Genomic DNA, 280,654 nt, shown 5'->3' on the forward strand with positions numbered 1-280,654 from the left:
TTTCCCTGATGTGTGACCTGTGGGCAAAGCTGTTCCTAGCGCACCCTGCCCTCTCCGCTTGGCTTAGCCAGTGGTGCCCCCCTTCCTCCCCTACTCCCAACAGTTTCCAGCCAAAATTTATTTTCCAAATGTAGAGGGTAATCCCTGCAGCAGCCACCAACCTGCCTTTCCCCTCTTCCCCCACTCTCTTTAGCACGGGTTGCTATTAACGTGTTACACGTTCATGCACGCTCCTCGTCTCCTGCTTTGAAAAACAAACTTACCTTTGTTCTGACCTTTATCTAACAGCAGGAGATCCTTGTTCTGTGACAAGTTTCAGTGACTTTGTTTTACACGGTCATAAACGAGGGAATAAAATGCCTCTGCAACCTCTCTGTGTTTCAAGAGAGTCACAGGAGGATTTGCACATTGCTTCTCTCCAGCTGTAAACTCAGTACTTTTTACCACATTTGTCGTGTGAACGTGAAAGAAAGGCAATTCTGCCAGACAAAAAGGTTTTTCAACACGTAGGTTGAAATCTCAGTGCCACTGGAGCCAGTGGCCAGACCAGACTGCAGGGAGACAAGGATTTCACTGCTTGGATTTGGGCTCATTTCCTGACTTTTCCTGTGCGGGTGTGTGATCAGTATTAGAAACATCTGCTCCAGAACTACGTCCCCTATGAGTGCCATGATGCTCAGCCCTGGTTCACAGAACTGGGAGGCAAAAACTATTTCCCCTAAGACCTTTGCTAAATATTCTAAAGCAAAAAACAGTGAAAAGTCTCTTTCAGCGCAGGCGCTATCTGAACTCCATGTCCAGCCAGGGCAGGGGAGGAAGAGTTAGACAAATTGTTTGGATCCACAGAGGCAACCCAAGTTGGAGTAGATAAAAGCATCACATGAGCCCAGCACACCTGCTGGCGAGGAGCTCTATTTTTGTTTGTACCAAGAATAAGACTGGCTGCTATAGTATACTCTTCAGGTTTTTATCAACAAGGATGTATCTATCCTCGTTTGTTCCAAGGATGGAAGAAGCTGTAGATCCCCAGACAAAATCCTGTGGCCAGTATGGGCAGATACTACCAGTATCTTGGGGGTCTCAGAGCACACAGAGGAGCCAGCTCATATTGACTCTCTATGGAATCACTTTGGCATGGCTGAGGGAAGCGGTCATGCCCATCAATGACATCAGTTAGTGAGGAGGTTTACAGAGTCACGTTTCGCAGAATGGGGCTCTCCAGTGATGATGAAGACTTCTGTTGAAGAGCCCACAGCTGTCTTGGCTGCACTCAGTTCAGCACGAGATCTGAAAACATACATTTGGAAGAAAGGGAAAATGTTGAGATTCTCAATGACTGGACCATGCCGTGCAGGCCACACCTGAGACCGAGATTACACACAGCAGTTCCTAAACCCAACACAAAACAACCCCTCCTCCACATCCCCTCCATACAAAAAATTAAGGCAGGACAGTTTCAAGGCTCACAGACAAGGGGGGAAAGGAGATCTGGGAGTATCCTGCCAACCGAGGGGTAGCCTCCAGCTCCTTCAAGATTGAATTTGGAGCCACTGCTTAGAACTTACCTCCCATAAAGTATATTACAGGAGGAATGCAGGAACATTGCAGAGTGCTAATTTGCCAGATTGCTACGGATAGTATTTTGGGAAGTGGTCTGACTGATGGTAATGTAAGGGTAAGGCTGAATAACCCCTCTAGTGCCCAGGCCCATCTTTTCTCTATCTTTGCAAGCCCACCAAGAAAAACAAAAGATGCAGAAGCCAGTTCCTCTCCAGATATCCTTGACTCTAGTAGGCTCCTACATTGCCTCCCTGTATTCTACAGATTTAAATAATCTAAACATCTCTAAATCTTCCTGGAAAAAAAACCACAATCCCTATGGGAAAATCCTAGTACTTAGAGAAAAAAAATGAATGCTCATTCACACGAGTGTGGCAGCTCTGGACTTTATCGATGTCATGCAACGTGGGTGCCATAAATCCCCATACTAAAAACCAAGACACGTTGATGTTAACTCTGTTTTATTTTTGCTTTCTCACTTGTCAAAATCGTGACAGTAAACCAGACTTCCATAAAATATTCAAATCCTACATAGAGCCATAATTCTTTGTGAACACAGTATAAACAACTTCTGCATGACCCTATTTGGAAGAGACTTATTTGGAACAGGAGCTCTCATCACGCTAATGCTCCAGTTACTGCCCAGCAACAGTTTCTGCAACTGTGTGTTAGTTAGTCAGTTAATTAGTAAGAAAGAAAGAAACAAAGAAAGAGAAAGAAAGAAAGAGGAAAAAATAAAAATTTAAAGAGGACTGACTAAAGCCAGGGAAGCGACGTGGTGGAGTAACACCGAGCCGGTTCTCTCCCTCCCAACCCTTGCCATCATTTCTGCTCGCTGACTGCTCTCTTTGTGGGCTGCACTCTGCTCCCTTGCCTGGAAGAGCTCTGCAAAGGCTGCCCAACTGTCACAGCCAGCCCTGGGACACCTTGCAGGTCACAGCAAAGCAGCTGGGAGTCGAGCTCTTTTTTTTGAAATTGCAGCATGGCTTAATATCAGAGCACCAAGAGGAAGGCCAGAAAACAGGCATCGCGTGAGTTTTCTGTTTCTTATATTCGGCTGTATTTCTTTTTTCTTTCATTATGTTAGTCAGGTGCTAAACAAATAAAATCAATTCTGAACTTATAAAAAGCAATTGGAAATGTCTAGTCTTTTATAGTGAAATCTCAACTGCAGCAGCCCACAGCACTTGGAGAAAAATCAATCATCGTTTCCATCCCGCTACGTGTGCTACTAAAATTAAGAATTGATGTTTGACTGCAAAGGAAAATTATTTCAAGAGAACCACCTTAGCAACAGTTCTCAGTGTTCATAAAACTCCTGTTTACGGTTCTTCTCATAGCAGACAAACTCCTACCTTCCACCATGAGTTATAAATATTAATGGGTGATCCTGATTTACATACAGTTTCCGTCTTAATGGGCATCAAAATTGCAGGCAGGGCAACAGCACCACTTAGGGCAACAGCAAGTAGTAAACAAGTCATCAGCCTAAAGATGTCATAAACCAAAGTGTTAAACACCCCTATAATAATTACACCCTCTCCCACATCCAAATGAAACTTCATGTAATTTTGCAAGTAGCTTTTTCATAAAGACAGAATGCCTGATGAGCTGGATAGAGAGACATCTGAAGAAGCACTTAAGTCTGATGTGGCCTAAATATTTTAGTAACATGCTATGTCCATTTGAAAGCACCTCTCTCCACATCTTGTTCAATATATTGCATGCAGGCCTATGTAACTTGCATGACCCGAGGAAAGGTGCACGCCACATAAACGTTCCTCTAGCGCACGCTACAGCCACACCAAAATGTCATTTCTCTAGATAATTCCTATACCTCTAGCAGTATCTGCTTTCATTAACAGCAAGGCAATTGCCATATGACTACCTGAAAGTTGCTGTTTATCCTAACAACAGCATAACTAACAGAGCCATGCAGCATCATTTACCCCGGTTTGTCCAAGATGCCTAACTAAAACCCTGAGGACTGGTACAATGTGCTCCTCTCTGGAAACGAAAGCTACTCTCAGCCTGGTTTCTACAGTTTTCCAGTTTTCTCCAGCACTGGTGGAGTTTGAGGTGATAACAACAAATTCACTTGGCTTCAGTGGGGCTTAAACCAAATCTGCAGCTATGTCAGGAGACAGAACAGCCAATGCTTAGGAAGAGACAGGCCAGAGCCCAGCATTTATTCACGGCTCTGTCTGCCTCCCAGATGTTCGTGCTGGGCCTGCAGGCCTGTCCCCCTCCCAGGAAATGGCAAGTAGAGTGAAAAGCACGGCACCAAAAGTGGCCTTTTCCCAATGAGCTCAGTTTTCCACCAACTGTTCCTCCCAGCCACTGCTCTGCTAGCCCATCACGGTCCTCAGAGGAGCAATTCAACATCATTTACACGCTCCTCCTCTTCTCATCGCTAGTCTTTGATACACCCTGGCCCTTACGGGTTAATAGAGAGAAAGCTCTTCTGTGATTTTCAGCTCAAATCTGTAAAGAAAGGAGCAACATTTTCTTCAGTGAAAATATTTTAGAAGTGCTTAGCGGGGGGCAGTGGCTAATTACCATGCTTCAATTAGTGTTCATGGTACTGTAGCCCTGGAATCTGTCTCTTCCATGCTCACGGTGGAAACATGCTTCCACCTTCTCCGCATTCCCTCAAGCTGGTGGAGAGACACTGCATGGCTCTGCCTCTGTCGTGTCCTCCTGCTTTTCTTTCAAGTCACATACTGTATCTGTTTCAAAAATACTTTAGTCAACTTTTAGAATTCAATAACTGACTTTGATAGAGAAATTACTGTTCCAGGATATGGTAAATGACAGCGGTCTAGAACGCTGTTAAACTTAAGTCTGGAAAATGAACTTTAATAAAATGTGCTCCAATAATGTACTGTGACAGTTTTTAGTGAAATCAACTCCGATACTTTGATTCTCCCAGGAACGCAGTGAGATATACTCTAGCAGCCTTGAGCCATGGAATAAGAAAGCAGACAGCTTTATGACAAATGGCCCTAGAAACCTAAATTACAGCTGCAGCAAATGAACAATGTGTCGAAATTACTCGGTGGCTTTTTGCTGGAGCCACCGAGAGCTGTGGGCAGCCGTCTTTGTACATGAGGGTACACTGACACCTAGCGGGACAGCCCCGGGCAAGGAACCAGCCCGCCTGCCCCTCCGCTAGGCTTTACACCACGGCCCGCCCTGGAGCAACCCACAGCTTCAGGAAAGACTATGCCCAAAGGAATGTGGTGAAGTAAGGCTTCTGTTTCCTGCTACCTCACCATCATTTGCTGTGAGGCATTCAGTACATGAGCCTTGGGATAAAGTGCTTTTTTTTATTAGCGAACAACAAGAATAGTCAGTCCTCAGTGATACTAAATGCTAGCATGACGCAGCAAACTGTGGGGTTATTTATGGACCTTCCTGTCCTACAAGCTGCACCTTTGTCAGGTCAAAGACTAGATTGTCACCTCTCAGCTCGTTGCCCCTCTCCCTGCCAGGGTACCAAGCCACTTACTCCTTACCTACGGGCAGGGACGGGGGAGAAAGCAAATAATTTACTGTGGATCAATGAAGGTTTAGTGATGCTCGGGCAGACAGACACCATGTCGCAAAGAAAAGTCAGAGGAAACAAAAACATAACCTGCTAGTGAAGCAGCGGTGTGCTAAAATCCATTGTAATCACACCAGGACTATCTGAAACCTTCCTTGGTCTGAATGAGCCACAGTGCTGATAGTCCTCCAGGGGACTACCTGCCATTCTCTTTTCTTTTTCAGAAAAATTGGCTGTTGTGAGCCCAACTGCTTCAGAGCAGGGGTGGTACCAGTGGTGGTACCAACTGCCACGGAAAGACCTTCACAATGTAAATGTTCTACAGCTCAGGGAGGAAGGGGGATGCACTAGGTTGATGCTGATGCTCCTTTTCAAAAGAGCACAGAAAAAGCACTGCTCATGTGTCCTTTTGGGCTTCAGGAACTCTAATCTCCTCCAAGCTGCTTAATATCTACAGAAGCCAGAAGATATCCTGGGACTTCACGAGAGCGAGTGCCAGCGCTTTCTCTCAGCCCTTGGAACGTCAGCTCCTAATGAGGAGGGCTGGGAACGCTCAGGTGCGCTTGTGTAGCGAGCAGGGGGAGAACAGGCTCTCTGGGGACTGGCTGGAGGAAGGCAAAAACGAGGATTCTCAGCAAATGAAACCTCTCCTTCAAGAATCAGATGAAGAGGGATTTTCTTAGGACTGTTTGGAAAGAAGACAGAGATGGCACGAGATACAGCGTCAATTAAAATAGGACTGAAACCATGCATGAGAAGGGATACATTCTATTAAGTTACATGCAGTGCTTAGCACTTTGTGGATCATAATACAGTAACTAATTTCAAAACAGCATTAATAATGGAATCACAGAATCACAGAACGGTTGAGGTTGGAAGGGACCTCTGGAGATCATCTAGTGCAATCTCCCTGCTCAAGCAGGGTCCTCTAGAGCACATTGCCCAGGATCACATCCAGACGGGTTTTAATTATCTCCAGCGAAGGAGACTCCACCACCTCTCTGGGCAACCTGTGTGTGAATGAACTATAACTATGAATCAGTATTACAAATAAGCTGTTTTGTGTCCTGAAACTCATGCTTGCTTCTGAAGGTAGCAACATCAAGAATTAATTTTTCACTGAGGTCCATTTCGATAGCAAGGTATTTGTTTTCAGGTCTGAGAGCTAGGTCTGCAGCGCTGCCAGCGCCTCCAGCTCCTGGGCACGAACACGCTGCAGTTCCCAGCCACGCTAGGGCTTGCTCTCGCTGCCTTGTGATGGACCCGGGCTGATCATTTCTGCCTCACAGGATCTCTGTCTGTCCCTATACCGTGACAAAGTTACGGCCTCAAGCAAAACAGGAATTTCCTCCTCCGTACTGAACCGTTGGCAGCTACTTCCAGCCGTGTTTTTATCACAGTAAACCCAAGTAAGGGACTACTCAGCCTCACAGGAGACACGGCTAGTCACACCTGCAAAGTTCAGTGGATCCACAGGGCCTTCGTGCTGCTTCAGAGGCACGCCGCGGGCGGCAGGCCTCCACCGACGCTTTGGGCAGGCTCGCTCACGTGAGCACCGCCGACACCCCCGCCTCGCCGACACCCCCCGCCGACACCCCCGCCGACACCCCCGCCTCGCCGACACCCCCGCCGACACCCCCGCTCCGCCCCGCCCAGCCCCGCCGACACCCCCGCCTCGCCGACACCCCCCGCCGACACCCCCGCCTCGCCGACACCCCCCGCCGACACCCCCGCTCCGCCCCGCCCAGCCCCGCCGACACCCCCGCCGACACCCCCGCCGACACCCCCGCCGACACCCCCTCCCCGCCCCGCCCCGCCCCGCCGACACCCCCGCCGACACCCCCCGCCGACACCCCCGCTCCGCCCCGCCCCGCCCCGCCGACACCCCCGCCGACACCCCCGCCGACACCCCCGCCCCGCCCCGCCCGCCCCGGAAGGAGCCGCCCGGCCGGCCGGCGCTTCCGGCGGGCGCCTGGTCGCGGGGCGCGTGCGCCGGCAGCCTCCTCGGCTCCCATTGGCTGGCGTTGGGGGGGCGGGGCCCGGCGGCGGCGGGCGGTGAGGCGGCGGGCGGTGAGGCGGCGCCATGCTGCGGTCGCTGGGCTCGTTGCTGTGCCTGTGGGCCCTGCGCCTGCCGGCGGGGCCCGGCGCGGCCTCCCGGGGGCTCGACGTCGCGTCCTACAGGTGAGGCGGGCGGGGCGGCGGGGCCGGCGCCGAGCGGGGCCGGAGCTGAGCGGGGCCATGCCTTGTGCCGCAGGGAGCGGGTGCGCGCCATGTTCTACCACGCCTACGAGCACTACCTGGAGAGCGCCTTCCCCTACGACGAGCTGCGGCCGCTCACCTGCGACGGGCAGGACACCTGGGGCAGGTAGGGGCCGTCCCGGCGGGTCGCCTGGCCTGGCCTGGCCGTGTCCGCCGGGGCCGCGGGGCCACCCGCGGCCCGGCTCCCGCCTCGCCTCGCCTCACCTCACCATCTCTCCCCACACAGCTTTTCCCTCACGCTGATCGACGCCCTGGACACGCTGCTGGTGAGTACGACCTGCCCAGCACCCCTCCCGGGCCAGGCTGCGCGCCGCCTCTCACTGCAGCCTGGCTGTCGGACAGCTCAAGGCCGTGACCGGCTTCTGTTCCAACACCTGTTTCTTATGCTGTAGTGACTAAGAGCCAATTGTTAATGGACCGAGGAGGTTTTGCGTTTCACTTCCCTCCAGCGGCAAGAGGCTGGTGGCCAGAGCTCCCTATCTCTGGCACCTCTTAGCTCTGGGATAAACGCCTACAGTGTGGGAAGAAAAGGATTTGAAGTGAGATGAGACCCTTGCCTTTTTACTATCTTCTACAAATAACAATCTCACAAAACAGTAAAACAAAATAAGAATTCCCCTCCCTAACGCTGAATCACACCTTTATTTTTCCATGCCATCATCCTTTAAACTCTGAGCCACGTTCTCTGTTATCCTGCTCCCCCTGCAGATCTTGGGAAACGTTTCTGAGTTCCAGAGAGTCGTCAACGTGCTGCAGGAAGGGGTGGATTTTGATATTGATGTCAATGCATCTGTCTTTGAAACTAACATTCGAGGTGAGGTGCGTCTTCTTCACGGTGCTTATGCTGGAGTTCCTTTGCATACAAGTTTGTGAACTGTACACAGGCATAATGCAAAGTAACAGTCAGAATGAATTTCTATATGTGTTGTAACAGGACGCACGCACAAGGAAAAAATCCAAAGCAAATGTAACTTCCCTTTTCTCTTTGCACATTGCTGTTCTGCTTCTTTCCTCTGTGCAAACGGAACAAGACGTGGCACTTTCATTATTTTGGTGCCACGTTTTAAGGTTTGGACTAAATATCCTTTCTGTTGAAATGAGATGGTACAAGTGGAACGTACTATTGTCCATCAAAATGACTTACGTTGTTTTTTTACGTACTGTTTTGGAATAGCAATTAATAATCTCTTGCTTTAGTGACTTAAAGTGAAACTTGTCTTTTTTGCATCCAGCTAAAAGACACTGACAGGGAACGTTTTTTCTCCTGGCAAATATCACTGAGCCAATTTCTGCAGCACTGTAATTTCTGTGTATGTAATCTTAACTCATACTTGTTATGTGACAGTAGACAAGCCTGTGAAAAGGTCTGATAACTCCCTGCCTCTGTCATCCATAGTGTAATTCTTGCCTCTGTCACCTAGATACTTCTTCTCCTCGGTATTTAAGCAAGTATGCTATATTATTTTACAGAAACATAGTTTTAAGCTGTCTTGAAGAAATGAAGCACACCTCTCTTAGAGGTCCATATTCGTTACGCTATTAGCTCTTTGGCTGTCTACAGGGTAGCAAAGCAAGTAGGACCTGATGCTGCTAATATAATGGAAGAAATCTAATTGACTACTCTTTGCGAACAGACAAAAACCAAACCGCTTCTTTTCTGTGGCATGTTGTGTTAGACTGTTAAAGATGAGCCATCTCACTTTATTCCCCGTGGACACAGCCTCTGTGTCATGATAACATAACACTAGTTTCAGATTTTATTCCTTCCCCCCACCCCCATCCTTTAATGGGCTTCTTATTGTGCACCTTCCAGTGGTGGGTGGTCTCCTCTCCGCTCACTTGCTGTCAAAGAAGGCTGGTGTTGAAGTAGACGTGGGGTGGCCGTGCTCTGGACCTCTCCTGAGGATGGCAGAGGAAGCAGCTCGCAAACTCCTGCCTGGTAAGGACTTGGCTGTTTTGTGTTGCCGTGTTGTAGTTTCTGAGGTAATTGCTGTGGTTGATAAAGATGGCACTGCTTAATGTTTAAAGCTATAAAGCAGCCCCACTTTTCCTGGGCTCAAAGAAAGTTTAGTTTACGGGAAAACATTGCGTTAAGTGCATGATACCAGTTGTAAATATGTATGCAAAGCATATTAGCATGTTAATTGCTCCTGAGGCAGGGGGTATACCTTATATAAATAAATAAAGTCGACTGCTGCTAGTATGTGTGCTCTAATAGCACAACACTTTCACTGTTCAGTGCACACACAGGGCTACACTTGAGAATTATGTGCTCAGCGTTTGCACCTTGCTATTAGGTGTGTGTGTAGTTGTGTCTAGTTTCTTGACTGCCCTGCTTGTGCAGCAAACAAAGCAGGGATGCAGTCTGCTGTTCTGGTGAAGGTGAGGGATCTGCAGTAGCTGTCCAGTACTCTGTGTGTAGTTTGCGGTACTCTCCTCTCTGTCCCCTTGCTGGATCACACTACGTTTTCATTTTGTTCTTTGCAATTACTGGGATTGCTCCAGGCCCGTCTCTTGCTGCTGTATGTGCAGTGAAATGTGAGGCGCAGATTTGCTCAGCAATCTGTTAAATGCTGTCAGAGAGCCCACAGTGAACACTCTCATTTGAACCAGAAACATCATGTTTCAGCTTTTCAGACCCCAACTGGGATGCCTTATGGAACAGTGAACTTGCTGCATGGAGTAAACCCTGGTGAGACCCCAGTTACCTGTACTGCTGGAATTGGTACGTTTATAGTGGAATTTGCCACTTTAAGCCACCTTACTGGTGATCCGGTGTTTGAGGATGTTGCCAGGAAGGCCCTGAAGGCACTGTGGAAAAATCGCTCAGATATCGGACTGGTGAGTGAGGAAACAAACTCTGAATTTGCTTGCTTGCTGTCTGTATTACGTGGGGTGCAATTTAAGTGTAAGCAAGTATAAGCAGAGAGAACACAGTACTAGATAAATAATCACAGTGGTAGTAATTGTGCTGAAAGGAGTGTGCCTGACATTGTTGCTGAACACCTGCAGCATCCCCATCTCTGCCTTTAGTGCTGCAATCCAGTATTATGCCATTGTTCTGTTCCATAGCAGATGTGGTTGGGAGACAAGTGCTTTATACCAGATATTGCAGTTTTTCCAAAGGCAGCTGCACCAAATTAAATAAAAGGTTCGCCTAATGTCTGGCCTGACAATGGCCTACAGAAGAGAACAAAACACAGCAAGAACACACAAATGTTCCCAACCCCTGCAGCTTTGATGTTTTGGGGATATCTAGAGCTAGAAATGGTGTCTCTGTTTTCACTGTCTGCTGATCAATCTTTCTTCAGTTAATTTTTCTAGTTGCTTTTTGATCCTATGTAAACTACAAGTGTTGTGCATGTGAAAAGGCAAAGATTTATTCATATGCTATGTGAAGAAGCGTTTCTTCTTGTTTGCTTTTGGATTTGCTATTTTTACTTAATGCCTCTGATTCTTGTATTGGAAAAAACTGAGCAACTCTTTTTCATCTTTGCCAAGCCAGTAATGATTGTGTATTGTATCCTCCATCAGCTGGGTCTCTCTCCAGTGTTAAGAGTCCCAGATTTGAAAGATCTATTTCAATATTAGAACGGCAGCTCTCTTATGTCTCTGACCATCCTTGGCGTCCTTCTTTGTGTTTGCACCTCTTCGTCTTGCCCTACCTTTTTGTAAGATAGGGATTAGGACAAGATGCAGCACATTCAAGAGGTAGATTTTTACAGCAGCATAATGACTTTTTATCTTGACCCTTACACCTCTTCAAGTCATGATCCTCTGGAGGTACTGTCTGTTACTCTGCGGTCTTTCTGGCTCGCTGCCTGGTCATAGTTTTCATCTTTTCCTTCTTGAAATGCTATTTTTAATGCTGAAGTTTGACCTAATCCAAGGAAGGTTTTCTTTTCTTTTCGTTTTTTGTTTTCACGTATCAATTCATTTGGATTTTTGACTTAAGTTTGGAGGATACTCGCATGGACTAAAATACACCACTGCTTTAAGTGTTTTCCGTTGACACTTCTGTTTTCTGCAGAACACTAGAAGCATCTGGTGTTTAAATGCCCAGTTCATAGATGGGTAATTTTTAGAAAGCAGTCACGTAGCATATTTGAAAAAACTATAGTGAAAATTTAAATCCCGGCAAAACTGTTTCTCAGCTCCGTTATGCCACAGCATAGAAGCGAGGTACCACACAATTTTTTCCTTGTGTCTGAAAAATTTAAAAATTTAAATTAGTTTTCATTTAAAATTTGATGGCTGTACTCCGTTGCCCTTTCTTATGTGAGAAGAAACCCAGCAAAGTTCTGCTTGTGGAATTGTAATATTTAAAAGTCCTAAACAAAATGCTGCACCGGTGTAGCATTTATATTGGAAGCATAAAATCTCTAGATGGTATTTTTCTGTGGTTTGTACTTCTCTAAGGTTGATCAGCATGTCTTTGTATAGTGGAGAAAATGATGTTTGGTATGAACACGTGAATATATTGTTCTGAAACTAGGCTGAGGGTTTTTTCTTTTTTACATATTTGGTAGATGATCTTTGATTCTACTCTAAATCCCTCTTTCCTCCTTCCCTGACTTTTCCCAGGTCGGTAACCACATCGATGTGATAACTGCCAAATGGGTAGCTCAGGATGCTGGCATTGGGGCTGGAGTGGACTCCTACTTTGAATACCTTGTTAAAGGAGCCATTCTCCTGCAGGACAAAGAGCTGATGTCCATGTTCCTAGGTGAGTAGTTCGTTTTCTGTGTGATGGGTCCCAAGAATACCTCCTTGACTGCACCTGTAAAAAGTTTGCATGTGAGACTGTAGGAGGATAAGCTGTTGGATTACCGACCCTTCTGTGTTTCTTCACAGAATATAACAAAGCTATTAAAAATTATACAAAGTTTGATGACTGGTACCTCTGGGTACAGATGTACAAAGGAACAGTGTCCATGCCCGTTTTTCAGTCTCTGGAGGCCTACTGGCCAGGCCTACAGGTAAGAACTGTCATACCAGTAGCATACAGGAATTCTGTTCATCTGTCGTGGGTCCATCTTTAATACGGAACAGTTACAGATATAACCCTCATCTCTTCTGGTTAAGCCCGGTTCTGATCTCTTGTAAAATCTACAATAGCCTGAGCCTGTAGAAGAGCAGTTGTTGACTTCATCTGTGTTCTAGAGAAAAGCCTCTCGCTAAGCATGATGGGAGGGCAGTTTTGTTGTAACAAACTAAGTAGCAAGGAGACTTCATGTTATTTCGGGCATGCAGAATGTGATCCAACAGAAAAGCAGCATCCAGCTTTTCTTCAGTCCTGCCTATTCTTAAGGCATCCCGCCTAAGTATTTGTTATGCGATTCAGACTTGCTGAACAACCCATTTTTGTCACCTTCTCTTGCTTTGACTGTAGAAGTATTATCAAGTCAATTCCTTTGCCATCTTTTTTCCAGCTGAATGTTGCTTTGCTAACTGTTTCTTCTCTCTCAGAGCCTGATTGGAGATGTAGATAATGCCATGCGAACTTTCCTCAACTATTACACTGTTTGGAAGCAGTTTGGTGGACTGCCTGAGTTCTACAACATTCCCCAGGGCTATACAGTGGAGAAAAGAGAAGGATATCCGCTCAGGCCTGGTAAGCAGAAATAAAATAAGAAGCATGTGGAATTCTGCTTTTGTTCTGGTAGTGAGATCAAATGTTGGCAATATCTGCCCCCTAAAGGTCCCAAGTTTTGCTTTGAGTTGGTTCTTGCATGCATCTTACGTGATTGCCATGCTCAAAGCCACACGTTTTGATATCTGCCATTCATAAAAGGCAGGGCTACCTTAAAAAGGATGCAAACCATAGTGTTACTATTATAAAGGGGGCCTTTTGATGAATTGGGTTCACAGTGTAGGATTTGATACGTTTAAGTGTTTGAATTCAGAATATCCCTTGCTAGAGAATCTTAAGTCAGTGCAGAATGTTAATGTGACTGTTAAATTTAGGAAGTGAAAGTGAGTATGAGTAGACTGCTCCAGCTCTGTTGAGTGAAATTCCTCAAATAAGCTAATTCTAGTAACACTAGTGAAGTTCAGCAGATGAGAGGTTTGTATGTTGTCTGTGATCTGCAATGGAATGACTTATCTTTTTCCTGTTGTTTACAACTCTTCTTCTTCCACATGTGACTATATTTGTAAATGAGCATAAACTGAGTTCCTTTTAGTTTGAACATTCAGGTGACATTCACATTGGACACATCTATCAAATTCTCACCAACGTTATCTTTAAAAGGTATTATATCATCAAAAAAAAAAAAACCTTACTACTTTAGTAAATAAGGAAAGTATAATGCCTATGTTGTCTATGTAGAGTACTTTCATAATGCCTATTTTGCAGTGTTTTAGATACCCCTATTTCAGTGGTTTAAAATCATATTCAGGGGTTTGAATCTTTTATATATAATTCTATCTAGATTTTTTTTTTTCCTTAAACAGTTTTAAATCCTTTCCTCTCTCCCCCCTTCTCCTTCCTGAATGTGGGAAGGGACTATTTTTCAGTCTTACCTGAGTTAATGGAATCTGATTACTGCGAGTTTCTTTTGTAGCATATCCTCAGTAAAAGAAGCTCTCTCTGCTATGGCCAGAGGAAGTACAAAACAGGCCACTTACTGACCATCTTAAAGTAATATTGTTAACTCGGTACAAGGAACATCTTGTCTTGATTTTTATGCTTGCAACTGCGTTTTGGCAGAGCTGATTGAGAGTGCAATGTATCTGTACCGTGCTACACGAGACCCCACCCTCTTGGAACTGGGAAGAGATGCGGTGGAGTCTATCGAGAAAATCAGCAAGGTGGACTGTGGCTTTGCAACAGTAAGTATAGCTGCTAGAAATCAGTTTTTAGCTAGAAAGCCTTGTCACGAATGACTTTTTGCCATTGAGCGAACATATATCGGGCTGAAACATGACTTCTTTTTCAAATGAACACCTTGTATTTCTCTGTAAAGCTGATCTGATAATGCTAGTCATGTTTCTGAGGAACTTCCCTCTTAGCCTGAAAACTGGGTCAAATTCTGTCAGTAGTAGTTGCACCAGAGCCCAAAACATGGGACAGCATTAGAAGCTTCTCCAGCTTCTGGAGTAAGAAGGAGCCATGGGATTTTTTTTTAGGCAGGGAAATGGTGAGAAGATTGCTTATTCTTCTACTCCTTACCCACACAGGAAGTGCTTTTCTTCTGATTTAGTTTCCTGTTCCTTATCATTAGTCTGTGCTAATTCAAAGCAACTGAGAACTAGTTGAAATACTTGCATGCAATCATTTGAAATATGGGGTGGATTGCTATCATACTTACTCTGCTATTTGAATTACATGAATTGCAAGCTGGTTTTACTTTCCTCCAAAGTTCATGAATTCTCATGCCTTAATTACAGTATAAGTGTAACCCACTGGATTGCTTCTCTTGCAGATAAAGGACTTGAGAGATCACAGACTGGATAATCGCATGGAATCCTTCTTTTTGGCTGAAACAGTGAAATACTTGTATCTGCTGTTTGACCCAGACAACTTCATTCACAATGATGGGTCAGTCTTTGATGTGGTGTTCACACCATATGGGGAGTGCATCTTGAATGCTGGAGGATACATCTTTAACACAGAAGCTCATCCTATAGACCCTGCTGCGCTGCATTGCTGTAGGAAGTGGAAAGAAGAGCAGTGGGAGGTAGAAGACTTGATGCGAGAATTTTACTCGTTGAAGAGAAACAAGAAATTCACTTTAAAAAGAGCCTCAGACCATGGTGAAGGGGAAAGCGTGGAGAACTCTGTAGATGCCTCTTCAGAGAGTGGTGGAGAGAGAAGAAACTCTAAGAAGAACGCACACTCCGTCCTGAGTTGCCCCAGTCAGTCTTTTAACTCCAAACTCGCAGTACTGGGACAGGTCTTCCTAGACAACACCTGATTCTGTTTTCGTTATCTGTTTAAATTATTGAACTTGATTCAGACTCTGGGAATGTATTTTTATCATTTCATAATGGAAAAAGTCATACCTCACAATGTGAATTCTGTTATGAAGTAAAACAGCTTCTCGTTAGTCTACTACTGCTGGTTCATAAAACATGATTCAGATGATCAGCTGTTAATGCTGTAAGTTGCTAATTTCAAACCAATTATTTGCTTAAAAAGCAAATGTGTGTTCAGAAAGAAAAGGAAGAGTCTACAGCTCGAGATGTACCTTCTTTATTTCATTGAGTTTCTTTTGAAGTTTTCCAGGCTTACGCACAGTCCACAGCTTGCTTTGCTCCGTAAAAGTGAACCTTAGCTGTTCCCAGCCTATAAGGGAAAAAGCATTGGACTGCCAGCTCTAGTTTCACTTCTGAGACTACAGGTCTCCTCTGTGACGTCCTCCACCTTTATCATTGGCCTCTGTATGAGTGCATGGTTAGCCTGAGAGATTTATGATCAGTCAATAAATTTATGAGATGCAGGCTCAGATTTGTAGATCTAGCATGGGGAAAGGTGTGTCTGTCAAGCATCAAAGGGTGGCTTGGGGGAAAGAAAGGACTTGCTACAGAGAATTGCTCAGTTGCTCTGTATGGAGAATCAATGTGGGTCAATACTATCTGCCTGAAATTGGTTCAGTCAGTGTCCAGGGAACATCCTCTGGAAACTGAGGTGGAGCATGCACTAGCAAAAGTTTGATTGCTTGATCCCCGTGGTGGAGCTCTGTTTCTTCTCTCAGAATCTGACGTGCTGCTTCTATGAAATTTTCTCTTTCCTTCCTCTCCTGAACTTCCCTTTGGGGCCTTATTTGTATAACTCCACATCAGCCACCCCTGTCAGTAAAGCTGGCCTCAGGACAGACTTCCTGAGCTGTATGCATGGTGTGCATAAGGCTAGGTTGGAAAAGGATTTGCTTCAGACTGAAATGCCACTCTCCCTTGCTGCAGAAGACAGCTGAACTAGTTTGTAAGTTGCTTCCTGCAGCAGGAAGTGGGAGAGCCCCCTGTAATCTTTCCTCTAATGGAAACCAAGCTATATTTCCTTTTTTCTTTTTTCCTTTTTGTTTTTTTTCCCTCCTCTCAACAAGTGAGAGGCTGTGTTTGTACCCCTGTTAATGAAACCTCTTGGTGGTGTTCGATTGACTTGAGAAATACAAAGCTTTGTATGTGTTGTTATTAGAGTCTGTTTTCAACAGGTGCATGCAATGACTAGAAGGGGAGGAATTAGCAGTGTTTACAGAATTGGTACTAAGAAGGCTTTTTGTTTGTTTTTGTTTTAAGGCAGAAAAATGATTGACTTCCTTCTTCAAACCTGCTGGAAGGTGAGCAGTCTGGAACAAGCACAAGAATGTCATATTCAATTGCAGAGGCTCCAAAATTGTGTTTGAAATGTGCATTTGGACACTAGTAGGATGGTGTCTTCAGGCCTGAAAAGAGGTTTATATATAGATTACTAGCTAAAATCAACCCGAAGAGTCTTATCACTCCATGTGTGGCCAGCCACTGCTGCCATGTTGTTGTATCTAATATAACTGTTCTCTAGTGGCTTTAAAGTGCACCACTGGCAGCCCAGGTATGTTGGTGGTTTGAGTTTGCATCTAACGCTATTTTGGGTGCCATCTCACACTGATTTGGGCTTGCGTCTAACACTATTGTCCTCCTGTGTGTTTTGCCTGCTTCCATGATGTCTGGCATCTAGTACATGGCTCTGTGAGTGTTGCAGCGTTGGCTTGCACTCTCTGCTCTGAATATCTCGAATATTTGAATATCTTAATGCAACTGTTGCAGGCAGATATTGAGCGGAGCCCCCTAGAACTGAGGCATTGTTAGAAAAAGCAGTAGTTTTTGCTAGTGGCTCCTCATTATAACCATAAGGGGTTTTTTTTGTTGTTGTTTTTCCAGCTTTTCATGTCTCACATGCTGTTTATTGTCCAGCTTGTAGGAAAAACAAAAAACGAGTGTTCACCCACAGCTTCACTAGGTACGCAGTCTGAGTAATCAGCACTGCCCCACCTACGCACTAGAGAGAAGTGAAGGACTCGTGGGATAACCTGCAGATTGCCAACGCAGTAGATCTCTGCTAACCAAAGCATTTTGGTATCCTCGCATAAGTGGCTCCAGTAGCAGAATTGAGGGGTAGTAGCCTTAGGAGGTAAGATCTTTCCTCAGCTCAGCTGGAGATGAAAGAAGGTGTCTGCCTACAGCTACTGTTCTACTGTGAGTGATTAAACTGGATCATGGTAGGTGTTAGCGGATGAATCAAATTAAGGTCATCTTGACAACTGTTATTCTCAGCCTGCCACAACGTTTGAGAGTGGCTACCAGTTTACAAAGACTTCTAAGAAAATATATCAAGATCTCTTTGTTAAGATCCTTAGTTTAAAACAACAACAAAAAAAGTTTAATGGAAAGCTCTATGACTTGGGCTAAGCTGCTGGAGAGCAAACAACGTGCTTAAATCCTAGTGACCTGTGTACAAGTTATGTTATTTCATAGACAGCGTGATGAAGGACAGATGTTTGGGAGGCCCTTTCTAAGGAACAGTAGGATGAAATGATGGTGCCTGTCTGTGCCATTAGAGATCAGATTCCATTTCATGCATGTCCAAGTTGAGAAATTTTGTTCTTAGTGAGGACTTGATGAATCCAGAATTACTATCACAAATCAGTTGAGAAAATAAATTTAAAATGTGTGGTCTTCTACTGTCTCTTCTCCCAGGAGCCTCACAATAAAGGACATCTGTGGGAAGAGATGGTGGGTCTATTTTGGCATATTCCAGCTGGAGGGAGAGCTCTAGTCAAGCAATATGGTGAGCACTTGGTCGTGTTAATAGAATGTGGAGGAGTTTTGTCAGGAATCCAAAATGAAATGTGTGTGAAACACAGATGGATAGTGGCAATTTTGGGAGGTTTCCAAATGAGGCAGATGAGAACTCAAAAGGTCCCACCTACAGTACATATATGTGACATCTGTCAAAGGCTTGAAGCAAATTGTGGAGTTGGTAGAGTTGTGAAAGATAGGACAGAAACCAAATTTAGCATTTGTTGCTGAAGCTACCCTTGTAATTGTTTTATCTTTCTTCTGCTGTAAGCAGCATAAGAAAAAAAAAAAAGTAACTTGAGGCCAGATTTTTTTGGAATATTTCAAAGGTAATTGTTTAAACTTGGAGCGGCTTGGAGAGGCTGTAAATGTGGCTAGGTTGATGGAAGGTCAGATGAACATCTTGTGAATGACTATTTTAGTGGAACTAGCCAGGGAGAAGATGGAGGAAAATGAGAAAAATCTTCACGTGAATTCCTGGCAAAAACATACCTTTGCCAAAAAGCTTGGGAGGGGAGGGGAGTGAGGAAAGTGGACTTTCAGCCTTTTGCCTCTGGAGGCAGTGCGAGTGTATTAAGTGAACGTTGCCATGTTTGCCTTTCTTCAAATGCAACGTTTGGTCTTCTGAGAACAGCAACTTATCTAAACAGCAATCATCCGTTAGCAGATCATGATTTTTACAAATAAGTGATCAACAGCAGGCTCATGCATTATTCATGGTAGCGAGTAGTGAAGTAAGATGCGACACTGAGACCTTCCTAAATACATCTCCTGGATCCCGTCACCTGACATGTGAGGGGTACAAATGGTTAGGCAGTGCTGCTAAGTGACATGTTAATCCCTAGTGTCTCTAAAGGTTTGTCTATCGTTCTTTGTGCAGCAAAGACAAGGAAAAGAGAATATAAACTATGGTCTGTGTTCAGAGGCGTCATGATTTTGGTAGCCAGATCTCATGCTACATTCCTTGCTGTCTCACCAAGAGGTGCAGCTGGGGCGCTCTGTTGGGCGGGTGACAGCAGATCTAAATGTCTAGATGAGGCTGTAGCAAGTAAGGGAGAAGGGCAGCCACCACTGATGGTGCTTGGTCTTTGGGGGCCATCATCACCTCTCAGTTCACTTGCAGCTGCCACTCATGTGCTTGAGAGCTCCTCCTGAAGGATGTGTGTCATGTTTGCCCTCACAGCCACGCTGTTTACCTCCTTTGGCTTGGGCTCCTTAACCCTGTGAGGTATTTGTGATGTCTTGCTTCAGTGTGGAGAATAGCACCTGCCTTGATAGGCTGTGTAAATGCAACCTTTTCCCTCTTTTTCTCGGCAGGAGCAGTTTTGTCATGAAGGCCTATTCTGTGGTCTAGCTTCTTCACATAGTCATGAATTGTGCTTTCATGGCTTATTCTGTTTGATTCAGGAAGCTTTTCGGATGCTGCACTGTGAATTTCAGTTTTGCCCACAAGTTTCTGAACTGCTCACCTCAGCCAGCAGTAGTAAAGCACGTTGAAATTTTAAAGGAAATAAACATATTTTCATGTGACCAGGCTGTTTCCAGTCTTGGAAATCTTGCTTGCTTTATTGAGAATGACTATTCTCCATGTGCCTGTGTAATAAGGGCCTTAGATTATGTAATACATTTATCAAGGCAGTACACTTAGGAATTGCAGCTAATTGCTGTAGGATTCTAGGATTTAGAGTGTGGTGAAACGGGTGTTGATTTCCATCCATTCCAATTGTTTTGGGTGTTAGGCAGAAAAACAAGATGCGAGGAGGAGGTCTGATAGGCAGCCTGCAAGCCACAAGACAGGACAGGTATTTTGAGATCAGACCAATTACTTTAGCTGAATAAATAAGTTATCTGCAAATGGAGTTCCCTGATGTTATTCGTGGAGTGGTTGTTTGGTGCCTGTAATGCTCCTCTGAAGGGTGCGAGACTGAGGGACTCAGCTAGGTGTACAGCTCTGGGCAGCAGCGTGTTTTACCACAAGGTTCCCTGATACTGATTCATAAGAACAAGATCCACACCGGGTAGTGCCACCAGCTTTACTGAATGTTGTTTGAGCTTAATGCTGAGCCTAATAAATCCGGTTAGGCCTGCGGAGGAGGAGAGGTGTCGTATTTGCTAAGGTTAGAAGACTAGTGGAAAAATCTGGCCAGTAAAGTCATGATGACAGATAAGCTCGCCTGGCCTCCTCTGGTTTATCTGTAGCGTCCCTTGACAGCTTGTGCCAAGACAAGTGGCTGTGCCCCGCTCCTGCGGCACAGTTGGCAGGAGGGAATGTGTGCCCTTGCCTCAGTTTACCATCTGCTTTTTAACGTGCTGGGCTTTGAACCAAGATCTCCGAGGCTGAGGCACACCTGCTTCGGGGACAGTGGTGGCGGGAGGAGGGGCAGGAGCGCGGCGCAGCTTGAATCAAGCCGCAGCCTCGTGTGAAGGCAGATCTCCGTGGCCTTGCTCCTTCCCAAGAAAAGCGCCACGGGAGGAGGAAGCCTGTGGTAGCTGCAGCGGGACGGGCTGCTCCCCCGAGGGGGACCTGCGACCCCATCCTGCTCCGAAGTAACGTACAGCCGGCTCCCCCGCGGGGCGGTGGGTCTTCAGCCTCCCCGGCCTTGTTCGTGCCATCCGTCGCTCCGAGTAGCTTCGTTTTGCAGTTCCTTCCCCTTCTGAGGGCTGAAGACTTTTACCACAGGACAATAACTGCTTCTGTCAATAAATAAGGAGTCTGTGCGAGGGCAGCTGTTTCCTCAGCGCCCCGGCAGAAGCTGGCGGCGGCACGGTGGCCCCGGGCCGCGCTTAGGGGTCGCTGCTCGCACTCGCCCCCGAGAGGCAGGAGAGAGCCGGGGGGGGAGGGGGGGTGCTCCGCCTCCCCGGGGCCGGGCCCGCCCCAGGCGGTGTCCCCCGCCTTCCCGCCATGCTCCGCGGGCTGTAGCAGCCCTTCCGCCGCCGCGCTCTGCTCTACGCGTGCGCGACGCCTCGCGGCCGGACTACGCTTCCCAGCGGCCCCCGCGGGCCTGCCGCGCGCCGGCCTCGCCTTCCGGCGGGCGGCGCAGGGCGCGCGGGGCCCGGCGGGGGGCGCTGCGGCGAGGCCCTCGCGCCGCTCCGTTGAAGGCGCCGGGGGGAGGGGGCGCTTCCTGTTTGTCTCCGTCCAGCGGCAGGAGCGGCCATGGCGGCGGCGGCGGCGGGGGGTCCCGGGCCCGGCAGCGGTGGCGGCCGGCGCGGAGCCCGCAGGGCGGCCACCAACATCCTGGCGCAGCTCCGGCACGGGCAGCTCAGCGGCCGGGGCCTCACGCGGGGGGCGCAGGTACGGCGGGCGGGCCGGGGCCGCGGCGGGGCGGTGGGGGCGGAGGAAGACGGGGGCGCCGGGCCGGGGGCCCTCGTGGCGCTCGCAGGGCCCTGACGCTGGCGCTCCGGAGACGGGCCCGGGCGGCCGAGGCCTACTCCGCGCCTGCCGCCGGCCTGGGGGCGGGCCTGCCGCGCCGCCTCGCAGCCTGGCCCGCGCCGCGCCGCTCCGCTCCGCTGCGGCGGGGTTCGGGAGCGGGAGTTTCCCGGCGTGTGCGGCCTCGCCACGAGGCCCGTCTCCAGCCGAGGCTCGGGGCTGTCGGGTCTGTCCCGGAGCTCCGGAGGAGCCCGCCCGGCCGAGCGGTGCCTGCCGCCGAGTCTGTTCCGTGGTAGCAGCTGGCAAAGCGGCCTTTCTCGCTTCGGACCTGAGCGCTCCCGGAGCTCCGCGTTCTTCTCTGCTAGTCCTGCCGGCCCCGTTTCGGTCCAGGCGCTGCAGCGATGGGCCTGCAGCCTCCCGGGAGGAGGAGAATGCCTCTGTGCCTTCGTGCTCGCTTTCCCTCTTTCCTGTCGTCGATCTCCCTGTAGAAAGACTATGGAGCAGGGCAAGCGTTTGCCCTGCTGTAGAAGAGCCATTCTCCAGTGCTGCTTTGACTGGTGGTAGAGGAAGCTCCACCTGGAAGTGTAACTGAGCCCAGAGTCCAAATTTAAGTGTACTTGACTGACAAATGCAACCTCACAGCGTTAGGGCTCAGGAAACCTTTAGCTCTGCAGTGGAGTAGGTTTTCTGCTGGTGGTTTTCCATGAAACTGTTCCAGCTCTATCCAAAATCATCATCTTTCCCAGTTGATGACAGGAAATACTGAGAAGTGAAATTAGACTTTTGCCTGTGGTATGTGCTCGTGTGGCCTTTCTGAGAAGCTGCTCATGAATACCTGACTGCTAGTTACTTTTTATGAAGAATAAGTGGCACTTATTTTATGGATTAAATACAAAATCGTGCAAGGACTTGAAAACTAGAGAAGAGAGAAAGGACTTGCGTTTGGGCGGTGTTTTGTTGAGCTAAAGGTTCCTGAAACGGAACAACAGACAGGATTTCTCTGAGTTTTCTGCGGTGATTTTCATTAGTGCAGGCACCAGAGTATTTTCCTTAATTAACAAGGATTCAGAGCAATTACTAAGAGAAGGCTTGGTCGTCTAAATAAATGTATATAATTCTGCAGTTCAGGTAGGTAAAAGAGTAGGAGGTGATTTTTAGCTGCTCTTTTGTCCTTATTGTACTGCTCATTCAAATACCAGTTTAGTTCATACTTTAAAAATATATATGTTTATATATTTTTTAAAATATGTTTTTATATGTATATTTAGTTCATACTTAAAATATATATATATATATATATTATATATGTGCATGACCTTAACCTTGATACAGTCTATTTTAAAATAAGCTATTTCTGTAGAATTGCTTTAGGAACATATTTCATAGGACATGTAGACACAATTGTTTCGCTCACTCCCCTCTCCACCTCCACACGTTCACCTGGGCTCTCCCCCATAACCGATGTGATTTAAGTCAGAAAAGCCTGTAACAATAGACTGAGAACCAGTGTGATCTATTAGGGATGGGACCTAGACTGTGGGCTTTGGTTTGTTTGAGAAGTGCTGTGATTCGGTGTTTTTATTAGGGGCTTTTATGGCTTGTTTCAAACAACTGAGAAGAAAATGACTATACTTGTGCAGTAGCCAAGAAAACTTCTGCCTGTTACATCCTCCTTCTTGTAAGGCCTGTGTTTAGGGTTTGAGGTTTTTGTTTGTCTGTTGTTAATACATTTAAATATCACTGTGCTGCAAGGAGAGATTTAAAGCTTGGACACCTAGACTTCCCAGTGCTTAGTAAATGCATAGGAACACTTATTAAATTACTTGCACTGAGGAAAAAATTAACTCCTTGGCTGATTTTGAACGTTGTAAAAGTGTGTCCCTGGAACTTAGCAGTAGACTAGCGGTATTTGGGAATTCTGCACTCGACTCCAGTATGTATGGGTCTCCTTACTTGGAGGTGGGACGTTGAAGCAAGTAAGTGTGCTGATCTCTCGTATCCAGAAGTGGATAAATGTTGCTAAAGCGAACGGTGTACTTTAAAAGCTGTGATTTGTCTTATTCTGTAAATAACTTCAATGAAAAGTTTACTGGGGGCAACGTTTACTGTTTTGAAATACATTTGTGTACTTATCTTGAAGTGTTTTTGTTTTTAATTGTAGAAGATCAAAATATAAAAGGCTATGATGTAATTTTAAAAAGTCCAAGGCAATTCTGAATACTTTTTATTGATTCCTCTTTTTATCAGAATGGCTGTAATTTTCCTGCAGCTGACTTCTCAGTAGCAGCATGGTAGCCCTTTCTTAAGAGGCTCAACTCATTTTACTCCCAAAATACCCAAGAGCAGATCAACTTTCCAATCTCTTGTGGTGGGGTCTGGCAGAACAAGTCAGGGGAACGTTCTCCCAGCTCTTCCTTCCTGTTCTTTATAAGGAACTCTGGGTCAAGTGCCACGTGGACTGCACCTCTGACATCCTACAAAGAGGAGAAGCCTTCTTCAAGGTCTTAAGAAAGAAGAATCTTTCTAAATCTCTATGGATTATAGGGCCTGCCAGCTGAATAGTGTTATTCCCCAATATTGTCACTGTACTTCAGTATCTGATCTCTGGGAGACAGCTAGTACTTTTCTGTGGGCAGCGGTGGTATTTATTATTAAATGAAGTTCTAATCACTTTTTTCTAGATAATCTCAAGATTGTTTTTCTATAAGGAGAGCAGGGACTCATTCTTGAATTGGTAAGGATACTTTTTTCACAGGTCTGCATTTGAAAGTTCACCTGTCTGATCTTAGCAGGACTTATAATAAAAATGTTTTTGACAACAGCCACCTGAATAGCTGGCAGTTTTGAGGCCAGCTAGATCTCTAAAATCTGAATGTTTGTTCTTGCTGTGGTCACCTAGCAGAAGCCACAGCTGTCTTGCCAGTTGTTCCATTTGCTTTCGATAGGTAAAATAGACGCTAATAGATATGTTCATTATCTGTTAATATATCTGGTTTAGCCCTGTTGTTAGCATGAAGCTATACAATACATACAAGCATGCAAGCTTGTATACAAGCATTAGCATCAGATTACCTAACCCTCTATCAAGGTTTGCCCAAGTGCTGAGCACAAATCAAGTGAAAAGGTATTTTTGGATATTGGTAAACTAGAAGCAGAGCAACTTTCCGGAAGTGACACACATTTTGTAATAATAAAAGAAGCTTCTTGTGAACTGGCCAGTTTGTATTCCCTTTCCTGGCACAGTTTTGTTGTATGCACACAGACACTGTAAATAAGACCTGATGAGGTTTACTCTGCAGTTCCATGAAAGCGAAGAAACATTTTGGTGCAGCTGATCAAGCTCAAAACCGGATTCCCTCCTCTTAGCAGGAGGGCACGCTCTTCATCTAGTGCAGGCCAACTGTTGTTGTAGGTATATAATACGTATGCATATGTTGTATGTATATAATATAAGTATGTATAGAATGTGAAACCAGAAGATATTTAAGTATAACTGTGTGAATTCTTGTAGACAGAATTGTAATAATGGATTAGACAGTGATTTGTTGGCAAACGAATGTTTGATTTTTGGTGTGGTCCCAAGAGCAGATCATTAGCCCTGGTATCACACTCACAAAATTTTCAAGGCTTAGAGCAGATTATCAGCACTGGTCTCACGCTCTCGCAAGATTGTTTCAGCTAAGCCTTGGCAATCAGAATGGCAAAAAAAGAGTCCATTTTTCCAGCTGTGTTTCATCTGTTATTCCTAGGAATAAATGCTTCCCTGAGCAGTGTAGTACATATCTTACTCTGAAAAATCTTTCTTTGAAAGGAAAATATTTTCTGCCTCAAACATCCAGATTTCCAGCTCTTAACCCACTGCAGATTATCGGTAGCGCGTAATAGTTTTCCTCCTAGCTCTTAGGAAATATTTTATTTTCTAAACAGTATTGTTTTCTCCTTAAAACAAAAAACATTCACGTGAATATAATCGATTTTAGTAGCCCTAATTGTATTGGTCTTAGCAGGCTTATGCCTCTTCAGTAGAGGCCAGCTAGCTAATGCCAGAAAGCCTAGACACGCGTTTTACGTAGCTGGGAGCAGAGCTCTATCAGGCACTAGAAACGCTAAAAAATGCGAGTGCTGGATTTCAGTAGTCTTTGCTTTGCTTGACTGAGGATGAGTTGGAATAAAACTGTTATAAATGTGATGGCTTCTTACTTCTGCTTTTTCTGAGATATCCCTACCAATTTTGCTTTTTTTCAGAATGAATACTAGAGGAAACTTTGTAGGCAGTTCTGAGAAGAGTAATCACTGATGAGTTGATATAATTTTATATATTAGTTAATTTCTTTTTCTCTGCGCATAAGAGTGCCAGAAAAAGCACCCGTAGCCTGTCCTATAAGTTCTATTGTGGTTTCCTTGATGGTAAAGAACTACTGATGTGATTTGCTTTGGAGTTATTCTTCTCTCAGAAAAAAACAGATTTTCTTGAGACATGGTCTTTACCTTGACCGGCTAGCTCTTCCTCCAGTGCTAGTGGGTAGAGCAGTTGTTTAGGAATCTTGGCGATGGTTAGCCACCAAAAAGGAAACACAAAGCAAAATGCTCAAGTGCTAGAGCGTTTGGCTGCTTGAAACCCTGAAAACTAGTGTGACATGGTAAGAGATTTCAAAGTGTAACCTGTGAAAGGAGTTTGCAATTGAGATTGTCTTTGACACAACTAGCTTATCAGAGAGACTCCAGTGACTACGAGAGTCCGGTTGTCAGGATCACAGTGAAGGTCTGAATTTTCAGAGGAGACAGGACGATCAGCAGCTCCAGTCCTGGAGAAGCCCATCTGGATGGTTGTCAGCCAGCAGAGCTTTGGAGGTGTAGATGAGGGACCTCGGTCAAAACTATTGCAGGTTGTGTCCTAGGATGCCATGTCTCTAGGATGGGGATGAAACTGCTTTCAGGTTGGCAGGAGAAAGGACTACAGGCTCGGTCCAAACTTGTGGGGAATGGAGAAGTGGTAGTAATGAGAAACTTGCTTCACACTTGAGGAATCTAGCAGTTCAGGTCTCTGTTACAGGGAGAGAGGGCTGGGGGGAGATGTCCCTGTGTGGACTTCTCCTCAGCTTAATATCACCTGTATGTGGTGATACTATTCTTATTCAGAGCTACGTGTAAAAGGCCCAATTGATAACTGGCAGTACTATCCCACAGCTGCAAAGTGGCAGTTCACTGCCTCTCCCTTAAAACACTTTAGTCCTGCAGTTTTATTTCTTTAATCTGCTGTTGTGTTAGAATGATAATTCTGGGGGCTTTTGTCTTGGTTGTAGGCTTTTTTGTGAAAAGTTGCATGCGGAAAAGAAAACTTATCCAGACTGAGGCATGTTCATTAGTGCCTGAAAAGGAAAATGCAAAAATGAACTGAAATGACTGGACATACCCCCAAAATACCGAATAATCATTCTGCCAGTGTGTCAAAGGACTACTTCCTAAGTTATTACTGTTCCCGGGAAAATTAAGTATTTAATTGCACAGATATTACAGTTTCTTGTTTTAAAGGTGCTGGCTAAAAGATTTGAAGGAAAGGATACGGAAGGGCTTTGAGTTCATTAAGAGTATCTAGAGAGAACACGTGCTTTGCATCTGTTCCTTGAGAACCGTAATCCTGTGCCTCTCTTTTTTCTTCTTAAACTTTCAGAACATTTGAATATATATTTGAAAAGTGATCGTGAAACATATTGCGAATGGAAGCTGTTTTTTCTTAAAGGGCTTCTACTCTTAGCTTAATGCTTGATTGCAATAAAAAACTTGAATTTAAAAAAATTGCAACTGATGTGTTATAGTTGTAAAGCCTATCACGAGATGAATCCTTTAGTGATGTGAAGGGTGCTTGGCACCTGAGTTCATATTTTTTCTTTTTGAAAGACCAGCTTCTCAGAAAACACTATGTTAAAGTGCTCTCCTATAGTGAGCAGTGAGAGAGACTTGGGAGACTTTGAAGAGAAAACCATTGTTTTCTACGTGGGACGGGCTTGATGACACACTTGAGCTCTCTTCTCTAATCCTCTCAAAAGTCTGCCCTTCCAGCAAAACCATGCTGACAGAGCTTCAATAGCACAATTGAAGGAGAGGGAGATGACTAATATCTGGTTAGGCTTGACTGGTGAACAGCATTCAGTAAAGTGCCAATGTGAAATTGGCCTTAGTAAAGACCTTTTTTTGACTGTATTTTAGGTAGTTTGAGAGCTCTGTGCATGGAGTTGAGCTAGTATGTGCTTACTTGTTTCAGAGTATAGCATGCACGGGAGAGCCATAACATGCCATCTCCGACATTTCTTGGTTTCTGATTCAAACCTTGGAATTGTTCAGGCAAATTACTAAGAAGTGACTGTGTAATGTCTTGCTCTTTGTACCAGTGCAGTTAACTCTGAGTGGCAGGGAGATTTTGATGCTTCTTCAGTGTTCCTGGTAATTGTTACTTACTCCTTTGTCTTGTCTTTTTAATGCGAGTAAGGCCTGACAGTTAGTAACCCCTACAGCCATTGGTTAGGTAGACCTTTTGTTTTACTTGATGCCATTCCCAGCTGACTGCGACCTCCCCTTCTCCTTGAATGGCTGTTAGATGGCCTCTTAAATCCAGAGGTTTTATCCAGAGCCATTCAGTAAGTGAAGAAAAGCTCTGAGAAATTGTTGTTGGTTTGGATTGATCTCACTTGGGTGAGACAAAATAAATACATATTGGAGAAGGGAGGGGGCCTGCAAAGGCCCAGCGCTAATTTCGATGACTGTTCGCTAATGTCTGCTTAAAAAGAGCAAGAAAGGAATTAACTTTGCTGTGTATGAAAACTATTAACTAGCTGCTATTACCGGAATCACGAGATACTGATTTAAACCCAAAATGATTGCAAAGACAGCTCCATAGAATTTAATTGGATTTGAATCCCTTGACAGAATCCAAAATCTTTGCATTGGCAAATACCATCCCCACCACAGTGGAAATATTCAGAGCCAGAGTAGCCTCCTAAGTACAGAGCAGGGACCACAAACTAGAGCTAGAAATGAAACCAAAGGCATGTATTGAATCAAGAGAGAGAGCGAGAGAAGCTTTTTTGAAAGCAGTTGCAAGAAGATGAGAGCAAGGAAGCATTTGCTTCAGTCTTTCAGAATCTGAGTTCTGAAAGTTTTCTGCAGATCAGCGCGAGTGACATAATCTCAAGAGTTTGAGGAAGTAAGAGGAAGACCTGATAATACAGAAATGAGAAAGGAGATGGACCCTGCTCCAACCCCGAAAGCGTAGATATGATTAACAAATGCAGCGTTAAGCCCAAACAAGATTTTAACAGTGATAAAGGGCGTTTGGCCTCATCGGAGAGCAATTGGGTACTGAATTCTGAGCTGTGCTGCTGAAAACTCAGACTGCAGTCCACGCACGTCATCTTTGCATGTGGTATCTTTCACATCAGTTGGAACCGGGTGGTTGGACTCTTTCCCTGGCATTTTGCTGTGCGTTCTTTGCACTTTACCCAGCAATTAATCTTGTTCCTCCTGCAGCTCGTGGGGTTCTGTACCCCTCCCACACCGGAGGTGACGTAGCGGTAGGCTTCCTTTTGCTCTTTCTGTGCCGGGTATTACAGTGGGAAGTAGAAATTTCTGGCTTGAAAGGAACTGTCGCGTCATTCACGGTCCAAACGATGAGAGGCCATTTTGACTTTCTGGTTCTATTCTGGCCTTTCTTATGAGGATGAGTCTCCTTAGAAAGAATTCTGTGTCATTCACCAGTGGTGCTGGTTGATTACTCTCACTCAGAAGTAGGAAACCAGGAAAAAATAAAATAAAATTAGAGAAGTTGTCTGAAGTTTGTTCATACTGCTCTCAGTTACTCCTTGCAGTAAGAAAAACTGATACTTCAGAGTCTTGAAGTTTTTAAGTAAAATGCAAATCTTTTGAACGGCTGTGGGTATTTCGTCAGGAAAGGAGCTCCAAGTGTCTGGGAAGCTGGGAAGATGAGAGAAGACATGTACGAGCTAATATTGCCAGTCCGAGCTTTTTATGTGCGAGCGTCAGTGTTGCGATCTTGTATGCAGTCTTACAGTCAGAGAGAAAGGGTTAAATGCTCAGTCAGCGATTGGAGTATATTTGCATATAATTATCTAACCAAGAATTGAATGACCCTTTGGAATTGTACAGTGCTGTATAGCTGAGAAGGATGCCTTGATTGAAACAGTAAGAAGCAAGATTTCCTGGATGTTAACTATTAACAATGAGCGTTTAAGCAGGCTGCACAAGAAACAATGCAAGTTAACCAGAGAAAGGTTAGGGAAGTGATTGATACTCGAGAGCAGCTTAGATGTTTAAGTCTAGGAGTAAGAGAAAATCCACAAATTTCAACCTGAGTTGCAGTCTTGCTTGACTATGGACTGTTTTGGGGTCGTTTTTTTTGTTTGTTTGTTTGCGTTGAAGGCATACAAAACCCACCAGAAATCTTGCTAGCTGTAATTATTGTCATCTTACCGTTCTGTACAAGAATAAACCTCCATTTCAGAGTTGATCGAGGTACCTTTAATGAAGATGCAGTGTGAAAGAGGAGGATTAAATTTTGGTCACCTTTAAGTAGCTGATGAACTTCATTGAAGACCTCCTCCTTTACAGCCAGCGTCTGCTGGAAGCATCCTGGAAATGCTCGGATTTCAGAATGCCTCTCAGGGATTCTTGGACGCTCTAAGCAGAGTGTTCATTAGTCCTGTGCTGCTACCTGATTTTTTCAAATATAAAATATTGTGGTTAATACTGAGAGGATTTTTTTTTTATATATTTTGGGGAGGAGGAGGAGAACTGGAGATTTGCAAAAACTTTTTCACAGGTGCTGAATTTGGTGTGTGCATGTGAGTGTGATTGCAGGCAGCTTCTCAGATGATAATGCTAGTGTTCTTTTCCTGCTGATTTAGTTGTCAGTTTCCATATATAACCAGCCAAGACTACAGAGGAAACTTGCACTGTATTGTTGACATATTCTGCTAGAGCATGCTTGTAAGTCTTAGTGCTTTGGGCCATTGCTGAGCCCAGTAACAGTTTCAGAGACTTGTCTGGGGAAATGTTCATTACTGGCTGCATGTAGTGAAGTCTTTTTGTCTTCAGTATTCTCTCTACTTCAGGCTGGTGTAATTCTTGATAGTCACCCATTTCCTCCTTCAGTGACGTGTAAATCACAGTTTTACTGATGAAAGTGTTTAGAGACTAATTTGGTCCCATTAAAAATATATGGTCAGTGTAAAATTACGGAATGAGATTAAGTACTCTAAATGATACCTCTGCTCTAAGAGCTTGCTTCAGATCCTTTGTCCATCTGTAAGATTATGCAGCTACCGCTCCTGGATAAATTGCCACATTGAAAAGGTACTAGATTTTATAATGCTGTTGTCTCCAATAAAGTATTTTTCTGTAGTGTTCCAATACTGGTATTTTGAGGAGGTGATGATTTATGAGGTGGTATTCTTGGGTGTGAAACACTGGGCGCGAGCATATTGTATTCTTTTGTTGCAGATCACAGAGGCCTTGTTAAAGGAAAGAGATAAACAAGCAAAATGGAATGGGATTCCCTTACTATTGCAAAAGTTGTATGAGCAAAGCCACCCAAACAGTGACTTCTCCCAGTGCCAAAGCATCCTTAAGGTACTGTGTACGCTGTTGTTGCTGGAAGCAAAGGGTTTTATTGTTACTTTTTGTATAGGCTGATGTGATCATATTCTAACTGAAATTTTTGAAACTGCATGGCAGTATCTGTGAATTGGATGTAGAAAAGAGCTTGGAATGCATGTAATTGAGTAGTTACTAGGTCACACGAATAGTCTGAAACAGTTGTGTTTATAATGAGGAATAGTTTTCTTTTAAAAACTTGTGTCTTTACTACATGCAGGAAATTTCTCCACTTCTTTCAATGGAAGCCATGGCATTTGTCACAGAAGATAGAAAAGCTGCTCAAGAATCCACTTTCCCAAACACGTACACGTTTGACTTATTTGGAGGAGTTGATGTAAGTGTGTGTGTGTGTTCTGGTTTTGAGTTTTTTTTTTTTTTTTCCTTCCAAAGATACCTAAAAAGTTTCTGCGTTACGGTTATACCATTGAGCAGTCTGTAAAGGTGTTTGAAACTCTTGAAGCTTTGAAATGCAAGCTACAGACTTGTTTTACTGATTTGATGTTATCTATTACAAATGTGCATCCTTCTGTTAATCAGAATGTGAAAAAGGTATATTTTCCAAGGTATTATGTCATCAAAAGCAATATTTTATTTTTCTTTTCCTATAACATATAAAAGACCTGGTTATTTCTTCATGTAGTCTACTTGTAACTTAAAAGCGAGACGTTTAGTTTCTCAGTGAAAACGGCTTCAAATGGTTTCTAGCTGTGTGGTTAAATACTAGATGCAGTACAAGAGCGCTGAGAATTTCACTTCCACAGAAGGATTTGTGTGTTTTGAACAAACTAATGCAGCAAGGTACTCTCTTAGCAAAACTGTGTTTATCGTTGGCACGCACGATGCACTACCTTATCTATGGAAGTGTTTTTAAACAACTGCTACGTTTATATGCTGGCATTTTATCTTTTTGTTTATTTTAATTCTGTGTTGCACAAATACACATATTAGCTCAATTTTATGATGACAGACCCTGAGATCTTGACTTTCGTTAGGAATGTATGATTTGTGTTTTTTAATGGACTAAATGGCTAAATCCTTTTGTCCAGCTGTACATCACTCTCTTCCCTGCTTCCATCTTGTAGCATTTAGTTTATCTGAATAAAACTTGTATTTAGAGCATGTTGTTTTGAAATGAACACTGATTTAGTTGCTGGCGTCCCATTAATTGAGGACAAAATCTTCAGCTACCCAAGCGATTTAGAACATGCTTAAAATAATACTTTTTATTTTTAAACGGAAATAGTGATGCTTCCTGGGGAGGTGCTTTTCCCGTAAGAATGCACAGAACATTACTTTGTTTCATATTTAAATAAATGTTTTGAATTTTTTCATTTTTTCAGATTAGAGACTATTAAGGTGACATGAGAAACAGAACAAGCTGTTTTCTCCCAAGCTTTTGAAATTTCAGATGTCCCTGTTCTTAATTACCTGGTACTATAGCCAGAGATTTGGCTGATACAAGTGGGTTTAATATTATTAAAGGCAGTGGTAGAACTTAATTTTGGGACAGTATTTAAGTCAGTGCTAGGTGTTTTTTGAAAATCCTACTCTAGGACTGGAAACACAAGTAGTCTAATCTGCTAGTTCTGTAAATGCCACCTACTGATTCCATGTTGCAGTATGTCAAGCTGTGAAGCAGTAGTGATTTGAAGGACAGTGAATTTGCCGTGTACTCCATACGCTATAATGTACGATAGTATATTCTTTAAAATATCTGAATCTTTTCGGATTCAGACGGATTCTTCCTTTACATCAAGGAAGAGCAAAAGCAGGTTTGTCTATTCTCCGTTTTCTGAGTACGTATAAAATATTGCTTAACAGTACAAATGCGTGATCTGGTCCATGAACCTCATGGACTTTTGATTGTGAGTGCTGACCTATTCCAAGAAATAAGATCTGTTAACTCCCTTTGTGCTCCTTCTGGTAAGTGGGGCACCCCCTTTCCTGTTCTTTTTCTACCTTTGGACTTGTGCATTTCTTGCTGCAATACTGTCGCGGTTTTGGTAGGAGGGCTGAAAAAAGCCACCTGCTAGGAATGTCTTACAGCACTGCAGTCCAGTCTCTGGGAATATATGAGAAGTATGAATACCAGTTCTGCAAGTATAAGATGATAAATGCAAGCTGTTTATAGTATTGACCAAAAAGAATATATACCAAGTAGTTGCATAAAAGGTGTGCTCCGTGGCAGAGCAGAAGACATCGTTGCAGCTACTGCTACCCTGAAAAGCCAGACTTGTTCCGGTAGGTGTCTTCCCTAGGGAAAGTGCAGGTGGCCTACATCCCAAGCGCATCTATGGTGTTCTGGGTGCGTATCTTGGGTACCTAGACTTGAGATACGCATTCTCCTCCTGAAACTTAAGCTATTAATGTGAGCACTATACTAGTGCTGCAGTCATTTTCTCTACCCTGCTGATTTTACAAGTACTATAATATTACTGAAAAATGTGTCTTTATCTTTCAAGTTGCGCATTTTGTGCAATTGACAGCGTTTAAAATGTAAGCAGTGTCTCCAGTATTGTATATGTTTTCCTCTGTGCCTGGGTGGGTCGTTCATTAAAAGAAGGGTAAAGCCAAGTTGGGAAAGAATATGGAAAACTAGGTGTAAAATGCGATTATATTGTCAGTTGGCATGATTTGGAAGTGAGCGAGTTCTTTACACTGTTTTAACTGTTTAACAGTAGAATTTTAAACTAGGGGCTTTTTTTAAATGCCTCTAGAATCATCAGTTCCTTCTAGTGACTAGCTACCACTTTTAAATGGGTATGAAGACTACTGTGGTATAGGCTAGAACAAGTAAAGGTCATTTCTAAATCTTTTGGAACAGTTGGCCTAGGTTGGGGGGGCTGGCTGCTGCATTTCTTAAAAAGAAATGAGTTAACACTTCATGTATCTGTAAATGTGTATACAAGTATGCATATAATATGCATGTACACAAACAATGTTTCGCCCTTTGTTGGTGAGATTAAAATCTGGAGCAACTAAGCTCTGTTATGTCTGGACCTGAAGTATGTTTTGAAGCCCAGCAGGATTTAGGACGATTTTGCGAAAGTTTATGTCTCTCTGCAGATTATTGCTGAAGATTCACGAGCTTGGGGGATGTAATAGTCATCCTTGATGATGATGTTGTTGTCTAGACACATGGGAAATTATATTCTCTGCAGACTCAAGTCCTTAAAAACTTGCCAGTGGAGACTGTTGCCTACAAATGTTATGCTTTCTCCTGGATAAATACTTTTATAAATATGTAATTTTTATACCAGTGGGTTTTTGATTGTAGAGCTTCCATCATTTATTCCAGTGATTTCAGCAGAGATTGGACTAAGTTTGGATTTTTCACTGTCAAGTTAACAGGTTATTAGTCACACTGATTCTTCCCTTAATTCTTTACCTTGTTATTACAGCTTTTAGTGGAAATTCTCATGAGACCAACTCTTATTACACAGAAAAAGAAACAGAAAAGTAAGTGAATAGATGTTTTACTTGTTTTCATTCTTGCCTTGTGTTGTTCTTCAGACAGGGGTTATTCTATTTTTCTGCTATTCTTTGCTTTCTATACCAGCATTTTCCTGTTCTTAAACAAATCATTGGTTTCTTTATTTTCTGCAGTACTGATTCATGATGGGATTTGGGATAGTCACCCGTTACAGAGTGCAGCTCATGCTCTCAGCACAGTGTATTTTTCTCAGTGCAGTAAATCTACAGTCACTAGAATGTTGCTACTGGGAGTATAGCTACTCTTAACAATTACTAGCAGTAAGCAGTGAAACACTGTTAACGTATCAGGAGTGGTAGAGACTGTGAAATAATAAAAAGTATGCTGTCTTCCTGAGCTAGTCACAGTGATGATTAATATCTAAATTGTTACAAGGAAAACTTGCTAATGGGGAGCATTTGCTTCAGTGCAGCTTTCCTTCTGGAACAGCTTTGGTTTAGTATTTTCATTTCTCTTGTCTGTGATTCTGCTGATTGCCTACAACCTTTATGAGGAAGGCAAACGTTATGGTACGCTCTATGCCCTTCAGGTGGGTAACTTGAAAGGTAGAGTAACTTGAACTTGGGCTAGAGGCGCTTGTATGTTCTGTCTGTACTGAAACTGCATTTTAAATATGAAAACGCTGGAGTAAATCAAGATGACAGCTTTTCCATCAATTCCTGATGCTGCCTGGAGAAAACTGCATAGAGTAAAGATTTATTTTTCCATGTTCAGTATTTGGAACTAATATGTCGCCCAGCAGTTTCTCATGTTGAAAAGCTTTTTGAGTTGATCTGTGGGTTTTTTTTTTTCCTAAAATACTGTTTGCACCTTTATCTTTTTCTTTTACATATGACTAAGTGCGTTAGGCCACAAGTACATCTCTGTCTGCAGTTCTAGGCGGTTGTGATAGAGGTGCTTTTGGAAAAAAAACTTGTGAATAGGGCAGGTATAGAGTGATTCTTCCTTTGTTTTTTTATCCTTTAAGGTATCTGCAGATGTGATCTGAGCTAGCAGTTAGCCTGAAATCCTCACTGCTTTAACCTAGCAGTTTGCCTGAAATTCTCACTGATTCTGTAGCTGTTTATGTCACTAAAGCCGATGTTAGTGTTCTTTGGCACATTATGGCTAACGGATGCCTGTTTTTTCCTTTGCAGTAAGTGATGACCTCATCAAAGACTGTTTAAGCATACTGTACAACACGTGCATATGTGTAAGTACAACTACTATGGAAAAGTGTTCTTCTGCTTGACCAGTGCCTCTGCTGGTCAGTTTTACATGTGCCAATTGATAAGATAACATAGATTCTTTTAAGCATAATTTAAACTCACTCTCAAACTTTACATTAAAATTCTTTTGGTTAAATATAGAACCACTCTGTATTTTGGGGTGCTACTCAAATAATTTGCGTTTTTAAGGCATATTGTCAGGCTTAAGTAATTCTGCCTTTTGTTTGGCTCTTTGCGTATCTAGGTTCCCACAGGAAAGTTGTTTAATGTTTTATTTTATTGAAACTTAATTGGCATGGAAATGTGTGCCCACAGTCTACCCCAAGCTGCAGCTCCGCCTGGCTTGTTCAATAACGGTGCTGTTAAAAGTGTTTTAAGTTTCATCCTGCAAATACTTCATGTGCCGAGTATCAGTTCGGTAATCAATTGATGGCAAGCCAGCGCTGAGGAAAGGTCCTGGGCCTAAAGGCCTATTGAGGTAGCGCTCCTTTAAAATTCTGAGGCTGAAAGTACATGCCTCAGATTATGCATACAAAGAACAACCTCTAGACTGTTTACTTAATCATACAGTTTATGTCATTACCTAGGGAGCATTGTTTAACAACAACAACAAAAAGTAATTAGTGGCTCGGAGCTGTTTCAAAAAATCAACCTTATCTTGAGTGTGTGAGTGTGAATAGATCGTGTTCTCGGTAATAGGTATCCATCTATAGATGGGGAGGATAAGAGAGGGAACACCTTTTACTTGATTTCTTAAGTATTTTTTGTTGTTGTTTTTTAAACTAGAGGCAATGCAGACTTTGATTAGTATAATATGTTAATGAATGAGTTTGCAATTTATGGACTAGCTGCTGTTTGACTTAAATCACTTTAGAAATAGCGCTCTCCCTTGAATGAGATGTGTTCAGGATTACAGAAGTGTTCTGTGTCCACATTAACTGTTCTTATGCTTGTGTTTGAATGTTCAGGAAGGATCTAAGTTTGACTACTGCTCTGTGAGCACGAGTAAAACGTCAGTCATATAATAGACAGCTTTGCAAGCAGTTGCGATTAATTCCAGAAAGAACTGCCCAAGCTCTCAGCCGAGAGGAGAGCATGGAAGGTTGCCCTGCCGTCGTGACTTTTAGGTTCGTTACTGACGTAAATGAAGGCCAGCACTTGATTCTGGTTGCTCAGACGCTGCCCAGCTGAGAGCAGTGCTAACAGTTTAGGAGGAATCTGGGGACTGAATTTAACCATCGTAAAATGGAACTGGTCGTAATTTGTATGAGAAACAGGAAGCAAGCCTCCCTGATGAATTTTCAGGCATGCAGTATTTACTTGTTTCAGGCAAGTAAACAACTCTGCATTTAGATGAAGCCTCTCATACTGGTGCCTGCCTGGTGCTCCTGCAGGCCTCATGGTTAACTTCAAACAGGGATTGGAGTTAGTTTTGGTCTCTAGAAACACCATGTTTTCCAGTCTCAGGAACAGCTGATTAGATAACGCATCATCTGTGAAACTGTTCTGCACCCGCCTGCTGCGTGTGTGTGTGTGTGTGATTCTCGCTTCTTTCTAGACGGAAGGAGTCACAAGGCGATTGGCAGAAAGAAATGACTTTGTGTTGTTCCTCTTTACACTGATGACAAACAAAAAGACATTCCTACAAACTGCAACACTCATTGAAGATATCCTGGGAGTTAAAAAGGTTTGTGACTGGTTTCTTAAATTTATTTATGTGACTTTTTCAGGCCAGTGGAAGAAATACAGCTTTATCTATGAACGGTTGGTGAAAATAATGCCCTGAGCTATCATTCTTCTTTCTTGTAGCTTGTTTGAAACTTGACTGTTTAGATTGATCAGTAACTTTAATCACAGTTCAGACACTTGATGTTGTATTCTGTAAGCTGGAGGAAACAGGGCATTTAGGTCTTCTGCACAAACTGTGTTTTTGAACTTGCACTGAAATGTTTGTCAGACTGTGAAATACCCTGTCATTACATCTTAGAGTCCTGAAGGGCAAATAAAATATTAGAGGTGTAACCATGGGAAAACCATGGATTAAATGTATCTGTGTACGTTCTGTGAGAGGGTGAGCGTCCTGTAGCTTATTACTATTTTTGAGAAGAAAGTTGAGGATGTTGTACTTGCTGAGGTAAGAAACAAGCTTAGTTTATCCGAACATATGCCTTTTTGCTGAAAACTGGCTTCAACATCTTTTTAATATTTTTGGATGAAAATCAGTGCGTGAAAAAAGTCCAGCAGTCTGCTCTGCTCTCTATAAGCTTCAAAGAGAATACAGGCAGAAGTGGAAAACAAAATAATGAAACTTCGTAATACCTGAATGCAATTAGTCTGTTGCATTTAAAAAAAAAAAAAAAAGTCCCTCATAATTTCTTATATACAGAGTCCTTTAAAAGTCTTTAAAAGATGACTTTTTTTTGCTACTTAAGCTGATACATATAAGTGGCATCAGTTGTAAAGTCACAGGAGTTTTCAGACTCCTCACTTGTTGCCTGTTTACTTCTCTCCTGCTAACGTTGAAATAGCACACGTATCTCACCAGGGCAGATCTGCAGCTAAAACCCTCTGGCCTTCTGCATCTTTGGATGTTTTCCGTTACTGAGCATTATGTGTGATTTACTCTCAAACAGTAGATTATGTTGCTTCCACCAGGAAATGATACAACTGGATGATATTCCCAATCTTTCAAGCCTTGTGTCCAGTTTTGATCAGCAGCAACTTGCGAACTTCTGCAGGATCCTTGCTGTCACAATTTCCGAACTTGACACAGGAAGTGATGACAAGCACACCCTTCTTGCCAAAAATGCACAGCAGAAAAAAAACTTGGGTCCTTCTCGTGCTGAAATTAATCAAGGTAATTATTTCACTGAACAAATGTAGAAGAATCAAAACAATCTGTAAAACTTCATTCCCTCCTCTCAACCTGACGTCTGTAGAGTATGCTTTTAGAGGATACTGCAAGCGTTTTGCCTTATGATGCATGTATCTTTATTCAGTTTCCTGGAACAATTTCCTAGAAACTGTTTTTCCTGTTAATGAAACCTTTGGTTTCATATGCTGTCAGTAATTAGGTGAGTTATTTTCTGTCACGTCAGCCCTCTTTGATCAACAGAATCAGTTAAAATAATCTCTGTCGCTTCCATGACTGTCCCTTTTGCATCTCTCAGTAATTCCATAACCTCCGTGATGCATGGATTCCTGAACTAAAACTGCATGCGACATGGTTATTGTCCGAGCAGTTCCTTTTCTGATTTTATCTGGCATTGTCACGAGCAGGATGTTGCCTTTATCAACAAGGAAAGAGTATTTGATGTTAGCCATATTGCCTACCCTTGCCACATCGGTGTATGGAAGTTGGTCACCTTGTTTTATACGTACTGTTGGCTGGGGAGTTAACCTTGGAAATCTGTGGGTCTAATCTAACTTTGGGCACAGTACAGATTTTCTTATTTTGCCAAGTATTTCTTGGATGCAATAGTTTTAAGTTTGTACCATCAAAGGTAGAACCTGCTGGTTTCAGCTCTTATGAAGCTCAAAGGCTTTTCAGCTTCAGAGTCAAAGCTGAGTAGGAGCTTTGTTTTAGCTTCTCGATGTTTACGTAGGCCCTGGTCAAACAGTTTCAGAAAATGCAGAAAGGGTATTTGGAGCTTTCTTGCGTGTCTTCTGACAGTCATAGTGCCACGTCCTGCATGAGCCATGAACAGTGAAGCTCTATTTGTAACAGGTGTCATCTGTAGATCATCCAGTGAGAGATGGATAGCATAGTACAGCAAGCAAATGCTGGGAAACTTTAAAGCAGGGGGTGTACTGTTTTCTAGCCTGTGATTGTAAAGCGCAGTGGAGTATGTAGGTGCAGGTACAAAGTTTAATTTAAATTAGTTGAAATGAATAAGTTTGGATCCTGCAGGGCTGAACTAAGCCAAGCAAATATTTAACTAATCATTTTTTGTTTGCACAATCAGAGATTATATCTAAGACTATAAAGCATATTGCATTTCAAAATCTTTACCGGGTTGTATATTCTAATTGAGATGATACCAGTGGCAGAATTGTGGCAGAAACACTTTCACAGAGTGTTCCTGGCTAAATTCTTTGTCCTTTTACTGTATATGTAAGTATTACAGATTCATGGTTAAAGCTTCACAAATAGCTCCAGTAACGAAGTCGTTCTGTGAAGAGTTCAGGACAAAATGCAGCTCCTGGTGCCTTTTCGCCCCTCAAGATTTTGCATACTGGTGACCTCTCTCCTTGAACTGCTATGTCTTAGTGTGCAGTTCCACGACAATTAAAGCCTTCTAATTTGGAGCTGCCGTGATCTGTTCCCCAGCTGTTTTGTTCTGTGATGAACTAGTTAAGGAAACTAATACTTGAAAGCAGCTAACAGCTTTCAGCCCAGTTGCTGAGGTGAGCTAGTTTGCTTTGCTGTAAGACAGACATCTCTGAGGTAAAATTAAGGAGGTGGCATCCCAAGGAGAGGAAGGGAGAAATGGAGCTGCCCCTTCCAAGGGCTGCGACTTATTTCTGCCCGCTCAATTTTCAGCCAGGTCGATTCCTTGATCTGACTCATTATGGGCTGGAAAACAGCAGGCGAGCAAAGGGGAATCAACCATAAACAAGTAGCTACAGTAGGAAAGGAGTGTTTTCGTTCCATTGTCAGTCCAACATAGACCAGTTTAGCGTTCCACTGAATAACGCCTCGAGCATGTACGCTGTGTTCCAGTCCTTGCTGGGGCGAGTGGACTGACTTCTTCAATCTCTGCTGGATCTTTTAAACCAGAAGGAATTTGCTTCTGTGTACTGTTCTCTGCTACTGATACAGAGGTTTGGGGACCTTGTAGTGTAGAGGATTTGATGACTGTTGTGTTGGGTGGTCTTAAGTCATAATAAAACTATTTTTCAGCTACACTTTTGAGTATTCCGGGCTTCATTGAGCGATTATGCAAACTGGCAACACGAAAGGTGTCTGAAACAACGGGTACTTCCAGCTTCCTTCAGGAGTTAGAAGAATGGTACACCTGGCTGGACAACGCCCTTGTACTTGATGCACTGATGAGAGTGGCAAACGAAGAGGCAGAGCAGAGCAGCACAGGTATCCGTTCCTCTGGCCACCATTAACTAATTCTTATTTTACTACTTTGGTATCTACCGCACTTTACTTTTCCTTCCTCCCTGTATTGATCCCTTCTCTTGCACAAAAGATCACCATATCAGCATTTAGGTCTGACTCCTGTTTTATTCTTGTGTAGCACTGATTCATTTTCATGAGCTAAAGTTAACAAAAGGGAAAGAAATATCCAAGAGCAACTGTGCTCTTTTCACACCTAAGTAACACTTACTGTAATGCTGTACATGCTCAGAACTGATCTCCCTGGGACAGAGAGGAAAACAAAACTTATGAGATAAGTTACTTTACCATCATTTTGCTCTAAGACTGAGGGTGCTGGAATTAATAACTACCTGCCTTGAAAAGGCAGGTAGTTATAGCAAAATTAAGTAAGCTAATTGGGGAAAAATATACTGTTCCATAGGAGCATGTGGAAGAGTTGATACAGCCTTAGGAAGCTGCTTTGAACTAAACAGCTGGTTTTGTTTCTTCACCCTTCAGTAGTACAAAGATGTAACGCATGCCTTATTTAACCCAAAATACTCTGTAGCGGAATGAGAATTACTCCACAATTTTGGCATCTAAATCTTTTACTTCTGTGCTTCTCTAGAAAACTTTCCGCATTATCCAGCTTCATCAGTTTTATAGCAATTAATTATTGGAAGTTAGTAGAAACTGGAAAACAGATAGTACTATGAAACAGAATTCACAAGAGCGCTCTCAGAGGTGGAATATGCTTGGTGACCGCTCTTGACCCACAACATCAGTTACCAGGCAAATATACAGATGTACTTTCTCAGAATACCATCTCAGTCTCTAGTGGCTTGTGGCTTAGGGACTTCTGAGTCAAAGGTGGCATCTGTTTTTAGTTTGGAAGTCTATCTTTTTTTTCCTCCCCCCGTCCCTTCATGTGTATGCCTAGTTACTGTTTCTTCACGTGGGTTCAAAACACGTTCACGCTATGCTATGCCAAGGCATTTCACAGCTTAGGTACTGTGTAAAGTGCTAACTCCCTCTTTTGAACTGCCACCCGCAAGTTTCCCTAAGTCCTGTTTACTTTCTGTCGGTCATGATTTCTGTCATGTTTTCCACTTGCAGTCATGGCATGTTATATCCTGTTTCTGCTGGTAGCAGTATAATTCTAGAATAGAGTTATGAAAATTATTTAACTGTGGCCTAAGTACGCTGGTATTGAGATGTGAAAGGGAAGTAGGGCAATAACAAATGCTTCTGATAAACCCACTCCTATTTGTATTACCTTTTCTGCTATGCCCTTTTTGGTACATTAGTCTCTTAATTCATGTAGATAATCCTACTTATTTCATGTAGCAAATAACATTTAGCTTACTATGGAAAAATTACTTTGTTAAAAATGAAATTTCATCTGACCTAAATTTCCGGCTATGTTTTTCTTCTCTTGTGTTTAACTTAAACTGGTTATTTATTGTGTGCCACTAATTTTTGGTGAGAAGAGGATTTAAGCAGATGCCCTGGGCCTACATCTGCACTGTTTGAATGTAAAAGTAACTGTAACAAATCCTTTCCTGTTGGAACCGTCTCAGGCTCACATCTTTGCCATCTTGTTCAGAGTCTTCAGATGAAAGTGGATTGGCCAACACCTCAACACGAACGCAGCTTCCGCAGTCCATGAAGATCATGCATGAGATTATGTATAAGCTGGAAGTGTTGTATGTTCTCTGTGTATTACTCATGGGGAGACAAAGAAATCAGGTAAGCATTTGCAAATGGTCACACATGCGTAAGTTGATGTCTTTTTAAACCTAGATGCTCAATTAATTAGATGCGGGAATGTGAAGAGCAAAGCTCAAGGCATAAAGCTGGGCGAATCCCATCATTGCAGCAATGCGCAAACAAACAAGCAGTGTTTTGTTGCTGAGAACCAGAATGAGCCGTTGGGTCAGGCTTGTCACAAGTTGTGCTGAGCAGCGTAGGGGTGGGGTGGCCAGTCTTTGCAGAGCCGCCTCTCTAGTGCAGGATGGATGCAGAACAACAAAGGCTAAACGGCAGGCTGTAATCGGATACATATGTTGAAGCGGCCACAACCTGTCCTGATCTGCAGCAGCAAGTGCCAGGAACATCTCATCCAGGAAGCATCCTCTACCTGCATGTAAGGAAGCATGTGGATGTACCTAGGTGCTACTTGAGCTGCCTGCTGGGGCATTCTTCCTCCTCCCCTGTGCACTGGTGACTCTGCTTGGACAGGCAGAGGGAATGCCCAAGACGTAAGTGCAGCTACCAGAACACAGATCTGTTAAGAGGACTGATATTTTGCATTGTTTCAAGACAGATAATGCATCCCTGCCTAATTTCACCACAAGAATGCAGTTTTATAGATGCTGCAAAAGCTGCTTCCAACTTGCGCTCATGCCACTGCTACCTATTTAGGGAGCTGGCAATGTTAGCTTTGGTATCTCTGTGGCTCAGTTTTAGTGTGTTATCATCAAATGTGGCAAAATAGCAAGTACGCTGCAGAAATAGCTGGCTTTGAAACTAACTTCTTTTATATGCTAGGAAGAAAACTCCTTGTTCTTCCTCTGTCATTCCTGCCCCCATGCAAACAGAGAAACTGTTTGTCATAGGGTAAAGCAGGCAGGCAGGAAATTTTTCCTGGAGCTGATTTGGGACTGGAAGTGAATTTTGCACAATTTAGGTTTCTTAAGTCCAACCACTTTGTGTCAAGAGCCAGGTCCTTTTTTACCAAAAAAAAAAAAAAAAAAAAAAAAAACAAACCTTTATCCCATGATATATCCAGCATTACTTAATCTACATAGAGCTTTCAAGAAGCTGTCTGATGGATGTAAACCATGGCACTTTTTGAGAGGAAGTCAGATTAAGACCTAGAACTGAGCTGTTCAGAAGTAAATCGTTGTATATGGAAAGCTCCAAATAGACAGGAAACAGCGGTGTCTGCGTTAGCACTCTAACTGGCTAACATTTCGGCTACATGGTGGTGCCTCTGTTCCGTGAGGGGATAGAAGTGCTGGCCCTGTGACACGAGTCTTCCTCTTTAGGCAGTGAAAGGTCTTATTAGTTAGAAATTCCACTCAAAATTATTCCAATATCAAAAGGATGTCACAACCGTCTTCAGTCCACTGTCCCATGATAAAACAACATAATGATCTGGTGCTTGCTTGAAGCACGATCCAACTTCTTAACAAGCTGAACCTGTTCCTGAGTGCTTACTCTAAATCCTTGGTTTAAACTTGACTGCTGGCTAACTTACACAGATTGAAAACTGTGTTAGCAGTGACTTGACTCCTACCTGCTGCCACTTTATGGATGATCGCAGCCTTGGGGACAAGTGATGTTTCACCACGGATCCTTGCCTTTGCTTCTCTCTCATTACGGTCACGCTCCAAGCTACTCCTCTCATACCTATTTCTCTAGGGTGACTTGTATTTGCCTGGTGTGGTGAGAGACGATCAGTTGTTTTACCTGCTCCTGCTATAGGGAGCCAAACTGCACGCCGTAGAAGGAGGTATAATAGCTTTAGTAGTGAGAAAGCAGTAGAGCAATTCATGTGAAGCTGATAGCAACAGGGAAAAGTCGAAGGCCTTTGAAGGACTGTTGTAATGAGTTGGGGATTTGGGAGGGAGCGTGATCCAAAACCAATGACTCTGACTCAGGAACTCTGTCGTGCAGGAGTCAGGTGAGGACTTTGAGTTCAGCAAGCTAAAGGTAGGCTGAACGCATTTGAAACTGGGGGGACATCATCCGGGACAAGCAGGTTGCGTTCTGTGTGGCAAGCAGATTCCTGAGATGAAACAATGAGCGCAGAGAGCCGCTTTCGTGAGGGAGCCAGAGCGCTCACAGGCAGCTCACACGCCTGGTTTCATCCTGTTGTGCCTGTGCCACGCTGGCCGCTGAGGGACGGAGACTACAGGGAGTGCTTTGTTTGGACAAATCCCTGAGAGCTATTTCTGTTGGAGGCTTGTGCCTGGGTCAGAGCATTTGAGAGCATTTTAAAGTAAGGGAACACAGAAGACTCCAAGTTTTGCAGTCTGTCGGGGTAACACGAGAGAGGTGGGAGGGAGCTGTGCGCCGCCTCAGGCTTGATGTTCGCAGAGCTGCTCGGCAGTGGGAGTGTGATTTATATATCCGGGGAAAGTTAGTGGCTGCAGCTGAGAGGAATTCAAAACACTACCAGCTATGCTGCTGACAAGAGTAAAAATAAAAACCTATAAAATACTGTTGGCTTGAATACTTGAGTCAACTGAAAGTGTTTGAGGAAACAGGAAAATAGTGCTCAGCTTAAAATACTGAGAGTTATAATTCCCTGCAGGGGCAGCCTAGGTTAGCGTTTAGAGGACCTGACTTTAAGGGATATGCCTCTTCCTGTTTTGTTTTGGGCACTTTGTTTATTATGTTATTTATTACGTTATTATATAACCAGTAACTAGCACGTTCAGCAGACTGCTCCAATGGAGTGTTTCCTGAAACCCGAGGGAGCTTGTCGTTGCAGGGACAAAGCCTGTTGTTGTGCTTTCCCAGTCATGCATGATTTTCAACTCTGTTACGTCTCAAGGGGTACTGGATGTCATAGGTCTCCAACTGGGAGGGTCTCTATTTGTATTTCTCCTATTCCTCACCTTTCAAATTGTTTACATCAAAAGTAATGATGCTGTACTTGAGTATTTTCGCGTTTTCTTCTTAGCGCACTCTAGAGAAGTTTGACTTTCCGTTGACCTGCAGAAGCGGTGATTGAACTGCAGTTGGGTTGTGTTAGGGCTGAACTCTGCTCAGAACTCCTGCCCTAGGTCATTTGAACAAAAATGCTATCGATATTTTACGTTGTCTTCAAAGAGCTACCTCAGCATTAGCTGCATGAGCTAGAAAGGCAAAGTATGCTCCATGGAAGACTGGCAGCAGGATGTTAACAGTTTAGTTTTTGTGATACGCAGAAATTAAGTATGGATATATTTTCAATGTGTTGTAAATGATCTCCTGATGTCCTAAGCTGCTTCCTGAGGCACAGCGGTTAATTCACAGAATCACAGAATGGTTGAGGTTGGAAGGGACCTCTAGAGACCATGTAGTCCAACCCCCCTGCTCAAGCAGGGTCCTCTAGAGCACATTGCCTAGGATTGCATTCGGGAGGGTTTTGAATATCTCCACGGAAGGAGGCTCCACAACCTCTCTAGGCAACCTGTGCCAGTGCTCAGTCACCCTCGCAGGAAAGAAGTTTTTCCTCATATTCAGATGGAACTTCCTGTGGTTCAGTTTGTGCCTGCTCCCTCTTGTCCTGTCGCTGGGCGCCACTGAAAATAGTCTGGCCTCATCCTCTTGCTCCCTCCCTTCAGATATTTATACACATTGATGAGACCCCCTCTCAGTGTTGGTTCAAGGGTTGGCTAAGAGCTTTCTCCAAAAAAAATGCAAAAAGTCTGTTTTCTATCCGTATCCACCAAATGGAAACTATTCTAATGATGCGCCGTGCTTAGTATGCATGCTAACGTAAGCATGTGCTGTTTGATAAGGAATTTACTCTTTCCGTTGTCAGAAAATGACATAATTATGCCCATTTGTTTTCCAGACTACGTTATACCCATATTTGAGATTGCAACAAATGAGAACTTCCTTCTCTTCTTTTCTAGGTTCATAAAATGATAGCAGAGTTCAAGCTGATTCCTGGCCTCAATAATTTGTTTGACAAACTGATCTGGAGGAAGCATTCAGCATCAGCCCTTGTTCTGCATGGGCACAATCAAAATTGTGACTGTAGCCCAGTGAGTAACTTTATTAATTCTATATGGAATCTTGGTCGATCTCTCTCTTTATAATACCGTTCTGAGAAACTGTATTGAGTAACTGAATGTCTGGACCATACATGCGGCGAGACGTGGTAGGATTCAGTGTTCCGTTTTTATGCTGCAAATTGTTTTCACTGAAGTCTTTATCTGTGGTTCACTCTAGTTTATTTGTGGGAAATGTAGCCTCTCTTTTCTCTCCCAGTTTTGGGAACTGGGAAATGGGTCACTTCTGTAATATCTGCAGGCCTAACGGAGGGGAAGACCAGAACTTAAAAGAAATGATAGGTAAGGCATCTAGCAAGGAGAGCCAGAATAAAAACGAGTTGCAGTCAGGTTTTTCAAACCTAGGTATAAAACATTATTCTAAACTGATCAGTGCAGGAATGAGCTTTTTTGCCTTTGAGTGAATATAATCAGTTATTGATTGTCATACGCACAGGTTTGCATGCAGGCTCCACTTGTGTTCTCTTTATGGATGCCTACAAAGTGCAGCCTTCTGCATTTATGCAAGTCACTTGCTCAGCTGGGTTTGATTTGCATAGGTTTCCAATTCAGCCGTTTCATATGTGCTAGGGAACTAATGAGGTCCAAAAATCCTGAAGCAATTTTGAACCTCTTTCTTCTCTCTTTTTAGGACATTACTTTAAAGATACAGTTCCTGAGGCTTCTTCAAAGCTTTAGTGATCATCATGAGTGAGTATGAAATACTTAGTAGATTGTGGCTCAGTGGTATTTTTTGCCCAACTGCAGTTACAATGGGTGTCCTAGGCACAGTGCAGGCTTTGTGTGAATGGAAGGTTGTCCTGTCCTGAAACTCTGTTCAGATGTTCACATGCCTTCGAGCTTCGGCTATGAAGAGACGCAGGATACGCTCACCGGTGAGCGTATTTTAAGTATGCCTATTGATGATTAAAACTAGCTCATTTTGCTTCATGTTGAAATGAATTGAAGCTTTCATGTGAGCAGTTACCACGTTTTGGCTGAAGAAATAAGGAAATGGCTTTCGTGATGCCGTTCTCCTGACTCTTCCCTGAGAACTGGTAGTGAGGCAGCGTGCTCACAGGATAACTTTTCTCCCGCGTCCATGCTCAGGTTTAATTCAAAGTGGAACAGGTATAAAAAAGGCTGTTGGAAGATCAGGGGGAAAGACAGCATAACTCTGAAGAGGTTATCAGTGCTCTTTTGCCCTTGCCCAAAGGCTGGGAAGAGTGATTGTTGCCTAAATCCCAGCAATGGAGAAGACCTGATTTAACTGAAGAAAAATGTTAGAGCAATTATCTGTAAGCTTGTCATCAGGAAGTTAGGTTGGAAACTGGAGGAAAGTTTCTATTTCCCTTCCGAAGGCGTATTTCTGAAGTATGATTCTTCTGGAGTAGCTGGGGGCTGATGCAGTTTTTGGGGGGATTTTGTTGTTGTTGTTTTTAACGTGTTTACTCAAGAAGCACTCCTTCTGTGCTGATACAGATATGCTTGTTTGCTCTAGTCTTACTTGCAGAATCACATCTTCCGTTGTGTCAATGTCATGTTACTCTGATTGGACCCTGCAGGTCCTCATAAATGCCTCACTTGGGGCATATTGCACTGAATTTGCATATGAACCGTCTTAACGGCTTCACTTCTTGCCTAGCGGGTCTTGTTTACAGCCAGGGCCGACAATTCTGCGTAGGTTTTATGTAGTACTATGAAACTTCTTGGATCTTAATATTGGAAACGTCAGCCAGTTGTAACTGAGGAAAAAAAGTGTTAAGTATGGGGAACTGCTGGATGTATTTTAAACATAAAGGGAAAACTGACATATCACAGCTCCTCCATGCAAGACGTTGTTTGTCCAGGAATTGCTCCAGGTTTTCCAATAAAATCTCTTCAGGTACTATTCCTATTGAAGTGGCTCCTACAAAGATTTCAGGCTTGTTTAAACAAAAAACAAATTTTCAACTGTAACATTTTAGCAAATGGAAGGTGTGGAATCTGGTTAGATTTTTTTAAACAAATTATTACATAAACTCTCTGTGAAATCACAGGTCAGTTGAGCGAGCTGAGGACAGGATGAGAGCAGGTGCTTGTATACTAATACTGACTTTGGTAGAACTGTGAATAAACCAGACCTGCAGAACTGTTTGTGTGTGGAGAGAGAGGTTATATTTTCATTACAGAAACCTGTTGATCCAGATCAAAAGAAGCTTCACATGACAGCCTCAGTGAGCACTAATCTGGAAGACAGTATTTGAAGCAAGAAGGCATATGAAGGAAGCTTCCCCTCCCCATCACCTTTCTGGTCTAATAGTTTATCTTCTATGTAGTTACTATGTTTTCATGAGCAGGTTCTCTTCCCACACCCAGGTATCACATCATTCTTTACAGTTTCCTGAAAATAAATCTTTGCTGTCTGATTCTGAGCAGGTTGAAGTAGGAGGGCTTTTAGGAGCACGCTGGAACTGGGGGGGGGGTTGTGGCAAAAGGAGACTCTGGAGTACACTTCTACTTTGTCTGCCCTGCTTTGCTACTGAACTCTGTGGGTTTCTTGTGTTATATAGATAATCCAATTGGTTTTCATTATGAAGAATTCAGTATTCAATAAAGCATTTTATTTGAATTCCTTGTTTTTATATCCATCCCTGGTTTTTCTTCTACATTTCATTAATTCTTTAAATATTTCCAGGGTAACCAATTCAATCACAGCAATAAAATACCAGCTTGAGAAGTGTAAGTTTTTTGTTTTGTTTTTGCTTTTTTACAGTTTCAGATTCCTACTCTCTATATGAGGTTAATTACTGATAAACAGCAAAGTCACTTTATGGCAGAGAAAAACTGTAGGAAGTGGCTGGCGAAGGAATCTGCTATTTAAGTCTGTTGAAATTCAGTAAACTATTGCTGAGGTTTTTAAAAACTAGCGCCACCTGGAAGGAAATATTTACAAAACAGACCGTAAGATCCTGACCAGATCAGCAAAGGCTGGGTATCATGAAGCTCCTTAATGTTGAGACTTGCATTTGGCAGATTTCAGAGAAGCTTACAGAACAGCAGCTAGCTGTGTGGTGTGGTGGTGTTGTTCGTGACATTGCACATTTGTCTGTCTCTCTAATGGTTTCATCATCTCTTTTTTTTTTTTTTTCCCCCTACTCCCCAACTGCCTTGCTTTAGGAACAAGTATCTGCTTTTAAACAGCCAAGAACTTAATGAACTGAGTGCAATCTCCCATAAAGCCAACATCCCTGAAGTTGACGCTGTTGTTAACACGGACAGGTAAGGAGGAGTAGAGGTTCTAGGCCAGCAGCTTCTAGCGTTTTGCACGCGCTTAGGTTGGAGGTTTGATGTCGCCTGTTTTGTTTGAAGTCCTACTGAGCACCACACTTGCTTTAGTTTGTGATATGTTTCAGCAGGAAATGTCTCTGTTTGTATGGTGTTCGTGGTTGTTAGCAACTTTAAAGTGTGCTTGTACTCTGAGTAAAGCCCTTTAAAAACAAATGCAACCTGACATGGGGATTTTGAGTTCGTGGCCCAGACTTCCATATGACGTGCTAAGTCTGTCTGCTTGTCTGGCCTCTCTCACTACTAGCTTTATAGAAAGAGCTGGGATCCCTCTAATGCATGAATTGCTGCTATTAATAAATATTAGACTTGAGATTCAAGAGCAGTCTGTGCACACAATGTCCGTTTCTAGTCTGCATAAACAGATTTAAGTGTGCCTGCTCAAAGCTTTTATTTTAAGAGCAGCTAATAACTAGAATAAGCTAAATTAGATTAACACGTTAAACCATTTACAGAATTCCCAGCGCTTTACATGGCTATTTATTGGGTTGACTATTTTGATTTAGTTTAATATACAACTCTGATGTAGAAATCTCACAAAGTGAAACATTTTCAGAATTTAGTGGTCAAAATACTTCCAGAGTATCAGGAGGGACTTGGACTGCACAAAGCAGGTTTACCTTTCTTCAAAAGGCAATCATCTAAGAGGATTTCCAGGTTATAATTATTATCATAATAATCTGCCTAACTGGTAAGAAGTGGTATCAGTGTCACTCAGATCCCTTCCTCCTAAGCACAGGTTTCTTTTCATCTTTGTTCAAAAAGGAGTAAATATTTGGAGAGGGGGAGAAATCTGGCCTGTTCTGAGTGCACTGAAATGAAGTGGAACAAGGCTATAAACAGCTTTTTCTATCCTGCGAAGTTTCTCAGCTTTCTCGAGTCTCAGTAAGAACAGACTACCATGCTGAAAGCATACCACTTTCCACAAGGGCTTGATCAGCTGGCTATTGACTGCCCAGCAAAGGTGCTGATACAGTATGCAGGCAATAACCTGGAGGTATCAGCAGAATACACATGCTATTTTTTTTGCAGTAGAAAAGTGCCACTGTGGCGCATCTTGTCATACCTCTATGGAATGACTTGTATAGCCAGACAAGCAGCATCGCTTGATTCTTGGCATAAATTTGGTTTCTTTTCCAACCTTAGCATTTCATTTCCATAGCATCTTTCTTGCTACATGAGATTAAGGCAGTGCTTCTGCACATGCTTCCAGTGGGTAAATAGTCTTCTGAGGTGCTATTATATACAGGTAATATCGCAGTCCTACAGCCTCTATAGTTTTGTTAGTACAAACAGAGAGAGGCTGCCTAATCTCAAAGATGCCAGATGCTAGGTTTGCATCCTCTGATCTGCTGCTTACTAAACAGAATGTAGATCTTCCTTTATGGTTGTTGAGGGGAAAAAGGCATGTTTTTCTTTCATGCCTAAGCTCAAATTGGTACTTTTTTTTTAATCACTTAATTTTTACAAATTGCATTTGCATATTTTGAAAGAGAAGAAGTGGTCTTCTCTTGGATTTATTTGGAAGTCGTTCATGTGGAAGATTTTTCAGAACTTTACCAAAGGTGGTTAGGCTACCTCTCCCACAGTAGAACTAGTAAAAAAAGTTAATGCGTTTCCTTGCTGTATAGCTAGTACTGAGCTTTAGATCACTAGAAGTTCTGGAGAGGAGACTGGATTCAGTGTTCTACAAAATACAGCGCTTGTCAGCCCTTCCTCTCATACTGTAATTTTTTTGCATGCTTTAGGAGTCTTGTCTGTGATGGGAAAAGAGGTTTGCTAACCAGACTGCTTCAGGTCATGAAGAAGGAACCAGCTGAATCCTCCTTCAGGTAGGCTGTGCTTGCACTTTAGCATGTTATTTTGAGGTGACTGGAAAAGCAGTTTTTGCAGGGCTTGCAGCAGTTTAAAATGCTTAAAATCATGAGGTGGGAAAAGACTTCTGTTGCATTTGACTGCAGTGACAGTGCAGGGGCGGGAGAAGGCCAAAGCATTCGTTGGACCTTACATCCAGTATAATCAGTGACTTTCTGCAGGATCACCAAGTCTCTCTCCAGCTTCATGTTGGAATGAAACTGATTCCACCTGAATTTTATCACAACTGGTTGTGATAAAATTCTTCCCCTTGCTTCAAAATTAAGACTAAAACCTCGTTTCTGCTGTTTCTCAGGTTTTGGCAAGCAAGGGCAGTTGAAAGTTTTCTGCGAGGCACCACCTCCTATGCAGACCAGATGTTCCTGCTCAAGAGAGGACTCCTGGAGGTAAGAAGTACATGTTAAGCTTAATCTGTAACATATCTCCGTAACGATCAAGAAGGACTTTTTAATAAAGAAAGCAGAGAGGGTGAAAATGAAATGCTAAATGTTTGCTATAGAAGTAGGGCAATTTTTGTAACTTTGAAAAGTGTTTGTGAGTTCTACTTGTGGCAACCAGGCATGGGGTGGCCCATTCTATTAAATTAACTTTCCCCTGATGCAGACTATGTTAGACTCATTTGAATTGTTGTCTGTAGTTCTGCCATATAAGAACTAAACCTGCAGATAAATGTTTTATGTAAGAGTCTGTGCTGTACTGGTGGCTTGGGCTAAGCTGTGGCAATAACATGCTTTCTTCCCGTGCCAGCATATTCTCTACTGCATTGTTGACAGTGAGTGCAAATCGCGGGATGTGCTGCAGAGTTACTTTGACCTTCTGGGAGAACTGATGAAATTCAATATTGATGCATTCAAGAGGTTCAACAAGTACATCAACACAGATGAGAAGGTAAATATTTGTAAAAGCTGTCCCCAGTAGGTCTAATTACAGCCTCATATAACCAGTTGTAGTAGTGGGAAACCTCAGGTTCATTTGCTACTTTTGATGTGATGAGCTTGATGCCCAGTAAACCCAGAGCACTGACCTGCCAAAGTCTCTTTGTAAGTACATAAGTTGCTGACTTTTCCTCTGCATACGCTTGTATTTTCAGAAGTGCTCCCAGCTGTTCTGAGTCAGCAGTTTCTGAGTTGTTCAGAAAATGTTGCCCCATTGCGTGATCAGGCAGATCCAAGGTCAGAGCTCTGAGTCCATAGAACAGTTGCTGTGATGTCACTGGGTTTTGGTTTAAGCTGGTTGTTGTGAACATTTGAGACAGACTAGCCAATAAATCTGTCATGGCAGCTTGTAAATAAAATTATTGTGGAAGACAAATCTTAATGTAGGTGACTTAAAATACTCTTTCATATTTGTTAATGCAAAAAGGTATGTCTCCTTTTTGGTGGTATTCGAACTTAGAGGCATATTTAGAAGGTCATGGCTGATACAATTACCTATAAAACTCTTAAAGTTTTCTGTGTAGATCAAGAATGGGCAGCTCTCTATGCATAAGTGGTTTCATGTTTTTATGCGCTTCCATGTATTTAACCTCAGCTGATGATTAGGTTTTGAATGGCCTCCTACTCTTGCTTATGATATTGGAAATCTTTTCTAGTTGCTGCTAAATCTGGCAGACCTTGGAGAATAGAAGCAGAGCAGTGTTTCCAGGAAGGGTGTATTTAATATAAGGTTGTTCTCTGGTAACTGACTGAGAAGTTCTAGAGAATCTACTTCTAGAGAATGTACTTTGTGTGTTCTTCCTATTTGTTGGTCTGTAATTTTTTCTTAATCCTCGTTCTTTATGAATGTCTCACTGTATGTCTCCCTAGCACTAACTGCTATTCAAAATTAGTGTAGGAAAACATGGACCTGGAGGAACTACAGAGCTCAACACCCCTGCTTGTCTCGTATCCCTCTTTCAAAACAAATTGCTTGGTCTCGTTGAGGTGATGGGGTCTGCTTCATAACAGATTTTGATAGTGCCAGGACCTGGGCACTTTTCTGTTCCTTAATGTTTTCAAGCTATTTGCTCTAGGGCGTCCTTTGGTCAGCCCTTGCTGCCCGTATTGGCTTGGGTTGGATGAGGCAGGTAGGGAGCACATCTCTCATTTTATTCTTGTTAGGGTAAAGCAAGTTACTTAAAGGTGGGTGTACCTATTTCTTGTTCTTCTGCTGACCAGGCCTTGATGCCTGTTGCATTTTCCAGTGAGCTGTTGCAGTGTGCACGCTTGCTTAAGAGTGAAAAGGTACACTGATTAAGTGTTCAGGCTGAAAGTGGCTGGCAAGGAAATGACGATAAGGGTTTTGGCATTCAGAACCTAGCTTCCTCGTTTCTAATGGGAAGGGGAAGTTGTCTGCATCCCTGAAGCCTTATTTTGATGATGTGCACTCCTGGGTGCTTGCGAGATGGTTTCTCCCGTAACCGTTAAGGACCGTACTCTTTCAGTGTTGACAGTTCAGTTCTGGATTGCAGCTATTGTCCAATTCACCAAGCCTTATTTGTTGCTCTGCGCGCTGAGGTTCAGTAGCCTGTTCCCCTTGTGCCAACAGAATAATTGATTTAGTGCACCTCTTGGTCATGACACGTTCTTAAAAGGGTATGGAATGCTTTTCTGTCAGGCTTCATCTGTTGGTGCTCATGTAGGACACTCTTTGGGGCAAATGCAACACTAAAAAAGTATTTCTCTTTAGTTCCAGACATTTTTGAATCAGATCAACAGTTCATTGGTTGACTCAAACATGTTGGTTCGCTGCATTACGTTGTCCCTGGACCGATTTGAGAATCAGTCTGATGCTAAAGGTAAAGAATAAGGAGTGGTGTGTGTGTTTGGTAGTGACAGTGGTTATTTTAAGCCTGGACTTTGAAAATTGTTGTTTGGAGACAGAGAAATACCCCCTTTATGTTTGTTTCTGTGGTCTAAGCAGCAGTTCTTACAGCTGCAACACTCATATCAATGTATCTAAAGCTTAAGCACCTGATGATTCTCTTTTTCCTCTTGCTGCAGTTGCAGAAGTCCTGTCAGAGTGCCGCCTGCTATCGTATATGTCCCAGATGTCCATGAGAATGTCCTTTCTTTTCCGTCTCATTAATATTATTCATGTACAGACACTTACACAGGTAAAGAGCTGACGATAATTTCGCTGATTCCTTGCTGATATTGTGTACTGATGAGCTGGGCTGGGAGTAGGGAGGAATCTTGGCTTCTCTTCAAGAGACCAATGTCCCTTTTTTGTGTTACAGATAGAACTTCCTCTGCATGCTTGCCTTGAAGGCATTTTGAAGGTCATCTATACAATCAATATCTCAAATTTTTGTTCTTTGACCATACTGTGTTATTTTTACTTTTAGGAAAATGTCAGTTGTTTGAACACAAGTTTAGTTATCTTAATGCTGGCCAGAAGGAAAGAAAAGCTACCTTTTTATCTGCGCACTTTGCAACAGATGGAATACACAGAAAAATACCCAGGCTTCATCCTGAACAACTTCCACAGTCTCCTGCGATTCTGGCAACAGCATTACCTCAACAAGGACAAAGACAGCACCTGCTTAGAAAATGTATGTGAGCCTCTTAAACACAGTAAGAAAAATCATAATCGTCTGTGTATTAGTCACCTAGCAATAATGGGAATGAGATGTGAAGGGAAAGAAAGGAGCAAGTTCAGCCTCCCCAGTGTAATTTTCTGAAGTGCTTTTCACACCGTTTTATCAGTCAGGTCCCTGGTGCATGCAGTCACAGTAGCACAAGGCAGATGTATGGTTCAGGTCTCTCAGACGAGCAGGTCAGAGATGGAGGTGACCATGCAAGGAAGCTGATCATCTTTTTGGGGAGCCTGTATAGAATTGCTCTTAAAGGTCCCAAGGAAGGCAGGAGGCTTCTTACCTCCTTCTATGCGGCTGAGCACATGAGCTTCAGCGCCTTCTGCTCCCTGAACTAGCAGCCACCTTGCATCTCTGCATCTCCTTTGTCCTTCCGGGAGAGAGCAGTTTGGCCTGTAGCGCTGCTGTGAAGCCTCCTTCATGGCGCTTTTGTTTGGGTGGATCTTGGGTCTCTTGTAAAGTAGACTTCTGTCTTGCATCTTAACCTCGCTTTCCCCCTACGTTTATTTTTCACTAGGATGCAGTCAAGGTCCACTCTTTCTGTTTAGTTTTTCCAAATTATCCAAGCCATGATTCAGGCACCTGCCTGAGGCACAGACAGGTGACTGACCTGCTGGTTGTGCGGGTGTCTGTAGCTCAACATCCCACTCCAGCAATGTGCTTGCATGGGGATGTGGGATGTACTGTCTTCTGGGGAGTTCTCCATGCTGCTGTTTTCCTTTCCCTGGTTGCGAGAGGTATCCAGTGTCCTTAAATACCATCTCTAATGCTGCTCTGCTAGTAGAACCAACGTGCTAGAGGTCATAGTAGGAACAGTAGAATTAGTATTGCCTGGGATAGTTGGTTCAACGTCCACCTCTCCTGCTCCGCACCTCTGAGCAGGATGGCCTCAATGGTGAATCAGAGGTTGAAGTGTGTGGCTGAGGAAATCAGGCTAGATAGGAAGTGATTTTCAGTTTTCTCTGCATCTGAGATGTCTGCTCTAATGCGTGTTGGTGCCTGCAGACCCTGCTAACCAGTCTCTTCCCCTCTTTCCACAGAGCTCATGTATTAGTTTTACCTACTGGAAAGAGACTGTATCTATACTGCTCAGTCCGGACCGGACATCCCCCTGTGCCATAGTTAGCTACATCGATGAGGCATATATGGACATTGACAGAGACTTTTCTGAGGAGTAATTCTTCACTCTGGTTTCTGATGGACAGCGCTTGGAGGGTACCTCGCAGACCGTGGATTTTCAGGGATACGCTGTGTAGTGTGTGTGTGCGTGTGCAGCTTGGAACCATGGAGCGTTACTGCATTGTTAAAACCCCGGCCCCCTTCCCAGTCCCCATCTCTGATCTCTAACAGAGGAGACTTTTGACAGCTCTCTGGGCAACACATTCAGGGATGTATCTTCCATTTGTTCTGGGATAAAAATAAGCACCTGCAAAAAAACCAGCCTTTTTTTTTTTTTTCCTCCTCTTCCAGTCAAATGTAGCTGGTTGGAGTCCTTTTTGATGACAGATGAGAATATCCTGTATGTGCCAGTTTGGTTGCGGTTCTTTTTCCTGGCTACCAGAATTAGCAAATCAAAAAGCACAGAAATTGCCCTCCAAATGTGAGGTCCAAGGAGCCAATCTGACTGGGACCCCAACACACCAGCCACACGCAGAGCCACCAAGAGGACTCCCTTCAGGTTTAACTCTTCTGTTGGGGTTTGGAATCAGGGGTTTAGGGTTGGTTAGAGTGAGTGTGTGTGCGTGTGCTTTTAATTCCTGAGAGCCCTAGCTCCAGTCACCTCTTTACCATCTACTTTTGGATCATTTGGTACTAAATCTGTTGGGCCTTTGTCTGTTCGTGTGTTAGGAGAGCACCTCTGCTCCTGCTGTCTTTCCTGCAGATCCTTCCTGTCTGAAGGTGTTTTTACAATGCTGCGGAGAACAGAGACGTTTCAGCAGTGGTGGAATTGCAACAGGGGTTGGCTTTTTCATGGAGCACTAGCATTAAAATGTACTAATTTTTTTAAAACTTGCGGCTTGTCCCTTCTTGGGTAACTAATCTGATTTTAAAATCCTTTTCAGGACCATTGCTCTTGATGCTAACCTGCTATGCCTGGAAGTCTTATATCCGTCTCTGCTTTCAGTTCTTAGTATCAACACACACACATTAATCTTGAAGTGCAATATTTATTGGAGATGTCAGTTTTTCCTCGATTTGTTTTAATCGGAATGTGTTAAATGCTGGGAATAAACACTCCTAGTTGAAAGTAACTTTGTAGGATGTGTTGGGGAAGCGGGGAGCAGGTTTGGGCAGAGTCCCAATTGCCAAACCTGAACATGCCCTGCCTACTCACCAGTGTTAATTATGTTACTCCGAGACAGTCACATTCCCAGGAATGAAATAGTCTGAAGTCCTGAGCCACTGCATTTAAGTCAAATCGTATGCATCTAGCAGCTCCAGCTAAAAGAAGCCGTTTTCCTTTCAGACATGCATCTGAATTACACGTTTTTTAACTTAGTTGATGAGACAATTTGCACATCTCTCCAGGAGCTGGAGGCAGGGAAGGGTGGTGCGGGTATCCCTGAGCTGTAGCATTTTGTCCCTAATCTTTGCCAGCAGAGTGAAAGCCATTCTGAGGATCTCTGTGCTGGGGCCTGGCTTCCAGCCCCTAGTGCAGGATTTGCTCTCTAAAAGTCACCCTTCTTCTCTAGCTTTTCTTTTACTTCTGTGTCCTGCTGCAGACTTACAGTCAGTACTTTGCTTGCAGGGTGGTCAGAGATGCTGAGCTTGTACATAAACCTGGAATCTTGCAGGAACTCCTGGGGAACCTCCCTGGAGGGCTGAATTCCTCCGGTAGCCTTTGGCCAGCTCCAGTGATGTTACTCTGGTCTCAGTCCTTGTGTCGGGGAACTCTTTGCTATGGCAGCTGCAACTCTCTGTTCTTCACCAGGTCACCCCCCCACTCTGCCCCCCTCTCCCCCCAGCTAATTTCTTTCTCATCTGTACTTTTTTTGTTCTTGGGTATTTGTGTTTTTGGTGTATCTTTGCTTCTTCTTAACTGTAATAGATGTACACTTAAAATAAATGCTTCAAATTAAAAGGCTTTTAAGTTAAGGGATGCCTTTTCCATAGTCTAGTTAATTGGTGCATCCAATGATTGCTGCTATAAACCTGCAGAATCTCATTTACATCTCTGTATTTATGTAACTTACAGTTAGGTGCCAAGCTGCATTTCTTCTTGGCTATTGGCCTGCGTATGGCTGAGCTGAAATAATCCCAGTTTGCCTTCTAGCTTGTGAAGCCCTCCTCCCCAGAGTGGGAGCACAGTAATTTATATGTCTTTGTATGTTTTGGGTCCTTGCCTACTAGCGGCAGCTTGGCTTTGCTTTCACCTTCAGGGTTTTGCAGGAGGCTAAGCTGGCTGCCTTCAGAAGAGTGCACAGAAAGGAAACCCGCAGTGACTCCTCCAGGAGAGAGCGCTCTGGTCTCCAGCAGAAAGGTTCTGCTTGCTGCCACTGCAGCAGGCAAGGGGAGGGCTGCTGGCAAACTTCAGCTGGGAGCCAGTCTCCTGTGAGCTTGTCTGTCCATGCCAGATGCCTCAAGACTTTTTCTTGAGAGGGACGAGACGATTCAGGCTTTCATCCTTGTTTTTTTCTTATTTATGGAGAGCAGAGGGAAGAAGTGTCCGGTGCAGTGCCAGGGAGTGCTCACTGACCTGGTTGCTGACTTAGTGGAAGCTTCAGCAGGTCAAGTGCTGGAAGGGTTGGGGAGGGCGGGGGGGGGATGGAGGGGAGACCCCTGAGACTAACAACTACTTCTGGAAGTCTGCACTATCCCCATGGATTGCTGAGGTTTGTGCTGCCCAGATTAATGCCAATTTACTAACTGCAAATAAACGTATTAAATGGAAACTTATTAAAGAAATCTATTTTAAAGAAGTAAGTGGAATGTCTTTCTTTGTAGTGCCTTTCCCAAAGCTGTAATGAGCTTCCCTCTGCCCTACAGGAATGCACTTAGGATTGTTCACGTTCTCACCTTGGCTAATGATTTGAGTGAGGTTTGTTCTGCCCTCCCTGCTCATCCCCATGCCTTGCCTCACCTCTCAGTAAGCTGAGTGTGCTGAAGGATTCTTGGAGGAAGGGTGAGGAAAGGGCTCTTTCCCCAGAGCTGAACCAGTGCGTGAGCAAGGGAGAAGGAAAAAACTGCTCTTGGCCAAGCTTGGAGCTCCACTGCAAGTTGCCCAGCGCTGGCAGCAGCTCCGATTCCTTGGTGCCAGGGGAGGCCAATGCCCCTCTCCTGTCCTTGCCTAGGGGTGAAGGGCATCCCTAAAGCTCCCACCTTGCCTCCCCAGGTCTCCATTACACTACTGCAGCAGAGCCCAAGGCAAGGCTGGTATTACCCCATCACAGACACAAAGGAGCCTTTCCCGGTAGAGCGCTACATTTATTCACTCAGTGCAAAGCTGGCAGTGACTGTTGCAGCCGTTTGCCTCCAAAGTACAGCAGGCGGATGAGGGACAGGACTGGGCACAGGTCCATGCTTCTACTCCTCGTGCTGGCAAAAAATAAAGGCATAAGGTGAGATGCTGGGCTGGGAGGTAGTGCTCAGCCACCATTCAGGTCTGGCTGGCACTACTGCGGTAGTGCCAGGCTAGGTATAGCCTGGGCCTGTCTAGCCACTCAAGCCCTGTGCCTGGCTGGACAAAAGCAAGCCCTTGCCCTACTTTCCCCTCCCTGCAGCTGGGTGGTCTTGGGGAGCCCTGCCTTACCTTGGAGGTGATGACCTCCCTGGTGCGGGCACGCAGCTTGTTGACCTGTGTCTCGGCGATGTCAGCCCGCTCCTCCGCATCATCCAGCTCGTGCTGCACCTTGCGGTACTTCACCAGGTTGGAGTTGGCTTGCTGCTCCTGAGGGAGGGGGCAAACAGGGCAGGGTGAGGGGCGAGCTGGGTGTGCATGAGGCACAGCTCAGCCCCTTGGCCCTGAGTTCCCCACACTGGACCTGGGCAGGCCCCTTTCCCCTTTAGCTCACCCAGCTGGGCACTGTGGGGTGCCCACAGGGATTGCCCAAGCAGCCCCAGAAAAGACCAGACCTGTGGTGGCGACTAACACTTACCGCCTCCTCAAACTGGCGCTTATAGCTCTTGACCTTGCTCTGCAGCTTGTCAATCAGGTCCTGCATCCGTGTCAGGTTCTTCCGGTCTTCCTCACCCTGGAAGGGCCCACCAGCCTGGTTAGCAGGAGCCCTGGTGGCTGCTGCAAGACCTCGCGGCCCTGCTCAGACTCCTGCTGCCCTAACACGTCTACAAGAATCACAGTGGCGGCAGGGCCACTCCACTGATGTCAGCCACCAGCCCCATGTCCCATGGACGGTCCCCCAGCTCCCTCCTTGTGTCCCAGCACCCAGCTGAGGCCGTGCCCCTGAAGGGGCAGAGGGACACAGCAGCAGGTGGCAGATGCCAGGGACTAGGCATCCCCCTCCTTTCTGTGCCAGCACAGGGCCCAGAACAAAATACTGCTGTGCTGGCCTCAGAGATGGGACCCTGTGGACTGGTGGTACACTGGAGAGGGCAAGGGTCTGAGCACGTTTCGGGGGGGGGGGGGGGGGGGGGCGCTTAGTGAGGCGGATGCTAGGCCCCGAGTCCTGCTGGGAGAGGGCTGTGTCAGTGCCACCATACCTGGTAGCTCAGCTCCTTGATCCTCCGCTCATACTTGCGAATGCCCTTCTGGGCTTCGGCCATCTTCTTCTGCTCCATATCCAGCTCCCCCTCCAGTTCACGTACCTGCGCATGGCGAGAGGCCAGGTCAGTGCCCTGCTTCCTCAGTGCCACAGCCGGGCTGGGCTGACGAGATGGCGCCAGCACCCAGCCCTACTCAGGGTCAAGCCAATTTTCCAGCTCAGAGGCGCCCCAGCAGTGGCTGAGCCATCCCAGACAATGGCTTGAATCCAGGCCCAAGCTCTCAGGTCCTCAGGGGCTGCCCCTCACTGCCTACGGCCCACCGTGTGACACCAGCTGGCCCACAGAGAGGGATGGGGGCCATGCCTGTGCCCTGCAAAGTTTGGTACCACGCCAGGCTGAAGAGCATGCAAGCTGAGGCAGTGCCAGGAGCCAGCTCCTGTGTGGGCACTGCTGGTGGCCTGCCCTTGCCGCCTCACCCTGGCCTCCAGCTTCTGGATCTGCTTCTTGCCCCCCTTGAGAGCAATCTGCTCTGCTTCATCCAGGCGCATCTGCAGGTCCTTGATGGTCTGCTCCATGTTCTTCTTCATCCGCTCCAAGTGTGCGCTCGTGTCCTGCTCCTTCTTCAGCTCTTCTGCCATCATGGCAGCCTGCAGGGCCAAGGGCATACCGACATCACCTAGGCCAGGCAGCCCCAAAAGATACAGGGGCCCCACAGGGGATCTGCAAGACCCTCCCCTCTCCTCCCTGCTGCCAGCACCGCAGGACGCTGGGCACCTTTGCCTAGCCATGTAGCACAGTCTCTACCATGCTCTTACATCTGTGATGGCCTTCTTCGCCTTCTCTTCAGCATTGCGGCACTCCTGCACTGCATCCTCCACCTCGCTGCTCAGTTGCGAGATGTCGGTCTCCAGCTTCTTCTTTTGGTTGATCAGGCCTGTGTTCTGCAGAGGGAGAATGGGGAAGTGGCACAGGGACTGGCTGTACGCCTTGGATGGTGGCCCAAAGCCAGACAGGCTCCCAGGTGCCTCAGCCCATCCACGGGCCAACAGAGTGCCAAGTCCCAGCAGGCTGATAACAGGCCCCCTCACCTGTGAGTGAAGTAGGTTGACCCTCTCCGTGGCCTCCAACAGCTCCTGCTCTGCCAACTTCCTGCTCCTCTCGGCCTGCTCCAGGGCTGCCCGCAGCTCCTCCACCTCCGCCAGCAGCAGGTTGTTGCGTCGCTCCAGTGCGGCTGCCTGCTCCTTCAGGTCATCGTTGTGGCGCTGGGTGTCGTCCAGCTCAATTTGCAGGTCCTGCCGGGCAGTGCAGGGTCAATGGGGAAGGAAAGGAGAAGGGGATGGCCCCCAAGCCAGGACTGGCAGCTGGGGCAGCACCCAACCATAGCTGTCCAACCTTAATCTGGGACTGGAGCTGGCGGCCCAGCTTCTGGAACTCAGCCGCCTGGCGGTTGGCATGGCTTAGCTGGATCTCCATCTCATTCAGGTCCCCCTCCATCTTCTTTCTCAGCCTGATAGCCTCATTCTTAGCCCGAGCCTCCGCATCCAGGGTGGCCTGCATGGAGTCCATGGCGCGCTGGTGGTTTCGCCTGCGGGAGGCATTGTGTGACAGCGTGTCAGCCCTATCCTGATGCAAGCACGTGGCCTAGGGAAGCCACAGCCAGCGCCAATTGTCCCATCATGGGTGTCGCGCCAGCTCCACCCCTGCAGTAATAGCTTAACCTGTCTCCTCTTCCCACACACCTCAGGTTCTCAAACTCCTCGTCCTTCTCCGCCAGCTTCCTATCCACGTCAGCCTTGATCTGGTTCAGCTCCAGCTGGATACGCAGCGTCTTGCTCTCTTCATGCTCCAGGGCCCCCTAGAGATAGCAGCATCCCTATGTGAATGGAGCCTGTAGGAAGGTCTCCCCAGCCACCCTAGCCTGGCCTCACATCCCTGCCTAGAACTGTGGGGAGCATGGGGAGTCAGGAGCCCACCTCAGTGACTTGCTAGGGGTTGCACAACACTCATGAGTGGGAACCAAGAATTCCCCCATGTGCTGGTTGCAGCCTGTCACTCGGGGCTGTCATGCTGCAAGGATCACCTGCCCCAAACCACCCTGCCTGGAGCTGCAAGGTAGGTGAGGCGGCTCTCAGGGGGCAGCAGGTGCATGCAAGAATTGGCGGGAAACGGCACACCCACCTCAGCCTCCTCCAGTGCCGCCTGTATATCACTCTTCTCACTCTCCAGGGCCTTCTTCAGCTTCTCCAGCTCGTGGATAGTTTTGCCACTCAGACTGATCTGGTCAGTCAGATCAGCAATTTCCTCTGGAATGAGCAGAAGGGCACTGAGTGAGGACTGAGTTGCAAGGCCAACCCCACACAGGAAACTTCCCCATTCCCACCAGCCCAGGCTGAGCCTATGTCATCCCTAGTCCACTGGAGGGCAGACATCCAGGTGTTGAGATTGAGCTGACGGAATGGGCACCAGTCCCCCTTGCTGGGAGACCTTGCTGCAGCCTGGGCAGGGCATGGGGGAAGATCACAGGAGAGCCATAAGGAGCCATGGAGACCTGCTTCTCCAAAAGCAACACTCTCAAGTGATATGTCACAGCCATGGCCCTTCTGGCAGCAAAACACATTTTACAACAGCAGCCAGGATGACACCGACCTCCTGCCTGGAGTCCCCTCCCATCAACAGGGCGGGACTTATACTGGCTTCCTGGAGGGACACAGGGCCCCGCAGCCCAGGCGGTGAGGAAATGGGGCTAGGCTTGGCTGAGAAGTGAGGTCAGCTCCCCACCCAGAGGTATACCTAGCCCACTACACATCTTGGCTGAGGACAAGGAAGCTACATGCTGCCCACAGAAGAAGGGCCCCAGGGAGCCAGCAGTCTGAGGGGAGAGCATGAGCCTAGTCCTACCCTGCAGGTTCTTGTTCTCCCTCTTGAGGGTCTCCAGGTTGTCCAGGGACTCCTCGTAGGCATTCTTTAGCTTGAAGAGCTCTGTGCTCAGGCTACGCGACTCCTTCTGTGATGCTTCCAGCTCTGCCTGGGTCTCCTCGTACTTCTGCTTCCACTCAGCCAAGACCCTGTCAAAGTTGCGCTGCTTCTTGTCCAGGGCGGCGCAGGCTGAGTTGGCTCGCTCCAGGTCCACCGAGAGGTCCTCAATCTCTGTCTGTAGCCGGTGCTTGGTCTTTTCCAGTGAGGAGCACTTAGCATGAGCAGCCTCCACTGCCTCCTCTGCCTCCTGCAGCCGGATGGCCAGCTTCTTCCTGCCAGTGACAGCAAGGGGTGAGTACACCCAGCCCAAGTATCATCCCACCTGTTGCTCTGAGCATGGAAGGCCATGATCTGCTCAAACATCCTGGTAAGGCCCTCCCTCAGGGTCAGGTCTGGACAGAGAACTGCAGCCTGACTCTGGGGTCTGGGAAAGCCCCATCTTTGAATGGGGACTGGCCACCTGCAGGGAACAGGCTCCTGTGCCACATGGCATGAGACTCACTTGGCTTCCTCAAGCTCTTCCGTCCTTTGGATGGCATCCGTCTCATACTTAGTTCTCCATTGGGCCACTTCTGCATTGGCTTTGGATAGGCTCCTCTGGAGCTCACTCTTGGCTTCTACCTCCTCCTCATACTGCTCCCGCAACAGGTCGCAGTCATGCCGGGAGGCTTGCAGGGCATGAGCGAGGGCGTTCTTGCTCTGAAGAAGGGAGAGCTCATGAGAGGAGCAGCTTGCAGCAGGCTCCCGGACGCTAGCTATAGTCCAGCGCCTGCAGGGGGAAGAACTCCTGCTTTTTCTGGGCCAAAGGCTGCTCTTGGGTCTCCTATGTGCAGGGCACGTCCCATCTCTTCAGCGCAAGTTGCTGGGCCACTGCCATGGTGGGACACAGTGTCCCATCCCCTGATATCACTGTCACTCTGAGCTGCTGGGCCTGACTGTCCTGCCTGGATGCAGCCATGAAAGCTAACAGGAATCCGGCTCAGCACCGGTCCCATTACCCTGCCAAGTCCATGCTGCAGCTCAGGCCTCACCGTGGCCTTCCCAGAAGAGCTGCCACACATTGCTGTGTGTGGACCCCAGGAGGCCACAGAGCTGATCATCCTTCTCTTGGGGCCTGGGTTCCCAATCCTTCTGCTGGGCTATTCCCTTTTGGGCAACGCCTCCAGGGCCACAGAGATCAGCCATGTCCCAGCAGCCTCACCTTAGTCTCTTCTTCTAGCTGCCTCTTGAGCTCCTCAATGGTCTGTGTGAATGAGGTCTTGCCACGGCTGAGCTGGTTGATGAAGGACTCCTTCTCCTCCAGCAGCCGACTCAGTTCCCCTGGGTTCAGAGAGAGTCAAATTGCTATGTTGGGGTGGAGGGGCTGTGATCTTCATCACAGCCCACACCCCCACAGAGCTTGAGGCCTTCAGCTCACTGCAGCATCACTACCCAGTTCCAGGATCCCTGGGCATCGTTATCACTCACAGCTACCCCGCAAGCATGAATTTTGCTGGGCTATCCCCACAACCACGGGCCCTCTGGGCTACTCCCTCACTAGCCGCACAGTCACCACAGCTTCTGTCTAGCCCTTATCACCCTCCAAGGACCTGAGGGACCTTGCAGAGGTGATCCTTCCCTTGACCAAGCTTGAGGGGCCTGAGCCCTAAGACTGTTCCATGCGGTGCAGAAGGCTTACTAGGACAGCAGATGCGGCCAAAGACAATGAGGCCATGGGTTCTTTTCCTCCTGTTTGGCAGCAGGGAGCTCAATTGTGTCACAAAGTGCCCAGTGGAGGTGACCTCTATGGCCCAGACTTATCCTGCTGAGAGGAGCCGTGTGGAAAACTCCAGCAGCCCCATCTGTACAGCCACCCAGGAAAGCCAGGATCCATAGACAGAGGCTGCACCCCAGCAGCTAAAGGCTGAGCATGGCAGCTAGGAGTCCCCTTCTTCTGATGCTTGAGATCACAGCATGTAACTCAGCACCAGTGAAACCAGCATCACCACAGAGATTCTCCCCCTTGCCAATATGACACTTCTGCCAGGCCTGAGCACAGGCACAACATAGACATCTTGCTCCCCCTCCACTCCTGATCGCAGCTTCTGCTGTCATTTGTCCATGCGAGAGGCAGGACAGTCTGTATGGCTAAACCACTGCTCCCTGACATAGATGTCCCAGTGCAAGACCAGCCCCAGAGCAACGATGTGTCCCCCGGCTGCCTCCTCCACCTACCATTCTCAGTCTGCAGCCTGCCACGTTGCGTGCTCACATCAGCCAGTTGTCGCTGCAGCTCGTCCACCTTGGACTTGGCTTCGCTCAGCTGGTCCTCATAGGTGCGGCACAGCTTCTCAGCATTGGCCTGCACACACCAAGCAAAGCCCACATGAGACCCAGCTCTGCCCAGAGAGTGCCATTCTCCCACGAGGGGCTCCGTGACCGCACATCATCTTGGGACCTGTCTTTCCTGTTCAGCTAATCCCATATGCACGCAGGACAGAAAGCAGGAGCCTGCCAGAGCTCTCACGTCCCTGCTAGGCTGACAGTAGCTCCCTACAGTAGCTCTCTGCTGCCTGTCTCATGGGAAGTGTCTTCCTAGATGCTTCAGCCTGGACTAGGACTAGCACCTGCAAGCACTGCCATACAGCAGTATGCACTAAAGAGGGACTCAGCCCTGGCAAAGTAGACAGCAAAGCTAGGACAACATCCCACAGACATAGCTGTGCAGAACACACTGCAGCCAGTCGCCATGATGCTGGAGTGTCATGGCTGCAGGGCCTCACATGCACACGAAAGGACTGAATCTGTCCCACACAGAGCCAGTACCCACCTTGTTCTTTGTGAGGTATTCAATGTTAGATGACAGATCGTCCACCTCCATCTTCATCTCGCTCTTCTCCTTCTCTAGCTTCTGCTTGACACGTTGCAGGTTGTCAATCTGCTCGCTCAGCTCCGCTACACTGTCTGCATGCTTCTTCCGCAGGGCGGCTGCTGTGGACTCATGCTGCAGGGTTGCCTCTTCCAGGTCCCGCCGCAGCTTCAGGAACTCTGCCTCCCGCTTCTTGTTCATCTCCAGCTGTGTGGCCGTTGCCCCACCAGCTTCCTCCAGACGCTCGCTTAGCTCCTCCAGCTCCCGCGACACTTCGGCCCGCTGCTTCTCCACCTTGGCTCTGGCTGTGCGCTCAGCCTCCAGCTCCTCCTCCAGCTCCTCAATCCGGGCCTGGCAAAGATCAAATGAAGCAGATGCTTCAAGCACTGGATGAAGCTCCAGCATCTTGGCTCCCTCACATGAAGCAAGGTATCTCCTCTGACTCTGGGTAGCAACAAGCCACCAGCCCAGATCAAATGCTTGGGCTGTTTCGGGTTTATTGGAGGCAGGCATGCCCTCATAGCTTCTTTTGTTCAGTTTCTGATCTCCTGTGGACCCTGCTGTCAGGATCCATGCTGATACTAGTTTCCCTTCAGTACATCGATGGCCCTTGATTCAGTAGCCTGATTTGGGGGGGTCTGTCTTTGCTAGAGAGAAGCCCAGCATACAAGATTTGGATTTGCAGAGTTTGGGGACTAGGTCTAAGGTCTTAGTCTAGACAAAGGACTACATCCTAGAAGGTGTTCTTCGTGCTAGTGCTAGTCTTCACCTCATTAGTTCATTCCCGAATTTATCGGTCCACCCCATCTAGGCTGAGGGTTTTTCTTGAACTAAGAATGCCAGTTTTTCCCTCATTTTCCTGCTGCCAAGGAGGTACACCTCTACTCAGACAGGGGCCAGACCATCTTGATTTCCCCAGCACATTACGTCTGATGGAAATTTAGGAATCCTGGGCCTTGAGAACAATTTTTCCCACCGTACCTGGAGCTCCTTGATCTTCTTCTGCAATTGGGCCTCAAGAACTTGCTCATCTTCAATCCTTGAATTCAGCTGACTTATTTCAAAGTCTTTCCTGCATAAAAAGAAGGCAGAGCCCCTGGTCAGACAAACACTGTCCTACCAAGTCCCTCTAGCACCTGAAGCCAGAGGAAGATTGTTCCCTTCACTGCATCACCCAGGTCCAGGGGGCAAATAAACCCGCACAGGAAAAAGCCAGCTGGGCTGCAGAGTAGTGCATGCACTGCCCTGGGGCAGGCCTGGAGTGACCAGACTTGCAGACAACCTGACTGAGATTGTCCCTGTGAGGTCTCTGGATGCTGTTTGCCAACCCCTCAACTAGAATGAGACATGAGTGACGAAGATTGCACTTGTGGCTAAGGTCCCAGATCTGCATTAGGATTCTGCCAGGCAAGTCTCTCCTCTCCAACCCCACATGCAGAGAAAGCTCTATAGCACCTTGATCTGTTAATCCATTGAGCTGACAAGCTCCTCAGGAGAGAGACTCCTGCAGCGTTTCTGCATAAAGCCTAGCAAAACTAAGCTCTTATTTTGCCTGGACTGATCACACCAGCAGTGCTCACAGCCATGTCCCAGTAGCTTCCGCTGAAGCCATGCGTCCATCTGGTTTAGAGGTGAGCACCGGCTGGGCAGAGTAAGGACACAGCCCAGGTACACGTCACACTCACTTTTTAAGTTTCTCCTCCAGTTGCTGTTTGTCATTCTCCAGATCCATTACAGACTCTTGTGTTAACTTCAGGTCACCTTCAAGTTTCCGCTTTGCTCTCTCCAGGTCCATGCGGATTTTCTTTTCTTGTTCAAGAGAGCTTTCCAGCTAGAGAATGAAGGGAGACAGGGTAGGGAGGGAAAGGACCTTCTGTAGCCCCTGACCTTTCCCATGCCCGTTGCTGTGGGAACTTCACCCTGCCTGTAGAGCCAGAGCTGTTCCCCATTTGGTCTCCAATCCCATTCCCTCAACCCAGGACTATTCCTCATGGGGTACTCTGGATGACCTCTTGGTTCAGGGGCAGTTTTTCAATTGGTTATTCATCATCTAGCTGTATTTAACTGGGATCTGATAATGATTCTACCCTCCACATCCCACTCAGGGCCTGTATTTGGGCTCTCCAGGACACATGCGACTCAAAGCTATCTTACTTCACTGCTACTGGCCCGTGACTCACATCATCCACTTGCTGCTCCAGTTTGACTTTGGCTTTAGTCAATGTGTTGACTTTGTCTTCCTCGGCCTGCAGGTCATCCAAGGCCTGCTGATGGGCCTCTTGCAGCGCTTTCTTTTCTTTTGTCAGCTTTGCAATGATCTCATCCAGAGCAGCCATCTCTTCAATTAAGTTTTTAACCTAGATCAGTGAGGTCAAAAATTGAGTGCGTGCTCTCTGAGACAGGGGACACAAAGCTAATACAGTGGCCTGGCCTATGAAGAGCAGGAGTCGATGATCAGCAGCAACTTGCCACCACAGCAGCAGCCAACCCTTCTCCCCTTGACCAGGTACTCCACCAGGTGGTTTGCCATTGCCCCAGGACCATCTGCCATTGCACAGACCCTTTGCCAATAGGCCCACAAGCAATGCTGCAGGACACTGGAGGGTTTTGCCCTCTCCCACACCTCCACACTTACACTCTGCTCAGCCCCAGCTCCTCAACACCAGCAGCCTTGTCTCCCTTATTTTTCTTCTGTATCTCACCAAGAGCTGCCACAAGCGCTGAAGCCACTGAGCAATGCCAGCATCCAGGGCGGAGTATAGCTGGGCCCTGCAGGAAGAGGCAGTTACCTTGTTCTCTGTGGCATGCTTCTCCTTCTCCACCTTGGCCAGTGTGATCTCTAGGTCATCAATGTCCTTCTTCAGCTCTGCGCACTCATCCTCCAGCTTGCGTTTCTTAGCTGTGAGGTCTGAGTTCATCTCCTCCTCATCCTCCAGACGCTCTGTCAGCTCCTTCACCTTGGCTTCCAGCTGGATCTTGGACTTGATCAGCAGGTCACAGCGCTCCTCCGCATCTGCCAGGTTGTCTTGCTCCTGGGACAGGAACAAGAGAGACAGTGCTCACCCACCGTCCCAAAAGCATGCCAGGAGGTGCTCAGCCACACTGTCCTGACTCTGAGCTCGAGCTCTCCTCCCGGATGGGGCAGAACAAGCCCAAGGTGCTCAGGTGCATCAAAAGACAGCTCCAGTCACTGCCCATTCCAAGGGCCATGGAAGAGCAACTAACACTAACCAGGGCCAAAGTGCTAATTGCAACCAAATCCTTCCAGAGGCAGGAAACAGTAGACTGACGCTCCCTGGCACACAAATGCCATAGATTAACTACAGCTCAGAGAGCAAATATTCCCATCCCCTCCTACTCCAGTCTGAGAAGATCACCCCTTCCAGAGCCAGAGGAGCATGAATTCCCTTGGTAGCCCTGAGCAGGCAAGTCTGTAACATAGCTTCAGGTTTGCACTGAGGTCTAACATCACACTTCAAACAGATCAGAGCAGCAGGGAGCACCCAGAACTGCAGGGGGCTGAAGGAGGGCTCTTGTACTCTCTGCTCCTTGCTATACTCATGGACCCTCAGCCAGCTGCAGTACCTTTACACCTGACAAGTGGGTGAGGCACTCACCGCCTGCAGCTGGAGAGCGAGGTCATTCTTCTCCTGAATCATGGAGACCTGTTTCTCTTCCAGCTCTTTCCTCTTAGCCTCTGACTTCTCCAGAGCCTCTTTTAGCTTCTGGAACTCCTCCTTCATGGTGGCCATTTCCTTCTCAGTCTGAGCAGACTTGAGTAAAGGCTTGATCTTAAAGAACAGCTTCATCCAGGACCAGTTCTTGACAGCATTGAAAGCCCGGATATTCCACTGGATGGTATAAAGGGCTTCCCTGAAGGGATGCAAGCACAGCATCATCACGGGTGTAGATTTCCCCACCTTCCATCCTCACTGCAGCAGAGACCTGGCTTCTGCAGGCCTGGAGATGACTCTGCCTCTCCAGCAGGAGGATGAATGGCAGTGTGTTGAGTGAATGGTACATTATCTGCACCCTGTGATAGCCTCAGTGGGATAAGCAGTGTGGCCTGGCAATTGGGCCTTCTTACTCCGCATCCCATCGAATCCCTCCAGTGGAACCCAAAAGCTCTCCACACCCAGATACATTGACTCTTCCTGCCAGACCCATGTCAGACTCCTTGCAGGTCTGCCTCCATCCCTGCAGGACAGGGCCATGCCTATCCACTGCCAGCCACAGACAAACTCCCAGCACCAAACTCCCTGAAATGGGCAGAAGTAGTGAGGAGGGGCATTCACAAGGTTCTGCCTCCCCCATACAACTCTACCTCCTGCTGATGATCTTTTGATACTCAATGCGCATAAGATGCCCACGGATTCTGGCCTGCAGCATGGTCAGGATTTTGGCCAGACGCTCGTCTCGCATCTCTTCCAACAGGCCCAGCAAACCAGCCTTGAAAAACACCTGCAGGCAAGGGAATGAGAGCAGAGTCAAGGGCAGGGAGGGAAGAGAGCTTGGGGGTGATACGACGTGTCAGACTGGCCTGGGCTACAAGTGGCCTAAGGCAGGTACCTGGGCCGCTGGGAAAGACAGAGCAGTGAGGGCTATGCACTGCAGATCCAGGTGCCTTGCACAGGCACAAACCCAGGCTCTGCACAGGTTTGAGACTCACCCACACAAGGTATGGGCACAGCTGGGCGGCAGATCTCCCTGCCCTGTGCATATCGCCTCACAGCCCCTAGCACAGACTGGCTTCACCCTGCTGTGTTGGGTAGTATGAGATCAGGGTGTGGTGACCTCCTACCCAGGCCTGTTTCTTCCCGGCCTGTGTGTCCTGCCCACCTCAGTCCCTTCAGGGGCCACATTCAGCCAGCAGAGCATAGGGCTTCAGCAGTGCTGTAGCCAGCAGAGAGTAGGCTAGGCAGGGAGAGCAAACTGGGGGTTGCAGATAGACACAGGAATGGGAGCATCTCCAGCCTAAGCACCAGCAGCTAACTGGTCTCACCTTGGTATGACCAAACTTGTACTGTGAGTGGTCAAGATCCAGGGAGCTCAGCAGCTTCTCTGTGGCCTTTCTGCTGTCCACAAACTTGTCATCTGGGATGGCTGCTGGATTCAGGATACGGTAGCTGCAGGGACAAAGCAGAGGGACAAGAATATGCAAGTGAACCCCAGCAGAGAGGTGATGGCTCCTCCATCTTCCCTGTATGTAGGTCATGCCTGTCACCCCTGGAAGGATGTAACTGCAGCACAGGCTGTAGCTATGCATGTACCAGGAGCTCCAGGGTGCAGTATGGGTTCTACCTGAGAACAGGCCTCAGGGAACCCTGCCAGACCTTAGTCCCTGCACATGAGGAGGACTGTCCAGGAGAGGGCCAATGGCCTCAGCTTTCCTGACCAGGCCCAGCCCAAGGTGGGTGGATGGGGTCAGCCTGGAGAACAGTAAGAATCCCAAGGGCAGAAGGAAGTCAGAGCCAGGATCCGAGGACCTGGGCCTTGTCGCCATCCACCTGCACCAGCCCTGCATTCAGCCATCCTAAACACCAGCAGCCCTCTATTGATGCACCAAACTATCTATGGCTGGCACCACGCTCTCCATGACTGTTACCGCAGAGTCAACAGAGCTATCCTGAACAGCACTTGCACACTGGGCATATTGTGCTGATTCAGACCAGCCCTGAATAAGTCGGGGAGCGGTGCAGAACCCAGGTAGTCTGCTTCCGCCCAGAATAAATGCTGGCTGCTGGGGCTGGGAGAAGAGAGTGTTACCGCTGCTTGAAGTCTGCGTAGAGGATCCTGTTGGGGAATCCCTTACGGCAGATGCGGATGCCTTCAAGAACACCGTTACACCGCAGCTGGTGCAGCACCAGGAAAGCGTCCATGGCTCCTAGAGGTGAGAGGAGGGATGGAGCTGATCTCCAGCCCACAGGGGTAGGGGAAGTACAGCTGCAGCATGAGCCTGAACTCTGCAAACAGCCTGCCTTTTTAGAGCATAGGTGTTAACCCGTCCTGTGGGCCTATGCTGAGCACCAGCACCTCAGCCTGGGCCCTGGAGGGCAGAAGTCAGCCTAGTGTTAGACACAAGTGCAAGGCGGTAGTGCACAGCTGAGAGCCTGGAAAAACTTCGTTTTCCCCAGTAGGGGAGACTAGCAGGGGTCACAGTGGTTTCCATACAGAGATGCCAGGTGTCAGCAGCAGAAGCATTGCTGAGAGTAAAGGTTTGGGGAGAAGGTGGATGCAGGAGCTGGGCAGGCGTCCTTGCCAACTCCCGCACATGGGTGCCACCCAAGGGAGCTGACAGGGTACTATGTCAGTCCATGCATACCTGGGGTCTTTGTCTCATTGGGGATGATGCAGCGGACAAAGTGGGGCTGAGTGGAGCGCAGGTTGGTCATCAGCTTGTTGAGATTCTCCTGTAGGGCAGACAGGGGTATGAGGCATGAGGTGACATCTCTGCTACCCTACAACACTTCTCCCCAGCCCCTTCACCCAACAACAGGGAGAAAGGCGACACTGGGAGCCCCTTACCACTATTCATGGGAGAAGGGAGGATTTACTCCTGCTTGGCTGCTCTCTGTGTTATCCTGTCAATTGGACAACTGCAGCCCTGTAGCAGGACCTCTGTGCTCTGTCAGCGTGGGAGCACTGGCAGAGGGAACTGGGCTTTCAGACATGCCAAACAGCACATGTTGGTTTTGCAATGCTGGAGAGGAGCCAGATGCCTCCCAAGTATTGGCAAGTAAAGTTTTGTGATAGAGGTAGGGAGAAGCAGGCACAGCACCCGCAGGACTGGCTGTATTCCTGGTATACAGTTCTGCTGGCGTCCATCAGCCCAGATGTAAGCACCCTGCAAAGCCAGTGCTGGCATCCACATTGCCTGCAGTCCCCATCGCATCAGGTTTTGCCTGCGTCCCCCCAGTGTTGCCTATGTCCTTCAGTTGTGACAGAGGGCCCTGCGAAGCCAGCCTGGGCCTCCTCCCTCTTGCCACCAAGCTTCGTCCTGGCCCTGGCTAATGTAGGGTGGGGGAACACTCTGTGAAGATCTGTTTGGAGGCCTGGTATCCTGGCAGGACTGTGAAAGTGAGTTTCTGTGATTAAGGCCCTGAGGAGCACCATCAAGGGCCACGAATCCAGAGATGACTCATGTCTGTAAGGCTGCTGCATGAGGGAAGGGAGATGGGGTCCTGCAGGTGTAGCAGGTCTCAGAGCATGGGTTGTGTTACACTTGTTTCTAGGCTTGTTTTCCCTTCAAGTCAGGGCTCAAGCCAAGTCATGACCCTGCCTTTGCTCATGCAAAAGGTATCTGCACCCTTGGGCCTTCGAGGCTGCCTTCCCCTCCTCATACAAACTCAATCTGTCCAGGACCTGACTCTGCGAATGGGACACCTGGCCACAGCTCCATGCCACCGTGGGGCAACTTCTTGCAGGAGAGGCCTGTGACTTGTCCAAGAGGAAGAAAGCCACACACATCCCTGAAGGGGGCTGGGTCAAGGACCTTCCTCTCATGAAACTCCCCTTGCCCACCAGAGCTGTTAGTCTACCTTTTTTCAACACCCTATAACCATAAGGCTGTCACAGCAGGATACAGCTTTGGGCTCACAGACCCCTCTATGCTGTTTTTCATTTGCTCAAGCTCTGGGGTAGACAAGTAACTCCTGTGGTGAGCATGGGATCAGGGAGCTATCAAATGGCTCAGGTCACTTCCCCAGACAGGAGAGCCGAGAGCTGCCTGCTCAGAGACTCGTAAGATCCTCCTCCATTTTCTTCTGCCCAAGGGCTGTCCTTCCCGCCGACAAGAATGAGGAGAGAAGTAGCACAGACTTAAAGTGATGTTCATGTAATACATTATCTAAACATCACTACAAGTCTTAACTGCCGCTCTCTCAAAGGCGAAGGAGCTGCTGGGCAGCGCAAGCATCACGCGGGCAGAAGCAGCACAAGCCCCAGCTCAAAGAGAGCCATTGCTCTCCCAGCCTGGAGCCTCATGTCCTTCCCTAGCAGCATGGGGCAGAGCTGGGACTGCGTCAGGCACCGAGCCAATCCTTGCTCAAGGACAAGGGGATGTCAAGACCTTTCACCTAGCCAGGACAACTCTCTGGAGCCTCTCTGCCCCTGAAGAGCCCAAAGAGCTCATGAGCAAGACACTCCAGAGTCTGGGCAGGGAAGTGGAAGTGATACCGGGAAATTCTAAGCATGCTTCCCTCATGGCCTTGAATGAGGGGCTGGCTCTTACCTTGTGCAGCTGGGACACTGTTTGGAAGGAAGCTGCCTTCTTACGTTTCTCCTTGGTCCCTGACTTGTGAAGTTCCTCTGTTGGGTTGAAATATCAATTAACTACATTAGTCAAGTACTGCTCTGTGTCATCTTGGCTTGGAGGACTCAGAAGCACCCCCAAACTCCCCTGCACTGAAAATATCAGTGAAATCCCCAGAGCCCCTGGTCTCTGTAAAGCAGAGATGGCAGGTGCTGCAGATTACCAGAAAATCCTCCCACAGCACCCCACTCTGGTTGTTGCCCCTCAGCTCTCAGTAACAGGGCTCTCCTTTAGACATCCCATGTCATGTCTAGCAGGGCCACCAAGACGGCTCTACAGCGCCACATGGGCACAACCTGATCCTGACCACCCGCCCAGGGTCCCTAGGTCAATGCCGGACTGTAAGTCCAGAGTTCCCAGACCACAGAGGTTTTTAAGAGCCAGCTCAGGTCTTCCCTTTGCCAGGGCTGTTGAGCATAGGAATGCTGCACCAGCAGGCAGAAGTCGGGGTGAGGAAGCTTTGCTGTAAAGGGAAGGAGGGACAAGGCGCAAAGAGGCATGAGATTGTTCCTCACCTGAAGTGGAGCTCACATAGTTTTCATAGAGGGAAGCCAGGAGCTTGTTCTGGGATTTTTGGAAGACTGCCACCACTGTCTCATTCAGGGGGTCCTTGTTCTTGTCCAGCCACCCAATGATATTGTATGGCACCTGTCACCAAAGAAGAGAGGCAAAAGTAAGGGTAGCCCAGCAAAGGGGGTTGTGAATACTGCAGAAGAGCTGACAAGGCACGTACCACACCAGCATAGTGCACCAGCTCAAAGTGGGCCTCATATTTCCGCTTTTTATCTGGTCGGGGCTTCTGGAAGTTGGGTGACTTGCCAATATGGTTGTCATAGAGCTTGGCTTTGAACGTCATGTCAGAAGCTTTTGGGAACATGCACTCCTCTTCAAGGATGGATAGGATTCCCAGGGGCTGCAGGGAGAAGGCAGTATAAGGAAGTCTGAGCACAGTGTTGCCAGGTGCCATCCCAGAATGGGGGACTCTTTCTGTGCTACTGGCCTAGGTGAGGGCAATGGCATGAGACATCTGCCATAGGGCAAGCTATCACTGCTCCTCCAGTGTACCCCAGGCTGCATGGCCCACTGCACTCCTCCAGCCAACGACAGTAGGGATGGCCAGGCCTGCAAGACATGGGGGCTTTGCAGGTCTTTCAGGTTGTCAGGGGAGCGGAGGGGAAGTCCTCTGCAGTATCCTGACAGGTATGTTATTTTCAAAAAAGGTGACTTTCATCCAGTCAGTGGTAGAAATTTTTATACAAGCTGCCCTGAATCCACAAGCATCGCAGTGAGAAGCATTGAGGATAAGACAAAAAGGGGTAGAGATCACTATTCTCTGGAGGAAAAGGCCTCACCAGGTTTCATTGCTCACTGGTAGGTAGGAACAGGAATGTCCATGTTTCACATAGCCAAAATTTGTGTCAAAAAGGACCCCAAGGCCTGGAGACTCTGTACTGCAAATATAGAGAGTGTGAACTTGGTGTACTTGCAACTGACTGGGGGGGGGGGGGGGGACTCATTTCATTCTTGGTACCAGAGCAGCCATCACTGTTCCAGTCTTTGCAAACAAACCACCTAGCAGATGTACCACTCCTGTACCCTGTCCCATACTTTACCTTCTCAATTAGGTCGATGCAAGCCTGCAGATCCAAGCCAAAGTCAATGAAGACCCATTCGATGCCTTCTTTCTTGTATTCTTCTTGCTCCAGGACAAACATGTGGTGGTTGAAGAACTGTTGCAGCTTCTCATTGGTGAAGTTGATGCACAGCTGCTCAAAGCTGTTGAACTGCAAGAACGAAACAAACCTGTTTCAGCAAGAGGAGCTCCAGAGGTGAACAGAGTCACCTATTCCACTGGGGGCCTGCAAAACTCACATCAAAAATCTCGAAGCCTGCAATGTCCAGTACTCCAATGAAGAACTGTCTGGCCAGCTTGGTGTCTAGGGTCTTGTTGATCCGAGCCACCAGCCACTTGAACATGCGATCATAGGTGGCTTTAGCCAGGGCTCCCACAGCATAGACGACCTGCCAAAGCAAATTGGAGAGCCCTATCATGACCTCATGATAGGACTCATGCTTCTCCCTATTTTTGTAGGGGCTATAGGCTACATGAAAGACCTCCTATTGGCACTCAAAAGACAGGCTAGACAAACCCAGGGGTTCATAGTCACAGTATTTACACTGAGATTAGTTTTCACACACTTGCAAGCATGTTCTTGTGCCCCTGGCCTGGCAACCAGCACTGAGGCAGTCTCCAAGGTGTTAGGATGCTGATTCAGTTTGAAGTGCTATTTTCAGAAGCCTTGTGCATGATAGAAGCCTACACTGCAATGACTTTGGATAAGACCCCAGCCTCTAAGTTCCTCTTTAATTTTACTTCAGGACTGGCTTGCACCATCCAGGCCAGTTTTGGGTTCCTAACTGACGTGGCTGAAATCTGACACAAAGCTCTTTTGCTATGTTTGAGCATCCCACAAGAAGTTATATAGGTGAGATTTCTATTGTCCAGAGCTGAACTCTTCATGAGAGTGAGGCTGTCTCTGAAGCAGATCCATAGAAACTGAACCTTTTCTGGCTTTCATCCCAACCAAAATTTCAAAGATACTGAATAGAAACTCCAGCCTTGGTTAATGTCCAGAATCATCCACCAGCCCTGCTACCAACTTTCCCAGCTCCTAAAGGAAAGTAACCATGTATACATCTTCTCATAGTGCTCTGGGGACAACTCCCAAACCTAAGAGAGTGACCTGAAGCACTAGGAACCCCGACGGGTGAACATTATACAAGGGACCTGTCCACAGAGGAGTCACATACCCATTTGAGGAGGGAGCTCTTGTTCCAGCATACCCACCTGTTCCACGTTCTGACCTTTGGTCACGTATTCATTGCCCACTTTCACGCGAGGATGGAGCAACCCTTTGATGAGATCAGCTGAGCTGATTCCCATGAGGTAGGCAGCTTTGTCAGCACCTGTAAAAAAGTATCAAAGCATGAGGAAGCCAGCAAGAAAGTCCTGAAAAAAAAGATTACCAGCTCTTCTGCTGATCAACACTAACTCTACTCTGATCATCACTAAGTCTACTGTTGTTTCACCTGCTCCAGAGCTGCCCTCAGTGTCTGAAATGTGATTTCCTACCTCAGATACTGTTTGTGGCTTTTAAAGTCTGGGCCTCCTGCCTGAGAAGTTACAGTTTAGAGAAGATGGCCTTAGCAGATCTGCTGCCCCTTAAATGGTTTTCAGTTTTTTTGATGTTGGGAGCTCTACACATTTTCTAGTGGAAGTGTGGACTCCATACAGTGAATTCGAACTGATCCTAAGAGATGTGATTTTCTTGCTTGTCTTTCACAGACTCCTAATAGTAGACCATACCTAGAAAATCACCTCTGTAGGGGAATCCCTTCTGTCAAATCAAAATCCTCTTTAATTATTAGGTAGCAGCTGAATCCTATGTTGACACTCCTCAGGGAAAAGGAACTCTTCTTTTGTGAATTTTAACATGACAAGATCTGTTCCAGGCAGTCATTTCTGCTGGATCCTTGCCTCAAGCAATACATGGTCATTTCTTAAGCCTTCCTGTTCAATGACAGGGACAGGACTCTCCCTTTCCCATCCTGCCACAGTGCACTGACCATGGGAAAGGTCATGCTGGGAAGCCACTCTGTCCTTGAAGCTAGCTCCATGATGCCTGGGAGCCAGGCATAATGCAAAAGCAATAGAAAGTATCAGATTTCTGACTTTTCTGGAGTTTCGACAGTTTTCTCTGCAGCCTGACTATTCTCTTAGACCTATGTTTTGCACAAGATTCTCCTAAGCAACAAACAAGGATATGTATTAGACAGTGATTGTGTCCTACTCTAACTGCTCTTCAGGAGGCTGTGACTTGAGTAGGGCTTTGCTGCCCTGGTCAAGGCCTGGCTCCTATCCTGCAGACAACATGCTGTGGAAAGGGTCTAACAAAGAGCAAGAGAAGAGGTGAGGAAGGGCCAGAGAGCATTGAACAAGGTGAAGCCCAGAGGCACTTTTCTCTATGCTTGCCCAGCACATATTCACAGCTCTGTGACAGCCTGTGACATTCCTGAGGCAGGTCTGAGGCAGACAAGACCGCTCAGCGCTTGCAGAAGATGCTATTCTCAAAAACGCCTGCTTCTGCACAAGCCCCTTTGTGCACCCAGAGCAGATGCTAAGACAGTGTGGTTGCTTGGGATTGTGGCCACTGACCTTCATGGACCAGGCCAGGGATGTTATCACAGTCTGCCCTAGGAGGAGTTTGCATGCCCATCCCAGCTTGGGTGAACCTGGCAGCATGGAGACCAACTCACTTTCAGTGCCATCAGCCTCTGCCTGCTCTTCCCGCTGCTTCTGCTTGAACTTCATGTTGCCAAAGTGCATGATAGCGCCCACTATTTTATAGGAGCCATATTTCTCATCACTGCTGAAGCCCAAGATGTCCATGGCATGCTAAGCAGAGACAAAGCAGTACAGACAGAACAAAGTCAATCCTCCGAGATAAGAAAGGAGGGTAGGCGCTCCCACTGTCTCCATAGCGGACTCTCTCTATCCTGGGGCTCTGTAGGCTGAATGGGGCAGGGTGCTCTACCCTGTGTGTGCCTAGCTGAGGAATCCCACTCTACGGGCTTTTAAATGTGAGTCCAGTTCCCCAAAGGTCCATTTGAAAGCAAAAGAACTAGGATAGCAGCAACAAGCAGGAGGCGTTCTGAGCTGAGTTTGAGGGACCACACCTCTCAACTTCTTATGGGAGCCATGGGAAGTGTGCATGTGCTATAAGCCCTTCCTAATGTGGGAGCTTGTTCTCTCTTCTCTGTTTGAAAGTGTTGATGGGATCAGAGACACTCCACTTTTTCTTGCAGGCTCACAGTGTGTACAGGGACTGCAGTAAAACAGAGGGAGCTCACAAGTAATTCGGCAAGGGACATAGAAAAGCTGGGACATGTCCCCCTGTCTGCACAGAATGCGGTTGTGAGGCCATCCCCTTCCCCAGACCGCCGCCTCTGGCTGTGCAGTGTGAAGGAAGTGCACATACATCTGTTGCCATGAGTTCCTCGCCGTCGTCCAGGTTGTCCACAGTTGTTACGCCCTGAGAGCAGAAGTGGTAGTCGTAGGGGTTGAGGGAGAGCAGCAGCATATCTGTAGGGGGGGGGGGAAAGACAAGCAGGGAGTGAGATCAGTCTGACACAAATGAAGCTGGGGGAGAAGGGTAACTTTGGACAAGGATGAAAGAGTAAGGCTCTGACTTTGGGCCCATCAAAGTTTGGATTTTGCCTGTGGACCCAGAGCAGCCCCAAAGCCCTTTGAGGAAGGGTTGTGCCAGCAGAGATCTCTGCAGTAACATCTAGCAGTGCTGGCAGCACTGCCCATGGGAAGGCTGCTGGTCTCCAAAACACCATGCTCAGAGGTTGCCCTCAAACCCCCAGGAGAGCCCAGCCCAGCTGGGCATGAATATAGGGCTCTGCTAGTGCTGGCCACACAGGAACGTGAAAGCTCCTTTTGATCCTGTTTAGCTCCCCATTAAATGTGCTGCCTTCCAGTGCCCCAAGCTTGCATTATTCCCAGCAGCATGGGGAACACTGTACTCTGTCCATCCCCTTCCCGTGGACATGGACACCATCCTCTCCAGGGCCAGGGGGTTGGCTGCTTTGCCTGGTGCTGCCGGTCCCTGTCCCCTACAGCACAAAGGCAGGTTGCAGGTTCCTTTTTCCTGTTCTGTCTTGCAAAAGGATGTGGCTGAGAGGAAATACTAAAGGGCTCACAACTTTTGAGAAATAACTGTTCAGAAGCAGAGTTGCCAGAAATGTCCAAGAGGATCTAGTTGGAAGAGACTTTCAGGACTGAAACTTTTTTGGGACCATGACCACTTTGTCCAAGCATGATGGGATTTCTTCTCCTGAGTAGGGTGTTTTAGGCTCAAACTCTGCCTCTGTCTAGCTCTACCAGGCACTTAGTCTGTTGTTGTTTGTGTTCACTGACTTCACAAGTCTCCCGGTGTCTCTGAGCCAAAGTCCTGAGGTTTGTCCCAAAGCAGAATGGGAGGTTTAGGAACCTCAAACCAAAGCACAGGATGGAAAAATCACTTCCTGCCCAGCTCTCGCCAGGATGGAGAAGGGATGGCTATCTGGGCACAACCCTTGGCTGGATATCACCCTCCACGCTGGCCTCAACTAGAAGGCACCTGCTGGTAGGACAGTCTCTGCAAGCCCAGGCAGACCCTCACACGGGTCCATTTCTTCTGTGACTGTGCCTCTAGCTTGCTATCTTGGGACATGGCTTGGCTGCAGACTGATTTAGAAGTTGCCATCCATGCCCTTGTGACCACCAGATAAGATTACTGCTCTGCACTGCTCTCCAGACCTGCCTAATAAGGTATCATTCCAGAGCCAGCAGCAGGCTCAAGAGGCTGACCACCCTGGGGTATTGTGTCAGCCATCCTTCCGCAGTGTGGAAAGGTTTCCTGTGCATTCTGTGTGACCTGGCACCCAGAGAGCAAGGCTGCTCAAACACAAGAGGTGGCCCCAGGGCAAAGCCAGGGTCAGCTGGGACTGTCCTGGGGAACACTTTCAGGATAAGTCCAGGCTGGGGTTACTGCTGCAAGTGAGTCATGCAGCTGTTTTCAAACTCACTTGAAATAGGTCATCTTGTTAGGGTCGCAGAAGGAGCTCAGAGCTCAGAATAGGCTGCAAAACATGCCCACTACCACCAAATGGGTAAATACCCAGCCTGCATATCCTGAGCTCAGTGCTGCACCAGCCACATGACAAGGAGTCTCCATGCAAGGCAGCTTAGCAATCTGCACTCCCAGCCTGCAAACAGACCCTGAATGACCACTTCTCTGCTCCCAGACACTTGCAGAAAAGGTTTGAGTTTGGCTTCTTAGTCTGACTGTGAGGATAAAGGAGGCTGGACTAGATGATCTCCTGAAGTCCCTTTCAACCTGAATCCAACAGTACAATCCAACAACCCTGCGCAGCCAGGAAAGCCTTCGAGGGCAGTGCCTGCATGGTGAGCCAGGATTGTTCAGCGCCCCTAGAAAGCAGGACCCCCAAGCTAACCACAGGTCTTCCTGTCTTTTTTCAAGCAGCCACAGTGTAGAGGCTGTGCTGTAGCTTTGGCTGCCTTACCTTGCAGCTCTGGTTTCTTCCCAGAGAGGATCTGGTAGTAGATGTGGTAGCTTCGTTCTTTGGGTTGCTGGAAAATCACTCTTGATTTTTCCAGAAGATCTAGAAGCAAACAGGACAGAAGGCTTAGAGGAGGGCTCGTTCTTTCCTGGAGCCAACACAGCATCAGCACAAATAGCAAGAATCAAATTCTTTCCTCCTGCAGCTGGCACATGTTTACTCACAGATGTCAATGTCTGCAGAGGCCAGCTTCCCTGAGGGGCCAAAATGGATCCGGATGAACTTGCCCTGAAATATTCATAGGCACATGAGCATTGGGCTTGGCTAGACAAGTACAAAGCTAAATAGCTCCTAGAAACCTGAGAATTTGAGCCTAAGAGCCTTTCCTTTTCCTCCAAGACCCAAGTATGGACATCAAAGCCACCTGTGGTTGATGAGCTCAGCATCCCAGAGCAGATCCAGGGCTGGGCTTGGCAAAAGGGGTGCTGTTGCCAGGAAGGGGTACAGTTATCTCCCAGGGCTCCAGGCTGTGCTTACCGGCCCTCCTCAACCTTTGGCCTTGCAAAGGACCACTTCTCTTCAGCCACAGACTGTGACATTGGGGTGATTCATTCTGAACAATGCACCATTTACTGAATTGTTTTAACCAGGGGAAGCCTGGTGCAATGGTCCAACCGCATGAGGTATAAAAGCTAGCTTCTTGCTATGTGCCTTGGGCCCACATCACACAAACATATAAATACCACAAATGATGCCTTCAGCTTACATAAATGCTGCGCATTAGCTGTCTCTCCTGCTAAGACACTTACAAAACGTGAGGAGTTGTCGTTTCTTATGGTTTTGGCATTGCCAAAAGCTTCCATAGCTGGGTTTGCCTCAATGATTTGATCTTCAAGGGTGCCCTGGAAAACAAAGACAAATGATGTATCAGATCCCACCCAGCCAGGGGGGACTTGTCACCAACACAGCAGGGAAACAAAGTGGTGCTCCATGCCACTTTGTCCTGCTCTCTTCACAGGCTGCTGATCCTGAGGCATCTTCTTGTCCCCTGTAGGGGATGCAGATGGGTTCTGGGGTCAACAGAGCTGTGTTTCGCAGCAATGCTCTCTGTGGGCTTCTCCTTGCCTAAACTGGCCCCTCTCGAAATGAAGGCTACCTTCTGCACAAAAAAAGTCCCGAGTCACTTTCTTAGGCTGCTACAGTTTGGAAACTGAGGGCGAGGGCACGTTGTCACTGCGGCAGTCTGAAACATTCCAGGCTCTTTGACTCTGCTAGGCATTTGATCTTCCACCAAAGTCCCAAGTCTTGGACTGTTTGAATCACAGTACATTGTGAATGAAGACACCCAGAAAACAGGCTTGATTTGTAACTCTACAGCAACAAAATGCACAGCAAGGCCGCAGTGTGCCAGAAACACATCACAGATCCCAGCTGGCATGATCTGCTAAACTCACTGGAGATCTTTTGAGCAAATCCCAAGAACACCCCCCAAACTTGTTTTTCCATTCATGTTTCACTAGCATGGTTCAAAGACAAAGAGATAGCCTCTACATAACACAGGCAAAGCAGGAGAAAAATTGGAGGAGACACACAAGAGGCTCATGCCAAGCCTCATGAAGGACGGGGTGGGGGTTTGACAACAGGAGGAAACTCTGGTGGCACAAGGACCTGCAAGATACGGGGCCCAGGATTTTTCACAATAGGGTCTTTGAGTGCCTGAGCCCTGACTACATTATAGTCCATAGCGCTGTCCTGCTAGGTGGGGAACATCAGACCTGGGCCCTGCCTGTCAGTGTGCTGGGGAGCTGCATTGTCATTTCAGAGCTGGGGCCATGGCTGCTCCCAAAATCCACAGCTCCGGGCATACGAAGGGCAAAAGAACCAGGGAGCAGTTGTGAATAACAGCTTTTCTAATAAACTGCATTTTGCCACCTAGTATCCTTTGAGATGTTATCTTTGAATTTAGCCCTATCTAAAATTGCCTTTTCTGTTAGGTCCCATGGGGGGCTGCCCAAGAGACCCCAAAGACAACCCCCATCTATCTCACTGTCAGTAATAGTTTACCCAAGTGGTCTGAGACTCACGTATTAACGACCATTTCCCAATCAACAGGTTAGTGAATGCACCTGGTTGCATGCGTGAGCTAAAGGCCACCCGCCAGTGCTCAGACAGAGAGACTGAGGGTCAAGGACATACCACTGAGCTGCTGAAATGGCCGAGCCCTTGGCTGAGGCAAGGACTCAACCTTTCCTGGATTTCCAGAGATACTCAATCTCTGCCTTTGGACCTAATGGAGCACACAGGAGGAAGGAATCTTCACCTGGATCCCGCAGATGGAAATACCCTCAATTGGAGGCTAATTTTGAGTATCCTGGCCTGAGTCTGCCTCTGCTTCCCTCACCCCAGAGAAGGGCCTCAGCTGACTGCAATGCTGTGGGCTGAGTCAGTTCAGGCCTGTGCAGCACCTGGCAATCTCCAGGCATCACCAGCACCCTGATCTCTGCAGCCAGAGTGCACCATTGTCCATTGCAAACAGGTCTCTGTCCTTGCCACTCAGCGCCACCACCTTCTGCTGAGCCTCAGAGCTGAGTGGGACTCCCAAAGACTCCAAGAGCAGAAGCTTCACCTCCCCTTTGGAGAAGCCCACCCCAATAGTAACGCAATTCAAGCTAGGCACCCCGCAGGCAAACACTGCGTTAATTAGAAATTAAAGCAGCTGAAGTGTAATGATTCCCTAAAGGAGAGGCTGAAGTCAGAAAGGTGGGAAGTCACTGAGAGGTGAAATCCCGAAAACTCAAACTATGGAAAGGTGGGAAATACAACGCAAGTGAAGACCTGCAACATTGGCCAGGCGCTGGGGCCACCCTCACTCCCAAGCCCAAGATAGCTGTCCCACATAGGCATTCCCCATCACCCTGCCATAGCCTGGTGGCGCAGCTGAACTCTGCCTCAACTTCAAAGATCAGCAGTCTGTAACACTTACCCCAGTTTTAGTGGCAACAGCTGCCTAGAGAAAGGAAAGAAAATTGTCTTTAGAAGTCCAGAAAAGGCAGGCAAGAACCACAAGAAGCATGGTCAGAAAAGCAGGACATGAACATTTAGTGCCAAAAACCGTCCAAGAAAAAAAATTGAAGGATTAAACTTTTTAAGATATGCCAAAAAGTTGTTAAATAGATTAGCTCAAGAAAAAGAAGAAATGCATCAAAAAGCAAGAACAGTTAAATCCAAACCCAAAGAAGAGGAAAGGAAAATAATGCTGCGGAAATGCTTGTCTGATACCTAAAGCAGCCAGTTTGCTTCTACAAGGACAAAGCAGGCTGGAGCCTCAATGTATCAAGAAGAAAAGCAATTGCAAGGGTAGCTCAAAAATAACCAGCACCAAAGAAATGCAAGAATCAAAACAAGAGCAAGAAAAGCACAAGGTGGAAAAGGATCAAAATGAACAAAAGAAAAAAAAGAAGGAGAAATGGACAAAAAGCAAGGCTTAAAAGAGACAAGGTGGGAAATGGCTGGTTTGCTCCATTCCTTTATTGCTGCTTAAGAAGATCATCTGGGGGGTGTTGAAGGGGAAAGAGAAGATAAAGAGGGGCATCTAAAGTACCTCTTCCGGGCTGCTCAGATTGAACAGCCACTTAAAAATATCCATTTCCCCCTGAGCAAAATAGTTTCAAGCCTTGCTTGTTCAAAAGTCAGGGAAAAGCCAAGCCCTGCATGGGTCAGACCAAAACACGCTTCCAAATGCAAAATGTTGGGGGAAGAAAAAAAAAGTAAAAAGAAGAAGCGGGGTGGGAAAAAAAAAGAAAGGAAGAAAACAGCAAGAATTTGTTTCAAAAGAGGGGCTTACTACTTTCTTGCCCGGTGTGTCGCCCAAGGCTGCGACAATGGCAAAGTACTGAATGACCCGCTTGGTGTTTACAGTCTTACCAGCACCAGATTCTCCGCTTAGAGTAACAGAAATACACAGATCAAGGACATGAGGCAAAGAACAGGCAAAACTTTAAACACAGACTCTGCAAACCTGCCAGGGCTGCCCATCCACCCCACTCATAGCGCTAGGTAGGAGAAGCAAATATCGGAGGGACAGGGGAAGGCTGGCACTATCAACACCCTCCAGGCCAAGCAGCAGTTTGCGGAGGAGGGTAGATGTGCTGTCTTCAGGCCTCCGCACAGACGAGCAAAAACCCTGTTACAGCAGAGCCACATCCTCCAGAGCAAACCCACTGCAAAACTGGGCTTTGCCTTCCTCCACTAAAGGATTGCAGGGAGTCAGCTGTCTGCCGCAGAAGGGCAGATATGGCCAAGAACCGCGGGAGGTGCCAGCACGCGCCAAGGCTGTGCCGAGCTTTGCCTCTCTCTGGGCATGCAGCCCTCACCCCAGGGCTTCAGCTGTCCTGGATCAGCAAAAAAACAGCCCTTTTCTGCTAGTGCTCAGATAGTTTCAGCACGCTCCAGTTTGTTGGGGGTTCTTGGAGACGGTGCGGCCCCAGGCACTGGGGCGAATCCTGCACAGGCCCATGCCATTTCTGCAGAAGGCCCCGGCAATGCAGTGGGCACCAGGGTCCAGCTGGCAGGCCAACTGGGGCCAGTGGGGCTGCCCAGTGTGTGCAGTTCCTTGTGCGGGCGGTCTGAAGGCCACAGTGAGCTCATCCCTATAGTTAGCTGCTCTCCTATTGTAATCCCAGATCACAAAGAGCGGGGGGGAGTTGGGGGAATGGAGCCGCTGCAGGACAAGAGCCAAGCATCTCTCTGCAGCCCCTGCGTTACCTAATTAGGCTATGGCTGAGGCTAAAAATGTCCATGGCTCCTGGCAGCAATGTAGGTCCTTTAGAATCCTTTATATAGCCCTTATCTATATGTCACTTGAAATTAACCTGGCCTACCTCCTCCCACATCACCCTGGCTTCTCTCCTCCTCCTCCATTGCCCCTCCGACCACAGCCACCATCTCCCTCTGGCCTTGGCCTCCATCTCTCCTTCCTCTGCCCACACGCGCAGGGCGGTTGAAGAGCCAGTGTGGTCCTCTGAGAAGCTGTGGCCTGACTCTGGACAAGCCTGCCCCCATGTTCTCCTGTGATTCCCCCAGGGTAAGATGGCAGGCCGGGCCCCTCCTGCGGATGCTGCCTTGCCTGGGAGCTGCGGGGCCGCTGCTGGAGGAAGGGGTGCCCCACGGCAGGCTCCCGCAGCTGTCAGAGGGGCGCAGAGGAGCCAGGCTCCGAGGCCCTCGCAGGGCTTTGTCACCTGGCGCAGCCGACGGGAAGCTTAGCGGGAAGGGCTGGGTGGGCTGGACAGCTGCCGAGGGAATGCAGTGGGGGCCACGGCTGGGTGTCACTCCTCAGGGGACAGTTACTCATCTCCAGGCAAATCCAACCCATCAAGGAGGGGAGCATAAGGGACTACTAGGGATCTCAAAGGCCGCTTGTACCCAGAAACTTAGGCTAACAACAGGCACTGGAGGCACAGAGAGGGCAAGAGACACTTACGTGATGAGCATGGACTGGTTCTCACGGTCTGGAAGAGAAGGAGCAAGTGTTCAGCTTATACCCACCATCCCAGAGGAAGATGAATATTGCCCACAGCCTGCCCTGAGCGGGGTCCTCTCTCACGTGGCCCCTCTCTGCCTGGGCTGGTGATCTACCACCTCCCTTGTTCACACCTAGCACAGCTCTGGGCACATGAGCTCCCTCAGGGAGGATGGCTACAGGCATCTTCATGAGATATTTCTCTGTAGCCTGCTCGGGGATTTCAGCCTTATGGCAGGAGCCTTGCAAATCATCTCTCTGTCCTCACCTGTGCAGCTGCAGCAGGGAACGCAGCAGCCCCTTTTTCCCTTTAGAGATTGCTCTGCTGGCTCAGGGGGCTGAATCCTGTTCCCTGCCCTGGTACAGTGACATAGTGCAGCTGGGCCATGCAGACACTGGATGTGTGCCTTTTCTGGACGGGGAATGCACTGCCTCATCTCCTGAGTTACGTTTTCTGGAGATGATGAAGCGTTGCCCGAGCTCAGACCCAAATCAGCATCCTGAAGGCCTTCCAGGCTGGGCTGGGCCCCGGCCTGACCCCAGAGTCAGGTCCTAACCCCTCACAGGTGTCTTTGTGGGTGGGAGGGCAGCAGGGAGCTTACTGCGTAGCATGTCATTGTAGGCGTTGTCCGCAATGGAGTAGATGTGCGGGGGGGCCTCGGACCTCCGCTTCCCCTTGTAGGCCGCCACCACAGGAGCGGTGTAGACGGGAAGCCACTTGTACGGGTTGATGGTGACACAGAACAGGCCTGAATAGGTCTGAAGGCAGGGAGGAGACGGATGAGGGATGTCCGGAGCCATGTGCAGAGCCCCTGCGAGGCCCAGGACATCCCCCCTTCCTCCAAGGAGGCTTTCCCCATCCCTCACGGAGAGGCCCTCGCCACAGACAATGCCTGGGGAGCCAGCTGCAGTCGAGGACGCTGTGGAGGCTGGCATGGGCCCTCTGCGGGCATCCCAAGCGTCTCTCCGCAGCCCCTGCGTTACGTGCCCCGGTGCGGGTGGCTTACATAGATCATCCAGTGGGCGTAGCGGCGCTTCAGGTTGTACAGCACGGAGGCCTCGTTGAGATGAGTCAGCATGGCCATGTCTTCAATCATGTCGAACTTGGGGGGGTTCATCTGCTGCAAGTCATCCTCCTTGACGACCACCGTCTGCAGGAGGAGGGAGGGGAGAGCGTCAGGAAGGGCCGCGCTGACCGTGCCTGGCATCCACCCAGGCCGCAAGGTGACAGGCCTCAGCCTCCACAGAGACCCCTTGGCCCTCCACCTCAGCCTCCAGCGTGCCCCAGGGAGGGAAGTAGGGCCAAGGTCATGCTGATGGCCCCACAGTGCCATGATGCACCGCGCTGGGGATGTTCCCCCAGCCCTGAGCCCACTCAGCCACCAGTGGGCACCCCAAGCCCTTGCCACCCCTGCCCACGCACATCCTTGTCCCACCACCGCAGGGTCCTTCTTGCTACCAGAGGTAGCAAGGTGTTGAGCCGCTCAGACACCAGCATTCAGGGCACGGGACAGACACTTGCCGCAAGAAACGGCTCGGCCGTGGCCCCAGGGCGTTTGAGAGTCCCCCTGGCCACCATGGGGCCGCCCTGCTACCCGCCCCGCTCTCCTTCACACGCCGTTCGCTTTCACAAGAGCCGCCTAAAATAACGTGATGCAGTCTTTTGCTCAGAGAGATTTCTGGCTCTTTTGGCAAACAGCTGAACTGTGTACCCCATCACTTATAACTGGATTGATTTAATCCTGTAAGTCCAAGCACTGGCAAACTATCACATTACATATCTGGCCTGAATGGAAGCAAGTCAATTTAGCAAATGGTCCTGTTAATAAAGCTTAAGCAAAACTTTTCAAAGAGATTTTTTTTTTACATGTGAGAATTAAACCCATGGTGTGTTAGGTGTTAAAAGCAGGAAAGTGGAGGGAGCAATAAGGGGAGGTTATTTTTGCTGAAACTGCTTCCATTGGAAATGCTAACCCAATGAAAGTAGGTGTAGTTTTATATTTTGCAAATCCACGGCATTTTAAAAAAACAGTTTCATGAGGGAACAGCAGTAAAGGTTAGGAAACTTTTCATCTGCAGAAGCCAAAAGAATAGATTTTTAACCACAGCATTTTAAAAGTCAATGTAAACTTCTCAAACTGACCTTCTGCAAATACATTTTATTTTGTGGAGGGAAAAAGTTTCTAATTTTTGTCCCAACTTCAGACCAAAGTATTTTCAAAACTTGACATTTTTCAAAGAAAATTATATCTATTTCCCTTAGTTTAGGCAGATACGGGAAAAAAATATACTGTTCATTGCCTGGTCAGGACCTCATTCTGTTTTCCAGTTTTACACTCGTACAAGCCTCTGCACTGCAGTAACGTTCCACAGGCATGGGACTCCAACAGCTGAGAAATGATTTTTAATTAAGTTAATTTGTAGTTATTTGTACTAAGTACTATATTGACAAATACTAATTGATCATTGCTTATTTTACATCACTTCCACTGCTAGAAAGCTGGAGTAACACCACTAAACATAACTGGTCTCGCCTCCAGCCACACTATTCTTTAACTCTGCTCACTTTGGGAGGTTATTGCTGGCTGGGGCAATGAGATCAGCCAACGGACTGAAAGAGGGAGAGCACAGTTCGGGATCTGGCCCGAGGCACCTAACAACATATTTATATTTGGCAAAGAACAAGTCCTTAATCACCCTGGTGCTCACACACTCCTGCAGCGAACGGCACACTCACACTTCCCGCACGGTCGTTCTTTGCTTAGAAGTCTGCACCGCTCTGCCTGGTGCAGATCCAGACTAAAAGGAGCAGGAATTGGCCCCTTACCTTTTACTTTGCCCTTCGCGATTAGCTGCACAATGATTGAGCGTTGCAAAGGGCTGCTCTGGAGTAGGCGCTTCCTTCGCCAGCCCTCCTTACAGCTGCTGGGAGCATGCCTGGGACTTGTGCTGGGGAAGCCTGACTACCCCCCTTCGATCCGTCTCACAAGGTAGATCACTTGAAAGCAAACATTTGATGGGGGTATGCTGAACTGCTGACATGCTTATGTGTCCTGACACACCGCAGTGTGACAAACGCCATGGCCAGCCCTCGGGGGACGAGCAACTGCAGTACGCGCAAGTGTTATCAGAAGAACTCGGCTAGTTTCAGACATGATCTCGTCACACATATCCCCCCCTCAGCACACGTTCTTACCAGCCCGTGAAAAAGAGAAGACTTTGCTTACTCGCTTGTCTCTGGTTTCCACAGTGACTTTGCCACCAGAACTTTCTTTGATTTCCACTTCAATATAAGCCTCTTTCTCATCTGGGATCCAAGCTCGCTTCTTTCCTTAAGGGGGAGAGGAAAAAAAAAAAAGAAAAAGAAAGGAAAGGAAAGGAAGGGAAGGGAAGGGAAGGGAAGGGAAGGGAAGGGAAGGGAAGGGAAGGGAAGGGAAAAAATCAGGTTGAAATGGAGGAAACCATTTGTCAAATGAAGGCCACAAGAACGTAGGCTGATTACATGGAAGGACAGTCATTATTCCTCCCTATACTCTTCGTCATAGGAGCTGGGATTTCTTTGCTTTTTCATGTTTGGCAGCTGTTGCATTTGCTTGAGTCAACTTTTACATTGACAGAAGTCTGCCGCTTAATGTGTACTTGCATTTAGAACGTCATGAGGAAAATGCAGTTGTCTTATTTCTTAAGTTGCTCCTCATTTGCTGTGTTGAGACAGGAGCAACGCAGAGCATGTGCTTGCCCCTGGAGCCCAGTAATACTGTGGGCAGCAGAAAAAACAGCTGTAATACAGTGGGGTGGCTAGGACAGAATGGGAGGGCTGCAGAGCGAGCTCTGTACACCTCCAAAACGAGATGGAGCTGGAGACAGCTTCACCATGCCATTACGCGCTCAGCCTATCTCCCTCCGTCCTTCTGGCCACCACCAGGGGTTGGGGAAGAAAAAGGGCCGCCTTCTCCTTGCACTTCAGCAGAATACGAGGGGACCGTCAAAACCCTGCTTTTCCTACTTCTGAGATCTTCTTGTCCTCCAGGGTGGAGGGGGCAAGTCTCCAGCTCCTATGATACCACTTCCCACATCTCAAGCCCTGTCAGGCTCAGCCACACTGGTAACAGGATAGGGACGCTCTACAGAGTGAGCCATGGCCAAGGGCTCCCTTGGGGCTGTGCCTGCCAGGCTGCAAGCTTCCTCGGGGCTTACCATCAAATGGAATTGTCTGAAGCTTCAGCTGCTCTGTGTAGCTTTTCCGGAGGTATTCAGCAGCCTCCCCAAACTCGCTCATGTCTAGCATAGCCATCTTGCCTGGCTAGAGGGAGAAGGCTTGCTAGCAGCAAAGGAAGAGTGAAAGGCACCTAAATGCTGAAAAGAGGGAAGGGACAAGGAGTCAGTGCACAGAGAAAGGGCCCAGCAGTGGGCTGCCAACCAAGAGTAACACAATCGCCAAACATGCTTTTAATTGTAGAGAGCAAGAGAAGACAGCGACAACAATGCTAGCTAGTAATAATAACGTCATTACTGATCTGCCCTGCACTGCAAGTCCCAGCTGTGAGAACCCGCATCACTTCAGCGGTGAAATTTATATTCACATTTTGAGCGTCATCAGAGTCCAACACCCCTTTTCTCGATAAACTCAGCCAAAAACTATTGCAAGTTTACAGACCCGTTGGAGCACCGGTGCCCTGCACAAAACCCATGCAAAGACCTGGGTCCCCATTCCAGAGCAATATTGCAGAACAATAAAAGCGAGAGCGGAAGCATTCAGCCTTGAAAAATCCCTTCTAGAGGACCGCAGTGACAGCTGCTCGGAAAAGCACTTTTATGATATTGCTTTCTATCATCCATCTAATACGACAGCACACAGCAGAACTCCAAAATGCTGCAGCTATTCTAACCATTGTAACCCGCGCTGCTAGCCAGTTACTCGGCAAAGTGCGCAGATCTCCGTAAAAATGCTCTCAATTAAGGTTTGTCCTGCCCTCCCCTGTACCACCAGAGTCAGTCTGAGAGCCCCTGTCCTCTGGGAACAGCCACCCTGCAAAGGTGAAGCGAGTTAGTAGCACAGGACAAGCGTGCACACAGACATGCTCTTTACTACTAACCTCGGTGATAGGACTGAGTGGCTGAGAGTGTGCAGCAAAGCCCCTTTTTATTGTGTCTGTCAAGGTCAGAGTGGGAAAAGATATGTCAGAAATTCCCATGTGTCATGTCCCCACAGCTCCATTGGTGCTGCTGTCCCACTGCCCGGAGAGACACAAAAGGCAAACTTCGCTTTTATCTCTCTGCAAATGCAGCCTGGTTATTTTTATTCCTGTATTGTCAGGCGAGTACAAAGGCAGAGCTAGAGACTCCAGCTTTGGAGGCAGAGCAGCTCTCCAAGCCTATCTGCGTCCACCTGCTCTGGAGGGGAGCTGAGGAACGAGAACTGCTCCTCCCGCACCTGAGTGATTCTGCTTTTTTCCTCATGCCCCTGCTGGGGGAACCACTGCCTGGCAGAGATCAGCACCCCGGCATGCTCTCCAAGCCATGTACAACCAAAGCTCTCCCTCGGCTCTGGTTCAGCCTTTCCATGGCCACACTCCCCAGGACCAGAGGAAGGATCTTAGGACTCAGCCTCTGCTACCACATTACCTTCTTCTCCAAGGGCTTGCCTTGTTTACCAAGGAACATCAGCCATTTCCCGCATTTAACAGCAGATTTCACAAACGCCAGAATTTGCTTTTCTGGTTACAGGCAAATAAAACTGAACAGTTTTCTAAGAGCAGCCTGATTCCTCCCCAGAGCCACAGTCTCCCTGTGGGGCTCAGCCCCAAAGACGCACGTGCACTGCTGGGAAGGGCTGGGTTTGAGCCCCCAGCTCTGCCCTGCTGCACTGAGTCCAAGCCTGGCTCAGCCTTTAGCAAAATCTGCCCAGCTGTAACCCCTGGGTCCTGCTCTCCCAGAGCCCACCCAGCTGCAAGGAGGGAGCTTGGTTCACAGCTAGGCCAGATTAAAAGACTCTCTTGGCAGAGAGGCTGCTGGATTTCCCCCAAAGTTGCCATAGAAAGCACAGTGATCGTGGCCCTGAGCATGCCTGCATCCTGGCAGCACTGCCATGCTCTTTCTGAGATGGGAAGGGCCAAAGGGTTGTCTGTGCCATGTTCATGGAAGAGTAACTTTAGTTGCTGGCATCCAAAGAGAAGTTACATTTGTGCCCCTCTGGTGAGGCAATATTGCTGCCTCCCTGAAGGACTCTTGCAGGCCTTCCCCCATAGCAGGCAGCACTCGCCACAGGACAGCCGGTGCCACTTAGGAGCTCTGCTCCTCTCCTTGCCTTTCCTTTGGTATATTTGAAAAGCAAAGCAGGCTTGGAAAGCAAGCAGCCTCCTCTCCTCTTCCCTGCACCAAAGCCGATTGGAGAGGCACTGCAGCGGCAGCCCCACGCCGGGCAGCTGCACTCGCCGCAGCCGCAGGGCTCTCACGGCCACAGCACAGCGACCAGGAGAGCGTGTGTGCATGTGTGTCACAGCGCAGGCTCAGCATGTCCCTACCCCGAGGGGAAAGGGCTCAGGCAGCCAAGCAGCCAAGTGATTGCAAGCGCATGCCATGGCTGGGGACACGCGCACCAGGCCAAGGTGGGCTACCGCCTCTCAGCCCCTCTGCGAGACACGTGCCAGTCATCTTTGCAAGTAGCTTTGCTTCTTCCTTGCCACAAAGACATCTTATCCTCTTGTGGAAGCAGGTGTGTTTGTTGGCTGCTTGACTTCAATGCTGACACATGTGAAACGAGCTGCAGCAGCCTCCAAAGCTGGAAGTAGCCTAACTACAGCCAGGCAACTTGTAAGCCATATGCAGGTGCCCAGCTGCTGGGCCCTGCTGTCCCAGTTCAGGTGGTTTCTCTCATGGCCACATCTCTCTTCAGCCTGGGGGGGTACCTCAGTACTGAGCTGAAGGAGAAACTGAGGCACAGGGTGACTAGGGATTTGTTACACGGAGCAGCTGCTGGTGCAGGGGCTGGCCATGGCATGGCCACATTGAGCAGCACCAGGAGCCACTCAGGGCACATAGTTTCAGCCTAGGCTCAGGCTGGCACACAGACATGTGCTGCACGGAGACTTTTGCAGTGCCAAGACCCGATCTGAACCTTTCCTAGATCAGGCACTGAAGGGGTGTTCAGCTGAAGCCCCGGCAGCGGTCACTCCTTCCCTACAGCACATAGGTATAGTTTTCTGCCACAACCAACGCTCAAAGTACCCATGGCAGCGTGCGAGTCTGGGCATCCCAGTCTCATCCCAGGGAGCATCCTTCCCACAGCCCTGCAGGCCTCCAGCAACAGACAGGCCCTCTGCTCTTCCACCCTGCTTTGCAATGAAGACTGTGAGATTTACAGAGGGAGGAGGGCTGGAGGGCCCCAGCCCCTTCCTCTGTGGGTTGAGCCCCCAGGGAGAGGATAGCCAGGCTCAGAGACAGGTCAACACTGTCCTCACTGACTGTGCAGTGTAAAGTCATGGCTTTTCACAGTTGCTAGTCTTCCCTGGTGTGTAGGACATGTTCCTTTGGCATCAGCAAGGTGACTTTGAGACCATTAGGATGAAGCAGGATGTAAGCCCATGTCTTCATGTCCTCTCCCACCAGGCTGGTTGTCAGCAGTTTATGTCCTCATCTAGATCTGGGAATAGCCTAGGTTCACAGTGCAGAGCTGGACACCATGGGCACTTGCAGATGTGTCGGCTCCATCCCCTTGGGGAGACAGTCGGGGGACACTGGCACTGCGATCCTACTTGGCCGTGCTGTCAAAGAGGCACTGCCGTGTTCAACCCCGCCAAGATGGCAGTGGTGAGGGACAGCAAAAGTGGGGTAGTGTCCTGAAGAAGAACGTGGTGCAAACAGGCCTTGGTTGACCACGGGTTCCTCCGAGGTTAGCCTGGTGGTCTTCTGCCTCGCTGTCGTGAGCTCGGAGTCAGATTTCCACCCACGTCCTGGCGGGGCCTAAGGCCTTTGGCGGATCCGGTGCCAAGTACCTTTGCCACGAGTGCCCCAGCAGTGGGATGAGCTCTCGGCCCAGGCCCACCAGCTGGCCCAGCCTCACACATTCTTCTCAGGGCACGTACCCACCCTGCGCTCTGCTCACCCCCTCCCCTGCCTTATCTTTAAAGCGATTTTATTTTCGGAGATTCCTTCTACAGTTCCTTCTGTTAGCCGTAGTTTCTCTCCCTCTTTGAAGATGTTCCAGCAGGGTCCATCAAAGGCAGAGCAGATCTATAGAAAGGGAAATGTGGAATGGTCACTCCAGCAGCTGCTGAAATGTACTTCCTTTGGGTTCGGACACTTTCTAAGTTGGAGTTTGTGATGTGGTTTTCAGTGCCGTAGGAAGCCCATCCTCATATTCCTGGGAAGGCCCATGCCGTGTCCTGCTCAGACAGGTGTAACATGGGCATCCTGAGACGGGCAGCTATGGAAGAAGGTTTGTATGAAGTTCCCATGAAACCCTGCAGGCATAACTAGGGACCTATGGCCTCTAGTGTGAGCAGAGAGGTGGTTAGTGAGCTTTAGGTGGTTAGTGCCCGAAGCAAGCAATTTGCCTGAACGTTTCACCTGCTCCGTGTCACCATCCCCAGCAGCAGAAGCGTCTCCCTTAGCCATCAACGCGCCATTTGCTCCTCTACAGCTCTGTGCTTGACCTGTTGGGATCCCACGGCACGATGGAAGAGAAAGGGGCTCCTCAGTTTTGCCCCTGGGGACGGGAGAAGCCTCTCACCAGCATCAGACTACAGAGCTGCCCCTTCACTGAGCAGCATTTTGCAGTCAGATCAGCTCCTACCCATTTCTGGGAGAAACAGGAGGGTGCCCAGAGCCCAGCCATCCTCTCCAGCGAAATCCCAGGGCAGTTCCCTGACCCCACAGGAGGAATGTTTCCCATTAGCAGGCTCTGATAAGTGGCAGGAAGGAGAATTATTCTGTGTGTCGGACAGTTCGCTAGAGGTTTCTACACTTAACATATCAGCACTATCAGCTCCCTGAAATGCGCTGGAGGGGAGTGCGAAGGAGGCCGATTAGATAGAGACAATCTGCAGAGGGGCTATTTCAGGCATATTTCCATCGAGCGAGAATGTCTACTTACAGGGAGACAGGCGAAGGTGACAGGCCAGTGCTGCCAGTCTGACGACGTCCCTCTGGCTCAGCCTGGCCACACAAGCCTGCAGCTGCAAGGTTCCCTCCAAAGCAAACACCAAACTCCTGGCTGTGTTTTCTAGGAAGCGCTATTTCACCAAAAAGCAATCCTGCCTTCCGGGACTGAGACAGAGTCTGGGCTACAGCTTGCACCAGGGACCATTTTCATGCTGTCTTCCTTCCTCTCAGCCACATCCCATCAGAGGGAGAGATCGCAACCACAATTCCAGCTCTGCTTTTCATGCATCCCTCAACATCAGCAGGGTCATTCTTGAATTTATAGGCAGAAGAATCAGGCCTAGCTCCTTGTTAGGGGGTAGAAGAGGTGGTGGTCTTGGTGCGATGGTGTCAGCTTTAGAGGGGGTCTGTGAGACTTGCACACAAGGCCAGCATGGCTGGGAAGAAGCGGTGCGAGGACAGGGATGTGGCATTGACGCTGCTGCAGGGAGCCAAGAGGCACCCACAGGGCTTGAGGTGGGGCACAGCGCTGAATCCCCGCTTCTCAATGCTTCCTGGGACCTTCCAGCATGTGTGTCCCCTGCTGCCAGGACATACCACACCAAGACTGTGCTCTCACCCCCACCCTGAGCTGGCTGCCCTTCAGCCACGGATGAGGTGCTGCCTTTATAAACATTCGGGAAAGTACATTAACTTGTTGCTTCAGTGAGCTCTTCAGTGCTGTGGGAAGCAGCTCATTATGGCACGAGGCTTGTGAAGCATGAGGGTGCTGAGCCTCTTGGCACCTTGCTTCCAGTGCAGCAGCACTGCTACAGGCACTTAGGAGCATGTGAGAATAAAAGAGTCTCAAAATGAGTATCAGAGACAGCAAGATGACCTGGAGACTAGAAAAACTGGAGAGTTTTTGTTCTTTTTGAATTTACCAGCTTTGAGTTTCTTGCATTTTTTTTTTCTCCAGAGAGATTGGCATTGAAAAGATCCAGGTTCCATTTAAGAAAGAAGGTAGTACTGAACATTGCAAAAATCATTCTGCTCATTGTAGTAATGTGTGAGCTGGCTCCAGTGAAGATGCTTGAGGTTTTGGCAATGCCTTTCAAAAAGAGATGGGGGTAAAAGAGATTCCTGCCCTGTTCATTGGAACACTTAACAGCGCCTCGACTGCAGCTAGCTTGCTGGGACAGGCCCTGGCACACAGCAACAGGGCAGAAGAAACCTTGGAAAAGACAGAGGAAATGAATGGTAAAAGGCCAGCTGGCAGCTGTAAGGCAGGGTTAGTTCACTTGAAACAGCTGATCACAGCACGGGTCCTTTCCTGTGCTTTAATGAAGCAGTTTTCTGTTTCCAGCCAGGAAGTTCTTTTTGTTTGAAGGGAATTTTTGCCCTGCTACTATGCCAACAAGGGCATGAAACAGGAGAGCTCCCATAGAGGAGGGGTACCAGGAGAAATGGCAGTTGGTTTATGTTGGTCTGCATGCAAGGCCAGGCCAGACTCCCAGCAGAGAGAGGACCACGGTGGATAACTACTCCCCAGCCCTGGACCGAGCCAAGGTTTGTTATCATACATGCACAGCAGTGAGGACCCCCCAGGGCTCCCTGGCACTAGGCTGTCCTTCCTATGGCCAGGCCTGTTGGCCTCAGGTCCATGAGCCAGTCTCGGAGATTGGCATCTGCATGAAGCACGCAGCACTACAGGAAATGGGCCAGGCCTAGGCATGGAGTTAGCAAATAACAGCTCAGGAGGGGTATACTGGTACAAGCGCAAAAAGGCCAAAGCTAGAGCTACCGTAACCCACCAGGAGCCACGGCACATGTGTACCAGGGCCTGCCAGGAGCTCCAGATGGTTCTCAGAAGGATAACTCCTTCAGCAGCTGGGCCTCTGCAGGACACCGCTTCCCTGCAGGGCCTGCAACTGGGCAGAGCATCAGCATGCTGGGCCAGGAGAGCTGTAGTCATGTTCCCAAAGCATGCCGAGCCAGAGGCTGCCAAGGGTACAGATAACCACATGCAGGATGCCTCAGCCCAGAGACCCTGCTAGGTCTTTGCAATTAGCACCTTTCAATAAGGGGCAATAACAACTATTGGAAATGAAGACCCAGAGCTGCCTTGGAGGCTGTGAGGAGGGAGGCACAGAGCTCAGATCAGAACCGGTGTCAGGCCATGGCTCTGCTCGTCCGTATTCTGGATCTGCCATTCTTGGAGTGGCCTAATGGTTTCTGGCTTTGCAACAGTTTCTATGTGCTTTGAGATTTGGGAGCAAGAGGGAAGGTGGTGTTCCCCCTCCTGTCTGGACCTCACCCCTCTGGCTCCATAAAGCTATTTAGGGAATGTTTCCTTCCCGTTTTGACCCAGCTTCTCTGCACTGGAGCCTTGCAGATACAATATCACAATAAGCCTGCACAACCCAGTTGCTCTCAGAGCAATGGTCCCCAGACAATCCCATTACAGCCCCCTGCTCTCTCCACTCCTCACACACCTTCTCCTTTGCTCCACGGAAACCTAGATTAGGGATGTGTTGAGGAGATAAGCTGGTGAGAAGTGGCTACACTAGGCTGGGACCTGCTGCTTGGCTTCAGCATTTGTTTCCTTGGCGAAAGCCATGGCTCTGCTCTCCTGGCCCATCTACTCAGCCTTCTGCTTGTTGTCGGGCTAGACCCGCTTGACCTTCTTACCACGCTTGGTCACTGAGGATGCACGTTTGATAGAGCTCAGTTTATCTAGTGACAAGTGACAATTGTTCAAGATGGAGTGGCAGCAAATGCAAGGAGCTTCTCATGGGACCCGATAGGCTTGGACCCGGCTTGAGGCTGGCTGCACTTGGAAGAAAGCAATATTCTTGCATGTCCCCGGATCACAACAGGAGACCTTCCCACTTCCCTACAGTCCATCAGACAGTCAAAGGAAAGGGGAAGCTCACTCGTGGCTGCCCAGCAGGCCCTGCCGTGGTGAGGATGGGAGGAGATGGCGGCGATCACCCAGCACTTCTCCGTTCTTGGCCATGGCAGCAGAACCTTAACATCTTCTAGTGGAGGGTACCTGGTCTTGGACCCCCAAAGGAAGGCCATGGCAGGTTCCAGCCCAGGGCTGGTTTGGGGACATGAACTCATACCATCTGGGTTGGCAGTGAGAAAATCCAGTTGCTATTTCACTATGCCCAGAGAGGTCTTTCGGTACCTTCCAGCCTTCGCTCAGTATCCACAGCACTTTGAGAGGCTGGTGCTGTTACCCTGGCTTTGGGGAAGGCTGCTGCACTCTGGGAGCTAAGGGCTTTGCTTTCTCCACACTGCAGTGAATGTCTGATGCTACATTTCCACTCTGGGGTCTGGATGCACCCTGGTGGGATGACGTCTTGCAGATAACACCTTTCCCTTACAAGATGCCCCTTGCCCTCACACAAGTCCCTGGCCAATGGCTTTTGGACTCAAGGGTTACCTTGCGCATCCCAGTGCAACTGCTGAGCTGGACACATGGATGCAGCCAGTGCTGCCGTCTGTTTGATGGCCAGGAGGTGAAACAAAGCTCCCTAAAAGCTCCCCTCAGGAAGCAAGTCCTGATGCTGGAGGGACTCTAGCCCTGTGGTACCCAGCTGCCGGGTCCATGAAAGGCCTGTGACGCCCAGGGAAGGGCTGTATCCTGGCTGCGGGGCTGTGCCTGCAGGGAGTTAATCCCCCCAAGGTCTGAGCCAGGGGTATCAGCACCCAGGGCTCAGCATCCACAGCCATGGATAGGGGAGAACACCTGGGAGGCAGGTGTCCCATCCCTGTCCCTGTCCTGGCCTCGTGCTGGGGAATCCCAGGGCCTGCTCTGCACACAGCTCCAGGAAGTGAAGGAGCAGCCAAACTAAGGTTTAGTACAACAGCTTTGTTATCCATCAGCCCTGTTCCCTTTGTCTCTCTTTTGCAGCCAGGCTTTGTTCTATTTATACTTCACTACATGGCTACTTAATGTCACAGAAAGGCCTGGTGGAAAAGCTAAGGAAGTGAAATTACTTTGGGGAAGAAATGACACTACCCGTTTATAAATAACCCGGGTTTCATTGATCTTTTAGATGCTCTCTTGGCAGAGAGTCCAATGTCATCGCTCCAGTAATGCAGACAATACTTGGGCATTGTTTTATTCTCAGTTACAGGGAAAAGGACAGCACCAGCTGCCTTTCTATCTTTAGCCCATTAGAGCACTCTTCAATTGTTCTGCACTTCAAACAATAGGCACACGTGTTGGGGGTTAAGATTGCTGGCCTTAACAGAGCATTTTCACATTGAAATGCAGCCTTAGAGACAATAGATTTCTTTCATGCCCTTACTGAAGCTGGTATTTATATGACAGAGAAGCTGGAGTGAGAGAGCTCTGTGGTGTTTCACTTTTGCACGTTGGGCCAGTGAAAGGTTCAGCACCCTAGGGAGTCCTCTGAACTTTCTCCCACAAAAATAGCCTGATTGTTCTGTCTTTATTTGGCTGGTGTCAAACATCATATCATCCCCTCTGCTGGCATGGTCAAGTTAGTGGATTTGGTACTACTCTATTCCAAAATGATTTTTTGTATTAACACACAAATATCCAGCATTGGCCGAAACCTCAGACTTTACTAAGCTGGTTTCTCTGCAGCTGGAAGAGCAAAGGAGCATTTGAAGACTTTTTTTTTTTTTTTGGTCTGCATTATTGGGTACCGGGGAAATGGAGTGCACCCGTGTGGGGCTGACGAACGATTTGCTGAAGGAGTGGACAGGCAGCCAGGCACCCAGCTCTGCAACAGGTCCCTGTCAGCTGCAGTGTATCAAATGCCTGTGCATAACTCAGCAATGTCGCTGGCAAACGATCTGCTTGCTTTCTGGTGCGCTCTATCAGTGCGCTCAGTGCCGGGGTGATTGTGCTCAGCACGTACGGGGAGGGCACTGACAGGACCTCGGGGGCCTGGGCTGTGCCACAGACTTCCCAGGTGCAGGAATGTAGCTGTGCGGGGGGACATATCTGCAACAACCTTTAGGTTCACACTGGCTCTGACGTAAAACAAAAGCAGGGTCATGTCAGAACTATTTATTCTTCCTCGCTCTTGCTGACGTTGTATTGAGTTTCAATTGTCTGAGTGCTGGGCAGCCTTTGAAAGGGGATGCGACATCCTAAAGCCACAAAGCCCATCCTTGAAGGCTCTTTAACAGTCAGAGGAGAGGTTTACAAGTATAATGTGCTTTTCTTGAAACTTTGCAGGACTCTATTTTTAGCAAATAAAGATAATGTCCCAGTTGCTGTTGTTCATCTTTTGTTGCATGTAACATGCCAAATACTTACCATGTCTGCCATATTTTTTTATCATTTAACCTTCTCCGAGCTGCATTGCAGCTCTCTTACGCCGTGGAAGAGATTATGGGCTATATTCACGTACAAATCCTTCCTAGGCTACTGGATTACTGTGAAAAGATCTCATTCTCCAGGCTGAATTTGGAAAAAGAGAAAAAAAGGTAAGCTAGAGCTCTCTACAAAAAGACCTTTCCTAGTCTGAGCAGTATGCATGCATTCTGGGAGTTCTGGAGGACAGAGCAGCACCTTTTTCAACTTTCTTGCAATAAAACTGGAGCATTTTTTGCAAAGTTTTGCATAGAAACTCAAGCTTTTTATGCCCTTTCTAAGACTCTCAGAGCAAATAGAGAGTAGAGAGGACTCAGGACCCTGCCAGGACCTAGGACTGAGAGGGGAAATGCTTCTTTTTGAGTCAAACTCTATCATTCTGCATTGTCATTAAAACTCTCTGACTTTTGTTCCTTAATTCTACCACTTGACCAACACCTGGGAAAACAGACTTTGTCCAGTGTTGAGGGACCGAACAAGTTCCTGGCACAGAGCAGTATTCCAGCAAGACAGGATTGGATTGCCAGTCCAATTCTAAATTCACAGTCTGGGTTATTATTCATCAAAGGTTAACATCCACAATTACTCATTAAAGGGATGGAAGGGTATCCACAGAGGAAAAAAAAAAAAATAGAGTAGGACTCCGCAGGCCAGAAAAGGCACAAGATGGGTGGGTTTGTTAGAGATCTATAATCACAGAGCACTGTTTCACAGCTAGGCAGCATGACATAAAGCAGAAGCAGATAATGACAATACCAGGATTTTTTCAGCAAGACAGAGCAAGGGATGGGCTGGCAGAAGTGATCCTACCCGTCAGCGCAGTGCCTAGCCCTGGTGGAGGTCTGGCTGGCCAGGGCTGAGACACCACTGCACACCAGGGGAATCATCACACACTGCTAGTGTCATCAGGAAACAATGCTCTGTCCCGGCGATGGTGCAAATCGCTCATTCCTGCCACATGACAGCAGCGATGCGAGCCACGTTCGGCTCCCACGTGTCACTTCCAGAGGTGCTCAGAGGGGTACGACAGCCAAAGTACGTGGGAGAAGGGGTTGTCACCCCTGCCTGCACCCAGGGTATCATGCTCCACTTCTGCACCGGTATGTCTGTGTCCCATGGCATCTCACACCAACCCATAACCAGGGGTGAGGCTGCTCTTCATTTTTCCCATTTTTTCCACTGCTCCAACCACTGCTCCGAGCAGGGCCCTGACAGAAAACACACATGGACATTTGTGGTGGGGTGGGCAGTCAGAGTGACAAAGCACTGCCTGCTATGGGCATGTGAGGCTCCTAAGAGAAATGAGCAGGGTAGCAGGGCATGCTGTACCCCTGAGAAATGCAGCTGAGGAGAGGAAAAAAGTTTCTTTCAAACTCCCTCCCAAGGGAGCACACATATCAGGCTCTTTGGATAAAAGCTCATTAGCAGGACCGTAAAAGCAGAGATGAGAAGTTTGCAATGACCAGGACAACTCCTGAGGCTGGCTGCAGGATAAAAAGGCTTTCATCTCTCACCCTGGCCTGGCCACTGGTGATGATCTGTCTGTGGAGGGCGACCAAGTGTAACAATAAGCATTGCCCAGTGCTTACTGGAGAAATACCCTCATCGTGGGCTAGCACATCCCAGGATTGGAGACTGCCTTCTGTGCTCTCCAGTTAATGCATCCCAAGGTTAGGTGCCCCTGCCTGGGGGTTTCACCTGTAGGTATACGGGTGCACATCACAGGGGGCAGACTTGTGCGAGTGCATGAGCAGCATGTGCATCAGTGCAGCATGCGTGCAGCTGGCACCTTCCCCGGCTGTCATGCTCTAGGCGTATATATACATAGTCTTAATCCACCCACTGCCTCTCTGCAGGTTAGATGGGTCAGGGACTGCCTTTGCAGTGGTGGAGCACACCTAGGTAAGCTCCTTCCAGCCAGCGGGTGAGGCTGGCATGCAGCGATGCTCAGGGAGAAGGAGACAGCCTGGACTTCACTCGTGCAGACGAACTCCAGGGCTGAGGGCTTCCTTTGAGTCTGGACACTTAGCCTGTCCCATCCCAGACTTGGTGCTGACTGCTTTGCTGCTAGATAACAATAGTTAACTTCTGTCATCAGAGAGAAGGCAGAGTAGAGGGTGGATGGAGAAACCAAGGCAAAGGATAAAGTCTCTTGCCCAAAGTCATCAGCAGGTCAGTGGCAAAGTGAGGAAAGTATCCCCTCTTCCATCCCAGGCAGCACCATAGCCAAGTCCAGCAAATCAGCTGGTGGGCTTTCAGTGTGCATCCGGTTTGAGGCATTCATGACAAGCCAAGCTAGCATTAGATCTGCATGTGCGGAGGAAGCCTGCACATGAGAGGCCTAGGCCCATCACACCAAGGACACAGCCTGGGTGTTCCCTGTGCCTGCTGTCTACAGTGCTCTTCCCCCCGCTCCACGCAGCAGTGAGCCCACAGAGCGTCCCAGCCCAGTCGCTTGTTGGGGAGCACCACTTCTCCGATTTAACCACAAAATAAAAATAGGACAGAGGGGTAAGCACTCGCTCCAGGCCAATGAGGGAGGCTGGGTCAGAGCTGGATCAGCATCTCCCAGACAGGCAGGTATGAGGGCTCGCAAAATCTAGAGCTCTTTCTAAATCCTTGGTACATGGTGGGTCATCAGCACAAGAGGGTGAGGGGAGCTGGCCTGAGCCACAGACACCATGAACCTGGGGAGCTTTGTGTCTTGCAGAGGATGGGAATGCGGGAGCTCCTGGCGTGAGCAGGCAGAGTAGGGCAGGGGGTTCTGCCAGCCACAGTGCCTGGATGAGGCCCTGCTACTGATAGGGACACGAGCTCTTACACTGCAGCTGCTTGACTCCAGAGAACAAGCTTGTGTGGACCAGCACAGGCGGGACTGTGAGAACAGACATGTGGCACTGAGATCAGGCCCCAGGTCCCCAGATTATTTCCCCATGTATCATACTATCCTCCTAAAATAGCCAGGTTGGGGCTTCACCAACAATAGCACGATCTGGTCCATCACTCAGAGCTGACGCTCTTGGTGCCCTCAATCTCTTTCCTCCCAGCAGGCTCCTGCACCACCATCTAGGAGGACAGGGATCGAGACGGTGGCCACGTGCCCTGTGCCTGTCACCCAGTATGAGGTGGGCCCACAGGGCCAGCACCACGGAACGCCTGGGCTGCGCTGCCCATGGGAGTGAGGAGCCAGGGGCAAGACTGGGCAGAGGGGCTCTCCCTTTGCTGCTACGCATGCTCAAGTTGGTAAATACTCCCAGAACCAGGAATGTATTTCTAATGCACATACAAACCAGTGTCACCTCTGGCCAGCAGCACTGCTGGGTGGCTGCCCTGCCAGCATCTTTGACCCCCTGCTCCTCCCAAGAGCGGAAACGCTGCACTGTCAGCTCCTTAGCCAGGGCCATGGGAAGGTAAAGGGAACCCACATGCCCTGCTCCAGGGCCGAGGATGCTCCACACGATGCAGGCATAAGCAGAAAGGGAGGGAGCAGAGCTGGTGCACTGCCCCGGAGCTAAGGTCACACAGGGCAGCCGAACCCGCGCTGGGCAATAGAGCCCAACCTCTCCGTATTCACACAAGGGCTGTTCTCAGTCCTAATCCCTGCCCAAGGCAGCTAGAGAACACCGTACCCCAGCACACCGAGCACAAGCCTGACACAACCCCTCTTGGCCGGATCCGTGGTTCAGCTAACAGTGATGTCCCTCATTCAGCCCCACCACAGCAGCTCTGCGGCCCCAAGCTTTGCTGCATGCCATACAGAGACATCCTTTATTCATCAGGCACACATGCTTTGACGTAAACTCTCACCAGGGATCTGAAGCCAGCGCATCTCGTCCTTAGTCGACAGCCTCACGCATTGCTGTGCTGAGCTCTGCCTTCACACAGGTCCTGTGCTTGCATCTGTTTCTTTTTCTAGCAGTGGTGGTTTTGTGAAATATCCTAAGGAAAAGAAAGAAAACTTGGAAGAGGTGAAACATTCCACTTGTCCCCCTCACTCATCACATATGCTCTGGCTTATCCCCGAGGGTATGTAGTCCCTCAGGATTACAGTCAGCTCCAGATCTGAGAGCAATACCGGGGTCTCCACTGCCCAGTCCCTCCCTCTCCTCAGACCAATGGGCTTGTCTGGCTTGAGAGGAGAAGGCTAAGGGGCACCCGAATGGCAGCCTGTAACTATTTGAACTATTTGAACTATTTGAACAAAGATGACGGAGCCAAACACTTCTGGGTGGTGCCAAACAATATAACAAGGGGCAACATCCACTAATTACAGTTTGGGATGTTCAGTCTGGATGTCAGGCAAAACTTAATCCCCAGAAGGGTGGTGCCGTCCTGGGATAGGTCATCAGACAGGTGAGGAGACCTCCATCCTCAGAGATTTTCAACACTCGGCTAGACAAAGGTATGGCCACCCTGATCTACTGCAGGGGACAGTCTCACTCTGAGTAGGAGGTTGGGTTAGAGATCAACCTATTCCCCATCCACACCTCTCTGATTCCCTGACATGAGGTAATGTCGAAGCTCATCCCTGGTGGTAGAGCATACAGAAAAAAAGAGTATCTGCTGGCAGCATACTAGAGTCAATGACATAATAATTTAGAATTTCCTGGGTTTGCGGCTGCATAATCTGAGCATCATTTATGGATTTATATGTTTGATTCCAAACCTACATTAGGGAAAAATTAAGTTCAAATAAAAACACAAATCTGAGGCTCAGTGTTCAGCCTTTATTCTTCCAGCTACACGCAAGCTTCACAACACTCTCTATTTGTCAACAATTGGCGATTTGAAACATTATTCGTAGCACAGGCCGCAAACCACGTTCCTTCCCACTGCTTTTGTCAGAGGCTCGCATATCCACACAGCTTCACATAGCTGTATCATAAACGCTCTGTAAAAATGCGTAAATAATTATATTGCTCCAGTAAGTACATGGAAGAATGCCTTGCGATACAATAAATCTGTCAATGTTATGTTATTGGTAAACTTGTTAGAATAATTTGATTTTGTTATGCTTATTGTAAGAGCAGAGCAAGTCTGACGCAGCTCTTTTGTATATTTAAAGAAAAAAAGTAGGAAGGGCCTGGTTTGGTTTGGATTTATTTCCATATAAACAAATTTTAGCTCTTCCTAATACAGACATGCTCCTGCAAAAATATGCCTCTAGATTGTTCACACTGCCATTTCTAGCACTATTACTCAGACATGAATGCCCCTAGAAATATATGAAACTGTTACTGAAATCTGAGATTTACCAGATTAACTTGACTGAAGAGGAACAGAAAAAATTCCAGCTTTGGATCTATTAGAAGTAACAGCAGAGAACAACCCTATGTTCTGATGAACTAAAACAACGTAAGCATAAATACACATCTAAAACAGGAGAAAAATAGCAGCTTCTATCACTTAACAGTGAAGACATGCATATTTAAAGGTAAAAGCAAGAACTACGCATGCAGCAGGTGGTGTTTATGAACACTCCAGCTGGAGCACAGCATTAGAGGCAGCTAATCTGGAATCCCAGGTCAGATATACCGCTCGTACAAACCCACCAGCCACAGTGCCAGGGCCTGGCCATGCCGCGCACCTCAGCCAGGGCTGAAGTCTCACCCTCAGGTATTGCTGGTGTCCCCAGGACAGCCAAGAACATGCCAACAGCGGTGCACTGAGGCCTGCTGCTGGTCCCAGGAGCACGGCCTGTGCCTATTGGCCACCGGGCCATGATGCTGCCAGGTACATCCGTCTGGGGACACCCGAGTTCACCCGCAAAGGCTGAATCCTTGGGAACGTCAAGGGGATGTCTACAACAGAGGCTGCCAAAGGGCAGTGCTACATCCAGGCACCCATTGGCCAGCCCCTTTGTGAATTATGTCAGTGTGGTGCAGTGAAGAGAAACGCGTGAGGGAGAAGAGGCAGAAGGCAGATGAAGATGTTTGCCATTGCTTTCAGCTCACATCAGGCTCAGAAATGACGCTGGGGTTTTGCAGAAGATACTCTGGGACTGATTGGCCATGTAAAATAAATCAAAATCTAGATTACAAGTTCTACAGGGCGAATGTGCTTAGAGGCCCTAGGAAAGAAAAAGTGGATCTGCAGGAGACAGAAGGCCTGCAGAGCTGTGCAGGACTGACTTCTAGACTTCACAGGTCCCTCCAGGCTGGGACAGTAGTTTCAAATGAATTGGAGAGCATGCTAAGACATAAAACATGAACCAGTCTTGCCCTGTAGGGGGGTGGAGAGCAGGCTTTCCACATCACCCGCCTCTGCAAATCCTTAGAAATGCTGGGACACCCGAGTTTGGGGGTGCTCTTCCCTTGTGGGAGGTGAGCAGGACAGCTAACGTTATGCTGCTGAGGGACGCATCTGACAAGTAGCAATTCTGGAGCTGGTACAAACCTGGAGGATGTCTGGGATATTTCTTTTTGAAAGAGTTCCTCTCCTCCCCTTACAATTAGCACCTTCTTCCAGACGGTGGAGCAGGATTTCTTGGGAGCACTTGCACCAGCTTCTATTTCTCAGGCAAGGGTTGACCATAGATCCTCTGTCTGCACTCCTGTAACTCTCTGGTGTTTCCAGTTTTGGCTTGAAACAGTTGTAACAGTCACTTTCTGAGCCAGGAGTTTGTCTGGCAGCAGTCAGACAGGAGGAGGAGAGAAGGGGGTGATTGATGGCATTCTCTGACCGAGTCACCTCACCATCTACGGGAAAGGGGCACACGTACACGCCAGGAACATAACTCAGCTGCACTGCATCAGTGTCCCTGTTGGTCCTGACATTTTTTCTTCCATCCGTTCCCACTTGCATGCCTTCCTGCAGCAGCTCACCTTTTGTGTTGTTAGCTGGAGCGCCCTTCTCAAAGTAAGACTGTGTGGTTGCAAGCTGCCTCTTCTTGTCCTCATGCTTGCGGACACTTTCTAAAGATGAATGAACTGGGAGCATAGCTCGGTAACATTGCCAATATGTTTCATTTATGTCACCTGGTGCTTCTTCACAGGAGACCACACATGAGGATTCAGGCTTGCCAGGTTCCCTTGCAACGGCAGAGCTGCTTTTGCTTTTCCTGGTAACTGCCTGGGAAACATCTCCACTGAGGAAGAGTTTGTGGGGAGAGACACGGCCACATCTGCACAACAGGAGCTGATTAAGCACTGAATCTTCAGGAGGCACCTGGGCACCATCAGGCCTCAGTTCCTCTGAAGAGGCATTAATATTGTCCTCAAATATGCTTCCCTCCTCTGGTGGCTGAGCTAGGTCGTCACGGTTCCCAGTGCAGGGAGAGCCCACAGCACTCTTGCTGTCTGAAGGCGGCAACGCTCCAGCTGCAGGCCTCTGACTCTGCCCCTTCCAGCAGGGACAAGGGGAGGCTGGGCTCCCCCTCTCACCTAGGATCAGAGGGTTGCTTGGGCTCTCCTTCTTTGGAGGAGAGGGGGCATTGGAAGGCTCTCCCTCCTGCACAAAAGGTAGAGGATTTGCAAGATCTCCCTTCTTTGGGAGAGGGAGATGGGGGGTTGAGAGGTCTTCCTGTGCCCTCTCTGTGCTGTTGGCAGACGAAAACCTCTCCCCGTTAGTGAGTGACTTCTCAAATTTCTGTTTCCCTACAGACCACCCAAAGCAGAAGCTGAGGATGCGCTGCATCTTCCCATCTGTCCTCCTCCAGGCTGGTGAGAGGCAGCGGGTTTCCTCCAAATTGCAGCTATTGGTCAGGACTGGGTCAGGACTCTCAGAGAGGCTGCGCGTTACCACACCACTTCTGGGCAGCTACCTCTTAAGATGTCAGGGCTTCACAACATCACCATATCTCCTCTTTAGATGCAGTCTGACATTCAGGTTACATAGTGGAACGCAATGGCATGTAAGAGCTTCTGTTTAGGGTATTTAATGCATTAGTTTCTGCTTCTTCCCCAGTTTTGTAGTTATAATCAATGGCTGTAAAGGTATAATACCCAAATCCTTTTTGAAGGAGAGCTTGAAGAATTGCAAGGTTTCTCTTTAAAATGTTGATCTTGCTGTGTTTCTTTGGAACTGAGATATACCATGGGGGGTTTGAGGAGTCTGACTCTGTCTTGTGTATCTTCAGGTGACACAAGGAGCTGGTTCTCACCCAGAGGTTCAGCTCTGACTGCCACCGGCTCTCTCGGCACACGGCAGAATCAGCTGAATGCCGTTGCCCCTCCAGAGGCTGGGGCACTCTGTGGGGGGGCCTTAGCAGAAATCCTGTGTGCCCGGATAAAGCAGGAGTCAATGAGTTAACACACAAACCACCATGCTCTGTTGACTGCAATCTGTCAGCTCTCTCAGATGCTGCTTCCAAGGGATGATATAAACTTGAATTTACCTGTTCATCAGCAGAGGTCTTTGGACTGGAAATGCTTTCAGTTTTACGAAACACAGGAGTTTTCGTCTAGTTCAGTTTTCTTATTATGACTTATTAGAACAATATTGCTTTTCATTCACAGAGAATATTCTCACTGGGGTATGCTCCTCCACAGGTAAAAGCAGCTTGCACAGCCTTATGGTTTGCAGCAGGAGGGTAAACAACGGGCAACTGATATCTCCATTCCCTGCTCACTAGGTGGAGTTTCTTGATTGTGAAGAGGGACAGCGTCTGTGCAGGTTGCTCAGAACTGGATAGCCAGGGGCTTACTCTTCCAGAAGAGAAAACCTTTCTGACCAGCCTGAAGTGAATACTTTGGCTGAGAAACCTACACACAACTAGAAACTCTTCAGATGTTTGCTGAATCCAGGAGACAAAAAAGGTTTTGGAGACCTCTCTTTTGGGTACGGCCTGGTACTTTGTGAATGATTTACTTCAGCAGGAGACTGTCTTCACAGCTTGCATGTTTGTCGCTTAGGCTGTTCCCTGAGAGCAATAAAATACCAGTCGAGTCATTCGGTCCTGGGCCTTTCTCCTGCTGTCTTCCCTGCAGATGACACTGATCCTCTGTATCAATGCAGGAATTAAGAGCACCCACTGTTGCAGTCAGGGATATCTACAGAAGAAAATGTGGATTACTTTCAAAAAATGGTATTTCTATCCAGATCAAGAATTACAAGATCTGTTCCAAAAAATCAGTAAAATTATTGTCCCCAATATTAAGACAAGACATGATATTGTCAGGTACTAGCGATGGGTCCATTTTAGAAAACTTCACTAACAAACCACTATCCATTCTTCAGATCAAAACACTGCTGGAGCTTAGGCAGGATTTGAAGTCCAGTGTCCATTTTATCTTTACAACCACAGTGATGGTGCAAAGCACTTGCTTTCCAGCAGGAATAATTAATATCAGAGTCACTTCCAGTATCACACCCTGTTGTGTTCGCACTGGACACAGCACCTAAAATGAGGAAATGGTCTGAGTTTTTTTTCAAAGGAGGCGGCTTTGGAAAAGCTGCATGCAGCCCTATAAGGGTGAAACTTCTACAGAAATCACATTCACTATTCACACGGTTTCTAAAGCTAAGGGGAAAGCTGGACATCTTGACTGTCTCTGCTGAGGCCTTTCCAGAGCCAGCACATCACTATTGGTATTGCATCTATTCTGCAGTAGTTCTTCAGAGTTGAACTATGCTCTACCAGTGCATTAAAAAATATGTCTCCTAAGGAAATTATAATCTTTCACCAAGCCCAGGGTGAACGTGGGCGTAGGGAGTGTTCCCTGCCATTGGCCTCAGCTGGGATGAGAGGATTGGTGTGACAGTCGCCACACTGCAGCCTTCCCTCTCCCTTATCCACTGTCCACCAAGACCAGCCCTGACAAAAACAAGGGAAATAGTTCCAGAATTGCCCCTCCCTTTCCCATACCAGCTAGGAGGAGTGATTCTTCTTAATAATGTCACCTAACACACAAACTTCATATCTAGACGTGCTACTGACCTACCCTGACAGTCATGAAGAGCTGAACATGATCCACCACACATATAGCTGCAACAAACCCCTCTGAAACCCTCAGAAAAATTGCTAAGATGGACTTGGCTGTTCTGATAAACCCCCTTTTCTCCCAGCTGGCTCCATCGCCAGCCACGGGCCATCTCAGTGGCGCAGGTGAGACCCTGGTGCTCAGATGGCCAGGAGTTTGCTAGTAGGGGGTTGAAGGAAGGGGTGAACCGCAGAGGGTCAGCTTTTGCTCTGACTGCAATCAGTCGGTATGTGCTGATGTCTCTGGGAAGACTGTTCTACGGCAAGCAGCCCTCGCATCACCTACCCACATAATAATTTATTAATAATAATATTAACTACTAAAAATTAATAACTATAATTATATTTAATAGTGATTAACAATTATTATTAATTGTCACATACCCCACGGGGACACTGGAGTGTCAGCTCCTCCCGAGGAGGCCCCCAGACTACCTTGTCTCATGGAGTGCCCCATCATCTCACCTCAAAGGGAGCCCCCACGTCACCTCGCCCCATGGGGAAGGCTCCAGTGCAGGCCACGCCATGAGGTGCCCCCTTACATCATCTCGCCCCATGGGGAAGGCTCCAGTGCAGGCCACGCCATGAGGTGCCCCCTTACATCATCTCACCCCATGGGGAAGGCTCCAGTGCAGGCCACGCCACAAGGTGCCCCCTTACATCATCTCGCCCCATGGGGAAGGCTCCAGTGCAGGCCACGCCATGAGGTGCCCCCTTACATCATCTCGCCCCATGGGGAAGGCTCCAGTGCAGGCCACGCCATGAGGTGCTCCCTCATGTCACCTTGCCCCATGCGGTTCCCCCACATACATCACCTGGCTCCGCGGGGTGTCCCCCACTCACATCTCCTCACCCCACAGGGTGCCCCACACATCACCTCACCCCGGGCCTGCACCCTTCCCCCCGCCGAGGCCCCTCTCACCCGCCGGCTCCGCCCCTCTCGGCTGTCCCCGCCCCCACTCCCGCCACCGTTCTGGTCCCCCCCACCTGACGTCACAGCATGACGTTGTGCCGCTTTGTGACGCATTCCCACCCCGGAATACGGGACCGTCCGTCCCCGCCCTCGGGCGCGCGACCTGCTCCACCCCACAGAGCGCCCCGCCCCCTGCTGCGGCCGCGCATGCGCAGCCACACACTGAGCCGCAGCTCCCCCCCTCAGCTGCGGTGGCGCGGAGTGGTATCGTCCCGCTCCGCGCTGATAGGTCTGTGGCGCTGCCAGTTGGCCGATGAGGCGGGGTGGAAGCAGGGGTCTGGCCAATCGCCTGAGGCGGTGTCGCCGTGCGGCCGCGCGGAGCAGCGTGGGGTGCTGAGGCGGCAGGTGGGAGTTGAGGGGGTCGAGTCAGCGGGGGGCGCGGGGGGTTGGGGCACAGGGTACAGGGAGGTGCGCAGACAGGGCTGTGGGGGTCGCAGGGGTCTGTGGGGCGCTGGAGGGAGGGTGGTGGGCGCAGGGTGGGGTCTGTGGGGCGCTGGAGGGAGGGTGGTGGGCGCAGGGGAGGGTCTGTGGGGCGCTGGAGGGAGGGTGGTGGGCGCAGGGGAGGGTCTGTGGGGCGCTGGAGGGAGGGTGGTGGGCGCAGGGGAGGGTCTGTGGGGCGCTGGAGGGAGGGTGGTGGGCGCAGGGGAGGGTCTGTGGGGCGCTGGAGGGAGGGTGGTGGGCGCAGGGTGGGGTCTGTGGGGCGCTGGAGGGAGGGTGGTGGGCGCAGGGGAGGGTCTGTGGGGCGCTGGAGGGAGGGTGGTGGGCGCAGGGTGGGGTCTGTGGGGCGCTGGAGGGAGGGTGGTGGGCGCAGGGGAGGGTCTGTGGGGCGCTGGAGGGAGGGTGGTGGGCGCAGGGGGTGGTCTGTGGGGCGCTGGAGGGAGGGTGGTGGGCGCAGGGGGTGGTCTGTGGGGCGCTGGAGGGAGTGTGGTGGGCGCAGGGTGGGGTCTGTGGGGCGCTGGAGGGAGGGTGGTGGGCGCAGGGGAGGGTCTGTGGGGCGCTGGAGGGAGGGTGGTGGGCGCAGGGGGTGGTCTGTGGGGCGCTGGAGGGAGGGTGGTGGGCGCAGGGGAGGGTCTGTGGGGCGCTGGAGGGAGGGTGGTGGGCGCAGGGGAGGGTCTGTGGGGCGCTGGAGGGAGGGTGGTGGGCGCAGGGGAGGGTCTGTGGGGCGCTGGAGGGAGGGTGGTGGGCGCAGGGTGGGGTCTGTGGGGCGCTGGAGGGAGGGTGGTGGGCGCAGGGGTCTGTGGGGCGCTGGAGGGAGGGTGGTGGGCGCAGGGTGGGGTCTGTGGGGCGCTGGAGGGAGGGTGGTGGGCGCAGGGGGGGGTCTGTGGGGCGCTGGAGGGAGGGTGGTGGGCGCAGGGGGTGGTCTGTGGGGCGCTGGAGGGAGTGTGGTGGGCGCAGGGTGGGGTCTGTGGGGCGCTGGAGGGAGGGTGGTGGGCGCAGGGGAGGGTCTGTGGGGCGCTGGAGGGAGGGTGGTGGGCGCAGGGGAGGGTCTGTGGGGCGCTGGAGGGAGGGTGGTGGGCGCAGGGGAGGGTCTGTGGGGCGCTGGAGGGAGGGTGGTGGGCGCAGGGGGTGGTCTGTGGGGCGCTGGAGGGAGGGTGGTGGGCGCAGGGGAGGGTCTGTGGGGCGCTGGAGGGAGGGTGGTGGGCGCAGGGGGTGGTCTGTGGGGCGCTGGAGGGAGGGTGGTGGGCGCAGGGGGTGGTCTGTGGGGCGCTGGAGGGAGGGTGGTGGGCGCAGGGGGTCTGTGGGGTGCTGGAGAGAGGGTGCTGGGGGGCTGTGGGGTGCGGTGCAGCTCCCTTGGGGGCGCGGGGCTGGCAGGGGATTGCGTGCCTCAGCGCCGGGCAGGAGCTGGCAGCTCCGGTGGCTGGGGCAGGGCTGCTTCCCCTCCCCGGCTCTCTGGGGTCGAGGTCCGGAGGGGGGCTGGGCTGCGCTGGGAGCCAGGCCGGTGTCCCACAGCACCAGGGCACCTGACTGGGGTGTGAGAAGCCAAGCTTGTGATCTCGTGGGGCAGCAACAGGTTAAGGCAACTTCAGGGAGACGTGCGACTGTGCCTGGAGGGCAAGGAGCGGTTAAGGCTTGTTCTGGCGCCTTCTGCCTGCTGCGTGGTAAAGAGGGCGCAGGGTGCGTGCGGGGTGCCTATAGCTGTCTCAGCTGTAGACATTCATTTTTGCACTGGCAGGAGGAGACTGCCTGTTCCTCATCTGAGAAGAAGCAATACGAGGATTAACGGGTCAAAACCTTCCTTACGTAGATAAAGGGGTCACTTCTCCCTAAGCCATTCTGTAACAACAACGGTGTTGTGGTAGATGCCGCCCCGTTTTGGACTAAGATTGTTTCTTCTGTGCTGTGCGCTCCTCCCGAGGCAGCATGCATCCCACTGCTAGGTCCAACTTCAACCACGATTCCTCTCCGTGGGAGTTGGGTCCTGGATGAAGCTGTGTCAGCAGCTCTCATGGTCATCCAGTGCCATAAAACTTTTGAGCAAGGTTTTCTAAGACTCACAAAAAAACCAGTGTCTAGCCTTTGGGACTTGCAGTATTAATTGCTGAGCTGTGCACCTGGGTGCATGGCCTTGCTGCCATGTGGGTCCTTGGTGCGGCCTGGAGGAACGACTCCCAGGCTCAGCTGAGTGCTGCACTGATGATAAGGAGGTGCCTTCATCCAGCACTAACATGGATCTAAGCATTGCTATAGTATGTGCGTAAAGCAACCGTGTTGCCTTTCGAAGCTGAGCAGGCTTGGGGCCATGAACACCATAGTTTGCTCTGGGGACGCCCCTCTGCTGACTGCTAGGATAAAATGCTAATCTTGCCTCCGTTAGCGTTGTGTGCTACCGCCCTGATCAGGAGCAAGATAGTGTTGTAGCCCTGTAGCCTGGGGGTGCAGGTGCACTGTGGCGTGTGCCTGCGTTAGCGTGGGCTGTAGGAGCAGGGCGTGCTCGTGTGGAGCATAGCTCTGCAGCGGTAAAGTTGGAACAGTGCTATCCAGGTGCCTCTACACCATGTAGCTGCACTCCATGCATCAAACTCTCTTTCTGGATGTTATTTCCGTGTTTACCAATGTGATTCTAGAGAACACCCTCCTCCTTGATGTGGAGGAACCAATGCTTGACCCACATTTGACTGCCATTTTCCCCTCAGCATGGAAAGCCAGGGAGAGCCATGTTTGAAAAAGGTTGTGACAGCTCTGCAGTGATGATATTGCCCGAGCTCTCTCGTGCTGTCTGCAGCCTCCTCGCATGTACACCTGAGCTCCTACAGAGCGACATCTCCCCAAATTACCTGCCTGAGTTTCCCCTGGCCCATCACCAACCCTCTTGCCTGTTGCTGTCCCCTGTGAAAGGGTAAAGGTTAGGCTGTGTGCCAGGAAAGGCTGCAAGACTTTCGGGGCCAGGCGGGTGATTTCTGTTCTATCTCCTCAGTATTGGCAATGGCTGCCCTGTGGGAAGATGTCCTGTGTAACGAGCTGGTCATCCGGGAGGCAGCATCGCTTGCCGTGGATGCCGCGCTCCTCGAAGGCATGCTGATGCGGACTGAGGAAGAGCCTAATGCTTCAGACGTAAGTGCCAGAACAAAGTGCGTTCAATCCCAGTCGGAGAGTCAGAGTGAGTCAGCAAAGCACAGGAAGTGAGAGCAGCCCAAGAAGGAATTGGCTGTAATCGCTGGGGTTTGCTGGATCTGCATAAAACAGGCAGTGCTCTGCAGCGATCATGCAGCAATGTGGTCAGAGCACAGCTGACCTGCGGGCTCTAGGCGTCCCTCACGCCTTGTAATGCTGATGGTTGTCTCTTCCCTGAGAGAGACCCTATGATACAGTTCACTTTTTCCAGTGGGGAGGATGAGTCTGGGGTGGCTGGGGAGGTTGCCAGGAGCTCTGGGTGTGTTTGGGGAGGTTCATCTGCCCCACTTCCACTGCCCTGCTTACGGCTGTCTGACCATGCAGTTCTTGAACCACAGGATCATCCCTTAGGCCTGGCTACAAGTCAGCCTTTGCTCCATGAGTAGGAGGAGGACATGGGGATGGGGGTGGTGAGGACTACTGGACATGTGGCGTTTCCTCTGGTGAATCTCCGGTAGTTCATTGGGGGCAGCGGTGCTTGTGAGGGACTCAGCATGAAGGGGTGAACTGCTTCGGTGGCAGCTCCCTAAGGAGCCCAGGCGCAGGCAGCCAGCTGCCCTCAGAGTTAGCTGAGGTACGTGGAGGAAGGTCTCTGCCACGGATTGCTCTTTGAGCCAACCTCAGCCCATGCTTGACTGTATAGTCTGGGGTGGGTTTCCAGCACTGTAGAGCTTTGGGGAGAGACCTGACTTTACTCTTTCTGGATCCTTATTTCCAGGTGGTGAATTATGCTCCCTTCACATTGTTCCCATCAGCAGTACCAGGTGCCCTGTTTGAACAAGCATATGCTGTCCAGCAAGATTTTAACCTGCTCGTGGATGCCATAAGCCAAAACAAAGAATTCCTGGAGCGTACTCTTGCCAGGTTTTTTTTTTTTTTTGTTTGTTTTTTTGGACAGTGCCTTTTAGTGAAATATTTTAAATGTAAAGCCTCTATTGCTCTTTAAGTCATGTCTTCCCCTGGTATTTCTCATACTGCTTTCAGGCATTCCCAGCTTCCACCCACGTGTGTCCTTCACGCTAAGTGTGTTAGAGGGTAGGCACTCCTATCTTCTGCAAGACTCATCTCTCCTTTGCTGCATTCCTTGTCCTAAGATTAATTTTCATCAGCTCTTTGTGCTTTGGGGTCTCCTTGGGCCTCACAGAAGATGCAAGGTCTGGCCAAGAACTGGCTCTCCATAATGATCTTCAGTTTAGCCATTCTTCTAGGCCTGTGGCTTCTCACTGGTGAGCTTGCTGGCCCCTAGTCTTTAAGTTCAAGTTGCTGGTGGTTTCTTGGAGCCCTGGATTTAGTAATCTGTTCTGGTCTTGTTTTGTATCTGCTGTTTGTTTTTTTTCTTTTTGTGGCTGCCTGATAATCACCAGCTGTGCTGCCTGCCACAGTTGCAAAGGGAAGATGTTTGTTCCTTCCCGCACCCTTACCTCTGATTGAGTAGCACCAGCACCTGCCTTTGCGGCAGTGCTGGGGAGGTGAGCCGTGAGCTCTGGGTGCTGATGGGTCAACCAGGCTCTGGCTCACGGGCTCTGCTGGATTTGTCTGTGGCTGTTGCCCTGTGCTGGAGTGACCATCCCTGGAGCAGGTATGGGGCATGTGGCTGTGGTGATGTGCTGAATGTGCAGACAGAGCCAAGGCCTTGGATGGGACTGAGCTAATCCAGAATTTAAACACCTGCAGCAGCAGGCAAGATGGTCCCCTTCATGGCCTGCTCCCCTAGAGGAGATGGCTGTGATTGTGGGCCTTGTAATCTGTAAGGTTGATGCTCCCACAAAACCCATTTTCCTTCAGGCTGCTTGTTCTCTGCTGCCTGGCTGCACAGATGCTGGCTCTCTGGCACCTTGCTGCAGGGACAGAGAAAAGGAGATTGCTTACCAGCATAGCCCGTGTTTTGCTAAAGCCTGACCCCTAGGAGCCACTTTAACCCTTGTGTCTGCTCCATAGGTACCTGCAAGCAGAGCTGTGGCTGGGGCATGCTTATACCTGTGGTTAAGGAACGCAGAGGTTGGGGCTCTGCTACCTGCCCTGTGGCCACTCCTACGCGATGCCCCAGGGCTGTGCCTTGCAGGTGCTGCTCGCAACTAGCTCAGGGATTTGGGACTTTGGGGAAAAGCCAGACTCTTCTGGCAGACTCACAGAAGTGCTTGGCGCCACAGTGCATAGGACTTGGAGCCCAACATGCTGGAGGAGTTTGCTGAAGTTCCTGAAACTTCTTCTGTGAACTGTTTGGTGGCACAGAGAGATTCCTGATTTCTTTCCTCTGTCTTCAGAGTTTTCCTGTGTTTCTTTCCCTGTGCTTGCCTCGTCTCTCTGACCTGCAAGTTAGTCATCTCTGCACAGATGTGCTTTTAGTAGCATAGCTGTGCTGAGCAAACTGGATTTGGATTATACACTGTGGCCCTTGAAGGACAGGGCTTTCGTGGTGTGGTGCTTAATAGTGCTGCAGGACTTGATCTGACCACAGACTTACAATTTCTGCTGGAAAATGTCCCTGATAGGGAAGTGGTTCCCCCCGCCTCCCCGAGAGAAGAATGAATTCTCTTTGTTTCTCTGTGACAGCATATGATCTCTATGTGACAGCCAGTCTGATCTTTCTTTCTCTCTAGCACCATCAGGGTAGATGACTTCACAGCTCGACTCTTCAAAATCTACACGCAAGTTTTGGAGGAAGGATTGGCTCAGGTACCTTGGCAGAAGACCCCAGCCATCAGCAGCCTTGCTACGCTCCATTGCAGCGCGATTGCCTGGTATCTGTGTCTGCAAGCTTGGTTGCTGCTGTTGGCTTTGAATTCTCCTTCAGTCAGGCAGGTTGCTCCCTAGGTTACGATGTCTCAGTCAGTCCCAGCCTGTGAGCTCAGTATCTTGTACTATTTGGCAGTCATTCCTTTTGGACAGTGCTGCTGGAAACAGCCAGGCCTCGACCAGGAGGATTTAATACACGCTTGTCTTGTCTTCTGGGAGTTTTGGGAGAATGCAGGGATGCCTTCTTTGTGCTCTGTCAGGTCATGCTCGTTTTCTCTCACAAGTGTTGGTAACGCCTCTGGAGTACTGAGGAGGGTTGTGGGGTCTGAACAAGGGCCAAAGGACCCACAAGGCAGGTCTTGCATGGGTATTTTTCAGTGAGAGTGACTGGATCTGCCCCCAGGAGGATTTTGAAATGGGGTCATCAAAGGGGTTTGCAGTGAAAGGCAGCAAGAGAACTTTTCTGTTGTTCCAGGCGTGCAGGGAAATGGAAACTTGCCCCCACTTCGCCTCACTTGCCCTCTGTTTCAGGCTGTGTTTTTAGGCATAAACCGCTCTGATTACATGTTTGACCGTGGTGTAGATGGGACACCAGCTCTGAAGCAGATTGAAATCAACACCATTGCTGCCAGCTTCGGAGGCCTCACCTCCCGAACTCTAGCTGTTCATCGGTAAGGAAGCCAGCTCTACAACCAAGGCACTGTGGCAGCAGCATGGCAGGGCCTGTTACCATCTGTCCGTGCGTACTCTCCAAACTCCTGCTCTAGAAGTCTGGGCGGTGGCTGCCATGACTTAGAGCTTCTTTTGTGCCACAGGCACGTGCTAAAGGCGCTGGGAAAATCTGAGGAGGCATCGCATCTGCTGCCCAACAATCCATCAGAAGGGCTTGCCTTGGGTATTGCAAAAGCCTGGGAGCTCTATGGTTCACAGAGGTAAGGAGAGAGGAGCTGCTGGAGGCTGTGTTATCTTGTCTCCCTTGGGGATGCACACATGTGTTTCTGAAATAGCACTTTCTGAAAGATGCCTGTTTCATAGACAAGTTGCTCTTGAAAAGGTTATGGCCATCCCATGAAGAGCAATGCTGTCATCTTAGCATGTGAGCTGCTATTTTGGGCCTCTGTGCACGCAGGGTGTCCAGCCACTCCTCGATGCGCTGCAAAGGCGGTGGTGCATAGTGACCTCTGAGGAGCTGTGAGGTTCAAGAACGTTATGTGGAGCTCAGTTTTCCTCTTGTCCTTTTCCCTTTGTGCTTATGCCCATCACTGGCTTATTAATATCACAGGATCAGTACCACTCTCCCATTTGCACCTTCACCCTTAGAAATGCTGGAAAACCTAGCAGGAGCACTGCAGAAAGCCTGAACTTCAAAGAGGTCAAAAGCTCAAAAGCTTGTGATTCTAGGTGCGTATGTGATGTTTCTGAGTTTAATTATGTTTTTGCTACCTATTCCAGTGCTGTGGTGATGTTCCTGGTGGAGGAAGTCCAAAGAAATATTTTTGATCAGCGATGCATAGAAAATGAACTTTGGAACAGGTAATGGTTGAATTTCTTGGAACAAGAAAAGAAAGAGATGGTATAGTTTTTTGGAGGAAAGAGAAGCAGAGTGAACTGCTGGATGGTCATGGTGTTTCCCTCGAGGCAGCTTGTCAGGCCCACTCCTTCTCTAGGCTGTGCCCTTCAGCAGACAAGACAGTGAGAGCGTAAGAGCAGGTCCTGGAAAGATGAGGGTGTGCAGAATCCGTTTGCTTCTTACTTTGTCAGCTGTGGAAGAATAAAGTAAAAAAAAAATATTTAACTTTCTGTACTGGGAGAGGGCATGTCATCTTAGGTAATGAGATGACCTTTATCTTGGACTTACAACGCAGCGCTCCCCAGCGTTTCTTCAGTGGTCTTCTGCCTAGCCTCAGCACTTGCATTAATCTTCCCACCAATCTCCCAGTGCCTCCGACCAGCTCTTTGCTGGAAATACTAGCAGTTGTCAAAGCCTGTGGTCTCCAGGGCCAGTTTCTTGCACGCGTTGTGCCTGTGTATTCCTGGGAGCTGCACCAGTGGTGGCTTTGTTATGGGACAGGTCTCTTCAACAGGACAGTCGGGAGCAGAGCTAGGTTAATGAGGGTCCCGCTTGTCCTCCTGCTCGGGACTGGACACAGGGTGTTTCATAAAAGCTGAATTAAGGAAGTTGCAAACCCTTTGTGAAAGATCTGTGCAAAGTAAGCAACGTAGCTGTGAATTAAAGGGCATTGGAGAGAGGAGTGTTTTCAGGTCTTCTGGCCCTGAGCCCCTCCAGACTGTGCTGGGGCAGTAGGAGGTCTTACAAGGTCACAGTTTTGTAAGAAACATACTGGCTGTTGATTGTGTCTCTACATCAGCAAGACCACACTGCCTCTTTGTGGAGAAAAGACTGTAAAGCATGAAGTAGAGAAATAAATATAAGAAGTAAATTTTTTAACCGCAGCTTTTGGTTTTAATCCAACAGTGAATGAATCTGTCCTGTAGGGATAAAAAAAAAGCGGAATACTGAGTTCCGTTAGAAACACTTCAGAAGGTGAAAGGTAAATATAAAAAAATCCAGGGTGTTTAAGCATACGTTCCGCTTCCAACAGCGTTTGGGCTGTTTGCCCATAGCATCAGTGCTGAAGACAGGCACTGGTTTGACCTGAAGAATGCCTCCTGCTCCATAGTACAAAGCATGAAACTATTTGTGAAGGAACCTACACGTCCTCCTTGTTGGGGCCACTGGTTCCACTTAGGATTTCTAGCTGAAGTAACTCTCATGTTCCTCTGTTACAGGAACATTCGGGTCATCAGGAAGCGGTTCAGAGACGTGTTTGAAAAGGGGTCTCTAGATGATGCCAGGAGGCTGTATATGTGAGTATGAGCCAAGGTGCGCATTCCTGGCTGTCTCTTGGGTGCAGAGTTGGCTATGTGACAATTTTATGAGCTCTAAATGGGAATTCAATGGTACGTTTTTGAGTGCTAATAGTGGCTTTCTGACAGTGCAGCCCTGGAACATGGAAGAGAACTGCTGCTGCTTCCTCTGGAACGAAAATGATTTTGTTTTCTATGTTGGTGGCATTTTGCGTGTACACATTAGTCCCTTACACATGAAGACATAATTTCCCTCCTTCAAGTCGCAGCCTTCAGAGCTCTTCACGATCTTTGCTTCCTTCACATACATCTGCTATGAAAAGTACTGGTTATTTCAGAGGTTTCCCCAGGCGTTTCCTGTTTACCATTCCCGTGATGCTCCACTAGTGGGAGTTGGACTGGGTTATTAGTGCTAGAGGAGGAAGCATTACATTACATTATTTGTTAGTTTTGAATGCATTCAGCTTCTCATCCATTCCCTGCAAAGACTGAGATGTGTGACTTACAGATCCCTTTCAGGGTAAGGCAGTCGATTCCAAGTGTTTATCCTGACTTCCACAGTAACGTACCTGGAGCTGCACAAAGCCTAAAGGAGGAGGTGCTTTCATGCTGATGTTATTTCTGTTTCTGTTAATTCTGTTTAGGTTAATTTTTAAATGTAGTTTTGTTTGGTGGTTTTGCCACGTTTAATTAACACATTTGTCATTGCCAGACAGTTAGGGGAGAGAGAGTCTCCACTGTACTTCTTCTAGAGCTTCCTCTATTTCTACTGATGAATGCCTTTAAATTACAGTTCCTGCCTGCTAACCAGCTTCTGTGTTGTTACACCCTAACTACATGCACAGTTTGTATGGCTAAAACATGGGTGGGTTGTGTGCTGCAGGTGTGCTAACAGTAGTGCCCCAACAGGATGTTTTGGTGCCTGTGACATGATGTTGAGTTGGTTTCCTTGCCCTTGAGCTGCCATTGGAGAAGGACCTCCTAGCTCCAAGAAGCTTCTAGGCCTGTCTTTGAGTGGCAGAAACTATTTGAAAAATTAGATTCTCACCTCCCTAGTGGGCTGGGTGCGTGAATTATTGAGACACGCACCCAGTTTATCACACAGAAGCCTGATATCAGCTCCCTGTGTCTTGGGACAGGGCAAGCCAGCTGGGGCTCTGTGGAGAGGAGGTTTGTAGTCATCGCTTTCTCTTGCAGAGAAGAGAACTTCCTCTGGGAGGTCAGCCAGGCTGGTCCACCTCGTGAGGAGGAGCAGAACAGCATGCTCATGAGGCCAAGGAGAAGGGGCAAATATGAAGAGGGAGAGGATGCGGAGGGAAAAATGAAGATGAGCCCAAAAGGGAGTTCTGGCTCCACTGGAACCCTGTCATGCTGGCTTTGCAGTGGGACAGTTTAGGGGCAGTGCATGAGTAGGAAAACACAGATGAGACCCACTCTAACTGAACTAGATGATTTTTGCTGATACTTTTTGATCTAAGCAGTAGCTGTGGTTGCTGTGGGAGTCACGTACAAATGTGACCCTCAAAATGTTGGAGTGGGCCGTTCCTGGAGGAATTCATTGAGGTGTCTGTTTCAAACACTTTGTTAGAAGCGTAGACACTCCAATACGGAGGCTTAGACCTGCTCTTTTGGAGTGGGAGAAGCTCTGGCTGCTGCAGCCCAGCCAGCTGCTCAGCCAGGTCCCATAACGGCTTGTCTGTCTGACACCATCATGTCCCAGAGCTGCCTGCGTGGCTCCCGGGGTGTTGGAGTTCTTAGGTAGTTGTGTGGAGAGGCTGGCCTGATTCGGTAATTGTTTTTGGTTTCTGTTCCAGGGATGGCCAGGAGGTAGCAGTGGTGTACTACAGAGAGGGCTATGTGCCAAAAAACTACGATTCGCAGGTCAGTATGGACTGCTGTGGTCTGAGGAGCTGCCCAAGCTGTGGCAATGCCTAGCAGGTCTGAAACTTCCCATGATCCCAGGTGGGATTAGTCCTATCCTGGGTTGCATTAGTTCTGCCCAGCATGGCTGATTGCATTGAGGAAGCTGTGATTCTACAATACGTACGGGTGCCCCAGGCACTTTCTTAATGTTCCTGCCCAGGCAATAAGAAAAATGGATGGCTTTCTCCTCCAAGAACCATTCATGTGGTCACCTCTTGTCTGCAGCACTGAACTGCCTCTGTACAATACAGCCTAATGTAGATGTTAGCACCTGCTTAAAGAGTTAAGACCTGAACTACAGATAATTTTCTGCCCTTGATTATATATTAGGACTATTAGGCTGGAGGTAGTAATGATACACACCAAATCTTGCTATTGTCTGAAAGTGGCAGCCCTGGGCAAGCTGGAGAGGGGACGCAAGTGTAGTTGTTGAAATAACTTGGCTATGCTCTTTCCAGAGGCAGCAGGAGATCCACATGTGCATTTATCTGCTTGTTTCCGGTGTCCTATGCTTCCCACCCCTCATCCCTGCCAGGCAGGGAGGGTGGAGGTGAATTGTATGTCAGTAACTGAATAAAATAAGGTGGAGAAAACCTTAGTTTGCTGATGGAATAGTTGTTCCCTCTTTGTCTTAGAACTGGGAGGCACGATTATTGTTGGAGAGGTCAAAGGCAGTGAAGTGCCCTGACATTGCTACCCAGCTCGCTGGGACCAAGAAAGTCCAGCAGGAGCTGAGCCGGCCAGGGACACTGGAGAGATTACTGCCTGGCCATGCGGAGTCTGTGGCTCGGATAAGAGCAACATTTGCTGGACTTTATTCCCTGGACTTGGTAAGTGTGAGTGGGATGAGTTGAGGGCATCCGGAGCAGGAATGAATGTGCCGATACACGCTTGGCCTGTGTAATGTTTCTCTTCAGTTAAGAAAACTGCAGAGTGGCAGTTAAAACTGATTTTTGGAAGCATATTATAAAACCTGACCACCTTAGAGGGCTTTGCGGCCTTGGCAAGGACCTTGGTGGGCCTGCTCAGAGAGGGCTGTGGAGGAGTCCCTGTTCTTCCCTGATGCTTTGCTGTTCCCATCCTTTCCTGTCAGGGAGAAGAGGGTGACAAGATGGCTGCTACAGCTATTGCTAACCCTGACTGGTTTGTGCTGAAGCCGCAGCGAGAGGGTGGAGGTATGAGCTGGAATGGGTCTTGGGGGGGGGGTTCACTGTTCTTGCCATATCCTGGGTAGGTGGTAGCTCTGTGATGGCTCATGGTCCTGTGCTGAAGGATGAAAGGATGGCTCGCTCCTATGCTTCTGTAATAGGTGCAACACAACTTCACTGGCATGTTTAAAAGCTATTTTGGTTCTGCCTATACTTTAGAAACAGCTCTCTTCATCACCTCTTCCCATCACTTCATGTGGCCTTGCTGGCTTTGGTAAGGTGTTGGGGAGCTGAGGACAAGCTACGTGGCACCTCACATGGAGGGCAGTGAAGCTTGCTATGTGCCTGACCAGCAAGAGCAGGCATCCTGGGCTGGCCAGGAGCAGGCAACTTGTCTGCCCTTTCCCAAGATCCTGGCCCGGCTGCCCTGTTGACCGCAGATGCGGTGGGAGCTAGTCACGGTGGTAACATGGGGCTGCTCCTGAAGAAGCTTCCCATACCCACGGAGCTGGGGACATGGGGAACCCAGACAGCACGTGACAAAGGCTGCACCTATTTAGGCTGCCCGGACCAACTGTATAGCTGGGGCAAATGGCTTCTGCCACTGGCATGGGATGTGCTTAACCTGCTGTTTTTTTTTTGTTTTTTTTTTTTTTTTTTTTTTTAGGGAATAATCTCTATGGTGAAGAGCTCAGGCAGGTTCTGGAGAAGATCAAAGACAGCCCTGAGAGAACCTCTTACATCCTGATGGATAAGATCAAACCACAGCCATCAAAGAATTACTTGCTGCGGGCTCACAGTCCTCTGAAAGTTTCGGAGTGCATCTCTGAGCTTGGGATTTTTGGTGTCTATGTCAGGTGAGAAACGTGGGGTGGATATCAGTTGTAGCCAGCACTTGCTTCGGGAACGTTTTCCTGTCTGTGCTGTCTGAGCATAGCAGCAGGGCAGATGTGTCTGTGTAGGTGAATGTAGAGGGGAGAGATGTGGCCGTTCAGTCACTGTCCCTGTCAGGTGCTTTCTGAGTGCTAGGCTCAGATGCTGAACTGTTGTTCTGTACCTGCTGCCTAACAAGTTTTGTGAAAGCAGCAGAGCTAGTGCTGGCAGGCTGGCATAATGGCCACCTGAAAGATGGTGCTCATCTCGCTGCTGATTTTTGGGGGTGGGGGCGAGGGGTTGTACCTCTCAGGATCTGGACGCAGCAGCAATGCTTTGCTGGCCCTGGAGCTCCGCCTTAGAAATATCTAAGGGCATAACGTGGTTGTGCTCAACCATAAATAGCTGCTGTTTTTGTTTAAAACCATCTTAGATCCATAGAGATGTTTCCGTAATTTATAAATTGAAGTCCTTCTTGTACAATTTTAGAAACAAATGTACTCTGGCAACATTCACAACCTGACACTGCTTGTTTGCAGAGAAATCTGACAGAAATGGCCCAGCTCAGCACACAGCTGTGTCGCTGCTATGCAGAAAACAAGCACAGCTTTGTTATTAGCGGAGGCCTCTGCACTAGACCGGAGGGGCTTTACATGCTAGTTAACTGCCCTGGGTTGTGGCTTTGACAGGGAATGTCAGTCAAATTCTCCAAGACAGTAGAAATGCCAGAAGCTTTCTGCTCTACAGGTGCTTAGTTGCCCTTTTCTTTGCAGACAGGGCAAGGAGATGGTGATGAACAAGTCCGCTGGTCACCTCCTGCGGACCAAGGCAGTTGAGCATGCGGATGGTGGGGTAGCAGCTGGTGTGGCGGTGCTGGACACTCCCTACTTGGTGTGAGGAGGCAAGCCCTCATCCCACCCGCCTTGTTCTGCTGCCCGAAGAGCTGATCTACCACAGGGATGTCTTCCTTAGGGTGCAATTACCAAGGCCTGAGGTGTTTGGGATCATGAGGAGGGACTGTAGAAACGTAATGGTTCCAAAAGTCCTGCGTGCCAACCCCAGCTTCTCCTTTGCAATTCGTCCTGCAGGAAGAAGGGATTCCCTTGCTCTGCCTGCTCAGTGGGTCCAGCCCTGCCCCAGGTGCATGTCCCAGCCCTGACCTCCCAGTATTGCATTGATTTGGATGTCCCTTTGGGGTCTAGCCTGCAGGCAGTGGTATGTATTGCAGAACTAAGCGTAAGGTGCCACACCAGGCGCTTGTGCTGTTCCCAGCTCCAAGCTCCTTGATGCTGCGTGCATCATCATCAAGCCAAAGCCTGGGCAAAGAAAGGAGAAGGGGGAAAGTGTCAGCCTTCATCTGTGGGCTCTGTGGCCCAGTGCCCCTTGTGCTTCCCCTCTGCCTGAGCGCTTTCCAAGTTGCAGATGGGAGCCTAGTGTCCATGGCCCGCCCATCCAGCCCTTGCTCAGGTGCTGTTGCTCTGATGCCTACCTTTCCCTATGCTGGAGGATCCTTACAGCAAGAGGCAAGCTGTCATGGTGTAATTTGTCCAAGGGCACCTGGCTCGCTCTTTGCCCAGTTCCTTCAGGAGGTTTTGTTGGCCTAGGTGTTCATCCCAAATAGTTCATCCAAGGAAGGCAAGGCGGCAGCGCAGAATTAATCCTGAGCTCCACACCCTCTCCGTGGGAGGGCTAGATCTGCTTCAGTCACTTAGCCTGTTCTACCTATGCTGAACTGTCTTGCTGTTCAGGACCACATCCAGTTGCTTCTACAATAAGAATAGGAGGTCTAGCTGCTGGTAGTGCAACATGCTCTAGAAAGAAGCTCACTTAGCTGTCCGCTCCCTCTGTCCTGCCTCGTGGCAAAGGAGAACAAAAGCAGCCTCCTGTCCCAGATGTGGCACCCTGTGAGGGTCCTCAAGATGCAGAGCTGCAGGGTAGTGCTGGTGTTTCCTACCAAGTGCTGACACCCCCGACGGCAATAGGGGCTGCAGTGACAAGACTGGCCCCCCCATGTTGGGTCTCATCTCCAAAGATGGAAAGTCTCTTGTCCTCACAGTGACTGCTGTGGTATTTCTCATCCCTTGGGCTCAGCTAAGGCAGTGACTGACCCCCACCGTTTGGCACAAGATTTCTTCAACTGTGGTGGCAGAGCCCAAAGCAAGGGTGAAGCGGAGCCTTCTATCACAGCCAGTGTGTCAATATCCCCTGAATCCATGAGGGCTTCTGCCCATACATCCTGCTGAGTCGTGTGCTGAACATCTGCCTGCTCTGCCACTACAGTACAAAGCAAGAGCCATGGCAGGGGGCAGGGTGGCAGCTGAGAGCCCTGACCTCTTTAGTTGTCCTCCCAGGATTTGTGATGTGGTGAGGCGGGCAGCTTTGTGGGTGGGCAGCAAGGGTGTGCAGAGGTGAGACTGAGCGGAGCAGACCCAGCCGAGCTGCCAAGCGCTTGGTGTTGCTGCCTGCAGTGCTCTTCTGACGTGGGATTTGGTTTGTTAGTTCCTAGGCAGGGCCGTGGCAGCCTATTACTGCCTCCATGGCTATGCCACTGCTGTCACACTGGGACCACTGCTCTGGTGCTGTGCAGCAGTCTCCTAGGGCAACTTTCAGACTGGGTGCTTTAATCATGAATCTTTGAACTTGGAAATCTTTCAGTTCTTTAAGTGTAACTGGCTCTACGATTCCTGGGTGGTTTAGTTGGGGAGGGGGGGGCTAATTACCCCCATCCAGAGATTAAAACATACACTCAATCTGAATGCTGTTTTTGTGTCAATTTGGTCTGGGAATATACATGCAAGTACTTTGGTCTGTGTCAGTAGGCACATAAGCACTGCCAGTGATGGACCTTTTGAATCTTTGACTTTATGGTTATCAATTATCACAATACCAGGTATTGCAACACTGTCAAAATTCATGGCTGTGGCAGTGGTGGGGCTGTGGCGGAACTGTCATCATTCCTTTCCCTGCTGATCTCTACTTTATTGCTCAGCTATCATCTCCTTTGTAGCTGCACAGAAATGCAGGGCCATTATTTTTCTAGGTCCATAACTGGAAACAACCCTGCAGGCTTTGCTGGCCCAGGTTCAGGAGGCACAAGTGCTGCTAGTCTCTCTCTGTCTTCATGAACAGATTTTTTTTGTTGGTGGTGGGTTTTTTTTGTTGTTTTGTTTTGTTTTTTCCCATGTAGGACTTCAGGAAGGCAAGCCAAACCCAGCAATGGGTTTTCTCCAGGACGGCAGACCTGAGCTGTGCTCAGACCCCCTGCTGCTGCACTGTCCTGTTTTGAGCCAGGCCTTCTCTTTTCTCCCTGGCAGATGGTCACAGCTCCAGAGGAATGGGCTCGGTTCTCGTGCTGGGGTGACATGCCATATGCTGGCAGGTAGTATGCTGCTCAGGAATGTGGGATTGAGTCTTCTGAAGGGATTGAAACTTGCAGTCAGGCTGTTGGGGAGTGTTAACCTCTTAACCTCCAGGTGGAAAGGACGCGATGCCATTTTCTATGGCGTGTCTTGACGTTTACTAGTTCTTGGAGGACTTGAGCCAGAACGGCACGGCAGTTGGCCATGAAGGCAGTGCTGAGGCTGCCCTGTCATGATGCCTTCCTGTGGCAGAGGGACACAGGACTCCCCCCCCCCCCCCCCCCCCCCACACACTGCTAGGCTCTGTACGTGCGGCCATGTGTTGCTGAGCTATGCCTAACCCTGCTGCAGGGGCATGCTTTGTGGCTAAAGGGCTTTTTCTGCCCATGCTGATGCAGCCTGGCTCTGTGTTAAGCAATCCAAGCTGTTAGTTGCCCTCATCTCTCCTGTGCACTGTGCAGATAACCCACCTGTTCTTCGCGCAGTTGAGGGTGTGGGTGTGGTTTGTTTGTGGTGTTTTTTTTTTTTTTTTTAAAAGCATGAGGAGATGGTTGAAACCTCTCCTGTGGACAGGCTTTATGGGGAGAGGTGGTCAGCACCTGGCAAGGTCCCTCACTTTATAAACATGCTGTCTTGACACCAAGACCCAGGCAGTTGGTTCTGCTGGACTTTGTCACTGAAAAGCCAAGTTTTGTCTGAAACGGTCTCATGGGGACTAGGCAGTCTCTTGACTGCTTCAGCAGCTCAACTGTCCTCTCTTGTTCTCCCTCTGCACCCTTCTGGAGAAGCCTAGCAGGATTTGAGGTAGCCTTAGAAGCAGAGCTCTGGCCCAACACAACCATTGGGTAGTGCTGTAAGCCTCTGCAAGGGCCTATCACTTAGGTCCACACAACTTGCCCACGGTGCAGCAAGAGAAGACTAAAGACAAACTGGCAGTTTCTGTTTCAGATCACGTAAGTCTGCAGATCCATGCTGGTGATGCGTTTGTGCACTTGGAACACAGGGCTCAGCAGCTCTGGCACCACACACAGCTTATGGAGAGCTAGTGCTAGGAGGATTATCAAGGAAAAAGACCAGTAAGGGTTTTGGGTAAGATGGACTCTAGGAGAAACATCCTAGGCCTGTAGCTGTGGCTGTGCATTTTGCTGGAGCAATAAGCAGCAAGACCCCAAGGCACCCAGCTGTGAAGAGCAGTATTGGCGAGGCCTGAGCTGTGGGAGAGAGCTGCCTGTGAAGTCTGAGCTGAAGGTGACACTGAAGTCAAGACCAAGGTATGGAGGAGCAGTGGAGGCTGGTATCCAATACTACATGTGGGTGAGGACCAGGCCTGGCTCCAGCCCCCTTGCTGGCTTTGGGGCTGAGACTGGTGTGGTGGAGAGGCAGGTAGCAACAGCCCTGAGGTTCCTCAGTTCCTCTGTGCAAGCTTGTGTGTTTTTTTTTTTTTTTTTTTCTCCCTGGCATTGCTCCTGCATCCATCCTGCACCTGTTTATGGGACCAGGTTTGATATGTTGGTGCGGTACAGGCTAGACTGTCTCACTCTTTACATTAGTCTTTGTGGAACGATTCTGTCTGGAGACCAGGGAGAAACTGAGGCACAGGCTCTGATGGTGGAGCCCAGCTGTTCTGCCCTCTCGCCAGTGCAGGAGGGCAGCACAGTTTTGAGTCAGGTCCTTTAAGGAAGGGAAAAAAAAAATTACCTCCCACCTGTAATGCTATCAATCCTAGTCTGTGAAAAAGCATTGCAGTTGCAGTAACCTACCCCATGCCATTCCCAAAAGCAAGAAGGATCTTGCTGCTTGACCACAAAGCTGCTGGTTTGCACTGGACAGAGAGGCCTGGCACAGCAGAGCTGGCTCTGCTGCACCCACCGAAGCAACTGCCTCATGTGTTTGCAGGGACAGACCCCTGCCCCAAGCAGCTTGTGGTTGCTGTAGCGTACCCATAGGATAGGGTAAGGCAGATCCCAGTCTTCCTCTGGCCTCAAACACCAGACACGTACCTACAACTAATGCATGCATTCCACACACGTTGTCATTTTGTTTCCTTGATTTTTATTCCCTTTTTGCATAAAATTCTAGCTGTCTCCAGCTAAAATTACATAGCAAACTCAGAGTAAAATAGGAGGAGAGCAGGTGTAGGATTTCTTGTTAACAAGCTGGAGCAGTGGTACAGAGCTGTGGGTGGAGCATGAGACACAGGCACACACTGAGGTTATATATCACAGATGAGTACTGTGCAAATGAGAGTAGCAGGTACGAAATGAGACTTGGACAACAGCCCATCCGAGCACCTCTAACCATGAGCAATCAGCTGCTTCTTGCTTTCCAGACCATCTAAAAGTCAGTTCATTTTACAGGTAAAGCCTGTACATTAGGGTTCATGAAACAGCTGTTGCAGCAAGGGTTAAAGCCCATTTCTCCTTTGGTTGAAGTGTAAACTCAAGCAGCTCATGCCTATGTCCAATACAGACATTACAAAGGACGTATCTTTCCCAGCTCAATCCAGGGCTGGAGTTCAATCAATTTGTGGAAGAAATGTTGGCTTTGGCAGTACCCCTTTAATGTTCAGGCTTTTGGGCTGGATAAGATTTTCTTTTTTTTTCCCCCCATCATCATAAAGCCATGTCACATTTAAGCAAAAGCTGGCTTTAAATACCTTTCACTGTTTTATTTCTGATGAGAAAACATGTTGGAATAACAGCCTTGCCTGCCTTGGTTTCTTTGTTGTAGCAATGGTCTGACTGCCCTCTACCACCCCCACCACACACTTTGTTTGTGCTGGGAAAGATGCCTCTCCCTAGTGGTGTGTTTTGTTGTTTTGTTTTGTTTTCCCCTTCCCCCCTTTCCTTTGGTATCAGTAGTACCCACTCCTACCCCCAGCCCTTTGAAAGAGGCAGCCCGCTGCCCTGCCTCTGCTAAGCTTAACTGATGGCATCAGAAAGCAGCTGGAGATAGTGCTCTACAGAGCACACCAGACCAAGACCGTTTCCTTTCAGACCCAGGCTCCAGGCTCCCTATTGCATCCGCAGCCAGCAAAGGACCCCAGATTAGGAAAAATGCAACAGCTGGCATCACACAGTTAGAAAATAACAAACCTTAGTACCAAAGAGTTGTATAAAACCTATCTGAAGAACAGAGCTCCCTTGAGTCTTGCACCATTCCTTTCCAGGCTTGGGGCCCTCTGCTAACAAGCAGCTTGGACAGCGGATGCAAGACTAAAACTCAATTAAAAAGCTATGATGTGAGAGTGTTAAGTCTTCTCCCAGCTTACAACACTGGTAGAAGAGGAATCTTAGCTGGTGCGTGGACAACAGCAGATGAACCTCCCTTGCCTGCTTGCATTGAGTAATTCCAGTACTTCTGTGTTGCCAGCTTTGGCAGTAAAGTACCACTTCCTCTCCAACTCCCTAGTTCCTTCCCACTGCAGGCAAGACACCAGGGCCCCTCAATTACATAAATTAAACACCTCCCCTCCCCCCCCCCCAAAAAAATCATGAACTAGGTGATGAAAAGGGAAGAGCCTAAGTCCCTCTGGCACAAGTGAACGAGGCTGGAACCTCAGGTGCATCATACCAATCCGCAAAAGGATGCGTTCACTCCTCTGAGGCATGGACAGACTAGTGAGATGAGGCCTCTCCAGAGCCAGCTTTTCCCTCCTCGTTTACAGCATTTATACATTCAGTTCATCAGGAGAAGGTTTCTTTTCCAGGGCGGACAGCAGTTACTTGAGGGACCCGCTCATCAGGATGCTGCTGCTGCTACAGTTCTGTTCAGAAGGGACAGGTCATGCTGCTACAGCTTAGTGTCACATCTGCTGTTGAAAAGATGGTTTATGATGCCCGGGTTTGCCAGGGTGGAGATGTCCCCCAGATCTTGGTCATTTTTGGCAATCTTCCTTAATATCCTTCTGGTTATCTTTCCTGTAAAGACAACCACAAAAGGAAAGCAGGATTCAGGAGCCTTTCAACATCCCTGGCAGAGGAGCGGGGAGTGCCCAGACCTACCGCATCCCCCTTGTCCTGGGTTTGGTCCCCCTGGACTTCAGCGGTCCCAGACAAGCAGATTAGGGATTTCCATCCTCCAGCACTGTAACTAGATCCCTTACCTGAGCGGGTTTTGGGCAGGCCAGGGGCATACTGGATGTAATCAGGTGTTGCTATCGGTCCAATTTTTTCTCTCACTACAAAAAAAAAACAAAAATATTTTTATTATGCCTACCAGGAGATGCCAGGCACATCCTTTTGAGGCAGGATGACTAAGTTAAGACACAAAGACCAGCTCATTGGACAGCCTGGTGCCCATGTGGTGCAGTCAGTGCTGCTGCACCAGAGCCCTGAAGCTGTGGAAAGGGGGAGCAGGACCTGCAATGCAAATGGGGCTATACCCCATCTTTGCAAAGGCAAATGCTCCCACAGTTTCATTCTCAGCGTTGTCAAGACACCCTTGTAATGGCTTTTCCCAGTCACTATTGCCATTTTGATAGAGCACGAACTAACTCCCCCTTTGGTTCCTGCAGAGAAGAAACTTCCATGGATGCATTTCATGTATTAAATGCTGCATTCCTCTGTGGCAATAAAAGAGCTCCTTTGAGGCACAAACAACCAAACCAGGCAATGATGTATTTAACTACAGCACTTGGGGAAAGCACACTGGATTCCCAACTGTTTCTACCCTGTTCTTTTAATGTCTGGCCTGCTTTAGCCCAAAGCTGTGAGTTTGTCACTCCTGTCTGTAGGTCCTTGCTCAGGCAGCACCTCCTAGCTTTAGGAGATGGACTTGCAAATGGTCCCTTCTGCTCAAAGCAGCTGAACAAACTCTGCCACAAGTCTACCCAGGAGAGCCATAGGAGCAATGCCCAGGCCGGAGAGCACTGTTGCAAACAAATGCCCGCTGGCTACCCGAGTCCTTTACTTGGCTGCCAGCTTCCAAGAGGTAGAAGTGGCATCACATGAGCAGCCAAAGGTCAGGAGATCTAATTTTAGTTTTCACCAGTCGTGCTCTCCATTCAGAGGGGGCACCTTGTCGCAGTTGTCCATGCTGGATTCCCCAGACTACATGCACCCTTGTTTAAGCACTCCTCCTTCACTCGCCCGACACCGCACCCCCCCCCACCCCCGACCCTGCAATGCAGACTCCCAGATGTTTGACTCTTGCTACCTTGTTTTTTCAGCTCATCTGTCAGATTCTTGGTGAACTCATGGCCATCTCTCAGAGTCACGAAGCAGTAGAGGCACTCGCCTTTCAGGGGGTGCGGGTGGCTGACCACTGCAGCCTCAGAGATGGCTGAGTGCTCAAGCAAGGCTGACTCCACCTCTGCAGTGCTCAGCAAGTGGCCTGGAAGCAGAGAGAGGCAGTGTGCTTTACAGAGCAGCATGGGGCTGGCACCCTAGAGCCTCCAGCAGCTGGAAGGAAGAAGCCTGCAAGTATAAAAGGCCCTAAGCTGTAGGTTTGAGACCATCAATTACACATGCTTGAGAAGAGAAAACAGCTTGATAAAGAAACCTACTTCAGCGGTTGGGCTGTCCCGCAACACAGCTAACTATTGCTCACATCAGCACAGGATTAGCTAAGGGCCGCAGACAAAGGCTACACGCCCCTGGCTATTATCCCTCTTACCTTTAGGCTTCTTAAACAGATTTGTGAACTGTTCACAGCCATCAGATTAAACAAAGCAAAGGCTGAGAAGGAGCTGGTCTTGGCAAGAGGAGACCTGCCCACAAGGTCACCTGGAACATGCAGAGAAGGAAGAGCCTGAATCTGCAGAGCCGAAGAACTGGCACTATTGTGCACTGCTGGAGCTCATCATTTTGGGCAGACGGAAAGAAGCTCCTCATCACGGGGCAGGGGCACAACTCACTTTTGTGCATCTCTGCTCCAACTGCACCTGCACTCTGCCATTCTACCTTGGGACCGCTGGCGCTGAAAACCCAGGGAATGTGGTCAACTCCCAAATGATTGGTTGGTGAAGAACAAGCACTGCCTTCAGGGAAGTCAGATGAAAGGATCTAGTTTGATACAGGGGCAAGCACAAGCAAACATCTCAAAACCAGCAATAAGTACCTGTAGCCTGCAGGAAAGGAGGAATGGAGCTATTTAATGCAGTATACGGAGAGCATGGTGGGGTGAAATAAAGCTGAATCTCAACAGACTCAGGCAAGAGAGGCAGGAAAATCTCCATCCCTGGACACTTTCAGAACTCACCTGAACAAAGTCCTGAGCAGCCTGACCTGGCCTTGAGGTTAGCCTACCTGGAGCAGCAGGTTGGATTAGAGACCCAAGAGGTCCTGCCCATCCTAAATCTTTTTATAATTCTAAGATGTCCTGTGACGCTAAATGCTTCAGCATGGAAGCACCCTAAACGCTCAAAAAGTTCCTCTGAGAGGCTACAGAAGGCTCCTTCCCTCCAGCATGTTTTCTCTGGAGGCATTGTCCCAGAAAGTCAGTCACAGTCTCTACTGACTTGGAAACAAACAAGATCCTACAATTAGACCGAGCTCGAGGACAGGTTGCTGGGCAGAATCGTGGGTACAGAAGTGTGTCCCATAAAGCAAGGTTGTCATTTTAACTAGTATCGAAAAAGCACACTGGCTCTCACTGAAGACAAAAGTTGTTTTTCTTACCAGAAACATTCAACATGTCATCAATTCGTCCTGTGATCCAGTAATAACCATCTTTATCTCTCCTGCAACCTAAAAATAGACAGAAATGACAGCGTGAGGAAGCAGTGCCAGCCCTCGGAGCAACCGATAAGGGATTCTGAGACTAGGACATAGCAAGATTTAAATTGCTGTCCCCTGGCCTCTGCAGCCTACACACACTCCCCCAACAGCCTTACCATCACCCGTCACGTAGTACCCAGGGAACTTCTTGAAGTAGGTGGTTTCAAATTGCTGGTGGTTTCCGTATACTGTGCGCATTATTCCTGGCCAGGGCTGCTTAAAGACCTGATCGTGAAAAATGCAGACATGAGTCAGTGGGAGCAAAAACTACCAGTGTTAACTCTTGAACCTCTGCTGTTGGTCAGTGTTTTGAACCACCTCTGTTTACCCAAACAACCATGGCCAGCAGGTACAGTTCCTACACTGCTCCGCAACCTTTCTAGCTTAGCATAATTTATCTTTTTGCAACTGATAGGCATATGGAAGGAACTACCTCACACTAAAGAGCTCTTCCCAGAGTCAAAATATCAAACACCTGCTATTCTACCTTCCCCGTTCCAGGATTTTTATAGACTGTATTTCTTGTGTGATAGGAGGGGAAATAATCCAGTGAGAACAGCACTATGTAGTAATAAAAAGGCTACAGAGATGATCACGGGTGATGACACAGACACTTGCTGCCGCCCCTGCTCTCACTGCAGTGCTGCTCTATTGGGAAAGTCTCACCACACTCGGTATAGGGGAAGGAGCTTGTTTGCAAAGCTGTTGCGCCTTCCTCCTATGTTGCTCATCTGTGCAACTGCATCAGTGATTGCATGCACAGCTTGTTTACGGCATAAAACTCAGAATTATGTCAGTAGAGGTTGTTCCTACCACTGAAAAGGTCCTCCCTTGTCCGGAACCAGTGTAGGTGGAGACATGTGTACCCTATCAGAGCTCAAAGGGAACAGATTAGAGGAGGGTCAGGAAGATCAGCCCCTATTTACCAGGTAGCCTTCTGCTTCTCCTTCCAGCTCTTCCCCCGACTCGTTCAAGATGGCAGGGACCACACCGAAGAAAGGGAACGTCTACCGTGGGGACCAGAGAGCAAGGAGAGATGAAGGTGAGCCCACGCATTAAAACCCTGTGAACTAGATAGAGTCAAGGGCAGAACAAGGGCAGGTTTGGAGACAATGTGGCACACAGGGCCTGTCAGCACAGCTGCACAGGGCAGGCCTGAAATTTTGCACAGTGGCCACCTTCCCCCGTGGAACTCCTTCCCACAGACCACCTCAGCCAGCCTGAAACCACCTCAGCATGTACACCTAGGCCAGGGCACCCATGGTGCCAGCCATCACTGCTGAACTTCGCCAAAGCCCTCCCTGCCGGGGAAACACACAACTACTCACGGCAGAGCCCGGCTTCATAGGGGTGGCAGCAGGGAGAGGCGTCAGCATGTGGCCACCCTGCAGGGAGAGGCAAAGTGAATGTGGTTAGGCGATGCCAGCCTGTCCCACAGCCGTCTGTGTTGGCTCCAGTCATCTCACGTCACAGTCAGTTGCTGCCTGCCTAAGACAGGCAGAGACGGGGCCTCAGGGAGGATACGGGGAGGCTGTGTTTGGGCAGGAGGTCCTGGAGCTGCTGGAGAAGAGAAAGAGGGGGAGAGGGATGCTGCAAGGAGGGACTGGAGCAGACTGGCAGCAACCATCTGAGAGGAAGGTCTCCCCATGCAGTGCATTTGAGGTCCAGGGAAGAGAGAGGAGAAGGGGAATCAACTGATTTCACTCATGAGGCACACGAGTTTGGGAGGCTCCTAGACAAGCAACAACTAGCCCCCGCAGCACCAAAGCGGCGTTACGGCAAGCCTGTGAAGATAACCCTGATACTTGCCAGGAAAACAAGGGGAAAGAGAGGTCCCAGGGCCACCCAGGCGAGGACTCACCGTCTCCGTCTGCCAGAACGTATCCACAATGGGACACCTCTCTTCTCCCACCACACGGTAGTACCATAGCCAGGCTTCAGGGTTGATGGGCTCCCCGACAGTCCCCATCACCTTCAGAGACTTCCTGCTGTGCCTGCAGAGCAGAGGCAAGGGCTCGCAGAGGCACGACAGGCCACAGGGAGAAGCTACTCATGAGCCTGCCTGTGCTGCAGAAGCCTACAGGCATCTCTAGGCTACCCACACTTGGGGCTTTCAGGCACAGTTCAGTCCCTCTGAACGCTCACCCCGTCTCCCCTGCGGGCCAAGGGGAGACCTCCATGGTTTTGGTACGTCCTACTCCAAGCTCTCAGCAGGCTGAAGACACGCTCAGCTCTGCTCTTTCCCTTCCCTGGGTTAAGGAGCAGCGCACACACAGGCTCTCTGCTCAGCACACCTCTGCAAGCTTTGGCTCAGGAGCAGGGCAGAGCAGAGCTTGCTATCTCAAGAGTTTTGCTTATGGTAAAAAGAGAAGGACGTGCTTAGAAGTGCCATAATGAAGCTAATGCCTGGGGTGTCTGCTCATCCCTGGGTTGAATACAGAAGATCCTGGTTTGTCCAGAAAATGCAGTGGGGAAGCTGCTGTTCAGAGAAGTTGTTGTGATCCCTGGTCCCCCATCAGGGAGCCTGGGGCTGTGCCAGAGCCAGGGACCCCCCCACACCATTGGGGGGCAGCACTCACTTTTTGACAGGCTCCTCCCCATGCTTCATCAGCAGCCGGATGGCTGTGGGCGCCGTGTAGAACTTGGTCACCTTGTACTTGTCAACGATGCTCCACATTCGCCCAACGTCCGGGTAGGTGGGGACACCTTCAAACTGAGTTGGAAACAGGCCAGTGACACAGCTGTTCATTAGTGCTACCGCCCTGCAACCATCTGCAGCACCTTCGCAAGCAACAGGTGCCGAGAGCGATGGGGAACAGCAGTTGGACCCCAGCGTGTCCTTAACTGGCATGCAGGGGGCACTGTGCAGTGTGAAACCAGTCTGGTCCGTGGCCCCATCTAACCCACTCCTCAGTATGGATTTGGCAACCCCTCCCACGCTAGATGTCCTAGCCAATGTCCCCACAAACATGCTAGCAATGAGGGTACTTGGGTGGCTATTGCAGCAAAAGCTATCCCACCAGCTCAATGACACTCCTCACAAGGCTCAGGGCGATGGATCCAAACATGGAGTTACAGAACCACAACCAAAGGCACCAAGAACCTTAAAAAGATTCCCCCAAAGTGGAAGTGATTTTCCTGCTTGCATTGACCCACGGGAGCCTTGGGAAAGGGCCTCTGGCTCCCTGTTTTGCCATACACTGTCAAAGGAGATGCAGGCACAGGAGTTAAATACAGGTTGTCAGACCAGCTTGGGCAGCATGAACATCGCTCCCTGCTCATGATCCAGCTTTCATATTAGCCTGCAGCAGCCCTGGCTCCCCTGGTACAGGAGGCTTGTATTTCTAAGGGAAAGAAACAGGGGAGCATTTGAAAAATTAACCACCCAGAAGTCACGCACACAACCTAGCCCTCCCCTCTACCACTGAGCAGTCACCCAAGCCTTCCTTGGGAGCTGCCACCCTTCCTCGCAGAGAACAACTGCAACATAGCACAGGTGGAGGAGGCTTTGCACACAAGGGAAAAGTATGTCCTGCCATGCTCAGCGCAGAGCAATTCAGGGATGCAGCTCAGCATCATGACCAATACCTTCAATCCAGCTGCCACCCAGCACTTACTAATATACTAGTTGCCCCGTTTGCCAGGGGTCCGTAAGTGAGGTAGGAATGGCCAGTTATCCATCCAATGTCAGCTGTGCACCAGTAGATATCCTCGGGGTGGTAATCAAACACATATTTAAACGAAGTGGCAACAAAGAGCATGTATCCACCCACTGTGTGCAGCACACCCTGCAAGAAGAAGGCACAACAATCCTCAGGGCAAGCTCCTAGCCAAGGCTCTTCCCAGTCCAAGCTCAGCATCACTGGTCCATTTAGCACAAGCAGCAACTGAGCTGGAATGACCCACCCATCCACTCTCCCAAAGCCTCCATAGCTCCTCTTCCCACTGAGGCCTCCCAAAGCAACCCTTACTGGTTCCCATCTCTGAGGTATTACTGCAGTTCAGAGCCTGTCCCCACAGGGCAGCGAGTCAGGCAGAGGAGCATACCTTAGGTTTCCCAGTTGAGCCACTGGTGTAGAGGATGAAAAGTTCATCCTCTGCATCGCACCACTCGGGTTCACACTCCGTGCTGGCACCGCTCATCAGCTCATGCCACCACATGTTTGTGGCTGGATCCCAGGGGGTCTGAGAAAAGTGAAAGATTAGAAACAGGACCCCCAGAAGTTGAGAGAGGGGACAAAGGGCTGCAGCCCCAACCTCTCTGCCCCTCAGGGCCTGTCCAGGCAGGTACCCACAGCATGGCTTCTGCCTAGAGCCATTCGCCGCAAACCGTGCATCAGAGCTGCAGCTCCCATTCAAGAAGCACCACAGCAACCGGTAAAACCTTTTAACAACGTCCAACTACAAGACCTGAAGCACGTTTTCCAAACCACTGGCAATGTCCATAAATCCCTCTCACCAGCAGCCGTGAGAAGGGCTGCACAAGCTGCTCTGCAGTGTCATGGCAAACAGGCTCCCCCTTCCTGCTCTCTTGGAGCTGCCCTGAGCAGCAATCAAACACCAAAGCAGCAGCCAACCCTTCGCATGGCCATGTATTCACTGGCCCCAGACAACTCATGGGGACCCCCTACTGCAGGTGCCAGAGCTATAACAGGGCTACCAACACTTTCGACTGGTTGGCAGAGATCACCCTGAAAGTCGCCTTGGCTGGCCACATCTCCAGGACAGCACAGCTCAGTGCTAGGCCTAATTTCCCCTGACCTTCTCTCCTTTCCTCAGAGGAACTTGGAAACGGCTGATCGGGCAACACTCCTCAGCCAGAGAGCAGACCTCTGCTTTCCACATCTCTGCAAGGCCAGGAATGCAGACCCAAAGCCTTGCAGCACAGGAGGCCAACTTGCAGCTGGGGCACATTTTCTCCTTGCAGAGTTAGGGCCCACCATGCAAGCACAGGCTGCACACAAGAGTCCCCAAGATGTAAGGCAGGCTCCAGCAGTCACTCAGACAAGACTGTCTTGTTAGCAAACAGGACTGGAATTAGCATTTGGTCTAGGAGGTAGAGAGGCAAATGGCCAGATGCCACCCCAGAGAAGCAGGAAGGGAACCTGGGCAGCAGAGCACCTAGCTACAGCTGAACTCATGGCATTTGCCAAGTCGGTGGGTCTCCAGACTCAAGTCCATCCTCTGTGTGTGAGCTCCCCAGCAGTGAGTTGGATCCCAGCAGCTCCTATCTCCGGGCTGTATAAAGCAGCTGAAGGAAAGCAAATGCCAGTACTGGAAGTCTTGCACTCCAAAATTCCCTCAGCTGGGACATCCTGAGGCATGGAGAACAGCCAAGGGATCACACAGTGACTCTCTGTGTCCCTCAAGATGTTAAAAGTGCCACTGGGATCCCACAGTCCAGCAGCAGCCAGAAGCTCAGCACACATGATACAGGGAACACCAACTACTCTGCCCCTTTGCTGACAGCATGGCTCATCTGAGTCCATTTAGAAAGCTCACATAGATCCCCCAGCTCACCCACGTAACTCCTGGAGCCTGATTTCCACAAGTCTGGTGCATCACCATGCTCCCAGCAAGGTACAATGTCAAACGAGACCAAGCTAGGTTCCCACCGACTCAAACACTTTCCTGCATCCCTCATTCAAAGATTCCTTAATTTACCATCAAACTTCCTCCAACCTATGGAACAAGTCAGAGCCCTGATATAGCACATAGCCAGTGAAACCAGGCCTGCCTTCAGTTCACCTACTAGCCAGGGGCTGCCAAAGAACACGTTCCTTTTTTTCACAACGCAGCTAAACAAAGATTAAAAAGGACACGCAGCAGAGGTGAAGGCGGGGGCTGCTCATGGTCTTTGAGAGGTGCCCCACACACTTGAGCTGGACACCCTGATCTAGGCTGGCTTCTAAGTAACACACACAGAGTTTGGTGCAACCATGCTAGGAGCTAGCCCAATACCAGACACCCTGCTCCAGGGACCCGGGAAGGCCCCTCTGCTGTTTCCTGCCAAGCCCCCAGCCCCTGGGCGGCTGATGTCGGAGGAATGGAGAAAGCTTAAAACCTCAAAAACTAACTGTTGCTAAAAGAAGCCTGCCCAGGTGACTATGGGCAAGCCCTGACTCTCTGGCGCTCTGGTAGAGCGCACGTGTTGGCCGGCCATCGCTTTATTCAGGCGGGTTCCTGGGGTCATAGCTCCGGGGAAGGTGTGAGCAGAGTCCACCCGCTGGGTCAGGCACTGAAGCTCCAGGCTTCCTGCCCACAACACACAACAGCAGCTGGAAAGTTGTGTGTGATTCCTGCCAATCTCATTACAAAGGGAAGCACATCGTGAGAACTATTTTTAAAGGAAAACACATGAAATGTTATCGTAACCCTGGGAAGCAGGGCAGTGAATCCCAGTGGTTCTGCATTTCACCTTGTCAGCAAGTTCATATGCATCCAGATGTCTTTACAGAAGTGGATGTGCCTCCAGCAGCAAAGTTGGTGCCACTGCATTAACACCAAAAACGCACAGAGCTCTGGCTGGACAGGCAGAGGGTGCAGCTGTCTCCCCGTTACGCTGCACAGCTTCTCATTGTCACAGAAAACAAGGGGGTTCGGACTAATCCTTCCAAAGAGGAAGCAGAAGACAGGCTATTGGCCCTAGCAGGCCCCAGCACACATCCCCCTTGTTCTCCACAATCTTTCTCCTTCAGGAGGCCTCCAGCCCCTACAGCAGCCACAGGAGCTTCAACCACATTTGCTCACTGCTCTCACTCTGCTGGGTGAAAGGGACACAGACCCCCAATGAGTGCAGCCAAGCAGCAAGTGGTATCTATCGCTAACATGCAACTGCTGGTAACCTGATTAGGAAGACACGTGTGGCCGTGCAGAGTCAGAGCGGTTAGAAAGGTGGAGCGCTGGAGGGAAGCGGGGGGGAGAGGCACTGAGAGGAGGAAGGCAGTGCTGCGCGTAAATACCTTGGGATGTAGTCTCTGTGAGCTTGCAGTCTTTTTTTCCTGTTAAAAATCCACAAAGAGGGTGTGAAAGTTGAGAAGCAGAGGATCCACATCAGGCTTTGCCGGCAAGGAGTGGTACAGGGTGCTGACAGATTGGCCTGGCAGGGCAAAAAGCCCTCTGATCCAGAGCCCAGGCCAGGAGATGCCCTCCGAGCGAAAGTATTACCATTTCCATCGCGTTCCCTAGATATGTGCCGCCTCTGCGGCGGGTCTCTGTGTGGGCCACCCCCCTGCACGCACACCACCGGTCGGGAACAAACACGCGCAGCAGGCAGACAGCCCGCTGACCTCCGATGGTGCTCCACAAGCCACGGGCACAGAAAAAAGGCACTCACGAGGGAAAGCGATCTTTATTCAAGTGTCTGAACAAGGACAGCAGCAAGAGCCGGAGGGTAACGCGCACGTCCCCTCTAGCCTCCTCCTCCTCCTGGGACATACTGCACAACAACCTCACATGACCAACAGCAACCAGCGCAGGGGACAGGCTTCTCTACAGCCTCCCGATCAAGACCAGAGTATAAAAATGCTGACCTGGTCCTGTTTTCCCATGCCTTAGCAGCTACCCTATCCTAGCAAGAGGAGGAGCAGAGGAGGCCAACGTAACACACCCAGACGTGGCAAGCAAGAGACAACACCTCCATAAAACTAATACAGCTTCACAAGCAAAACTAACCTAAAGACACATAATCTGCTGTACTCGTTGCTCCAGGGACATGCACAGGCCATCCCTTTTGAAAGCACAGCCCAAAGCTCAGTCGAATGCACTCTCCAAATAAAACCCACTTCTGGGTAAGCACAGCCTGCTCTTGCCGTATCCCAGCATCTGGAATAGCTCAATGCACTGTTATGAGGTACCCAGCGTCCCTCTGCTCAGTCCTCTCTCTGCAAAGACTCGGGGCAACTGTCCAAGTTCAATCAATGAAGAGCACATGTGCCCTCACCGGCTCTCACTAGCCATCGTGGCACCCAGTTCCACCAGTAAAGGGAGCACGCGCTTTCTGCTGGAGGCCATAAATAGTTTGAAAACAGCCATTTTCTATCAGGTGGGGGCGCTGGCATGTACAGTGGCAGGTCCAGAGGCAGATGAACAGTCTGAGAGATAAAAACAAGAAACTGTGCCTTGCTAATGTCAGCGACACAGTAGCTGCACGATTTTGATCTCATGATTAGCTATTACCGTGTTGTGGGATTGTGTTGCATCCAGGCCACAAGTATAAATCTCCTGTTTTTCCCTCCCACTTCCACTGTCAGCTGCAGTGCAGAAGGACATGGCTCCTTGCACAATAGGGAAGATAGATATAGGATTAAGAAAGAAAAGTCCTTCACTGGGCACATGAAAACATGAACCGTGTCCCAGTCCTAGGGGCTTCCGGCCTTTGGAAGATATACCCCGCTGTGCTTCGCAGGGGTCCTGTGGGCTGGCAGCTAGTGACAGCATTAAAGGAAGCAACAGGGAGAAGGTCTTGGAAAGAGGAAGGAACCCTTTCTCATACCACTTGCAATGCAACAACAGGGAGGAGGGGAGAAACAGGAACAGGAGCCAGCAAACAGGAGCATCCAGGGAAGCCCTGCAGTGGTTTCACATCAGTTGATTTGCTGGGCCCAGACCCATATCAAAACCACACCATCCTCCCATCATGCCCCATACCTGTACGTCCTGGCAGAGCCTTTTGAGAGGGGGAGACTTGCTGCACGTCCCGTCCACTGCTAACTCTTCCCTCCCCAGGTGCTTGACCACGATGCACTTTTTCAAAGGGGAGCCCCTGTAAAGGGGACAGAGTTGTCAGATGAGGCTACTCGGACAACAACGGGCTGAGCCTGCCCTTCACAGGTTTTACAAAATACACTGGAGGCAGAGAAGAGGCACCTGAGCTGCATTTGTTGAGAGCTAGAGCCAATGCTGCCTGCATGCCTGTGCCAGTAACTCACTAAAGAGAGCTGCTCTGGCTGTGGCTCACCGAGGGAAGAGGCTGGATTCCCCCACAGCCCCCATGACATGTCAAGTGGCTGCTCCCATCTCTACGTGTGACAAGCAGTCTACCTTCAGAAAGAGGAAAGGCTTCCAAAGAATGGCTTTTTGTCCGACTTAACTGGGGATTACCAGAGCATACATACGACACAAACAAAGCAATCAAATCTCTTTTCAACCGAATCAGGGTACCAACACATTGTCTCCATCAGTTAATTACATCACCTTCAATTCCCAACTCCAGAATTGCCTCTGTCCTGCCACAGATCTACTACCGCAAACATACAAGCTGGAGTTTCAAGTGCTTTTGAAGAGTTTGAATTTCTAACGTGCCGAGTACCTGCCCTAAGTTTGCACGGGTGACCTAATTTACGAAATCAAATTCGGGATCATAAAAGCTACACGTTTTTCTCTCATCATTTGTGGGGTTCATATTTGAGCAGAAAATTAGATAATAGCTGATGTCTGTCAAAAACTGGATGCAAATCTCAAACATAAAGCTAGAAACGTCCCTCCCAAAGTCTTCTCTGTGCCGATACTAATAAGAACTCCGTGTGAGTGTTTACTCACTATCCTGGCCTGTAACACAATGAGCATGAGACTTCTAACGCCAGGGAACATCTAGACGCCTCAGGCATTACTTGGAAATTTGAATGCAAAACTCTAGGATGCATTTATGAATGCTAGCAATATTTGTTTATGAACCTGTTGCTTTTATCCCACCTTACCAAACCAGGAATACTTTGCCTGCCACTCGAAAGGCTACCAAAAAATCCTGACCAATATCTGTCTAGTTTTCCCCCAAAGATATCCACTATTGTCATCTGTATCTCTCTTACCCATGCAGAAGCTAGAGCAATTGGAGGACATGGTTCTGGAGTGGAAGCATAAGGATCTGGAGGGGGTCCTCTAGGTGCCCGTGACTGTGTGTGTAAGCCTGGTGAAGTCACTTCAGTGTGATTATTTCCCTTTCTGTAAGACGTGATGATAAAATCTGCCTATCTCCTTGTGGTTTACCAGTATCTCAGTGAAGATGCTCAAAAAAGTATCTTAACCTTATACAGCTTAACCATATACCTGTGCCCAGCTAGGCACTGATCCCCTGGTGCACATGCTGGTGCATTTCAGCTGAAGTGCCTGTTCCTGCCACACAGCTATTTCCCAACCTTGAAATATTTCTGGTTTATAGCTCTGTTTCTCATTACTGTCCAACAAGTGACTTGTGGGCAAGATTTAAGCCCCATCTTAACGTGCACCACAGCACTGTGTCAGATTTTGCAGCTTGCACGGAGGTGTGTTATTCCCTCCCACCGCAACAGCTGCTGCTGCAGGCACTGGGAGAGCTGCCACGGGCCACTGTGAGGGGCTGCAGCAGGGGTGGTGGATAAGACAGTCTGTCTCCAGCAAACCCCGTCATCCAGCATATGGGCCTTCAGGTCAGAACGGACAAGAAAAAAAACTTTAAAGAAAATATTTCTCAGAGGAGGGAATCCACACGTACATTACTTTGGAAAGGCTTATGAGTGCACAGCAGTTTGTGTCTGACCTGCTGCAGAGCCTGTCACCCTGTAGCAATTTCCATGTCCATTTGTGCAGGAGTCGATCCCGGCAGAAACGCCCTTCTTGCAGGAGAATTTGAACTTACTTGTCTTTACATTTCTGGAGGGCTTCATCTGCAATCTGTTTCAAGCTAATCAGCTTGTCCCCTCGATAAAAGGCATCTGCAAAACCCCAAGGAAAACATTAGAAGGGCTCCCTGGCTGAGGCAGCCTGGGACAGCTGGAAAGAAGGAGCACTTTCAGGAGGGCTGAGCAGAACTCATGGACCGGAGTGAGGGAAAGCAGGGAGGCAGCCGCTGGGAAAGGTTTCCTAATACGCCCTTTTGGCCTAGAGAAGCAAACGCCAAGAGAAATGGTGAAATTCCTTCCCTGGGAGAGGTCAAATTTGGCCCAATGAGTTTCTTGGTAATATTCTGTGGGGAACAATCTAACACGGCCAGAATACAGACTGCAAAGTCTAATGGGTCCTTTCTATAGCGTGGACCTATTAATAGTTACATCACTACCACAGAAAACATAGTTGGGGAAAAGGCAGTGGACTTGCATGCAAATATTACCACTTTCTCAATCCTTTGCTTTACAAGGCTGAGAGTTGCAATACAAATATTTCCTTGAAACCGGTGAGGGAGGGAATTCTCACATTCAGACTGCCCAATAAATGATGCATCTTGGAAACATCTGGCTTATTTTGAAGAGGACCATGGATAGACATTTTCAGAAACATGTTGTTAGCAGCTGGTGACAACATGCTTTGCAGAGCAAAGTGGGAGGGTTGCTTAAATACTTCAGTGCACATTGGAAGTGGAAAATAGTATTCAAGCACAGCTACAAGCAGTCTATCTGCCTTACAGCAGCTCAGTTGAAGCACTGCCCTTCCTCCTCCAGTTCCAAGTTCATTCAGCTTTTAAACAAAGACCTTTCAGACAGCCAAGCCTAACAGCCTAGGGTTGCAAGCCCAGAAGCGCGTTTTACCTGCTGTAACGAGGAGTGAACAACCACAGTCAAGAATCCGCTCACAGAGAGAGTCTGCCGAGAAACCTGCAAACTGATGGACATCCCACAACCAAGTTAGGAAGTGGCAGAACAGAAAACAACAGCAGCTGTGCAGTCCATCCAAGACAACCGATTGCACCAGGCATTGATGGAGAGAGTTAAAGGAGACGGAGACTCCCTAAAGGCCTTTCGGGGGAGAGAGTACAAGCCCTGACACATCATTCCACAGTTAAAGGCAGAAGAGGGCTGGGAAGTAGCACCTTAATCTAGTTGCCATCCACCTCATAGTCAGCACCCATCTTTCCAGCTCTCCCAGTTCCTCCCCCTGGCTCTCATGATAACAGAGCTGCTATCCCCCACAACAGCTCAGCACTGAGCAGTGCACGATGCTTGTTCCTACCACAACGGAATGAAGAGCCCCAATCCTGGCACAGGCAAGCATGGCTACAACCAGCTCCAGGATCATCGGCATGTAGATGGAAATGCGGTCTCCTTTTTTCACACCTGTGGAGGGAAAATGAAAATGTCATTTTTCCATGCTAATAACCTGTCAAAACAACTGTGGATGCAAGTGTTATCTGCCCACCAGACGGCTAGTATCCAAAGCTCTATAACCACAATGAAAGAACAGGATACAGGAAAAAGCTAGTGATTTTATTTCAACAATTACAATAAAGTTTCAGCTGGAGTTAGAGCTGAACAAGCCTTGGGTGTAACATCTTGACAATGCAGGCAATAACACATGCCCATAGGCACGAACTTCCACTGCCATTTCCCAGCAATGCCCACTCAGCCAAGGCAGACAGACTGGGAGCGCTCTGGCACCCAGCAATGCGAAGAGCATCATGCCAATAATGAAAGAGTAAGAACACGAACAGACAAGAGAGTTCCAGGTTGTCCAGGCACACCAGGTACACACTTTGCCTTTCAATCTCTACGTCTTGAAAAGATAAGTTGTAAGATAACTGCAATGGATGCTCCATATTCCAATCAGACACAGCCCCTGAAGGATGCAGAAATGCAACCAGGGCCCTCTGCTACCTGGAAAACCTCAGGGCATAGCTTCCTTCTCTGTACAGTTTACACAGCCAGCATTGATTAGCTTTCACAGACAGAGCTAGAGATAAAACTACAAAAGTGCTTTACAGAGGAAATCGGCATCTACCTTGCTATACAATTATGGAAACGTAACAGAGAAGGGAAGCATTTTGCCCAGAATTACTCAACAAACTAGCTGCAAAACGTGGACTCAGTCTCCAAAACCTTGGCCTAGTTCATCCCAACTGTACAGTACTCCTATGGCTCCAGTTGTGTACCTTGGCTGCGGAGAACATTGGCAAACTGACAGACTTTGTGCAGCAACTCATTGTATGTGATTTTCGCAGAATCCCCAGGCTCGTTCCCTTCCCTGGAAAAGCAAGGTAATATCTGTTAGTATAAAAGCATTACAAGGTAACAGTGACTCTGCAAATTCAGAGGTACTTACAGCTGGACAACATTTATGTTCTCACCTGCCCTTCTGAGCAAAGAGTAACCACGCCCCAGAGATTCCATCTTGGACGAAGCTTCCCCAATAGCAGGAAATTTTAGTCCAAAGTCCCCATCCCCATGTAGAATATTACATCTAAAAGCAATCAGATTCATGCAATGGAAGTACATAGTACTTTCAGGGAGAAGAGAGAGAGGCAAGAAGGAGCTACCAAAACCAGAGCTAAGAGTGCACACACTCAAGAGCAAGCCTGGATTTATGGTATGGCACCCTTGCTCACACACTTATGCCTGCAGATACGTTTGCATGAAACATTGGCCAATGTTGTCACGCAGTAACACCCAGCCCTTAAATACCTACCATCTGATTGAATGGAACGGGATGCCAAGGGCTGTCTTATTTTCCAAGGTCATATATAAATATAGCCATGTACATTTGTAAGAGTCATGTCTGCTTTGCGCCACACTCTCTGTGGTCCTCTGCAAACCAGCTCTGGGCTTCGGCAACTGAGGTGCCGGTTCAGTGGGATGTTGACATTGGCATCAGACACACACTGATGAGAAGAAGAGCCAAGAGCTGCACCCAGAGATGGAAGAGAAATGCCACATCCCCAGGGAAAGTGTGCGCTACTGAAGTAAAAACCAGCCAGATTTAACGCGATACAACGCTTCAGCCATTGCAGAGACATAGATGTGGGGGGGGGGCTCGCGGTGGATCAGAAGATGAACAAAGAGAATTTATACTGATTTCACTCTAGGCAGAGCAGCAGTCTCCCACGCTTGGGGAAGGAGGGATACACGTTCCCAGGTCGCTCGCCAAGGCAGCTGCCACACAAACATTAGTGATCCATTAAAGAAGAGGGGACTATCATCCTCAGCTGACAGTCCCCTTAGAAAAGCATCCCCAGGAGCATGTGCAGCCAAATGAAAATCCACACTACTTTTGAGGGGAAGCCAGTCTGCGCACTCTCCTGCCTTAGAACTGTAGCAAGGCTCTGCCTAACTTGGGAACAGAAACCTCACATCTTAAACATCTCATAGTTCACAGCATACAAAAATATTTACTGAAGTCTATCTAAAACTAATCACTACTCCTCCTTTACCCAGGAACACAGACAGAAGGAGAGCTCTTCTGAACCAGAAATCCATAAATGAACACGCTCCTCCCACACGTAGCGGATGCACTCCTCCAGGAAGGAGAACTGGGGGAGGCCCCTCTGATGCATGCCGTCCACTCCCTGCCCTGTGCGACAGGGGCTCCAGGACTGGTGGTTGCACTTGGATCATCCCATTCAAAAGCCACTGATGGACCTGCCCTTTACAAATTTGGCTCATCCCTTTCGATACCTATTCACGCTTCCGGCCTCCACGGCACTCTGTGGTAGTCACGTACCCAGCCCCCTGATACCTGCACTGACATGCACTGGGCAGCCTATCTTCTGACCAACAGCTCCTGAAAGGGGATTCCCTGCTTGGTCTTGTATGCAAGTTTGGCCCCTGGTAAGCGCAAAGAGGAGAGAAAAAAAGAACGCAAAGTGGAAGAAAAGTGTGGGAATGAGAACTAGCGTCCAGGGCAGGAGGCTCAGCCCTGGCCTCTCAACAACTTCCTCTCCTTTCCCCTCACTACTAAGAGCCTCGTTTCGAGTCAAATTACATGCAAAACCATTAAATTGGGGTCCCTCACAGCAGGCCTCCCACTGAGTAAAGAAGAACTAGGAAATCAGAGGGCTTCCCTTTTGATTTTGTAACTTGACGGTCAACAATCCAAGAGTTGATTTCAGCGCTGGACTGAGCAGCTGTACCTGATCTGACTCGGAAGAGCAGCATCTGCTTCTCTCACGTTTGGCCTCGCTGCTGAACACCTTCCCTCACCGTGCAGAGGGCCTTCTCGGTACCTCCATACCACAGGTGCAGCAACATCTCCGCTAGCACTGCGCAAACCAGCTTGGCTCCAGAAGTATATCACCACGGCTTACGCAGCGCTGCACCTCAGCAACGAGCCTTGCTACTAAATACCTCGTTAATACAATTGCAACGCTGCCAAACGTAAGCTGGAGCACGTGCGCTGCACCGTGCCGCGGGGTCCGCTAACCCCTCACCTGCCCTCGGGGCCCCGAGGCCGGCTAAGCGTTGCAGGCAAGCCTTGGGCAACCCCGAGCCAGGACCGGCCCTCGGCAGCACGCCAACGGGCAGAGCCGAGGAGAGAGACCCCCCTCTGCCCGTGCTCTGCTCCAGAGCAGGATCTGATCTTACAGCCTTTGCTAAAACAGAAACGCTCTGGGAGGAAAGCCTGGCAGGGGCTGGCCCACGCGGCAGACTCGCCACGTAAGGCGAGTAGTAGTCCAGGTAGCGCGTGAAATCAGGCTTGCCCTTCAAGGCAGCGGCGTTACACCTGCCTGGGAAAGGAGAGGGCGGCTCCGCTTTGTGCGTTAAACTTGGGAATCCTCCAACGCGAGCCGCTGGCAATGCATTTATCCAGGGCGGCTCGGCTGCCTGCCTTGAACGTTAATTGGCTGCATTTCTAATTGGTGTCGCCGCACCACATTGCGACAGAGCACCGACCCTGCCCTGCTCGGCAAACAGATCTCCGAGGGAGCTGATTTGCTTCAGGCTGGGGCGGTTGCTGTTACGGCAAGATGAGCCGATGGTGGGATGGCGACAGAGCCAATGGGGAGGGCGCCAGCACGCACCCCACGCTCGCGCGGCAGCCAGCCACAGAGGGACGGCAGCCCAGGCCAGACGCTGAGCAGCGGCTCAGGAAACACCGAGCGGCTTCGGGGCGAGCAGCCATGCCTAGCCCAACTCACGGAGAGCCGCTCTGCCCTGCTGAACCTTGCCACGCTGCGGTCTCGCACACGGTACCTGCAAGGGGCACAAACCTGCCCAGCGCTGAGCAACTCGAGTCGCCGCTCACACTCCCCTGCTCTCCCAGGAGCAGGGCACAAGAAGCTCCAGGTCCTCCTGCTCCTCTCTCAGCTCCGAGAGGGGAATGCAAGGCAGGGTATGCAGCCAGGCTCGTCCTTAAAGCCAGTGAGCACAGGGCACCCCCAAAGCAATGAAGAGCGGGACAGCAAAGTCAAAGGGAAGTTAAAACTTTTGCATGGCCTTTCAGAGAGCTTTCATAGCTTTGTTTGTGTGACACTGAAAGTGCTCCACTAGCATCAAGAAAGGACACCTCAGGCTTCAAAGCAAAGAATTCAGATCTTGATAATATCTTTTCCTTAATGCAAAATGAGTCACATTCACATTTCTAAAGCAAAAGTGTGTGTGAGTGCATGCCTAGTTTTGCTGCAAGGACCTCCGAGCAGTCTCTCAAGAGCAAGTGATTGTTTTAAGTCTCCCTATGCCTGAAAATAGTTTGGAGTGCCCACAGCTACACTCAGCGGACTACAATAGCACTCAGAGATTACTCTGCCCTCTTCTCTGGCACAAAAAAACCAACAAAGTTATGTATTTTAGACAGGGGACTTGGAGGAATGCCCACATGCACTGTTCAAAATAAAGAACTCTATGCTTCAGAAATGAGCTTGCAAATCCCTGCAAGCAAAGTTCTGTGAGTGGCATCTACCCTTTGGTGCACAGCAGATAAAAGCGAGAGCTGTCAGTGCTGAGCCTCTCATAAGCACTAAGTGACTTGTCCAAATTCAACTGAAAAAAAAAAAAAAAAAAAACAGAGAAACAACGTGAAAACACTGCCAAAGCATTCACCTTAATACCTACAAAGTGCCCCACGGACTCCGAACGCCCTCCAGTATATCTTTGTTAGGAATTACTCATGAAAATAGATGGCAGTCATATTGCTGTGACTGCTAGTATGTGATCTTTGATCTAACAGCAAGCCTTCTTTTCAAAGCAAAAACCAATTTTCAACTCCTCAAGCCTCCCAGATACGTTGTTAGATGAAATCTGTGGTGAAACACAGTTTGAGCCCGCCTTTTTTCTCATCTCCCTCAGACTGAATCCTGCATTTAACAGTTAGTAGTCCAAATTTTACAATATTCCCTGGCCACGATAGAGACATATTTGAATTTTTTTAGCGCTTGAGAAGCCCAAGTTGTACATACTCCACGTAGCATGCATGCTCAACTCGAGAAATGCATTTTGTGGCCACATGGTCTCAGTTGACCACCCATCAAATACATAAATGCAAGTCCTCTAAAATAAACATACAGATGCACACTGGGGTCCTTCCAAGCCAGAGAGAACAGGCCAACTTTCTTCTAGAATCCAATACTTTGCTGAAAAAGTCAAGTATCATGCGAAGACGATACCTTCCTAGCAGCCTGCAGCCATTCATTCCCAGGACCAGGTAGCCAAAGAGCCTCAGGAAGCACCACCACAAGGGTGTACAGGGTAGGAGTGCCACGCTCTATACGAAATGAAACCCCAATCAATTTAATAACGGAGGCAGAGGCTCTGCAAAGTACTTCTGAAACTGCTCCCTTCTGCCATCAGTCAAAATAACAGGCTCTCCAATTCTGAAGGGCTACCACGACATACACAAAACTGAGAGCACAGACCTCCTCTGGCTCCACCAGTGTCTATACAGAGAAGTCACCCCAGGCAGGGGAGGAAGAAAACTTCAGATGGGAAACCTGAACAGTTATCATGCCTGACATGCCTAAGCACTCCTTAGAGAAGGTTCACAGACCTACTGTCTGCTCAGCAGAGAGTTTTGGCCTTGCAGGTGATGATCTGCAGACCTTTTTCGCTTGATGCGCACACAGTACAGGCTAATTCAAGGTTAACCCTCCCTGCAAGAGTGACCAAGTAGGCTAGCAAAAGATTTAGCATCACATGTACACTGTGCAGCAGGGAAAACGGTCTGTAGCAGCATTTCTTGAGAACCGCATTAACTCCCGTGTTGACCTGGTGAAGCAGCGGACACTGAAAAGCCAAGCGATGGAAGAGGCAGGAGGAAGAAGGATGAGGAGAAGCAGCGTGGGAAAGAACGAAACTATGGCCAGATGTGATCTGGGGTATTTGCGCCAGAGCAGGTTAAAAAGTTACCATGCTTTGTCAAACATTGTAACCAGCTACAGGACTTCCTTTCCAAGCAGGGTTTTGCTTTAATCCCATATCACGTAACCAGGCCAGCCTCTTATTTGGTGTTGCCCATCCAAGCAAGCTGAGTCCATTTTCACTGCTGCTTCTCAACTGTAGGATAAGAAGTAGTAGGGAGGGACGGTAGCTTCTTAACTGCTACAGCTCAGGGGCCAAGGAGATGCACACTTCACAGAGCACCCAAACAAAACAGGTCAGGCTGACCCAAAAATGAATGGGCAATGCTGTTTGGTTTGTGTCTTCCACCAGATTTCCAAAAAGTGATTATAACCTGTTTGAGTAACAGATGAATACGGCCTCCCGGTGCAATGCTCTCAGCACTTGTGCACACCTTTGGGAAGCACAGGTTGCATGAATGGTAATTATGGTTTTCCAGGCAATTGTCAGTGCTAATTGTGATTTACAAGGGTTATAATACCATTAAGAGAAGCTGGTGGACAGGAGAAAATGATGAAACGAAGCTGAGCAAATGAAGAGTTACAAGTCATCAAGATCTGCCAAACCACCTGCAGATTCTCGGGCAATCAGTGCACATTAAACAGAAAAATCATGCAAACCAAAGTGGACAAGCTACAGCACAAAGCCAAGGACTATCCAACCCTTGTGAATAGGGAGGAGGAAAAGGGCTGAAGATCGCTCAGCTTCCTCCTCTAAGCTCCTGGGACCATGCCGCTCTCAAATAAAAGCACTGACAAAAATTTAGCAAGCTTCTCCTAGCAGAGCTGTCTCCCAGCTTTCCTAGCTTGACAGCTGTCAGTTACCAAGGACAACTGGGGCCTGGGGCTTGGGGCCAGGCAGAACCCAGCAGGGAGGCGGCAGCAGCATGGAAAAGTCCCAGGGAGACTGCTAGGGTTCCTCTCTTCTCTCCTTACAGCCGGCTGGAAGAGGAGAGGGAAACACAAGGGTGGCAGAGCCTCACTCCGAAGCCCCCCGGCATGGACGACTCGAAACAAATGCTCCAGGGATGCTCCCGGCAGCCGCAACAGCCCCTCCCTTTGGGGACATGGTGGGCAAGTTTTTGGAGTACAGCAAACAACCTCAAAGCCGTCAGGTTTCATTCTCCAACGAGCAGAGGGGCCACGGTAGCTCCCGAAGCAGCAGTGTTCAACGCAGGGAAAAGGCTCTGCATTTGAGCCAGTGGAAAGAGCCTGTAAGAAAACAGGGGCTCCCAGCTTGAAGCATGAAAGGGAAGAGTTAAAGGGTCCTTTCCCAGGTGACGATCAAGGTAAGCAACGTTGCGGGGAGAACCTGCACAGTGGAGAGAGTTGTGAAAAGCTTCCAGCGCAGCTGTACAGCAGCCACCAGGACTGTGGGAAAATCTGACTCCTAAGTGTCACTGGTGCCATCCAAAATAAAATGGGGTCAGAGCCTCAAACCCCTTCTAAGCCTGGACCCATGCTACTGGCCCAGAGATGCAGGACGGAGCCAGCAGCTCCTGCTCCTCGAGCAGCTTGTCCCCAGAGCATGTATGTGGGGAGAGGGCAGGAGCCCTTCACTGGCGGCAGGCAGAGCACCCTCTGCGCCGGGCGCTCCTTGCTCCCGTGTAAGATCGCAGCGGGTGGCCAGCCAGCCCAGGGGCTTTCTGCTCCGGCCGACATCCAGAACGAGAAGCGACTGAAATGCCAGGCAGAGCTCAGCTGGGCCAAGCTCCTTCCATCTGCAGAGCGGGTTCACGCGCCTGCCACATGGGTACTAAAAGCCTCTGGCCTCTTAGGCACCTGCACGAACACCCGCCGGCTGCGTGCTCAGCTAACACAACTCACAGCCGCTCACAAAGCTCTCCAGCACCATTTGGCCTCTGTTATTCTCAGAAGAGCCAGGAAACCTGTGGCCTGAAGACGGGTTTGTGCAGAGACAGCTTGTGGGTTTGGTAACTACAGCTGCTGAGATTTAAAAAAAAAAAACAAAAAAAAAACGAAACTTCTCCCTCCACATCTGGCCTTGCTTATGTGATCTGCCACCAAAAGGCATTTGAGTAGGAAGCACCCTTTAAAATCTGTCCTTGAAGAAACAGATTTAGGTTGGAACGTGGAGTCTGGAGGGACCAGCTATGCAAAATAATCAGATAAAGATGCCATTTCATTGAAAAAAACCATATATATTTGCTGGCACACGGATTCTTCAATATGGAAACGCTCATAAACAGACTGCCCAAAGCGGAAGCCTTTTCCGGCAGGAGTTCTGCACAGATGAGTGCAGGAAAACGCTAGTGGGGCTGAAACGGGTTTGCAAAAAAACTTCACGAGAACATTTCAAAATAACAGGACAGATTGCCCCACCCCTGCCCTCACTTACTGCCACCCAAGTTCCCAATCTCCCACCTCAACAACACAGGGCAGCAATATCCAAAGGAGCTGCTGATGTAACCCAAGCAATAGAAAGCCTGGGGAAAAGAAAAATCAATTTAAGAACATCACTTTCTAAATCAATATAGTTAACTCGGAGAGCTGCTCTTCTGTAGCAACTCAAATCAGGCTGTGATTTCATACTCCAGTGTCTCCATACACACAGGTAGGACCTAACCAAGCTCTCAGGTCTGTCTCTGTTTGAGTCAGACCACTTCAACTAAAAGTCGACCGCGTACCTGGGTGAACAGGTTCCCGTTGCTGCAAAGAAACCCAGATCAGGCCAGCAAACAGTGCCCTGAGCTCTGTGCCCACGTACGAGTGAAGCGGGCTGCCTGCTGTCGCGCTTGTGAACCTTTCAAACTGTGCACCAAAGCAGGGGCCAGCCCCAGAGAAGAAGAAAACATCGTGAACAACATTTTGCAAGCCTGTTGGAGCCGATAGTGAAAGTCCGCTCTCCCAGTTCCTCTGGTGAATCGCAACGCGCTTTAAGAATGAGGTCAGCATCCCTGTTCTTCACTCAATGCATGAAAAAGCCAAAGTGCAGAGGAAGGAACTTATTTATGCATAGTCAAAGGTGGGAACAGAGCCACATTGTCCTACTCCCATGCTTCTGTGCAGTATGATGTGCCGTGTCCAGCCCCGGTGCTCATTTTCTCCAGCCCAATGGACTCAACCTAGGACATTACCTTGCCTGTACTTCACAACACAGCTAAAAACGGAACATGTTTCTAAAGAGGCGTTGGGCCACCACCTGCTCTGTGAACAAGGAATCAGCCCTCTGATCACCTTTAAAAATATTAGTCCCAATTCTGGAAGTGGACCTGTACAGATCCACTGCTCAAGTTCAAGCAAAATCATGCAGGCTGTAAAGGGCTGACCTAGTGCAAAAGTTTTAAGAAATCCCCATGAGCAGTGGAGAGATTTCTAACCTCTCCAGAGGCTGCTGATGCAGGAAGCAAGAGCTGGCCCAGTACAGAAATGCAGCCTGCAGTGAGAATATCCAACACCCTGCCAGTGTCTCACAACAAAATCCACATTAATCCTTCTGTCACTCAATCTAATTAAGGGCATTCTCAGCTACTCTTACTATTGGCAGCCCTTCAGAATTTGAACAAGTATCAGAAGCTTCTAAAGAAATATTTTTTGTTGCAGTTCAGCCACTGTTTACTGCGCTGTTTTCTGAGCCATGCCTTCAGCACAGAACCCAAATAGCAGTGGACACTGCTCAAAAATCACTGCTTTATTGAGTGACCCTCCAGAACTCCCACCAACCTTCCCACTCATTTGGCAGGCTATGCTCTAAAATGTGCTCCAAACCCCTTTCACCGGACTGTAGTACGCTCAGACGTAATTAACGGAATCAGCACTTCACAACTTACGTTGCTGTTGGTTAAATAGCCGACATGAGTGAGTGAAGTGGATGCAATGGGGTTTGTGCTGCTTATGTTCACACCTGAGAGCAGAAATGCTCAGTAGTTGCATTTCTGGAGAACGTAGGACTGACAGCAGTCACTAAGCCCTGCTTCAAGGAAAGTCTTCTCATTGCTTTTTCACATTTCCCTGACAAAATAAAGCAGACAGCTTACAAGCAATGCAAGCCACATGCAAATCATCCTGGTGCTTGTGTCAATAGTCATTACACACTGACAGGTAGATGTTCATCGGCAAGGAGTATTCTGCTAGTCCGTCACCTGTGGCTTTAACAAGTTTCCCTACTTGTTTGATATTCACTAAAAATAAAACAGAGGGAATATACACTAATTCTAATTATGTTCTTATATCCTAAAGTATTTTACAATACATAAAAAGAGCCAATAAAGAAAAATGATGGCTTTTCTTCTATGTTATCTAGAGCAAATGCTGTTTAAGTTTTTTTTAAACACAATGTCTAGGGATCATGTAGTGTTTCAACACAGCTCATATGCAAGACTCATTCCACCAAGTTTCTCCAACATTTGGGTTATCTCAGCCATCACTTCTAATCCTGCAAGCTAAATCCACAGAATGCTGCACCAGAGAGTGACAGTTTGACGTAGGAGGAAACGTCTTAGATGTTTATCGTAAGTAATATTGTCAGAGGAGCACGGACTACTTTTGCCAGTCCAACTGGAAGAGAGCTTATTTCAAGTATGACACAGCTGACTCCTTGTTTAAACACTTTGCAAACAGACCACAAAACACACAAAATCCTGGATGAAGCTTTTATAAGTAAAATAGTCAACAAGCTGCCTGCAGCTGGTAAACGCCCCATTTGGGAAAACGCTGCATCTCTAGATAGAGCACACTGCCAACTAGTCAAGACTTTCTATGAACACTGAATGCCAGGCAAGGTGATTTCAACGGAGGCTCAAAGAATATCCATCAAGCCCATCACAAGAAACTAAGCCTTTAATCAGACTTTTGGTAGACCTTTCAACTTCATGCCTTGGAAACTTTCAGAGGTGATGGCCAGATGTCATCTGCTGAACTGTCATCTCATTCCGTATTCGAAACATCTTAGAAGAAAGTCAGTGGCAATAACAACACAGATCATGCTTAACTATTGTTTGGGCCAAAAAAGAAACCAGGAAGGCCAGCAATTCCCCTAAAGAAGGAAGGTGACACCTGCCAAAATGATCAGCTTTAAAAGTCTAGAACAAAAAAAAAAAAAAAAATCAATTTACAGAGGACTGCCAAGACTCATGATTCATACCACACCCCATTTCAACATTCACCCCACCGAAACTGCAGAATACCAGATATCTTTTCAACAAACAACATGCAGAAATACAAATAGAGAACTGAAATCCCTGTGCCAGACAAATGCAACAGCTCTAACACAGCCCTAGAGTCTGAGAACAGGCAGGAAAAGTCCGGCCCATTACGCTGGGGAGATTCAAGAGGTTTTGTCAAAGCATCGGCAAATCAGTACTACAGCCAACAGCTTGGGGCACAGAAAGCCCTACAGGCACAACACAACCGCCCACGGGGGAAGCATCATGCTTGTAGCAAGCATCCACTAGGGACCTCTTTTTGTAGAGCTCCACCACTTTGTGCCCTGTAAATGCCACTAATTAGAGCAAGTCTTATGCACTTGCAGGCCTGGTTCCTTCTCCACATCTGCTCCTTTCATGCCAGGTTGCTTGGGAAGAACATACAAGCCATTCACATGGCTGAAATAGAATAATCGGGTTTTTCTAGTCTGAAGAGCAAACTAAAGGCTTCGATCCTCCATGGAGGAGGACATATCCTTAATCTGCGCAGAAGCTCACCATCCTCTTTATCCATGAACTACGTTTATCGACCCACAGTTTCACCTCTCCTGCCAATATTCCCCATAGGCAACTGCTGCGTAATTGCAAAGCCCCTGCCAGCAGTAAGCAAACTACTCTTCAAATATATCGAGGTGCCTGTAATCTATCCCAATGTTACAAAATGTAATTACAAGAGCAAGTTTCACAGGCTATGAGAAAATTCAGGAGCTACTGTATGCGTTCACACACACCCCTCTGTCCTCTCCCAGGCAGTTTTGTGCAACTACGCACACAGAAACGTGCAGAAAGAAGGCTTTGTAAAGGGTATCAGCCAACCTTTTAAGACAGTGGTGCAAGAAGCTCTTCATGAAGACTCATTAAATCCCCTGTGCTGCACCAACAGAGCCAGGCCCTCTGTCAGTCCAATGAGCAGCATGAGGAAGAAATACCAAATAAGAACATGATGAACAAGAAGCCTCATTTACACTGAGATATTACACTTCAGGAATGGGACTTTCACAGCAGCTCAGCCGCCTCTTAGACTAGAGCAAAAGAAATACTCTGTTCTGAGTCAGAACCAGGGTCCAGTGTTTTGTCTCCAACAGCAGCAGATGTTTCTGGGGGCATGCTAGCCAACCACCTTTGGCAGTTCAGGCACCAGTCTCAAAACTGATCCCTGGGGAATCTGCAGCCGATCCTGAAAAGTGATCATTAAAAGAAAGGAAGCGAAGGGCAAGGCTTAACCAGATCCATAAAAAGTCCTTTCTTCCATTTCTGAGGACCTGAACTTGCTGAAGGTCGTCTTGGAGAAGATGATCCGTGATGCTGTCACCTACGTGGAGCACGCCAAGAGAAAGACGGTCACGGCCAAGGACGTGGTCTACGCCCTGAAGGGCCAGGACACACCCTCTACAGCTTTGGCAGTTAATTCCCAAATAATTTTTCACGGGAAACCTCATCCAGGGCTGTCCAAAAAGAGTCATATCTGCGGGCTTACTGACACCCTCATGGAACTCCAGCAGGTCTGCCAGGCAGAACCTCCCCTTCCAGTAGCTCTGCTGACTCTGTCCCCACAGGCTGCACTGGTCCATGCACACAGTGACCTTATGCCTTACTTCAGGAGCCACCATGGATGCAAGTCAGATTCACCAGTCCGTACTTCCCAGGACCTCTCTACAGCCCTCTCTGTAGATGGAGACAGGCTGGCAACCTCCCAGTCCTCGGCACAGCAGTCCCTTGCAATAGCACATTGCACTCCCTGGCCAGCAGTTCTGCAATTTCACATTCAAGTTCCTGCAGTGGATGCCACCTAATCTTGGGTGGCTGCCATCTAATCTTGGGCTCTTCTATTGCCGTCCAAATTATTTATTTGGTCAAATACTTCCAGGATATTCCCTTGTGTATATATAGACAGATACTGTCTCCCTGCCAGCAACTGCGACCAAGGGCTTCAGAGCAAAACACCAGGAACAAACCAGCTCTGACACAACCCGAATGAAAGCTGCTTCCCTGACTCTGCACCGCTGCCAGTATGCGTGCTCAAGACGGAGGGCTTCTTTGTACCACCACTCTCCTTACAGCTCGGCCTTGGAGCAATCGCCCAGGTGCTGCCAAGGGCTCGCTTCCTTTGCGGACTTCAACTCAAGAACTGTTAGAAGAGATCATGAGAAGGGGGAAAAGCCCCATTCTGCCTATGGGGAGCAGGTTTACAGGTTGTCTGAGCTCAGAAGAAGCTACTTTCAGTGCAGATCTTCAATACTGCTGAATGTCCTCCCACAGAGGCATGAGTCCTGGGAAATTTCTCAATAGACAAGACCATAGGTGACTACAGGCAATGTGTAATCCGGCAATCACCATCGTTTAATACTTGCCCTCCTCCTGTGTTGCAGAGAGGGGCTGAACAGCAGCAAAAGCTGTGCAAGCAGGACACCTGCCCTGCGCAAAAGGAAGCCCGGGCCCTGCGGGCTGCTGCTGTTGCTGCAGCCTGAGAACGGCTGCCACGAATTGCTGCTTACAGTAGCCTCCTCCAACCGCTCAACACATCACAGCGGGACCAGTAGCGGTAACAGCAATGAGGCTCCGAGTCTCTCGGCTCCCCGCTTGTCCTTCTGCCCCAACAGCTACCCGGAGCACACCCCAAGATCGAAAAGGCTCTGCAGGAGGAGAACAGAGCCTGGAGTCCCAGAAACATCATGCTGTCCTTCCCAGCATCTCCCTAGAATCGCATGCGTACCTGACAGGGATGAGTCAAGCTCTGCTTTCAGGTGACTAGACGTCTGCCAGCTGTCTGAACGGCTCCTAATGTGACAGGACATTTAAAACACTGACTCAGAGCATCCAGGAAAGCACCCCAGTGTACCTGCACAGGACAGCATGAGCTTGAAGAAGGCATTTTGCTGCTCTCACATATTTAGTTCATCCCTTGGGCAAAATCCCTCACTTGTTGGCCCTGTTGCAGAGATTTCACCAGAAATAAAGAGAATGGAGGAGGCAGCACACTGAGCAAAAGCCCATTAACAGAAACACACTCAGGACAGATCAACCTCAAGATATGACAGGAGAAAACTGGTGGATGCCAGATCTCAGGAAACACATGCAGCCTGTGGAAACAAGCTCCAGCCACAACCACTATGCTTTTTATGAGCCATTCCCTCAGGCCAGGCCAAGAATCTCCAAACCCTCAGCAGGTGCCACCGCACTGCCCTGGGGCAGCCCCTTACCCGCATCCCATCTGCAACTGCTCCCATGGTAGGGGAATCAGCGTAATTAAATAAGACTGGTTAATTCTCAGTTCAGCATAGCCTTGCTCTAAACAGTCCTCAGCTGAAAATGCAGACTCCATCCATTGATGGAAAAAAGCCAGGGAGCTACATCTGAGAACAAACTACAAGTCCCTTCAGTCCCACTTTGCACTTATATATAAGCACCCAGTGCTGTCTGTGCTACTGCCACAGCAATAACCATACTGGCATTCACCTCCTGACCAGCAGCACCTGAGAGCAAAGCTTTGGGAAGAGGTTTCGTGCAAGCCCTATAGTACCTTTGCAGCTGGGATCAGACGCTCCGAGACAGGTTAGAGCTCCTGGAACTGGAGCAAATCTTCTAGAGCTATATAACACACCTGCTGACCAAGCTGAGGTGGACGCTGGTGAGCCAAACCAATCTCACTTCCTTTAGCAGAGGCAGAGCTGCCTTAGCAGATGGTGCCAGATACAGCATCATCGCCTCACACCTCTCTTTGAATGAGCTTGCTTGGCCTTCCTATGGCTAATCCTCAAGCTCTTCACCCATTCCTGCTTCTTCCAGTTCTCAGCAGTTACTGACAGTGCATATGCTACCTTCTATGTCTTCATATAGATGTCCTTTCACTGAGGTCTAGGGCTGAAAATAAAGACACACTACTGCTTTTGCTGAATATCTTAGCATCTTTCTGATATCACCAGCTGATGCCTCTGGCTGTTTGCACTATGTGCCCAATAACTACTTAGAGTTCTTCCAGACTTTCTTTCAAGCCTCTTCAGTTGATTTAGGCAAACCATTCCAGATGTTCTCCACTTCCTGCCTTGCTTCTTTTCAGAGGGGCAGAAAGAATTTCACCAAAGAAATTAGCCAAGCACATCCCTCTTCAAGACCTAGATGTGTCTGAGCTATTGTCTTTCCTCCTCATTTTAATACCAAGTTTTTATTAACGCTCCCACCATTCCCACTATTGCAGTAGCCACGCAGGTTAGAACCAGAAAGCAGCTCTGCAAAGCAGAAATGTTCTCTTTTAAAGGTAGTAGAAACACTGTTCCAAAGCATGCAGTTAACTGGAGAGATGCTGCTACTACCAAAAGTTTTCCAACAGCTCCCCCACCACCACCCTCAAGCCTCAAGGATGGCATAAAACCCACGAGAAGACCACTACCCTTCTTACCATGACACAAGCTACAACTATCACAGCCCATAAAGGAGTGTTCAAGATTTGCAGCTTAGTGAAACACAAGCATATCCAATATATTTTATTACTTCAGGTGCACCTAAATCGCCCGATTCCCAGCTGCAGAGCAGTGAACTGTCCAACAGTGAAATAAGTAAACGCCTGCCAATAATTCAGATCTCAGCTCTATCACACTGCTCTCAGCATGCACTAAGCCAAACCACGGGGAGGCTACGTGGATCGATGGGGACATACCGCAGAAGACCCCTCAGATTTCCAGGGATGAGCAGGTCACCCCTTTTCCAAAGGAGAATTCCCATCAGCAGAAGGGAACCGTGCTGAGCCTGGGTAGTGCTGCAAGCTCCAATGAAACACACAGTAACTTTTCCATGAGTAATGCTTCTTCTTACTGTAAAAGCTTACTGGAATTACCCTCTTTTAAATAAGCCCTTCAGAGCAGTAACCAGGGAACAGCAGCAACGGGTAGGGCTCTTTGGTAGCACCTGCCCCGTGGCTTTAGCTGCTCTTGCCAGCTCAGAAACACACACCTGGAAGTCTGTATCAGTGAGTGCCTAAGTCAATGCAACCCTCCCACTCCGTGAAATTTCTTTCTTCTAAAAAAGTTGTGCGATTTAGGGATGTGTTTTCACTACTAGAAAGACAGTGTTGAAAGAGGCTGCATCACTGGAAGTATGGACAAGTCACTCAGGAAATTACTAAAGAAATGAAAAATCAGTTTGGCATGGGACACTCCAAAGTCCTGAAGCCAGCAGGAGTAGCCAAGTGCATCATGTAGAAGCTGGCTATGATTAAGCACTTCTGAAACTCTTGAGGTTAACAGCCCCCACTGCCAGTGCTGTCCATGGGATAGCAATGGAAGACCGATACCTCTGAAGGTATCTAGAGATAAAAGTACACTGCTGATCTAGATTCTGGAGGTCAAACACTTTGACTGCTCTCAGCAGTTTAAGGCAAGAGTATTTCTCCAAATGGAAGAGGCCCAGACCCTGACAGCAGAAATGCAACTGTGGCACAGCTGGCATCTGGCTCCATTTCAACTGAGATGACTTATCCCAGAAAAAAGCATTCCAGATTGAGCTGTGGGCTGCCACTCTGATAATAGCAGCAAACCAGTTCAACCACCTACCAGCAGCCCACAGGCCTCCCCCCAGGAGATGACACGTGACTTTTTTTTTTTTTTTTTTTACTTTGTTGCAGGCATATGCTCAGAGTGAATGGGCATTTGGATTCTGAGGAACACTGAGGTGTGAAGACAAATCTGTATCCTCTCTAGAAGGCTGCTGTCAAAAAAAACCTGTTAGTTCCAGTGTCCTGCTAAAAAACCTCTAGGGGCAGTCAGGGAGTAGTGCTTTGCTTTTCAATTGATTGTTTAAAAAACAATGCTCACTTGCTTTCTTATATAAAGATTTATCTGAAGAAATCTTACAGCTATAAGCCCCTAAATCCTTTATTAGATAAAAAAGGAAAAGTCCATTTTATCTTTGCATGTCATGTTTATTACAGATCCAGAATGGGAATGATTGACAGTTATTTTTCTGTTTAAACAAAGCTGCAGTTAAGTTCTGGCAGCCTTTACTATCTTTGCTTCTCCTTCCTAAATACATTACTTTATATGCAAATGCAACAAAGCAGAAAACTGATACGCTCTTCCAAAGCCAGCAGTGCTCTGTTAAGCCCGTGCAGCTGGGCCTGTGCCAAGGTGAAACCACAGCATGCCAAATTCCGCCTTCAGGTCCCCCCGCCACATAGCTACCAGCACAACAAATGGGCTGATGGGTTTGAGAAACAAAGGTCGCCAATTAGTGCTTCTGCTATACAGAGATCAGGAAATGAAATATGTTTCATCTCAGTACCTTTAAACCCAAGGTCTAATTACAGAGAATATGGGAAGAGTTCTGTAGTAACTGTTTTCTGAATTCCCATCTGGTTATATTTTTACCTCCAGAAGCTGACCAGGCAGGCACTAACTCTAGATTATTAACAGGCATTTCAGTGTACAGTTAAGGGCTTGTCTATGCAACAGAGGTGAGCTTACAGCATGGTGAAAGCATACTGTTTGCTAACTTTAGTTAATGTAGCAACAACCACAGAAAGTCTTCAGGACTGGTTCAAGTCCCACACAAGTGCCATCAGTGTCTCAGCTGGTGTGTCCAGTGCATTATGCCTGCAAGGTCCATGACAGCTAGGGCAGGTATCTACCTGCACAGTGGCCACAGCATTAACTTCAGTCTTCCCACACAATTACGAAAGATTTCACTTTTGAGACAAGCACTTTTATCAGAAAAATTTCCTGGCTCTTCCGTTATGTTTTAGGCCACATCAGCAACACCAAACACAGAAAGAGGAATCAAAAGCAGCAGGGATAGAAATACTCATAACATTCACGAGCAGCCAGAGCTATCATAGCGAAACAGGCAACAGAAACTGCAAGCGTTTCCTACCGACTCAGGGTGGTAGTTCGGAACTATGCAGCACCCAGAGGATGATACTGTGACGGTAAATGTCACCTATGTACCAGTTATGCAGTGTCTGATCACAGCATCGCTCAGAGCCTGGAAGGGCCTGTAGGCTAAGCCACATCCCCAGGCTCCGACCCTTTGAGTACAGCCAGTTTTTGCAATACAAGACGACTGGCAGCGTTACAGGAATTTGCAGAGCAGCTTGGCGAGAACAGATCCCAGTGAACCACTAGCTCCTTCCCGCCTAGGCGAAACTTGAGGCAACCGTAGTCAATGCAGTAACAGCAGCTCTTTTTTGTCCGGACTCACACTTCTTACAAATGCTCTGCAATGCCTGGAAACATTATTCCTTTTCCCCCAATTCCTCTTCTCCGAGAAGAAAGGCCATGACCCTGCACCTTTGCAGAGCTCTCTTACAGTTGATCAGTATACTGCCTCAGTATAATCTCAGCTCCTTTCCCATCTAACTCTCCCCATATCTAGATATTCCTAAAAGGAGGAAATTTGGCAAAGTATTTTAAAAAAAAATAAGTTTTTCTCTAGGAATTCCCTTTGGCTGTTGGAGGCTTTGTTGGCTTTTTTCATAATCTATGAAAAGTCTCAAGGGTTTTAGAAAACTGGGCTTGCTCAATGGAGTGTTTTGCACAGCCATGGAAGGACGGTTACCCATTTACAGGTACCAACCCCTAGCCCTGCTTCCTCAAGACCCACTGTGCCATGTTTGCATTGCCCGTCATATTCAGCATGCCTTTTCATCCGCAACTGAGCTTCAGGCACCCCAACGCCCACCTCAGAATCAATCATTCATGATGAAGTGCACTAGGAGAGTTTACCCCAAAACTGGGCCTGGAAAAATTGCCTGTTAAGGGGAAAGGGACCTTATGTTTTTCAGCACTACAAACACCGAGACTGACACGCACCTTTTTAATACCCGCTGGGAGTATTGCTTAGCATCACAATACCCCCACAAAGCCTGCCAGAATAACGAGGAGAATCTTTACTAAGGCCAAATTAAAGCTGTAGGCTGCTGCCTATCTGTCACACACAGGTGCTGATGTGGAAGAATGATGTATCCACTCCATAAATCCCAGCACAGCTGGCAGCCCTGGCTGCCCAGGAGCCTGCCAAATGGCTTTTGTTTGTTGACACGCACCTTTACCTGAATGAGCTTACGAAGGAGTTTTCATTCAAAAGCTGAAGTCATTTTACATCTGAGTGAGTTGGAGAATGTAGTTGGCTAGCAGAGAGGCAAACGCTTACCGCCATTTCAGTGGCATAAGCTAGAGCCTTGTTAATATTATTTGTTAGGTGGCAATTCTTTTACTGAAGTAGCAGGTGCACAACTGAAAACTCACATATGAGCCCTCAATTATACAACCATAGAGAGAACTAAGCTGGTATAAACATGTTCCTTTGTGCAGGGTGGGAGCCACAAATCACCTTTATGCCAGCAACACAGAGGGACTCTGACTGCACCAACTTAATCGGAGCAGCACAGCTGTTTGTCATTTAAAAGCCCCAGTATTTTGTCTTGCAGTGACAGTTAAGATTCATACAGCTGCTCCTCTGAAGGGAATCACAATAGCCTAAGCTAGCACTGCAACTTAACAAGTTGCATGTGTTTCACTTCGCTTCTGTACTGCCACATACAGTTACAGGAGCACAGAGCAAGATAAATGCAAGATAGTTGAGCAAAGCAGCTGAACGCAAGCGGGCAAGGCAGCGTCCTCGACTCAGGGAGCAGAAGTGAGGTGCCAGCTGAGCCAGGTCTGCAGCAGAGCACCTGGCTTTCAGAAGTCGCCAGTGAAGCCCATTGTGCATCAGTCTGAAAATTTCAGCTTCATGGGGTTTTTCAGACTAGAAACTACTCTGAAAACAAACAGGCAAACAAACTTAAGATAGGGCTTAAGATAGGGAAGTCAACTGTCCTTCCTGAAGGTAATGTCAGAGAAGCCAGCCTTTTAGAGAGCTTCGCAAAGTTATATGAACTCAAAAGCAAGAAACCAATATATAACTTCAGGTTTTAGAAGAACATTTCTGCCATAGGAGCAGAAACTTGACAGATCAGCAGAACATGGAAACAGGAAGTCTGGGTTTAATTCACATTTTGATTTTGGATGCTATTTGTTCCTGATCCCATGTCCCTTCCTGCAAAGCAACATCTACCTATTTCACAAGGGTACCATGGCACCTACCTAAATAATGCCTGTAAAACAGCATGACTGCTCTTAGCTTTAGTGGCTGTACTGACAGAGGTAGAGCTAGAAGTCAGGAGAGCCTTGCTGCTACTACTTCAGAGCATCCCAAGATGGAAGAAGAAGCTCAATTACACAGCTCCTTCATGGAAAGCAAACACCAGCTATAGCTATGAAAAAATTAAAGCCTCCTAGATTTTAATCACATTTTAATTCACCTCAACAGAAATCAGTATCATTTATACACTTGGGCATTGCATTGACACAGTTTCTACATTATAATAAAAATACTTTACCAGTAAAAAGCAATTTTGTCCCCCAGTTTCTTCTCATTGACATTTCTATCCAACAGGTTGTAGCAGATGTTGGTCGTCGCCCCTTTCATCCATTCAACGAAGATCTTCCCCTTTGTCACGTCAAAGTTGTACTTCAGAAACGGCCCAGAGGGCTGGGTCTTCCAGTAAAACTCCTTAGCGACATCACCCCAGAACTCTGCAAAGAGCAACGATCACACCTTAGGACCCAGGGTAAAGGAATAAGGAAATAACAATCATAAATAGAACATCACTTTGTACGTTAAACAATTCACTGGGCGGACCCAGAGAGGAAGCGAGGGCAGCTGGCAGCGGGGCTACCGCTGCGGCCAGGCGCCGAGGGCAGCACCGAGGCCGCAGCCCGCTCCGCCGCCCCGGCGGAAGGGCGGCCGCGGCCCCGGCCCCGCCGCAAACCTCCCGCCACCAGCAGGCCCGGCGGCGCTCACCGCGCGGCTCCTCCACGGAGCGCTGGTAGAGGCGCTGGTAGTGCGGCAGCGAGGGGATGTGCGCCGCCGGCAGCAGCTCGGCCCGCGGCCGGTACAGGCGGGCCTGCTCCTCGGGCAGCACCATGGCGGGGCGCCGGCAGCTCTGCGCGGGCGGCCGCCGAGGCCGCTTCAAAGCGGCGCGGAGCCGGGGGCGGGGTCGGCGGCAGCCCGCCCTCGCGTCGGGGGGAGGGCTGGGGGGGCCGCCGGGGGCGGGCACGGGCAGGCAGCGCCCTGCGGGCCGGGCCGGGCTGGGCCTGCGGCTCCGCGGAGGCGGCTCGGCCGGCCCCGCCCCCGGCCTGCGGGGGTGCCGCTCCCCGCCGGCCGCGCCGCCCTGGTCAGCCTTGTCCCCCCCCGCCCGTCAGCCGCGTCCCCCCTGTCAGACATGTTCCCCCCCGCCGGCCGGGTTCCCCTGGTCAGCCTTGTCCCCCCCCCCGCCGTCAGCCGCGTCCCCCCTGTCAGACATGTCCCCCCCGCCGGCCGCGCCGCCCTGGTCAGCCTTGTCCCCCCCCGCCCGTCAGCCGCGTCCCCCCTGTCAGACATGTCCCCCCCGCCGGCCGGGTTCCCCTGGTCAGCCTTGTCCCCCCCCGCCCGTCAGCCGCGTCCCCCCTGTCAGACATGTCCCCCCCGCCGGCCGGGTTCCCCTGGTCAGCCTTGTCCCCCCCCGCCCGTCAGCCGCGTCCCCCTGTCAGACATGTCCCCCCCGCCGGCCGCGCCGCCCTGGTCAGCCACGTCCCCCCCGCCCGTCAGCCGTGTCCCCCCTGTCAGACATGTCCCCCCCGCCAGCCGGGTTCCCCTGGTCAGCCTTGTCCCCCGCCCGTCAGCCGCGTCCCCCCTGTCAGACATGTCCCCCCCGCTGGCCGGGACCCCCTGATCAGCCTTGTCCCCCCCCGCCGTCAGCCACATCCCCCTTGTCAACCTTGTGTCCCCCCCGTCAGCTGCTTCCCCCTTGTCAGACATGTCCTCCCCCCACCAGCCGGGTCCCCCCTGTCAACCTTGTCCCCCTTGTCAGACATGTCCCCCCTGCCAGCTGCATCCCCCCGTCAACCTTTGCCTCCCCCACCAGCCGCGTCCCCCCCGCCAGCCGCGTCCCACTTTTCAGACATGTCCCCTCCACCGGCCGTGTTCCCCCTGTCAGCCAGGTCCCCCTTGTCAACCTTGTCCCCCCCCACCAGCTGTGTCCCCCCACCAGCCATGTCCCCTATCAGCCATGTCCCCTCCCCGCAGCAGTGGTGCCCCCCATCAGCAGTGCCACCCCTTCAGCCATGTACCCCCCTGTCAGTGCTGTCCCCCTGTCAGAGGTGTCACCCTGACAGCCGTGTCACCCATTCGGCCATGTCCCTGCGTCACCCATGTCTCCTCCACCAGCAGTGTCCCCTCTGTCAGTGGTGCCCCCCTGCCAGCAGGGTTGCCCCATCAGCAGTGTCGCCCCTGTCAGCTGTGACCCCTTCTTCAGCCATGTCCCTCCCCACTAGCGGTGTCCCCCCAGTCAGCAGTGTTCCCCTGTCAGTGGTGTCCTCCTTGTCAGCAGTGTCCCCCCTTAGCCAGCAGTGTCCCCTGTGAGCCAGCCATGTCCTCTGCAGGGCCAGTGTCCCCACCTCACCGAGCACTGGGGACCGGCCTGAGGTGCCCCATGACGGCCACCTTCACCGAGGTGGGGCCTTGTGTCCACCCCGCGCTGGCCCTTGCCACCGCTGTATTTCACACAGCCCCGCTCTGCCTCTCGCAGAAAACCTTTAATCTCCCACCGAGCGGGTTCGCCACCGAGCCCCCCCCCCCCGAGGCAGGCGGAGGCGGATTGACTGCATAGGGGGAGCAAAAAAGCGTGAGGCTTTTTGCCGCTGGATCGCCTGAGCTCCGAACTTCATCAGCAGAGTCCGTGCAGGGTCGGTGCGGGTGCTGGGCGCCTGCGGGCTTGTTTCCCACAGCTGTTAACAGGCTAGAAACCCCTGAGCACGTGGGGTTCCTGCAGCAGAGTAGAAAATGCAGGTGCACCACAAGTAACAAGCATGGCCAACTTCGGGACTCCGACTCAAAACCCGACAATGTGTCGCTCCTTCACCAGAAAGGTCTGCATTGCATTAGATCCTGAATAAGTAATAAGGTAAGCATCCGACACTGATTTGTAAATATTCGTGGTATGAAGCACGGACGGCTGAGTCCAAGCCTCGCGCTTTGATTCAAGAGACTGCGCTTCTCTGCCACTGAGTGGCCATGTGAAAACAGGACGTCTCTTCAGTTCTCCTTGCACCTTTTCTCCCTCCTGAATGTTACGAATCCTATGCAGTCAGAAATTAAATAAATTTTTTCACTAAGGACAGTCCCCCTGGACAGTCAAACCCTGGAATGGGAGACCAAAGTGGCTGTGAGGTCTCTGTCCCTGGAGATATTTAAAACTCAGCTGGACAAGACACTGAGTAAACTGCTCTCAGTGGGCCTGCCTGAAGCTGGTCCAGGGGCCTCCAGAGGGACTGGTCTGATTTTGGGATACTTTGATCTTAGAGAAAGGGGTTGCCTACATAGGTGCCTACCGTAACAGACCCATTCTCAGTCTAATCCTAATGTTTCTATGTGGTAAGGAGCATCTCATTGAGCAGGGCTGCCCTGACTATTTTGCTGAGGGACTTCTCTGGGGAATATCACCCTCTTGAGAGAACTTCAGTTCTGTCCATGGAGCCACTCACCCTATTCCTGTGGGCATTCTGTGCTGCATTTTGGGCTCGGGCCAAGGAGCACTCAAAAGATAAAGTCCATAACCTTGAACTTGCCCAGTGTTGCATGGGCCAGGGAGCAGCACCTGGTGTCAGTGACCAGGTACAGTATATTTTGTGATCATTGGTATTTTCCATGGTTAAATGCGCTCCCGGGAGCATTGCATCACTGTATGTCATGCAGTGGATTGGCGAGCATCGTCTGCCAAGGTGAGGGAGTTTCTGCCTAGTCAGAGATGGTAGAAAGCATTATGGGCAAATTCTGCCCTGTGCAATCTTCCCACCAGCAAAGAGGCCAGAAACAAGTGGCTGGTTGTTGGTGTGTATTTCCCTCTCAAGATGCTCCTTGTTTCAAAGGGCACATCCGTGCTATCAGATACTGCAGCTCTCCAGTTTGGCTGTAGTCTGCTGGATATTCACCCTGCTCGGGAGCTAAGTGTGTTCTTTGGCACTATTTGGGAGGAAATAAGTGGTTTCCGCCAAGACGCAACCCAGGAGTAGCTCAGATGATCCCTCACTCCACAAGCTGTATCCTACTGGCAGCATCACTCAGACATACCCGTTACAGCTCTCCAACACTACCTCAGGAGGCTTTGCACCCCCAAATAGGTGAGCTGCCCTCATACTACACTCTAGGGCATGTAACAATATTTCCTTAGCTTTATACTATAAAATCGGTGTCCTGGAAAGCTGCAGCGTGACCTCACATTTTTCACTTCATTGTTAAGAGCTAAAAAATCACAAGAAGGAATAAATGTGTGTGGACCCTGCATGGCTATAAATAATAGGAGTGCAGGGACTACATCTCTACTAGTAAACCAAGTGGATGAAGGTGAAGTCCCCAACACAGGCTCACCTTCATCCAGGATACCTAATTGTTAGCACGGTCCCTGCTACAGTTTTGGCCTGGGCCAACCAGCATTTCACAGTTAGGGGGTAGCATGGGCCAGGGGCTGTGCCAGGAAGGAAGCGTGCATGAGGCCACTTGTGTTGAGGGGGAAAATTGCGTATCTGTAATGAGGTGAGCTGTGTCAAATGTCCCACTAAGCCAAAAAACAAAACAAAATTTAAAAAACCCCAGACTCTTCCCTGTTTTATTTACCAGTGTTGCCAGAGCACAACAGCACCCTGGGCTTGGAGGAGCTGGAGGAGGCATGGCCAAGCTGCAAGAGAAGAGGCATGCGAGCCAGCCTGCCCCACTTGGCTTGGGAGCCAGGGCTGGCCCCATGGGCAGAGGCAGCATGGACACAGCATAGCTCTGGAGGTGTTTCCCTCCACCAGCCAGCATTATTGTTACCTCCAGGCGCCCTGCCATAAAAGGATGGTTTTGAAGAAAAAGTGAATTTGGCCCTCCAGCCTGGATTCCTTGGTCCAGGCAGTTCTGAAGCTCCCAAGGAGCTATGGGAGCTTGGCTCCTCTGGTGCGCCCCTGGAGCCGCATGCTAGGACAGCAACAAGAGTTTTGGGGTACGTGTGGCATACCCTTCAACTACCCTAGCTGGAAAGTGCACCGATCCTCATCATCTGTCTCCTGCAAAGAGGGACAAACCCAGCACTTCTAAAGTCCTTCAGAAGCCACCTCACACCAAACATTTTCCATTACAAGTTGCCAGCCCCTAGTTTCAGCAGCTTCAGTTTAGAGGATTTTGTATTTACAAGCAGGGCTCGTTAGTTCGCTAACAAACCTCCTGTCCCTCATTCCTGGAACAGGAACTTCACTACTCTCCCTGCCATGGGAAGGGTGCCCCCTGTGCGAGGTGCAGAGCTGGGAGGCATCCTCTGGTTTCCTTCTCACTGGCCTTTTGCTTTCAGTGATTTGTCCAGCTTAAATTCTTCTCCAGGCTCAGTGACAGCATGATTTCTCTCAAGCAGCTGTTGCCTGCTGTGGGCAGGACGTCCTGAGCCATGAGGCTGGGGCAGCACCATGCCCCAGCAGCCTGTCAGCTGTCCTCCGTCCTGCGTTGCCCAGTATGGGCTGCCGCGGCTGGGGGATTTTGTTATTGTGCTTCAGCTGTCCGCAACTGTGACCCAAGAGGCCACTGGATGGAGAACAATCGCTTCATCTCGCACAAGGCACCTACGAGGAAGAAAACTCAGGAGAGCCTCAAGAACACTTAGCCTGCCTTCTGCCCATGCTGCACCACTCTCGCCTCTCGCAAGAGTTGGATAGCTGTTGAAGCACCCCATGGACAGGCCTGGGGACCACACAGATGGTCTCCATCACACTGCGCGACCATGCTTTGCTCCTCCAGCTCCTCCACAGCAGCTTGCCTCCAGTCAAGAGGGTCTCACACTGGAGTCGGTGTGTGGTGGGGCCGGGTCCTGCAGGACGTGCTCAGAGCCTGGCTCCCAGCTCTCTTCCTGACTCACCAGGCAACCTCGGAAAAACAACTTCATTTCTGGCCCTTCATTTCCTCTTCCTGTAAAGGAATGAAAACACAGGAAGGGGACATACTACTGTACCTTAAGGTCCTGCATAGAAACTCAGAGGGAAAAAAAAAAAGATACTGGCCAGGTTAGGTGGTGCGTTGCTCTCACTGCCTGCTTGGGGTACTCTGTAAACAGCCTCGCAGCGCAGCGACGCTGAGCGCAGCGGCCTTTGTTAAGGGACTCTCCACTGCACATTCCCTTACATGCAAAACCTCAGTCTTAGGCTGTTGGGGGTGGGGGGAAGAAAGAGGAACGGGAAAATCAGGACAGGCTGTGCAGCTCAGGCCTTTGTGGGCCCATCACTCTGTGCGAAGGTGTGACGGTGGCACGGCCCTGCAAGGGGGGCAGGTGGTGGGACGTGCGCGGCTCTCTTTGCCAGTGAGGAGGCAGCCTCACCCTGTAAACTTGTGTTAATCTAGGAAAATGGGGTGCTCCAACAGAGCAGCCGACTTACTCATCCGGGTGATGCCAATGGGAATCTCAGGAGATTTCCTTCTGTTTGGCCTTTTTACCGAAAACTGGGAGGGAATCTCATCCCTGTTCAGGCAAATAATTGAGTGTATCATGTACGTGGTAGCTTTAGGCAAGTAGACCTCTCCTCCCTCCTCATGCCCTTTCTCCCCACCCCCTGCTCCCATGCCCACCTCCTCTGTGCCCCTGCCCCTCACCCTCTCACTTGATCAATACTCTCCCTTGCTCTAAAACACCCTCTGCCAGTAAGTCCATGTTAGCAAGGAGTGGTCAAAACCTCGCTGCCTAGCTGAGCACATCCTGCTAAGCCACCTCAAGGGCCCCTGCATGCTCCACCTCTGCCAGCACGAGGACCCTGCCAAGGCACAGCCCAGGTGTGCTGTGGCACGGCCCTCCCACAGGACCCTGCATCTGGCTGCGTGCAGGGAGAGGTGCCCCGTTGGCCTGCGATGAGGATCTGCTGAGCACGGGCTCCATGGAGAGGGGTGGCTGCCTGGGGTGCTGCTGGGACTGGGCCAAACCAGTGGAAGGGGCTCTTCTGCGAACTGCAAGGATGAGATCTGAGTGCTGTGATGACTCCAAAGAGTCTGGAGCTGGGGGACAGAGAAGGCAGATGTTGCACATGAATGGGTGAAGGAAACGGCAGGACCACGTCTTTGCAGTTGAAGTCTGGATTGGATATATTCACTCCTTTACCTTTGCTATCTGGCTGAATATCTTTTTTCTTCCTGGGTGAGCAGCATGCAGCACAGCAGGGAAACACCGGAGGAAGCTACCCAGGAAAATACAGCGGTGGCTGATCTGAGCCGCACCGAGGTCGGTGAGATGGCTGAGACCCACGTGCTTGTGCCTCTGGGAGGAGGGCAGCAAGCCACCTTCTCTCCCGTTGCCCAACTCCCAGAGCAGCTCCTGGTCAGGCCAGCCTGGAGCTGGGCCCTGTGAGCTGCAATAGGGCCAGCCTGGCAGGTTCAGCAGCTCATTGATATATGGCTGTTGGGGATGATAATCAGAGAAGATATCTTTCTAGTATGGACCCAGCCCCCAGAGAAGACATCACAGAATAAACAAGTTTATGGCTTGCATGGACATGCCAGAGGCAGCAGGAGGCTTTATCAGAATATCCTGTAGCGAGAGGGAAAAGCCGTCTTGTATTATAGGCAATGTAGAGGGCAGGGAATTGAGGTGCAGAAGAAAGGAGCAAAGGACCTGGAAGGACTCCCAAGTGACACCAAGCAAGTGCTCCTGAGAAGACCTGCAGAGCGGGCGCGAGACAGGGAGCTGCTTGGGCATTTGACAGCGAGGAACAGCTTACGGGCCGGGCGGCACCGCCAAAGGGATGTGCTCAAGGTTAGACGCACTAAAACGGGCTCACAGTGCTCGTGCCCCTAGCAGGCACCTTTGTCGGCCTCCGCAGAGGCAAAAGGGAGCGTGGGCAGTCTGAGCGGCTCCCCGCTGCTGCACGCTCGTGGCAGGCATCGCTCGCCATCCGGCTCCTGGCCAAGCCCCGAGCTCACCCGGCCTGGGGCGCCCCGGAGGCTCCTACCCTGGTTTTCAGCCCAGGGCCAGGCTGAGCAGCCCTTCACTCGCCATGTGAACCAGCGCGCCACGGCTATGGGGTTAAACGCCCGAGCTCGCACACCTCGCCACAGATCAAACTCCTCCCCTGCGTTGGCAGCGGAGGAAGTTTTAATCAGCGCTGCGATAACAGCCTTGCAGCCCTGCTGGGAGTTGCCAGCGCCTTTGTTTGTAAATGTAACTGCTCAGCCCAAAGAGCAGATCCGGGCTCCAGCGCACGCAGCTCTGCAACCCTTCGGCTTTAACTGCCGCCCTCCCCTCCGCCCAGCCGGATGCTCCTGGCCCCAGCGTTGATATCAGGGTGCTAAAACAGACCGGGTTATCCTGAATGCATGGATCAAGCCAGAACCATCTCATTCCCACCTGCACTACTGTTAGGAGAGAGACCGCTGAATTTCAGTCTTTTTAAAGCTTCAAAGAGAAGCTAACGAATATCAGAGCCTGGTAATTTAGCCCTCTGCAGAATGCACGCAGTATATGCATAATCATTTCACATTTAGAGGAGCTAATAATGCAATCATGGTTATAAATCAAACCCAAGAGACACATTACTGCTGTTTGCTAGAGCTTTTTGAGCGATCTAGACACAAGAAAATGGCTGGCTGTCTCCTGGACGGGGCCAATTAACCTTATAAAGATGCACTCTCCTCTCGCAGCAGCTCATTTGTTTACTCAGGCTCTGCCAGCTGCTGCTGTTCTCATGCTGGAGGAAGGAGCAGGGGCGGTAAGACATTCAGCAGGGGCCTGGGCTGCAAAGGGAAACAAAGCTTGGGAGAGCTGGATGAGAGGTGCTGCCTTGATCAGCAGCTTCCTACAGAGGTTAGGGTTTAATAACTGATTTCATCATGCGGCTTTGTAGGTGTCCCAAAGCTTCAGAACATATCCTTGCCCATCCATAAACATAGCTACCTCCTTTTGTCCCAGACTTTATTGAGCAGTAACAGATAACTGGGGTGGAGAAGCCCCCGGCGGGTCAAGGGCTGCAGCCCCTGCTGTGCAGCTGAGCTCTGCAGGCTCCTGCTGCCTGCGTTTCCGGCAGCACAGGCCGGCCCCAGGCTGCATGGCGAGATGGGAATGGCGTGCCCTCTGCTGATGAGTTGCCAGCCATGCAGGCCTGCGGTGCCAGCAACGCGAGGTCTACAGTGGCAGCGAGGCAAGGTCTGCAATGCCAGTGATGCGGGGTCTGTCATGCTCATGAGGCAGGGTCTGAGATGCCAGCAAAGCAGGCTCTGCAGTGCCAATGAGGCAGGGTCTAAACTACCAGAGATGCAGAGCCTGCAGTTGCAGCGATGCAGGGTTCGTGGTGCCAGTGATGCAGGTGTACAGTGCTAGCCGTGCAGGGTCCACAGTGCCAGCAATGCTGGATCTGCGGTGGCAGCGATGCAGGGTTCATGGTTCCAGTGATGCAGGGTCTGTGGTGGCAGAAATGCAGGGTCTCGGGTGGCAGTGGTTCAGGGTCCATGGTGCCAGCATTGCTGGGTCTGAGCTGTCAGCAATGCAGGGTCCATGATACCAGTCATGCAGGGTCTAAGCTGCCAGAGGCGCAGAGCCTGCAGGTTCCAGTGATGTAGGGTCTGTGGTGCCAATGATGCAGGGAATGCATTCGCAGCAATGTAGGGTTCATGGTTCCAGAGATGCAGTGTCTGCAGTGCTAGCAATGCAGGGTTTGCGGTGCCGGTGATTCAGGGTCTGTGGTGCCAGTGGTGCAGTGTCTGAGCTGTCAGCAACGCAGGGTCTGAGCTGTCAGCCATGTAGGGTCCAAGGTGTCAACAATGTAGTGTCCATGGTACCAGCGATGCAGGGTTTGCAGTACCAGTGATGAAGGGTCCAGGCATGAATTCACTGCAGTCAGGCCTCACGGTGCAGCGCGTGGACTGGCAGTCCTGGGTCTCTTCCCAACAATGGGCAAATGTACCTGTGCCCTTGCCCAGCACTGTCTGCTTCTGCTCCCTTCCCCACAGCAGTCTTCTGGCCCCCAGAGCAGCCAGGAGCTGAGCCGCCCTGGGATGCTCCTCTGGCACCCAAAGAACGATAAGGCCGTTAGCTACCTGCAGAGGGGTGGCCTGAGGTGTTGCCCAGCCCTGCATCCTTCTACCTTGCTCATGCCTGAAGCATGCTCATGGGCTGTATTTGGGGACGGGAGTGTGTCCCATGCTCAGGCAGCAGTGGGAGGGTGAGAAGTGCACCAACACTTGGTGGGACCACAAGGGCCAGCACCAGTGCCCAGCAGGTAGGTTTGCCTCTTGCTTTGCCTCCTTCTGGCTCGGCCACATCCTGTCATTCAACATGTGGACCTGGAGCAGGATGGGCCCAGTCTGAGGGAGAGCGATTTGGGGTGATGCAGCAATGTGCCTGCAGCCAGGCAGACTTGGGAGCAAAAAAAAAACCACCACTGGAGCGGGGCTGATGGGGTGCTGAGGTACTGCAGTGACACTAGAGGGTGGCCTGGTGTATCCCCAGGACTGAACCCCCATCCCTACTCCATATCCAAACCAGCATTTCACCTCTGGCCTTGAGGTCACCCCAAGCTCAGGCCTCCAATTTGTCCCCAGGCCAGGCTGTTCCTCAAATCCATCCCTTATTGGCTGAACTCAGGGAAACTACTGGAGCTTTGTGGGAAATGTGGGACCAAGAACATGATAGGATGCTATTGGTTGCAGGGCAGAGGCCTGTGGGCAGAGCAGCCAGAGCAGGACTCCCGTCTCTGGAGGGTGCTGGAGGGGGATTGGACACAGTGGGCATTCCTGCTGTCCCCAGGCAGACATGAGACCTCCCAACAAGGGACTGGGGACCTCCATTGCCCGTGGGATCCTCTGCAGCCCTTTCCCACAGCACTGGAGTCTCCCTGCACCCACAGGAGAGGCCTGAGCCACCCATCACCCTCCCCTGAGCCAGCCCGGCCTGGGTTGGGGTATGGCGTTGTCCATCCCTGCAGCTGCGCTGGTCCATCCCCCTGGGGCCACCTCTCCTTCCTGAGCTGTCCTGCTCCATTGTGCCCTAGTCAGCCTTCTGTCCTGGTGCCCATCCTGGGGGACGGCCAGCAGCCTCCTGTACCCCAGCTACATCCTCAGTACCCAGGATCCCCGGACCAGGATCCAAGCACGGCTCACCCATGGCCTCGGCTGTCCTCTGGCCCGTGAGGTGGGGCACAGCCTCTGGGGCTTTGAACAGGCTGCGCTCGGTGGCATGATGAACACCTTTCGCTGCTATGCACCAGGGGGCTTGGGCTCTCAGCAGACGCTGCAATATAGGGACTGTTTCCTTCACTGTCCAGGTCATTACAAAACCAGGATGCAGGAGCTGCATCTTCACAGTGGCTGGTGTTCCTGGGAGGCTGTGGCAGGCAAGGGCTGGCACAAGAAAGCGCGCGCTGGAGACGCTCTGCTGCTCTGACACACTGGTAAAAAGAGGACTTGGAGACAGTCTCGGCTTGTTTTTTCATAGAGAATTTTTTAATGTTTATTTTTAACAGACTTGGTTTAGATTTTTGTTTTCTACAATAATTCAATGTAAAAATCCCAGTACAATATACAACAGTCTGAACATTTGGAATAAGAAATCCAGCTTGGCGAGACACCTAAGTTCAGCTAGTTTCTAACACAGGTAGCAAATTCCCTTCACCCCTCCCCCAAAATGACGAGCCAGGAAGGCATTTGGATAGGAACACTTTACAAATGTCACCCCCCCCCCCCCAACCCTGGCCATCCTATCCCTGCCAGTATTGCAGTGGGATGGTCCTTCGGACACACCATCATGGAAAGGGGCAGGAGACCCTCTGTGGGATGGCTAGGAGCCTCTGACATTAAGGGGCAACATCTGCCCTCAAGAGAGGCCAGCTAGCCCTTGTGCGTGAACCATGTGGGATGCTCTGAATGGGCCCTGCATGCAGGACCCTCAGGGCATGAGGCTCCCATGAGATGGAGAGGAGGCGCATTCACCCCTTGGCAGCAGTCCCAGCAGCCCCGTGCCCTGGTCTAGCTATAAGGGTGCGGGAAGGGGATGGCCACGTCCATGCATGGCCGCAGCCCAAGGGAAGAAAAATGAAGATGATGTGAAGGTCCCTGCTCCCGGGTGTGAGAAGTCATCTCAGGAATACCTCATGGCCCAGGCCTGTGACCTGGCAGCATTTAAGGAGACCCCTTTGGCTTGGCCCTATGGGGCTCGAGCAATATGGGATGGTCTTGCTCAAGTAGCATGGGGTGGTCCTGCTTGAGCAGCATGGAATGGTCCTGATTGAGTTGCATGGAGCAGCTGCAAGTGGCAGGCATGGCCTTTCATGCCTGGCCTTTCTTGCCACTCTCCAAAATCCTCCGCTTGGAGAAGTCTTCCACAGAACTTGCACACACATGTATATTAGAAGGGACCACAGGTGGCTCTGGTCCAGCTCCCTGCTCCAAAAGAGCTGTTGCTAATGCTAAATCAGGGCACTGTTGACTTTGCTTAGCTGATTTCTGAAACCTTCCAAGGGCAGATCTCTGGTGACCAGTTCCAGCTGCACCACCTCCAGGGAGAAGGGCTTCCTGGTTTCCAACCTGCAAGCTGTGGCCATTACTTCTGCTAAAAAAGAGCCCTGAGCAGTGGGAATGGGATGGGCTGTCATCTAAACTAGCCCTCACAGTCCCATCTCCAAAAGACTGGGACTTTTCTGCTTGCAAGAGGGATGGTTGGGCTGGAGGTGGCTTTACTGGGGTGGTAAGAGATGGGATACAAAACAGGGGGAGGAGCAGGATGCAGACATACTGGGAGTAAGAGAGTACAGAGAGGATGGAGGACAGGAAGGATGGCAGGAAGTCAGGCAGGGAGATGGGAGGTCAGGGATAGAGTTGGGAGGTGAAGGAGAATGAAAGGGAGGTGAGAGGGGGAGATGTGAGGTGAGGGAGGATAGCTGGAGATCAGGAAAATGGGAAATGAGAAGGGGTGGGGGGGAATCTGTGACGTAGGTGGGTTACTTGGAGGATAAGGAAGGATGGGGAGATGGGGAGAGGTGGAGGATTATGAGGAGGAATAGGGACATGGAAGGAGGTAGAGAACACTGTGGAGGGTGGAGGAAGTTGTGGGAGGCTAAAGATGAGGAGGGAAAGGGAAACGGGAAGAGGTGATGGACCATGAGAAGGGATGGGGACTGGTGGGAGGTGGAAAAGGATGAGGAATGTTGGGAAATGATGGCAGGTGAAGGAGGATGATAGGAAGGATGGGGAGAAGATAAGAGGGTGGCAGAAGACACGGAGGGGTAGAGAGACTGAGATGGAGGAAGAAAGGGAGGGATGAGGAGATAGAAATGGAGGAGGACGAGGAGGGATGAAAGATGGTGGGAAGTGGATGACAAGGAGGAACAGGCCAATAATGGGAGGTGCTGAGGCATGGGGAAAGATAGGGAACAGTGGGAGGTGGAGAAGGATGAGGAAGGTTGGCAAAATGATGGCGGATGGAAGAGGATGACAGAAGAGAGGAGGAGATGCTGGCAGGTGAAGGAGGACAAGAAGGTATGAGGAGATGGAGAAAGAAGAAGAGGGATGAGGAGATGGTGGGAGATGGAAGAAGATGAAGATGGGCAGGAGATGGGAAGTGGAGGGGGATGACAGGAGAGATGAGATGATGGCAGGTGAAGGATGGACAAAGAGGTATGGGGAGACAAAGAAGAGGAGGGATGAGGATATCGGAGATAGAAAAAGATGAAGATGGGAGGGAGATGGGAAGTGGAGGAGGACATATAGGGATGGGAAATGGTGGGAGGGGGACGAAAGTGAGGAAAGAACGGAAGATGTTGGCAGCTGGAGGGATGGGGCAATGGTGGGACGCAAGGACAGATTTTGAGATGGAGGGAAGTGGAGGAGGATGAAGAGGATGAGATAGGAGATAGAAGAGGATGAAGAAAAATGGGGAGAAAATAAGAAGTGGCGGAGGTTACAGAGAGTTGGGGTATTGATGGGAGTTGATGGAGGATGGGAAGAGATAGGAAGAGGGTAAGACAAAGGAAGATGAGGAGGGATGACCATGAGAAGGGATGGGGACTGGTGGGAGGTGGAAAAGAACTTATGGAAGATGAGCAGGGATAGTGAGATGTTAAAGGCTGGAGCAATAGGAGGAGGAAAAGAAAGTTAAAGATGAAGCAGGATGAGGATGGAAAGGATGGGATGGGGATGGAGGAGGAAGAGAAGATACGAGAGGATAAGGAGGGATGGGACATAGTGGGTAATGCAAGAACACAAGAGGAGGGATGGATGTGGTGGGCAATGCAGGAGCAGGGCAGGGAGGGATGGGACATGATGAGTGATGGAAGAGAGCACAGAAAGGAGGGCTGGGATGTGGTGGATGTTGGAGAAGATGGAGGGATGGGAGGTGGTGGGCGATAGAGGAGCAGAGGAAGTGGGGATGGAAGGTGGTAGGCAATGGAGGAGCACAAGAAGGAAGGATGGGAGGTGGTGGGCGAAGGAGAAGGAGGGAGGGACGAGAGGTGGTGGGTGATGGAGGAGCACAGAAAGGAGGGATGGGAGGTGGTAGGTGATGGAGAAGAGGGAGAGATGGAGACATGGTGGGTGATAGAAGAGCAGGGCAGGGAGTGGTGGGTAAGGAAGGAGCACAGGAAGGATGGGACATGATGGGTGATAAAAGAACACAGGAGAGGGATGAGTCGTGATGGGTGATGGAGGAGCACAGGAGGAATGGGAGGTGGTGAGCACTAGGGAGGTGGTGGGCAATAGAGCAGAGGAAGGAGGGACGCATTGTGGTGGGTGATGGAGGAAGACAGCAGGAAGGGAGGAGATGTGGTGGGCAATGGAGGAGAAGAGGATGGAGGGATGTGAGGTAGGTGATGGAGGAGCAAAGCAGAGAGGGATGGGATATGGTAGGTGATGGAGGAGCAGAGAAAGGGGGGATGGAAGGTGGTAGGTGATGGAAGAGCAGAAAAAGGAGGGATGGGAGGTGGTGGGTGATGAAGGAGCAGAGGAAGGAGGGATAGGAGGTGGGGAGTGATGGAGGAAGTCAGGAAAGATTGGGAGTCATGGGCAATGGAGGAGCACAGGAAGGAGGGATGGGGGTGGTGGGTGATGGAGGAGTGGAGGAAGGAGGGATGGGAGGTGGTGAGTGATGGAGGAAGTCAGGAAGGAGGACTGGGAGGTCTTAGGTGATTGAGGGGCACAGGAAGGAAGGATGGGAGGTGGTGGGCAATGGAGGAGCACAAGAAGGAGGGATGGGAGGTGGTGAGTAATAGAGGGGTGGAGGAAGGAGGGATGTGAGGTAGTGGGTGATGGAGCAGAGGAAGGAGGGATGGGAGGTGGTGAGCGATGGAGGAAGTCAGGAAGGATTGGGAGGTCTTGGGTGATGGAGGAGCACAGAAAGGAAGGATGGAAAGTGAGAGGCAATGGAGGAGCACAGGAACGACGGACGGATGGGACATGGTGGGTGATGGAGGAGCAGGTCAGGGAGGGACAGGATGTGGCAAGCAAAGGAGGAGCACAGGAAAGAGGGATGGCAAGTGGTGGGCAATGGAGGACCTCACAGAGGGACATTTTAATGTGGTGAGCCTGGAGGCACCTTAGATCTGCTGCCAGTGAGGGTCAGAAGGGGAGGGCAGGGGGAGCGATAGGGACTGGGATGTGAGTGAGAGAGGGGCACGTGCAGGGTTGGGGTGAGCGGCTGGGTAGGATGGGGGTGGCACCTGGGAGGGGCGAGAAGCACCAATAGCACCAAGAGCACCGAGGAGCAGAGACAGAAGTGACGTGTTGGGTGGCACGGCCTTGGGGCCCAGGGCGAGGACACGGAGGACCTGCGGGTGAGGACAGGGAGCCCGGATGGTGGAGCCCTGGCAGCGTGGAGGGGAGCGTGAGGGTCAGCACACGGGGGACGGGGATGGGGACAGCCGGGCTGGCAAGCGGAGGACGGCGGGGTGACACGCACAGGCTGGGTGGCTGGGCAGTAGGGGAAAGCCGGGGCCAGAGGGACAGGGCCACCCCGCTGTCGCCCCACGGCACCCGGTGGCAGCTGGGCGGGAGGCACCCCTGGAGCCGGTGGGACACGTGGGGCCAGCGAGGCGCCACGCAGGCGCCCGGCCCCAGCGAAGGCATCTCCGAGGGGTTGCGTTGAGGGTCTGCAGGACCTTATTTATCACACGACAAGCAGGCACGTTACGCCGGTGCGGCGCGCGATGGTGGCCCCGTCTTCAGGGGCAGAAGCGCCCTTCATGCGACCTCGGGGCTGCGCCAGCGGAGAAGGACCGGGAGGAGAGGGGCAAAGGCGAGCAGATCTTTGGTGGCGGGCAGGATTCGGCCGACCTCGGCGCCCAGCGGCCGAATTAGCCGCTCGTTTCAAGCCAATTGTTCTCCCAGGGCTTGGCCAAAGCAGCTCGCGCCTCACTGCACCTCTGCGGAGGTGGCAGGGCCGCCGGCGGGGCCCGCCGGCGCTCAGCTCGGCTCGGCTCCCGGCCCCCCACCACCCGCGGCGCGCCGGACACGGGCTGCTGCACCCCAGGGCGCCCGCCACTCCCCGGCCGAAATGCCCAGCACCACTATTTACAGAGTAAGAGCGAACTGACCAGTATTACAAATAATTAAAAGGCAGTTGTAAAAATGAGAAACCACATTCCAAAAGTAGAGAGTCTTTTAAAAAAAAAAAAAAAAGCAAAACCAAACCAAACCCCCTAGGAATCAATGAAAATGCTAAAAACCACCCCGAGGAAGGAACTATGTACAGCAGGAGAGATTGCCCGCGGTACCGCTGCGCCTCCTCGGGCACGGGGACCCCGACCTCCCCAAGGGCTGCGCCGACGCGGGGGCCCCCCAGCGCCTGGTCGGCCGGCGGGGCTGCTGGTGAGGGTGGGCAGCACGCTGCCCGCGTCGCATCCCACTCCCCTGGGTGACACGGGGCCCGGGCGCTCGCTGGGGCGGCTAGGCGCCCGCCGGAGGGAAAGGCAGTTTGTGCTGAGCCTGCTGGGCCCTGGACGACCCTGGTGTCCCGAGGCCCTTGGGGAAGTGACCGGCCGTCGCGGCGATGCTGACGGAGGCTGCGACGTGGCAGCGGGGCTCGCGTGCAGCCTGCCTGCTGCGGGCACCGGGCAGCTGGACGGGAGGGGGCAGCAGCGTCAGCAGCAAGAGCGAAGCTGCAGGATGCAACGACAGCAACGCACAGAGCCCCAGAGCAATGCCCAGAGCCCCTGAGCAACGCGTAGAGCCCCCTGAGCAACGCGTAGAGCCCCCTGAGCAATGCCCAGAGCCCCTGAGCAATGCACAGAGCCCCTGAGCAATGCCCAGAGCCCCCTGAGCAATGCCCAGAGCCCCCTGAGCAACGCACAGAGCCCCTGAGCAACGCACAGAGCCCCCTGAGCAATGCCCAGAGCCCCCTGAGCAACGCACAGAGCCCCTGAGCAATGCCCAGAGCCCCCTGAGCAACGCACAGAGCCCCTGAGCAATGCACAGAGCCCCCTGAGCAATGCACAGAGCCCCTGAGCAACGCGTAGACCCCCAGGGCAACGTACAGAGCCCCCTGAGCAATGCCCAGAGCCCCTAAGCAATGCACAGAGCCCCCTGAGCAACGCGCAGAGCCCCTGAGCAATGCCCAGAGCCCCCTGAGCAACGCCCAGAGCCCCCTGAGCAACGCCCAGAGCCCCCTGAGCAATGCGCAGAGCACGCCCCTGTGAGATCCAGCCAGCTGCAGGCAGCTCCTCCCGGGCAAATCCCTCCCCGGCCCCTCTCGCAGCCGGGGGAAGGACGGCATGCAGCTCATCCCCAAGGCAGACTCCAAAACAGGTCGGGCCAACGGCACTCTGAAATTGCCTTCCTCTCCGTCGGCTGCAAAGGGAGCGCAGGTGACTAACGCTGCTCTGGGGGACAACCCCCGGGGCCCGGCCGCGGGTGGACGTCCCACCACGCACTCCACGGGCTTGGCCTTCCCCAGGGCCGATGCTCCCAGCAGGCGCCTTGCAGCCCTCCAAAACGGAGCAGGGGAAGCACCCGGGTGAGCTGCAGGCAAGCGACCGAGCTTCACTAGGGCCTTTCACCAGCCGCGGCGTTTAGACGGCGAGATCTGCGGGCGCACGGGAGCTCCGCGCCGCCTCGGGGGCTGCGTCCTCGGCCTCCGTAAGGCTTGTTTTCCGTGGCTGCGGGGCGGAGGCCGCGGTTGAAGCTGCGGCCTCCCAGCCCGCAACCTCTTAATCCGATTGGTGTTTCTCCAATTGAGCTGCTTTTGTTATTTTTCAAATGCACTTGGATTTACATTGCAAGGCTGTCTGGAGATGGGCACGGCCAAGAGCGAGGGAAACCAGGGGAGGGATGCGTATCTGCAGCACTGGGACGAGCAAGCAACTAAAAGCCTCCGGGCGATCTCGAGGATCCTCCCCGCTGCTCCTTCCGGCCCGAGGAAGCGCGCGCGGCGAGCGGCGGCGGGCTGATGCAAGCGCGTGGCAATGGCAGGGCCGCGCCGGGGGGCTGCGGCCGAGGGCGGGCGGCGCCGGCTGCGGCCGCCGGGGCGCGGAGCCGGCACCCTCCGCCCACGCAGCCGCGCCGCCCGGCCCGCGAGACGACACCGACAACGGCATCACACGCACGTCCACGGACTTTATGCAGCGGGCCCTGCACGGCTTTTCCCGCCGGCCCTGCCGCTGCCTACGTTAACAGCGTCACCGCGGCGTTCTCGGGCACGGCTGGCCCCCGTTCGCTCCCCCACGGCGGGGCCCCGGCGAGCCGCGGCCCGGCCAGTCCTCGGCGCGGTGGGATCTCAGCCGGCTTCCCGAAGGCCGCGGTCCCAGGCGAGGACCAGGGCCGGCTCTGCCCCGCTGCCCGCGCGCTCCTCGGCGGGAGCGGTGAGCCTCGCCGCGCGCCTCCTCAGCGCGAGCCGCTCACCCCGGCGCGGCGCCCCTCCGCGCCCGGCTCCAGAGCAACATCTGCTTCTTAAGCGTCCCCGCGGGCGAGGGAACAGTTAGGAGACAGATGGGCCCGGCCGGCGGCGGGAGTCAGGAAGGGCGCTCTTTGGGCAGGACAGCGGAAAGCAGACGCACTGCGTAGCCCGGTCCCCTCTGCCCTCACTCACTGGAGGGCCCCAGCTTCTCCTCGGCCCTGCTGGGCTCCGAGGGGTGCAGTTTGCACTTGGAGGGGGAGTGGCGGACAGCGGAGCGGGACGGCCGGGCGAAGCACGAGGTGAGGGACTGGGAGCTGCAGTCACACGCTGTGTCCTGCAAAGAGAAAACGGGGGGGGGTGGGGATTAGAGGGGCTGCACACCCAAGAGCCGCTGCCGGGCCAGGAGGGTAGCAGGAGCCTCCCATCGGCACTGCGGGACGCCCCGGAGCGAGGGTGGGGGCAGCGCGCCCTGATCCTGCTCTGGGAACCAGGCTGCACCCCGGCCGCGCAGAGGGACCCACGGTCCCTCCTGGCAGAGAAGAACTTTTGCTGCGGTCACGGCCAGGCTGCCACGGCAAGGCACCGAGCCATCCACCAAAGCAGCCCACATCTCGCCCAGGGCAGGAGGTAACATGCTCCGGGTATCAGGCAGCACCCAGACGCCTGCCCTGCCCTAGGACATAACGCTACAGTCAGGACAAAGCAAGAGCCATTACCTCGCTGGCTATAGCCGAGATGAGGTCTGGGTCCCGGGGGGCCGTGTCCTTACTCCCTGGGCCTGGGGATGATGGCTTTGGGTCCTCACAGCTGCTCTGCTTGAGGACTTTCTTGTTCAAGATGCGGGAGACGCTTTCGACCTGGTGGTAGGTGGCAGGGGTGGGGTGCTCCACTTTCTTGCTGCTCTCCTCACCAACGGCCTCCTTCTTCTCCGTGGTGGCTGTGGGGCTCTGCGCCCTCCCACAGACGTTCCTGAAGAACTCCTGCACAATGCCGTACTTGGGGGCTTCGGGCTTGGCCCTGCTTTCCGGGCAGCCCGGTTTCCAGATGGACTCCGTGCTACCGGAGTGCTCCACCACACTGAACAAGCTGGACAAGCCGTCATTGATGTTACTGAGGACGGGACTATCCCTGGTCGTTGTGGACCGGGCCCAGGCAGACCCATTTTGCTTGCTCTGGTGGAGGTTCCAGAGGCTCCTGTCCTTGGTGGCATCCAGCTTGGAGGAAGACCTTCTCTGGAGTTTTGGGGAGCCATACTTTGGGGAGCAGCACGGCCGCTCGATCCTGGAGTGGACCTTGTCCAGAGAGGACGAGATCTGCTTGCTGCGCATAGACATGAGGGAAGAGCTGCGTGGGGACCAGCTCTTGCTGTGCATGCTGCTCCGGGGCAGGTCCGTCTGCAGGCCGACACTCACCGTCTGGATGGTCTGGGTCCCCACGTTTGCCAGCCCCACTGTCTGGCTGGAAGTGCTTTTCACCTTCCTCTCCAGCGAGCTGGAGCGGATGGCCTGCCGCACGCAGTTGGTGATCTCCTTCATGTCATCGCTCATGTTGCCAGAGATCTCCAGGTCGTGCAGGGAGGATGGGAACCGGGGGACTGGAGGCACCGTGCTCTCCACTGTGCCGCCATCCAGCAGCTCTCGGTGCTGCTTGGAGAAGTTGCATAGCCACTGGCTATACGTGTTTTCGGTGCTGTCTGACTCCTCTGGCTCTTTTGGCTTGGCCATCGTAAACAAGAAACCAGGTTCAATCATAATCTTCCCCTCCTTGTTGTGGACCAGAGGCGCCTCCAGCCTTCGGACCACAGGGGGACTGTAGTAGATACGGATCCCCGTCTTGTCGGGTGCCGTGTAGCTCCTCTGCATTTGCTTCTGGGATGGGTCATGCCCAGAGAGGTTGCTTGCCCGGGAGTAGTCCCAGGAGGAGATACCCAGCTTCTCTTTGGCCAGGCTGTCAGGGACAGGTTGCTCAATATTCACATATGTACAGTTTGGGGGAGGAACGCTGGCACTGTCCCGGATGCTGTTGGGCAGCAGCTGTGTGGCCGGAGACGCTTTTTTGCCTCGGGAATGGTCGACTAGCCCTGGTGCAGTCTTTCCAGGGAGATAGGGAGAACAGTCGAGCAAGCTTTCAAACTCTGACATAGAGGAAACGGACTTTGTCCTGAGGGGAGAAGAGAGGACAGGGATCACAACATGCCTGGCAAGGCAGCTAGGCTACCAGCCACGGGACAGGGCAGTGGGGTGGTGCGCCGCTGGAGGCATCCAGGAGCCAATGACCATCCCAATGGGATCCCTCCTGGGCACCCTCAGGGGGCAATAGGGGCTCTCCATCATGGGAAGCACCATGATAAAGGACCTCCAGCAGGGCAGTCTTCCCCCTCCCCTCCCTGCCACCCAGCAAAGCAAGCCCTAGGCCCTGCACCCGGCCAGCCCTGCAGGCCTTCCTGTGCCATGTAGGCCAGCCATGGGCACCTCTGCCCAGACTTGCAGAGCTGCCGAGCCCAGGGACATCCTGGCTCAGCCCTTGCAGCCTGCTCCTGGCCCTGGGGAACAACGAGGCACCTTCTGCAACAGGCATGACTCTCTCACCTTTTTAAGTTGGTGCCCTTGGCTTCTGCTTCAGAGATTGTCTCTTTGTCTGTGATTTTTTCATTGAGAGCCTAGGAGGACATGGAAGAAAGCTCTAGCATCAGTATGCACAGGACCAAGGCACATGATGCGCTGGGGCAGAGGCTGCACCCTGCTCCTCTCCAAGCAGTAGCACCTTCCCCTGTATGCCATGGCCCTACATCCTGTTCCTAGAGCTACAAGGGGCTCCCTGTGCCCATGAATGTTGTAGATCAACTTTTTTATGCCCATGGACCCCACCGAAGCCCCTGGGACTCAGGAAGGCAGGGCAAACCACCTTCTCTACTGTCTGCTTCTCCCTAATTCTTGGCATGTCCCTTGCAAACACAGCCAGGGAGACTGTGTTTGCTGTTCAAGGCAGTGATTATTTGGGCACACGCCAGCTCCACGTGCCTTTCAGCATACAGTCAAGCACAACAAAGCTCTGCACGCCAGCATAACGCAAGGCACCTGAGCAGGCTGCATTGTGTCCCAGTGCAGATGGGGTGGGCTGCACCTCGAGAAGCAGCACGGGGCCAGGCAGCCCGTCTTCACCCACCCCTCAGCCCTCTCCTGCCCACCTCTTTCCAGTTGCTGCCATGCTTTTCCACTTCAGAGTGCTTCAAAGCCCATGGGCTGGCTCCTTTCTGCAACTGGAGAACACACTGGTCACTTGACATGCACAAGACCTGGCTGCTTGGCTCTCTGCGCAAGCAAAACGTTGGCTGCTTGCCCCCCAGCACGTTAACGCACTCTCAGGGCACGTACAGGGGTTAAGCAACAAAGGCTGGAGCACCTGTGCATGCACAGGGGACCCCGTACCTGGTTGATTTTGTTCTGCAGGTCCTTTACTTGCTGTTCTGCCTGCTGCTGCTCTTCCTTGAACCGGGCCAGCAGCTCCACCTTTTCCTGGTTCCAGTTCTTCTCGCTGATCTGGAGCTGCTTGGTGAGGTCCATGACAGCGCTGTAGGACTCAGCCAGGAGATGCTGGTGCTCCTCTCGCTCCCTCTTCAACGCCACCTTCCAGTCTGGCAGTGCTCGCTCTGAGATCCCTTTGCCTGCCTTTGACTCCAGCTATGAGGACACGAGGATGAGCAGATCAGCCCACAGAACTGCCTCCACGCAGGGATTTCACAGCCTCCCTTGGGGCAACAGGCTTGCTGCTCCCAGGAGAGGACTGGGGAGGGCTGGGAACAACGCATTCCCCGCTCTGGCAAGCTCCAAAGCAGCAAGCTAGCTACCAGCACAGCGCACATCCTCTCACACTTTGCGTTTTTGTCCTGGGCATGTTGTCGGCTATCAGAGACCCAGGGTTCAAGCGCTGTGCTGGACACCCACAACAAACCGGCAGGGTGTGCTTCAGCTATGGACACCCTAGTTGCCAGTGCTGGTCCTTCAAAATGACTCAAGCTCCCTGAAAGTAACGGTCATTCATGGAAGAGGACAGAGGCTGTTTAAGGAGATACCGTATGAAGACAGGGCCTGGGCAAACAAGGGACATCCTAGATCTCTGGTCAGCCCTGGCAGCAATGGGGGTGCAGAGAAATTACCTCTGAGCTCCTTAGAGCAGGGACAGACTATTCCCACCAAGGGCCCATGCTGATGCCCGTGGCTGCCCGCAACAGCCATCATAGGTACCAACAAATCAGGGTGTGTAGGAGGCCCCAGGCCAGCCCAAGAAACAACTCCAGCTCCCAAAAGTCAGGTGCTTGTGATGGCTGGAGAGACGGATGGCCATTGCGGTGCAGCTGCAAGGCAACACGCAGGACCGGCACCCTGGGGCGCCATCACGGCCAGCGCAGAGCAATGCCCTGCCATGCTCGCCTCTCTCCGCTTCTCCCAGAGTGACTACAGAAAAGGGCGGAGGGTTTGAGCAGCCGTGGGGGTGCCGCTTCCTTGGGTGGCGCTGGGAAGCAAGGCTGGAGACCACATCTTGCACTGCTGGCTTTGGGCTGCATTACAAAGAAGGGTGGTGGAGCAATGAGCTCTCATAGCATCTCCGAGGAGCAGGTCCCGTCACACAGGACAGCTCGCTGCACGTACGCACCAGACGGCCTGGCAGACGGGTGCCCGGCTGGACGTCAGCTGAACGGCCCCCCTGCCCCATGGCCTGCCAGCAATCCTGCCAGCCAGACCCTGCCCTGCTCCGGGCCCCTTGGAAAGGGGCAGTAACCTTCTGCTCATCTCTCTGAAGGAGGACAGAGCTGTCCACGAGGACGCTGCTCCGCTGCCAGCCAGGAAGCCACCAGGTGCAAGTCAGGACGCTAGTGCTGCTGGTCCCTGCCAGCCTGGTGCAGAGATCACACTTGCAGCAGCTCTGCTCTCCTCTGGGGAGGAGAGAGGGGAACTGGGGATGCCGCTAAGCTGTTCCCAGATAAACTCTCCTCTGGAAGAACTGGCACTGGTCCGGTGAGCAGCGTTGGAAGTCGTGGCTGCACGCTCACCAGTCACTGCTGCCAGCACGGCGCGAGGGAGCTGAAAGCGCTCGGAGCGCCGAGAGCAGGGGTGCAGAGTGCCGACCCACACAGCGACCCACGGAGAGCCAGGCTCCGAGCGCCTGCCTGCGAGCCGCGGCGGTGCCAGCACCACTCCCCGCTGGCCGGGAAGGAGAGGGATCAGCATCGCGCGGGGACGACGACAGGGGGAGCGCAGCCGGGAGGCTCTGGAGATGCCACCTCTTGTCTCCTGCAGAGCCCCAGCAGCTCCGTCTGGCCCCGGAGCATCCCCAGGAGCCATGACCTGCCCGAGAGCGCGCCGAGCTGAGGCGCCCATCTCGCCGCTCTGCCTCTCCTGCCCCAGCCCAGCCCCGCGGAGGAATAAAGCGCATCCTCTGCTCCGACAATCAGATTTTCGTGGCAGCCCCGTTGCTATAGAAACTCGCCTGGCAGAGCCGGCTGCTAATCGAGATTCCCGCAAAGCCATCCCTTCCTCCCAGCCCCCAGGCCGTTCGGCACACGTCGCAGGCAGCCCCCCGCCAGCGCCGCCTTCCCCCCCCCACCCCGGCACACGGTGCCCACAGCGCCACCGAACTCTGTCCCGCGGGGGCCTCAGGGTGACGCGGTCCCGCAGGGTGCCTGCGGCTCTTACTTGGGTGATGTGGCACTTGAGCTCGGCGCGCTCCATCTCCCAGGCGGCCTTGGCCTTGGTGAACTGCTGCTGCAGCTCGTTGGCGCCCCGGCGCTCCTCGCGCAGCTCCGTGCACAGCTCCTTCAGGATCACCTTCATGTCCGCCAGCGTCTTGATGCACTCGTTGGGCTGCCGGCAGGGAGGGAACATGGGGGTGAACGGAGGATGCTGGCCCCAAACGTCGGGATGGGGACCAGCACCCGTCGCCCCGGCAGGGCTGGGACCTCGCAAGCCCTGTGCAAGGCTCTGCCTCCCTCTCCGCCTTGCTGCCTCCCCCCTGAGACGGGCCCACGCTGGGCACAGCAGCCGGCTGTGCAGCCCCTGTGCTGACTGTCGACCCCCTCCGCCCCACCCACACCGAGGACCCCTTTCCAAGGGCCGACAGGCACCACGTCACGGCCGCATCCACCCTGAGGCGTGAAGATGCCCCATCCATGCAGCACCGCGTGCCCCGCAAAGGATCCTGCCTGCCCTGCTCCATCTTGGGGACACAGCGTCCCCCACCAGGCAGGGCCCATGACTCCCGCTCACCGTGTTGGGGGTCCAGGCATCTCCGGCACACGTCTTGTTATCTGCTTGCTGCTGCGGGGCAAGCTCTTCCTCCTCGATTAGCAGGTACAGCTCCTTCATGCTGTTCACCTGCAAGACAGACGGCCCGGTGAGGCTGCTGAGCGCGGCCCCAGCCCGGCGCCACGCGGTCCTGCCCCACCAGGGCACACAGGGGTTCAGCAGCACGCAGGAAGGTAGCAAGCAGGTCTATGCCGGACCTCCACGGCCAGCTCCATGCAGAGCAGGAGCAAGCAGGCTGCAGGGCTAGGAGCCGACTGGGGACATTCAGGGCTGAAACCCTGAGCAAGGGACATGCCGGATGGCAGAGCAGAAGGTGGGCGACTGTCTATCCCCATCCTACTGCCCCCTGCTCCTCCATACCCAGCAGCAGATCTCAGTCTTGTGCCAGGAGTGGAGTCAGCTCCTAGCTGTAACCAAGGGCAGCCCATAAAGAGGTTATTGTTTGCAGGCCTCAGACACCGGCCGCCGCTGTGCAGACGCAGCAGGGGCTGTGCAGAGGCTTGTTCCCCCGGCTCCATGCTCGGAGGCGGCCGAGAGGGAGCTGGTAGGAGCCGGAACACAAGGCGGGCAGGTGCTGGGCATGCTTCCCTGGTGGGTGCGGATGGCACCGCACTGGCACACACGTAGAGCATCTGCCTTGGCACAAGGCACAAACACAGAGGTGGGCAGGCGCCTGGAAATGCCTGGCAGCACGCAGACAAAAAAAAAAAAAGCAGCGAGATTCCCCCCATGATGGGAGCTGAGTGCGCCACACAGCCCCCTGCCCCACTGGGCCCAACCGCCCCTTCCCAGGCAGCACGGAGTACCTCCAGGAAGTCATCGCCCTCGCTGTGCACGATCTTGCCCTGGCGCCAGCGCTTGAGGAACCACTTGAGCTTCATGAACAGCAGGAGGAAGTTCTGCTTGAATTGCTGGGACTCCTGCACCAGGAGGTTCTTCTCCTGGCTCCAGAACTTCTGCTCCAGCCGCCTCTGTAGGTTCAGGCTCTGCAGCTCAAACTCCCGCCTCAGGAGAGCTTTCTGGTGGTCTTCCTTCAGCTGTTGGAGAGACACAACTGAGCAGCCGGGCCTCACACCATCACCTGCAACTGTTGCTGGGAGACGGGACCTAGTGGAGGCCGCTGTGGGCAGGAATGGTTTGTCGCCTCCCAAGGGCTTTGGCGGGCAAAGGGCTGAGCCTGGAGTGGGGCCCCATACCTTATGTCCCCAACCCAGCTCATGGAAGAGCTGCAACCTCCTGGGCAGCATGCTCTGACCCAAGGAGAGTGGGGCCCTGAGGCCTGCCAAGGCAACATCACGGGGGTAAGGTCCCCCATGCAAGGAGAGGCGCCCTTGGCCCCTACACCCCTCAGGGATGGGATAAACCAAGTGTCAACCTGAGTTAACGCCTAGATCCCCAAGGCAGTCGCAGGCTTGGAGCCAGAGCAGACTCCAGGCTCAGGGGGTGCTGGTGGTGGTACCGCCATGCCTGCTGGGACCTGTCTCTGAGGGGCTAGGGCTGCTGTCCACTCACCTGGCAAATCTTCTGGGAGAAGTTGTCCACCTCGTCCTTCCTCAGCTGCCTCTCCTGAGAGAGCTGCTCCTGCATGCCCTGCAGGCTCTCGTTGGCTTCCGCCAGCACCAGCTGCAGCTCCTTCATCTGCAATGGTGAGAGGGGCACGGTGGGTCCGCGCTCACCCTCCCACCCGACGCATGGCCACATGGCAGGGGCAGGAGGCCACAGCAGGACAGCAGTGGACGTGTGCCGAGAGAGTTTATTCCATTTCTCCACATGCCTCCCCCGTCATGCCCGCAACACAGAGCAGGCAGCGTCACACGTCTGCCCACTTTCCAGCCAGGCCCACGGTGGGGTCACGCCAAGGCTGGAACGAGATGGCTTCCAGAAGCAGATTTTGAGCTTTTAGTGCTCAGGGAAAGATCTAGACTCATTCCTGCAGTCTGGAGCCTGGCGCTGGGCCCGGGGGGGAGCTCCCGTGCACAGGGGCCTGAGCCCACCTGCCAGGGCAAAGGGGCCTGCAGGCAACGGGCACTGCTTGGAGGAGAACCCATCCCACCCACAGGCTCACATCACCTGGGAGCCTGCGTTCCTACTTGTCAGATAAAACAGTGGTGTTGAACTGTAAAGCCACCAGCCTGAGAGAGGCTGGGCTGGAGCATCAGGGGACGAGCGCTAAAGCTTTCCCCAAGGAGTCTGTTTGGTCCAAGATCCAGGGCCTGGACACTTCAGCTACAGGCACGTGGTTATTTTCTGCCAGATAAGCCTGCAGCAGATTATTTTTCCAACCAAAGTAGAGGAGACTTCATCGAAAACTGATCTGCCAACTGCCTGCTTGTCTGTGCTGTGAAACCCAGGAGGAGGCAAAATGAGAGAGAGCAGCCTCTCTGCCGGGTACAGCGCCGACCACATAACGGGTGGTGCCGGCAGCAGGCAATTTAATGGACAGATGGATCCTAGCTGACCCTTAATCCAAAGACATCTGCAAAACCTGTGCTCACAGCCACACTGGGGCCTGAGGGCTTGTCCCCAGCTCTCCTGCAGCCCAACCCCCTCAGCAGCTGAAAAAAGCATTTGACAAATACTTGGAGCAGATGCCGGTGGGGCCACACCTGGATGGCTGTGCGCAGTTTGGTGTCTTCCCCTTCCACGAGGGATGTGGAAAAACTAGAAAGGGCACAGGAGATGGTAGCTGTGACAGTCAGGGCCCTGGGGCACAGAGTCTAGAAGAGGTGAATGGAGCTGGGCTGGCTTAATCTGCAGAAGAGAAGGCTACGGGGTGACATCTAGCAGCCTGCAACTCCTTGAAAGGAAACCAAACTCTTCTCAGCAGAGCCAGGTGATAAATCAAGCAGTAACAGCCACAAATTGTGGCTTGGGAGGTTCGGGTTGGTCGCCCTAGAGGCATTTTCAGCCTCTGCTGGGAGCAGAGACCTCACAGGGGTGCTGGGGAAGCCCTGTCCTCGCAGCACCAGCCAGCCCAGTCTGAGGAGGACTCGCTCCTCTCCACGGCACTGACCTGGGCTCCTGATCCTACTGCCCCATACCCTGCTGGCCCCACATGGGAAGAGGTGCTCCTGTACTGCCTGGTGCCCGGCTAGGACACGGCTATCCCCAGCCACCCCAGGGGAGGCTACTACGTACCTCGGCGGCATAGGAGTCATTCTCATCAGGCCGGCAGGTTTTGTAGCTCCGGGGATGTGTGGCACTGGGGTCCGTGTCCTTGGTGTGGGTGATGCGGTAAGGGTCGGCATCCCTAAAATCAGGCTGCTGCATGCGTGGGCAAGTTAATGAGAACAAACCAAAAGAGCGGGAAGAAAAGAAAGCCAGAAAACAAAACAATGGGTCTCCGAAACAGTAAAGAACTACAAGACAACAAAAAGGATGATGAGGAGAAGGAGCTTCATCACCATGGCGGGAGACAATGCAGAAACCAAAAGGAAACACAGGATGAGGAGACACGTGGCCTGGGTTGTTTGGGGAGGGGAGAAAAGAGAGAGAGAGGGAAAAAATGTGCAAACACCAGTTATGGTGCCATGCAGTGACGGGGGGAGACTGGGACCTGGGGCTGGCAGGACTGCGGTCCGGCAGCATGCAGAAAAATAGAACTCTGAACAAGCGAGTGTGCTCCAGAAAGGGGCCTGCTTCCCCGCCGCAGCGCGAGCGCGCCCTGTGCCCGCACCAGCACCTCCCGGCCTGGGGAGCGGGTCTTGCTTTCTCCTCCGGCATCAGGTCCCAAACAGGATGCACCTCCAGGCAGGAGCTGCCCCACCTCGGGAGAGGAGGCTGGGAAGCAGGGCACTAGCTGCTCTCCATTGCTCCAAAAATGCTCACTGTCAGACCCAAATTTGCCTTTGCATCTTCGCAAAGCATCTTGTCTGGGAACTCTCTCCTCAGCGCGTATCACAGGGGGCTGCAGTTTCCTTCCCCTGGGGCTGTTATCTTAGCCTTACAATCTGGGATGCCTTCCAGGTCCCGCATGCAGCTCCCCTCTCGCCCAGCTGGTCTCGTGAACCAGTGGTCGAGCCAGGATAAGGGAGGAGCTTCAGAGCCTGCCTGGGGTTGTTTGGCTCTGCAAGGAGCCGAGCATCTGCCTGCGCACAGATGAGGCTGAGCAGCTGAACAGCCAGCCCCTGGCAAGGTTGCAAGCACTGAGGTAGGACTGCATTTGCAAGCCCCTCTCTCTGGCACGGCAGGCCTGGTGTAATCAACACGTGCTCTGTGTCTGCAAGCGCTAAGGTGCCGATCCAGCCTTCCCCACCGCCCAGCTCAGGCCCTCCACCTTCTGTCCTACGCACACTCTGTTGGAGCAGAGTCCTATCTTGTCCTTGCTTCCACTGTCATGCAGCGAGTATTAGTTTGGGTTTTGCTCTAGAGAGGCACAAGGGAGGTTACGTTACAGGTCAGGTTTTGTTTTGTTAAAGCAGGGGAAAGAGCGTGGCAAATAAAGCAATAACTGCTGCAAGGGAATTGCAGTGACATGGGAAAAAATCCGTACCTGGAAGTCGGAGCTGTGCTCTTTCTGCAGCACCTCTTTGGTGGAGTCCTGGCTGCCGGGGCCGCAGAAGGGGAAAGAGTCTGTCTGCTCTTTGAGGCAGTCGGCAAGGTGATCCACCTTCCTCATGAAGCAGCCCAGGTCTTGCTGCAGGACACTGAGCCTCATAATGAGAACGCTCATCAGCTTGGAGTCACTGGGGCTCTCACTGCTGTTATCCATCGTCTCACTCAGCATCCCACCCACACACTCGTTGTCCAGGCACAACTTGAGGCTGGAAGTGAAGCCATTGGTGTCCGAAATCAAGACATCGATTGCTTTGCTGACGAGCGCCGCCTGGTCCCGGATGCCCAGAAGGGTCTCAAAGTCCTTGGACTTGAGCAGCTTGGTGGGGCTGCTGTCCAGAGCCTTCCCACTGCCGGGTGCCCTTTCCTGGGCATCGTTCTCCCCGCCGACAGGCCCGTCCCTCCAGAGCTCGGTGGGGACGCACTGTGCGGAGTCTCCGGCCTCGGCGTCGGTCTCTAGCATGGGCCTGGTGGTCTGGCAGGAGGCCAGGTCGCAGCGCTGGAGGTTGGAGAGCAGCACGCGGTTCTCATACTGAAGCTTCTTTACCTTGCCACTCAGCTCACTGATCTGCACCTTGGCTGTGGCCAGCTCCTCCTGGGACGGCTCGCTGATCACCGAGCAGCTGTCCTCTGACAGCGTGACGTCCAGGTCGTGGTCCGACTTGTACTTGTTCAGCTCGTTCATGAGGAGCTTGTTCTGGTCCTCCAGCTCCATCAGCGACCGCCTCAGCAGGTCGGCCTCCTCCTCTACAAACTGCAGGTGCCGTCTCAGCTCCACGAGGCTCTCCCCAGAGTCCCCACAGTTCGAAGAGGACGACAGGAAACGGATGTCCTGCCCAATCAGCTCTTTGTCCCCCTGGCCCTTCATGTCATCCATCTCTGCCCGCAACCCACGGTTTTCAACCTCCAGCTCCACTATCCTCCGGCTCAGGATATTGGCTTCCTCCTCCACGAGCTTCAGATGGACTTTGAGTTCAGCCTCCCGGGAGTGAGGAGAGTCAGCCAGCTCCTCTATGGACAGGGAGCTGTCGAGGTCCCCATACAACGACCTGTATTTGACCAGCTCCTCCTTCATGCTGTCGTTCTCTTTGGCCAGTTTAGTCAGCTTCTTGCACATCAGGGCAGACTCCTCCTTTGCAAAATGCAGCTGACACTTCAGGTCCGCGCTGTCCTCCTGGGAACGAAGAGGGCAATAGCATTAGAACACATGGTCTGAGAGGCTGCACCCACTCAGACCTAGCAGGCTAGGTGCTTTTCTGCTCAGCACCAGAGCTATGAGCTCCTGAAACAGCCTAAGAGCCGTTTCAGTTCCGGCCAGCTGAGTGAGCCCAGGAGGCAGGAGCACAGCACCAGGCTCTTCTCCGGTGCTGATGGCCCCTGGACCCATGGGACCCCTGCTTTGGGAGACCCTGGCCTTGCCCCCTGGTGGCCCCTGCCAGCTCAGCAAGCCAAGGGGAACTGCAGCCTCCAACCAAGGGGCAGAATTTACCCCTTCAAATCTGAGCTTCATCCTAGAGGCTTCCAGGGAAGAAGCAACATGGAAGAGCCCAGAGGCCCACAGCTACAGCAGCCGGCCCCAGAAAGCACAGTAAGGGGCTGCTGGCGAGCTGGGGACGTGGGAACAGAGCCCAGCGCCGGCACGAGCCTCACGGCACGCTCCGACTACACCTCCCTCGCCTCATCCGCTGCCGAACGCCATTGCAGCAACGTGCGCGCGCGCGGGGAGGAGGGAACAGGGGGAGGGAAAGCTGTCAGACTCCACAGAGGAAAATAAAAGCCACAAACAGGTTTCCTCCCAAAAGCTGGCAAGCGCTGAAATGATTCGCGTTACTGCAGATACTACAAACCCCTCCTAGGGGCTCGCTCCTCCCGCTCAAGCCCCAAACAGTCAATTATCCCACGACAGAGCAGCACATCCTATTTGCTCTCTCCCGGGGGCTCCCCGCACGCGTCCTGTCTGCTCCCCGTCTGCCGCGCTCGGCCGGGGAGCCCGCGGGGCGCAGTGACAGGCGGCCTGGGGCCTCGCGCAGCGCCGCCGTGCAGCTGCACGGATGCTAACAGCCACAGGCACCGTTCGCAGGGTCGCGTTCGTCTACCAACGAAACGGCTGGAGCACGTTTGAAAAAAAGGGCCGGGGTTTCTGCTTGGCAAACTCCCAAAGTCCCACCCCTGGCCCAGCCCCTTTCTTCTCCGACAGCTGCCCTTTCTGCCCCAGCTTCTGCACACCAGAGGATGGGAAACGGAGCCAAAAAACCCCAGGAGGTTCAGCAGCCCCTTCTCAAACTCCTTTGCTGCTCAAGTCCGTTTTCCAGGGTTTTGTTCAGCCCGATTTTAAATTTAGCAACAAGGATTTCAGCTATTTGCCCAAGGAGACCGTTTCTCAGCCTCGGAAAGCTTTCTGGAGGCAGAAGGATTTCCTGACGTCCAGCTTTCGGCTTCCCGTGCTCCAGGGTCATTTGAGTGCTCCAAGCACCGGCACGCTGACCGCCGAGGAGAAGAGCCGGCAGCGGCTGTCTCGCCCCTCAGCAAGACACGCTCCCGCTTCGGCTCCTGCCTTGGGGCGAGCGCAGGCTGGAGAGGGGGCCAGAGCCGCGCGCGAGCGCCGCGGGAGCTGGAGCCGGTCCAAGCGCGGGAGGGAGCAGAGGCATCCCTGCGCTCGGCCGTTAGGCGCAGCAGCTGACTTTCCCAAGCAGAACCGTTAGGAAGCCGTGCAATTTGGCAATGTCTTTCTCGGCCCCTCCGGGGTGCTTTCTTCCCAGGCACACGAGCTCACACAAAGAGCCTCTTGGTTGCAAACCTCCCTGAGCTCATTTCGTTTCCTGTTTTCTCGGCCGGGAGAAACAAGCTTCCCCGGGACCGCTCTGTGCCAGCGAGCGATGCCCCGGGGGACTGCGGGAGCACTTCTGACCCTTCCAGGCAGCCAGGCCATCCAAACGCAGGTCAACACCCACCAGCCATGCCCACAGTCACACAGCCCAAAAGCCGGCAGCAGCTATTTACTCTGCAACCTTCCAGGGCTGCTTAACGAGCCCACAGGCGATCGGGCTGCTAATGGGTGTCAGCAGTGAGGTCTCACTCATGGGACCATGGGAGCACTGGAGGCGGTTTTGGTCTTAGTCCAGGAGGTCACCAGCTGCACACGTGCTCCTCTAGCGCTGGTTACGTCAACAGCTGGAGGGAGAAAATCCAGCCTGCTGCCCTTTTCTTGCGTGCAGCTCCTGGGAGAGAGCAAGGAGCTGCTGCTGCCACCCAGGGACCAAGCACCCAGCGCTCCTTCCCTGGAGCTGGTGCTGGAGCAATCAGAGCTCACGGAGCCACCAGCACAGCAACGCGTTGTGCCCAGGTCTGCAGGAACAGGGCTGGCACCCGCGCGTGCGCAGAGACCCGAGCAAGCGGTGCATTTTCCAACGCGCGTCCAACGAGTTTGGGGTGCTGAGCTTCCCTCCAAAGCACGCAGCCACGACTCCTGGAGCAGAAGACGGTGGGAGGGGCAGGTCCCGAAAGCCAGGTTCCTCTTAGGCGCTGGTTTGCAAACAGGGCTCCCTTGAGGTACGCGTAGCACTCACTCAACGATGTGACCTTGCTAAGGCGCATTAAAGCTATATTCTGCCTCAGAAGCGTGCCCTTCGTAATTGGCTACGGAGATTAACGGTGGCAACGGCTAGCTTTGTGCTTGCCGCTGTCCGCCTGGGGCAGACATGACATCAGTTCCTGTTTTCCTAGGAAAAAGGCGGCGGGCTGGATTTTCTCGCTGGCCCTCGACAGAGCCAGCGCGCGGCTAGAGGGGCAGGCACAGGGCTGCCGAGCGCCTGAGCTAGGACCAAAACCACCTGGAGCGCTCCCACGGTCCGGGGGAAAGAGAACAGACCTCGACTTTGAGTCTGCCCCCACCGCCATCCCTTTTATTTGAGGGCAGACGCTCTCCCAGCCCGGCTGAGCAGGAAGCAGGCCCAGGAAGTCACCGATGAGTCACGAGGGGCCACGCTCTGCGAGAGGCACCCGGCCGAGCCAGCTCGGCAGACCGAAGCCCGCGGCCCAGGGCATTTAGGCTGTACGTGTGTCTCAAGAACCCCAGACACCACGGGGCTCTTGGGGTTATTTGTACTCGGCCCGCAGGTGGGCTGCGAGCCGGGGAGCTCAGCGTTGCAAGAGCCCAGCAGACGGCAGCCGAGAAGGGCAGTGGCTCCAGTAACAGGAAAGCTCAGACAGCCCCAGGAAGCTTGAGGTTTTCTTTCTAGCTCTGTCCACAGCTCTGAGCCAGGGCCAGCTCCTTCCTGCCCTGCTTGGTGGGACAGACCCACCGCAGACCTCGGGTCACATCCAGCCCGGCGTTCCTGGTTGGGCTGCAGCAGTGCTGTCTGCAAAGGTGACAGCCAGAGAAGTAGAGGGTTGTCTTATTGCGGCTGAGGGTTGGGTTTTGTTTCCCCGTCCCGTTTGGCTTCTCAGCAGGAGAGGCAGCAGTAAGGTTGTATTTCGGCCTCGGGAAGGGGCTGCTGTGGAAGCACTGGGGGAGCTGTGGGACGCGCCCCGGGCCAAGCACAAGGCCAGCTGCAGGGGTAGGTGCAAAGCAATGGTCTGCCATTTGGGGAAGGGGACTCTAGGAACATCAGCAAGCCTGAAAGAGACTCTCAGTGACAAAGATGAAAGGGGGATCACAAATGAAAGGCTAACAGAGAAAGTCTTTAAGTGCCTTTGTCTCACAGCTGTCCCCATGCCAACCATAAGTCAGAAATCCTTAGGGTGCTGAGTGGTCCCTGCACTGAGCTGCTCACAGCAAGGCACGGTAGGAATTGGGTTACGTATTTTTTTTCCTCTACTCAGGCTTTATGGAGGGGAGGATCATGCCACTTGCAGGAGAGCTGGCTCCCCTCCTCGCAGGGGAAGCTGCTCCTCCAGTGCCAGCAGCATACACGGGTGGCCCTCCGCCCTGCCTACGGCTGCCAGCCTTGATCCTCCGCTGGCATCAACCAGCCCCATCGACTTCCTGGGTCTGCGCTGGCTGCTGCGAGATGAGGTTGTCACGCAACCGCGGCATCAGCTGCACCTTGCTGCAGCCTCCGAGGTCAACGCAGCACCACACTGGCATTTCCTCCCCTTGGCCCACAGCCGATCGAGGTCCTGGCGTTGTCGGCAGTAGCCCGCAGCCACCAGGCTTGGCTTGTCCAGCCCAGAGCTTCACACTGAAGGCGTACGAGAGGCCGATCTCCAGCCAGGGCAAGATGGAGGGCTCTGACTTATTGATCCTTTCCCACCTCAAAAGTAGGTCTTTCAGATCCTTTGCTGTGGAAAGCAGCTTTTATGAAGTGCTGTTGAAAGCACTTCCATATCTATTATCAAAAGAGCAGCTCCGCCCCTTTGAGTCCTAGCGACAGAATTAGCAAGTCACAGCCACTCATCTCAACAGCAAGTGAGAGACGAAATCCTTCCTGCAGTGGACAAATACCCTATCTCCTGCATTTGTCCAGCAGCCTGCAGCACGGCAGGGACGGAAAAAATTGGGAAACGCACAGTACTGAACTGTTCCCAACACATCTCGGCTATACCTCAGACCCCTGGACCCACCACAGTGCGCACCGTGACACCTGCGCCACTTAGGCATGACTGCCCATGCCAGACAGATGGGAAATCTCCTTGTGTAGCATCGCCACTCACTCCTCGCTATGGCTGCTGGACAGCTGGAGCCACCCAACGTCCTGCCTGTCCCGTGCTCCCCCTCTGCCCCGTGGCAGGAGCTGAGCCAGGGTGCCCCAGCTAACACAGGAGCTCTGCCACCCACCAGGTTGCACTCCGCTCCCCAAGGGGGCTTTTCGGGCGATCCTTCAAGCATCACTGCCAGCACAGACAGGGGGGGCTGAGGCTGCAAGAGCCCCAAACTAGACCAGTAGCAGCTCTGCATTGTAAAAGCCAAGTCCTTCAACTCATTGCTGCAGGATTGGGTTGTGACAATAAGCAAAGGGTTAAAGATGCTGGCCCAGACACTGATGCCCCATTGATAAATAAGACAAGAGGGTGGTTGAGGAAAATGGAGATGCCCCAGCGCATCAATTCCTCCCTTATACAGGGGCCTGTGAAAGGCTGAAACGCCCTGCAAGTGAAGGGATGTCACCGCCATGCCCAAGATTTACTTTTGTGCCAGGCACAGCCACCACCAACCCCCAGATCACACGCAGCCTCCCGGCTGGTGCCGCCGCCTCTGGTGCGGGCAGGCTGACGCCGCGTGCCCCGGACGCGCGTGGCTCTAATACCTGCACCGACGGCTTCTTCTCAGTCTTCCCAAGAGAACGAGATCCCCTTTTCTTCAAGGAATTCTGCAGAGAGAAGAGAGCGCCGTTACCCACAGCGAATCCCCAGGGCACCAGGACGGGCTCGCTGCACGCAGGGGCCCTGCTCTGCGACACCCCTTGGAGCCAGCCCAGCAAGGTGATGCCGGCCTCTCCAGGAGCCTGTGAAACCTGGGAAAACGCCAGAGTCGTGGCCCCGGCAGGCTGCGGCCCCTTGCCTTGAAGGACCTGGGCTGCCAAGCTTCATGTTGTGGAGTTTAGCTAGAAATTTTCCTTACAGGCATCGAGCACCACACAACTAGTGAGAGAACAGGAAATGAGACACGGAGAGCCTGAGTCACGGGTCACCGTGTCAGAGCTGCATAAAGCAGAAAATGCAGTTCCCAGGCCAAGTGACAGCTCTCGGGGCATGCCAATTTGGGAGCAACAGAGGAGGATGTCCCTCATCACCTCCTCCCTCCACGTGGGCAGCAAACAACGTCCCAGGAGAGCCCCGCGCAACGAAGGACCTGGCAGCAGGGCTGGGTAAGGCAGCCTCAGAACTTCATTTTACCTGTTGAACCGCATGTGCTCAGCTGAGCCCTGGAGCCAGCGATGTTGGCTGGGGGATGCGTCATTCCTCAAGCCCACAGCCTTTGAAGCACCCATAAAACAAGTTAAATCTCATTCACTAGGCCATGGCTTTATCACATTGGCTCCAGGCAGGGATGAATCACTGCTGCAGAGCTCACACCAAGACCAAGCATCCCCAGGCAGCTGCTGGGAGCTTCGGGCCCTCTCCAAGGCCTGCTCCAGCGCCGGTGAGCTCTGCCTCATAAATCCTGGCAAGCAATGCCACTGTGAAAGGATTTGACACTCCGAGATCTCTCCGTTATGCCTTAAATCCCCAGAGTGAAGGATACTGGTAAGGCGGGAGACCAGACACGCTCCCAGGCGATCATCCACCACCACCTCCATCAAAAGGAGTTGTAAGGGAGAATGGAAAAAAAGCAGATAACTGGCCCTGCTTTCCCCCACCTTGGCCCTAGGCATCTGGGAAGGAAAGGTGGGGGAAAATATGCAAGCGCTAAGCTGTCCCCAGCCATATTGCCCCTCCTTCCCACCCTCGGGACTCCTGGGGTGGTGGGTACGGAGAGGCGAGGGCAGCCTCGGGGCACGGGAGCAGGAGCAAGGCTGGGCGATGCAGTGGGTCCGTACCCCAGGAGAGGCGGCGTGCGCCCAGTGCCAGGCACCCCGCAGCCAGGGGGCTGCGGCCGCCCTCGACATCTTTCCAAACTGGCGCTGAGGCCCAGCAGCCAAAGAAAGCAGCTGTGAAATGCAAGCTGCTGCCTGTGCCAAGGTACTGAGAGCCAGGCTTTCCTATTAAGGCCAAGACCATCGCTGGATCTGCTGCTGCAAATACTCTCCCGAGGGCAGGCTGTGCCACGTCGGCATCCCTCGTCCCAAACACATCGGGGACCAGCGTGCCCTCACTCCACATCCCGCTCGACAGCCGGGGGGAGCTGGCAGAGGGCATTGCCTGGCCCTGAGCACCCCAGGAGCAGGGCCCTGGGCCAGGCGCTGGCTGTCATTGCTGCGGCTCTGCCTAAGGCGCCGGACTCCCTCGCTGGGCAGCTCCATACACGGGGCTGGTGCCTCCTCCTGCTCTGGCAGGGCACCTGGACAGGACCTGCTTTTCTCCTGCCTCCTGTACCAGCCCCAGGCTCTTGGGAGATGCTGCTGGGAAGGATCCCTCTCTGCCAGAGTCAGGGCAGAGCCAGAGGTGCAAATGCCTATGGGTTTAGTGATTAACTGCCCATCCCGACAATTATCTGATTATGGGAGAAGTCACTTGCAAGGGAGAAATCATCTGTCCTTCCGGGGCAAGCCCAGCCCTGCCCCAGCCACAGGCTTGGGTTTGCTTTGCTACTAACAAGCTCTGCTGCTGCTTTGCTCCCTCCAGCCAGAAGAAAGGAGGTGCCCCAGGGCTGCTAACTCACTTGTGCGTCTAATTAGCGCTCTGGAATAAGCACTAACCCAAACGCCCTTGCTAGCCTGGGGCAGGGCTCTGCTGGGAGGACCCCCTTTACCCACGCAGGCTCCTGGGCAGCAGAGCAGCCTCTGCTGGCACCTTGCTCGTGGAGCACCGCAGCTTGGGCACCTTTCAAGAGTAGAGGCATAAATAAGTCGGCAGCAGTGTGACTTCCCAGTCGGATACCTGCTGGCTGCGGCAGACAGACCATGCCGCACCTAGCCCTCCTGCACACCGGATCCACGCTGCTCTGCAAGCTCAGCTCCTGCGTGCTCACACGGACCTGTGCGAGCCCCGACCAGCCTGCCTCAAAGCTGAGACAATATAACAGCACCTGAGAGAGTCTGGCTTTGCCCCTACACGGCTCATCTGTAGGGCTGCTAGGTTTGTCTCCAGGGACATCCCACCAGGACAGATGTGCAACCCCCAGGAGACTCAGACGGACAGCTGCTGGCCCTGAGCTCCTGAACAAGGAGGGGCTGGAGCCGGGCCAGCCCCAGAGAGGGCCAGCTCATCACCCCTCCGGGCACCGGACTTTGTTCTGAGCAGGTCCCAAGCTGGTTTGCTGCGTCCCCTTTGGCCTCACGTCCCTGCAGAGAGGGGACATCTCGCGTCCCATGCTCTGCGAGTCAGCAGAGCCGGTGTTAATGGCCCAGCAGCTTCACACGCAAATCTGCTCTCCTCTGCTGCTGGAAGCCTCGGCCAGGCACTAGCGATCGCTTTGCTGGACACATCTCCCTTGCTACCATACAGAAAGCGACTGCCCTGTGCACCCTGGCAGCTCATGTCGAGATGCGCAGGGGCAGCAGGCAGGAGTGATCTTTGGCCAGGGCAAGATACCTGTACCACCCAGGTAGCCCAAAAGGAAAGATCAAACGGCCACTTTCTCTGCCTCTGTTTTTCAGGGCACAACTCTCCCGCAGTCTGGCTCCCACTGCTGTCATTGGTTATTCAGTCGACGCTCTCCAGCTGCGCAGAAACCCATGTCACGCCTGTTAGCGGAGGCTGCTCAGGGGATGGACAACACTCGCTGTCTGTGTGCAGCGCTCTGGGGCTAGGGGGGCCGCAGAGGGGACAGTGTGAACCCAACCCAGCCGCGCAGCTCACCAAGGGCCGTGTCTGACGCTAACTGCAGCCGGGGCACAAGCGGCCCCGGACATCCTAAGCCCCGTCCTGGCTCACCGCTGTGCCTGGCGCAGGAGTACGGCCAGGCCGGGCAGCGGGGACCGGAGACGGGCAGGCTCACGGCCTCCCTCTCTCCTGTTCCTGCCCAGGGCTCAGTTGCCCAGGGCTGGCAGGGAGCGAGACTCGGCCACGGCGCGTCTCCTCCAGCGTGCTGTCCTGACGGCTCAGCCAGCGACGCTTCCGGAGGCTCCCTGGGGACACCGCATCCCGGGCAGCAGGGAAGTGGGTTACGAGCGCCGTGATGGATTACAAGCCTTCGCTGTCACCAGGATGCCTTTTCTGCCACCTAGGTCAGAGCAGGAGCTCCACTCTCCCCTGCGCCAAGCGGACGCAGATAGGGCAGGTGCCGGCCAGTTACCTCAACCATCCCCAGCCCAGCAAACAGCCCACACCAGCGGGGCAGGCAGAGGCTACACGAGCGGCCGGGGAGGTCTGCTGCGACGTGGGGAGCAGCATCTCTCCTAGCCATGAGCTAGCATCCTCAGCCGGCTCACCGGTACCCTGGGTTTCCGGCAGCACAACCCCCAGCAGCGCCGCCAGGACACAGCTGCTCCGCAGCCCCTCTGCACTTGCCCGGTTTGAATTAGCAACGTGCACGGAGGAGGGGACCTCCCGATGAAAGAGCCAGAGCAACGTGAGGCTGCGGAGCAGGAGCAGCCTGGCCTGGCCAGCCCCTCCCGCAGGCAGGCAGGATACGGCCAGCACCGGGCAGTACGCCAGGGCAAGGGCAGGGTCTCCACTGCACGCGATTCACACGCATCGTGCGCAGCACCAGCTAGAAGGAACCAGGCACGGCCCAGGCTGTCAGGCTTAGCAAGAGCCATTTTTCCTGAGGACGCATTAAGAAAGGCTGCGCGGAGCCCCGCTGCGGTCAGAGACGCCGCGTCCCTGCTCTTAGGGCCTCGTTCACAGCAGAGAGGGAGGCAGAGCAGCGAGCGAGGCGCTGCTCGGGTTTCAGAAGCATCCCGGCAGGGCAGCTTGGGTTTCCGCAAAGCGAGCGGGGCCAGGGGATCCCACGGCACGGGTCACAAAGTTGGCTACAGGCAGAGCCTCGCTGGCTTGCCCTGCACGGCGCTAACAGCTGGGCATTGGTTTGTACCGCTCGGCATGCGCCTTGGGGACGCCTCTCGCTCCCTCCCTCGGCCCCCTCCGTGCTACTGTCCTCCACCCGGTGACACGTCCCTGCTCCCCCACGTCCCCCTCACCTCTCGGAGCTTGTCCATCTCGTTCTGCACCACCTGCTTGGCCAGCTCCGTCTCGATGAGCCTCTGGCGCAGGTCTTCGTTCTCCTCCTCCAGCCTGATCCTCTTCTTCTCCACTGCCTCCAGCTCGTTGTGGAGCCGCACGGAGACGTCCTTGGCCACCTGGGGACACAACACAGCTGTTTTCAGGCTGGGCACAGCGTGCCCAGGGCTGGGACCACAGCTGCCTAGAGTGCCTGGACAGGACATTGCATGTACCCACAGCCCCTGGATGGCACCCAGGGAGACTGTCATGCCGTTTCTGAGACCCCGACGAGTCCTCCAGGAGTAGAGGAGGCCTTCCCAAGCCAAAGCACCACAACCCTCCATGCAATCACCTGCCCCTGCTGCCATGGGGCCACAGGCTGCAACATGAGTAAGCGTCTAGCCAGACAGGGGCAAACTCTGGCATCAGCAGGGAGAACTTCTGAACCACAGGAAGTTCCATCTGAACCTGAGAAAAAACTTCTTCACTGTGAGGGTGACTGAGCATTGGAACAGGTTGCCCAGAGAGATGGTGGAGTCTCCTTCGCTGGAGATATTCAAAAGCCGTCTGGATGTGATCCTGGGCAATGTGCTCTAGGTGACCCTGCTTGAGCAGGGAGGTTGGACTAGATGATCTCCAGAGGTCCCTTCCAACCTGAACGATTCTGTGAGCAGATGGCCAGCACCTCCAAAGCCCCTCCATCAGGCACAGCGACCACCGCCACCCCGCGCTCCCCTCCGAGGCGCCTGCTCCTCCGCCGACAACAGACTGGCAAAACCCTGCTTTCCCCAGCAGCGTCGCCACGCCACGAGACGCTCTTTGCCTTCTCGTACTCCCCACGAGGCTGCTGAGGCCAACAGCCGCCGCGGGCTGCCAAAGCCGGCGGCGTCCGGCCGCGGCGCGGGGAGGGAGCCCCCCGTGCGCGCGCCCAGCCAGGAGAGCCACAAGGCGACAGCCGGGCTTCCCAACGCAGGCGCCGGGGAGAAAGGGGAGCTGCTGCATCGGGTTACGGAAAAACCTGCCAGCTGCCCCCGGAGCGGGGGGTGCCCCCCGGCCTAAGCCCTGCAGCTACGCAAGCAGGGCCGGGGGAGCCATCGCTTCGGGGCGGCAGAGCTTGAGCGTCCCGGGGAGCCGCACCGGCAAGAGGGCGGCCGCAGGCAGCGAGCGCGAGCTCTGCTGCTTTCCCACTCGAGCGAACAAAGCGCTCGCTCCTGCGCGTGGGAACGGCGCCAAGAGGCTAACGCCGGCCTCCGGGGAGGGGGAAGCGCGCGCCGCTCGGCTCTGCCGTCGAAGCCGGACGCTACGGCCCTGCGCCCTCTATCCCGTCTCCGAGGGCCCAGGGAGGCCGGCAGGCGGCTCTGAAAGCCCAGCAAGGCGCCTGCTCGAGGCCGGGCAGGCCCAGCAGCGGGAGACGGGCTCGCAGCCCCTCTCCAGGCCGGCCAGCCCCGCTCAAGGAGCCTCTCCAGGTCCACTTGTGGCACGTTTCTGCTCCAGGAGGGGCTGTTTGCTGCTGCTAGGGCGCTTGGCAGCTCCAGCACTGCTTTGTGCAAGGGCCTTGCTGGCTCCGGTTCAAGCTCCGTCCTGCGTCTGACGGCAAGGATGGAAAAGCACGGAGCAGCCCCCCTCCTCCAGGCAGGCCTGCGCCTGCTCTCGGGGGAGCCAGGCGAAGGAAACGGGCCGAGACCACGCCTGCACGAGACGCTGCAGAGCCCGGCGGCTGCGGACCGGCAGCCGTCACCTCCGTCTCCTCGGCACGGGGCCGGGAGCGCGGCCTCGCTGCGCCCAGGCATCTCGCGCTGCTCCAGCCCCCGGCTTCGCGCAAGGAGCAGCCGGCGGGGAGCAGCTGCCCGGGCACCGCCGAATCGCTTCCCCTCTCCTGGGCGCGGGGAGCTGCTCTGCTCCCCCAAAACGCTGTCTGGGGAGGGTGGCACCCGAGCAGGCACAAGGAGGGGATTGCAGAGGGACTCGGAAGGGCTGGCAAGGAGGGACCCATCCGCGCTGGCCGCCGGCAGGTCCGCGCACACCCCGCTGCTGCCGAGAGCGGGCGAGCGAGGGACCTCCGTGTCCCTGCGTCCATCCACGCTGGCTCCAGCTGCTGGGGGATTTGCACACCTGGACTCCCGGCACGAGTAAGTACACAGGAGACCTGCACGCAAGGGCACCCCATGCAGCTCAGACACAGGCTTAAGATGCACTCATCATCTCAGCTTTGCTCTCTGCAGCCTCCCCAAGTCTCCCACACCCCCCAGACGCCTCCCCGGTTCTCCGCAGAGAGCTGCCCAAGACACCTCTCCTGCAGCAGGATCCACGGTTCCTGGTTTAAAAAGCGTCTGCATGCATAGATCACCCTGCAAATGGCTTCAAACGCCTCCCCATCGTGCTCCTCCCTCTTAAGAAAACCCGTACGCTACTCCCTGAGCTGCTCTCCAGCCCTCGGAGCCGTCCCCGGGCGCCAGCAGAACCCTCCTCCGCAGCGGCCGTTCCCACGAGAGCGCTCGGCAAACGCTCAGCCGAGCCGCCGGCCGCTCCTCGAGGACCAGCAGCCACCGGAGCAGCCGCCTCGCGCCACCCCAGGCCGCAGCGGGGGCTCTGCTGCGGCCCCAGCTCCGCGCGGGTCCGCCGCCGGCCGAGGGGAGAAACGCTGCTCTCCCGCGGCTGCCGGGTCCCGGCGTCGAGGGCAAGGCAGGGCGAGCTGCACCGCCGACGGCCTGCGGCCGGCACCGCGCGGAGCTTCCCTGCGAGCTCGCGCCCGCCGGCAGCCCCTCCGTGCCCTGCGGCAGCTCCGGCTCCCCTCCGTCGCGCTTTCCGCCCCCCTCCGCCAACACTCGGGCTATTCCGGCCCGCGCCTGCGGCCCCGTCAAATTCCTATCCTTTTAGGTAAGGGAGCTCCGCTCCGGGTCCCGCGCCGGGCTGGGCATCAGGCCGCGCGGGACAACCCGCGGCGCTGCGGGATCCCCGCGCCTGGCCAAGGCGGGCCCACGCCGGCCCCCAGCCAACGTCCCGGCGAGAGGCGGCGCAGGACGGCAGCGGCGGGAGGGCGCGGGAGAGGGGCCGCACTCCCCGCAGGAGGGGCTGGCCAGGGACGCGGCCCGGCCCCGGGACCCCCCCCTCCCCGCGCCGCCGGCGTGGGGAGCGATTGGGCAGTTCAAACCTGGCCAGCCAGCGAGCGCGGCCCCGCGCCGAGCCCCCTCCCTCGCTCCGCAGGCTGCTCCGACGCAGCCAGCCCTCCTCCTCCTCGACTGCCTGAGAGCTGGAAACGCTGCTCCTCCCTTCTCCTGCCACCCTGGCTAAAGGGCAACCGTGATGCCCCATCAAGGGACGGTTTCCCTCGAGCCATGCAGAGCTCTCTGCTCTGTGCCCTCTCCCAGGCCACCCCAGCATCGCTGGCCCCCCAGCCATTTGGGGGGACCCGCAGGACCCAGCTCGCAGGGCACAGCCACCTTCACCCCCTCCCAGGCCCTCGTGTCCACATCTCGCCACAGCTGCTCTCAGGCAGGTCTCCCCTCAGCGCGCCCGTGCCCCATTCTCCCGCATGTTGAATCGCGGGGTGCTCAGGCCCTCTCTCCAAAGACGTCCCCTGGCATCAAGGCGCAGGAGCCCCGAGGGAAAGTAAAAACGGGAACCTCGGCTGCTCGGCCTTACCTTGACGTCCTGCTCGAGGCTGTGGATGAGCTCGCCGTCCACCTGCCCCGTCTGCGCCACGCGCAGGCTGCGGCGCTCCGCCTTGCGCAGCCGGTACTGGAGGATGCGGCAGGTCTTGCTGGCCTGGTCCAGCTGCTGCCGGAGCTCCTGCAGCTGGTAGACGTCCTCCTCCATGTAGACGTCCCTCATCTCCAGCATCTCCGCGCGCAGCTCCTCGATCTCATCCTGAGGGGAGACGTGCATCAGAGAGGCCTGCCCCACGCGGCGCCCCACGGCCACTACTTCTCACTGCCAGGACCTGCCCCGCACACCCAGCTTTGCCAGGTGCCCATGGCACACACCGGCATAGGACAGACTGATGCAATCCCTGCAGCCACATCCTACCAGCTTTATCTCCTCCTTTCCTCAAGGCCCCCAGCAGCTGAGGCTCCCTCCTCCACCCCACGAGCCTTTTCCCCAGACGCCCAGACCCTTGTTGCCTCCTTGGCCAGCGGCGGCAGCCCTGGAGCTTGGGGCGCTGCGTTGGCCACGTTGCCCCCGGCTCTGCCGCAGATCAACTCCTCTGCCACGCGCGAGCGAGTGGCCCCTTCCCCGTCCTCGTGGTGGGGAAGGAAACCTGACGCTACAGCCTGAACGCCCATGGTCTGCTGCTTTCGGTGCCCCAGAGCCCAACCACGGGAGCAAAGGCCATGAGAGGGCACAGGCGGAAGGGGCTGGAGATGCTGCCCTGCCGCTAACTGCAAAGCATCAGGGCTCTGCGAAGCTCCATCAGGGCTTTACGCAGTGGGGCTGACCCCACATGTCACCTCCCAGCCCACAAACACTGCATGCCCATGAGTCCCCAAAGGGTGACATCCTGCTCTACCAAGTGACATGGCCTGGTCACAGCAAAGGACTCTTTCTCCTTAGACCACAGCTGCCTCCCAGCACCTACAAACAGCCCCTCTCAGGAAGGGCCCAGGGAGAGGTCTGAAACCAAGCGGCGGTGACCGATGTGCCATCCCACGAGTCGAATGGCACCGTGTATCCCGGAGCAGGCCAGGAGGCAACGTGGGGACTCAGGGCCAGGAGCAGGAGCCGGTTTACGACAGAGGCTCTTTGCTTTGCTCCAGAGCTCCTGTAGCGTGGCAGGGCCATACCACGGGCATTGCACCACAGAAACCACCAGCCCACGCTCTGTCGGGGGCCAGGCGCTGCCGCCTGGCTTCGGTCAGCATGTAACCGCAACGCTCTGTGAGCCTGCAGGAGAAAACCCCTCTCCGCTCCCTTGGAGCTCCGTTTGGCTAAGGCTTGAGAAAGCTCCCAGTGCCCCAGGAACGTCAGGGAGAAGTCCCACTGGAAACGGAGCAACACTGACTAAGTCTAGGCTTAAAAAGACACTAAATGAAAAAGTAAATCAAACCCTCCTTTCCAGAGAAGAGGCTCAGCGCCTGCTGGACACCACCGATCCTCCTTCTCCAGGACAGAGCACGGTTGCAATTATAGCATGTAACGTGGCCCGCCCAGGCCACGCAGAGCTGGACTGCAACCCGCGTCTCCCCACTCCTTCGGCTCCACCGCCAGAGCTCAGCGCTAGCCACACAAACTCCTCCAAGCAGCTTTGCGTTTCGCAGACGGAGGACCCCCATCAGGCTCTTCGCCTGCGCTCCGGGAGCGGCGCGGACACCCTCCGACCGAGGCGGCGGGGACGGGACCTCGCTCCCGAACGCTGGGGTCGGCTCTCCGCCTCCCAGCTCTGCTGGCAAGGCGACGCGACCCACGCCGAGACGGGCCTTTGTAGGCTCTCGCGCCACGTCGCGGCTCCCCGCTGACGCCAACACAGCGAACTAGCGCCGGGAGATTACAGGATGCCGTGCCACGCAGCCCATATGCGGCGGGAGATAAACGCGCAGCAGGCTCACACCCCAGGCAAAAACCAGCCCCGCGCTGCTGCCGTGGCACCGAGCCCCTCCGGCTCAGAAATGACCTCCTGCCAGCGTCACGGATGTTAAGTCATCCCCGCGCCTGAAGAGCACCATTTCAGTGCCCAGTCCCGGAGCTGGCACCAGACACGACCGCCCGTGCACCAGGGAAGGGGAGGAGCTGGAGGGCTTCGGTGGGCTGCGGTGATGCCACGAGAGCCACAGCCAGTTGAAGAGCGCTGCACGCCTCTGCAGACGCCATGGCCCTTCACGCCTCTTCCAGGCACCAGTCCTGAACCACCATTCCCATCCAGATGGGAAACTGAGCCACCAAAAACGACTCACTGCCGAAAAGTGGTCCCTGACTCACACAGAGGGCACCATCCTGCAGCGCAGAGGAGCTGTCAGGGCCCAGTTTCTCCCGTTCGTCTGCTCAAGGGTGTGCCATCACTCACGAAGCACAAGGTGGGACTCAGCGCTCTGACTGCAGCCGCACAAGCGATACGGTCTTCTGCTCCACTTGCACTTGAGACCAGCGCAATGCGGACACTATCTGGAAGAGGAGGCAAGGGCAGTGGCCTTAAGTCCATCCCAGGAGACCGTGGCACGTGCTGGGAGAGGCAGACGGCTGCTGGTAACTCGCTCCTATTGCTGGAGGGGCCAACAGCAGCCTGGGAAACAGCAAGAGCCGCAAAGCCCCGGCCCAAGGTCACCTCCCTGCCCAGCACCTTCTCGGCCTCGTGTCTGCCCTGGCTCCAGGGCGGTCAGCGGCCACCATCTTCACCAGCCCCAGGGCCACACCGGGACCCCGGGCCAGTCATACCTGTGCCACAGGACCCTGTCTCCAAGCCGCAGCATGCAAACCCCTCCAACTCAACAGCTCAAGATTGCCACCGCGCTACGGCAGGATGCCGAAACCCCAGGAGCAGGAGTCCTCAGTACGCCGAAACCCCAGGAGCAGGAGCCCACAGCAGGATGTGGGGCTCTATCCGACACAGCATCACCGAGCACGGGGCACAACCATCCCCAAGTCCTCGTCCTCTCTCCAAACCCCGCCATGCCCGCGGGGTGAAGCCTGGTCAAAGCCACCACCTCCCTCTCCTGCCCCAAACGAGAGCTTGTGGAGTCCTCCAAACCTGGGGGCTCCGTGTCTCTCCCCGAGGCCATCCCTGGGGAGGGACACGGCCACGTGCGGGGCTCGCCATGGCCGTGCACACAGTGCGCCCGGCTCGTGGCTAAGGGCCTGGCACCAAGGCGCAGCGCTGACCCGCTCCCACGGCGCCGGCTGAGCCAAAGCTGCGAGGAGGGCGGCCCCGGGGAGACGGCTCGAGTGCCCGTAAACATCTGAAGTGAAATAAAGAGGGAGATGGGGGCAGGGAGAGGATTCTCTGCAGGCGGCAACGCAGCCAGCAGCAGCTACAGCAAGAAAAATGTAGGTCGTCTCGGAAAAGATGTGTCAGAGGAGGGAGCCAGGCAAGCGAGGGAGGGAGCCTGGAGAGGAGATGCGAGGCGAGGAGAGAAGAGGCAACACAGGGACAAGAGCGAGAGCCTGTGCCGGGCCCATCAGGAAGGAGCCGAAGGACAGGTTGTCCCAGGGCCACCAAGCATCCCGAGAACCCCCAGGCAGCAGCACGTCCCCAAGTGAGCACATCCCAGCAGGGGCAGGCTGCCACCAACAGCCCTGCCGCAACACCCAGGAGCAGATTCGCTGGCTCTGGGTCCCAACAGGGCTGAGACATCACCAGCGGTGGTGGCAGCATGGGCGGGCAAGAGGTGCCACAGACAGGTCACCGCGTGCTGGGACACTGCAGAAACTCGGCCACTGCTTTGCTCGATGGGGCCAGGCCCCTGGAGGGGACGGAGGAGAGGAGGGTGCTGGCCCATTCCCAGGCTGGGGAGCTTCGTGCCCTCATGCACAGAGCCACCACGCTGGCCAGACCCAGCACCCTCCGGCAGCCAAGGTGGGAGGGAGAAGACGGATGCAGCAGCTCCCTGCAGCATTGGGGCGTGCAAGTGACCCTGGGGCCCAAGCCCATGGCACCCACCTCAGCCTGGGACCTGCCTCAGCCTGCTCTGGGCACCCCATTGCTCTCTGCTGCCCATGGGAGTCCCCTGAGCAGGAGCAGAGGCACAAACCTCTCCTGTCCTTCCCCACCAGCAAGCTGTGACCAGCCAAGGGAAGCCTGGCACAGAGGAGCACCCATTAGGATGCCTCTGGATTTAGGCAGTGAGCAGAAGGGAACACGAACAATAGCCTCGCAGCCTGCGGCGCTGCCAGCACGTCAAGTCTAATGATAAAAACGAGGCCTCATCTCCCAGGGCACCAGAGGTTTCAGCTCATTTTGCCACCAGGAAGCAATTGCAGAGCCGGGCTCACCTCTCACCTCTTCCTTGGCCTCATTAAATTAGATGGTGACAAACCTCTCATTCGCCTCAGCAAAGCCTCCCAGCACTGGCGCAGCACTTGCCAGGACACAAGGAGGAGCAAGCTCCCCGCTCCGCACCCGTGGCAACCGAAAGCCTGCTCCAGGTTTTCAACGCGTAACGGGCACGAGACCCACCTGCAACAGCCAGCATCCCCAGATGATATTCAAGGGCTGTCTACTCCAGTCCCTGGAGACCCCTGTGGAGGTGACAGCACCAAACAAGGCTCTTCCCAAGTCCCCACTAGCGCTACCTCAACCCAAGTCTTCCAAGCAAATGTTCCAGCTACCGCACCTCCACCATGGCAGTCATCCTCCTCGACAAGACACTGTCACATCTGGCACATGCCTGAAAACAGATCAAGAGTCTGTTTTCCTGCTAAAAAGCCCATGCCACTAAAAATCTCATTGCTGCTGAACAGAAATCCCACTTCGCAGGTGGGCAGAGGTAAGGACAGGGTCTCCAGGCCGCTGCTTTGCGCCGTGGCAAAGTCTCTCTGCTCCCAGAGGTGCCAGTGACGGTGACCTACTGCCTGAAACGCCAGCACAGCACAAGGGGAAGGCAGCTGGGGTGAGCACATATTGCCCCATGCTGGTGCACGCACCCTCTGACACCCCAAAACGGACCTCTCCAGGGCAGGTCTGGTCACGCACCAAGCCTCTGCCGCTGGTAAACTGGGACTGCTAGGATCTGATGCAGCATCTGATGGCCTGGGCACAGGCTGAGCGAGCCTCGGAGCCGAGCGGTGCCCGCCAGCCTCCCATTCCCTAGGAAACAGGACCGTCACCCCAGGCGCACGCTCGGCCAGCGGCGGACGCAGCATCCCGAACTGGGCTCGAGTCCAGGCAGCAGCAAAGCGCCCTCGCTCGCTCCAGCCTCCTCTCATCTGGGCTCAGCTCCCCGCCAGGCTCCGGCGCGCCCGGCACCGCGTTCGCCCGCACAAAGCCCCCCATCTGCAAGAATCGCCCCGAAAGGCGAAGGCAGAAGCTGAAGCACGGCAGCTGTGGGGATAAGTCACAGTCGCTCACTGTTATCTTTAAATGCTACATGACAAATAAGGAACGTCAATTAGACAATCCGGGATTATCTTCCAGCCAGGCTTCGGGAGCTCATCAGCACAGAGGCAGCGACGTCGCTCTGCCAACGCGGCCGCTTCGGTGCCAAGGCTGCCTCTCCTCCAGCCCGCGGGCCCCGGGTCCGCTTTGTGTCGCGTTAGTCAGGGGCTGGCACTCGCCAGACGCAGGATTCGACCGGAAACCGCGCACAAGGCTAAACACACGCACCATGATGGACAAGCGTTGGCACTGAAGGCTAAAAACAAAGTCCTGGTGACTGCATCCCTCTTCCGCTTTGCTTATTGCCCGGGGACTCTTGAGCCAAGAACAACAGGGTTATCCAGAAAGGCAGCAAAAGCGGCGAGTGCCTCAGACATGGGCAACAAGGCGTCCTGGGGATGCCCGGCCACACACGAGGACTTTGGGCAGTGACGATGTCTTTCTCAGGAGGGCCACGCCGTTCAGAGCGCGTGGGAGCTGCTGCTGCACCGAATCAAACTCGGCAGCCAGGTGGGTCAAGGACCAGTGCGAGATGGTCCCTGCAAAGGCCGCAGGACAGTGATGCTCACCGTGCACCCCTGGAGCACGAGGCTCTTGCCTTGATGCAGACCCGGAGCGGCACGAAAGGCAACTTCAGGGCGCTGCTGTAGGTCCTCAAACCCACCAGCAGCATCAGCAGCACGGAGGCCACCAACACCTTTTGCAGCCTAAGGCATTCAGTGATGGCGCAAACTAATCATGTTAACGTGCTGGGGACAGGCTCTGCCACGCGCCTAGGGCTTTTTAAGCTAATCCACTCTCCAGCCACCTCAGCCAGCCTCACTGCGCATGGCCCAACTCATGGGTCTTAGGCAGTAACTTCCCGTAGGCCGGCTCAGCCACAGAAATCCACAGGGACTAAACGCAGCACGTGTCAGGAGATGGACCAGTGAAGGCTTTAATCCACCGCTGCTCTGCCCTGCCCGGGATGGGTGACCCCATGGTTGGCGCTCCCCACCGTTGTGCCCAGTGCGGCCTCACCAGCGCAGCCGAGCAGGGCACGAGCGTGCACGAGAGGACACCAGTGATAACACGGCCAGGGCGCTTCCTCGCTCGGTCCTGCACGCACCCCACATGGCGGTCTTGCCACCTGGAGAAACCAGTAAAACCCCAGTAAGCCAAAGCACCTCAGCGAGCTGCCGGGCAAGTTTTGGTGGAACCGTTCCTCAGGACCTTTCACAGAAAAACGTGCGTGGCACGCCGCAGGTGACCAAGCGCTTCGCTATGGCATGCTGGAAAACAACAAACTGCAATGCAAACAGGTGGGCCGCGCAGCAAACTTGAACACTTTAAAAAAAAAAACCCAAACCAAAAAACACCGCAAACCCATAGCGCCTGGAAGAAAAGAAGGGAATATGAACTCAGATCGGGATTCAGCGGGAAACAGCCTCAGGAAATCTTTTACCATCAAATTCCTACAAACAGTGCCCTGGATACAAACGTAGCGGCGCGAGGCGCTGCTTGGATCTCGTTCAAGTGCTGACAGTATCAGCTCCCGTTTGCGACTCGTCTTCCTCAGGCAGCAGCTCCCCGAGGTTAAGCGAGAAGAAACAGCCTTTTTCACTCAGCAGGAGCGACAGCTCCGCCGAGCGAACGCGGGCTCGAGCCCAAGGCAGGGAGCGGGAGCGATGCCCGCTGCCCCGAGCCCTCGGCTCCGGCGTCCTGCCGACTCGGGCGCTTTCACGTTTGCCCCGGACTACACCGGATCTGGGCGAAGCACACCTTGAAAATAAAAGCCTAGACCTGCTGGAAGGTCTAGCCTAGACCTCCAGGCTGGACTCCGCGCGTTAAGAGCTCCTGTTTGCTTGCATCTCGGACGGTAGCAACCGTTGTTTTCGGGGGCGCCCGTGTCCGGCGCGAGCAGCTGCCTGGAGGCCGCCCAGCCGCACAGCCCCGAGCGGCTCCTCTCGCAGGGTGCCCAGCCAGGGAGCACGGCTCTGCCAGGGGATTTTCCCCGCAGGGCCGGGAGCAGGGAGGAAGGGAAAGCGGTGCCTCCCTTCGCCCGGGCTCATAACGCCAAGAAACCCAACGAGCGGCACGCAGCCACAGCCCCGCAAGCCCGCGGCTTCAGATCGCGGCTCGGGGCGTTATACGCGGACGGGGCCGTTCCCTCGGAGGCAAGCTGGTCGCCTCAGCCGTAATAAACGGCTTCGGACTGCAGACCAGAAAGACGCCAGCAAATCGGAAGGGAGCTTAGAACGAAAAAGCCGACGCTCTCCCCGGGGCCGGGAGGCCGGACCGCAGCAGGCAGAAGAGCTCCGCCGCACCACTGGGCGCGAGCGGAGATACGGGCGGTAATGAACTCTACCAGGAAAGCCGCCCAGACAAAAGGTGTCGGATAAGAGGCAGCAGCGAGACGGGATAAGCGGGGAAGCTGTCAGCTGAAGACACAGGAAAACCTTCCCGGCGAGAGCAGCCGTGAGGGCGGCGACGGGCGACCCTCCAAGGGCCCCCGCCAGCCCTGCCTGCGGCTCAGCCGCAGCCGCACCTTTGCTGGAGTCAGCGTGCATCTTTTCAAAAGCAAAATAAAAAAAAAAAAATCCAGTCCAACAAACGCGAGAGCAGAGCCAGGAGCGGGGCGGGACCCTTCGGAAACATCCCGAATTCAGGGTGTTGCAAATAGGAAGCATCGCAAACGATGACAAATCAAGCGTGGACTTGGCTGAGGAGGGCACCGGGGGACCTGGGAGAGCAAAGGCCACGAATACAAATCACGAGAAGTAGCTGAGAGACAGAAGACCTGAGTCAGCATGGCCTCCACGCGCTCAGGGAGCCGGGCAGGAGAGAGAACGACACGGAGGAGGAGGAGGAGGAGAGAAACGACTTCTTTCCAACGTTACTCCTTGCTGGGGCTATGATGCTCCCTGAGCAAGGTGCCTCGCACCGGAAGGGAGCTCAAGATCTCACCCCACTTGACCGGGGAAGGAAACGCTGCCCCAGAGCAGTGACGGGGACCGCCCAGCCTCTCCCCTCCAGGACCTGAAGGGCTCTCAGCTGGAGGACCCACGGGCGTTTGCTACCACCGCATTTCATTTCCCTGCTGCTCTGCCATCCTCGGGGCCAGCTGGTCCCCTCGCAGCCCACCGGGCCCCCTGCCCCAGGTCCCAGCAGAGAGGCTGCACAAACTCCAGCAGCACGTCACCGATCAGCTTTGTCGCGGGACTAGGCGCAGTCCCAGCATCCCAGCACTAACGCACCGCTCACCACCTCCATTCTCACAAACGCTGATGTGTTTATCCATTTACCCATCGCTGTATCCATGCTCATCCAATCTTCTGCCTCCTGCACACGCATAAAGTAGCAAAAATCTTGTGTCTTTTACAGTAGTTCCCAGGGAAATCAGCTGTCTTGGAAAAGATGTGGGGAACTCGCAGTCCAAAGAGGCTTGTTTAAATACCTAAGGGACCACGGCTTGCAGAAGCCAACACACTCCACTTATCTTTGTGGGAACCAATCAACACCTGATGGAGGAAGGCGAGAGACAACATCAGCCTTCAGCAGACCTCAGAGAAGCTGCCTCCTCCCAGGAGATCACCAAGAAAACTAAGAAACTGCAAGGCAGGGCACAAGCAGTCTGGTTCCAGCTCAGGAAAAAATGCCATTTTCAGAGCGGAGAGAGGCAAGAGTTACAATCGTGTCCACACACGCTTTTGCAGGACCGCAGTCTCCAGCAGAGGCATCAATTAGGCTGTAAAGGGCAAGACGTGGAAGGGGCAGAGCTTTCCGGTGACAGCCCTGAAGGGTGGCACGGCAGGACCGGGACCAGCGGTGGCTGCGGAGCACGCCTCGAACGAAACGCAGACCACAGCCGCCGTGGGAAGAGTTAAACCGCCAGGTTTAAGAGTTAAACTTCCCATCCCAGGGAAGTTACGGGCCAGCTCAAGCGCTTGCAAGAACGCAGCAAACCGAGAACCGGCCGGAGCAACCCGCCCCGTGCAACGTTCAGGCTTTGTCAGCAGGGTTCACTACCTTTCAGAGGCAGAAAGCAGCGAAGGACACAAAACAGGATCAGGCAAATCATGACGACATCACCGGCTGTCACGCTGCTGAGAGTAAAAATACTGCAGGGTTTGGCAACGCCAAGCTTTGGGGCGCAGCCAAGGAGTGCCCGCCCGCCGGACGGCACGGCCACGGCACCCGGCGCGGGCCAGCCCTGCGGCAGGGACCGTCCCCGCGCCGCAGCCCTCCCACCCAGGTACACGATACAGCAGAGGGGGAAAAAAATATATACATACACGTTTCAAAAACGAGGATGGAAGCTGTACGTGTTTTTAGCATCACCCCCTTTCGGGATGCTCGGGGTGCACCGCCAAGCAGACCCGAGCCCGTCGGGCAGCGCTGTGCGCCTGCGATCCCCAGGGAAGACGGGGATTACTGTCCAGGAGCAACAAGCAAGGCTTCCTCTGAGATTACAGAACAAAAGCAGCAGCTTTCAATTAACTCTGAGCCCCCACCTGACAGAGGAGGGAATTATGCTATAATTTGCTAGGAGAAAAAGGGTTTAAAAAAAAAAAAGGGGGGGGGAACCCCACACACCAGACTGGATTTCCACTGGGAAATCACCAGGGCCCCCCAGGCTTTGCTGCGTGTCCCCTGCAGAGGACACGAGATCCCAGCAGCTCTCCTGGTGCCTGGGGCTTGGTGGCAGCTCCTCCTGGCGCCTCTCCTGCCGAGACGCCCCCGTGCAAAGGGGCAAAGGCCTGGCATCGCCGTCGGGAAGGGACCACTCGTGTGTCAGACACGAAGGCTTCTTTACATGCATCAACCGCAGCTCTAGCCCAGCTCGGAGGGTCAGTCAACACTGGCCGTCCTTCCCTCCGCAAGCCACGCGGAGACACCAGCGCTGTACCCTGCCTCTTGCCAGCACGTCACCTCCCGACCAGCAGCGAGCAAAGCAGGCCAGGGAGAGGAAAAAACTCAACGTTTCTCAGCTTTACATCTGCCCCCATAAATTAGCAGGCAAACAGCTGGGGGCTCGCTGCAGCACAACACAAATCGTGCAACATCCAGAAAGGAAAGGGGCTGCAAAATGAATCCGGGGCGCCTCTGCTCGGACGGCGCACGGCAGGGCCGCGGCACCACTGGGAACGGCCCTGGCCACGATGGGCTGGCTGGTGGGCACCTGCGGGAGGCTCTCAGAAAGACCTCGCCGGTGACGCACACTGGTGCTCGCCAGCTTCAGGGGATATAAGCCACCACCCACCCCAAGGATTTCTCCACGGAGCTGGGAAACGCAAGCAATCCCCACGGGAAGCAGGGTGGCACGGGGCAGAGGACAGAGCAGGACCGTGCTCAGGCTGCACGGCAGGGTGGTGGCTGGGCTCATCCCCATTTGCGAGGTGGCTCTGGAACAAGCGCCGTGCTTCGGAGAGGAGCTGGTTTGAAGGCTTCCCCCCTCCCCTCGCTCCAAACTCTCCCCCGTGCCCACTCTTTGTCTGCTTGTCCCTCCGCAGCTGCTGCTGTATCACATCTCACATTTTCCGACCGGCTGAGCAGGGACGGGAGCTCCTCTCCGCTGCACAGCAAGACGGGGAGAGGACTCCAAAGACACCTCCTCCCCTTCCAGGCCTGCCGACCTGTCCCACCTTCAGGGAAAGGCTTTAAATAAGCCATTTACAGCGGGTTACGGCAGGCGCACCCAAAACAGCTTCCTCCTGCATCGACAGAGAGAGAGAGGCACAACTCGACCAGATCGGAAAGAGGAAGAGAGAACAGCCACAGGGTTTCCAGGGTTTCTCTCCTGCAATGAATCATGCAGCCTGCACCGGCTTTGAGGGCTGACACTGCACCCATGGGGAGGCCCGAGCGCGTGCCTTGCGTGCAACCTCCCCTCCTCTCCAGAGTCACCCCAGCGCAGAACTGAGCTGGAGGAAAACTGGCTCTCGGGGAAGGAGAAAAAGAAAGAAAAAAAAAGAAAGAAAAACCACACATACACACCACCCTGCTGACTTCATCTGTGCCTCTAGCAGCTTGAGGACGAGAATCTCTGAAGTCTCGTTTTGACTCATCCCGCAACAGAAAAGCGAAACACAGACCCCCAAAAGCCATCAGGGGTTCGGAAAGGTGCAGCCTTTTCAGTGCAGAGGTCCTCCTCTGTACTGCCAACGGTTCACCAAAAGCCTTTGTCAAAAATGTCCCTTCTTCAAGCCTTAGAAAATCTGCGCTGCAAAGAGAAGCGGGTGAGGTGTGCTTAAATATGTACATTTTATTATCACAGCCAAGCAAAGAGGCAACACCAGCTGGCACAACTACAGAGAGCCGTGATTTGCTTGAAACGGCTATGTTTTGAAGCTCATAAATCCCCTGCACATCACAAAAGCATAGTAGCACTACGCACGTCTAGCCTGAAAAGGGGCGAAGCCACAGACACAGCAGAACGCTGAAACGCTCCCACCTCCCCAAAAACCTCCCCTCCCTCAAACGCATGCCAGGCTTTTGCCCCTGCTCCGATGGGCAAAAATTTGATCCGCAGCTATTTCTAGGAGCCTTAGAAAAATCATTCACCTCTGACAACTCTGGTTCATTAACATCCAAAGGGTGGTGAGCTTCCAAGGCCACAGTCACCTCCAGCCCAGACCTCCGGCACCGGCATCTCCAGATGCTGTGCTTCAACCTGGACTGACCCGGTCAGGTTATGTTTATCCCCCTGGTGCCTTAAAGCCCCAAATCTATGAATTTACAGAGGAGCGCAAGCACAAGCGAGCCGCTCCCCATACCCTGCTGCAGCCCAGCATGATTTTCTCCTCCTCGTTGGAGGAGCTGAGCAAAAATTGTACTGCAGCTTCCTCCTTTTTTTGGAGGACAAAGGGTGCATGTGTCTGTCTCTGGCTGTAGCTTCTGACCAGCTGGAGTGCAACGTACCACTCCCAGCAGTCTCCTCCTCGAGTTTCAGGAGGAGCAAGCTACAACACTGAAAAACGTTTATTAGCAGGGCGCACACGTTAGGAAGGTGAGATCAGAAGAACCGACGCACTTACCCACCGGCCGCTCAAGCTCACGCCTTACTTCAGAGAAATATTACGTTCTACGCCTACCAGAAATTCAACTACGGAAACGTGAGATTTGTTCGCTCCTCGATGCTCGAAATACGCACTATAAGACATGCAGTAGCAGGCAGGGATATCTATCCCTGGCAAACCTGGGAGCACCTTTGCTATGATTTCAAAACGCAAATTTTCATGTTTAACTACAGCTTCCCCACCTGCCAGGACTGCAGGAAAAAAAAAAAAACCAAAACCAAACAGAAAAACCCCCACACCCTCCAAACACAACCCTACAATACTTGGCACGACATGGCTTTCCCGAGTCCACAAACAAAGGAGAAAATAAACCTTTACAGAAATCCGTATCTGCCAAATAACACAGCCGCATAGGGCAGAGGGTACCAAGAACATCACCGCTGTAATTCTGGGCGCTGGCATCCAGCAGCGCTTTCCTTTCATGACTGCTCCTGGCCAGGGGATTCAAGTTGTCACTACTTATGTGGATAAAATATCCAAACCCCACTATGTCTGCAGCTCGCCATGAAGACGATCATGGGAAAATCTACTAAGTAATCATGCAATTTGCAGAAACAGAAGCATTTTCAGCGGCCTTCTTGGAAACTGTAGGGGCCTCATCTGTATTTTTCCAGCTCTCAGTAAATCAAAGCCCTTAAGCTCTTGCTGCTAATTCTGGCAGGAGTTTGGACACCAGCTGTGAACTAGGGTTTTACTAACGGACAAAGGGCCCGATTGAGCATCTTCGAGCCCGTTACCCAACGCCTAACGTTCACCTCATAGATAAAATCCCAAAACATTTACAAACTCTGGCATCAGCGTTCACGAGCTGGCCAGTTTTCTGACCTGCGGTATCAAAACAGTAGCCACCAAGGCACAACATCTGCTCCTGAATCCCCACCCAGGTGTTTCTGCGGCCCAGATTATGGCACAAACATCTCCTCCAGAGCTGCACGGCCCCAAACAGCAGGGGTTGCAAAATGCCCACAACCCCTGGGGAGCCAGCACCTCACCCAGCCCTCCCCGAACGGGGCAGCACAGCTGCTCGCTCGCCCTGCTGTCTTCCACCCCGAGCCACCCCAGGTTGACGTGACCACGTGCAGAAAGGCTCTGCATCCCTGTTCCCAAGCACGTCATCTGCCCTGCCTTCAAAGCTTGCCTGTGAACCAGAGGGCCAAGCTGCACGCCTGGAAAAAGGCCCCAGGGAGCAGCGAGGCACCATGCTGACAGCACACGCAAGAACCGATGGAAAGCAAATGAGCTGGAAAACCTCTTCCCCAGAGCCAGGGCAGCGTCAGCAGGCAGAGAGGGCAGCGGGGCGAGGAGCACGGCTGGGAGCATCCCACCCCGGGCCAAGCCATGCCCAACCGTACCGGATGGAGCCGAGCCACGCCAGGCTCCGCCACGCCAAGCTGGCCTTAGCGATGCTAGGTCGAGCCCAGCCACGCCACGGCGGAGCTGAGCCGTGCCAAGCTGTGCCAGATCAGGCTGCTCCTACCCACCTCGAGCCGGGCCGGGCTGAGCCACGCCAAGGCGGCCAGCGCTGAGCCAGGCTGCACCAGAGCAAGTCCCGCCGCGCTGGGCTGAGCTGGCCCGTGCCGCGCCGAGCCGTGCCCACCTTGAGATAGTCGTTCTCGGAGCGCAGGTCCTCCAGCTCGCGGAGCAGCCCGTCGTGGCCGGCGTCCAGCAGCTCCTCGGTGAGGTCGGAGAAGGCCAGCGAGGTGCTGAGCTGCAGGCGGCTGCTGGCCATGGAGGCGGCCGAGGGCTCCTCGGGCAGCGGCGAGGCCTCGCCGGCCGAGGGCGGCGGCGGCGGGGCGCTGCCCGGCGACTCGCTGTCGCTGCCGCTGAGCCCCAGCTCCAGCGAGAGCAGCTTGGCCTCCTCGGAGGCGCTGCAGTCCGACACCTCCGAGCTGCTGTCCGTCAGGCTCGCCGGCGGCCCCGGCCCCGGCCGCGGCGCCCCGGCCGCCGGCTCCGCCCCGCGGCACCGCCCCTTCGCCCGCACCGCGCCGCGGCCCGCGGGCCCCCTGCCGCCGCCGCCGCCGCCGCCGCCGCCGCCGCCGCGGGGCCCCCCCGCCGGCGCCGCCGCCGCCGCCCGCGCCCGCTTCTCGGCGCGGCCCTCCTTGCCGCCGCCCGGCCGCCGCGGGTGCGCGCCGCCCGCCAGCCGCGGCCCGGCCGAGCCGGGGTGCCCCCCGCCGCCGCCGCCGCCCCGCCGGCTCTTAGCCAGCGACCAGCCGGCCACCTCCTTGGGTCTGGCCGGCGACGGCGCCCGCTGCAGCTTCTTCTTCTCCGGCAGCGGCGGTGGAGGCGGTGGCGGCAGCCCGGGCGGGCCCTGCTCCGCCGCCGCGGCCTCCATGCCGCCCGCTGCGCTCCGCTCCGCTCCTCTCCGCTGCGCTCCGCTCGGCGCCGCGCTCGCTCCGGCTCCGGCCGCGGCTGCCGCTGCGGCCCCGGCCCCGGCTCCGCCCGCTCCGCCGCCGGGCGGGGCCGCGCGCGGGCGGCGAACAAAAGGCGGCGGCCGGGGGGGGGGGGGGGGGGGCGGCCGCGCTGGCGGCAACAGCGACCCCTGCGCCCGCCGCCCGCAGCGCGGGGCCGGGCAGCCGCGGGGGGGGGGACCCTCCCGGAGCATCCTCGGAGGTGGGGGGCCCTGGGGCAGCCTAGGAACGGGGGTCTCCGCGGCAGGAGCGGTGGGAGTCCCGGAGCATCCCTGGGGCACCGCCCCCCCCCCCCCACCCCGTTACAAACACAACCCGAAACCTGCTGGCAACGTCCAAAGGCAGGTTTTGGGAAAACGCTCCTCTGGGCCCGCGTGCCCTGGCAGCCAGAGCTCCGGGGGCCGAGCGCCGTCACCCCGCCGCGCGCGAGCGCCGCTTGGGCTCGCCCGCCCGCCCAGCGCCTCTCCGCTCCGGGGCGACGCGCAGACATGTGCCGTTCATTTCAGCATCGCTCCCGCCAGCCGGCGGGGCCAGCTCGGGGGGCATCTCCCAGGCGTCGGGGCGCGGGGCACCCTCCGTGACGCGGGGCGGCTGCTCCGTCCTGAACCGGCGGTGCGCTGGCCTGAGCCCCGAGCAAATCGTCGCTTTGCCACAAAGCCAGGAGGCTTTTTGGCAAAGAAGAGTTCAAATCCGGCCGTAGCCGTCTCGGAGAGGCAGAGCCCGCCGCGGGCTTACGGCAAAGCATCCCGCCCCGGCGCCCAGGACGATCTGCCGTCTGCTCTGCGGTGCTCGGTTGCGATGGCGGACCGTTACGGATCTGCCGTTGGCGCTGAGGAGCAAACCGGTTGTAACCTGGGCGTTTCAATGGCGAAGCCTGGGCCGCGCCGGCGCCGCTCGGGCAGGTCTTGGCTGCCGACAGGCCTGGCGAGAGGCGCGAGGAGCCGCCTGTTCCCGTCCCGCTGGAGGAACGGCAGCCCCCGAGGAGCTGTTCGCAGTGTTTATTTTCGAAGGAGAGGGGGGACCCGGCGCGGGCGGCGCGGGCTGCAGTCCTGGCTCCCACCGAGTCCTGGGCTGGGTGCATCGGCAGGGTTCGGCCCGTCGCCTGATCCCGCTTTGCGGGAAAGCGGGTCCGGCTGTTACGGTCCGGGGCGGGAGGGCAGGCTGGGGGCTGCAGGTCAGCGTGATGAGACAGGGGACACCAGGCAGGGCTCGGGGACGAGCAGCCAGGGCCACCAAGTGTGGGAACTGGACGGAGAGCAGGGGAGGCAGTGGTGATGCTGGCAAAGGGAGAAAAAAGTGAGCCAAGGGCCCGTCGGCCGCCCTGTCCTGGGCTACCGAGGTGGGAGAGTCACATCATCGCTAAGGGAGCTGCGGTTCAGTGCTGCTGCGTGGCTGAACACCCCTACCCGGAGGTCAGGCCCTGCCGGATGGGTGCTCTGCTCATTCATGAAGATCATTATTTTTCTCCAAGCAGCGGTTATTTGCACAACCCACGGAGCGCCGCGGGCCGCCCTTGCCGAGCCGGACCGCCGTGGGGCGGGAGGGACGGAGCCAGCATGTCCCCGGGAGCTCACCTCATGGCCAGGACGCAGAACCGGGCCTGGAGGAGACACCTTGCCCTCCGGGACAGCCCTGAAGATGCCGTAAGGTTGAGGCACATGTCCTGTTTCAGGAACCGCCCTGAGCGGTGGTGGGGGTCCAGCATGGGGTGTCCGGGGGGTCCGGAAGGGCCCCCTGCAGACGGAGGCTCCCTAGATGCCCTGGGGGTTTGCAGGGCGGCACACATTGCTCCAGGACCTCTCATGCCGCTCCTGGTGCTTGGCTGAGGGGACATTCGCGGGATGAGGAGGTGCAAAGGGCGGCTGCGACGGGTGCAACGCAAGACGGGTGCACGCGGAGCGAGGGTGCAACCCCTGCACGGCGAAGCCCCGGCGCCAGGGGGATATTAACGGGCTTCAAAATATTCCCGGGGCTGAAGACACGCCAGGCAGCTGGGATCAGCGCTAAGGCAACGCTGCCCCGGGCGAGCACCCGGTCCTCCGCGCTCCCCATCCCGCTGGGCCGGCCGCGGCGGGCGACGGGGGGCACGGGGCTCCCCCCGGCCGGCCGCACGGGGCCTTGCCCACCGCTTGCCCCGCTCGCCTGGTTTAGCGGCTGGTCTTGAACTAGCTGCTCCCGGGAGAATTATTCAATAAATGTGAATTAAATGCGGGCGGGCGGCTTTCTGAAGCCTCTGAAAGGAAAGCAATGAGCTTAACCAGCCCCCTGGGCCCGGGGGAGGTCTGGCCGGCAGCCAGCCGGAGCCCGGGTTCGGCACATCGCTGAGCACAGGCAGAGCTCTGCTCATTAGTGTCTGCGCCGCGGCGGCGAACGTGGCTCTGCAGGAGCCCTCGCCGGCCGCGCAGCCTCGTCCTCCCACCGGCCCTGCCGCCCCGCACGCGGCGATGCTTTCCAGGGCTCAGCTGGAGGGCACTGGGGTCGCTGGGGGCCTGGGGAGAGAGGACGGAGGAGAGGTGGGCGATGCCGCAAAGGGCTTCTTTGTCCGGCGGCGGAGCTGCTGCCGGGCGGCCGGCGCACCCAGGGGAGCAGCTCTGGACGTGTGCACCGCGTGTGTCCGAGCCCCACCAGCCCCGTGCGGGCTCCCACCAGGCTCGTTCCCAGCTTCTGGCACCGCCTCGCTGCCAAAGCCGAGCGCCTACCGGGGGTATCGCCCTCAGCAGCGGTGGGAGGGACGTGAGCGGCTCCTGCGGTGTCCGACCATGCCTCTGGGCACTGCCCTTGCCATCGCTGTGAATAGCGGTGCAACCTGGCCCCACTTTCCTGCTGGGGGCTGGTGGTGCCCAGAGGTACAGTCGGATGACAGAGGTAGCCAGGAGTGCCAAGGAGGGGGATCCCAGTGCAGACACGGCAGCAAGGCAAAAGCCCCCTGGGGTGCAGGTCTGGGGGGGATATGTCTTGTAATATATGTCTCTAGTGAAAACGGTTGAGCCCAGGGAAGCACTGGGAAGAAGCAGGTCTTGGGCCCTGGAAGTCCTTCTGGATCAGGCCCTGGGCTGTGTGCACTGTCTGCTCCAGACCTGGAGCATCTCTTTCTGCTGCTGGCTCTCACTGGTGGCTACTGGCTCTGCTCCAGGCCTCTGGTAAGGCCTCAGGTTCAGTTGGGGTTAGGATGCTAAAACGCTTGCAGCAGAGAGCACTGTGCAGGCAATGGGACCGCGGGAGCGGCAGCAGGCAGAGCCCTCTCTCCCCGAGCGCGCGCGGGAGGCCCTGACCGAGCCTCACTGCCCGGACCCAAAGCCAAGAAAACCCCAAGTTTGAGATGACCCCGTGAATTCTCAGGGGGAAAAAAAAAGGATTTATCAATAGTTTCCTAGCCAACATTTGGCATCCCCTTTGTTTGGACAATATTTGAATCTGATGTTCAACGCTTACATGTTATTTAGGCGTGCCGCAGCGCCCGGGCCGGCGCTCGCTTTCCTTTCCAGCCACGGCGCATCTGTCTGCAGAGATGCTTGACGCAACGTGGTGTCGAGGGTGGCTCTGCTGCAACCATGGCAACGAGGCTGCTTTGGTTTTTCCACCATCCCAGGCAGAGGATACTGATTTCTCCCAAATTTCCTGCCTTCTGAGAGACGGCAGCGTAAGCAAGTGCCCAGGTAGGAGGCAGGTGTCGATCTGCCCCCGGGGAAGGTGCGCACGTTGGGGCTATAGTGGTCCTCTGCGCCAGGCAAGGTCTGCGGTGCCTGCGAGCTGCTCTCCAGGTAGCTCAGCCCATGCTGCCCAGGGCTGGACCTCAGCACCAGATCCCTCCCTCTGGCACCAGCAGCCTGGGAGGTGTTTGCTCCCTGCCTGCCCTCCCGGCTCAGCGCTTTCAGCCTGCTGAAAACACAAGCGGAGGAAGGAGAAGACAGGAAAAGCCGAGCATCCGAATCTCGCCGGGGCCAGCGGCAGCCTGGCCAACAAGCAGACTGGGCACCAGCACAGCGCTGCGCGCGGGAGCAGACCGGTGTCCCTGTCCCTCCCTTCCACCCACCGGGTTTTGCAGCCAGGGAGCAGGAGCGCTGAGGCTGATGGGGTCCATGGACCCGGGAACGGTCCCGGGGATTTACAGGGTCAGAGTGGTCCTGCAGGGTGCTGACGGCGCCCTGGCATCGGGGCGGCACCCGGTTTCTGCAGCACAATAGAGCATTTCCCAGGCCTGCGATACGGCGTGAACATACGCAAGGATGAATAAAACACCAGACCTGCCCCTAAGCTGCAAGGGGTTCACTTGCGAGGTGCAGAGCCGCCGCGCCAAAGTCCAAACTGCACAACGCCTTGCACGGCTTTTGCCTCCCGTGTGTCGCTGCGCCGGGCGAGTGGGGCTCTTCGCAATGCCCGCGGTGCGGGTCGCGACACAGGCGGCGCGCTCGCTCAGCCCCCCAGCTTGGCCGTCCCCGCCGCTGGGGACGCCGCGGCTGCGCTGCCGTCCACCCTGCCCCGCGCGCGGGCAGCACGGCAGGCCGCGGGCGCCCGCTGCCCGCCCCCCTCCAGGCGCCGCATGGAGCGACGGGGGGAAGTTCTTGCCACGAGCCCCAGGGTAGGCAGCCCACCCGGGTCTGGTGGCACGGCCGCGACCGGGCTCTCAACGCGGCTCCCGGCGCTTCACCCGGCGCTGCGGCCAGGACCCCCGGCAGCAGCCTGGCCCTCCGAGGCTGCCTGCACCCCTGCAGGGCATGGGGACATCTGCTAACCCCCGTTTACACTCTGACGTTTTTACAATAAGACGAAGTAGCGTGACAGTAAAGATTTCAGACACACAGCCGCAAAAATTAACTTTCCTATTTGGCTTTGGTGAACAGATTAATGGTCCACGTCCCTGGCTCGCCTCGGCTGGCGCTAGGTCCCCACTGGGTCTTCTCTGCTCGTGCTCGCCCCTACGGCTCACTCCATCTTTCTGAAAAACGCGTGATACAGCCTGAGCGAGAAACGCGATGCTTTCTTTATATCTGCAGCTACAAGGCAAATTAATGCCCTTTGCCCACCAAGCGCCCGTGCAGCGGGACGCAGTTTAATGCGGCGCTGCCGGGCTGCACGCAGAGTGCGGCCGCTCTTCCAGCATCCCCAGCAGCCAAACTGAGGTCGAGGAACAGGACCGAGCCAGCACGGACGAGCGTGACGTTTCTCTAATAAACCCCCCAAATCGGTGCTTCCTGCCCGCAGTTCTCACGCTGATGCTGACCGACAGAAATATTTGTCTGTATTGCCATCTGGTGAGCGCTGGAAGCAGTACAGTGGGCTTTGAGTTTCCGTCAACAGCGGTTAAAGAAAAACAGCCTCCCAGCTGTAAAACGAAATGTGAGTATGCCTGCACTATTGCAGTGAAATGCATTTATTTTCCTTACGAACTGTCCAAAATATACGAGCGGGTTAGAAAACTTCAGGGGATCTGTATTTCCCTTCAGATACACAGTTTACAGAAAGCAGAATGTCAGGTAACTTCTAAACTATGGCGAGAAGGATAGAAAGAAGGCTCTGAAAATATCAAGTTCTCTGTTTTTTGGGGAGGTGATGAGGTTTTTCCTCATCATTGACATGATTTTTATTATACTATGTCACATTCAATACCAGAGAAATTAAACAGTTTGACCCTGTAATTTTTTTTCCAATGCAAAGACTTTCTAAAATCTTGGGCTTTGCTCAGATTCAAATGAGGACACGCTCTGAGCTTCAGTGCACACTAGCGCACATTCCATTTTCATACAATTCATTAAAAAATAGGTTACTGAAACTATACTTTTCAGTAAATTTTACTCTTTCCTTTTTGGTTTTCTACCTGTTCAACAAAAGGAAATGAGACAGGAGGATGTACACATAGTTATATACGTGAACAGGTTTATGTGGATATTTCATACAAGAATACACAGTACAGCATTATTTCAGTCTTCCTCTGGTTCCTTTCTGTGTACGTCCTCTCCCCATCCCTTGTACCTTGTTTGCTTTTGTGCCTTTACCCCGGAGCAGTGAGGTGCAGAGCCTGCCTGTCCTTAATGCACGGCACAGAGGATGAACAGCCCTCTCCCACTTTGGGTGCTAGCAATAACAGACTTTACTAAGATAAAAGTCTTCCTTTTCCTCCTTTCTTTGGAACAACACTCCAGCAATGTTGCAAATGTAAATCCTAGTCGGGGCAGGCACAAAAGGCTGAGCTTAGAGTGCAAGTGTGGGCTCTAGTCCACCTCCCCCAGGGCCACCAAGGACAACTGAGGGCAATCGACAGTGGGGCCAAGCTGTGGTGGTAGAAGGGACAGCAAATCCATGGATCAACCAAAGGATCAAAAATGTGTAAGGAAAACTCTATCCAGATGCTTCCCCCTTTCCCAACTTGGCTGCTAAGAGACTATTACCTCCTGCTATATGACAGTTTTCAGGGTTTGACACATGCACTGATGGGCTGACTGAACCTTGGCTTTCAGGAAACCTTCCACAGATTCATATGGCATGTTAATCCCAGAGTCCTATGCAAATTAATTTTTTTACTGCACCTGACAGAGGGGAAGAAAGCAAGCTGACTGATACCTGAGGTCACATCAGCATGCAGGGTTCAAAGCCCTGACGCAAGCACAAGCCCAGCTGTGTGCGCACTCACCCTTTGGAGAAGACTTTGTAGCCAGAAGCTTGGGGCAGCCCCTGAACAGCAGGAGGGAACGGGATGCAGATGGCACCAATGACTTTCTTAGAAGAGGTCTCTTGGGCTGCATGAAAGCTTCACCCTGTAGCTGTGCAAACAGATCCCTTCAGACCAACAGTTATTGATAGGACACAGGTGACAGGTGAGTGCAGAGAGGAGAAAAGGCCAATGTTTGCCTTCCTCATCAGCACATCTTAGCTGACCTTATCTGTCAGCTGGGCTAGAGGTAGCTTATCATTTAGGTCTGGCTCATCTGAGCAGCATATCTGCTTGGCTAATAACTGTCAAGACCCTAAGGGCACTAATAGTCCTTAATTGCCCCAACCTGCCTCACCTGGGACCTCCACCCTTGGCCCAGGAGCTCCATTTAAGCTCAGACCTGGGCAGCCCTTGCCTCCTAGCTCATTCCCCTCCCTCCCCCTTCTCCCGACTGCTCCTCTCTTGCTGCTTCCCCAGCAGTAATGCTGCTGCTGCAAGCCCATGTGTGGGGTCCTTGATGCATCTTTGCCTATTGTCCCAAGAGATGGTAGCTGTGAGGTCAGTCCTTGCAGCTTGTAGATCTAGCAGACAATTTGACTTGGAAGCAATCGCTTTTATACGTGGAGAAAAGGCTTTCAGCTGCCAAGAGCTGTGTGACTGCCCACCACCTTGAGTAAGCAGGAGCTCGTTGTGTGCCTGCACTCTTTCATTGGGGGTAGAAAGTCCAGGGGAGAGGAGCTGAGTGGAAGAGGCTTTTGTGAGGATCCCTGTTAGACTGAATGTGTGCTCAGGAGGATCATGTCTTCCCACTGACCTCAGTTGGGTGTGTGAGCACTGAGGGCTATATGGCTGAGTGCAGATAGCCCAAAGCTGCTGCAGCTTGCTTACCTTGGCACACTGGCGTGAAGTTTTAGAGCCGTATTACTCAAATTCCTCTGAAAGTGAGTATTACTGTGGCCATGCTGTCTCTGTTGCACAAGGTTCCTTCCTCCATCTGGTTGGAGGTGCTTGAACCTGAAGAAGTCTCCCTAGCACAGACCTGGGAAAGAACACGGTGAAACACTGCCTTCACAGACAGGCTTTGGGCTGAGAACAAATTGCTTGGCTGTCATCTGTCAAAGTCCGCAGCTAAGACAGGAATTGGCTCCTTGGGCTCAGGCCCACCTTGGCTGAAGCACTGCCCTTCACGTGCAAAGCTTTCCTCTGAGTGCTGGTGCTTCCATGTGCGCTTCAGCCTTTGCAGCTGTCTCTGCCTGCCTTTGCTGCAGGGTGAGCGTGTGTCACCCCATGTGCCCCAAAAGCTTTGCCACTGCCAGCCAGGTGTGTTGTGACCACCAGTGGGTTCTCAGGAGCGCCGTGGGCATCTGATGCTGGGGAAGGGAGGGAGCTTTCCTTCCCCCTCTCTACACTGCAAGCTTTTGCATACAGGGACAGCTCTCCCTAGGGGAAAGTTGTTCTCAGATGTGAAGCTTTAGACGTTGCTGTGCTGCTGCATCCATGTTCAGAGCCCTGTGGCGTGCTGGCTAGCTGGTTAGTTGCACCTCCTCCTGAGTGAAGCCATCTGCTTGCGGAGTCATTGCTGGTTGGGTTGGATGAAGAAACCTGGCCTGTCTTGGCAAGTGGAAAGGGCTGGGAGGGCCCTGGGTGAAGCCTATGGTGGCAGCTGCAGGCAGGAAGGAGGGAGGAGAAGCAGCGAGCAACCCAACAGTTTTAAATGAGTTTGCACTGTGGGAAGAAGTTTCCACTTTGATCGAGTGAGGGAGCCTTTCACCACTCCATATGCTATGCCCTAGATTTACCATTTCTTCCTCTTTCACATCTCTCCACTTTCCATGTGCTGTTTAAAGGCTATTTCTAATTAGCAGAGAGGACCTCAGGCTGCAAAATTCAGAGATGAGCCAGTGCGGAGAGTAAACCCTTACAAGTTCAAGGGAATTTAGTTCAGCCAAAAGGGAATGGCCCACCTCAAAATCCCCGTGAGTTCAAGTTTTGAGCAGCCTCTGTGCCTGACAGTGCTTGCATGAAGAGTATGAGGAGGGTCCCACCTTAAGCAACGGGAGTAGGACCCCTTTGCACCCCTGCTCCCTTCTCTCTTCTGCTAGTGGGTACCGCAGACCTGTAAATGCAGTGGTCAGGGCTGCTGCGGTCCCTGCAGCTGCATTTCTTTGGCCTGTAGTCTTAGCTTTGCTCACCCAAGCTAAGCAGTGTTGTGTTGGGTCAGTATTAAAGAAGGCAGTTAGGATTCCTTTTGAGAGGCTCTTTAGAAATAAAACTTGTGCATGCATCACTTTGTCCTTAACTTAGGAAAAAATCACATTTTGCTCAAGATTTAGGCATTTCTACATTTCTAACACTGTAAAGCCTTCAGAGCACATGATTTCAGTAAAATCAAGCCAAGTTTTAAGTAGTAGGTGCTGTGGAAAAAACATATTGAATAAGAAACAAATGCGTGACACAAGATATAATCACAGTTCACTTATTTATAGCCTGAAAGCTAGATTGCCCTGTCGGCAGCTGTATTATTTTATTCTGTACACCTGGCAGCCTTTCTATACAGCATGGGAAATGTAATGTTATGGCAAGAAGTGATAGTGCTGTAGCATCAACATGTTGGTTTTTGTGCAAACGTGGACTCTTGAGACGATGTGCTGGGTGGGGCCGGCCCTGCAGCACACGCAATGGCTGATGCACGCAGGTTCTGTGAGCGAGGACAGCGGTCTTCCTCCCTTGGCTTCTGCCTTCAGCTCTTGAGCTGGGCTTGGTGCTGAGCTGAGATCCCTGCAAGGGTTTTCTCTGTGCTGACATGGGGCGTGTATACGTGTATATTTGCATGCACACATGCGCATTTACTTACACTTAAGTGTGTCCGTCTTCTTTCTGGTGCTCTGCCTTAGTGGGAAGCCAATGTGCAAGGCCCTGGGGCGTCTCTCTGGGTGATGCTGGTGACAGAGCAGGGCAAAGCAAGGTGCTTTCAATTCTGTCTGCACTGAAGATGGCAAATAAAACAACTGTAATGAATTGGTCGGTGCACAAGAGCACGGCTACCATCTTCAGATGGAGCCAGAATTGCTTGGCTCTGCGTAACGGTCCTACTTACTAGTTGTTGATGGAAAGCCTATTTCAATTTAACTGCTAGGAGCTTGTACTTCTGAAATTGAGGACCTGAGCTCTAATCTTGCCTCAGCTATAAAGCTCTAAACAAGTCCCATGGCCTAGTTAGTTCTGGTCTGCCAGCTGATCACATGTTGAAGTGAAATGTTGAAGTGTGATTTAATTTTTTCCACGCTGTGCTTGAATCCTGAAAGGTCTGGATGCCAATAACAAATCCCTTGCCTTTTTTCCTCCGAACCACACTTCCCACAGAACAAAGCGCAAGTCGGGCTAGGCTTGAATATTCTGCAGATTTGATGGGTGGCAGCCCTGGGAGGCTGACGGGTGGATGATATGACAGGCAGGCTAACCGCTAGAGAAGAGCCCATGAGAGCTGAAGAGGGATCTTGGGGAGTCTCTCTGCCGAGCTGCCTCCCAGCGTGCTTCGGGAGGCTTAACCTTGCAGTCAACCAGCTGGGCAGGTGCTCATGGCTGTGCAAAACTGGCCCTAGAACTCGAACTGGGAGAACTTTCCTGCAAGACCTGGTTGGCCGAAGGAATGGACAGAGCAACGGGCTGAACGTTTGCTTCTACCACACTGATCCCGACAGGGCAAGACTGCAGTGGCCTGGAGTTGCTTCAAAGAGCATTTAGCAAAAAGGGTGAAGATGCGTAAATGACAACCCAAATTCCTCTCTCCACTGGCTACCTACTCGGAGGTTGAGGAGGGCTGCGGGAAGGTACTTCCTCTGCCGCCTGTATGTGATGCCTGCTCTGGGACCAGAGTGAACAGTGCTCTCCTGTCTCCAAGCCTGTCCCTCTAGCACGCTTCGCCCTGTTTCGGAAGATAAATCCGACTGGATGTTACCTCAGCAGGGGGCCAGAATGCTTAATGGATGCTTGATGCACCACATTTCCAACCTGCTAGTATAAATCGAACACATTAATAACCCTTCAGGGCTGATATCTAAAGGGACTGGAAATGCTGAGCTCCTACAATTGCAAGCCGCAGACTAAATTCTCGTTTTGGATACACATGTGGGAGATGTATCCAAACATCTGGGTCTCCTGTCTTTGCATACAGCCTGGCTGCTTACCAGATGTGATTCCCAGCACGTGGTTAAGAGCTATGCATTGCTGGCTTGTATAGGTATGAGACACTAGTTGTCAAGCTGATTTGATATGCTTTATGTTAAATGCTTGTAGCAGATAGCAAGGCAACAAGCCGTTTCGCCACTCCTCCTATTTTCTCACCACAGCGCTGGCTGAGAAGGGCGATGTGTTTATGAAACAAGGCAGCAGATGTCTTTCTGGGGAGGAGAGTTGTTCTGGACTCCCATGGGGGACAGCGGTGCTATTGAAGTCGCCTCAGGTAATGCTTTTCGGGAAAGTGGAAAGCATCGCGTGTCTCTGCCTCAAGGCAGGATCCAACTGGTGGCCAGCAGTGTGCAGCTCACGAGCCCGGGGAACTGTTTGCAGATGCAGGCTGGCTCTTGAGACAGGAGAATTTATGCTTTTTTCTGTAGACCTGGGCAGGAAATAAGCCAAGTTTAATTAGCGGGGGGGAGATGGATATCAGAATTGTTCTCTCCTCTGATGAGGAGAGGTAATTACTCCCTCCATCGTGCTCCACAGAAAATCCCGTGAGGAAGGCAAGTGCCTGGGTGAGCCTGGCACAACCTGTAGGCAGAAGCCTGCCTGGCCTGTGGGACGGGCTCAGGAACCTCCTCTGGTCCCTCAGCCCAGGCTCCTGGCCTTCCTCTGAGCTCGCTCCCCACCGAGCTGCCTGCTGCCCTTCACCTTTCCCCCCCCCCCCCCCCCCGAGTGGCCAGCATGTTAGAAACCTTCCAGATCTAATTTTTGTTGAAACTGGTATTTTCACAAATTGTTCTAGTTTAAACAAAATTGATGAAGTCCTATTAAAAAATTGTCAGTTCTACTTGTCTGTTGGGTAGCTCATATTTAGGCCTTGACTGGCTTCTCTTTTCACGGACAGATTTCACAAATATGACTGTAGCAGCTGCAGTATATATTTAAAATCAGGCACAGCAAGGGTGGGTTGGTCCCCAAGCCAAAGAAAATGTTTTGGGTGTGTTGATTTTTTGCAAGGTACTGGATTCCTGCATCCAGCCTGAGCCTGGTTTTTTCCTTCCCTAGTATTTGGCAGTTCTGTTGTGGAAAGTCTCCTAAGTACAGGGAAGTCAGTTAAGCAGTTGGTCGTCCCCTTCAATCACTGCCTCCAGGAAACGGAACCACAAACGTAATTTTTTTTTTTTTTGAAGCTAGTGGGAAAAATTCCTCTGCTCTGATCCAGACTTTGACTCTTTTACATTCCTGATGCCTACGCTTTTGGGTCCACTATATGATCTCCTGGCCTGCCCAAAGGTCACTGGAAACCTAGATAAAACAGCTTTGCCTGGGGAAACTTTTCAGGGATATTATGTTGGAAGTGCAGAGTCTCCAACTGCTCAGGTGCATCAGGAGTTGCTTTCCAACTGTTGGACATGAGCTACCTGACATTGGGAATTGAGTGTGCGGGAGGAAGAGTCGTCTTCCCACTGATCCCTGTCCTGAGAACGAAGCAGGCAAGCCTTGAGGGACTTCTGCTGAGGAGAAAGAATTGCAAATAGGACATTTCAGACGGGCTAAATAGTGGCTGTACTTCCAGCTCCTCCTCTGAGCCCCTAAATCCTTTCCAACATGTTGAGCAGCCTGGCTTTCACAATGCGACGCAGGACACTTTGCCTCCTCCTAAAGAACAAGCACATGGCAAGGTCATGCTGCAGTGAGGCTCTTTCACGTCTTGGCCTTCTCATTAATCCAAGAGAGAGTGAAAGGCCTGCAGACCTGCAGCAGTCCTGCTGCGCTGTGACAGCTTCTTGCATGGATCTGAAGCCTTGGCAAGAGTGACAGGACTCTCAGAAGTGGATTTAATCAGAGCTAGTGGTTTTGGTGGATTTTTCTTTGGGCTGCAGACTCCCACGAGATGGTGCTGTGGGATAGGGAACGCTGCCATGGACGAGATTGCAGGATCCTCTCGGTGGCACTGAATGTAATAGAAAATTAATTTGTGGCTTCAGTAGAGGAAGTAAGGACTTCTAGCAGTGTCTTTGCAGAGGTCTCCTCAGGCGGCACGGGTGGTGAGTGAGCACACCACAGAGCAGCACCACTGCAACCAGGAGATTTCCCCCATGTGCAAAACCCAGCGGAAGCAGTGTATCCACCAAATCCCCCTGAATAATAGATAAATGACAACATTGTTTTTGTGCTGAGCCTCTTTTCACGCAGAAGACATGAATGTTGCTGATATTCTGCTCAAATTCCTCTTTATGGGCAAAGAAGGAAGCACACCTCGTAAGTAAAGCCAGGAAATTTTTTCTTTGTATGCTTGAAATCTTAAGAGTCTAATCACTATTAGTCCAGATTGAATTCTTATAGGAAAAGAATAGTAATGCCGTTAAAAATTGCTATACACGCACTTCTTAGTCTCTACCCCTTTTCTGAGGCTGTGCTTGCCCTTCCCCTGCTTCGCTGGGTCCTGAGGCTGGAAGTTTTATTCGGGTGGGGGGAGGTTACGAGGGTCAGCAACTGGAGTCTTTCGTCGGGAGCGTGGTGCTCACGCTGATGGTTTCTCCCTTTCCCTAAGATCTGCCTGGGGTCATTTTTATTTGCTCACGTGCTTTTACACCTTTACTCTTTCTTCTCTAGTCTGCAGTGCCAAGTTACATCTGAACTGACTATACACATATATTAAATAATTTGTTCTGTTACTGCCAAGGCCAGTTCTGTCCAGCCCCAGGTCTGCATTTCTTTATGCAGACCTGAGGATGGGTGAGTTGTTTATAGCTGTGGGGTCTCCAGTGGCAGCTTTTCCCCTTCTCTTACCATCCCATGCTGCACTCCTCTACCTGGCACCCGCGTCTCCCCTTCTCGAGGCCTCTGCTCTTATGCCAGGCCTGTATCTTTACACGACGTCATCGTGTCGCGGTCCCAGACATCTCATGCTGCACACAATAACCGCTTGTCACTGCTATCTATAGAAAACTATGGTCGTACCACAGAGATAAACAGAAGTAAAACAAATCTGCCTTGGCTGCCTGGTTCATTAGAGAAACTGCTATCATGGCCAAACCAAGCAAGACAAAACTACAGGCTGCTCAGGACTTTAGCCAGAGCTGGCCTCTGTCCTGAGGCCTTGCAAACTCAGTGCAACACTTGTAGCCTGTTACTAGCAATGGCAATATTGTATTACAGGGCTACGTGGCTACACTGATCTTGCAGGCGCTAGAGGAACAGAATAGCAGGGCTTCTGTCCTGCACCTCTTTTGGTGGCTTTTCCCTTTAGTTGCAAAACCCATACCTGGTTGTTTGGAGCATTTTTGGCACTGGGTTCCTGATCTCTGCAAGTCTTGTTAGAGACATTTTTTACTGAACGTGTTCTCTCACACAATGGTCTTCATTAATAATGATACTTTTGATCAGTAAGATGGAAAATGTGGGCAATTCTTGGAAGATTTCCTTGGTCTTTTACAAGGAAAAAATAGATGAAAAGGTGAATGAATGAATAATGTTTGCCAAAGGAATCAGTCTTTCTTGTTAAGCAAACACCTGGGTTATTCTAATTTAAAACAGATATTCTAAATATAAAAAATTCCAGGTATCAAATGTTGGCCTGAGTTTTGTTTTATTTTTAATTTTAGATCCCTGCCATGTAGAAATACAAATATTGCTGGGGTTTGATCTGAAGTCGTCTGAAGTCAAAGGAAGATTTTTCCTCAAAGTGCTTCTGCAACAGTTAATACTGCATGGAGGATTGCTAAATAATTTAGAGTAAGAGAAATCCCCATTGCTATTCTGCTGGCTCTCCAAACGTGCTCCAAGCCAAAGGATGCACTGAGAGATCCGCAAGTACTGAAAGCGCCTTAACTTCCTATGCACACAGACCGTGGTCTGGCGGCAGCTGAAGCCAATGGGTGCATTTCCCATTCCTGCCGTGCAAGCTTGCTGGGTCCTTAAAATGCTCATCTGTGGCAGTTGCCGTTTTTGACCAACCATCCTGCTATGAGATTTCTCGTGCCCTAGTGTAAATAGGAAGCAGAGGCCTGTGATCTCATTAAGTGACTGCAGTGCTGCCAGTGACCGTCAGAGGCAAGGTAGCTTCCCTGTATTGCATTGGTGCAGTTAGTTCAAATTGGTTGAATCTGGGATTTTGTTTTTGTTCTGAAGAGTAGATCAGCCGGGTAATAGGCAAAACACAGGCTGCAATCCCCTCCTGCAACATGCCAAAATCAAAATAATCTCTGCAGTTATATTTGGGTTTTTTTTTTTTTCCTCCTACTACCTGGCAATCAGCAGGGCTCTCTGTTACTGTCCAAACAATTTTAAGCTCCACTTCAGCAGTAGCAAGATCAGCTATGCATTTAATCAAAGTATTGTTTCTTCTTATTTACTTATCTGACCCTGGCACTCAGGTGTAAACCTCTCCCAGATCTTTCTTTAATAAACTGTAACGTGACTTTTATGCGTGTCTGCGCTACGAGCATGGTGGTTTGTTACGTGCCGCTGGTGGAGCGACACGGCTGTGCCACACCACCGTTCTCTGCTCCAGCTTATTTTGCAGCGGTGCAGCCTGAGCTGAGGCTGCAATGCGGTATTACCTGCTCCGGTTTTCTGTGGCCAAGACACCCGCCTCCGGCTTGCCGTTTCCTCTCTCTTTAGTCCTTACCTGGGAGTAACGTCTTCTGCAAAGAAACACCCAGCTCCTGGTTTTGTACTGATGATTCATGTCTCTCCCTCATCAGACCAGTCCTGTCTCCTCATTTCCCAGCTAAAATTTCAGCCTGTCTCTTGAATCTCCTCTGGAGATCTGACCATCAGCTCAACCTCGACATGGCTGAAAGCGCTCTCCTTCCCCATCTTTCCCCAAGCTCTCCTTCCCCATCTTTCTTCTGATCTGCCTCTGCTATTGTGATTATCATTCAGGTCAGAATTTCCCTCTGGGTCCTGATGTTGAGGCTACTTTTAAATTTTACAGAGTCTTTCTGCTTAATACCTTAAAAAAATCAACTTTTCTGATTCATCTATGCAAGTGGGGTGTCTGTTCTTTTTCGGCTGTCTAAGGCTCTTATATTTTTGCCTGGTACTACCAGCTATACACAATGAAGAGGGCGGTACTAAAGACATTCGTATTTACAGTGGATCTGGAGCTTGATCAGTTTGTTAAAGGTTTACTGGAGTCTTTTTTGAGCATGCACAGTTTTCTGGGCATCCTTAAACCAACCCTGATTACTTCTCTAACTGCGTTTCCAGAGAGGTAGAAATCCCGGAAAAATGCCGCAGATCTCTTCTCTCCTTTACTTTTTTCCCCCTCACCACGGGTTTTTGTTCATACGGAAAAAGGACACAGCTAAGTGAACCCAGACATCCCAGGACGCTGGGAATCTTGCTGCATCTCAGCTGCTGCCCTGTCCTTGTCTCTGGCCTCAACAAATGCAGTCCTGCCCCGATCTACTCAGTTAAGATGTTTCTCTGACAATCTTGTTTCTGTCAACTGCCCTGACCATCTGCCCCTCTATCTACATCCCTGCTGCCTTCCCTTTCCCTCTTGTCCTCCCCTTCAAGGCTCTCCAGGTGAACCCCTTCCCTGATGCCAACTCTGGTGCTCTTGGCCAGCATCTGTGCAGAAAGACCATTGACGCGGTGTGATTATTGCCCATGGGGCTGCGCAGCATCGTCTCCTTATTGCTTCCCTCTCCCTGTCTCTCTCTTGCCTTATTCTCCGAGGGCAGCAGCAGATCACGGGTGGAAAGACAGTCACTTTGCCTCTAGCTGCTCAGAGCCCAGTGCCTGCCCGGACCTCTGCCCCAAAGTCCCTGTGCAGTCACCCTGCCTTTGTGTTTGATACCTTTGTCTTGTAAAGAATGGCTGGTCTTTGTTCTGTGTGCTTAGTGTCTAGCACAACTAAATCATAGCTCAGTTTTTACGAACATTAGTGCAAAATACTAATTGCGCCCCAGAGAAAATTTACTGTTTCCTATTTTTATGCAGGCAGAAGTCTCTCCCATCAGCATGCAAAGAGAAATTGGATGTACTGTATGGTGGACCTGTGGTCTTGACCGCTCCAGCTTGCTTTGTTTGTGCATGTAATAGGCTTTGTTTTATCGCACAAAGTCATGATGTCTTCAGTGACCACAAATGTAAAGCAGAACAGTTCAGGCTGTGGAATATGGGTCAAATTCCTGAGGAGGAATACAGAAGAATAGTATGAGTGTGTGAGGATAGAACGAAAAGGCCAAGGCCCAGAATGATGAGAGAAATAAGGAGAAAAGGGATAAAAAAAAAAAAACTACTGTGTATCAGTTGTAAGAAGAAGACAAGAAAAGTGTTGGTCTGCTCCTCAGTGCAGAGGGAAGGCTGCGGATAGGTGATGCCTTGCATGTAAAAGTGTATCAAGGTGCTTTTGCTTCAGCTTCAACTAGAAAATTCAACTGCAACCAGGCAGCTAACACAGTCAGAACCAGTGACAAAATAGTAATATTTCGGGCGAGAAGAACGCAAGAACAAATTAGAATGCAGAAAACTACTTTCAAATCAGCCAAGTGCAGTGAAAATCACTGTAAGGTGCTCAGGGAAAGGCAATCTCAGAGCTGTTCACCACTACATTTGCAGCCTTATAGGGAATGAGTGATATCACGTGGCAAAGATCAAACATAATTCTCTTTATAATGGGGGTAAGGAGGCTCCAGGAAGGCATGGGCTAGTCAGTTTAATTTTGATTTCCAGTAAAATACTGGAACAAACGATGAAGCTATTAGCATATAATGGGGAGGTGAGCAATGCCTAGAACAAACACTTTCCAAACCATTATAATTTTCTCCTATCACTGCATAATCCAGTTTTATGGGCGAAAGAAAAGTAGCAGATGTCATGAAACTTGACATTAATAAAGCTTTTGGCTTTTTCCCATTATATTTTCATAATCAAGGTAGAGAATCCTGATTAGAAAAAATTTTCATTTGGTAGTTGCAAAGCTAGTTGGAAAACCTTGCTAAAAAATGATTCCATGTCAAAGTAAAGGCTCTGCTAAGTGGGGTTCTGCAAAGGTTTTTTCTGGGTTTATTGTCTAACAGTATTTTCATTAATGTTCTATAGGATGAGATAGAGATTGCTCTTATTAAATTTGCAGATGAGGCCAAATAGAAGGTCTCAGCTGCAAGTATATCAGAAAAGGATCAGAACTTAAAATAATCTTAAACAAAGAGGACAGGGATAAACTGCTTTCCACGGCCACCATTTATGGGAGAAGTCATGGCCTTATGTTGCAGCTAGGGAAGGTTTTTTTAGACATTGAGCACAACTTTGTGTGAAGGTTATCCTTCCCCAAGGTAGAGGAATGACTGATCGAGGTCTCCTCCCTCCGTGTGTCCAGTCTGGAAAAGGAGGAGAGGAGGGTTGCTCAGCTGTGCTATCTGAGAGTCACTGTAAGCAGCCAGGAATCAGTCCCACACTTGGGTGCTGGAGGGCAATAACATACTTGTTCTCCTGTCACTGACTTTTATACCTTTTATTTTTTTTTTATAGATCATTTTCTAATGACTAATAGACTACCAGAGTATTCAAAGCACTGCCTCCGCTGTCTTTTTCCAAATTTCTTCAGCTGTAGGGGTGAATTTGGGCATTCTGTTTACAGAACGTGTCTTATCAGCCAAAGAATTTAATATGTGGATTTGGTATAATTTGGACATCCACCAAAGAATGGGTCAATTAGGCACAGATCTCTTCACTTCAGTCAATTCCCAGAAATTCTAATACTCCTCTAAAATGTATTTGTACCATCTACATTTCTGGGAACAGTATTCTTTCATAATTCGCACTCATATTTCTATTTCTGCACTGATACGGCTTTCATAACATTTTTTTCATTTCCAGTTCTGAATTAGAAAAAGGCATCAAAATGAAAATCTGAAATTAGTAAGCAGGAGGGTTCATTTTAGATTCCATAAAGAGGTCAAGATTTTCTGTGCATGAAAACTCTTGCTGGTCTCTGAAGTGGTTAATTCATCTTTTTTTCAGGACATATAACAAAAACACACTTTGGTGCAATTTGAAGTAGAGATGAATCTCGACCTGACTTCCCCCGACTTTAGATTCACTCAGCACCTGGGTTAGACTTCTGCAATAGGAACCGCTCCTTCCTAGAGCCAAGCAAGACGCATCCAGGGGGATTTCCCAAAACTTTGCGTTAAATGGGTTATGAACCTAGATGGGGCCTGAATCCTCATTTTGCATCTCAGTACTTTAATAAGGAGGAAATTCTGTCTAAAGGGAATCTATAGGCAACAAATAAATTGTGCTACAATGTAATAAGATTTGGGTTTCATCAATATTCACTACAAGTACATGCTGGGTGGTTATAGGGGCTGAGCAGACATTGCAAGCACCAGCTGTTGCTTTATGGCAGTTTTTCATGCTTAACAGTAGGAGACTAAACTATAGCATCACGCAAAATGGAAAGCTACCATGAGCTGTTAGCACTGTAGTCGAATATATTCCTGCAAATCCCCCTGTACTCGTTAGCGGGTGTTTGTGACTCTGTATCCAGGAAGGGCAGCCCAGTGGTAAGGGGCTCAAGGAGCACATTCAGTTTCCTGCTCTGCCACAGACTTTCTGCAAAACCTTAATAACTGTAAATCACATTTTTTTTTAAAGATATTGAGGTCCGCAGGAGCCTTTACTTTCAGGCTGAGTAATGCACCGTACTGTCTTTTGAAACTCTGTCCCTTAGGCTCCTTGAACATGAATCATCTGACTAAAAGTAGCTGTTCACATCTTATTCCCTCACTCACACTCTAGAAGCCTCCTTAGGACTTTAGCCAGTGACGTAGACCTTCCCAGTGTCTTGTCACAGTATCTACCAATAGCGTGAAGGAAAAGTGCTCACTGGGTAGGTGCAAGCAACTCTCCTTTGAACAAAGATCTTGAACAAAGAAAGACCTTGCAGCCTCTACTTGGCTTACAGGACCCAAAAAACACCAAGGTCTTCAACAATGGAAAGTTCTGAAGACAGAAGCTTTGCTTTCTTCTGCAATGAAACCCAGCCAAAGACCTCACGGCTCGCAGATGGCCTGTCCTGGGACCACCACCAGCACACCAAAGCTAGTGCCAGAGAAGGTAGGTTGATGCCACTGGGACGCTGGGCTGTTGACAGCTTCTGGAATGACCTTAACCAAGTCAACTAACTGCTCCGCTTCTCAGTGTCTCTTACGAAAAGTAATCGTTCTTTCTTATACTCATTGTCTGTCTTGAGAAGTCAAATAGAGGCGACCAGTCTCAGGATGGTCTTTTACTTCTTTCTGTCACTCGTTTATTATATAGGGAAATTCAAAACTGGATGGTAGTCTGTCAGTGCAATTTTACATCTACTACCGGGAGTAAAGTGCCTGGACTAAAGTCCAGAGAAGGATGGGGTCTTTTGTTTGGTTGGATTTCTTTTGTTTAGTGGTTTTTGTTAGTTTTTTGTTTGTTTTTTTCCCCTCTCTTCAGAGTCTTTTAAAATCCAAGTGCAGCTGGTAATTCTCTTTCAGGTTTATGTTTGCAAACTGCTATTGTAGTCTTACCAAAAGCTCCTCTTTTAACTAAGAGTACATGTTGCTCTGAGGTTAGGACCTGCTTTGGTTTTAAGCCTGTAGAATGTGTTCAGAAATCTTTCTTATTTGAAAGGTTAAAACATGGTCTCCCAAATTACCCTTTTTGTTATTGTTAATGGCAGCTTCTTGCTATGATACCGAGTTTCAATTTATGGAAACAGGTTTATGGGTTTTTTTGTTTTTTTTTAGTGCAGGTCTCCATGCTGGATACCTTTGGGCTAGTTGAACTGGAGCATCAAATTACAATTAAATCAGAGCTCAAAAATAGTTGTAATTAAGGATCTTTAAGGGTTACTTTTACCACTTTTTGTAAATCAAGATTTAAGACTACTTCTGGAAAAAAAACTTAAATTTTACTGTGTGTTGATTTTTTCCTTCCCCAAATGACTACCTTAAACTGTAAGGTTTTATTTCTGATTTGATGGGGTGAAAGGCGGGGAATCAAATACCAGTTTACATATTCTATGGTCAAATGACAAGATGTTGCAACAGTAGCAAAGGGAACGTACTGGTTATGTGCTATTTGCCAAGGGAGGAAGCAATTTCCTGTGGTAACTAAAGGGGTCCGTTTCCATGCCAAGGTCAGCAGAAGCATTCACGGCCTTTGACTTCATCATAATTGCATTAATAAAGACTGTGGTTCCCAAAGGCAGAAGCTTCAATTAGAAGCAGTATCAGAGGTTTCATCACTGTCTGCAGTGTTCCCCTGCAAGCAGATAGGTCCTGTCTGAATTTAATGATGCCATTCCCTGCCTTTGACCACGCAGCTCCCGCTATACTTTTGCCACCAGCCAAATCTCTCTATAGTCATGAATATGCACTGGGGATGCTAACGCGGAAATTTGATGCGGTCCTCAGAGTCCTCAGTGTAGGAGAGGGGATGCAGGAGCTGTTCCCAATCCAGCAACGAAAACCAAATGATTTGGAGAATCAGTTGTTTTTATAAGGAAGGTGTCTCGGTGTAATTCCTAACTGGTTTCCTACCTTAGCTGCTCTTCCAAGTTCAAGATGCAACCTGACCAAAAATCACAGTATCCACGTAGGCTATACAGTAAGGGACTACTAAGTCGTGTGCGTGCACTGCACGCGCTTAGTTGGCTATTATCACTTTGCGAAGCATAGGTGGGTTGACAGCAAGTGATGCTTCGTTTTATGACAAAATCCTTGCGTATAATGTTTGAAGACCCCTATTCCAAAACACTGACTGCTGAGATTTTATAAATGTGCATCTGTGTATGTATATACACTTACAGATATATACATATAACTGCATATACACATACACATGTGTGTAGGTATATACGGGGCGAGAGAGAGAGGCAGAAGTCCAAAGAAGCATTCATGCTGGGACTGTCAGGGACCTGACAGACACTCCACCAAGACCCCTGCGGTACATCCATCTAGCAGGCAAGCCCTCCAGGGGATCTTCTGTCTGGCAGAGTACAGCATAGCTGCTGCTAAGCTTTTCTCTTCTGAAAAGTTACTGCTATGTGCTACTGTGTGCTTGGTAGCTCATTAATTTTCTCCAAAAGGTGAATATACTGGGACGGCCTTAAATAGCTTCTTGTCCTCCTCGTTGCACTTTGTGGAATTCTTGCTCTTCAACACCTCTACTTAAGTAAAGTTCCCTTTAAAGTAGAGGAGTAAGAGTAAAATAGTGCGGTAGCTTACTCATTCTTTCTACATGGGAAGTGGGGGTACAGGTTTGGGTAGGGCAACATGCAGGAGAATTGATAGTCTAACACATTCACTTTGTGCCTTCTGATGAGGAGGCACCTGGGATGGATGTGAATGGGACTTTAATTTGCTTCACAGACCACGTAGACCAGCCAGGTCCCGCACTGGCTTCAGGGGAACAGAAGCTTGTAAAGCTTGTATCTGGCAAACCCATTGTCCCTCAAAATAACTGTCTCATTCTGGTGAATATCAAGCACTACAGTTAGTCTTTAATGCTGTTTCATTCTACGTCATACTTCACAAAGCAAGACAAATGCTGTTTCCTCCCCCTCTCCACATCACCACCCACCAACCTGCTGCAGTGTACTATTCCTCTCTCTTCTCCCCTTGTCAGTCTGAGAAACTTCGAATTAAAAAAAAAAAAAAAAAGGAAAAAAACTATAAAACACCATCTGGTTTTCACAAATATGATCAGATCTTCGACCATTTCCTCCGTGTAAGCTGGCATGGTTCCGTTCTCCACAGCAGAGCAACTCATCTTGCTCAAGCTACAAGTTTGGTCCCATATGGTCAATGCCTAAATTTTTTATATTATTTGCACTACTGTTGTGCCTCGGGTCCAGGCCTCTGTATGCTAGCTGCTGTGCAGAAGCAGAACGAAAAGCAGTGTCTGCTCCAGGGTCTAATGTTTGTTAATACCAACTATGTTCATTTACCTGACAGTGTTTTTTAGATAATTTCCAAGGGGCTTTCATGCTCTTTCTCTAGTCAGTCGTTGTGATCCATATCTTTGCCAGCACACGGTCATTTTCTTTAAGTCCCAGGCCCTGGAACCATATCATTCTATGATAACTGCTGCTTTTAAAAAAGGAAATTCAAGTTTGTATCTCCATTTTTATAATGAAAATATAACCTCCTAAAGACTCAAAACCTAGTAGATCTAGTAAATTGAATGAATTTTTATAAGCTGAAGGTTAAGAAGTCATTGACTTTGTCAGATGCAGGCTGCGATGAGAACTGGGACTAATAACTAAGTTTCTTTTCCAAGAAAGTTTGTCAAATAATTCATAATGAAATTGTGAATATTTTTAAAGATGTCCGTTTTCTTATTTACTCAGTAATTGAAAAAGGGATTAAATGATGTTCATCAAATGAAATATTTGTAGCTTTTTTCCCTGCAACAGTCAGTGAATAAACTATAGGAAATGATTTCTTATTAATCCGTTTGAGCATGCTGGCTGTTCTTTTGAGATGTCAGCAATAGTCATCTGGACTAGCTGAAATGAGGCATGGGACCTTCTCAGGGCTACTCCCATAACTCACGATTGCCTCTCGTAGTCAATATAGTTGAACACAGAAAGCACAAAAAGAGCTGTTTTCACCTCTAGAAACTATGTTGAAAGGATCCACATTTTCACTGTACAGCTACTTCTGAAAAGTCCTCTTGGTCTATGGCTCTCCTTGCTGTTCATGTCTAGAATACACATAACTAGGGTAATCTTCTATATTTGGAAGCCGGAAGTTATTAATGGATAGTGCTCTTGATAAAAAGGGAGATGATGCATATATTTAACATCAAAGACGCAACAAACAAGTAGAAACCAGTCCAGAGCTAAGCATAGGCATGTGGGTATGGAGAAGTTAAATCTGAAGTGAGGGATAAAGAGAACGTTCCTGGAAGAAAAGCCTCTCAAAAGTTAGATTTTGTTTTGGTGGAATGACTAAACTTGGTGGAGCCAAATTGAGCGTTTCCAGACTCTGAGAGCAGCAAAATAACTTAAAATTAAATAACCTTTGATTTTAAATGAGCACTAATAATAATAGATCAATGCTTGAAAGTCAATTACAGTTCAGTTAAGCCTTGACCTTTAAAACCTTCCAGAATTGCTCTGCTATTTTCTCCAATGACACATCAGAGCTCCCAGGTTTCCTCAAAGTGGGAAGCTATCTTTACTTCCAAAACTACACTTATCTTGTTGGAAAAAAAAGAAGAAGAAGAAAAATACAGCCCTAAGAGTGTGTGTGTGTGTGTGTGTGTGTGTGTGTGTTTGTTTTTTTTTTTCTCCCTAGAGAGAGGACAGAATTCCTTAACATCCAAAAAATTGTCCAGGAAAGAAGTAAAGAGGAACTCTTGCCCAGCTTAAATAGAACGTTTTGACATGCTCCCCTACTGTTTCTCACAGTTACTTTTTTATTAAGTGACAGCCACTCATCCCTTTAGAAATGAAATACAGCCACCTACGGTGTACTTTGTAAGGACTTAGCAATCCAGAAGGCCTCTTCAAAAAATGAAAAATTAACAACTTTATGACCATAGCCCTATTGTATAATCTCAGATTCTACTTTCTTTTCCCTTCAAGTGGATTTTTTCATCTCTATGTTTCAAGCTATGTTTCATAGGTTACTAAAGCTTTTCCATGGGGCTCTAGACTCTGTGAGATCCACGTCTTCCTTTCCTGACTGAAGACAAAGCTAACCTCTCAAGGGGAGGCCACAAAGTATAACTGCATGTGGAGTTCAAAGGAGAACCTGAAGGTTCATATCAGGATACCCCCAACAACCTCAGAAATCGGCATCACACAAGCCAGTCTTTGTAGACCTTTCAGGCTATTCTTTTTCACTTTGAGTCTGCTAGCAATTAATCTTATAGCTCAGACCCAGCAAGTCAAAATGGAGAGGGAAAACCCGGTGGAGTCCCCAAATTAAAATGCTGCAATTGTTTTGCGGAAACCTTGAAATCAGCCAATACATATTAAAGTGCTTTAATTGTGCAAAAAGTGACATAAATTTTAGATTTTATCAGTGCTACTGAAGCATTAGAGACTGATTTCATTAAATGCATATAGTATGGATGACCATGTGGTAGATGGAACGAGGACTCCCTGCGCCAGCCAGTTGGGAGGGAAGTGCTAACGTGAAACTTTTGTTGGTGAAACTAATAGACTCCTTTATAAGCTTTGAATCTTAAGGAAGAGTTTTAGGACAGTTTTAAAAGAAATGAGGCCTGGGGGATTGTGTGCCTTGGTGAGGACTGGCGTGTATGGCACGTCCATAAGGAACCGTATTCAGAATCATGGTGAGGCAGCAGGTGCAGCGATATTTCTTGCCACTTACCCAGATGCCGAACATTATGTATTAGTTGGAGGTAATTATAGACATAGAAAACTACTAGCATGTGGCAGTGGGATGACCTTGTAGTTAGGCTCCCTAACCAACTTATATCCCAGCCCGTGAGGGTCACAGGGTCATTTTGTCAGTAGTGATGAAGTCTTCCTCCCTGTAGACTGCATTGGGTAAGGTAGAGGCATTGTTACGGTGCATTGGGAGGTGGGTATGACTGGTCTTGGTGACTGTCTTTGATATGTTTTGTGACAAAGAGAAGAGAATAAAGACCTAGCTCTAACTTATAAAGAGTTAATCCATGAATATCCCTTTAATTATGCTGCTGCCAATCGGAATGTGAGCGAGTGAGTGTCTCTACGTACCTTGACCACACTGAGGTACTAATGAACCTGGGATGCTTTTTATGTAGCAGAAAAAAAGCATCTGGAAAATGTATCTACAGTGGCTTTCCAATTACTGCTGCCCTTTTTATGTTTTGTTCCTTTTGCATTAATTTAGATGAGTTCAGAGATATCAGGTTAGCCAGCATGATAAATAAATTAACCTTTATTAATTAGGCTATTTAGGACTGATTCATTTATTTAGTTTCAGTATTTGTGATTCACCAGTTCTATTTTCCGCTCCGTGTCTCTGCCTCACAATCTGTTTGTATGTGTCTTGAATTTCAGTTTATTGTTGCATCGGTTTGAGATCTTTTAATATGGGAAAGTGTTATGATTTAAAGATTATAAATACATATACATAAACAATGCATAAATAAATTGAGAGGCTTGGCATATTACCTTGAGCTCCATGCCATGCTAACATAACTATTAGGACTATCTGGCCTAGAGCTGTCTCGTATCTGTCAGCTTTGGAGAACAGGTGATGATAACAGGCAGCTGTCTGCATCCACCCATGCTGATATACTCTGAGCATGACAACATCTCCAACAGCACTTTCCGTCCCAAAGCACCGGGTTGAAGGATTTCTCCCTGCCGAAACCAGAGAGTGCTTCCTGCTAAAGTGCACCAGTAGGCTTCAGTATCCTGACTTTGAAACTCCCTATTTTTTGTCCAACAGAAGCACATCATGCAATTTGTTTGCTGGACACACCTGATACTGAGCAAACTTTCCTGCCTCTCTTAATTTTACTAATTGTACTGAGGACAGTGTGAACTATATTTCACTCTGCTAGTGTGATAAGAAGAGCACAGAAATGAAGAGCCAGGATAGGAGCTAACCTGGTCAGCACTAGCCCTGCCTTCCTATGTCTTGGCAGACATGGCAAAAGGGAGCTTGGCTGCTGGAAAATACACAAACCCTTGCTGGTTTGGAACAGAAGAGCCCATCCAGCATTTTGGGGGCATGCTGTTTGACCTAACACTGGAGGCCTGTGCACACTGAGTTTGAGAGGGGCTCAGTAGGATGTGCTGGCCATCTGAAGGAGGGAAAAAAGATCTCAAGATAGCCTTGCCACTGCAACCATCAGACGGTGCATCCGTCGGTGTACGCACCTGCTCAGGCCTCTCCTGGGTCTATCTCCCTGCTGATTACCCCAAAAGCATCTCTTGTCGACCCAGGCAAGCTCTCCTTTCCAGTGACATCCGATGTGTGCTTAGATCAAAAGCTAACAGCGGCCCTGGAGTGCTACAAGGAGGAGAGAATATTCAATTAGGAAAGACGCACCTCCTGCGTTTCAGGAGTAGGTTTCAATTTGCGCCAAGCTCCTCTCCTCCGTTTGGTGACACCATCCAAGCACACTACTGGATAGAAACAAACAGAAGACTACCACGATGACTCTCACCTTGCCTTACCCAGTCTTGGTGTCTAGGAGAAGCAAGACGATGCTTTGATAATTGCATTTCTCTGTACTCCAAGTTCATGCTCTTTTAACGTTTACTTCTCAAAGGGTGAGAAGAGTAGCAGAAGCAGAATGTTTCTAGGATATAGCTTTCGCTTGTCCTGAAATGTTTTCGTCTAATTATAGAAAAGCTACTCAGGAGGAGAATTTATGAAAGGAAAAGGAAGTAGTTCTGGGAACTGCAACTACAGCTCCAGCGCGCTCTGAGTGACTGAGTTTCCTGGGATTTTTGTGCACATTTCCTGTCTGAAGTGGCGAGGTTCCTGGCTTACACAGAGGCTAATTTATTCTTGTGAGCCTGTCTTAGTGGTGGACATGTTCTTAAGCCAAATCTTGCAGAGCCTTATGCTGATCTCTCTGGAAGGCACTGTTGGGGAGAGCGGGGCAGCTTTATTTGAGTGAGGACTGCAAAATCTGCCCTCAGAGCTTCTGGAATAATTGGAGCCAGTGTCTTCCAGAAATCCGTCTTTCTTTTCATTTCAGTCCTTCCCTAACCCACTGCAATATGAAATGACTCTTTACCAGCATGCCTGTATTGACCATGTGAATGATAGCCCAAAACTTAACAAGCGCATCTCTGCTGTATGCTGAAGTGGCCTGAAGATCAGACCTGCTTGCCATGCAGAGGGTAAGACATGGTGCCGGTGCAGGTGAAGGCAACCCTCCAAAATCCCTGCATCCCTGGGCACAGCCAGTACATTCACACGACCTTCTGAAACACCTGAGCAGGCCATGCTGGAGGCAACCATGAAGATAAAAGACGAAAGGCAAAGAGCAGTATATTTATGGCCTGAGGGAAATTAATGCTGCAGGAGTCCACATAAGCTTAATCCAAACCGCTGCTCAGCTGCTCCTCTGAGAGCTGAAGCAGCCGAGTGTCCCACAGCAGCTCCCAATGAGGACGCAGCCAGTGCAATTTGACACCAACAGCAATGTGTCCCTAGCCAAGCTCAGCTGCCTATTTATCTCACTACCAGGGCTGAACCTATCGTTATATAGAGGCTCTTTATCTCAGACAGTGAAGTAGCGTCTTCAGCATGGGATCAGGTTTAGGCTTTGACAGTCCCTAATAAAGCCATTTTTCATTTGCAACCTCGACCAGGCAGGTCTGCTCTGGATGCTGATCAACAACTTACCTTTAGTTGTGTGACTTCGAACAATGCTGACTCTCTCAAGGCCAAGGAGAGAAATGTTCCCCCCCAAAAAAAAAAAACTGCAAAGATTTGTCTAAGGTTCCCCTGGCTGATGCATCCCACCGTGCATTTGAATCTTACATTTAAATTCCGAGCAGCTAGCAACCAGGTTGCTTTCTTTTGCAACCCCATCAGCATATCAAATATCAGCATATGGGTGCAAATCCCAACCACCCCAGCTCTGCTAGGAACAAGCAGCAGGCTAAAGCATCCTGTGATGAATGTGCTTGGCAGATTTTTTTTTTTAAAGAAAGCCTGAAGGAAGGGGCCGCGTTGGAACAAAACAACAAAATGGTGGTGCACCGTTTGCCCTTCTAAATTTGCTAGAAAGGCACATATACGGTTTGGATATCACACTTTTTGTTTGTGCTTGGCATATTTCTATTTTTCTGGTTTACATATGTCAATGTTTATTTGTCTAATAGAAGATGTATCACACCTCCCTGCAATTCTTTCCTCTCTTATGTCTTTGGACAGCAGTGGGCACCACAGTTTCACTGACAACCTACTGGACATTCAGCCTTGGTGCATGGTTTCTCTGTCTTAAGATCTGCCTTAGGACAGTCCTCCAAATGAACAGGAATATAACATCAGAGCCCACCTTTATGTTGAAGCAATTGGGCATACAAGTTTTGTAATATGCTACTGGGATGGGCCAGTTTCTCATATCCACTCCTTCTGGAAGTGGATGGAACTAAGTACTTTTTAGCAGTGATGGTCTCTGGGCTTTGGCTCAAACAATAGCTTTATCTCAAACTCTGGAGTGCCCATTTCTTATTAAAAAATATGGTTAGGATGTAGCTAGAGAGAAGTCCTCAGAAATCTAACCTTGGAAACAGAAAGCTCTCTTTCCTGGAGAATACAATGAATTCACAGTTGTTTTCTTTTAAATGGATAACCTAAAAATAAAAAAAAAAACCCTAATCTTAACTCCAAACAGTTTTTAAAATTACCAGTAGGATGTCAAGGTTGCCTTTTGTCAGATAGGCTGGTGAGACATGAGCTTGTATCAGTCACATTTCAGTAGTTTTGTGTGTTGAGTAGGTGAGAGGGTAAAAATACGTAGAATAAAACTAGCTTGGGCAGATTAGTTAGTGGGATCAATAATTTCCCTCCACCCACTCACCTTCTCTCTTTTTGTTCTTGCAGGCAGAAGTCACAAAAGCAAGATTTTGTTCTCTTTTCATCTGTCCTTTACAACTTACCTTGAGCTATGAAGTCATCTGGATTCATAAGACAAAGCAAATCCTCATCAGACATCCCTTCGCTTCTGTGCATGTCATTTTTGTGGGCAAATAATTAATGCTACTTGGGATTTGAAAATAAAGGTAATAGTTACAAAAATATTTTTTGGCAGGTTTTGTTCATTTCCAGCAGCATTTGCTTTATGCCGTAGGACTCGAAAAGCAGAGAGAGCTCCTCTCCTGAAATAGCCACAGTGAAACATGCCTAAGGTGTTTTAGTAGTAATGTCGAGGATGAATTGCTAATATGTGTTTTTCATCTTGACAGTGAGTGGCCTCTATTGTATGCACCCTGCAATTAGATGGGAAAGGAAAGACCTTTTTTGAAGTTTGCATCCTCACACTTAAAGGACTGCCACACATGCCTATTAGCATTTCTTCCACTGCAGCTACTTGTGAATTCAAATAAATTTTCTGATTAAGAACTTCAACTGTCCTAAGCAAGACGCAAACATATGTTACAATGCAAAAGAGTCCTGTTCAGTAGCTCCTTCCCTCCTCTGCTTGAATATAGGCTATTGAAAGAAGGAACAAGATTTTGATATGTTGATTTACAGTATCATTAAAATACAATACTCACTTATCCTTTACCAACTAACTTGTTCTTTTGTGAGATTCAGCTTGTCAGGCCTAACCATGTGCCTTATCTGCTGTCCTCTTCAGGTCACTGGGTGAGGGTGAATATTAAGACCAGACAGTCATCTTTAGCTAACCGGGTTCACGTGGATATCTGTGCCTAAACCAAAAAGGACTTCATTGCAGGGTGTTCCAGCCTAATGCTGGGAAGCAGCCTCAGTGGGTGTTGGGAAGCATCCTCCAGGAACACTTTCTGGACTTGCTGCTGATCTGACTTGCTAATTCGATTTCAGTGCATTTCCACTGGCTCAAGTGGAACTGCACTGATTTTTTTCTGTAAGAAGTAGATCAAATTCAAGCACTATTTTTGCCTCCCTCATTTGATATATTTACTCCAAAGTTTCAAAAGAGTACGTCCATTCTAGCAGACAGTCCTACAGGTGTAATTGCAGATAAATTTCCATTGGTGTCACCAGAGTTAGCACTGGGATCATAGACTAGATAATACTCGTCCCTGGGTTTGTAAAGATTCTGGGTTTGTAAATTTGTTTGTGATCCGTAGGTACACAAGCACAATGTAATATCCTTTCTATTTCTTATCTCATCGTTTTTAAAGAGATCGCAGTTGCCCTGCTGCTGCTGCTATACTTCTCTACTTGTCTAATGGTATTTGAAGATAAGTCCAACCTGGCATTCAATAACTGGTCGGCCAATTTGCAAAATTAAAGCCAGTTTCAGCAAAACTGAGTGACCTCTGTGCTGGAGCTACATGCTTTCCGTTCCCAACACTTGCCCGTGAACAGACTGTGAGCTCCATCCTGTTAGGCTGAGCATATTCTGTTCAGTACCAAGTACATTTACAAGTGCTCCCCAACAGCAACCGTCTTGATTTGAGTGTCTGCTACAGGATGATCTCAACTCACTCCTGGCCTAACCTCCCTGAAGATAATGGAGATGCCTTCACATGAATCTGGTCCAAAAAGTTTCATGTGCATATGTATATCTGACCATAAGCTGAATCAGAGACAAATGACCCAGAAAAATAATGCAAACAGTGATGTATATAGTCACTTAGTTCTGCAACCTGTGAAAATGAGTGGAAAATGGATGGAGCTGCAGCACTTTTTTATTTCCAAGCGGTGGACACCAGCTGCTTCAGCTGTGCCTGTACAGATGCCAATGACTAAAAACATCAGTTAATCACATTTTTGCTACCCCAGATCTCACAGATTCTGGTCATGACTTCTTGCAGGGGATCCCTGATCTAGAAAATTCCTGCAAAAAGATTTTTTAGTATAGATCTCATTCATGTACCCAATGGCTTCCTGTTTCCAACACCACCTACCTTAGGGAATACCGGATTTCAAATTATTCTCCCACCATAATCATTAGTTACGCTTTCCTTTAGCTTCTGCTGAGATGCAGTACCTGTATCACATGACGGCACGATTGATAGTAATGTATTTTGTTCAACTCATCCATCTAGGGCTACACATAGCGAATGAAACGCTCACACTTTTCAAACCAAGGGCAGAAGGGATTTGCAAAGCGGAAGCTCCCTCCAGGGAGACAATCTGGAGATGACCATGTAGATGTTTCTTGGCTGATTTTATCACTGGGGTTGGATTACTGAAGCGATGATGAGAAGAAGGCTCTCTTTAAGGAAGGAAAGTGTTCGAAACACATTGACTCTCATATACTTTGTGAATTTGCAAAGACTGCATAACATAGGGATTATTTTGGCTTATATACAGCAGTATTTCCAGCTCCCCACTTACTCCATACCCTAGATATTGGGAAACCCAGTAACACTCTTGTCCTCTCACCCTCCTATTTATCTCTGTTGAGGCAAAAGGCAGCACAGGCAGGGTGGTGGCACGGCTGTGCGATTGCCTGGAGGGTCACCAGAAGCCAGGAGCCTCGTGGAGGTGAATAGCAGTGAGCCAGGAAGCAAAGATCTTCTTGCTGGGCCCAAGCCTTCACGTCTTTGCTGGCAGGTGCATCAAACAAAATGCCCTGGATAGCAAAACAAATGGTTTCTGTGGAGCAGCACGTTGCACAGGTCTGGCATGCTGCAAAGTGATATTGATCCTTTGTTAAGGCATTTAAGAACGGCTGCAATACAAAGAAATAAATGTCATACCCATAAATAAGAGTCAAACTAATTTAAATTACCCCTGCAAGATAATTAGAAACTATTACAGCTCCGGATCCAAGTGCTCCCTGCTCAAAATACATCATTTGGCAAACAAATAGCTTTCTGCTCTATTTGTAGTTTTTGTAGTCTTTCAAGGGGCATGGCAGTAATACTGGATAGAAATGACAAAGATGCTCATGGCATGAACTGTGCTTTTCTACAAGGCACCCCCAAAAAAGCTCTTTTTTCCTTGCATATCAATAAAACAAGCAAAAGACAGAGGGCTGAAAAACAGCCGTAAGCTTTTAGGAACAATCTTTCTAAACTTGCTATCGCATACTGCTTTTTTAATTAAAAATTTATCCTCCAAATTACTTCTGGTGTCTATCTGAATTTGGCTTTCGTTTACCTTTCAGATTGCTTGAACATTGGCATCTGTTTTAGCAAGCACAGCAGTGCAGGAGGTGGGGGGGTTGGTCCGCGCTCTCCCAGAGATCAGCATGCGCCTTCGCTGCTTACCTACATCCTTTTGTCTCACTCCTCTGCATATGCTTAGCATCTGGCTGCTAACCAAACACGTTTGACTACTGTCTACAAATAACATCATTCCAAATATAAAACAGTCTCTGCGTGGCATTAATTACAAGAAGCAAAAGAACAAAAAAAAAAAAAAAGGGGGGTTCTAATGAACTGGAAGTTTTCCTGGGAAGAAGAGTGAATCTGCCAGCTAGCCAAGAAGAGCCAGCTGAAGAGAAAATAAATCCACAGAGGAAGAAGAATGTCTCGATTATCAGTATATGAGGCGAGGCGCAAAGTATTTTAGGTAGCAGCATTAAAATTATACTGAATCAGCCTGCCTCAATGATGGCAAAACCGTTGGGGTCCCAGCCTCGTCACCGCAGCGCTGTGATCAGTACAGTCGAAGAAAGAGGTCTCAGGAAGCTTTTCTGATGGCCATGCGCAGCTGAGCCGTTCCCAGCCCTCTGCCACGTGGGAAGCATGGCCCGTCCCTGTTACGTTCGCTTCCAACGATCTCTGAGAACTGTTTCAGCAACTTGTTTCCCAGAGCCCAGCAGCCTCCGATCACAGCCCCTCGCCTCGCTCTGTGCCCTTCACCAAAGATGAGAGCGAGCCAGACTCATGCTGCTGGCACTTGGGAATGCAGTGGTTTAAATTTAAAATCTAGTGGTAAACCTGGTTTAAGTTTATTGTGTGCCAACACAGGTTCTTAAAGGTTGGGATAACGTACCTAATCACTGTCACTACTCTTTCTTCTACGGTCTGGGATTAGAAACGGTGGCCTTCCCCTGCACCCCAAAACATGCCCTGTTCCACCAGCGGCTGGGGCTACCTGTTTGCAGGGAGGTCGGAAACCCCTATAAAAAAGTCACTCGCTGTTTGTCAAACAGAGAAGGTCAGACTTGATGAGATAAGAAAAGTTATTTTCAAGCTTATAGTCAAGTGTTGCAAACAATTACAAAATAGAGCTCTATATTTATATGTAGCTTGGTGTTATTTTAACTTGCATTGATCAATGCTTGCCTCCAATCTAGTGCATGAAAAATTCTATCAAAGATAATGCTTATTCAGTGTGAATCTCTGTTAGAAATAGATTCTCAGGTGATACATCCATGATGAGCCGTTTTAAAGAGGGTATTATATGTCTCTCAAAGACTTTCGGGAGGGAGGAGGAGAAAGTACTTTGAGACAATAGAGCTCTGATTCAATGGCTGCACATCAGAAAGGCAGGCTTACAGCGTAGCCCCTGCAACACACGCTGAGCATTGCCTCACTGTTCTAAGAGGCAAACAATTTAGCTGAAATGGCAAGAAGAACCAAAAAACTAAGGACAGACCCAGGGAAGGCCAATTAAAATGAGATGGATGCTAATCTTTGCAGGAATTTGGAGAGAAATTTGAACTGCGTTTTCCATAGCTACTGCTGTTTGCAGAGTTATTTGCTTTCAGATTGACAGCTGGGACAGGTAGCTGGTAGCTCCTTTTTTTAAAAAAAAAAAACAACATGTTTTTGAAGTATGTCTAGGATGATTTAACAGACCTACAAGACTGGATAAAGTGGAGAAATATCTTCCAAATCAGATACTTAAAATCAGGCTTCCTCTATACACTTCTAAGTCCTAAATTAATTATTTTTCGCCAAGATGGTAATATCTAAAGATGCTTTTCCACCTTCTCTTAGAAAACAGACAACACAGAGCACAGATAAGATTGGTCCGCTTTAAAAGGTAGTGCTAGTTTATCTGATCGGTATCCTGGTATGTGAACTGCTCTGCTTGAGCTAAGAGATCCTTTTGCTAGTGAAAGCAGTAAAATGTATATCCAAATTCTACACGGCCCAAACATTACCCGAGAACAACAGTGCCACACAGGGCTATGACACAGCTGATACGCAAAGACATTTTAGGGTGCTACAGAAAATAAGACAGCCACAGCGCAGTACACGGGTTTGAGTGATTCATCCATTTTTTTTTAGGGAAAAATTTCAATTTTTGTGCCTTCGCTGAATAACCGAAGTTGGTGCCAAATGTAAAGCAGCTGGGAGGCCGGTGTCCATCCAGCCGCTGGGCCACGGCTTCTGCGAGGTTAACCCAGTTTGGTTAATCATCACTGAATGAAACCATTATTTCCTGAATGCCCTTTTCTATTAAAATATTTCACGACTAGGAGTGGGTACAAAAGTGAGGATATAATTAGAAGTGCATTCATCACTCCTGCTGGTAATTGTTTTCTAAGAACATATAAAAAGAAAAACGATTGCTTTTTGAAGTGCTCCATTGAATTTCAGGTACGAGTCACAAATCACAAGTTGGTGATCCCAGGCTGGCCCCTGGCAAAATTTATCTCCATGACAGAATTCACTGCTCAGTGTCCATGGGGGATGCAGGAGAAAGCAGGACTGCAATAGCAAAAAAAATGAAAGCCCATTGGGAGAGATTTATGGGGATGGGGGAGAAGCACCTGCGATCGCAGGCTTTCGCCAGCACTTACAACCATTTTCTGAAATGCTTAAACTTAGGACATTTGCAAAGGGGAAAAGAAAGGGAAAAGGCAGTAAATAAAACAAACCAGGGATGCCTCCAGCCCAACGCCTGGCCCCAGCACGGCCAGCCCTGTGCTCCATCTCCTCCTCCTCCAGGTCACCAGTAAAGCTACTGAAAGGGACAAACGGGTTCAGGTGTCCCCACACGGTGTCCGTGCAAACCCTGTCCATCCCCATCCGTCCTCCTCGACACCGCAGGGCTCCTCTGGAGCGAGAACCCCCTTTCTGCTGGCTGCAGAATCCCCCACAGGGTACCAGAAACAGCAATTTGGTTTGAAGGGAAACAAAAACCAGACTGTAAATGGGCCCAGAAAAAAGAAATAAATCAACAAATCTCACAACGAAGACAACTGCTAGGAAAAAAAAAAAAAGCTTCAAGACAAAAAGAGTAAAACACGCACAGAAATCCTGCCCAAATAAATAAATAGCATCCTTCCCCGCTACAAGCAAACGAGAACAGAGAGCAAACCAGAATAAATAAATAAATAAATAAGTGGTCCGTACTGCCGGGCAGTGATGGACCGCAGCCATTCCTCTTGGGTGTTGGGGGGCAGAGGCAGGGCATGCGCTTCATGGACTCTATTCACAAAAGTTCTTTTGGACTCAGGCTGAAATCACTGCAACGGAGAGGGCAGCCTAACACGCTCTTTCTGCTGCTGTTCAGACATTGCTTCCACCAAAAAAAGCAAGGCCATATTTTATTTTCTGGTCCTTCTGATCAACTGCACAGTCCACTGCCAGGGTTCCATAATGCATCTTACCATACCCCAGAAATCAACTTTTTTGCGCTATTCCACCGCGTGCTATTCAGAGGGACTGGCTGGCTTTCCGTAAAAGTCGAGTTTCGCACGCTGCCTAAGTGCCGCATAGAAAAAATCCATTCCTTGGTGAGGTTTCCTTATTAGTAAGCTCTAATAAGGTATCGAACAACGTTCAGTGCCACAGCCAAGAAAGCATCTGACCGTATTAACGAGCCCTTTATCGGCCCCTAGACGTGTCGATAATGGACAGCCCTGCAAAGGCTGACAGCAGGTGGTGCTCTTGCTTTGCGTTAGGCGCCTATAGGCACGGCTGGGCCTATAGGCGCCTGGGTAAGGCTGGGTAAGTTTGCCCCTGGTGAGACAATTCAGCCAGCAAAGCTAGAGATGCTCAAGCGTTTTATTGCCCGAGCTGCATCTTCTCATGGCCACAGCCCCCAAATCGCCCGTACGCAGCCTCCGGCACGTCCTTCAAGGAGGCTCTGAGGCTAAATATGAACATAGGCGGCAAGGCGGCTTCTCCCCAGCTCCGTGCCTCCTAGAAGGCACCATCTCCTGGAAACGTCACTCTGCAGAAGAATGATGCCGCTTCAAGAAAATGCACCCTGAGCATTTAGGTGTAAAAACACTGCACTTGGCTGTGCCTGAGGGCTGGCATTACCCTTTGCTGCGGGCAACGGTGTGCGCTGCCAAAGCACAGGCTCCTCAGTTAGCCCCCACAGTGCTTACAGCCCTGCAAAACCCTTCTCAGCTCAAGCAAGGCTGTATCAGCGGATAGATGAGATAAAACCCTCCAAAATGCTTTCCAAAAGAAACAACCCCTATGTGAAGTCCTCTGTGGGGACTGTTACAGTGCAAGTATGGGACTGAGAATTTGGTAAAGCCTTGAAAAAAACAGGACAGACTATAACATGCTTGGGTGCCTGGCGTTTGCATAACCTACTCCTTTTCAACCGAAACGTGCTTTCCAGCCCAAAGGTACGGTGTGACGGTGTTACTGGTTTACAGGAACTGTATGCACACATGATAGCTCGTGGCCGAGCACCACTAGTTTGAGCTTATATGTAGTCTGTGAAAATACTTACACTTAAACAAGCAGTGCCCCCTGCTAAAATAGAATAGCTCTATGTGGCTACAAAAGAGAAGAAAATCAGTGATTGTAGGCACACGCATATGTGCATAAACATGCGTCTGCACACATGCACATAGGCAGAACTGGTGTCTTTTTAATACACCTGTGTGCCTGGACATTAAAAGGTTTAAAAAAAAAAAAGGAAAAATTAATGCTTCTGCAGCTTCCTCTGCACTAATTGAATTTCTGTCCATAACATTTACAGACTTTGAGAAGTGCCTGCATAATTACCATTTTTCTCTGTTTTTTTTTTCTTCTCTCTGTTTAAAACTCCTTGTGTTGTGTCATTTTATAGGAGCCAGGAATAAATCTTTTGTCAACTCTATTGCATTATTATGCAAAGTACACAAAAAGTATAGGAATAAAACAGCCTAAGAGAAACCAAACGCTGTTTCTTTCAGTCCTTCCTTTCTGTCCCAGTCGAAAGCCTCCAAGTTTGCTAACACAACCTTTTTCTCAGAGAAACTTCCTCACCCTCGGCCATTGTTTGCAAAGAGTTCACTTGACCATGCTAATGCCTGCTATGGGGAAGTGTATTTACTTCGAGAAGAAAGACTTGATGAAGTAGCCATCAATTATCGCTGCAGAATTGATCCTGGTGGGAAGTGAAGGAGCTGCTGAGCACTGAAAGATTTCTTGGCACAAAGAGAGAGGTCAGCTCGAAATCAGCTCCCTTCTCCCTGAGCAACTCCAGAGCGTTCCAAGAAGAAATGTTTTAGTAAAAATAGAGTAACTGATGTTCAAAAATACTTTGAAGGACCACGCTCAAGAGGTGTCTGTGAAGCTGGCAGCTCCTTCAGGTGATCTCCACAGGCATTAATTAGCATGAGTGGCTCCAAGTGAAAGCTGAGACGAGGAAAGAGGGGCCTTAACCCAAAGCTAACCCTGACAAGTCATGCTGCCACCGAAAGCAGCAACCAGGCAGCTTGCAGCTGATTATAAAGCTCAGAGCGCGAACTCATTTAAACACATTAGTGAGTACTTTAACTTCTGAGGCTTGTTAACATCGTTGGAACAGAGCTTCGCTCCGACAGCCTGTCGGTGGAAGGGAATTAACCAACTCAATGCGAGTGTGTAAAACACAAAGAGGAGTTTCAGAGCAGGGGCTGACTTGGCAGCTCCCTCCGCGATGACGTCAGGCAGCTGGTTGAAAAGCCGATCCACCCAGTTCAGCTGGAAACAGAAAGTGGAAATTTTCTCCACCGGCAAGGCGGTGGGGTCGGCTCTTGGCTCGTGATTCGGTTTTGTTCTGTCCTACCATGAAGCACCGCGGAGAGCTGGACCCACAGTGTGAGAAAGTGCTGGCGCTCCCGCTGCCCGTTCCCTTCTCCTTCCCCTCCTCGTTTCACCTTGGGTGAATAATGGCCCTTTGCTTTGGAGCAGAAAAGTACAGCTGACTAGCTGTACTTCAGGAAGAAAAAAAAGGAAATTATGGAAGAAGAGAACCGAAAGGGAGTCAATGGTCACCTCACAGTTTCGTGGAGGTAATTGATTAATCTATGGTCACTGGAGAAACTGTCTCCAGGGGCTTACCAACACTTATCTATCTATGTCTAGCTGCTATTGCAAACTTTTTCAGCTCACAACACGGAGGCTGTAATGCAGTGGAATAAACCCTTAGTCCCCTTGCCAAAACAGTGAAGGGAAGATAGTTCTTTTCACAGAAAACTCTGAAATACTTTATTCTTCATTATTTGTTTATTGAAGTACCTTTTAGGCAAAAGATTGAGTGCTCTATGCTGGCAGGGACCGGTGGCAGAGCACCCCTTGGGTGGACCACAGGTACCAATACTAAAAGAGCCTGCTTTATCTCTAGGGGCTAGCTCTGAGCAGCCGGACATGAGATCCTGGGAGCATAAAGCATCCGTCGTTGTTCCAGTCGCTAACGCCAATGACTGTTATATCTGTTTCAGAGGTGCCAAAGCACAGTGGGGAAAGTGGAGAAGGTGCCAAGCGAAACGCCTGGCTCTATTTCTTGGACAAACGCAATGCTCCTGGGAGCTCAGGTGGAGACGTGGGTCCCTGGCAGATGCGTCGGTGCTCTCCTGGATGCGGTGGCAGGTTGCCCGCCGGCCGTGCCAGGCCCCGCTCGGCTCAGCCCTTCTGCGAGCCTGCCCCACGCGCCACGGGGCCGCGGCGCCCCGGCCTCGGGTGGGGAGCCGGGTGCGGGTGGTCTCGGCCAGGGTCCACCAGCAGCAGCTGCGGCGGCGGCGGCGGCGTCCTGGCCGTGGGCCTGCAGGAGCCGCAGTGCCCCCAGCACCGGCCACCTCGCGCAAAGGCTCCCGGCCCGCGGGAGCTGCTTTTACGCTCTGTCTGTAAACATCGCTACGTCCGAACATCTTTTTTTTTCTTTTTTCCCTGCCGCTATCTCTATAGCTTAACCCAGTATTTGTCGTTATAGTCTCCCGTCATCTCAAATCGCTTCTCTTCTGTATTTATGCAGTCAAACCCTGTACAAATAATTTTATCCTCCCCACGTCTTTGACTATCCTTGGATCTCAGATCATACTAATAAAAGGCATGTTATTTCCACTGCACTGTGCCTTCCATGGCAAAAGCTGGAAAAAAAAAAAAAAAGCCCTTTTAAGATAGCTGATGAATTTGGCCTCCTGACCCTACCTTAAGCTGGGCGACTTTTTTTTTTAGCAGGCAGCGCTCCAAATCCCAAGTCCTGAGCTTTAACTCAGGATTTTACTCCCTCCATCACATAAAATCCCAACGAAATAGGACCGATCACCCTCGAGCGTGAGGGGAAAATATTTGCTGCGGTGCCTTCTCTTGTCCCTCTCCTTGCAACCGGCTGCGGCTGCTCGCTCCGCTTCCGCCGAGCTGCCTGCGACCGGCGCGGAAAAGCGGGGTGGGAGCCCAACTGCACGCACAGGTTTCTGTTTGCCTAGCTGGCGGAGAGCGGCTCGACAGCGCACGCATGCCAGGACGTGCAGAAGCAAGTATTTATGAATTATTTACGTTTCTTTAGTTGTTGTTCATCATTTGTTATTTTCCTGTTTAAACAGTTTGTCCTGCGCTCCAGGAGCAGAAAGAACGCCAAAGCGACTTCAGTGACAACTCACATATCCCACCGCGTGACTAGTACGCAGTCAAAGTAAACAACTTAAGAAGAAAATGCAGACTGAAAAATTATTCATCTCATCCACACAATGAGTTGCTCAGAAAAAGGAATTGCTGTTTTATAGAAAATCCTCAAACTGAAAAACTGAGGAGAAGATAAAATGGTGACCTTTTCGGTAGAATGAAAAATGTGAAAAAATATTCGTGTGGAATGACTGCAGTGCTTTGTTTCTAAAATGTGAAAACGTCGGTATAGTGCAGAAAAGTAGAAAGGAATTGAATGGAGTCAGCTAAATAGATAATTCAGTGCATTTTCCTTATCAAAACGAGAGAGTAGAAATGCTTCATTTTGACTTTTCCCCATCACAAGGGTTGTGGAAATCAGCGGTTTCTCATGCAGCGTTTTGAAGAAAATGGAAACCCCACAGCCCAGCAAAACATCACTCCAGCAAAAGCTCCTGCGACTCCTTACAAGTTACGGGCCTGATCCTGATGCCACTTTTTGCTCAGTAAAACTCGGTTTACTGAATTGGAGCTGCTCTTGGTCTACGTACAGCCCAGTTATCTTGGAGAGACCCACAGAGGCTTCCCAAGCGGGGAAGGGGATGTGCCAGCAGCTAATTTATTCGCCATGAATAATTCAACCCCTTCTTGTCGTCGCTTTGCCACACGTGCTCCTGTCATACACTGCATTTGATTTTATCATAGAAACCTCAAAACCGGAGATGGGGAGAACTTAATATGTTTCCCCATCTCCCCCCAGCCAGAAATATTCCCACCACGCTGTGTCAATACAGCGCACGGCATTGCCATGCAGCGGAAATGAGACTCCAGCCCCCCTGCAAGCGGCAGAGCAATTCCAGGCTTACCCCTGCGGTGTATCCCCCGAAACCAGGAGGGCAAACATGGGTTATCGGGAACAATAGCATTATTGGTTCTGGATGTTTGTATTTTACTTGAGGGCCTTACCACAAAAATAATAACTTCCTTTTAAGCACAGGCCAGGTATTTCTACAGATACAGATAAAACTGCACTTTTATGTAAATAAGAAATGCAGAGAAAATTCAGCTCTTCCACTGCCCAGTTAAATATGAGCACACACTGTGGAATTTATTTTCCAAATGAAGTGTTGGAGCTTTAACTCTATAAATAAGCCTAGCTCCATTGATCTCAACGGCACGATGCTGATTGACACCTACTGAGGATACGCGCATAAGTATTTTTCATAATGAGCTCCTTCTGAGCCCACGATTGCCAATTGATGTGGCAATTACATATTAATATGTGTGACTGTGCACAATCAAACCGGGCTAGAAGGGATGTAACCTTTTGTTTTTTAGAATTAATAAAATATTTATTGCAATCAGCTCGTATCTCCCAATTTGTTGCCAATTAACTGAAGTGGTTAGTGCGCAGCTGACTGAGGCTGCAGCGGCAAGGCTGCACGAGGGGAGCAGCCCGGAGGCTTCTCTCCCCGAATTTTTCCCTCTCTCGTTCTCTCTAGGTAGCTGCAGAACAGCAGGAGCAGGGAGATGGCGAGCGCTACCCTCGAGGGAAGAAGACATCTCTAGTTATCAGGAAGAGATGAAGCTAGCAGACAGTTTAAAAAAAACCCACAGATTCAAACTCAAAGTACATCAAGGTAAGCTTCTGCTGATTAAGGTCAGAGGATTTTGGCAAATTAGTCTAGGTGGCCTTTTTAAATATGTTTATTCTTCCAAGAACATTGGTTAAAGAAGGTATGCTGGGGGATAAAAAAGAGTGTTGCGATGCAGGATGAAGCCAAGTTTTGAACTGTGTTTGCCACTGCAATGGAAATCTTGATTTTTAGCTGATCTGGTTTATGGCCTAAGTTGCTCCTAAGTTGACCTCAGGGCATGGCTGCAGGAATATTGGTTGCTATCAGCTGAGTCCTGGCAAGTCCGACATATGACTAAAAATTAACGTTCGTTTCAAATATCGATATTTTATAGCTGGTTTCTGGCTTCCCTTTACCTGCCTGTGCACCAAGAGGCAGAAAAAAGTAAAATAAAAACACACCAAAAAATTAGCGCGCTGACCGTCTTGATTATTTCTACTCCTGGATGGCCTGAGTAGCACAGACCAGGCACAGATGTATTTAGGCTGGAAAAGCAAAAAGGGAGTTTTATAATTACGCAACAGCCACGAAAGGCCAGGAGAAGTACGGTGCCGATGTCTTCGAGAGGCGGAGAGCCTTCCCCGCCGCTGCGAGCTGCTCCGGGCGAGCGGGCCGCCCGGCGGGCAGGCGCAGCCTTCGGCCGTCGGACCTTTCTGCGGGCTGTAGGAGCCCTGCTGGGAGGAGCCCAGAGCGGACACCCGCCTCTGCCCGGCGCTCCTGCTCCTTCCCCAGCTTTGCGTTTCCCCCGCAAGCTCAGCAGGGCTGATGTCCCTGTACGCAAAACAAAAACACAATAAGAAAAGCCGTCCACGTACCCCCACTGCCTGAATTCTCCCCTGCATCCCGTACAAGCTGGTTATTTAAATTACATTCACAGCCTTAATGTCTTGATGAATCTTTTTCCGAGCTTCTTCTCTTTTTTTTTTTTCCGCTTGTTTGTTTTTAATTTAAACTAATGAGATATTTCTCTCGGTTTCGGAGAACAGGAGAGATTCATTAGAACTCCGGCAAATCCTGGAAATTGGCTTGTAAAACCTGCGCTTGGGATGCTCCCTGCCAGCCTGAGAACCAGCTCCTGCGATGAGACGGAAAGAGCAACCCCTGGCTTTTTTATGATTTTTGTTCAGCTTGTTCAAAGTCTCTAATGAGGGACTGTCTCTTCATAAAATCTGTCTAATGGGAGCTTTGATCTCCATTAGGAACTGGAGCTCAGTGAGGAGAGAATCAACATCAGCAACGCATCTCTGATACAAAAATGGTGATTCATCCCCCAACTAGGTCATTTTTTTCAATGAGCTTGCCGTTCCTACAAATTAGGTCTAGTATAGGCTGCTGTAGCTCACATAATTATTAATAAACCGAAAGTCAGCATCTAAAATAAAACAGAGTAGCACCTTATTTTGCAAGAATGGTCAGGCACGACAAAGCTTACGTAGTTCTAGCTAAGGGAGAACAAAAGCAGCCAAACCCCAGCGGCGCGACCGCTCAGCACGGGCTAATAAAAGGAGAACACAAGGTGCCGCGGACGCAGGAGGTGTCGGCGCCGCCACAGCCTTGCTGCTGCGTGCGGGCCGGGCGAGCACCCTGCACCCAGCGGAGCTGCACCCCGCTGAGCCGGCCTCTCCAGGGTCGCGTGCTCTGCCTGCAGCTAACCACGTGTTTTCCGTGGAAAATGCACACGAAACGAGGGGTGAGGCCCGGAGAACTGGGCAAGGAGGGCGAACGATGCCTGCAAAGCTCACCCCATTTTGCTCGAGGTGGCCCCACTTCACCAGACCTCTCTGCCTCCGATTTGAGGAGGCCTTTCTTCTGGTTTGGGAAGTTGGCACCTGCTAATCCCCATCAAGAAAAATCCCACCTACAGCCATGAGTATCTTCTCAGCCTGGCCCCAAGATCTTTTTAAGTAATTGAGGCTTAGCTGAAGCTGAGCACATTTCAGCCCTATCCACCAGCGGTTATTTGCAATTTCCTAGGCGTACCGCAGACGTTTTGAGCCTGGACCCTGGCCAGCGGTGTGCCCAGAGACTTTGCTGAGCGTGGAGTTTGTCAGGCTCTAAATCCCCTGTAGGACCCGCAGCGTCTGCACAGCCGCGCTCTCCCTGGAAATGGGTATGGATCCGTTCTGTGACAGTGCAATTTACTGCAGCGTGACCAACGGGACCGCACAGCTGCACCTTGGGAAAGAAACTCCTTCCAGAATATCTTGGCCTATTTCTTCCTATTATTTTGTTGCAGTATATATTTTGGTGACCCCAACAATAGGTAGGGGGAGAAAAGAATATTTTTCATCATTTCACGGCTGCCAGTGCAAATTTCAGGGAATAAACAAAACCTTGTCCTAGTGCTATTTAAAAATAGTCACAGCTGAAGTTTTGACTGATTAGTGATTCAGCAAAGGAAGCTTGACGATCAGATACTTGGGTGGCCAGGCAGCACTGACCGTTGAGAAAACCCTCCCCCCCCGGAGCTACAGACTGGGCAAATAATGATGAAGGACAATGAACATCAATGAAGGACAATTCCTTAGTGCCATTTTTACAAAGTCACTTTTCAGAGTAGAAATGTATTTCCAGCGTTTTGAATAGCTACGTTGCTTGCATGATAGCTCTCCCAGCAAGTGCACTGAAAAAAGCAATATGAGTATTTAATGTTGAGCAAACTATCACCAGGTGTATGCTTTCACAGTCCATTGCAAAGGAAAGTGGAAGTTTTTTTTTTTTCACCCATGGCTGAAAATAAGTAAATCTTGCACAAGCTATAATATAAGCAAAGTAGCTGATGGTTTTTTTAAGGAAAAAAGAAGTAGCATATAAAAATAAACAGTCACTTGCAAAGATGGTATTGCAGCAGATACTTGAAGTTTTGCTCCTTCAGGGTGCAACCCTTTGTATACTTCCCACTGCAACATTATTTCTGATAAATTATTGAGATAGGAAAGATATTTTACCTTCCCAACAAGCTCAGGCGAATCATTAAGTGCATCAACCCCCCCTGCTATTATGTCGAACCTGAAAACATCTTTTAAAAATGAGAGGCATGTCTGCTTTTAACACAGATTTTATCCTTTTTGCATTCTTCCCAAAGCCCTCTCAGGACTTCCAAATTTTTCTCCATTGTTCATGAGGCTTTTTTTTTTTTTTTAAGACAACATTGAATTATTGAAAAACAGTAAAATATTTATTATCTGATCAATAATACATTGGATGCTCTGCTACTTATTTTTATTATTGACAGAAGCAACCCGACTGCCTGAGATGAAACTACACAAAAATGAGGCAGATGTTGCTGTAATCAAGGCAACAGGGAATTGGATATAAGGTGGCCACAGGCTGGGCTGCAGATATCCTTCCGCCCCGGTAAATATTCAATCTGTTTGGGAAGAGACGGTTCGTTTCCTGTGGAGGGAACATCTTGCAATACGGGATAGATACATTCTTGCATCCAGCTATATGTTACAGCTAAAATGGTTTCTCATTTTGGCGGTGAGAGGCTGTCACGGTGTGGTACGCAAGGCTCTGATACGCGGCTTTCTAAGAGAGGCGTTTTGAGATGGTGACGTCTCGGCCAGCTCATGGGAGACTATCTCGTCGGTGGCGCACCTCAAGGGTCATTCATTTCACTGAGCAGAAGGACACTTGCATTTAGATGAACTTCTCCGTGTAAGTACATAGGTGTGTGCAGAGATACACAGTTGTATATATGACACGTAGGTCTATATGGTGGAACTAGATTCATTTTTGACCTGTTTTTAAACATAAGTGAAAGGAAAGCAGTAAAAAAGCAAAGAAACAAGACAAATTAAGTGAACCCTTGGAAAACAAAAAAGCACAGAGCTTAACCAACAGGAGTGTCATGCGTCCTAGGACAAAGGAAATAACAAATGAAGTCACTTCTTTGATTTGACTTGTTTCTGAGGAAGTTTAGGTATCTGAGGAGCACCAGAAGAAAGGAGAAATGAAATATTGCCCCACTCATCAGAAAATCAGAAGAAGAATGACATAGTCATTTTCCATTCCATATATTGAGTTTCTAAATCTGAAACAAATGTTAGGAGATAAACATTTCTTTGAGGGTGGGTTTGTACAGAAAAAATAATAATCTTGCAGACAAATCCAATATCCTATTAAAACAGAATTACAGTTGCTAGCTGAAGGGAATATGGTGGGCGTAGTCTATTTGAGTTTTAGAGAAGCATCTGATGCAATATCTCATAAAATTTTAATCTCAAAATAAATTAAAACTGGCTTTGATATAAGCACAGCTACATGGATCCATAACTGACTGAAGAATCATAAAGATAATAATGAAAAGTGGCATTTACATTGCACTGGAGGAAGTAGAGTTTCTTGATGCAACTCCGATATGAACAATTGGCCTTATTTATTATCTCCCTAGCAATAGAAAATTGGAAGCGTACCAGCAGGTTGTCAGACTAAACTGGAAGCCAAATGGACATCAGCATTGGGAAAGAAGTAACGTAGTGTTTTTCTGCCCAAAGTGGACAGTTGCAGCAGGCAGCTAAGGTGCTTTAAATTCACAGCCTTGATTACTCGGGGGGCACCTGGGTAGGCAGACACTACCATTGCAGTCAGCTCTCCTATTTTACACCGTGCAGGAGAGTTAAGTTATTGTGTTTTATGAACAGGAATCCACATGATATTCATGGCATTAAAATTTTTAGTGGTGTTTTCCCTTTAATTGCTATAGCCTGCAAGAAGGAACCTGCTGTGACCTGTTAGCAGATCCTGGGGGATTGATCTCCTGTTGGGCTTGGGGCTGGCCTGGCATTTAGCCACCTGCTTTTTAGGGGAAAGCTGAACTGTTCTTCCCTTCCGGTGAGTCAAAAGCAGATGGGATTGGAGTTGTCAGTAACTTGCCCCATAAATATAAAGTATGGACCAAGGTGTGAGAAGGTATTGGTGAGTTATCTTCTAATACACTACCATGATTTTGGGATTTAGGGCTTGTTTTAGACTTCCTTGCTCTAATTAATCCATCTACAAAACAGAAGCATCCCTTGCTAGTTTGCAACCGAAAAAAAAACACTTTAGAAAGTTCTGGGGAGAGCAAAAATAGAATCAGAGGGTCCAGATGAGACAGAAGTAAGCATTGTCTTTGCACAGTGGTAATTGACTTTGAAGACGCTGTTCATCTGAATTACTCATTTCACAAGGATTTCCAGCATTTCCATCTTCACAGAGGAATTCAATACATTCAGGACTAAAGCTTCACAAAGAACTGATTTTTCTGTCTGTTGCACAACTTGAAAAAGAAAATGCAAAATAAAATAATTTCATATCAACCTGAAGCAATTTATAAGACTCATTTAGTGACATTAAAATAAAAAATATTTCTCATGAAATGAAAGACTGTCATTATCCAGTTTTTAATTCTTTTAGTGTAAAATAGATGTCTTGTTGTTATATTGCTTAAAAATGCTTTGCTCAAAAACATCAAGAAAAAATACTCCTTTTTTTTTTCCCCCTCAGGATTCCTTTCTCCAAAACAATTTCTCAAAGAACCATATATTAGGAAAACCTTTCCATCAATTAGTATCTTCGTCTTGCTGAAGGAAAATGTTTAGAGGAAAATTTTTCCCAGCTCTAGCTGACTCTGGAGGCTTCTAGCTGCTTACTCTCCTTTGTGCGATATAATATTTATCGATAGGCACCAAGCTATTCACCATGTAAGGGCCTCACCACCTTCTCAGCTGCAGAGGTGGCAGAGTCGTGCAGGATGGGGGCTTACCAGTGCTTTCTCACCTTGACGTTTCCACTGGGCAAGAGGACTCCTGAGATGCTGCTGGGTGGCTGGAGCTCACCTTGCACCAGGGCACGCGCTGGCTGATGCTGTTGCTGCCCCTTGTTCCATGTATTGTTGATGGTTTCAGCTATCACGACGTGCTCCTCAGGCTGGATGGGCTGGACAGAATCACAAAGAATGGCTGAGGTTGGAAGAGACCTTTGGAGATCATCTAGTCCAACCCTCCTGGTTCAGTCAGGGTCAGTACACAGCTCCCGGCTGAGACGTAATCACAGAAAATAGTTTCATGTTGGAGATGTCTTGGAACCTGGCTGTAGCCAAGGAAGCATTTATTTCAGATTCGGAGGGACCTTCAGGGGGGTCTTCTCTCTTCTCACCCATCCTTTTCAAGCTTCCATGCTGAGACTCCCGTTGCAATTTCATAACTTGGCCAGAAGCAGAGCTCATTAGCACCCATAGGAAGCAAGTTCATTAGCTCTTATTTAGCTATATGGAAAACAGGGAGCTTGGTTCCTGAAAGCTAACCTGTATGTTGTACGATACCACAGCTCCGTGCCCGGTCACGTGTCTGGTGCTGAGTGTGCTCCATCTTCCTGCACCATAAACCACCACTTGACACATCTGGAGCTCCCTGCTCCAGCAATCTTTACTGCATTCTTCATTTTGATGCCTTGTTCCAGGTTTTAAATAGCTGCGAGTCCCCTATTGCTCATTAGCAGGCTCAGAGAAACGGCTTTTATAGACCCATGTATTAAACAAATAAAAGACGTCAAGGAAACTTAAAAACACATCCAGCTGCTCACAGATTTACTGCATGAGCATTAAACTCCCATTAAATGTACTTTTATAAAGAGTGGCTTTAGATTTTGAATCTGAATACCTGTGACAGCGGGAAGTAGGGTTATAGAAATATAGTGGCTAAATAAGAACATTTACCAGCATAAAGTTTATTGGCCACGTCTCAGTGCCAATGCAAAGCACACTGGGTGTTTTGTGGGCTGTCATACGGGAAGGTGCTCTCGGCTCCTCTAACGGGAGGTTCATGAAGCAAACAAACATTTGTTTGCTTGCTGGCTTGACCACTTTTCCCCCATCCTCATTTTGTTTCCTCAAAAGGGATGCTAAAAATTTCAGTACGTTACCAAGCTGATGCCTCTGCATGTTGTGGAACAGCCTTCCCTCAAATTCCACGTTTTGAACTGCAAAGTCAGTGAAAAAGTGCAGTTCCTCAGAGCACCCCAGTGCCAAATTCTCGCTAAACCAAGGGGTATGGCCCTAGCATGGGGGCTGTTGACTCCTGCAGTGCACGGTACCGTATTGCCAGCAGCGCTAACCACTGCTGTGCAGAAACGCCTCAGAATTGGGTGTTGTTGTGTCTCTGGTCCTTACGACGGCCAAGGCAGAAGGTGCCTCACGTGAAGGCTCTGCAGAAGGGCTACCTGGTACCCAGCTTGGACAGCCTGCTGCCCAGCCAACAGACTTTATGGATACGTACCACAAAATACAGCAGTGACACCTTATCTCACATTCTGCCTCCCCTCTCACTTCTAGGGGCGGAGGCAGAAAAGGAGATCTGCTCACTGTGGCGTATTTACTTGTCAGACACTATATCGATTTGGACAAACGTGAGCAAACAGATTTGATTTATTCTATATTTGAATTTTTATCTGCTAGAATAATCCACTTATTAGAGAATAATCCCAGCTATTAAATATTGAGATCCCTCCTTTGACTCTGAAAGTCACTGAGCCACAAAGTGCTGGAGGCTGGGTGAATATTTTGGGCAAGCCTGGGGTGTGCTCGGCTTGTTCTCTCCCTGCTCTTTCACCTCTCCTTACTGGCAACAACCAGAGTGGCCAGCTGTGGCCATACTCATTTTCTGATAATAATGCTTTTCTGAAACAACTCATATATATTCCATTCCTAGTTGCAGGAGTGAAAACTGATTTGATAGCAGAAGAAAGTGTTCATGTCTTTGGGGCCCAATTTTCTAAATATTGCACACAAGCACACATGCAATTCTTGGCGAGAATTAAGACTTTGTATGCAAATTGGGTAGCCCTGTGTGTAATTGCCCTTTCAATGCATAATTGCCCCTGTGCAATTTTTGCATGAGACCATATCAACTGCATGTTTCTATTCATTTCAGTAAATGTGCATAAGTGGGAATTTAAAACTGGACATTCAAGAAGGATGAGGACTTCTCACTGGTCTGGAAACCGTGAAAGTATGGGCTGTAACCAACAGGCTTGTTTTTGTGAAAATGATGAATCCAAGAAAGGAAAAAAATACTTTTGGTGAGCCTTCTGGCTATCCCGTAGCGGAGACGGACAGCTGGAGGGCATAGCACAAGATTTCCTTGGCCTCACTCGGCAACGGTTGTGCTTGGAAAGCAGGGCTCATATTAACCCCTCCCTGTTCTGCCTGGTGCAGTCCTGGTGTTGTGCAGGCAGCACGGAAACCCAGATAAATATCCGCTCTCGGGTGGCGAAGCCTTGTGTGAACACTGAGATTGAGAGGGGCTGAAGCAACTTCTTTAAGCAGCGTTGATTTCTGAGAAATTGCTCACACCCTGAAGGCAAGCGGCGTTCGGGCTAGGTGACGTTGCCGCGCTCCGCGCTTTCTCAGGCTGATCGGAATTCCAGGTTGCCTTGTACAGAGCCATTTACTAACGAACACCCTTTAATCACTTTTCAGGGAGATTTACAGCTGGCCAGTGATTACAAGGGCATCCCGTCTTCTCCGCTGTCACAGAAGTCTGGTTCTCCATTCATGGCAGAGACCTGAGCCTGCACAGAATTAAGCCTATGCTTAACTTTAAGCACATTTGTTTTCTGTTCAAACTAATACAAATATTCATTATTCAGGAGTTTTGCTGACATGAGTCCAAAGGCCAGAATGACAAGGGTGGCAGAGGCGCATTTGTGGTATCGCAATTAAAAAAAAAAAAAAAGCTATTGCGGTGCCTTTAGGGAATTTTCACAAAACTTTTTTTGAGTTTTTACCAAACCTCAAGCTTTTTTCCCTTTCAACATTTTTTCCATCTAACTTTTAAAGCCCCTTTTACTGAAGATTTATTGATAGAGACCTTCTACTGAGTGCATTTGATCACTCCATATTTCAGAAACAATGCGCGACTGAAAGACTCTCTCTCTTTAGGCTCCATTCCCTCAGACTCCTTTTGTTGGCGCAGAGTTATAAAGAACAAACACCACCCTTAAAACACTGAATAGCTTAACTGCTGAAAACATAAAATGAAAGCATTAAACACATCAGTGCTGTGTAAAACCCATGCACCTTTTCCCTTGTAATAAATAGATATATAACAGCAACGGAACCAAAACAGCGTGCCGGGCTCGAACCGCTCTATGAAAATGCATCACCCACGCTGACTTGAACCTTGGTACCGCAGAGAGGAGTCACCGCCGATTCACAGCCTCAGGTGGCAAAGCAGGCCGTTTCAAGGGGCGGCACTGTACGCAGTTTTGTCTCTGGAATAAGGACCCCCTCCACAAGGGTCTCTGTGAAACGCTCTGCGTGGGTCTAGCAGCGCTAGCAGGGAGCGCGCGCCGCTCTCCGATTTTCTGTTGCAGTCACGATCTGCCTGTTGACGATTAAACTCTTCTGGGCAAGGACTATGTCTGTTTGTGATAAAATTGATAAGATAAATGATTTTTCTCGACAAAGGAAATGCACGATATCTCATCTATCTGGACCAAAGAAATCATGTGATACAGTGTCCCATGGGAAATTATCCGTCAAACTGAAAGCGCTGGGAATTTCCACAGGATCCGTAACGTGGGTACAGCGCTGGCCACAGGGACGCCAATGTCAGGAGACGCTGCCAGGGGAATTGTCCGTCTGAAGTGCAGTTACCGGTGAACGTCCCCCAGGATCAGGAGCGGGCCTGAACGTGTTTCATTTCAGTGCTGACCTTGGAAGAGAGCGTCGGAGCGTGCCAATGGCACTCACGGCTCACACGCTGCTTGCAGCGTCGCCGACCCAGAGCAGGATTGGGGGGTTAACTAAGGACTGACCATGAGGGCTAAAGTAAATAGAAATGGGATAAAATACAACAGCGTAACATGTATGGAGAAGTGCTTACGGAGCGGTTGCGAGGATTTCAGCTATTTGTTAGGAAAGCCTGAGGCTGAGAAGGACCCAAGCGTGCCAGACTGTCACAGGTTAACTATTCACTGCCAACAACACGGTCCTGAGAAAAAACGTGATCAGATACATCCCAGTGGGATTTCCAGTTAAGCCTGGAAGTCTAGGGAAGGACTAATTCAATTTTGCAGAGGGCTGGGATGATCTCATTGGAATAACGTGCACGGTTCTCTTCCTCCAAGTCTGAGAGAGAAGAATTCAAACGGCAAATGACCCAGTAAAGAGTCTAAAGCCAATCAAAGAAATGCAAGAACTATTTATCTGAGAAAGGAATAAAGTACACATTTAGCTTAATAAGGGGGGGAACGTACGGAGTAGAGCGTACGGGAGGGTAAACGCCCGAAGGAGAAAGTTACTACTGCAAAGAAATAACAGCGATGGGTACACGGACAAACGGTTTAAACACGACCGGAATTAATTTAGGCTCAAAATCAGAGAAAAGTTGCTACAACCAGAAGTGGGGACAAAGCCCTCTAAGGGCTGTGTAAGGTAGAATGCGAATGGTGCATAATAGAGTTTCTTTGATGGAGCTGTAAGTGGCCAGCAGGAATTGGGTGCTGGAACAGGAAATACGTTCTTATTTTATGTTTTCAGGAAGGATCCGGCCCGCTGAGTGCTGTGCGCTGGAATACGCTGTGTAAGGGCAGCTCAGCCGCATACAGGGAAGGTTTTTATCTACAGGAAAGCTTGAAGAAGAGGTGTGGCTTATCAAACGTACATCCTTGCAGGCAAGCAAGAGAATTCTTGTCTGAGGAGAACTACTTACTATTTGTCATTATCCTTCTACACCTGGTTTTAAAAAGTTACTTCATGCGGTGAAGGAGGCAAAAATCAGACAAAGAGATCTACCTGGCCGCTCGCAGGCCGTGTCCAGCGACGTAGCTGAACTGGACAAGCCTGTGCACAGCCCGTAAGTTCAATCCTCTTCAAAGGATTTGGAGAATACTTGCAGCAAATGAATGCATTTGCCAAAACTGGGATTAGTTCATGAATGATTCATGAACCGAAGACAAGGCTACATTCATCCGATAATTTATATGTAAACCACTAGTGCTACCAGCTACAAAAATAAGCCCAGACACTAGCAGGTCAGAGCCGTAATGAGCCCCTGGCAGTGGGAAAGATGCCCTTGCATTTATGTCCCGTGATAATTTCCCATTAGCCGGTGGCCGGTCCCGCGGCCCCGTGCTGGGGACAGTTGCGCCGCTCAGCAGCACGCGCGCAGCCCTGGGTGCCAGCAGCCCACGC

General features: G+C 50.8%; 7 protein-coding genes across 22 annotated transcripts; 3 read left to right on the forward strand and 4 right to left on the reverse strand.

Annotated features, from left to right (window-relative positions):
• Positions 1 to 7,135: 7,135 nt before the first annotated feature.
• Positions 7,136 to 19,676, forward strand: EDEM2 (ER degradation enhancing alpha-mannosidase like protein 2). Of its 4 annotated transcripts, none has more exons than XR_011135399.1 (13): positions 7,136 to 7,288; positions 7,362 to 7,472; positions 7,593 to 7,632; positions 8,075 to 8,180; positions 9,180 to 9,305; positions 9,996 to 10,207; positions 11,951 to 12,092; positions 12,221 to 12,345; positions 12,836 to 12,980; positions 14,079 to 14,200; positions 14,794 to 15,470; positions 16,607 to 16,647; positions 17,261 to 19,676. XR_011135399.1 is itself a non-coding variant. In XM_068913073.1 (11 exons), exons 1-11 carry the CDS (start codon positions 7,191 to 7,193, stop codon positions 15,283 to 15,285), a joined length of 1,719 nt encoding a protein of 572 aa, XP_068769174.1. In that variant the 5' UTR covers positions 7,136 to 7,190; the 3' UTR covers positions 15,286 to 16,496. The 4 variants fall into 4 exon arrangements, 1 of the variants encoding a protein (XP_068769174.1); XR_011135400.1 differs by having other exon boundaries at positions 19,463 to 19,676; XR_011135398.1 differs by having other exon boundaries at positions 16,607 to 19,676.
• Positions 18,007 to 58,600, forward strand: TRPC4AP (transient receptor potential cation channel subfamily C member 4 associated protein). 2 transcript variants are annotated; one of them, XM_009678460.2, is made up of 19 exons: positions 18,007 to 18,134; positions 31,026 to 31,154; positions 31,399 to 31,515; positions 34,583 to 34,640; positions 35,811 to 35,866; positions 37,441 to 37,569; positions 38,538 to 38,739; positions 40,786 to 40,974; positions 42,578 to 42,720; positions 46,605 to 46,736; positions 47,395 to 47,453; positions 49,902 to 50,003; positions 51,818 to 51,901; positions 52,240 to 52,330; positions 52,692 to 52,832; positions 54,612 to 54,720; positions 54,926 to 55,038; positions 55,270 to 55,476; positions 56,559 to 58,600. In XM_009678460.2, the coding sequence occupies exons 1-19, from the start codon at positions 18,132 to 18,134 to the stop codon at positions 56,694 to 56,696; spliced, it is 2,202 nt and encodes a 733-aa protein (XP_009676755.1). In that variant the 5' UTR covers positions 18,007 to 18,131; the 3' UTR covers positions 56,697 to 58,600. The 2 variants fall into 2 exon arrangements, with proteins under 2 accessions (XP_009676755.1, XP_068769173.1); XM_068913072.1 differs by lacking the exon at positions 18,007 to 18,134 and adding an exon at positions 21,268 to 21,437.
• Positions 58,601 to 59,931: 1,331 nt separating this feature from the next.
• MYH7B (myosin heavy chain 7B) lies at positions 59,932 to 106,289 on the reverse strand. The gene is made up of 43 exons (XM_009678463.2): positions 106,211 to 106,289; positions 92,158 to 92,316; positions 91,188 to 91,291; positions 88,968 to 89,111; positions 88,563 to 88,719; positions 87,922 to 87,949; positions 86,287 to 86,383; positions 85,426 to 85,449; positions 83,252 to 83,344; positions 82,667 to 82,730; positions 82,446 to 82,544; positions 80,354 to 80,457; positions 79,632 to 79,770; positions 78,163 to 78,281; positions 77,187 to 77,336; positions 76,928 to 77,098; positions 76,048 to 76,227; positions 75,830 to 75,962; positions 75,234 to 75,310; positions 73,326 to 73,413; positions 72,770 to 72,887; positions 72,006 to 72,129; positions 71,328 to 71,464; positions 70,621 to 70,876; positions 69,793 to 70,035; positions 69,184 to 69,360; positions 68,689 to 68,834; positions 67,985 to 68,075; positions 66,965 to 67,354; positions 66,370 to 66,496; positions 65,357 to 65,475; positions 64,658 to 64,854; positions 64,078 to 64,427; positions 63,358 to 63,482; positions 62,919 to 63,034; positions 62,572 to 62,764; positions 62,268 to 62,471; positions 61,995 to 62,120; positions 61,656 to 61,826; positions 61,177 to 61,281; positions 60,615 to 60,710; positions 60,269 to 60,406; positions 59,932 to 60,054 (listed from the first exon to the last, which is right to left on the reverse strand). The coding sequence occupies exons 2-43, from the start codon at positions 92,252 to 92,254 to the stop codon at positions 60,043 to 60,045; spliced, it is 5,829 nt and encodes a 1,942-aa protein (XP_009676758.1). The 5' UTR covers positions 92,255 to 92,316; positions 106,211 to 106,289; the 3' UTR covers positions 59,932 to 60,042.
• On the reverse strand, positions 106,159 to 113,395 carry LOC138061533 (uncharacterized). Of its 2 annotated transcripts, none has more exons than XM_068912761.1 (2): positions 108,800 to 111,741; positions 106,159 to 106,342 (listed from the first exon to the last, which is right to left on the reverse strand). In XM_068912761.1, exons 1-2 carry the CDS (start codon positions 110,036 to 110,038, stop codon positions 106,316 to 106,318), a joined length of 1,266 nt encoding a protein of 421 aa, XP_068768862.1. In that variant the 5' UTR covers positions 110,039 to 111,741; the 3' UTR covers positions 106,159 to 106,315. The 2 variants fall into 2 exon arrangements, with proteins under 2 accessions (XP_068768862.1, XP_068768861.1); XM_068912760.1 differs by lacking the exon at positions 106,159 to 106,342 and adding an exon at positions 113,310 to 113,395 and having other exon boundaries at positions 107,952 to 111,393.
• Positions 113,396 to 113,498: 103 nt separating this feature from the next.
• GSS (glutathione synthetase) lies at positions 113,499 to 129,211 on the forward strand. 7 transcript variants are annotated; one of them, XM_068911970.1, is made up of 15 exons: positions 113,574 to 113,640; positions 115,301 to 115,410; positions 116,430 to 116,632; positions 116,711 to 116,847; positions 117,626 to 117,771; positions 119,508 to 119,583; positions 120,175 to 120,314; positions 120,459 to 120,575; positions 121,096 to 121,176; positions 122,434 to 122,511; positions 124,326 to 124,392; positions 125,070 to 125,264; positions 125,528 to 125,609; positions 126,250 to 126,439; positions 127,229 to 129,211. In XM_068911970.1, exons 4-15 carry the CDS (start codon positions 116,719 to 116,721, stop codon positions 127,350 to 127,352), a joined length of 1,425 nt encoding a protein of 474 aa, XP_068768071.1. In that variant the 5' UTR covers positions 113,574 to 113,640; positions 115,301 to 115,410; positions 116,430 to 116,632; positions 116,711 to 116,718; the 3' UTR covers positions 127,353 to 129,211. The 7 variants fall into 7 exon arrangements, with proteins under 7 accessions (XP_068768067.1, XP_068768068.1, XP_068768071.1 ...); XM_068911971.1 differs by having other exon boundaries at positions 113,618 to 113,640; positions 115,307 to 115,410; XM_068911967.1 differs by lacking the exon at positions 116,430 to 116,632 and having other exon boundaries at positions 113,551 to 113,640.
• Positions 129,212 to 131,843: 2,632 nt separating this feature from the next.
• Positions 131,844 to 169,756, reverse strand: ACSS2 (acyl-CoA synthetase short chain family member 2). 2 transcript variants are annotated; one of them, XM_068911964.1, is made up of 19 exons: positions 169,543 to 169,756; positions 169,079 to 169,274; positions 149,372 to 149,463; positions 148,456 to 148,559; positions 148,035 to 148,107; positions 147,149 to 147,224; positions 145,183 to 145,297; positions 143,496 to 143,534; positions 140,581 to 140,718; positions 140,151 to 140,321; positions 139,113 to 139,246; positions 138,395 to 138,527; positions 137,862 to 137,918; positions 137,460 to 137,540; positions 136,650 to 136,758; positions 136,435 to 136,503; positions 134,972 to 135,148; positions 133,920 to 133,994; positions 131,844 to 133,734 (listed from the first exon to the last, which is right to left on the reverse strand). In XM_068911964.1, the coding sequence occupies exons 1-19, from the start codon at positions 169,664 to 169,666 to the stop codon at positions 133,607 to 133,609; spliced, it is 2,091 nt and encodes a 696-aa protein (XP_068768065.1). In that variant the 5' UTR covers positions 169,667 to 169,756; the 3' UTR covers positions 131,844 to 133,606. The 2 variants fall into 2 exon arrangements, with proteins under 2 accessions (XP_068768065.1, XP_068768066.1); XM_068911965.1 differs by lacking the exon at positions 143,496 to 143,534.
• Positions 169,757 to 187,219: 17,463 nt separating this feature from the next.
• MTCL2 (microtubule crosslinking factor 2) lies at positions 187,220 to 227,578 on the reverse strand. Of its 4 annotated transcripts, none has more exons than XM_068912437.1 (15): positions 226,829 to 227,578; positions 212,794 to 213,018; positions 209,130 to 209,288; positions 204,693 to 204,755; positions 198,386 to 199,621; positions 197,032 to 197,157; positions 195,406 to 195,531; positions 194,700 to 194,930; positions 193,855 to 193,962; positions 193,285 to 193,452; positions 191,020 to 191,271; positions 190,779 to 190,850; positions 190,180 to 190,250; positions 188,308 to 189,751; positions 187,220 to 187,925 (listed from the first exon to the last, which is right to left on the reverse strand). In XM_068912437.1, the coding sequence occupies exons 1-15, from the start codon at positions 227,561 to 227,563 to the stop codon at positions 187,776 to 187,778; spliced, it is 5,166 nt and encodes a 1,721-aa protein (XP_068768538.1). In that variant the 5' UTR covers positions 227,564 to 227,578; the 3' UTR covers positions 187,220 to 187,775. The 4 variants fall into 4 exon arrangements, with proteins under 4 accessions (XP_068768538.1, XP_068768539.1, XP_068768540.1 ...); XM_068912438.1 differs by having other exon boundaries at positions 197,032 to 197,154; positions 226,829 to 227,054; XM_068912439.1 differs by having other exon boundaries at positions 190,779 to 190,844; positions 226,829 to 227,054.
• Positions 227,579 to 280,654: the final 53,076 nt, after the last annotated feature.

The sequence above is a fragment of the Struthio camelus genome, chromosome 18 (assembly GCF_040807025.1).
Source record: "Struthio camelus isolate bStrCam1 chromosome 18, bStrCam1.hap1, whole genome shotgun sequence".
Lineage (NCBI taxonomy): Eukaryota > Metazoa > Chordata > Aves > Struthioniformes > Struthionidae > Struthio > Struthio camelus.

Excerpts from the sequence above, each read along its gene's own strand:
- EDEM2 (XM_068913073.1), top strand. The coding sequence starts at position 7,191 with ATGCTGCGGTCGCTGGGCTCGTTGCTGTGCCTGTGGGCCCTGCGCCTG. Across the intron at positions 10,208-11,950 it reads ATCGCTCAGATATCGGACTG|GTCGGTAACCACATCGATGT; the intron begins GTGAGTGAGGAA and ends GACTTTTCCCAG. Across the intron at positions 12,981-14,078 it reads AGGATATCCGCTCAGGCCTG|AGCTGATTGAGAGTGCAATG; the intron begins GTAAGCAGAAAT and ends GCGTTTTGGCAG.
- MYH7B (XM_009678463.2), bottom strand. The coding sequence starts at position 92,254 with ATGGCTATGCTAGACATGAGCGAGTTTGGGGAGGCTGCTGAATACCTC. Across the intron at positions 91,292-92,157 it reads TCAGACAATTCCATTTGATG|GAAAGAAGCGAGCTTGGATC; the intron begins GTAAGCCCCGAG and ends CTCCCCCTTAAG. Across the intron at positions 63,035-63,357 it reads CGGCACTGGAGGAGGCTGAG|GGGGCCCTGGAGCATGAAGA; the intron begins GTGGGTGTGCCG and ends TGCTATCTCTAG.
- LOC138061533 (XM_068912760.1), bottom strand. The coding sequence starts at position 110,038 with ATGCAGCGCATCCTCAGCTTCTGCTTTGGGTGGTCTGTAGGGAAACAG.
- MTCL2 (XM_068912437.1), bottom strand. The coding sequence starts at position 227,563 with ATGGAGGCCGCGGCGGCGGAGCAGGGCCCGCCCGGGCTGCCGCCACCG. Across the intron at positions 209,289-212,793 it reads GCCTCGAGCAGGACGTCAAG|GTGGCCAAGGACGTCTCCGT; the intron begins GTAAGGCCGAGC and ends TTGTGTCCCCAG. Across the intron at positions 189,752-190,179 it reads AAGGGCACCAACTTAAAAAG|GACAAAGTCCGTTTCCTCTA; the intron begins GTGAGAGAGTCA and ends TTCTCCCCTCAG.
- TRPC4AP (XM_068913072.1), top strand. The coding sequence starts at position 21,300 with ATGGCGGCGGCGGCGGCGGGGGGTCCCGGGCCCGGCAGCGGTGGCGGC. Across the intron at positions 34,641-35,810 it reads ACAGAAAAAGAAACAGAAAA|TAAGTGATGACCTCATCAAA; the intron begins GTAAGTGAATAG and ends TTTCCTTTGCAG. Across the intron at positions 47,454-49,901 it reads AGCTTTAGTGATCATCATGA|GAACAAGTATCTGCTTTTAA; the intron begins GTGAGTATGAAA and ends GCCTTGCTTTAG.
- ACSS2 (XM_068911964.1), bottom strand. The coding sequence starts at position 169,666 with ATGGTGCTGCCCGAGGAGCAGGCCCGCCTGTACCGGCCGCGGGCCGAG. Across the intron at positions 145,298-147,148 it reads CTCCAGAAATGTAAAGACAA|GGGCTCCCCTTTGAAAAAGT; the intron begins GTAAGTTCAAAT and ends TCCCCTTTACAG. Across the intron at positions 139,247-140,150 it reads ACGGGGCAACTAGTATATTA|TTTGAAGGTGTCCCCACCTA; the intron begins GTAAGTGCTGGG and ends TTTCCAACTCAG.
- GSS (XM_068911966.1), top strand. The coding sequence starts at position 116,719 with ATGGCTGCCCTGTGGGAAGATGTCCTGTGTAACGAGCTGGTCATCCGG. Across the intron at positions 121,177-122,433 it reads GAAAATGAACTTTGGAACAG|GAACATTCGGGTCATCAGGA; the intron begins GTAATGGTTGAA and ends CCTCTGTTACAG. Across the intron at positions 122,512-124,325 it reads GATGCCAGGAGGCTGTATAT|GGATGGCCAGGAGGTAGCAG; the intron begins GTGAGTATGAGC and ends TTTCTGTTCCAG.